Source organism: Mixophyes fleayi, chromosome 8 (genome assembly GCF_038048845.1).
Source record: "Mixophyes fleayi isolate aMixFle1 chromosome 8, aMixFle1.hap1, whole genome shotgun sequence".
Classification (NCBI taxonomy): Eukaryota; Metazoa; Chordata; class Amphibia; order Anura; family Limnodynastidae; genus Mixophyes; species Mixophyes fleayi.
The window spans coordinates 83807010-84059885 of NC_134409.1; the positions used below are offsets into that span (position 1 = coordinate 83807010).

At 43.3% G+C, this 252876-nt stretch overlaps 2 protein-coding genes and 1 long non-coding RNA gene across 4 annotated transcripts; 2 read left to right on the forward strand and 1 right to left on the reverse strand.

The window, feature by feature from the left end:
- Positions 1-68400: 68400 nt before the first annotated feature.
- LOC142099401 (uncharacterized) lies at positions 68401-243378 on the reverse strand. The gene is made up of 3 exons (XR_012678534.1): positions 242989-243378; positions 71008-71147; positions 68401-68462 (listed from the first exon to the last, which is right to left on the reverse strand). It is a non-coding gene; the product is annotated as an uncharacterized LOC142099401 (long non-coding RNA).
- PHF5A (PHD finger protein 5A) lies at positions 104277-164027 on the forward strand. Its single transcript, XM_075182819.1, has 4 exons — positions 104277-104442; positions 136905-136928; positions 163015-163181; positions 163812-164027. Exons 1-4 carry the CDS (start codon positions 104391-104393, stop codon positions 163899-163901), a joined length of 333 nt encoding a protein of 110 aa, XP_075038920.1. The 5' UTR covers positions 104277-104390; the 3' UTR covers positions 163902-164027.
- On the forward strand, positions 215792-235033 carry TOB2 (transducer of ERBB2, 2). Of its 2 annotated transcripts, XM_075182821.1 has the most exons (3): positions 215792-216034; positions 216724-216828; positions 228517-235033. In XM_075182821.1, exon 3 carries the CDS (start codon positions 228522-228524, stop codon positions 229416-229418), a length of 897 nt encoding a protein of 298 aa, XP_075038922.1. In that variant the 5' UTR covers positions 215792-216034; positions 216724-216828; positions 228517-228521; the 3' UTR covers positions 229419-235033. The 2 variants fall into 2 exon arrangements, with proteins under 2 accessions (XP_075038922.1, XP_075038921.1); XM_075182820.1 differs by lacking the exon at positions 216724-216828 and having other exon boundaries at positions 215793-216034.
- Positions 243379-252876: the final 9498 nt, after the last annotated feature.

A 252876-nucleotide genomic window follows, 5' to 3' on the forward strand; every position in this document is an offset into this window, starting at 1 on the left:
ATTCATTCCCCTTAATTCCTGGACTAATCTATAGCCCCTCCCCCCACTCTTCTTCACAGGGAAAATGGGACTTTTTGCTGTACTGGCTGTATGAATTAAAATCCCTTTTTCCCTGTAACAGCCTCTCAATAACAGGATATACCCCTAGTTCCACCTCTGGTTTTAATGGATACTGTGGGATTTTTGGAGCTATCCTACCACTTTTTAGATTGACCATGACAGGGGCTACGTTTGCCATCAGTCCAGTGTCCTGTCCATCTCTGGTCCATACTGAACCTGGTATTTCCAGCAACATCCCCTTTACTTGAGATGGAATTTGTTCTATAACAGGAGAGTGTAACATTAACCTTTGAGGGGTGTCCAATAAATCCTGCACCTCATGTGAGACCTTCTCCGGTATATCTAAGAACACACCATCTGAAGTACAGTATATGACACATCCCATTTTACATAACAAGTCTCTTCCCAGCAAGTTAGTAGGAGCCGCCGCAGCCAAGAGAAACAAATGCTTGGTATGCAGGGGCCCGATAGTAACTTCAGCGGATTTAGTTAGAGGATAATGTAACACTCTTCCCGTTACCCCCATAGCTGGAATAGTTTTACTGGTCACCTGTAGATTAAAAGGAGAGGTTATCACAGATCGGGCCGCCCCTGTATCTATAAGAAAAGTTTGTTTCCTACCAGCTATGTCAACTATCATTGTTGGTTCTTCTCTCTGACTCTCAGTTAACCTCACTGGCAGTAGACTACAGGTATGACCTGACCCCTAGCGCTGACTATTGCTTTCCTGCGCAGCACTTGCTGCTGTAACATGCGCGGGCAGGTGTGAGTCTTCTAGTCTATGTGAATCCCTCCTTGGAGGATATCTATGTGACCCTTCATTAGGATTATACCTTCCCTTTGTACAATCTTTTCTCATATGTCCTTCTTCTTTGCAATTATAACATCTCAACATTCTGCGTTTCCTGTTATGTGGGTTATATGCTGATGGTCGTGTATGCATTCCCTCTAATGCCTGTATACTCACCTTCATCAACTTGTCACTTTTCTTCCCTTTTTCTAAAAATATTTTTGTCCACTGTGCTGCCCCTCCTACCAGGGGTTGAGGTTTGTACTCTTGTTTTTAGCTTTTTCTTTAAGCCATCCATCAGTACTGATACTGCTACTTCACTATGATGTGGGTTCTCCCTTATATCTGATACCCTAGTAAACTGTGTCATTGATGCAAGAGCTCTGCCAAAATAGTCCGCTGCAGTTTTACTATCTTTTTGTTTTATGGTGAAAATCTTACTCCAATTTACCACTACTGGAAAATAGATGGCTAAATGTTTGACAATTTGTTCTATATTCTCTTGGTTAATCTCATCAGTCAAGGTGTCATCTTCGTCCAACAAACAATCTTTAATACATTTTTGTATGTCAGTATTGGGAGGAAGACACGCCCTCAACACTACACGCCAATCCTTATTGGTTGGTTCGTGTGCATTTCCTAAGTCTTTAACAAATTTCTGACATTTAGCCAACACCTTTCTAGGATCTGGGAATTCAGTCATAATGGAACGTAATTCTGATCTAGTTCAGGGACAATGCATTGTAACATTCTTTAAAGGGACTACACCATCCTTATCCGCCTTCCCATTGGGAACTGATATTGTGCGAACTGGGTACGCACCCACTGGTTCACTGGTTTCAGAAGTCACTACAGGATTTGCTGTTTCAAGATTTAGAACGCTATCACTTCTAGTGATCACACTACTCTCACCTATCTCAGCCATTGCTCCTTTCCCATACTTACGCTGAACCTCTAGCATGTTAACAGCATGAGCAATGGCCGAAATCACAGTGGGTTCATCACATAAGGTGGCGGGGGCGCGCTTGCGCTGAGTTCGCCACGCTTCTCAGCGGCTACTTCCGCCGTGTGCGCGCTTTTCGCCACGCCTACTTCCGCTGTGCATTCGCTGCTCTGCCACGTGTTACCTTCCATTTGCCACAATTTTAAACAATCATCATGTTTATTCCTCACTATTGTTGACTTAATCAACCATACTTTATCTTTTACAGTATTTAGTACCTCTGCATTAAAACTCCCTATTGTTGGGAAAGGCCTATCACAATCTTTGGTCATCTTGACCCACGTGTCACAATACACAGTTGCGTATGCACCCCATATTTCTTACACATGAGAAATCTCGCTGAACCAATAGGCCCTTCCTTAGGCAGTGCCTTGGCCATCTCTAGCGTATGCTTAGCACCCATGTTGAACAATAGGGTCCCAGAAATATCACAATATCCTGCCACAAAATAGGGTTCCAGAAATAACACAATATCCTGCCACTAATTTCAACACTACCGCTAGAGATATTTTACCGGCCCATGGACGTATTTGCTACAAGCTGCGTCCACCCGCTTCCTCTCGTATTAAACGAGGACCCCTAATACAGAAATATCAATGCGGACTAAAGGGCTATCAGCTTCTCGATCACCCCTGACTCTCCAACCAAATCTGTTGAGTTTATTACGCCTGGTAGCATGCTGTAAAATCAATCACCAGCCTTACCAACGTACTTCCTCCCTGTTACTCCCAAGTCACAATCCCGGCTTTCCTTGCCGTGCGGTGCAATAGCAACGCTTAAAGCTAATCTGTAGGCGATACGATTACCCTTGGGTGCACGTCGCGAAAACTTGTTCAGTTTCCGCCCCCGGTATACCTGCCTTGTATACCGTACACCAGTTGGGCACTTGCTTCGTCAAACAGCAACTGACACTCTTTTACAATAGATAAAACCTTAGTGTATTTAAAGTCAACAAATCACACGACATACACCTTTTCTACGCAGAAAATCAAAGTTCCCAACAATAGTAATAATGTCCCAGAGGTTTTCACAAGTAATTATACTATGCACATATAATAACTATCAAAACGATTGTTTAACCACGTGGCAAATCTACCGGAAGTTTGCGTACGCACAGCAGGAAATACACATACGCTAAGCAATGCAATACAGTTAAAATGCACAATGACAGTAAAAAGAAACAGTTTTCTCTTTTGTCCCTAGGTTCTAGTTAGCGTGCCCTAGAAAATGCAAAACGGACATTCGGTTTCACAACACAGAGTAAAATTCAGGTTTTGAACACATTGCGTTCTTACCCGTATATGACGCGTCTCCACCCTTTGTTGCGGAACCGAAATCCGTTGGTCTTGCGTATCGTCCGGCAACGAAACCTCCAAAGCTCACGAGCCCCCAAATTGTTATGTGCATATTGTCGCTAACTGTTATGCCTTCAGCAGTTATGTATTTACATATGTATGTATTCTGTTTAAACTCCATCTAGTGGTCAGTTTGATATTAACTTAAATTGAACTCTCAGAGCCTCTGTAGTTTATTCACCAATGTACTATGGGTAGCTACAGCCTCCATTTTAGATATTACATGCTAGAAGCAAGAGGTGCAGTATATCTCTCCCCTTAGCACAGCATCAATGGTAAGATTGCTCCCTAGTTATGCATTTTTGCCATGTGTTTTCATGTTTGCATTACAATACATTTGTTCATGTTGTAAATGTATTTCCTTATTTCTGCATTACAGTTTTACCACTTGAATTATAACATTCCTAACTATTTGAATAAACAACATTGAAGTAGGAGTGGGTATGCTGTCTGTCTGATTATATTCAGGCTAAAGAGAAGACTATAGTGAAGACAGAACAGTAAAACATTGGCTGTCAGCAAGTGGAACACATATATTCTGATTAACAGACCCTGCTACACTGCCAACTCAGTTATCTGCATATGACAACTTAGCAGTTTTCTACACAGTCTGCAACACAGTGGCCTCTCTGCAAGAGGAGTACAGCCACTTGACTTCACAGAAATCTACAAATTGTCAGTGCAGCCATCCTGATTCAGCAATACAGCAGTTCCTGCATAGTCAAGCACCTACTTAAAGGAGCCAACACTCTGACTTCTCAGAAACTGGCACTCAGTATATGCAGTTACCTGTATATTGCAATATAGTGATCTCTATACAGTCAAACACCTACCTCTGAACATCATGTCGCAGAAAACGACACCTTCATACAAAACAAGGTCTCAAACCTCTGCTTCCTCAAAATCCTCATCTGTCAGCAATGCAGCCATCTTTGCCCGAGCAAAAGCTGTTGCCACGAAAGTAAGCGTCAACTTTGCAGAGCAAGAAATGCAATTGAAAATAGAGAAATCACGTCAGGAGGCAGAAATGACAGTAGAGAAATTACGCTTAGAGGCAATTATGGAAAAGCTTGCTGCAGAAAAGGAAGCCGCAGCTGCCATTGCTAAAGCAGACTTCTTGGAGACTGCAGATCGCCCTGATATAAAAGGCAACATCAATGTACTTGACTCAGAGCTCGGATCCCAAGATCCACTGCAACGCACATCAGAATATATATCAAGTCTCCAAAATGAGTAGCAACCCTCCAGAAGCACAAGGTATGCAAACAGACTTTATCAGTGAAAAAAGTCTAACACACTGTACAGTGCAACCACATGTGAACAACAAACTGCAAATTAACAAGCAAGAGAATTCTACACAAGGTGAAACCACGAGGGACATCCCTCCCCCACGCCCAGAGTTTGAGTCTGTTAACCACAACAACAAAGGCAGCGCCTCCTGCAGACGAAAGTGGCATGACACAAGCCGGCTGGAGACAGACAATCCTAGCAGGTATGACCACACACCACTTGCTCACTATGTTCATACACCAACAGCACATCCTAGAGCCAACCAGGACACACTAGACTTTGCCAAGTTTCTTGCACGACGAGAGCTAGTAACACAAGGACTTTCAAAGTTTAATGATCGACCTGAGAGCTTCAGAGCTTGGCGATCCTCTTTCCTAAATGCAATCACAGGCTTAGACCTTTCATATAGCGAGGAGATAGACCTCTTAATAAAATGGCTTGGAAATGAGTCTGTTGAACATGCTAAAAGGATCAGAGCAATTAATATAAACTACCCAGAGTCTGGCCTTAAAATGATCTGGGATAGACTTGATGAATGTTATGGCTCACCAGAAGCAATAGAAGGTGCACTATTCAAAAAAAATTGAGGATTTCCCTAGATTACCTAACAAGGGCTACCAGAGACTTAGAGAACTGAGTGATTTATTAATGGAGCTTCAAGTAGCCAAGTCTGAAGGAGACTTACCAGGACTTGCCTACCTTGACACAGCTAGAGGCATTAACCCCATAGTTCAAAAGCTACCTTACAATCTGCAGGAACAGTGGGTCAACCATGGCTCCAAATACAAACAGCGGAACAATGTGCCATTTCCCCCATTCTCTGTTTTCGTGGACTTTGTACACCAGCTAGCTAAAGTCAGAAACGATCCTAGTTTTGCCTTTACCCTATCAGGTGCTACCCCATTACTACCTAGTCCACGCAAAACATCAGTTGCAATTCACAAGACTAATGTGTATCCTCCAGATTCCTTCCACAGGTCTTCCAAATATATCAGTAAAGAGTCTAAAGACAAGGTTTCTAGCAAACAGTGTCCTCTACATCGGAGACCACATCCTCTCCTGAAATGCAGAACCTTCAGAGAGAAGTCCCTGGAGAACTGCAAGGCCTTCCTTCAGGAAAACAACATCTGCTACAAGTGCTGCTCTTCAACATCCCACTTCGCCAAGGACTGTAAGGTCAGTGTCAACTGCACAGAGTGCAACAGCACAGATCACAACACAGCTCTACACCCTGGGCCTCCCCCATGGACTTTATTACACAGTCAAAGTGACACCGAGCATGGCGGTGAGCACAGTGGAGAGGGACGGAACACTACTACAGTCACACCAGAGATCACTTCACAATGTACTGAAGTCTGCAAAGAAGCCATAAGCGGCAGATCTTGTTCCAAAATCTGTTTAGTAAGAGTCTACCCAAAGGGCCAGCCAGACAAAGCTGTCAAACTCTATGCAATCCTAGACGATCAAAGTAACAAGTCTCTAGCCAGATCAACCTTCTTTGAAATCTTTAGTATCAAAGGCCCTAACACTCCTTACTCCTTAAAGACTTGTGCAGGGAGTTTTGAGACAACAGAGAGGAGAGCTACTGGCTATCAAGTCGAGTCCATGGACGGAAAGACTTGTCTTCCTTTACCAACTATCACTGAGTGCAACCAGATCCCAGATAACAGGTCTGAAATTCCTACACCAGATGCAGCTATTCATCATGCACACTTGAAACGTATAGCACACCTGTTACCAGAACTGGACCCTCAAGCCCAGATAATTCTACTCATAGGGAGAGATATCTTAGGGTTCCACAAAGTCAGAAGCCAGATCAACGGTCCATACAATGCACCTTATGCTCAACGACTAGATCTGGGATGGGTCATAGTAGGAGATGTATGTCTGGGAAACGTACACAGACCATCTTCTGTTAACAGCATGCTTACCCATACCTTGGAAAATGGACGTCCTTCTTTTTTCCAACCATGTCACAATCGCTTTCTCATAAAAGAATTGCCACACTTTCCTGTCATAGACTCCTCTAGTGACAATCACGTCTGTGACAACTACCAAGATCATCTAGGGTGCACAGTCTTCCAAAGAACACAGAAGGATGATCAGGTGGCAATGTCAATTGAGGACAAACAATTCTTAGAAATAATGCAGAATGAACTAGTCAAAGATGAGGCAAACAGCTGGGTTGCACCTCTACCCTTTAGAACCCACAGACCTCGCCTACCTAACAACAGAGAACAAGTACTTAAACGCTTCTCTTCACTTAAACGTAACTTTCACAGGAAACCAGAGATGAGAGATCACTTCTTCTCTTTCATGAACAAAATATTTTAGAATGGCCATGCTGAGATAGCTCCCATCCTCAAAGATACAGAGGAACAGAACCAGAGACTCTGTGTATTCTCTGATGCTTCAGTTAAAGCAATAGCAGCTGTTGCATATCTTAAAACTGTGGACATAAAAGGACAATGTCATATCGGGTTTGTTTTGGGCAAAGCAAAGTTAGCACCACAACCAGAGCACACCGTACCCAGACTGGAACTTTGTGCTGCAGTACTAGCCATTGAGTTAGCTGAACTCATCTCATCTGAGTTGCCTATTAAGCTTGCAGAAGCAGAATTCTACACAGACAGTAAAGTAGTGTTAGGCTACATTAACAATGAGACCAGACGATTTCATGTTTATGTCAGCAATTGAGTGCTACGGATTAGGAGATCTACCAATCCAAAACAGTGGCACTATGTATCTACTGTTCACAATGTTGCAGACCACGCTACAAGAGCTGTCACAGCCAATCTCCTTAAAGACACTTCATGGCTCACAGGACCTGAATTCCTGTACAAAGCAGATGGGAACAATCAAGAAAGTCACACATTTGAGTTAGTAGACGCAGACTCAGATGTTGAAATCCGTACACAAGTGACTATAATCCATACCACAATTTCAGATTGTCAATTGGAGCCTCACAGATTTCAAAGGTTCTCAACTTGGAAATCACTTGTCAGAGCTTTTACTTGCCTAACCCACATAGCTCGGTCATTTAAAAATGCCACACCTGTAAATGCAAATGGATGTAAGGGTTGGCATCACTGTCATAGTAACAGAGACACAACAATCCAAGAACCTCATTATCCGTGTTGTGCAACGTCAAGCCTATACTAGAGAGGTTGACTGTATTACCAGTGGAAAACCTATTCTTAGGGACAGCGTCCTGAAGAAGCTAGACCCATTCCTCGACAAGCATAATTTGCTGAGAGTAGGAGGCCACCTTGAAGAAGCAAACTTAGGATTCAATGAGAAACATCCATTAATCATTCCTGGAAGTCACCACGTTACTTCTTTAATTGTGCAACACTATCACAATGAAGTCAAACATCAGGGACGATTATTTACCGAAGGGGCTCTACGATCAGCTGGGTTCTGGATTATTGGAGCAAAACGACGTGTAAGTAACATAATCTTCAAATGTATCACTTTTCGCAGGCTTCGTGGTACTTCTCAAACTCAGAAAATGGCCAATCTTCCAGCAGACAGGCTTGGTACAGAACCTCCCTTTTCTAACGTTGGTCTTGATGTATTTGGTCCCTGGACTGTCATCACCCGACATACAAGAGGAGCGAATGCAAGCAGTAAGCGCTGGGCAGTTGTATTTACCTGTATGGCTATCAGAGCTGTTCATATTGAAGTCATAGAATCAATGGACACTTCAAGCTTCATTAATGCTCTTAGACGTTTCATTGCCATCCATGGTCCTATAAAACTGTTACGGACTTACCTTATCCCCGCCGCTCCGTCCAGCCGCACTTCCGCATTCAGGACCATGTGACCGCACCCGGAGGCGGTCACATGACCACAACCTAGAGGCGGGGATTTTGAATCCCCGTCTGTATAAAAACCTCACTCTGACACTCGCTGAGTGTCAGAGCAACACTTACCTGTTCCTGGCTCCTGCTCTTCGTAGATTGCAGTGTCTTCCTGTTTCCAGTGTCTCCTGTGTGCTGATCTCTGCCTGTTTGACTTCCCTGGCTCTCTAATCCCTGTGTACCGACCCGGCTTGCTGACCATTCTCCTATTCTTGTGACCCGTGTACCGAACCTGGCTTGTTGACTCCGAGTTGCCTTCTGATTCTGCCTGACTCCAGTCCTGTGTACCGAACCGGCTTGTTGACTCCGCTACCACCGCTTCACTCCGCTGTACTACATCTTGAGGCGAACCTGGGGACCGCGATCTGCGACTCCTGGCAGCGAAGCCCACCCCGCCTTGCGGCGGTTCTTGGTGAACACCGGGGAGATCGTTAGACTCCGCACCTCAGGTAAGCCAGCGCTAATCAAGATTAGTAATATAGTATCCAGAATCCGTTACAGTTTGCTCTGACCATGGATACCACAGCTAAAGATCTGTTGGAGCATTTAGTAGGAAGGATGGATAAACAAGAAGCTAACCAAGAGCAACTTTTAAAATTCCTCAATAGCCTATCCACTCGCTTGGATGTTGTCCAGAACACCCTAGTGGCTGGTGGATCACCTGGGCCGGCAGTGGCCCCTGTACCTCAGGCAGCAGCAGCAGCTTCTTCCTCGCAGCTACGGTTACCTAACCCACCTAAGTTCGATGGAGACCCTAAAAATTGCAGAGGATTTTTAAATCAATGCTCTATACAATTCGAGCTTCTACCTGGGAACTTCCCCTCCGGAAAAACGAAAGTGGCCTATGTGATTTCGTTATTGTCCGGTCAAGCCTTAGCATGGGCTTCCCCCTTATGGGAGAGGGACGACCCCATTCTACATGACTTCAACCTCTTCTTGTCCACCTTCAAGAAAATATTTGATGAGCCAGGAAGGGTGTCCAATGCCGCTTCCGGCTTTCTACGACTCCGCCAGGGAAACCAGTCTGTGGGGCAGTATGCGGTCCACTTCAGAACCATGGCCTCTGAACTTCGCTGGAATGATGAGGCTCTAGTAGCTACATTCTGGCAGGGCCTTTCAGACCGAATCAAAGACGAGTTGGTATCCCAGGAACTCCCTACATCTTTGGACGACATTATCTCCCTCTGTGTCAAAGTTGATTTGCGTTTCAAGGAACGTAATTCCGAGAAGGAACAGTCGCGGCGTAGCATGATTCGCCTGGCCCCCAACTTCCAAACCCCTGTTCTTCCCCCTGAAGAGCCCATGCAACTTGGGAGGACCCGCCTATCAGCCGAAGAGAGGGAGAGGAGATTTCGGAACAAGTTGTGTTTATATTGTGGTGAGAGTGGCCATCTTCTGAGTTCTTGTCCCAAACGCTCGGGAAACGACAGGGCCTAACGAGTTCTGGAGCTGTGTCGTTGGGCCTCTTTTCTCAGTGTCAGTCAGTTCCCAATAGTAATGATTGCCTGTCTATTCCCATTTCCCTTCAGTTAGGACAAAAGACCTTCCCGCAGTCGGCTCTTCTAGATTCCGGGGCCGCAGGAAATTTCATTTCTGCCACAGTAGTTAAACAATTCGCTATTCCCACACAAGCCTTGGAACAACCCATCTCTCTGATGGCCATTGATGGGGGAAGAATCCCTGAGGGGTCCATCTTGGTACGCACTATTCCTCTTCTACTTCAGATAGGAGCACTTCATCGGGAGAAGATTTCTTTTCTAGTAATACAGAGATCTACCAACCCAGTCATCCTAGGACTTCCTTGGTTTCGTGCCCACTCTCCCACCTTGGACTGGAAATCTGGTCACATATTGTCCTGGGGACAGTCCTGCTTCTCTCGCTGCCTACAGAGAGTGGTTCCCCCGAATAGTCCCAGACGTACCCAAGAATTTCCTGTGACTCTCCTGCCTGAGCCATACCAAACCTTCTCTGATGTTTTCTGTCAACAAGAGGCCACTAGACTTCCTCCTCACAGAATCTGGGACTGTGGCATTGATCTGATACCTGGTAAACCCATTCCCAGGGGCCGTGTTTACCCCCTTTCCCTCCCGGAATCTAAGGCTATGGAGGAGTACATCCAAGAAAACCTAAGCAGGGGCTTCATCCGCAAGTCTGCCTCCCCAGCTGGGGCTGGCTTCTTCTTCGTAAAAAAGAAAGATGGGGGCCTCCGCCCTTGCATTGATTACAGAGGCCTGAATGCCATTACCGTTAAAAATCGGTATCCACTGCCACTGATTTCTGAACTATTTGACCGGATCAAGGGTGCCACCATCTTTTCTAAACTTGACCTCAGAGGAGCGCATAACCTTATACGCATTAAGGAGGGGGATGAATGGAAGACGGCGTTTAACACCCGAGACGGCCACTTTGAATATCTAGTCATGCCTTTCGGGCTATGCAATGCCCCAGCCATATTTCAGAGCTTTATGAATGAGCTGTTTCAAGACCTCTTGTACCAATCTGTAGTCATCTACTTGGACGACATTCTCATCTTTTCTCAAGATCTAGCATCTCATCGTACTCATGTATTGGAGGTCCTCTCTCGTATCCGAAAAAATCAGTTATTTTGCAAATTGGAGAAATGCACCTTCGAGCAGAGACAAATTCCCTTCCTGGGATATATTATTTCGGGCACCGGTCTACAGATGGATCCCACAAAATTGAAAGCCATACTTGACTGGCCCCAACCTTCAGGCCTTAAAGCCACTCAACGCTTCCTAGGATTCTCCAACTATTATCGTCAATTTATCAAGGGGTACTCCTCTCTCGTGGCTCCCATCACAGCATTGACCCGCAAATCTGCTGACGCTGGTATTTGGTCCTCTGAGGCTATCCAAGCCTTTATATTATTAAAGTCTCTCTTTTCATCCGCACCCATTCTTCAACAGCCAGATTGTTCTCGTCCCTTTGTCCTGGAGGTAGATGCCTCTTTTGTTGGCACAGGAGCCGTACTATCACAGCGAGGTCCTTCTGGAAAACTTCATCCCTGCGGATTCTTTTCCCGTCGCTTTTTACCTGCTGAGAGGAATTATGGGATTGGCGACAAAGAGCTCCTGGCCATCAAATTGGCTCTCTCCGAATGGAGACATTTACTAGAAGGAGCACAATTCCCTATCACCATATATACCGACCATAAGAATTTGCTGTACTTACGCACTGCCCGATGTCTAAATCCTCGACAAGCAAGGTGGTCCTTATTCTTCTCACGCTTTGATTTCAACATCACTTTTCACTCAGGATCTAAGAACACGAAGGCAGACGCCTTATCTCGCTCTTTTGATCCAGCTGACATGGAATCCTCGGAGGATAAGAAATTCATTGTAAATCCATGTCAAGTATTGGCAGCTACACACCTAAAAAAGGGCTGCCCTCCAGGCAAAACATTCATCTTGCCACATCTACGCACCCGGCTCCTTCACTGGGCTCATCACTCACTCTTCTCTGGGCATGCCGGCATTCGCAAGACCTGGGACTTATTGTCCCGAAGCTACTGGTGGCCTTCCTTGCTGGAGGATGTGAAGAAATTTGTTGCTGCTTGTTCCAAATGTGCTCAACACAAGACCTCTAGGAAGAAGCCTTATGGATGCTTGCTCCCATTACCCATTCCTGATTACCCTTGGTCACAGATCTCCATGGATTTTATCACGGACCTTCCCCCTTCCAAATCCTGTACTGTAGTGCTTGTGGTCACGGATCGCTTCTCTAAAACAGCTCACTTTATTGCTCTCAAAGGCCTTCCTTCTTCCTCCTCCTTAGCCGATATTTTTATTAAAGAAATATTTCGCCTCCATGGCTGTCCTCAACATATTGTCTCCGATAGGGGATCACAATTCATATCAAAATTTTGGCGGTCTTTTTGCAATAAATCCGGGATTAAGCTTGACTTCTCTTCCGCATATCATCCCCAGTCCAATGGGGCTACTGAGAGAACCAACCAAGAATTAGAGAAGTTTCTAAGAATATTTATCTCTAGTAACCAAGACAACTGGGTGGACCTTCTCCCTTGGGCCGAGTTCGCCCATAACAACCATTTTCATGAGGCCATCTCTAACTCCCCCTTTTTTGTTCTGTATGGCTGCCATCCTAGACTACCCACCTTCTCTCAAGTCTCATCTTCTGAAGTTCCAGCAGTGGACTCTCTGGTTCGTAACTTCTCTGATATTTGGGAACAAACCAAGACAAACTTAAAACAAGCAACTACTCGTTCCAAAAAATTCTACGATAAAAGGAGAAGAATGACTCCAAGTTTTGCAGTTGGTGACAGGGTATGGCTATCCACCCAGAACATTCGTTTAAAGGTTCCCAGTAAAAAATTTGCTCCCAAGTTTATTGGCCCATTTGCTATATCTGAGATTATTAATCCCGTAGCCTTTAGATTGAGTCTGCCTCCCTCTTTACGTATACCCAATGTCTTCCATGTCTCCTTGTTAAAACCGATGGTAACCAACAGATTCTCCACCTCATCCAGAACTCCTCCTCCTGCTGTGGATCGGGATCAAGTTGAATACGAGATTAAAACTATCCTAGATTCTCGTAAAGTTCAAGGTGCCATACAGTTCTTGGTGGATTGGAAGGGTTACGGTCCTGAGGAGCGCTCATGGGTAAGAGCCATTGACCTACATGCTCCCCGTCTACTTAGATCCTTCCATAAAAAATTTCCTTTGAAACCCTATTAGGTGTTCGGAGTCCACCTTTATGGCAGGGGGTACTGTTACGGACTTACCTTATCCCCGCCGCTCCGTCCAGCCGCACTTCCGCATTCAGGACCATGTGACCGCACCCGGAGGCGGTCACATGACCACAACCTAGAGGCGGGGATTTTGAATCCCCGTCTGTATAAAAACCTCACTCTGACACTCGCTGAGTGTCAGAGCAACACTTACCTGTTCCTGGCTCCTGCTCTTCGTAGATTGCAGTGTCTTCCTGTTTCCAGTGTCTCCTGTGTGCTGATCTCTGCCTGTTTGACTTCCCTGGCTCTCTAATCCCTGTGTACCGACCCGGCTTGCTGACCATTCTCCTATTCTTGTGACCCGTGTACCGAACCTGGCTTGTTGACTCCGAGTTGCCTTCTGATTCTGCCTGACTCCAGTCCTGTGTACCGAACCGGCTTGTTGACTCCGCTACCACCGCTTCACTCCGCTGTACTACATCTTGAGGCGAACCTGGGGACCGCGACCTGCGACTCCTGGCAGCGAAGCCCACCCCGCCTTGCGGCGGTTCTTGGTGAACACCGGGGAGATCGTTAGACTCCGCACCTCAGGTAAGCCAGCGCTAATCAAGATTAGTAATATAGTATCCAGAATCCGTTACAAAAACACATCCGCTCCAAAAGAGGCACTAACTTCGTTGGAGCAGCCAAAGAACTACAAATTTGCTCGAACATCGACACTAAAGGTGTGCAGAGATACCTTAGTGAACAGGGTTGTGCATGGACCTTCAACCCACCTCATTCTTCTCATATGGGAGGGACCTGGGAGAGAATGATCGGCATAATTCGCAGAATCCTTGATTCCATCTTCCTACAAGTAGGAACTGCAAGACTCACTCACGAGTGTTTAACAACCTTCATGGCTGAAGTCTCAGCTATTGTCAATGCTAGACCTCTGACTTCAGTTTCTAATGACCCAGAAGACCCATTCTTGCTTACTCCTGCCACTCTTCTTACCCAGAAAACTGGGACTATCCATGCTCCTCCTGGAGAGTTCAACACCAAAGACTTATATAAACGTCAATGGAGGCAAGTACAAAGTCTTGCAAACACCTTCTGGGACAGGTGGAAGAGACAGTACATCTGTACGCTGCAATCAAGGGACAAGTGGCAAGTTGCCAAACCTAACTTAAAACCTGGTGACGTTGTGCTCGTCAGAGATTGTCAATCACAGCGCAATGAGTGGCCTTTAAGTCTTGTCACTAAGACATTCCCAAGCAAAGATGGGAAGGTCCGTAAGGTCGAGGTCAAGATTTGCAAGCACGGAGAGACTAAGTTATTTCTGTTGAAGTCGTATAATTGGATGAACGAAAGTATATTGGTTTAATATTGGTTTGCCGTGCGTATTGCGAAGCGTACGCCACGTGTTACGTGACGTGGTGCGTTCGCACGGTAAAATACGCACACACACACTCGAATTACAACAGTTAGTTATTTATATAATTTCATATTGGTTCTGTTACACTGTAATTCAGGAGCAGATAGTATTCGGTTTATTATTAGTCTATATATATCTATATATATATATATATATATATATATATAGTGATTATATGTACATTTTAGTGTTATTAAAGGTTTAGGTAATAGGAAAGGTGTCATGCCTGATATCATATTGAAGCCCTAATCATCAGCAGCTGTCCGATGCAGTCGGCGAAGAGATCGCACATTGCATACTTTAGTTATTGATATTAGAAAGTAAACCTTTGTATGATACTGGCTATGAAAGGAGCAGACCCCCTGGAGAGAAGACCCCCACCTTTGGATTCCTTAGATTGAATCAACCTATTACCTGTCTGGCCTGGACCCACCCAACGTCTGGACCTATAGAAACAATCTACGTCATCTCTATTGTTAACAATGAAACACTGACTGTATATATATTAGCTGCATCTCACTGGGGCCCCAGTCAACTCTGACACAGTATTCTAAACAGAATATTGTCCATCGGGTCCCGTGGGTACGCAGCGTGCGCAAGCGATTGCATTTGGTATGTATTATCTTTTGGTATTGGCTGTGCTGTACTGTACTTTATCATAATATAATAATGTATTGAATTGTTGACTATTTACATCTGCTAAAATAAACCACCATGTGCTTTGGACACACATACAATTGATTGGGCAATGCTTATTTTAAAACGATAGAATTACTTTAACAATTTGGGGGCTCTTGAGTTAGGAGTTACGTTACCGGCACGTATGCAACGCTTACGATATTCGGTTCCTCAACAAAGGGTGGATTGACGGACGCGTCGCATAAAGCAGGAAAGAACGTAATGCGTCTAATACCTGTGGTTCACTGTGTGTTGCGAAGCCGAATGTCCGTTGTTGCATAGACTGAAGGAACGCTAATTTGAATCTAGGGACAAGAAAGAAAAGTGTTTCTTTTATTGTCGTTTTGCGTTTTAAAGGGTATTGCATTGCCTAGTGTATGTGTGCTTCCTGTTTAGCGTGTATGAACTTCCGGTGTTGTTACCACGTGTTTAAACAATCATGTTCATAGTCTGTTATATATGTAACATAGTCTACATATGTGTTAATATGTTCATAGTCTGTTATATAAGCATTTGTTAAAACCTCTGTAAAACTACCATTGATTGGGAAATCTATTTTCTGTGCAGAAAACAAAAGGTTGTATGCGAATGGTATGCATAAAGATAAGAGAAGAGTTTGCATACTGTTGAAAAGAGATAGATAAAGGAAGAATTTGCATACTGTTGAAGACAGACAAAGAGGTGATTTACTATTGAAAAGACAGAGATATCGGTTGCTGCCTGACCAGGGAAACTGGATGAGCAAGGTTGTGTTTGAAATAAGAACAATTTAATAGGTAGTATGTGGATTATGTAACATACGGTGAAGTTTAATAGGTAGTATGTGGATTTTTTTTTTATGTAACATACGGTGCAGTTTAATAGGTAGTATGTGGATTCTTATGTAGCATACGGTGTTATAAGTAGTATACAGGGTATACGGTGTTATAGGTAATATACAGTATTCTAATCTGTATATGGTGTGGGTTCAGGTAGTATGTGAATTTGTATGTAGCATACGGTGTTATAGGTAATATACAGTATTCTAATCTGTATATGGTGTGGGTTCAGGTAGTATGTGAATTTGTATGTAGCATACGGTGTTATAGGTAATATACAGTATTCTAATCTGTATATGGTGTGGGAATAGGTAGTATACAGGGTATACGGTGATATGGTAGTATACAGGGTATACAGTGAAAACAGACTTTGTGGTAGAGTCCAGGGTATCGAGGAGCTGATAGCCCTTGATATTTCTGTGTTAGGAGGTGTGGGCGCAGCCTGTGAAACCATCCACGGATAAAAAAAAATAAAAAATCTCTAGTAAGTTCTGTTTGAAAGGAGAACAGGTAAAAAAGTCTTTTTGCGTAGCGTTGAGAAATAGGTTGTTTTCACAATGGATGCGAAGCAAACGCTAGAGATAGTTCGTGTTGTGTTGCCTAATGAATGGCCGGTTAGTTCAGCAAGATTTCTCATGTTTAATAAATATGGTGCTTACGCAACTGAATATTGCGACAAGTGGGTAAAAATGACCAAGGATTGTGAAAGACCTTTCCCAAACATCGGTAGTTTCGAAGCAGAGGTGTTAAGTAATGTTAGAGATAAAGTGTGGTTGATCAAATCAACGAAAACGAGAACTAGACATGATTGTTTAAAATCGTGGCAAATGGAAGGTAGCACGTGGCAGAGCAGCGTATGCACAGCGGAAATCAGAGTACTGGAAATGAGCGTTCCGGAAGTGTGCGTTGCTAAGCGTGGCGAACTGAGCGCAAACACGCCCCCGATAAATTCGGTCGGGGCGGGAAGTACAGCCAATACCAAAAATTTAAAAATGGTAACTAGTAACTTGTATGTTGTTTTAAGTAATGTTAAAAGTAATGTTTCAGGACAAAGAAGAGGAACGGTCCCACCAGCAGGGGCAGCTGCTGAAAGTGGTGAGAATAATGAAAAGGTTAACACAGGTGGAGACATCCATTGTACTGCAGCAGCAATTTCAGCAACTAGTTTTAATGATTTGGTAGACTTACATCCTGTCTGCACAACAGCAGTTCCCAATGGGAAAGCAGACAGGAATAGTGATGTTCCCTTAAAACATGTAGCAAAGCATGATCCATGCACTAGGTCTGAAACATTTTCAATTTTGTCTGATTTCCCTGATCCTAGGAAGGATTTGACCAAATGTCAGAAATATATTAGATATTATGGTAATATGTATGAGCCAACTAATAACGATTGGCGAGTATTATTGAAGACCTGTCTTCCTCTCAATACTGATATACAAAAGTTCATTAAGGATTGTATGTTGGAGGAGGATGAATCCTTAACCGAGGATGATAATCAGGACAATATTAGACATATAATCACACAGTTGGCCATATATTTTCCAGTCATAGTGGACTGGAGTAAAATTTTTACTATCCAGCAAAAAGATAGTGAAAATGCAACAGACTATTTTTGCAGAGCTTTGATAGCAATGGGCAAATATACTGGGGTACCAGACATAAAAGATAATGTATATTACAGGGAGGTTGCTGTTAAAGTTCTAATGGATGGCCTCAGGGAAAACTTGAAAAGAAGGGTGCAAACTTCATTACCAAACTGGAAAGGAATCACTGTAAGTGTTCTCAGGGAGTCAGCTATAGGACATGATAAAAATATATGTAAAGAGGAAAAAGCACTAAGTGATAGGGTAATGATGGTAAGTATCCCAGCACTAGAGGGACTGCACACACGACCACCAGCATACAACCCACATAACAGGAAACCCAGAATAGTGAGATGTTACAATTGCAGAGAAGAAGGACACATTAGGAGAGATTGTAAAAAGGAAGAGAAACAACAGGAGTTGAGGAAGTGTTTTCAATGCAATAAAATGGGACACCTAGCAAAACATTGTGCAGATATGACAGGGATGTGTTTCTACTGCCGTAAGAAGGGACACATGAGTAGGAACTATGTAGAGAGAAGAATGGATACCTGGGTTGGAAATCACATAGACATCCACAAAAGAGGCGTACACTTCTTTCAGAGGTTCCCCTACAATTGATTGCACACTCTGTAACAACTAATATTCTGGGGGAAAAATATAGCCGACTCTAGAGTTAAACTGTGGTAAGTATTAGTGTGCAGGGAACTGATTTAAAAAAGGTAATCTTTGTTGATTTTGTTTGTTCGTTTTATGTTGTTACATGTTTGTTTTCCTAAATCGCTGGCCGATGGCAAAGAATAGAAATGTTTGTTTTGTTTGCTGTTTTAAGATAACTATCTTGTTTTTCTTCTCACAGGTAAAGGGGACACAAAAGGAGTATAGACTTAGTGATCAAAAGGGGAGATAGAGAAATAGAAGAATCCCTCTTGAAAGACAAATTAACAATAGACAATTGGAACACTCTTTTGTTTTAGGCTGCAGTGACTCATGATAATTTGTTTGGCTGAGAATCATTATCCAACAATGAAGTATGTACATACTTTGCTCCAAAATATCGTTTTATGTATTTCAGAGAAAATATGAGTCACTAAGAGTAAATTTTTACATTTGTCTATCATAAGTTAGAAAAGTCAGTTGAAAAGGTATGTAGTCAATGAGATACCGAGTTCTTAATGAACAAATGACGGACGACACTGGATTGCACTGTTAAGACCCCCTAGTCAAGTATGGGGAGGGGTCATAGTTAGCAAATAGCTAAGGGGAGCAGTGGAATGAATACAGCCATTTCCCCATAGAGTCAGAGTCCAATCCAGCTGTCATTTTGTTGTAAAAATCTCCCTTTCTACATGTATGTTTGTATTCAAACCTTTGTATTCCCATCATTCATTGCTTTCCTATTCCCCATTCTTTACACAAACGCTAGTCTCTCCCTCTCTCTCTCTACCTCTCTCTCCCTCTCCCTCTCTCTCTCTCTCTCCCCCTCTCTCTCTCCCCCTCTCTCTACCTCTCTCTCTCTCTACCTCTCCCTCTCTCTCTCTCTACCTCTCCCTCTCTCTCTCTCCCCCTCTCTCTCTCTCTCCCCTCTCTCTCTCTCTACCTCTTTCTCTACCTCTCTCTCTCTCTCTACCTCTCTCTCTCTCTCTCTCTCTCCCTCTCTCCCTCTCTCTCTCTGCTCTGGTAGAGATAAAATCAGACACAGTCTCAACAATGGGGCTAAAACATATTTTATTTTTTTACATAAGACAAATTCAGAGATACACACACTAGATTGACATAAGTTACAGAAACAGTCAGGGGTTTTGTTTTAATGTGTATAGAAACTGCTGATTTTTAAGCAGAAAGGTTCTGTTGTGGAAATACGATTCATGTTTTATAGATTGCATATCTGTTTTGTTTTTTTTTGTTTTGGTTCGTGCCTCCTGTACAAAATTGTGCCTTTATATGGATGCACAAAGGGTGGGGAGGACAGGAGAACAGAAGAATGCTAGAAGTTAGGCATACAGATATGCATTTCTGTATAGAACATTGGAGTAGGATTTTTACCACAAGATACGACATAATGTGAAACCCTAGAAAATGTAGAATTTTCGTGTTTTATATTTTTCACTGTTAGACAGACATGTACTGGATACTATTATATTTGAAGAAAGTGTTGTAGAAAGAGACCCCTTTGCCTTTCCCACTTAGTCAAGTAGCTGAATATGAGGTACTGAGAATGACATGTGAGTTGGCAGAGGGAAAATCGATTGCTATACATTGGTCTTTAGCATTTTTCTAGTCTAGAGGGCGATGTTGAGGTGACTGAGAAATCGTTTTATAGCAATACCAGCACATGATTAGGACACTACATAGAGGACTTTATACAGTGACACAGTTACCAACTGAAGTAGCTGCTAGTAAGGTCCACACTTACACGCACAACCATACATGGCTGTCACACCAGGGAGAACATAGCTGTCAAATAGACAGCAGGGTTTTATGTGACAGCTAACAAATCTATGTTTTGTTTTGTTTTTTGTTGTATTGTTTTAGTTTTAAAATGTGAACACACACATACACACACACACACATGCACGCATACACATATTGGTTAATATAGGAAGATTTGTGTTACCTGAGGGATAAACTGTCTGGAAGGTGAAGAGATGTGGTGAGGAGTCTGGTGGACTCTGGAGAGATGGACAAGGTGGACTAATAGAGCCATCCCATATCCCTCCTGCTAATGGGTTTTCCTCCAGGTAAAACAAATACACGTCATCCAATTACCACCATGCAGGATCCTCAAGTATACACTGGTGTACCAATGAAAAATGTCTGGGTAGAGGTGTATTGAAATGTGTCTAATGTATTACTGTATCATACTCAAAACTTTTGTTATTCAATGTGATAGTCCTAGAGTTATAATAGATGATAGGGGTATTCATGTTATTGATAATAGATGTATAATGTATGAGTAGTGGTAACAAATCACATACTTTCAGTTAGCCATAAACCAGTGTGAACATAAAGTAGTGGTACTCGGTAGAATGAATTGAATAGAATAAGAGTTGGAACTTGATTGAAGTGCCACTAGTCCTTTCCCGCTACCAAGAGATCACCCCTGGGCAGACTCCTAACCTGTCAGTTTTTGAAATGTTCTTGACCCCTCGTGAGATGAGATTGTAACTGGGAGGCTAGGTTAGACCTTGAGAGAAGGTAAATAGTGAGACAGCAACCGAGAACGTCCAAAACACTGTTTCCTGAAAGGTCACACTAACTGTCAGGATGTTGGATCAGGAGAGTAAGTTGTGGAGCAGTAATTTCTTAAGCTTAGGTTATTTGCCAGACAGGTACCAGGTGTAGGCTACCAGCCTCACGGCTTCAAGGGTAGCAGAGACACACTGGTGCCCATACCACCCACTGCAGAGGGGCCAACACTCAGAGAAGGGTCCAAGGGCACTCATGAGTCTGTACTGGAAGGCCTCGAATGCAGTTAGTAGCACCTGAGCCAAAGGCTAAGACTGTTGTCCAGCATGAAGTTGTAGTTTTTCCTGTTTTGTGTTCTCTCATTTCATTTTCTTCTCAGGGCGGTTAATTCTTTTGATTATTAGCAGGTGACAGAGACTGGTTCAGGTAATGATAAGGAGGTATTGGGGAGGAAGAAGTTAGTAGCATAATCAGTCCAGTCAATTACTCTATTCAATTCAGGGGTAAAGGAAAATTTAGAAACCTTGGAGCTTGGAGAAAGTGCGAGGGGCTATTGTCTGAGTAGCATTACGTCCGTAAGTACGGCGACCCCATAGTTAAAAAAGAGATACACCCAGCGATGCCAGTCCAGTAATATCCGGACTCGAGCAGGCATCCTTGAGAATGATTATCATTCTTGGGAGGGTAAGGTTTTAGACCAAACAAAGTGCTGGGTGTGCTCACACGTGCCTCAGTGATTATATCAAGTAGGATTAGTTCTCTTTCCACTAAATAATCTTGAGGTACCCGAACTATAGGCGGGAGGTCACTAAGGGAAAAAGTAGGACACCTAGGTCCCTTAGTCTGAAGTCTCCCAATGCTTTGCAAGCCGATCACTGTTAAATCTGAGTATTGAGAGACTGGGAAGAACGAACAGACAATAGCCCGCCCACAAGTGTTGATGAAAAGAACTGGTGACATTATTAGATGTGTGTATATTAACGCAAGCTGAAGGAGATTGCATATGACATTATTGATAGACATAGGATGATGCTATTGATGAACATGAAGTGTTTAAATGTATTCTGAGCTTAAAGACATGCGTTGGACAGAAGAACCTGTTAAACTTGAAGAACTGTAGTAAAGAATTCTGTATAGCTGATACACGTTCTACTGTACCTTGTACCTTTCCAAATAATGCATTAAGTGTTTTATTGCACCCTTGAAGGGCATACAAAAGGTTATCTCCAAGCTCCAGAAGTGTACGGTTTATAGTAAAAAAAAAAAAGAAATCGTTTAGAGGATTAAGACTCTCTCTTATGATAACTTGTTCAGATCGACAAACAGCGTGGACATACTCCAAGGGTGATTTGTATTACATAACAATGAAACGTGGTACTGAGATCCTGCATATAACATCTTTAAGGTGATAGTTTATTGTACTATCAAAGGGTGGACTGTTGAAGTCGTATAATTGGATGAACAAAAGTATATTGGTTTAATATTGGTTTGCCGTGCGTATTGCGAAGCGTACGCCACGTGTTACGTGACATGGTGCGTTCGCACGGTAAAATACGCACGCACACACTCACATTACAACAGTTAGTTATTTATATAATTTCATAGTTCTGTTACACTGTAATTCAGGAGCAGATAGTATTCGGTTTATTATTAGTCTATATATATATATATATATATAGTGATTATATGTACATTTTAGTGTTATTAAAGGTTTAGGTAATAGGAAAGGTGTCATGCCTGATATCATATTAAAGCCCTAATCATCAGCAGCTGTCCGATGCAGTCGGTGAAGAGATCGCACATTGCATACTTTAGTTATTGATATTAGAAAGTAAACATTTGTATGATACTGGCTATGAAAGGAGCAGACCCCCTGGAGAGAAGACCCCCACCTTTGGATTCCTTAGATTGAATCAACTTATTACCTGTCTGGCCTGGACCCACCCAACGTTTGGACCTATAGAAACAATCTACGTCATCTCTATTGTTAACAATGAAACACTGACTGTATATATATTAGCTGCATCTCACTGGGGCCTCAGTCAACTCTGACACAGTATTCTAAACAGAATATTGTCCATCGGGTCCCGTGGGTGCGCAGCATGCGCAAGCGATTGCATTTGGTATGTATTATCTTTTGTTATTGGCTGTGCTGTACTGTACTTTATCATAATATAATAATGTATTGAATTGTTGACTATTTACATCTGCTAAAATAAACCACCATGTGCTTTGGACACACATACAATTGATTGGGCAATGCTTATTTTAAAACGATAGAATTACTTTAACATTTCTTAGACCAGTATCTGAGCTAATCTTGTTGTTACCTTCTGAGGACTTAAGTGGTGGCATCAGGCGGGGAGTGTTATGCCTTCAGCAGTTATGTATTTACATATGTATGCATTCTGTGTAAACTCCATCTAGTGGTCAGTTTGGTATTAACTTAAATTGAACTCTCAGAGCCTCTGTAGTTTATTCACCAATGTACTATGGGTAGCTACAGCCTCCATTTTAGATATTACATGCTAGAAGCAAGAGGTGCAGTATATCTCTCCCCTTAGTACAGCATCAATGGTAAGATTGCTCCCTAGTTATGCATTTTTGCCATGTGTTTTCATGTTTGCATTACAATACATTTGTTCATGTTGTAAATGTATTTCCTTATTTCTGTATTACAGTTTTACCACTTGAATTATAACATTCTTAACTATTTGAATAAACAACATTGAAGTAGGAGTGGTTATGCTGTCTGTCTGATTATATTCAGGCTAAAGAGAAGACTTTAGTGAAGACAGAACACTAACCAATAACGATTGTCAAACCTCGATTTGTGTTTCCAACGCACAACGATTTATTTGCAAAAAGTAGTATAATATATTCAAGCGAAGTGATAATAAGTACAGACATTACTTATCGCAGGTGCTCTGGATCCAGTGTACAGTCATTCAATCCTGAAGTCTGGGGACAAGATGTCTGCACACTAGATGAGGAGCTGCTGCTTATATGCACACAGAAATACAGTAACACAATTCAGATGGTATAGCTTGCTTCTATTGGTCCAGGTTTCAGGAATGTCTAAGGAGTTGTCCATCATTGGCTAGTTCAACCTAAAGAATCCAAAGGAGGGGGTCATCTCTTCAGGGGGTTGGCTCCGATCTTCCAGCCAAGATTCCTTAGTCTTAATAGTCCAGAATTCCTTATCATTCATAACTTGTGTATGCACTCTGCGATTCCTTCGCAGAGTGAACAGAACAGTAGCAAATGTTAAGGGAATTGTTATGATACCACACATGATATGCTTCCTTCAACGTGTACCATATGTTTTACTGATATACATATAACTTATAATATTACACTTAAATACTACAATATTTCGACATAAATGACTATGTGTTGCAACTACCATTAATGTGTACTATTTTACAAGTATGCGTGTTTGTGCAAATCTATGTAAAAGACTAAATACTGTTGTTGCCACGTGTTGCAGCTGCGTACGCCCTTTTACGCCGTAGCGTGCCATTGTACGTCGTAGCGTACCGTACGCATCTTTTCAAACAAAGACAACCAAGTTTGCTCGATTTTAATTGAAATGACTTTATCCAATTTGCTGACTTCGACATTATGACGACAGGCACGTCACTTCCGCCTTACCCCGACCGTTGCCAAGGCAACGGTTGGGACGCTTCTTATTTGTAGCGCCGTGTCCCGGCATCCAGGGCAGCCGGGCGTGTGCGCAAATTAGGGATTAGCCAGCTGGCTTATTACTCTTCCTGTGCCTCAGTTATTTTCTATTGGCCAGTGCTAGTATATAAGGCAGGGAGGGGCAAATCCTCCCCTGCCGGTTATAGTTCCTGCTTTCTGCTACTAGCCTGCTATAGTTCTTGCTCCTGTTACTAGTGGATTTGATTTATTGTTGCCGACCTTTGCCTGTTACCTGACTTCGTTTGATTGCCTGTGCCCCTAGACCCTTTTGCCTGGACTCCTTCGTTGCTGATTAGCCTGTGACCTCTGACCTCGGTTTTGTTTACTGGATATTCTGTCTGCTGCCGGCTCTCGACCCTTGCCTGGATTTCACTCTGCTTTTTACTCCTTAACGCTATCGCTGGGTTCTCCCCAGTCAGTGCACAATTCACGACCCTCAGCTGTCTGCGGCCAAGTCTGTCCCCACCACTAGGGGCTCCAGTGAAAACCAGACTTCTGAGTAGACTCCGGGTTTTGTGTTGCTGGCTGTTGGGGTTCCTAACAAAAGAGAGTGGGATTGTCCTATCGATTTGATGCCAGGGAGACACCTCCTAGGGGGCATACTTACCCACTCTCTCCCTGACACTAAATCAATGTCTGAATACATCCAGGAAAATCTTGAGAAGGGGTTTATCCGTTCATCTTCCTCACCTGCTGGAGCAGGTTTCTTTTTTGTGAATAAAAAAGATGGGGGTCTCCGCCCCTGTATTGACTATAGAGGTTTGAACGATATTACCATCAAAAATCATTATCCTGTGCCCCTAATCACAGAATTGTTTGATTATTTCAGAGGAGCCACCATCCTCACCAAATTAGAATTAGGGGGGGCTTACAATTTAATTCGAATTTGTGCAGGGGATGAATGGAAGACCACTTTTAACACTCGTGATGGGCACTACGAATACCTAGTCATGCCATTCGCATTGAGTAATGCCCCAGCGGTAGTGCAGCATTATGTCGATTACATTTTCCGTGACCTCCTCTACAAAACAGTTGTTGTCTACCTGGACAACATCCTTATCTTCTCCAATAATCTGGAATCACATTGTGCCCATATCAAGGAGGTTCTTTCATGACTCTGTACCAACCAGCTCTTTTGTAAAATGGAGAAATGCACCTTTTGAAGTCCCATCCATATCCTTCTTAGTGTCAGGATTCACTAGGATGTGTGGGATCCTTCTGTTCTGCCTGGCATTGGTGGTACTTCACCCAGAGGCGTAGAATCTAACAAAGTGGAAGGTTTTCACCAGAAGTTCCCGCAAGGGAATTTGGGCTTGGCAGCTTCCACCCTACAGGTCGCGGCCCTCTAGGGGAGTTCCCAGTGAGCAGTGATAGAGAACCAAGTAGAAAGAAGAATGTAGGCACTAGTTAGCCACAAATGAGTAGGAGTACTGAGTGATGCTCAGTGATAGTCCACAGAGAGATAATAGGAGTCGAAGTCGTATAATTGGATGAACGAAAGTATATTGGTTAATATTCTTTTACCGTGCGATTGCGATCCGTACGCCACGTAACACAGATCCGTACGTCATGTAACGCGTGGCATGGTGCGATCGCACGGTAAAATACGCACGTATACACTCGCATTACATCATTTAGTTATTTATATAATTCATATTGGTTCCGTCACACAGTAATTTATGAGCAGATAGTATTTGGTTTATTATTAGTTTATATAATATGATTATATGTGCACTTCAGTGATATTCAAGGTTCAGGTTATAGGAAAGGTGTCATGTCTAATATCATATTTTATCCCTAATCATCAGCAGCTGTCCGGTGCATTCGGCGAAGAGATCACACATTGCATACTTTAGTTATTGATGTTAGGGAATAAACCTTTGTATGATGCTGGCTATGAAATGCTAATTGACTAAGTTGTAACTGGAGCATTGGCGGCAAGAAAGGAGCAGATCCCCTGGAGAGATTACCCCCACCTTTGGATTCCTTAGTCTTAACTAGCCTATGACCTGTTTACCCTGGACCCATCTGATGTCTGGACCTATAGAAGCAAGCCACGTCATCTCTATTGTTCACTCTGTAACACTGACTGTATATATAATCATAGCTGCACCCCCACCACTCTCAGTCTACTCTGATCACAGTATTCAAGGGTGAATTACTGTTCACTGGTGCTCGTGGTTAGCGCAGCGGTATGTATGTATCTTTTGGTATTGGCTGTACTGTACTGTATTATATTACAATCATGTATTGAAATGTTAGATTTTTACATCTGCTAAAATAAATCACTTTGTGCGTTAGAAACACAATACAATCGCTTGGGCAATGCTTATTTGAAAACGATAGAATTACTTTAATAATTTGGGAGCTCTTGAGTTAGGAGGTTACGTTGCCGGAAGGTATGCAACGCTGACGGAATTGGTTCCTCAACAAAGGGTGGATATTGACGGACGCGTCTCATACGGGAAAGAACGCAATGTGTTCAAAACCTGTTGTCCATTTTGTGCTGAGAAGCCGAATGTCCGCAGTTGCGTAATCTGAAGGAATGCTAACTAGAATCTAGGGACAAGAAAGAAAAATGTTTTTTTTGATTGTCATTTGTCGTTTTAAAAGGTATTGCATTGCCTAGTGTATGTGTACTTCCTGTTTAGCGTGTATGAACTTCCGGTATTGTTACAACGTGCTTTAAACAATCATGTTCATAGTCTGTTATATATGCATAGTATAATTACTTGTAAAAACCTCTGAAAATATATTACTAGTGTTTGGGAAATTCATTTTCTGTACAGAAAACAAAAGGTTGTGTGTGTATGCGAATGTTATGCACAAAGACAAAAGTATACTGGTAACGGAATATAGGGTTCTGCATGTGCGCCTAATAGTAATCTCGATGTTCACAGATAACTAGTATCTCTGAGTATCTGCGGTTGGACCGCATGGCAGGGCCTTGATTGAGTATTGGGAGGGCAGCGTGGAACTATTGAAGATAGATAGTGCTTTGGTTCAGGTGTGTCTGACGGGGCACTGTAAAAAGGGGACCTGACAACAAAGGTTCTGTTCTAAGGGTGAGCAGGATATAAAGAAACCTTTGTGTGAAGTGGTGTTCTGTTCTAAGTAAGAGCAGGTGATAAAGAGACACCACAGAGTATACATGGCAGGTATACTCGAAGCGAAAATAACAGGTTTTCGCGGCATTCCCAAATATTAATCGCAAAGCTTACTGATAGTTATTATCCGTAAGCGGTGCGATCGGACCGCATGGTTGATTTAGTGCAGCTGTGATTGCGACTTGGGAGATGTGGGAGGAAATACGCTGCAACCACTCATATTCTTGATTGATATCGGTTGCTAACAGTGGTAAAGTACTCAAACTAGGAAAGGCATTGATATTTTTAAGGGGACGTACCTGTTAAAATCGTCCAGGGCCAAGAAGTCATGGAGAGTTGTGTGCTGCCTAATGAATGGCCGGTTGGGTCGGCAAAGCATGTTATGTATAATAAATACGGTGCGTATGCAACGGCATACTGCGACAAATGGGTCAAGATGACCCGGGAGTGTGTGAAACCTTTCCCAAACATAGGTAGTCTTGACTCAGAGGTGTTAAATAATGTTAGAGATAAAGTGCGGTTGATTAAATCAACAAAAACGAGAATTGAACATGATGACTATTTAAAATTGTGGCAACAAGAAGGGTACACGTGGCAAGGGAGCGCGTGCTCAGCGAAAGTAGGCGTGGCGCAAATCGCGCGCACAACGGAAGTGAGCGGTGCAAAGCGTGTCAATCTTAGTGCAAGCGCGCCCCAGACAAGTTCGGTCGGGCGGTAAGTATAGCCAATACCAAAAATGTAAAAAATTTTTTAACTTGTATGTTGTTTTAAGTAATGGTAAAAGTAATGTTTCAGGACAAAGAAAAGGAACGATCCCACCAGCAGGGGCAGCGGTTGAAAGTGGTGAGAATAATGTAAGGGTTAATAAAAGGGGAGACATCCATTGTACTGCAACAGCAATTTCAGCAACTAGTTCAGAACATAGTGATTTGGTAGAAAGCAATTCCTAATGAGAAAGCGGACAGATGGTGTAGTTCCCGTAAAACATGTAGTAACTGTCACTCACCGGACTGTGAGTGCCATTTCTCCTGTGTTCAGGAACCGTGGCCGTCCGCCATCCTGAGGGTCTGCGCATGTGCAGCCCTTATGAAACCTTCAGTACCTGTTGCTTTTAATTGATTGGATGATCAGGCAACCCTCCCTATTTAAACCACCTGTGATCATTACCTGGTTGCCTGATCTTGGAGTCTCATTCCCCATGAGCCTCTGAAGGTGTTCCTGTGTTTCCTCGTGTATTCAGCTCCAGCTGATTCCTGTTTACTTCGATTGTGGTTTCCAGACCACTTCAACTCTCCTGTGTTCAGCGTGCCTGCACTCATCTGATTCCTATCTGCTACTGCCGCCGGATTCCAGTCCGCCTCAACTCTCCTGTGTTCAGCGTGTCTGTTCTCCGCTGCCTCCGTTACTACTGCCGGATTCCAGAACGTCTCTACTCTCCTGTGTTCAGCGTGTCTCCCCTCCGCTGCCTTCACTACTACTGCCGGATTCCAGACAGCCTCAACTCTCCCGTGTTCATCATGTTTCCAGTTTTACTTACTACTGCTTCCTGAGTATTGCTCCGTTGATTACTGGTTACCTTCCGTGCGCTGCACCAACCTGATTACCGCTTCCATCCTCCAGTGGTCTCTCCTCCTGCCGGCGTTCAGCCGTTCAGGTATCCCTGCACGTCTCCTTGAAAGCCTGCTCTCCTGAACCGCGGTATGCATACTTTCCATTGACTTTGCTATTGTATTGCATATCCGCCTGGACTGTGTTGTGTTCATCTCCGGAGTCTTCCATCTCCGGAAGCTATTGTTACTATTGACTTTGTTTCCTATTACCTGGATCCCTATAGTGACTTTGTATACCTCAAGCAGCGCTTGTCAGTTATTATTGTATTGTGGGTATCATCGTGGGATCAAGTTCCGTGTGCCCGTGTATCCTCAGTATTCCATTCATCTCCTCGTGTCCCTCCTCACATATATATAGCAGTGGTACAACTTGCTGAACGCAGACCACTGACTCCTATTTCCCATTGGCACCAGTTTCAAGTATCCTCTCACATAAGCAGTGGTACAACTTGCTGTACGCAGACCACTGACTTCCCCGTTACCTACTTGCACCTGGAATCCATTCCTTCACTATAGACAGTGGTACAACTTGCTATACGCAGACCACTGACTCTCACTACCTCCTCTCTACTCCTGGACATTCCTCCTCACTATAGCAGTGGTACAACTTGCTATACGCAGACCACTGACTCTCCTCACGTTTACTTGTCCATCTGGTTCCTCGTGTACATACATCTAGTCATTACCAGTTGCTGTTAGTCATAGACTTTCCTTGAGCATTCTCTCACCATCTGCTGATTCTCCTGTTCCGTTGTCACCCTGCTACCAGAGGACCATAGTACCAGCTATATTACTCTGGTAAGAACATCATCTGGTGATATCCTGGGCAAAGACTCCTAGTGCCCGTGACAGTAACACATTCTCCACGGACTAGGTCTGAAATGTTCTCAATTTTGTCTGATTTCCCTGATCCTAGAAAAGATTTGGCCAAATGCCAGAAGTTTGTTAGATATTATGGTAATGTGTACGAGCCAACTAATAACGATTGGCGAGTATTATTGAAGACCTGTCTTCCTCTCAATACTGATATACAAAAGTTCATTAAGGATTGTATGTTGGAGGAGGATTAATCCTTAACCGAGGATGATAATCAGGACAATATTAGACATATAATCACACAGTTGGCTATATATTTTCCAGTGATAGTGGACTGGAGTAAAATTTTTACTATCAAACAAAAGGATAGTGAAAATGCAACAGACTATTTTTGCAGGGCTCTGATAGCGATGGCCAAATATACTGGGATATCAGACATAAAAGATAATGTACACTACAGAGAGGTTGCTTTTACAGTTCTAATGGATGGCCTCAGGGAAAATTTGAAAAACAGAGTACAAACTTTATTAACACACTGGAAAGGAATCACTGTAAATGTTCTCAGGGAGTCAGCCATAGGACATGATAAGAATATAAATAAACAGAAAGAGACACTAAGTGATAGGGTAATGATGGTAAGTATCCCAGCATTAGAGGGACTGCACACACGACCACAGTGTAATAACACCTGGGTTAAGGAAAAGAAACAACATGAGTTGAGGAAGTGTTTTCAATGTAATAAAATAGGACACCTAGCAAAAGATTGTGCAGACGTGACAAGGACGTGTTTTTACTGCCTTCAGAAGGGACACATGAGTAGGAACTGTGTAGAGACACCTGGGTTGAAAATCACATAGACACCCACAAAGGAGACGTACACAAGTCTCAGAGGTTCCCAAACAATTGATTGCACACCCTGTATTAACTAATACTTTGGGGGAGAACTATAGCCAACTCTAGAGTACAGGTCAGACCTGTAGTCCTACAATCAGGCGTGGTAAATGTTAAACTGTGGTAAGTATTAGTGTACAGGTTACTGATTTAAAAGGTATACTTTGTTGATGTTGCTTGTTTGTTTTATGTTGTCACATGCTTGCATTCCTGATCGCTGGCCGAGGATAAAGAATGAAAATGTTTGGTTTTTGTTGTTTAAAGACAACTATCTTGTCTTTTCTTCACAGATAAGGGACTTAGGGCTAGATTTACTAAGCTGCGGGTTTGAGAAAGTGGGGATTTTGCCTATAGCAACGAATCAGATTATAGCTATTTATTTAGTACCTTTTACAAAATGATAGTTAGAATCTGATTGGTTGCTATAGGCAACATCCCCACTTTTTCAAACCCGCAGCTTAATAAATCTAGCCCTTAGTGTTTAGAGGGGTGGGATAGAGAAATAGAAAAATCACTCTTGAAAGACTAATTAACAATGGATTATTGGAACACTCTTTGTTTTAGGCTGCAGTGACTCATGATAATTTGTTTGGCTGAGAATCATTATCCAAAAATGAAGTATGTACATACTTTGCTCCAAAATATCGTTTTATGTATTTCAGAGAAAATATGAGTCACTAAGAGTAAATTTTTCTTTTCTCTATCATAAGTTAGGAAAGTCCGTTGCAAAGGTATGTAGTTATGGCGATACCGAGCTCTTAATGAACAAATGACGGACGACACTGGATTGCACGGTTGACGTAAAACCCACTAGTCAAGTAGGGGGAGGGATCATAGTTAAATGAATACAGCCATTTTGCCATAGAGTCCAATCCAGCTGTCATTTTTGCTGTAAAAATCTCCCTTTCTGCACATATGTTTGTTTTCAAACCCTTGTATTCAAATCTTTGTATTCCTATTATTCATTGCTTTCTTATTTCTCATTTTTTTACATCTATGCTAGTCTCTCTCTCTCTCTCTCTCTCTCTCTCTCTCTCTCTCTCTCTCTGCTCTGGTAGAGATAAAAACAGACACAGTCTCATCAATGGGGCTAAGACATATTTTTTTTTATTTTTTTTACATAAGACAAATTCAGAGATACACACACTAGATTGACATGAGTTACAGAAACAGTCAGGGGTTTTTGTTTTTTGATTTTAAGCAGAAAGGTTCTGTTGTGGAAATACGATTCATGTTTTATAGTTTGCATATCTGTTTTGTTTTTTTGTTTTTGTGGTTCGTGCCTCCTGTACAAAAATGTGTCTTTATATGGATGCACAAACGGTGGAGACAGGAGATTGCTAGAGGATAGGCATACAGATATGCATCTCTGTGTAGAACATTGGAGTAGGATTTTTACCACAAGATACGACATAATGTGAAACCCTAGAAAATGTAGAATTTTCGTGTTTTATATTTTTCACTGTTAGATAGACATGTACTGGGTACTGTTATATTTGAAGAAAGTGTTATAGAAATAGACCCCTTTGTCTTTCTCACTTAGTTAAGTAGCTGAATGTGAGGTACTGAGAATGGCATGTGAGTTGGCAGATGGAAAATCGATTGATATACATTGATCTTCAGCATTTTTCTAGTCTAGGGGGCGATGTTGAGTTGACTGAAAAATCTTTTTATGGGGCGTGGTTTGGACGCCATCGGCAGCGGACGCGTGACCAGTAGGCTCAGAGGGAACTGTGCCAAAACCCCTTTTGTATCGGAACTCATGTGACCCAAAACTCTTCCTAGAGCTCCCCTCTGCGTGCCTATATACAAGGGTGCCAACTGTATACCCGGAGCGTGACCAGTGAGGCAGTAACTGTCGGCGGGAGGTGAGAGGCCTGTTGCACATCAGACCCTGCTGTGTTACATGGCGCCCGGCCGCGGTCCTGTCCTTCCCCTACAGTGAATAATAGAGGAGCACTAACCTGCTGGCATCAGCCACATCCCGGCAGTGTGATCGGCCGAGTCTGGGGGTCGGGGAGAGCTGCGGGGACTGAGTCAGCAGCGGAGACACAGAGGGAGCTGAGGAGGAGGGAGACGAGTAACTGTGTACATCAGTGAATGCACAGGAGGATATCTGTCTGCTCCACTGCCATCAGGGCTGCTGGCTGGCCGGCTGAGGTACTGTGCCCGGGTTTCGCCACAAATGACAGGCACTAGCAGGCTGGAGAGGCTTCCTGTAACTACAACACTAACACTTTATTGCCGTTTACAATCCACTCCAGTTTCTATCTAGACGGAGGCAAATATAAGGTTACACTGCCACCTGGTGGCTGCTTAAAATAAAGAAAGGGAAAAAAAAAAAAAGAAGAATTTAACTCTTGATTGTAATAATCTACTGGAGTCTATTCATTTAGTGAAGTGCACTTCTCTGTTACATCACGCAGCTGGTCTGCTCAGCACATAGTAGCTCTACAAGACAAGGTGTTAAGTCCTGACTCCATCTGTAAGTGGCTCCTTCCACAAGTCTTTTACACCTTTGAACTATGCCTAAGTTATTTATGCCTATGGCGTGATCACAGGGAGTCCCTCTACCCATGTCACCCTAAATATTAATCTCTGACCCAACCATCTTCAATGTCAACCGACCAGAGCTAACGCTACCTTATCAACATATCACTAATCGTACTACGAGCTCCTGTGTAACAGGTGTTTTGGATAGCTTTCTATCTTATTTTCAGCTCCTCTTGATTGTTGCCGGAATGGCTCCGAAAAAAAATACGAAAAGTACCACGTCTGTTTCTCCAGTTCAATTGTTCAAACCACAGGTTACCACTCCGGATGCAGGTACCCCTAAGAGGCTGGAGACACCCAAGACCAAGGCCTCCTCCGCCACGCCAGCTACTCAGACGGCTACCCATCAGATGGTCTCCACTGACAACTCGGATTCTGATGGTCCTATCACGATCAAGGCCATGCAGAACATGTTCTCCATGTTTAAATCTGAAATATTATCAGAAATGAGATCGTCGATCAGGGAGATACAGCGGGAGGTAGCGCAGTTAGGCGGTCGTAATGGCCAAATTGAAGATATACTGGAAGAGCTGACGGCCTCGCATATTAATCTTATAACAGAGAATGCAAACCTTGAAAGCAGAAGTGAGCACATTTCGGGACAAATTTGCGGATATGGAGGATAGATCCAGAAGGAATAACATCAAGATACGGGGTATTCCAGATTCAGTTACCTCAGCTGAACTACTCCCCTATGTAATGGATCTTTTCCGCAAACTTTTGCCTGGAGCGACTGAACAGGACTTGATGATTGACCGCATACATAGGCTTCCTAGACCAAGATCAGTGTCGGATGACCTACCTAAAGATACACTTATGAGAATCCACTTCTTCCAAACTAAAGAACGTATACTGAGAGCGGCTAGATCAGAGGATAACGCTGAATCCCTCCAGAATCTTCAGATATTTCAAGACTTTTCTAGGGCTACGATATCTAAACGGAGATCCTTTCAAGCAATCACAAAAGCACTAAGAGACCAAGACATCATATAACTCTACCCACGTTATTGCATCAGTTGAGGAAGCTATAACGTTACTGAAAACCTGGAGTGTCCCTGTTGAGGACGTTGCATTCGCTCATAGGTCCCGTGTGAGACAAGACTTGAGTATTGTAGTGGGCTTGAATGGCCCTGATATTTTTCCATCTGATTAAATACTCTGGAAGTCCTATATCACCACGGTCTTTGAGACACGGATTCTGCGGCTATTCAAGCTAGTTCTAAAGTTTCCGGGGGGCGACCCACCAGTGGTTGTCTGGAGTCCTCTGAGCACCCACGTTCAAAAGTATCTTGTTGTTTTCATTAACTTATGTTATAACCAGGTGTGCCTTTTATCTGGTCACGTTACTTACTGCAGGTGCTGGAGGTCGCGGGAAGATGCCGTGTTTCACCTCCGGATGCAAAAGAGTCGGACACTTATTTATCTATAGGATACGTTTAACGGTTAAGGTACTATTTCTGTATTGTGTTAATGTTTTACGGTTATGTTGTTATGGGATATGTGGAATTTGATCTTTATATCTTTGCACTCTAGTTATATTCTCTCTGATATGGTTGAATTTTAGATTCTTTAAGTATGCAGGGATTTGTTGGGTTGACAGGGATGAGGTGAGCCAAAATTGGCCTCACCCGCCCCAAGTTACTTATTTTGCTGGTTTTGCTTCCCTACCAGCAAATACTCTAACCCAATGTTTTGGGTTATTTCAGTTTTTTTCCCCTTTTTTTTCCCTATGTTTCCCATTCCCACCGTTATTTCCCCCTCAATTGGGAACACTCCATTACATACTAAGGTCGTCACATCTAATACTCTTGTTTTGGGTACCGATGTCTCACATGAGGCCCATTCTTCCTACTCTAATATACAATGTTACAGGACACCCTGCTTTAAGAATGTCCACAGGGCAATAGATTACTTAAAGTATAATATGATAGACACACTTATTATTCTAAATGGTTAAATTTCTTACGCAAAATGTTAGAGGTTTGAATTCTCCAAATAAAAGGAGACTAGCCCTAACTTCATTTCACAAGCTTTATGCCGACATAGTATCACTGCAGGAAACACACTTTAGGGCCGCAGCTCCCCCCACTCTTCGAGATAACCATTATCCGACTTGTTTCACGGCAAACGGCCCATTAAAACGTAATGGAGTAGCTTTGCTATTTAGCAGTAGAGTTACTTATGTGAATAAGACTACCACAGCAGATAAAGCGGGTAGATTCTTGATTCTAGTCGGTCTATTAGAAAACAAACCAATGACCCTGGTTTCACTTTATGCTCCAAACTCACGTCAGATTCCTTTTATAAGAAGAGTGTTCCGGGAAATAGAGAAACACAAAGAGGTTAAATTGATAGTTATGGGGGACTTTAATATTGTGACAGACCCTAGGCTAGATAGGTCATCCCCAGTTCCATCCTCTCCTTATAATCCTACTCTTCCCACTATACCAGGACTTTCATTAGCCTTTTCTAAGTTGTTAGCAGAGTTCGACCTGTATGATGTCTGGAGAATCTCGGAACCGAGTAGCAGGGACTACACGTATTTTTCCTCTGTCCATAATTTCTACTCCCGTATAGACCTTATCTTAACTGATAAGTGGACACTACAGGCCACTAAACAAATTAAAATTCTACCAATATCTTGGTCTGACCATGCCCCAGTGTTGTGGACGTGGCATAGGGAGCGACCGTACGAAGCTCCTAGGCCCTGGCGCATGCCAACATATCTATTGACACTGCTGGAAGCTAAATTAGATCTCAAGAACGCTCTCCAGCAATACTGTCAAAATAATGCCCCGGAGGACACTAATATTTTTTTTGGTGTGCTCTGAAAGCAGTTTTGAGAGGAGTGGCGATTCAGACAGGTGCCCGGTTAAAAAGAGCTAATGCACACCGCCAAACTGAGCTAGAATTAAAATTACAAACCCTAGAATCCCAAAATAAGGAGCGCCCTTGTACTGAGCTAAAGAATGAACTGACACAGGTCCGAGGTCAACTCCAGAAACTGTTGATGGCCAAAACACAACAAGCTTTGACTAAACTTAGGCAAAAATTCTATCCTACACTTTCTAGCCAAAAGCGGGGAAGCTTTTGGCTAGAAAGTGTAGGGGTCAAAGAGCCAAACATAGAATTAAACATCTAGTGGACGAAAGTGGACAAAAAGTATCTAACCCTAAAAGTATAGCTAATATGTTTGCTCAGTACTATGCTAAACTATATAATTTGAAAGAGGATAGCTTATTGCATCAACCGTCTCCGGCAGACATAGATGGCTTCTTAAGTAGTCTACATATCCCCAAAGTAGATCCGGAGACCGCAGAATCCCTATCTGCCCCCTGGTCCCAAGCTGAAATACAAACAATTATTAAAAACCTACCAAGAGACAAAGCCCCTGGCCCTGACGGTTATATCAATGGCTTTTATGTTATGTTCCAGGAAGATCTCCTCCCAATATTAGAGCAACTATTTAACGCAGGAATATCACATGGGTCATTTCCCTCTGAAATGTTAGAATCTCGAATCGTCGCTATACCCAAAGCGGGGAAGGACCCAGCATCGTGTCTCAATTATAGGCCAATCACCCTTCTGAATTCTGATATCAAAACATATGCTAAACTTATAGCAAATAGGCTTAACGGACTTCTCCCGAATTTAATCCATCCAGACCAGGTGGGATTTGTTCAGGGGCGGCAGGCCTTGGATAATACGAGAAGAGTGCTTAATATTATAGAATGGTTCTCAGAGGCCCAGTCTGAGCTGATAGTCCTCTCCCTTGATGCCGAGAAGGCATTTGATAGACTACATTGGGGCTACATGGAGGAGGTCCTTCTCCGGTTTGGATTCCATGGCGACTTCTTGAGGGCTATTTTGGCCTTATATTCCCACCCATCGGCTAGAGTGTTTAGTAACGGATTCCTGTCGGATAGATTCACAATCACAAACGGAACTCGACAGGGTTGCCCCTTATCCCCGTTGATATTTGTCTTGGCAATGGAACCTCTTGCCATATCCATTAGATCCTCACATCTGTTTCCTGGTGCCATTATTAAAAATACCTTGCATAAAATATGTCTATTTGCCGATGACGTTTTGCTTTTTGTAACTGACCCGGGGACTTCGCTGCCGACCCTTCATAATATTTTAGATACATATAGCCGAGCTTCATATTATAAGCTAAACTCCACTAAATCAGAAGCCCTTCCAATAAATATTCCCCATGAGAAGGTGCAACTCCTTAAAACATCTTTTCATTACTCATGGAAGATGTCGGCACTGAAATATTTGGGTATTCAAATCACTTCCTCACTGGAAAATACGATTAATCTTAATTTTTCATCTCTAACCCTCCAACTTTCAACTGTAAGTAAATCCTGGGTCTGCAGCGAGGTCTCCTGGTTGGGAAGGATCGCAGCCTTCAAGATGATGTTGCTCCCAAAAATGATGTATTTATTCCGTAATATTCCTGTTTGTATCCCCAAATCTTTATTGGATAAATTGCATTCAGTTATGATATTATATGTCTGGAAGCACAAACCCCCATGAATAGCCAGTTCTCGGATGTATTTGCCTAAACAACAGGGAGGTTTGGCGTTGCCAGACTTGTACAGATACCATGCGGCTTGCTTACTTTCTCAGCTTCGTGACTGGTCCCTCCCGATGCACCAAAAACCATGGGTAGACCTAGAGAAAGCTCTTAACCCGCATTTCCCATTGGCAGATTTGATCTGGGTTCCAAAAAATTGGCGCCCTGTAAATGCCCAATTACCAAAGACAACTAGGGACTCCCTGTTGGTGTGGGACAAAGTGTTAAAGGCCAATTCTATGACTCTGGTCCCGACCAAAAATATCTTCTTAGCTGCAGTGGCTAAATTAATTCCTGATTTAAATCTCAGCCTATGGGTATCAAATGGAATATCCTCATTCTCTCAATTACTAGACGATCAGATTTTACTATCTTTTACACAAATAAAGGAAAGATTTCACCTCACTTCCCAGGAATTTTATAAATACCTGCAGCTCAGACACTGGTTTAATTCCCTTCCCAGACTAGGTCTACCTATTATAACACCACCGCCCTTGCTGTTCACTAAATTAACAAAAGGAGATAATAGAGCCAGCATTACCTTCTGGTACCGCTATTCTTTCCCCTCTACATCAGAAAATAAAACTAAAATACAATTGCAGTGGGAATCTGACCTTCAACTAGAGTTGGAAAGTGAAGAATGGGAAGCCATTTTCACAAACTCGTTCCGAATGTCCAAATGTATAAATCACACAGAAATGATGATAAAATTAATTAATAGATTGTATCTTACCCCAACTAGACTTCATAAAATGTGGCCTTCCCAGTCGAAACTTTACTGGCGGCAATGCAATATACAGGGGGATTTGATGCATATATTCTGGAATTGTCCCCATATACAGTCGTTCTGGGTACAAATCTTCCAGCTAGCCAATAAGGTTACTAGACAAAATCTCTCTCATACCCCAGAGGTTGCGTTGCTGCAGCATTACCCCCCTCAGTTTCCATCACATGCTAAATATGTCTTTAGTCATATTCTGATTTCCGCAAGAGCCTCCTTAGCTCAAGGTTGGAAGTCAACACAGATACCCTTGATATCGAAAGTAGTGGCCAAGGTGCAATTCAGCTTTCAAATGGAGACAGAGGGGATGCCCTACTCCACTGCCACCTCGTCCCCGATAATGAAGTGGTTCAGCTGGCATGTGTATGTTACGGATGGAGAGGGAGCGCGTCCGGACCGAATAGACTCTGATTTACTACCTGCATCTCCTACACTTAGCGAAGTTCCCCAAAGTCCCTATTAGTAGTTCCATGGTGACCATTCGACCAGTGTAACTTTCACGAATTGGAAGGGATCCTATTAGGTTCCCTCCCTCATGTGTTCAATATGGTTTAACAGCAGAATTGTTTAATGTGTTCCCCCCACTATGTACCCCCTCAACCCTTCCCCTTTTAATTTTGTGTCCTTTCCTTACCCCCCATCCCTTTTCTTCTTTCTGTACCCCATAATTTTTGAAAAATTAATAATAAAAATACTATTGAAGGTAAAAAAAAATAAAAAAATCTTTTTATAGCAATACCAGCACATGAGTAGGACACTACATAGAAGACTTTACACAGTGACACAGTCACCAACTGAAGTAGCTGCTAGTAAAGTCCACACTTGCACACACGACCATACATAGCTGTCACACCAGGGCGAACATAGATGTCAAATAGACAGCAGGGTTTTATGTGACAGCTGACAAATTTATGTTTTGTTTTGTTTTTCGTTGTATTGTTTTAAAATGTGAACACACACACACACAAACATGCACACATGCACATATTAGTTAATATATGAAGATTTGGTTTACCTGAAGAATTTCTGCAGATAAAACAAATCCACGTCATCCAATTACCACCATGCAGGATCCTCAGGTAGACACTGGTGTACCGATAAAATATGTCTAGGTAAAGGTGTATTGAAATGTGTCTAATAATGTATTACTATGTCATAGTAAAAGCTTTTGTTATTCAATGTAATAGCACTAGAGTTATAATAGGTGATAGGGGTATTCATGTTATTGATAATAGATGTATAATGTATGAGTAGTGGTAACAAATCACATATTTTCGATTAGCCACAAACCAGTGTGAACATAAAGTAACGGTACTCGGTAGAACGAATTGAATAGAATAAGAGTTGGAACTTGATTGAAGTGACTGACAGCTTCAGGCCACTAGTCCTTCCCCGCTACCAAAAGGTCACTCCTGGGCAGCCTCTTAATCTGTCAATTTTTTTAGATGTTATTGACCCCTCTTGAGATGAAATTGTAACTGAGAGACTAGTTTAGACCTTGAGAGGGAAGGTAAATGGAGCAACCGAGAACGTCCAAAACACTGTTTCCTGAAAAGTCACACTAACTGTCAGGATGTTGGATCGGGAGAGTAAGTTGTGGAACAGTAATTTCTTAGACTCAGGTTATTTGTGTAACAGATTCTGGATACTGTATTACTAATCTTGATTAGCACTGGCTTACCTGAGGTGCGGAGTCTAACGATCTCCCCGGTGTTCACCAAGAACCGCCGCAAGGCGGGGTGGGCTTCGCTGCCAGGAATCGCAGGTCGCGGTCCCCAGGTTCGCCTCAAGATGTAGTACAGCGGAGTGAAGCGGTGGTAGCGGAGTCAACCAGCCGGTTCGGTACACAGGAATGGAGTCAGGCAGAATCAGAAGGCAACTCGGAGTCAACAAGCCAGGTTCGGTACACGGGTCACAAGAATAGGAGAATGGTCAGCAAGCCGGGTCGGTACACAGGGATAGGAGAGCCAGGGAAGTCAAACAGGCAGAGATCAGCACACAGGAGACACTGGAAACAGGAAGACACTGCAATCCACGAAGAGCAGGAGCCAGGAACAGGTAAGTGTTGCTCTGACACTCAGCGAGTGTCAGAGTGAGGTTTTTATACTGAAGGGGATTCAAAATCCCCGCCTCTAGGGTTGTGGTCATGTGACCGCCTCCGGGTGCGGTCACATGGTCCCGAATGCGGAAGTGCGGCTGGACGGAGCGGCGGGGACCAGGTAAGTCCGTGACAATTTGACAGACAGGTACCAGGTGTAGGCTGCCAGCATTACGGCTTCAAGGGTAGCAGAGACACACTGGTGCCCATTCCACCCACTGCAGAGGAGCCAACACTCAGAAAAGGGTCCAAGGGCACTCATGAATCTGTTCTGGAAGGCCTCGAATGCAGTTAGTAGCACCTGAGCCAAAGGCTAAGACAGCTGTCCATCATGAAGTTGTAGTTTTTCCTGTTCTGTGTTTCTTTCATTTCATTCTCTTCTCAGGACGTCAATTCTTTTAATTATTGGCAGGTGACAGAGACTGGTTCAGGTAAGGATAATGAGGTATTGGGGATGAAGGAAAAGTTAGTAGCATAATCGGTCCAGCCAATTGCTCTATTCAATTCAGGGTTAAAGGAAAATTTGGAAACCTTGAAGCTTGGAGAAAGTGCGAGGGGCTATTGTCTGAGTGTCACGGGCACTAGGAGTCTTTACCCAGGGATCACCAGGTGGTAGGCTTACCAGAGCAATGTAGATGGTAACAGGGTACTCTGGTAGCGGGGTGATCACGGAACAGGAAACAGCAGATGATGAGATGCTCAGGAAAGTCTATGACTAGCAGCACTGGTAATATGGAGGTAATAGTACACGAGGAACTGTAGGACAAGGACACGTGTAGGTAGTCAGTGGTCTGCGATAGCAAGTTGTACCACTGCTATAGTGAGGAGGAATGTCCATCAGAAACGAGGAGGTGATGAGAGTCAGCGGTCTGCGGATAGCAAGTTGTACCGCTGTCTGAGTGAAGGAATGGAATCCAAGTGGAGGTATCCGGGGAGTCAGTGGTCTGCGATAGCAAGTTGTACCACTGCTATGTGAGAGGATACTGGAACAGGTGATACCGGAAACAGGGATCAGTGGTCTGCTACTAGCAAGTTGTACCACTGAATATATGTGTGAGGAGGTGCACGGGGAGAGACTGCAACACAGGATATACACAGGCACCTTATATACGATCCACAGTAACATGCACAATATATATATAAATGACTGAACAGGTCTGCAAATATAGGAAGTCTCTTGAAACAGTCCAGCACAAGTTAACACAGTCAATGATGGCAATAGACTCAGCGTATAGCAGACTCCAGAGGAGAACCAACACAGTCCAGCAAGATATGCAATACACCAGCACAGTCAATGAGAAGTATGCATACCGTGGTTCAGAAGCAGGTAGTCAAATAGGAGTGCAGGGATACCTGAGCGGCAGGAGGCCGGCTGGATGAAAAGTCCCAGGATACCTGAGGCAGCGGTCAGTAGGTGCAGCGCACAGATAAGTAGACCAACAGGAACACGAATCCACAGGAATCAATAACACGTGGAACTGGACTCACGCAGAACCCAGGAGAGTGGAGATGATCCAGCAGAGGAGTAGTAGATGAAATATAAATCCAATGCAGACAGGAGGGTAGACCTGCGGGACACGTGAAGGCGTGGAGAGCGGATCAGCAGTAGATGGATGATAGCGCGGTCAGCAGCAGCAGGACTCTGCGGTACACGGAGGTAACCAGTAGCAACCAATAGTTGTCAGTAGCGATGGCACACGGGATAGCAGAGCAGACCAGGAGCTGTTGATCACGGAGAGTAGCAAATGGCAATGAGAGCAGCAGTCTCGAGGAAACACAGAAGAGCTGAGAAGAGACTGCAGTGCACAGGAGCAGCGGATAGGAATCAGCTAACTTGTCACGATGATGAACACAGGCGAGTTGTAGGCTGGAGGCTGTAGTGCACGGAAGCAGCGGGTAGACATCAGCTAACAATCCCGATGATGAACACAGGCGAGTTGTAGGCTGGAGGCTGTAGTGCACGGAAGCAGCGGATAGACAACAGCTAACAGTCACGATAATGAACACAGGCGAGTTGCAGGCTGAAGGCTTGTAGTGCACGGAGGCAGCGGATAGGAATCAGCTCACTGACTTGATGAGGAACAGGTGAGTGGAAGTAAAGTAACGGTTGGAGTGCACAGAGGCAGCGGGTAGGAACCAGCAAACAGTCACAGTGAAATATAATAGCGATGAAGTGGATTAGAGGACTGAAGTGCACGGAGGCAGCGGATAGGAATCAGCAAACAGTCACAACAATAAGTAGTAGCGTTGAAGTGGTTTGGAAGACTGTAGTGCACGGAGGCAGCGGATAGGAATCAGCTAACAGTCACGATGATATAGTTGATGGTAGAAGTGGTATGGGGACCACAGTAGTAGAAGTGGTTTGGAAACCACAGAGGTAGAAGTGGTTTGGAAACCACAGGAATCAGCAGCGCTGAAAACACGAGGAATACAGGAACACCTTCAGAGACTCATAGGGAATGAGACTCCAAGATCAGGCAACGTGGTGTTGACCACAGGTGCTTAATATAGGGAGTGTTGCCTGATCTGCCAATTGAGTTAAAGGGACATACACAGAAGTATAGGAAAGGACTGCGCATGCGCAGACCCTCAGGATGGAGGACGGCCACGGTTCCTAAATGTCCGGGAAGAGGCACTCACGGTACGGTGAGTGACAGTACCCCCCCTTTTAAAGGTGGGCACAGAACGCCTGGAACCGGGCTTGTCCGGATTTTTGGAGTAGAACTTCTTCAAAAGGGCAGGAGCATTAAGATCTTCAGCTTTGATCCAAGAGCGCTCCTCAGGACCAAAGCCCTTCCAATGAACGAGGAAACGGAGGACTCCTCGCGCAATTTTTGCATCCAATACCTCAGTAATCTCGAAATCCTCCTCCTGATGAACTTGAACTGGCTGCGGAGCTGAGGGAGGAGTTGAGAAACGGTTGATGATAAGAGGTTTGAGTAAAGACACATGGAAGGCATTGGAAATCCGAAGATTCTTAGGAAGAAGAAGTTTCACACATACTGGATTGATTACTTGAATGATCCTATATGGACCAATAAAACGAGGGGCGAATTTCATAGATGGAACCTTCAAACGAATGTTTTTAGTAGATAACCAGACACGATCTCCAATTTTTAGTGGTGGAATAGCCCGCCTCTTCTTATCTGCGAAAGATTTATATTTGATAGATGTCTTCTTTAAACAGGTTTTGACCTGAGACCAGATATTTTTAAAGGTCTGACAAGCAATCTCCACCGCAGGAACTTGGGTGGGCGGGAGGGCAGGAAATTCCGGAAAAGACGGATGGTGACCGTAGACCACAAAAAATGGAGTTTTGGATGATGACTCATGATACATGTTGTTATGGGCGAATTCAGCCCAAGGGAGCAACTCTACCCAGTTGTCTTGATTGGCTGATGAGAACATCCTTATAAAAGTCTCAAGATCTTGATTGACACGTTCAGTTTGTCCGTTAGATTGCGGATGGTAAGAAGATGAGAATGCTAATCGTATGCCCAAGGTTTTACAAAGGGCTCGCCAGAATCTGGAAACGAATTGTACTCCTCTATCCGACACAATCTCAGACGGACATCCATGAATACGGAAGATCTCTTTAATGAAATGTTCAGCCAGAATGGATGAGGAAGGCAAACCAGCCAGAGGAATGAAATGAGCCATCTTCGAAAATCTGTCCACCACCACCCAAATAGTGTTATGATTCTTACTAGGTGGTAAGTCAGTAACGAAATCCATACTAATATGGGTCCACGGTTTGGACGGAATGGGTAGTGGTCGCAGCAACCCTGCTGGAGTTCTGCGGGAGGATTTAAACTGGGAACATAGCTCACAGGAAGCAATGAACTCTTTGACGTCTCTCCTCATTGAAGGCCACCAGTAACTTCGAGAGAGAATCTCAAAGGTCTTGTGTTCACCGGCGTGCCCAGAAAAACGAGAGGCATGGAACCACAAAAGGATTTTCCTCCTTAGAGTAGGAGGCACGAGGGTCTTCCCAAATGGTAGCGTTTTGGTGGATGAAGCAGCCAGTGAGATACATTTGGGGTCTAGAATGGTATGGTTGGAAACCTCTTCTATATCAGAGGACGTCATAAAAGCTCTAGATAAAGCGTCAGCTTTTTTGTTCTTGGCAGCTGGTTTGAAGGTTATTATTAATTCAAAACGGGAAAAGAAAAGAGACCATCTTGCTTGACGAGGGTTCAAGCACTGGGCAGACTGGAGATATGACAAGTTCTTATGATCTGTGAAGATCGTCACCGGATGGCGAGCTCCTTCCAGTAAGTATCTCCATTCCTCTAATGCAGCTTTGATAGCCAGTAACTCCTTGTCTCCGATAGTATAATTCTTCTCTGCGGGCAGGAGACCCCGAGAATAAAAGGCACAAGGATGAAATTTTTGCTGTTCCGAGCGTTGGGAGAGAATAGCTCCTAAGCCCACATTAGAGGCATCTACTTCCAGGAAGAAGGGGAGTGTCACATCAGGCTGTCGAAGGATTGGAGCCGAAGAGAAGGACTCTTTTAGTATTTGGAAGGCTTGAAGAGCCTCAGGTGACCATTGCTTAGGATTGGCCCCCTTCCTAGTCAAGGCCACAATAGGAGATGCAATGGAAGAAAAGTCTTGAATGAAGCGTCTATAGTAATTGGCAAAACCTAAAAAACGCTGGATGGCACGTAGAGTAGTTGGCTGGGGCCAATGTAGTACAGCATTCACCTTGTCGGGATCCATTTTCAGGCCAACTCCGGAAACTATATACCCCAAGAATGGAATCTGGGGTAATTCGAATGAACATTTTTCTAATTTACAGAACAATGAATTTTTCCGTAGCCTGGAAAGGACTTCTGCCACATGTTGGTGGTGAGAAGGCAGGTCCTGTGAAAAGATCAATATGTCGTCCAGGTAGACGACGACACATACATATAATAAGTCCCGGAAGATCTCATTAATGAACCCTTGAAAAACAGCGGGGGCATTACACAGCCCGAAAGGCATTACCAGATATTCGTAATGCCCGTCTCTGGTGTTAAACGCTGTCTTCCATTCGTCACCGGAACGAATTCTGATTAAATTGTAGGCACCACGAAGATCCAACTTAGTAAAGATACGGGCTCCCTTGATGCGATCGAATAGCTCAGTGATCAGCGGAATGGGGTACCGATTCTTGATAGTAATGGCATTGAGTCCACGAAAATCTATGCAAGGGCGTAAAGATCCATCCTTCTTTTTAACGAAGAAGAACCCAGCTCCAGCGGGAGAGGTGGAAGGTCGAATAAACCCACGCTGGAGGTTCTCCTGCATATACTCAGATGTAGCTTGAGTTTCAGGTAACGAGAGTGGATAGACCCGGCCCCTGGGTGGAGTCTTGCCAGGTAGAAGATCGATCGGACAATCCCAAGAACGATGAGGAGGAAGACGTTCAGACTGAGCTTTATCAAAAACATCGGTAAATGAAGCATATTGAGGAGGGAGTCCCGGTGAGGTAGATGAGATGGAAGATTGCTGTACTTTGAGAGGAATGACTTGGGAAAGGCAACGATGGTGACATTCAGACCCCCAAGACGTGACTTGAGGGGTGCGCCAGTCAATCTGGGGAGAGTGACACTGAAGCCATGGAAGGCCTAAGACAATTGGACTTGTCGTAACAGGAAGGATTAAAAACGATATTTCTTCATGATGCAGGGCACCAATCTGAAGGGTTACTGGAGACGTACTCTGAGTGATGAGACCGTTGATGAGACGTGATCCATCTATAGCCGTCACAGTAATGGGTGTTTTTAAGGTAATCACAGGTAGAGACCATTGATTTACTAATGATTTGGAAATAAAATTTCCTGCTGCTCCGGAATCAATCAATGCCTGTGACTCAAAGGTTTTGGTAGCACAGGAAATCGTAACGTCAAAGGCACAGACTTTAGATTTCATGGAAGATGGAGAGGACTCCAGGGACCCTAACTTCACCTCTCCAGAACTAGTTAGGGCCTGGCATTTCCCGATCTCTTAGGGCAAGAGCTGAGCATATGAGTGGAATCGGCACAATAGATACAGAGTCTATTCTTTACTCTTCGTTTCCTCTCCTCTGAAGATAATTTGGAACGTCCTATCTCCATGGGAATCACAGAGGGTGAAACTGGACGAAATTGAGGGTTAGAACGAAGAGGTGTTTTAGCCGAAGTTGTTTTCTCAGCCTCTCTTTCACGAAATCTCATATCAACACGATGGCAAAGAGAGATCAGATCTTCAAGTGACGAAGGAAGCTCCTGGGTAGTCAGTGCATCTTTAATTTTATCGGAGAGCCCCTGCCAGAAGGCAGCAACTAGAGCTTCAGTGTTCCACTGAAGTTCAGAGGCTAAGATCCTAAATTGAATGACGTACTGTCCTACTGTATGAGATCCTTGTCGCAGACGGAGGATGCTGGAAGCAGCGGAGGTCACACGACCTGGTTCATTGAACACACTTCGAAATGTAGCAATGAATTTGGCACTATCTTGCAATATTGGGTCGTTTCTTTCCCACAGAGGGGAGGCCCAAGCCAGGGCTTGTCCAGAAAACAAAGAGATAAGATAGGCCACTCTGGAACGATGGGTAGAAAAATTTTGAGGTTGGAGCTCAAAATGGACTGAACATTGGTTAAGGAAACCCCTACAAGTTTTGGGGTCCCCATCGTACTTTGACGGAGTAGGCAGGTGAAGCGTAGAAGCTGTAGACACCTGGGATGGCACTGGGGAAACGGAGGAAAGCACAGGAGCCTCAGTAGTAACTGTCACTGTCTGTCCAGATGTTCCTTGGGAGGTTAACGATTGATAACACTGAAGTAACAGCTGTTGGCGGGCATCCTGTTGCTCTACACGGCTGACCAGATGCTGCAGCATCTCTTTGGCTGTAGGTTCCGTATCTGGGTCTGTCATGGCCTGATCTTACTGTCACGGGCACTAGGAGTCTTTACCCAGGGATCACCAGGTGGTAGGCTTACCAGAGCAATGTAGATGGTAACAGGGTACTCTGGTAGCGGGGTGATCACGGAACAGGAAACAGCAGATGATGAGATGCTCAGGAAAGTCTATGACTAGCAGCACTGGTAATATGGAGGTAATAGTACACGAGGAACTGTAGGACAAGGACACGTGTAGGTAGTCAGTGGTCTGCGATAGCAAGTTGTACCACTGCTATAGTGAGGAGGAATGTCCAACAGAAACGAGGAGGTGATGAGAGTCAGCGGTCTGCGGATAGCAAGTTGTACCGCTGTCTGAGTGAAGGAATGGAATCCAAGTGGAGGTATCCGGGGAGTCAGTGGTCTGCGATAGCAAGTTGTACCACTGCTATGTGAGAGGATACTGGAACAGGTGATACCGGAAACAGGGATCAGTGGTCTGCTACTAGCAAGTTGTACCACTGAATATATGTGTGAGGAGGTGCACGGGGAGAGACTGCAACACAGGATATACACAGGCACCTTATATACGATCCACAGTAACATGCACAATATATATATAAATGACTGAACAGGTCTGCAAATATAGGAAGTCTCTTGAAACAGTCCAGCACAAGTTAACACAGTCAATGATGGCAATAGACTCAGCGTATAGCAGACTCCAGAGGAGAACCAACACAGTCCAGCAAGATATGCAATACACCAGCACAGTCAATGAGAAGTATGCATACCGTGGTTCAGAAGCAGGTAGTCAAATAGGAGTGCAGGGATACCTGAGCGGCAGGAGGCCGGCTGGATGAAAAGTCCCAGGATACCTGAGGCAGCGGTCAGTAGGTGCAGCGCACAGATAAGTAGACCAACAGGAACACGAATCCACAGGAATCAATAACACGTGGAACTGGACTCACGCAGAACCCAGGAGAGTGGAGATGATCCAGCAGAGGAGTAGTAGATGAAATATAAATCCAATGCAGACAGGAGGGTAGACCTGCGGGACACGTGAAGGCGTGGAGAGCGGATCAGCAGTAGATGGATGATAGCGCGGTCAGCAGCAGCAGGACTCTGCGGTACACGGAGGTAACCAGTAGCAACCAATAGTTGTCAGTAGCGATGGCACACGGGATAGCAGAGCAGACCAGGAGCTGTTGATCACGGAGAGTAGCAAATGGCAATGAGAGCAGCAGTCTCGAGGAAACACAGAAGAGCTGAGAAGAGACTGCAGTGCACAGGAGCAGCGGATAGGAATCAGCTAACTTGTCACGATGATGAACACAGGCGAGTTGTAGGCTGGAGGCTGTAGTGCACGGAAGCAGCGGGTAGACATCAGCTAACAATCCCGATGATGAACACAGGCGAGTTGTAGGCTGGAGGCTGTAGTGCACGGAAGCAGCGGATAGACAACAGCTAACAGTCACGATAATGAACACAGGCGAGTTGCAGGCTGAAGGCTTGTAGTGCACGGAGGCAGCGGATAGGAATCAGCTCACTGACTTGATGAGGAACAGGTGAGTGGAAGTAAAGTAACGGTTGGAGTGCACAGAGGCAGCGGGTAGGAACCAGCAAACAGTCACAGTGAAATATAATAGCGATGAAGTGGATTAGAGGACTGAAGTGCACGGAGGCAGCGGATAGGAATCAGCAAACAGTCACAACAATAAGTAGTAGCGTTGAAGTGGTTTGGAAGACTGTAGTGCACGGAGGCAGCGGATAGGAATCAGCTAACAGTCACGATGATATAGTTGATGATATAGTTGATGGTAGAAGTGGTATGGGGACCACAGTAGTAGAAGTGGTTTGGAAACCACAGAGGTAGAAGTGGTTTGGAAACCACAGGAATCAGCAGCGCTGAAAACACGAGGAATACAGGAACACCTTCAGAGACTCATAGGGAATGAGACTCCAAGATCAGGCAACGTGGTGTTGACCACAGGTGCTTAATATAGGGAGTGTTGCCTGATCTGCCAATTGAGTTAAAGGGACATACACAGAAGTATAGGAAAGGACTGCGCATGCGCAGACCCTCAGGATGGAGGACGGCCACGGTTCCTAAATGTCCGGGAAGAGGCACTCACGGTACGGTGAGTGACACTGAGAAGCATTACGTCCGTACGTATGTTGACCACATAGTTAAAAAAAGAGGTTCCCGCCAGCGATGCTAGTCCTGTAATATTCGGACTTGAGCAGGCATCCTTGAGAATGATTATCATTCTTGGGAGGGTAAGGTTTTAGACCAACCAAAATGCTGGGAGCGCCCTCACGTGCCTCAGTGATTATATCAAGTAGGACTAGTTCTCTTTCCACTAAATATTCTTGAGGTACCCGAATTATGGGTGAGAGGTCACTAGGGGAAAAATACAACACCTAGGTCCCTTAGTCTGGAGTCTCCCAATAGTTTACAAGCTGATCACTGTTAAAATCTGAGTATTGGGAGACTGGGAAGAGCGATCAGACAATAGCCCGCCCACAGGTGTTGATGAAAAGAACTGATGACATTATTAGAAGTGTGTATATTAACGCAAGCTGAAGGAGGTTGTAGATTACATTATTGATAGACATAGGATGATGCTATTGATGAACATGAAGTGTTTAAATGTATTCTGAGCTTAAAGACATGCGTTGGACAGATGAACCTCTTAAACTTGAAGAACTGTAGTAGAGTATTCTGTATAGCTGATACATGTTCTATTGTACTTTGTACCTTTCCAAATAATGTATTAAGTGTTTTATTGCACCCTTGAAGGGCATACAAAAGGTTATCTCCAAGCTCCAGAAGTGTACGGTCTATAGTAAAAGAGGAAATCGTTTAGAGGATTAAGACTCTCTCTTATCATAACTTGTTTAGAGCTGCAAACAGCATGGTCATACACCAAGGGGGACTTGCATTACATAGCAATGAAACGTGGTACTGAGATCCTGCATATAACATCTTTAAGGTATAGTTTATTAGACTATCAAAGGGTGGACTGTCAAAGTCGTATAATTGGATGAACGAAAGTATATTGGTTAATATAGTTTTACTGTGCGATTGCGATCCGTACGCCACGTAACACAGATCCTTACATCATGTAATGCGTGGCATGGTGCGATCGCACGGTAAGATACGCACGTACAAACTCGCATTACATCATTTAGTTATTTATATAATTCATATTCATATTGGTTCCGTCACACTGTAATTTATGAGCAGATAGTATTTGGTTTATTATTAGTTTATATAATATGATTATATGTGCACTTCAGTGATATTCAAGATTCAGGTTATAGGAAAGGTGTCATGTCGAATATCATATTTTACCCGTAATCATCAGCAGCTGTCCGGTGCATTCGGCGAAGAGATCACACATTGCATACTTTAGTTATTGATGTAAGGGAATAAACCTTTGTATGATGCTGGCTATGAAATGCTAATTGACAAAGTTGTAACTGGAGCATTGGCGGGAAGAAAAGAGCAGATCCCCTGGAGAGATTACCCCCACCTTTGGATTCCTTAGTCTGAACTAGCCTATGACCTGTTTACCCTGGACCCATCTGATGTCTGGACCTATAGAAGCAAGCCACATCATCTCTATTGTTCACTCTGTAACACTGACTGTATATATAATCATAGCTGCACCCCCACCACTTTCAGTCTACTCTGATCACAGTATTCAAGGGTGAGTTACTGTTCACTGGTGCCCGTGGTTAGTGCAGCGGTATGTATGTATCTTTTGGTATTGGTTGTACTGTACTGTATTATATTACAATCATGTATTGAATTGTTAGATTTTTACATCTGCTAAAATAAATCACTTTGTGCGTTAGAAACACAATACAATCGCTTGGGCAATGCTTATTTGAAAACGATAGAATTGCTTTAATATAGGTGATTTGCAGCAGCACACTTGGAGAGATGGAAGCGATGTTCTGCAATAGTTACCACTAACGAGTGCAGCAGGTAATAGGTGATTTGCAGCAGCACACTGTCACGATCTGCCCTCAGCTTATGTATTACATGCTGCTTTGCATGGCAGCTCCTGCCCTTTGTGTCCTATTATTGTATTGTATTGCAGCAGTACCTCTGATTACCAGAGGTGCTGCTATTATGCCTTTCTTGTTTGCCTTAGGGGTTAACTTGTTCACCAATTATCCCATGCACCTGGGTGTGGTTTTCACTTTATATACCTGTCACTCCCAGCACACAGGGCTGGTTATTGTTGTCCCATCCTGTGATGTCCTTTCCTGTTGTCCAATCCTGATGTAATTTCCTGTTGTCCTTACCTGTTGTTAATACCTACCCTCTGCTACCCTGCATTACCGTTTACCTGGTTGTTTCTGGACATTCATGCTACTTTCTGCATCAGCTGGAACCTGGTATTTATCACTGCTCCTTATTACCTGTTGTTAATACCTCTCTGCAAATAAACACAGAGTGTTTTCACCAAATTCGTGACTCCTAGCTGTACTTCTGTTTGAGATCCGTGACAATATAACCAGCCTAAAAAACAGCTTTGGAGTCAGGTGAAAGTTTTGTTTTATTCTGGGACTTTTTTGCTGCAATCAAGTTTTCATTTGTCTTTTGCAACATGTCTGTTTTACCAATCATGGAATTACCACTGCTACAAACCTTACAAATGGACATTATATTGCTACGCTCCCAGCTGGCTAAATTTTCCACTTTGCTTTTGGACCCACTTAGGAGACTATCAGAGACTGTTTCACTGAAATCTAATACTGTTGATTTGACCCAGCCAACTATGTCTGCTGCTGAATCCGTGCCGCCAACACCTTGCAATAATACCATGTCAAATTTGCATTTAACTAACAACTGCAGTTTAACTAATGCCCGGTTCACAAGTGGGCCACGCCCCCATCTGACCGAAGTGGAGCGACAGCGCAGAATAACCAACAAACTGTGTCTCTACTGTGCCAGCAATGCACATTTCTTGCAGGACTGTCCTGTCCATAGACCACGTCAGTTTACTGAACCATCTCCTGTTGTTTCCTCTCGACACTCCAAATCTGTTTATGCTCCAGCATTCCTGTTCTCTGCGAAGAGACCCAATCTGCCAGCTCCAGCCGCCTGTCCTGAGGCACCCACTCCCTCTGTCTCCTGTGCCGAGGTGCCAGCCTCTGTCTCCTGTGCCGAGGTGCCAGCCTCTGTCTCCTGTGCCGAGGTGCCAGCCTCTGTCTCCTGTGCCGGGGTGCCAGCCTCTGTCTCCTGTGCCGGGGTGCCAGCCTCTGTCTCCTGTGCCGAGGTGCCAGCATCTGCCTCCAGCTCTGAGGTCACATCATCTGCCTCCAGCTCTGAGGTCACATCATCTGCCTCCAGCTCTGAGGTCACATCATCTGCCTCCAGCTCTGAGGTCACATCATCTGCCTCCAGCTCTGAGGTCACATCATCTGCCTCCAGCTCTGAGGTCACATCATCTGCCTCCAGCTTGGAGCCTGCTGCCACTGTGTCCGGTCCTGAGCCTGCTGCCACTGTGTCCAGTTCCGAGTCTTCAGCCGCTGTGTCCAGTTCCGAGTCTCCTGCCGCTGTGTCCAGTTCCGAGTCTCCTGCCGCTGTGTCCAGTTCCGAGTCTCCTGCCGCTGTGCCCAGTTCCGAGTCTCCTGCCGCTGTGCCCAGTTCCGAGTCTCCTGCCGCTGTGCCCAGTTCCGAGTCTCCTGCCGCTGTGCCCAGTTCCGAGTCTCCTGCCGCTGTGTCCAGTTCCGAGTCTCCGGCCGCTGTGTCCAGTTCCGAGTCTCCTGCCGCTGTGTCCAGTTCCGAGTCTCCTGCCGCTGTGTCCAGTTCCGAGTCTCCTGCCGCTGTGTCCAGTTCCGAATCTCCTGCCGCTGTGCCCAGTTCCGAGTCTCCTGCCGCTGTGCCCAGTTCCGAGTCTCCTGCCGCTGTGCCCAGTTCCGAGTCTCCTGCCGCTGTGTCCAGTTCAGAGTCTCCTGCCACTGCCTCCATTTCAGAGTCTTCAGCCGCTTTCTCTGTTCCTGAGCTCCAGTCTGCTCCAGAGGGGGCGCTGCCCTTCCAGTCTGCTCCAGAGGGGGCGCTGCCCTTCCAGTCTGCTCCAGAGGGGGCGCTGCCCTTCCAGTCTGCTCCAGAGGGGGCGCTGCCCTTCCAGTCTGCTCCAGAGGGGGCGCTGCCCTTCCCGTCTGCTCCAGAGGGGGCGCTGCCCTTCCAGTCTGCTCCAGAGGGGGCGCTGCCCTTCCAGTCTGCTCCAGAGGGGGCGCTGCCCTTCCAGTCTGCTCCAGAGGGGGCGCTGCCCTTCCAGTCTGCTCCAGAGGGGGCGCTGCCTTTACCATCTGCTCCAGAGTTGCCAGTCCATGCGGTCCAGCCCGAGTTGCCAGTCCATGCGGTCCAGCCCGAGTTGCCAGTCCATGCGGTCCAGCCCGAGTTGCCAGTCCATGCGGTTCAGCCCGAGTTGCCAGTCCATGCGGTTCAGCTCGAGTTACCACTTGGTGCTGTCTGCCCTCAGGCTTCTCAAAGTGCTGTCTGCCCTCAGGCTTCTCAAAGTGCTGTCTGCCCTCAGGCTTCTCAAAGTGCTGTCTGCCCTCAGGCTTCTCAAAGTGCTGTCTGCCCTCGGGCTTCTCAAAGTGCTGGCAAGCCTGCCGCCAAGTCCGGGCCTGCTCCCAAGTCTGCCGCCCAGTCCGGGCCTGCTCCCAAGTCTGCCGCCCAGTCCGGGCCTGCTCCCAAGTCTGCCGCCCAGTCCGGGCCTGCTCCCAAGTCTGCCGCCCAGTCTGGGCCTGCTCCCAAGTCTGCCGCCCAGTCCGGGCCTGCTCCCAAGTCTGCCGCCCAGTCCGGGCCTGCTCCCAAGTCTGCCGCCCAGTCCGGGCCTGCTCCCAAGTCTGCCGCCCAGTCCGGGCCTGCTCCCAAGTCTGCCGCCCAGTCCGGGCCTGCTCCCAAGTCTGCCGCCCAGTCCGGGTCCCCTGTCAGGTCTGTTGCCAAGTCAGAGCCATCTGGTACCGAGGATGCCAAGTCTGAACCGTCACCTTTCTTTGAGGGGCATCCTTCCCAATTTAATGCCCTTCTGAGGTTATTTGCTTCAAAGATCCCCTCCACACCAAGCCTTGTTAGTAGCCCTAAGAGACAGGTGTTATTTCTAATATCCCATTTTAGGGGAGAGGCATTAGATTGGGCAAACCCATTTATTGAGACGGATCACCCCATTTTATCGGACTTTCAATCCTTTATTGAGGCAGTTTTCAACAAGTTTGTAACTGTCCCTGCTATACCATCTTGCGGGGCCTCTGCAATATCACCAGTAACACCCATCTCATCTGGCCAAGAGATACCCTTGTGCTCCACCCAGTTGGCGCAGGTCCCAACTCTAAGGAAGTCCCGTAAGAGAGGAGGACGTAAGAAAAGAGGTGGTTCTGCAGTGCTTGAACTGGCAACTGGCATGGTCTCCTTTGCCTTTCCGCCCTTGGACGAGGACTTTTCTGCCGGGCCCCCAATTCTGGACTATGATTCTGATGAATTCAGACATTTCTGGTAATTAGGCGTCTGGAATCCGCCCTTAAGGGAGGGGGTACTGTCACGATCTGCCCTCAGCTTATGTATTACATGCTGCTTTGCATGGCAGCTCCTGCCCTTTGTGTCCTATTATTGTATTGTATTGCAGCAGTACCTCTGATTACCAGAGGTGCTGCTATTATGCCTTTCTTGTTTGCCTTAGGGGTTAACTTGTTCACCAATTATCCCATGCACCTGGGTGTGGTTTTCCCTTTATATACCTGTCACTCCCAGCACACAGGGCTGGTTATTGTTGTCCCATCCTGTCATGTCCTTTCCTGTTGTCCAATCCTGATGTAATTTCCTGTTGTCCTTACCTGTTGTTAATACCTACCCTCTGCTACCCTGCATTAATGTTTACCTGGTTGTTTCTGGACATTCATGCTACTTTCTGCATCAGCTGGAACCTGGTATTTATCACTGCTCCTTATTACCTGTTGTTAATACCTCTCTGCAAATAAACACAGAGTGTTTTCACCAAATTCGTGACTCCTAGCTGTACTTCTGTTTGAGATCCGTGACACACACTTGGAGAGATGGTAGCGATGTTCTGCAGTAGTTACCACCAGGGCCGGACTGGCCATCTGGCACTTCTGGCAAATGCCAGAAGGGCCGATGGTCAGATGGGCCGGTTTGCAACATGCCCGCCGAGCAGCAGCACTCTGCGCGCTGCTCGGCGGACTGGGAGTCAGTGACAGCCGCCTATGCGAGTAATCACATGGGCGGCATCACGTGACAGGTGCTGTCCCATGTGATTACTCACATAGGCGGCTGTCCCTGACTCCCAGTGCGGCGAGCAGCGCGCAGGAAGGATGTAACAAGGTAAGTGTTGTAGTGTATGTCTGTGTGTCTACAGTGCGTGTGTGTCTGTGTGTGGCTACAGTGTCTGTGAATACAGTGTGCAACGAATCGAAATAGGAGACACAACTTTTTTTTTAATAGGAAAACCAGAGCAGGTCAAAAGCCAAGCATTGTTTTCTTATCTCAATCAAACCCTAGTCACAGTTTTACAAATACAAGAATAAATAGATATGAAAAGGGAGGAGAATGATTCTAAACTGCCTCTAGTAATAGCCCGATTTTTAGACTTTAAATTAAAAAAATAAGGATTTTAACTGCATATAGACACACAGAACAGCTGATTATTGATGGCAATAGAATTTTAATCTTTCAGGATTATTCTGTTGTGCATTAAAAAAAAAAGCAAGGAGTTTACGCCAATCTGTAAATATCTAAAAGACAACAATAAGCACTTTGCGCTCCTGTATCCTGCAAAACTAAGAATTCTTCACATCAAAACATATATCTTTGATGATCCAGCAAAATATTGGCATCATATATACACCTTAACCAGAGCCATCTTAACAACATTATGGGCGACGGGCAAAGCAGTGCACCGGGGCCCCTAGATATAGATATAGATATATAGATGTATACAGATACAGATATAGAGATAGAGATAGATAGATGTACTTGCTCAGTGACCCTTGTAGGTTTTTCTTTCAGGTTTTTTTCTTTTGCAGGATTATTTATTCTCATTAAGCGCCGTGCCTATGGGGCCCCCTTGCCCGTGGGGCCCCCGGGCAGCTGCACACCGTGCCCAATGGAAAAGATGGCCCTGACCTTAACTCCACCACTAGGTTTTTCTGTGCCTAACTCTGGGGTATCATTGTCAAGTTTATCATAATGGGCCTGATTCATCAAGACATGTTTATTTATATTTGTCCATGAAATATGTTTATTAGGATGTTATTAACGTCTACTGAGCATAAAATACATTTTTACAGTTGCCCGTTATTGCAAACCCATTTTATAGCATGCATATTATTATTATTATTATTATTAATTTTTATTTATATGCATATTTATATGCATAGGAGACTGTCATCCCTACTGTTTAGAGCTTAGCCCTTTAGCTGGAGCGAGACGTACAGCAGAAAAACAAGTAAATTTTTCCACCATAGCAATCATGCTGGTAAAATATTGTCTAATTTGATCAAGTCGCACAAACGTAAAGGCCATATTGTAGCTTTTAAATCAAAGTACTCCTCTACACTAGTAACCCGATTGGAAGACATAGGGGCAGCTTTTCAGAAATATTATGCTTTATTATATCAAGTTAACTCTCCTAATACCCAACTAAGGCAAACGTTTTTGAGGGAAGCGGAACTCTCTGTTTTGTCAGTTGAACAAAGGGCAGTATTAGACGCATATATAAACAGTGCTGCCAAGAGGAATTCAGGGCCCCTGTACAACAAATTCATGGGGCCCCCCTTATAGTTGAGTATGCTAAAAAAAATGCGCCGCAAAATCTTTTTGGCGTGTGGTCATATATTTGGGGGCGTGGCAAATGCGCCATTTGGGCGTGGCTAACACATCAAAATCACTAGGCTCTCAATTCGCCCGAGCGTCACATATGTCCAAGCACTCCTGACTTTCAGGACATCTAGCACCACAGTGTAGTATAGAAAAGATGCAGTGTGTACACAAAGAGTTCAGTGTTGGCCTGCACGTTACATTGGGCACAACACTCACCAAAAATTGACATTGTCCCTACTAGAATCACAACATTTCACATACTGTCCTGCTCTCTCCTACCTGTTCTTCTCACTTTCACCACCTGTGGCTGCATGTTTCTTTAGTTGCGGGGGGCCCTATTTGGAAAAAAAATAGCTACATTTAGATAATTCCAAACAACCCTGGCGTTAAATTAATACCATCCACGATTAATAATTAGGCCTTCCTCCAGCTCCAATAACTACAATAATGTGCCCCTTCATCATCGCCATGCCTTATGATCACACTGCGCCCTCCATGCTGCTTTTGCCCCCTTCACCTGGCTCCCCTTCATCACACTATACTATGCTGCTTCCCCCCCCTTTTTTAACCCCACTGTGCCATGCTGACCCCTGTTTTTAACCCCACTGTGCCATGCTGCCCCGTTTTTTAACCCCTCTGTGCCCCCCCTCATTTTTTAACCCCTCTGTCATGCTGCCTCCCCATTTTTTAACCCCCTGTGCCCCCCTCATTTTTTAACCCCTCTGTTATGCTGCCCCCCCCCCCCCCGTTTTTTAACCCCTCTGTGCCCCCCTCGTTTTTTAACCCCTATGTCATGCTGCCTCCCCGTTTTTTAACCCCTCTGTGCCCCCCCCCTCATTTTCCTCCCTTCACTCACCTTTTCTCCTCTCTGCTTTCTTGGTCTTCTCTGCTGCTCTGTGCTCCATTGCTCCAGACTGACTGAATGCTGGGCATTACATGATGACATCACACCCAGCATTCAGACAGTCTGAATGGAGCACAGAGCAGCAGAGAGGAGGGATGCCGGCTCCGCGATCACGTGAGTATGTTTTGGGTTTTTTTTTAACTACCCTGCTCTCCCCACCAACAACCGAGCCCCCCCTAACCCCCTGCCGCAGAAAAAAAAAAGAAGAAAGAAACAAAAATAGTTTTTAAAAAAAAAAAAAAAGTTAAAAAAAATCGGCAGCGCAAGGGCCCGGGCCGGGCCCCCTGACATGCCTGGGCCCGGGTAATTAGTACCCGCTCCCCCCCCTCTCGGCGGCCCTGTAACACTCAGGAAATAGAATTGGCTATTAAAAATCTAAGTTTATTGAAAGCTCTAAGACCGGATGGATTTTATTCTTAATAATACAAATACTTACAGGTAGAATTAGTACCTACAATTTTAGAATGATTTTGCACAATACACAGGATGCATGCAGCTTACCCATCATTTAATACTGCTCATAGTATTCTCATACCCAAAGTAGGTAAGGAAGACTCAATTAGAACATTCATATAGCCCCATTATCCTTTTTAATTTAGATTTTAAGTTTTTGGCAAAAATTATGGTTAACAGATAAGACAAAATTTTCTTTGATATTGTCTGAACATCAACTTGAATTCATGACAGGGCGCTGTTCGGTAAAGGATTTTTATACCAGGAATTCATTTACTTGCTTTCTTGCACATATATCGCTAGGAAATACTGAAATACCTACAGAGTAATCCACTCCTAGGGGTAATTTTATCAAGCTGCAGATTTGAAAAAGTAGAGATGTTGCCTATAGCAACCAATCAGATTCTAGTTATCATTTCTTTAGTACATTCTACAAAATGACACATTCTCTAAATATTTACCAAAGGAGTTTTTTTCTTGCCTTTATGGTTTTTATGTTCTGCTATTATAGGTTATTATTGGTCCGGACCATTTGTGATATATCATTTTTAATAAATTTTTGTTGTATATTTTACATGTTTCATATTCCATTTTTGTGCCAGGTTAAAGCATTTTGCCATATCTGTTTCTAAAGGGGAAGAGATCCCCCCCTTATCACAAGGTATTTCCATTTAAGGCAGCATTTCACACTACCATTTAGGAAGCATGGTTTATCCCCCTTTTTCTATGTTTCGTCTGTTAAAGCACTGCTGTAGTTCATTATATGCATGCAGATGTGGCCTTTGTTAACTATCCTTACATAGTTTGGTACTGATTGATGTGCTCAGAAAATGTCATACAAAGTTATTGAGGTATGATATAGCAGTTTATAGGCAACACAGTGGATGTGTTATGTATTGCCACTTGTCATGCGGTTGTCAGCATGGTAATGTGCACACAAGTAACTTGCATTATTTCGGGATTTTCCAAATTTGACATTCACAACATTAGATGACTTTTTCAAAGTGTACTAGTCTGAGTTTAATCGATTCCACTAATCAGCTTAGAGATTGTTTGCTGTATTTTGCTTTTATTATTTAATGGAGCAACTCTCTTGGTTTATACTACATTGTGGCTGAACACACACTTCCAATTGGAGTTTATATGCTTATGCGGATTATTTTCAACAAATCCAGTGCACTGGTTCAAAATAAATTTATTTTATGCAACATTTCAGCAATTTACTTCTGCGCCTGGGAAATAATCTTTTATCTACCATTTATTATTCTTGGGGATTGGGACACACCCCATCACCATTCCCAAAGGCAGCAATGTACACTAGGTAAGGTAGCGCAGAACCATTTTACTTAGTGTGTGTGTGTGTGTGTGTGTGTGGCTACAGTGTGTGGCTACAGTGTGTGCCTGTGTGGCTATAGTGTGTGGCCCCATGTGGCTATAGTGCGCGTGTGTGGCCCCATGTTCATATAGTGTACATGTATGTGTGCGCGCAGTTTTTTAATATAATATGTGAGGAAAGGGAGGATCTTAATATAGTGTGGGAGGTAGGCTATTTAATGGTGGAGTGTAGGTGGGGGCTAATTATTTAAGGTGAGGGGAAGGAACCTTTAATTTAATGATAGGGTGGTTTAGGGCTATCAATTGAATATGGGGGTGATTTTGGGGAGGAGGGCTATTTATTAAATGTGAATATGAATTATTGCCAGGGATGGTTGTGGAAAATGGCTATATTTATTAAACTTTAATGCTATTTAATTTATTGCTGGGACTGTTTAGAGGGAGGGAAATGGGTTTTGAGTAAATGGGTATACTGTTAATTTAATTTTGGGGCTGGTTGGGGGGGAATAGGTCTACTTATTAAATGTGAATATTATTATTTGGACTGGAGGGAGACCTAATTATAAAACGTGAGTGCTATTGTTTTAACACTGGGGCTGGTTGGAGTTTTCTAAATCTCGTGTACCCATTTTTTTTTTCAAAATAGGGCATCCAATATTCCAGGATCAAAACTGAGCTAAAGAAACCAGCTGCTACAAGTGGTGAAAGTGACCAAGACAGGTAGGAGAGAGCAGGACAGTCTGCCAACCGTCCTGAATCTGGTGGGGCAGTCCTGAATTTGGGTGACTGTCTCATAAATGTAATGTTTTCTCATAATATATGTATCAATGCCCCATGTTGGTCACACCTACAACACAATGTGGCCACGCCCACTTCAGCACCCGCTGCGCGGCGGCACATAGTTTATTTCCTACTGGGACTGAGGTGGGCCTGTGTACTTTAAATGCCAGGGCTGATTTTTAGTCCCAGTCCGGCCCTGGTTACCACTAACGAGTGGAGCAGGTAATAGGTGATTTGCAGCAGCACACTTGAAGAGATAGTAGCGATGATCTGCAGTAGTTACCACTAACGAGTGGAGCAGGCACTAGGTGAGTTGCAGCAATACACTTAGAGAGATGATAGCGATCATCTGCAATAGTTACCATTAACGAGTGGAGCAGGTAGTAGATGATTGCAGCAGCATGCTTGGAGAGATGATACTGATGAACTACAGGAGTTGCCACTAACAAGTGGAGCAGGTAATAGGTGATTGCAGCAGTACGCTTGGAGAGATGACAGCGATGATCTGCAGTAGTTACCACTAACGAGTGGAGCAGGTAATAGGTGATTGCAGCAGCTCACTTGGAGAGATGACATCTGATCAACGCATCTTAAGACCACTGATTTTCGGAACATATTAACATGATCAGGATGTGCCATTCTCACATACATCCCAGACCTAATTATTATATCTATATATTACATCTCATTAGCGCTATAATCAACTTAATACAAACAACGGAATTTATGTACATTTGAATGGCAGCTGGGCTCCAGGGTTTTTATTTGTATCATTTACCTGGTATTCATAAATGGACTCTGCATATTGTTGATCGACGGCCGGGTATTGTATGTCCAGTAGACAGTGGTCGGAAATGATAAATGAAGTCCGGGTATTTAGTACCAGCCATTAGGTTTTAGTGATGCTGATATTTACAATGTCGCATCATACCAGACATTAGAGTACTAATTAATTTAACACGATCAGGTACAGACAAGAACTAGTACTGATTGATCAAATCATTGATTGATCTATATATTTACCATATTATCTATGAATTATCCTATAAATTATTATATTATGGAATAAATTTATTCCCTTTTCATGTATTTGAGCCTACTCCAGACTCCGGAATTTTTAATATTTCGCTTTTTAACCAATTATTTAAATGTACATCAATAAATTTTGTTTTTATGTGTGGTGTCAATTTATTTTACTATCCACTTCTAGACTCATATGAATTGATGCAGAGGGTCCTTTCTCTTTATCTTATTTAGTAGCCATTTTCTAGGTGTGCCTTTCGGAAATGTAGTACTTTCCTTTCTTTATTTATCTATTGACATCTGACAGCAAGTCTGAATACCCGTTCCTTTCCCTTAAGGGGTATTGGACACTCAAATCAAAAGGTCTAATTAACATGAGATTAGCATGGGTGCTTTCTTCCAACAGTTGCAGAATACACATTTCTGCCAAAAAAAACTATTCCTGGAACTGGAATGCTGTAACCAGAATGGAACCAGAGTGCTGGAATCGGACTGGAGCCAGAATGCAGATTGGGGTTGGCATCTGAAATACAAAGTTGCACTGACAACAGGTAAAGGCTCCAGGAAGTCCTTTTATAGTTGTTGTTGATTCCTGATTGGAGACTGCAGTCAGCTGGGCAGAAGCAGCACTCTGAGTTGCTGAGATGGATAAGGTGACTATATCCAAGATGTCAGCTCCCATGAACTGGTTTTTGGAGGGAATCTGAAATGGAGGCTATTATCACCTGATTGGCTGAGAGGAATCATGTGACCGAATCCAAGATGGCCACACCCATACTCTGATTCTGGAGGGATCTCTGGAGTGGAGACAGACTGGACAGCATTTTACAGAGAGGTCTGAAACCAGCAGATCCTGAGGACCGCAGGGATAACTTGGAAAGAAAGCAAAGAAGTAAGTGATAGAACCTGAGAGCCAGGTGTGTGACATTGACTTACAATACTTACAAGAAAAATGTACATCATATCTGTCTACAAGCCTTCCCTATCCACTGGTCTTATAGTGGTGTTAAAGTCATCCCTAAAAACAATCTGCCAGCTTGTTAAAAGGCATTTCCTGCCCTGTTGGGTCTGTTGACCCTAGATATTTATCAGCCTCAGGACCTGCCCTCTTAGGGAAACATCCATAATTATACATCTACCCATGCTTATTTCTAAAATCCGTTGAATGGTTACCACACCAGTAAAAAGGACTGCTACTCCACCTTACAGCTCGGCCGCAAGAGACCAATTGAAGGGACCTCACCTCTACTTCAGTTTCCATTTGTGGAAATCTGTGAGTCGCCCAACCCTAGTCTCTTACAAAAACAAAAAAAGTCATCCTCAAGCATGTTGAAAAAAATAAAAGGCCAAATAGCGAGCTCGATTGAAACACACAGATGTGACATTAATGTTGGCAAACTGTATGAGTTGAGGAGACATAATTAAAGATTATAGGCATGGGCATTGCCTTAATTTCTTCTCAGCAGAATATTGCCTAACCCTTATAAGAAGTTTGATCCCATAACAGAGTCATGTACACCTTCACTTATGGACAAAGTGTTTTCGAACAGAACCAAACCATCCACCCTAAGAATTGTCCCTCCCTCCCCAGGGTCCTTCCCTTCTGGATCTATTCCTTCCTCCTCTCCCCTGAATAGTATTGGTATTCTCTGCTACTTTTATGGACTCCCCATCCACTTTAATTATAGACTTACAAGGCAATTTTACACCCACAATGCTGATCTCCCCGCTACTCCCCTTACACCACCTGCTCTGCACCTGATCACCACTCATCACCTTTTGTACAAAGGGATAAGCCTGCCTTATCCTAACCTTTGCCCTTGTCCTCTGCACTTTGGGCCTTCAGACTATCTCTGCACCAGGAGTAATCACAATTTCCCATCCTCTTCATCACTTGACAGGGTATTGAATCTGTTGACCAGAACCACTGGTTCAGGGGAACTCAGACCCATCCTACCCCCTTTCCGCTTTCTAAACACCTTCCAACTTCGACCTTTTTCCATGTCCTCCTTACCTCTTTCTTTAATGGTACTAGGCTGGGTCAAACCCTCCATCGCTCTTGGCTTAGGATGTTGTCGAAGTCAGCAAATTGGATAAAGTCATTTCAATTAATATCTAGCAAACTTGGTTGTCTTTGTCTGAAAATAAGCATAGAGCACACTACAGCATGGAAGGGCGTATCCAGCCGCAACACGTGGCAATAACAGTTTTTACACTTTTTATATACATTCGCACAAACACACACATTTGTAATTAGTACACATTAATTGTAGTTACAACACATAGTTATTTATGTCAAAATATAGTAGTATTTATGTGTAATATTATAAGTTATATGCATGTTAGTAAAACATATGGTTCAGGTTAATGGAAAGCTGTCATGTCTGGTGTCCCCTATTCATCAGCAGCTGTCCGGTTCATTCGCCGAATAGATCGCACATTGCATACTCTAGTTATTGATGTTAGGGAATAAACCTTTAAAGTGATGCTGACTATAAAATACTAATAGACTAGTTGAGACTGGATTCTTGGCGGGAAAGTCGGAACACATCCCCTGGAGAGATGACCCCCACCTTTGGATATTTTGGTTTGAACTAGCCTATGATCTGCAATGCCCTGGACCCTCCTGAAGCCTGGACCAATAGAAGCAAGCCACGTCATCTGCATTGTTTCACTGTATTGCTATCTGCATATAAGCAGTAGCTTTTCATCTAGTGGACATCTGTGACCACAGACTTCAGACCTGAATGACTGTTCACTGGATTCAGAGCGCCTGCGATAAGTAACGGCTGTACTTATTATTATTTCGCTTTAATTATTCTGCTACTTTTTGAGAATAAATAATTGTATGTTGGAAACACAAATTGAGATTCAACAATCGTTTTTGAATAGCGACAAAACGTGCATAACAATGTGGTTTCTCACTACTTAGTTGAGCAGACACCCCAGACCTAGGTCTTGGTGAGGCTTAGCTTGAAACAAACCCTGTTTTCTTTGTTTTGCAGTAGGAGGCCTCCTCTGTTCTCTCTCTACCTCTTCAACCTTCTTCACATTGGATTCCCTGCACAGATACAAATGGCAAAAGACTGTCCCACTTCAATACACAGGTTACATCTAATTACTTTATATACAAGAAGAAAAATAGAGTTCAAAAGCTGTAGGCACTTTAATATATATCAATACGTAGAATGAGTCTATGTATTGATATATATTACAATGCCTCCAGCTTTTGAACTCTCTTTTCTCCTTGTATATATAATATTATTTATTGTTCTAGGAGAGCACCCCTTATATGAATGACCAAAATATTAGGGAAATACATCAATACATTAGAAAATAGTGGACACTACTATTGTGGTTATCTTATCTAGGATATGTATATATCTAATTACTTTACAACCTTTTTCCATTCTTGGCAGTGTGTGCATCTGACATCACAATCCGTCTGAGATGGTGAAAAGAACCACAGTGATAACATGTCCGGGGCTGGCCAGCATAGACGCACTGGATTCTGTTCTTGCCTATATAGGCTGCAGATGGAAGTGGAGTATTCCAGAAACCAGTTGCCTCAGGCTGATAACAGCCGTCCAGGCCCCACCCCAGACATGCCGCTCCGAATCTGGAACCTAAGCTAAAGGGGATTCCATTGTTGCATACTTTTTTATCCAATAGGATAAATCTTCCACTAGCAAGGATTCATTGCGTACCAAGATAGTAGTGCTTTTCAGAGCAGAGCTGGACAGCGCATGTGTGGAGGGATCATGTGGAGGGATCATCCTACAGTTTGCCGTCCAGGATGTTACTGCGCATGCACCAACTTTTCGGTCGGTGCATGTGCACTAACAAAAAAGAAAAAAAAAAAAAAGAGAAGATCATCGCAGCCTTGAAAATTGAGAAAAGACTGCAGTGATCAGGTGAGTCACTTCTCAGGGACAGCAGGTTATCGGCACTGCTGTCCCTGAGAAGTTTTTTAATACATAGCCTTCTCAAGGAGATAAGGATTGAAAAGTATCAAGTCAAAAAAACGAAGGGTCACAAATAGACCCCGACAAGAGATGCAGACACTTACGCTATATAAATAAGCAGCTCAAAGTCAAAAAACACACCCACTTGCCGTCATTTACACTTACGCTATAGAAATAAGCATCTCAAAGTCGAAAAACACACCCACCTGCGGTCCTTTAGACAACATAGAAGAAGAAACAATGGATGCCAAGCAATTTACGTTAAGCTAAGCACTGTATACGTCACAGCCAATGTGGGAGCTCTGACGAGTTTGTTTACATATAACGAAACACAATCCCTGTGGGTATTTTTGCAATACAGCTGTAACTGAATTATTCAGTATCAAGTTTAACATATGTGGTACACTTTGAACAATTATTTTGGATTACTTTTATATAGCATAATCAACGCTTTCCCTAAAAGACAGATTGCATAGGGCCTTTGTGTGCTTTGGACTTCAAGTGGCCGTATAGTATGGAAAATGCATGTACATCGCTCGATTAAAATCAAATACATAAAGAATCTCTAAAAATGTATGTAGTTTTATAATTCAATCTGGATTTGTTATTAAAATGCATAGCATACTCTTCCATAAGCAATACATACACATAGTAGAGTGCATACAACCTCCACACAGATAAAGGGTGTGAGTCAGGATTAGAACTCTCGACTGCCTTTTTGGAAGGTGGAGTAGCTGACCACTAACCCAAATTTCAATTCAAAAAACTCGGGAGAAGAGCAACAATACAGCATGCGTGCTACACAGGAAAGTGATAGTTAATCGTACTCTTCATTATTCATGCAAATTACACACAACATAGGAATCTCACAGGTAGCTTAGTGGTTAGCACTTTGCGCTCACAAAAAAGCTGACATGAGTTCAAATACCAAACATACCTATAACATCTGTGTGCAGATGGTGGGCCTTAATCATTCATCTAAGAAACACCTCAGGAACTTGGACCAAATTATTTTGCTTTTTTTTTACTTTGTCCTACATGCTCCACCACAATGTCAAATATGCCCTCATATTTAACATGTTTTTACCACTCTACTGCAACTTCATTATGGCAAGTTCCTTTTTTCATGGCTGACGATGTTAATGTTTGAACTTTCATAAAGCGTCATGGCCCACAGTTCACATACACATTATTATGTGCATGCTGACATTTATTACTACAAATGGCTTAAGGGGGAAGGGGAGGTGGTGGATTTTGAGGGGGCAGGCTCCTTGAAGTTAAATGCAACATTGTCTGCAAACCTAGTTTAATCTGGATCTATGGCTTACAGGTTATGTGATGTACTCAGCTTTACCAAAACAGAAGGCTGACCACAGTCGAGTAGCATGGTGGTTTTCATTGGTTGCACTTTTGCCTTACAGCACTGAGGTCATGAGTTCAATTCCCAAACATGGACTCATCTGTGTACAGTATGGATGTTCTTTTCCATATGTGACTAGCTTTACTCTGACACTTGAAGTTAACCTTGAACTATCACTACAATGGCACATGATTTGGGGAACTAGTTAATTAGCTATGGCATTTGCCATATACCTTTTTGAATGAATCTTGCCCCCAGGGCACTTTAATTATGTGTCTGCTATTACTACGGATGGCCTACCTCTTGGTGGATTGGTGGTGCAGGGCACATGTTCCTTTTGCTCGCATGAAAATAGCAAATGCAAACCTTTTTTTCTTCAGCTACTGCTTGTGCTTGGATGTGATTTCACCATCTTCTTGTCTTGCAAAATACTATAGCCAACACCGGTTCAGCATGGTGGCTTATAATTTAGCACCTCTGACTCCCTGTGCTGGTGTCATGAGTTGGATTCCTGACCATTGCCTTATGTGTATGGAGTTACTGTTCTTCCCATGTTAGTGTGGATTTCTTTACAAAATACTTTGTGTATCTTCATTTGCTGATACCCACAATTAGTAGGGCTATATAAATGTTGCAACAATGAGGGATTTGTGTCAAAAATCTGTCGCTTAAATGTTTGTCTTTTTGGAATCCATATCCATTCTTTATTGACCTTAGAAAAACATGTTGTGTATTTGTAATATATTAATAAAGACACACACACCAATTTAGTTTTTTAACTTGTGATTATTTATAGAAAAAGGTAAAAAAAAGAACTATTTACATTTATTTGGGCCAAAACTATTTACATATTTACAAATTTACATATGCCCTTGCCCTTATTTTTTTTTTTCTCTTTTTTTTGAATATTTTACAAATTTTTATTTTTTTTATTTTATTTTTTTTGAGTATCGATCAATGTGGACCTGTTCTTGGGCTGATGGGGGGAGGGGTGGAAACGTCCACGCTTGCTCAATGTGTGCTGTAAAACAAACAAATAAACAAACAAATAATTCCATGCCACACAAATTTTACTAGCAGACAGGACTTACTACAGATGTGTACCTTTATATAACTTTAAACTGTTAGGCCTCTTGCTCCAAATGCATTTGGGCGCCCATTAGACATTGCTAAGGCTGTTGTGTTGCATTTTATAGATATACAAAATGCTGGTGTGCCCAGGGGAGAGGGGAGTGGACAGGGTTGTCTTAACAGCATTATAGGCCCCAGGGCAAAGCAGCACACTGGGGCCCTACCTACACAATCACTCACAGGAATTCAAACAAAATTGTCAAGAAAATTCAGCTCATACTTATTGGTACCTCCCACAAATTCAGTGTTTGCCAATTAAAACGAAGAGCAGACAATAATCTATAAACGTTTGGCTAGTATAACATGACCCTTGATTTTGTAAAGCAAGATTTTCCATTCCTAAAAGTTACTAAGTTGTTTAATCATACAGACAGAGGTGGCACAGTGCAAAATTACTAGGAATTATTTATTATTAATCGAGTGTTCAAATCAAACTTTAGCTCGCTTTATTGCAAGAGAATTGGGCCATATCCGAATACCATTAAAGTGTACTAGAAAACGCTCCCAAATGTGCAAATCTCCTATCAATTCCATAGTCAATTTGATTCGTGCATGCTGACTCTTAAATCCCGCTGTGGCCAATTGGAGTTTTCCACAAACCACTCCCCTCCCCATGGAGGGGGGGGGGTTGTAGAAAAAATTAGAGGTTTGTAGAGAAAATTAAAGGATCCTAGGGGAGATTGTATTTTCCACAATGAACTAGACCTTGTAGAAAGGGTTTTGCTTATCAGGTCCCCTAACGTTTTGATTTTCTCCAGGGGCAAGCGACAACAGCCAGCAACCATGTCAATCTCGATGCCTAAGAAGGAAAGGTATGTGGTGGGACCTTCTGTCTTATCGGCTGACACCGGAACGCCCATTACTCGAAACAATGCCTGAGCCGCGTAGAGGATATCTGCGCAGAGGGGGGAATCTGACGGCCCTATGAAAAGGAAATCATCTAAATAGTGGGCTATACCGTGATGACCCGTACCCGCCTGAACACACCAGTGAAGGAAATAACTAAAGGCCTCAAAATATGCGCAGGAGACCGAGCAACCTATCGGGAGGCATCTATCGATATAATAACCGCCATCAATTTTAAAGCCCATGAATTGAAATGATTCCGGATGAAGGGGAAGAAGCCTAAATGCCGACTCTATATCTAATTTTGCCATTTGTGCCTCCCTCCCAAACACTTTTACTAGCACCAAGGCACTTTCAAATGATTCATATGTTACTGAACAAACTAGCGGGTCTATGGCGTCATTGACCGATTTACCGACTGGGTGGGACAAGTGTTGTATCAAGCGGTATTTGGCCGTTGCTTTTTTAGGGACTATACCTACTGTGGAAATTACCAAATTGAATATGGGTGGGGATGAGAAAGGACCCACCATGTGTCCAAGGTCCAACTCCTTCCTGACCTTTTCCATCAGGATGTCCGGATACAACTTTGCTGACCGAAGGTTTTTGCCAGCGGCCGCTGCCACCCCACCATCGATGGGAAGGCGGAAACTGACTCGAAAACCCTCCCGCAGGAATGAGGTCTTGGACGCATCAGGGTAAAAAGATAGCCAATTGAAAAGGGTTGTTAAAATAATAGGAGATTTGGCCTTATTCCTTACTATTTGGGCCTGCCCGACTTCTGTTGATTGGGGCACTGCTTTTCGAACACTCTCTAACTGGATGTGGTCCTCGACAGTTCGAGCAGATGTGTCTATATTTGCATGAGTCCCCTCTGCTACATGATGAGTTATTAAAGGCGAAACATCTGTTTCTTGACCATTGGGGAGCACTTCGTCTCCCCGTTGTCGGAAACCGTGTAGACAGGAGTCTATAAACCGAGCTATGCTGAGCCCTATTTAACTTCATCCATATCTCGACGTTCTTAAAAGCTAAAGGAATGTCACGCTGGCCTTGCACTTTCTTCCTGAACTTTTTGTCGTATGTATGCCAGATTCCTGGCCGATCAAAAATGTACATTTCATTTATCATGTGTAAGTATTTCCAAACGTCAATCAGGGCATTAGGTTTTTTTTTCAGGTAACAGGCCGAGAAAACACAATATCCCGCCAGCCAATTTAAGAAATTCCTTTACATCTCTTCTCCAACCCTGCCCCTTGCGCATGCTCGCTCTAAATCCTTTTGAGCCTCAACAGTAAGACTGAACATATCCACAAAGGAGCCCCTTTTAATTTTGTCTCTTATGCTAGGTCTTATACCTATCAACAGGGCTGTGTTCTCGCATTTAACTAAGGGACCTTCAGATGTCTTCTTACCCGCCTGATTAGACCCCGCCTTCCTTTTACCTTTGCTGCCCCCAAAATGTGTATTCAATATCTTTATTAGCTTTCTGTGACCGTGCTCCTCTGAACCTGCTGACTCCTCACTAGTCGTGGAAACAGGAGAGCTGGATGTGTGAGTTGTGCAAATACTAGCAACATCATACTCACCGCCCGTGCCTGGGACAGCTTGCTGGGTAGAAACTTTGGCGACCTCCCCTCCAGAAGGTGGACCCGATCCGCCTCTTTGACGCTTTCAACGCCTCCCAGAGAGTGCTGCTGCAGTACCACCCTGCCAGATCCCTGTGTTACTGGATGAAAAACATTGTTAGCATCTGTGACGGGTAACACCTGAGAGTTCACATTGGAGCTAGTACTAGACCGGACATTATCAGGCATGGTTATAAGGTGAGGTAAAAACTTGATTCCTTGGCGACCGCTATCATTCCCTCTACCTTGATACTGATAAGGAGAAACTTGCAACCCTATGCCAGGGAATAGAGATGTGTGTTAGGCCAACCAGGTCTCGGGTATGTGTGAACATATTGTCCTGAGAGGGAAAGGTATGGAGCTGCCCATGAAGGTCCCCCTTGAGAAGCCGGACCATAACCTGTCGTGGGGTACCGTAAGAACCATGTGGGCGACCCTTGACTAGACCTCTGCGTCTGAAAATCTGCGGGTGGAAAAACCCAGGAGCCCCCTGCCCCATGCTCACTATCTCCTGATCTAAATGTTTGAGCTACTACAGCCCCTTGTTGGGCTGAAGCTGATACTTGACCGCTTTTTGGACCCTGTGTCTGTGTATGCCCAGCTACCCCCAGAGGTCCTTGTGAAGGGGAGACCCCTGAGAAAAGCAGTGGGGAATTACCACCAGGTGGGGGCTACCGCTGTAGTAGAGTGGGGGCGGACAAACCTGGAATACTCATCAAGGAAGGTATCTGTGCTGGACTACTACCCCGTTCGCTCTTGTGGCAAGAGCCCGCTACTGCAGAAGCACACGCGAACATCTTCTTCCTTTTTATGTAGTTTTATTGTCAGGATGGTAAATGTTTTGACACCGTATACTTGCACAGCAATCATGGAGACCCTAAACAATCATGGAGACCCTAAACGCTAGCTACTCAGGACCAGCCAGCTTTCCCAGCGTTGGTACAAATAAGCTTTTATACATGATACTCCTCCCCCAGCCTTAGCTTAATGGACAGGTGACACACCCACCTTCTCTTTAAGAGAAAACGCCCATCACTGGCTCTGTTTCAACTAACAGACACACCCTGTCTGTTTGCTGAGAGGAAGCAGCTTTTAAATCATGTAAGTTAACCAACTTTAAACTACACATAAGTCTTACTTGGTTTAACCTGAATCTAGGTGCATAACTGCGCCAATGTCTTACTCTGCTTGTATGTTTTCTTTGCATATTGTCAGTTAAATGCCTCTCTTTGTCACATATCCCTCCCCCTAGCGTCTCCAAGTAGGGGGACGCGGACTTCGCGAGGAGCGCATATTTTCGTGACAATGCATCTGCATTCTTGTGCAGAATCCCAGGTCTATGTTCTACTGAGAACTTGAAAGGTTGTAGAGCCAAGAACCAGCGGGTTACCTTGGCATTTACCTCCCGGTTGCTCTGCATCCATGTCAATGGTGCATGGTCTGTTATTAAGGTAAACTCTCTGCCTAGGAGATAATAGCGCAGAGCTTCTGTAGCCCATTTTATGGCGAGACATTCTTTCTCCACAGTGGCATATTTTTGTTCCCTTGGAAGCAACTTACGACTTAGGTACAGGACAGGATTTTCTACTCCATTCTTCTCCTGTGACAAGACTGCACCGAAGATCAGACCAGGCGGTTTCTGCAGAATCAGACCAAGTTAATCTATCTGGACAACTTTCTTTTAACATGTCCGTAAGTGGAGCAGCTCTAGTGGCGAAGTGGCTTATAAACCGCCTGTAGTAACCTACTAAGCCTAAAAAGGTTCTTAACTGTGACTTTTTTCCTGGTCTTGCCCAATTTTTGACTGCCTCCACTTTGTCTAGCTGGGGTTTTACACGCCCTCGACCAACAACGTACCCCAAATATTTGGCTTCTCTCATGGCTATGGCACATTTCTCTGGGTTAGCTGTTAACCCTGCTGACCTTAATGAAGCTAAGACCGCCTCAACTTTGGCTAAATGTGATCCCCAGTCTGGGATATAAATCACTATATCGTCCAAGTAAGCGGCTGCATAAGCTGTGTGAGGTCGTAGCAATTTATTCATGGCCCTTTGGAAGGTGGCAGGTGCCCCATGCGACCCAAAGGGTAGGACTTTATATTGATAGAGACCATCAGGGGTGGAAAATGCAGACTTTGGCTTGGCCGTGGAAGTCAGGGGAACTTGCCAATAACCTTTTGTTAGATCAAGGTTTGTTAAATAATTGCTACCAGCAAGATTTTCCACTAGTTCATCCACACGTGGCATCGGATAGGTATCAAACTGCGACACACTGTTTAGGCGCCTAAAGTCATTGCAGAACCTAATTGTCCCATTGGGTTTCGGAACAAGCACAATGGGAGTATTCCACTCACTAGTGGACTCTTCAATCACATCTAACTGGAGCATCTTCTCGACCTCCTTTCTCACGTACACCCGTCTGGCTTCTGGAATACGATATGGCTTCTGCTTTACAATGACTCCTGGCGCAGTGACAATGTCGTGTTCGATTAAGGTAGTGCGCCCAGGAATGGAAGAGAAGACATCCCTATTCCGGCAAATCATTTCTTCAGTCTGTTGTCTCTGCTGAATGGACAAAGCTGGCTCTATGGGCACTTCAGACTTTTCAATGGCAGTACTCTCTACCTGAGGAGAGGTTTCCTCCTCATGCCAAGGTTTAAGGAGGTTAACATGATATATTTGCTCCTCCCTTCTCCTACCTAACTGGCGGACTCTGTAATTGACAGGACCGACAGCCTCTTGAACTTCATATGGACCCTGCCGATGGGTGAAAAGTTTGCTTTCCTGGGTGGGAACCAGGACTAGGACCTTGTCCCCAGGCTTAAAAGATCGAACAACAGCACTTTTATCATAACTTTTTCTCTGTCGTTCCTGAGCCTCTTTTACATGTTCCTGCACAATGGGCACTATCTTTCCTAGCCTCTCATACATTTGGGACACAAATTGTACCAGATTTGGCTCCCTGGGACCTTGCTGCTCCCACCCTTCTTTTAACATATCCAAGATACCCCTGGGCTGTCTCACAAACAATAACTCAAAGGGACTAAACCCTGTTGAAACTTGAAGTACCTCACGGATGGCAAACATCAAATAGGGAATAAGAGTGTCCCAATCTTTTTTCTCTTGAGCCACTGCTTTACTGAGCATGTTCTTTAATGTGCGGTTAAAGCGTTCCACCAAGCCATCTGTTTGTGGATGGTATACAGAGGTGTGAAGTGCCGTAACCCCTAGCAACTGGCACATGTCCTTCATCAGTTTAGACATGAATGGAGTACCCTGATCTGTGAGAATTTCTTTGGGTATTCCCAAGTGTGTAAACATCAATACAAGTTCCTTAGCTATGGTGCTGGACTTTATGTTTCGTAGGGGAATTGCCTCTGGATACCTGGTTGCATAGTCAAGCACCACTAGTATATATTGGTGCCAACGTGCTGATTTTTCCAGTGGCCCCACAAGGTCCATAGCTATCCGATCAAAGGGAATTTGTACTATTGGTATTGGAATGAGAGGTGCCTTGTACATGGGTTTGGGACAGGTTCTCTGACAAATGGAACAGGACCGGCAATACTTTTTCACTGCCATGTGTACACCGGGCCAGTAAAACCTAAGCAGAACTCGTTCCCGTGTTTTATCCTTCCCTAGGTGTCCTCCACAGACATGTGTATGTGCTGCTTTTAACACTAGGGGTACATGGACCTGAGGAACCATTAATTGTTCTACTTTTTCCCCCTGTACAGTAGCAACTCTATACAGGAAATTATTTTTAACAATAAAATATGGTATACCTTCTGCAGGCTGGCTGGCTTTCGCTACCCCATTTACCTCAGTCACACTTTTAAGGGCATGTTCCAAAGTGGCATCATTAAGTTGGTCTCGAGCAAAGTCCTGCAGAGGAAACAAAATTGGTATTGCGGACCAGTCCGTATCCTCACTGACAGGCGGGGTGGGCTCATCTGCGACATCACCGACCAATGCTAGTTTGGACTGTCCATGTTTCCCCGCAGGTGGATGCTTTTGTGGAACTCCTGCTGTGACTCCCAGGATGGCATTCCGGTTTGGCGGTTCCCAAAGATTGATGTCCAGATGTTGTGGATTCTTAGGCGGTTCCTTTAAGACCGGGCTTCCGACCGTTGCATTAATTGCCGGCATGTCCGGCTGGATCCGCTCACCGAGAACATCATTAAACAGTGGGAAGTCTCGCCCCAAAATGAGTGGATATGGGAGTTTAGGTGCTATGGCAGCTACCACCATAACAGTTTTGTCTTTGAGTCTGACTGGTAGTATTGTTCTTTCATACTCCTCTGTCGTGCCATGTACGCAAAGAACCTTCACCTTGGGCAACTGAGAAGTTATGATGTCGGGTAAGGCAGAGCTGGAAACCAATGAGAGTTCACTCCCCGAGTCAACCAAGGCCAGAACAAGGTTTTGGTTGATTAGCACAGTCACCCGGAACAAACATGGACTTCCTGAGGTGGGACTCATGGTAAAACAGCTTGGAAAAGCAGGCCCAATATGTGCCACGGAACAGTCCTTGGACTCCGGTAGTTTAGGACACTCTGCCTTAAAGTGGCCTGGCTCACCACATTCAAAACACTTCAGATTAGACAGCTTTGCACCTGGCCCTCTGTCTGTAGCAGTTTTGCCATTGTGCCCTGTAGCAAGGATTGTCAAACCTGGCTTTTGGCGTGGCTGCGGCTTTGGCACAAATGCAGGCTCTTTAGTCATTTGCTGTAGCGCACAAAAACTTTCTACCACGGTGGAAAGCTCTTCATAAGTTTGTGGGTTTGATTGCAGAACCCACCTTTGCAAATCGCGGTTCAGCCACCGGATGCAGTGATCTATCGCCAGAACTTCAATAATCTGAGAAGGCGAATTCTCCTCAGGCTGCAGCCATTTCTTTAAAATTTTAGAAAGCTCAGCCACTTGCGCTCTGACCGGTTTTTCTTTAACATAGCGCCATTGGTGATAGCGCTGGGCTCGGCCTGGCCCGGAAACTCCAATGCGAACCAATATCTCAGACTTTAGGCACAGATAATCAGAGGCCCGTTCCTCATCTAGATCCATATAAGCTTGCTGAGCTTCAACAGTCAGATATGGTGCCAGCCTCTCAGCCCAATCTTTAGGAGGCCATTTTGCCCTTTTTGCAAGTCTCTCAAAGGACACCAGATATGCTTCTATATCATCACCTGGCGACATTTTCTGGAGAACAGGACCAAGTGGTTCATTTCTGTAATGCCTCACCTGGCTTAACTCTTCTCTTTAGAGCCTTGTGTTTTCCACCTGTGCCTCGGCAACTCGTAGCATCTGAGCTTGCTGCTGTTGCTGCGCAGCAGCCCCATTCACGAGGGTTCTCAGTACTTCCTCCATGTTGACGTCTGCGCGGGTTGGGTAGCGGAAACTTGCTTCCCGGAGTATCCCACTTCTGACACCACTTGTGGCAAGAGCCCGCTACTGCAGAAGCACACGCAAACAACTTCTTCCTTTTTATGTAGTTTTATTGTCAGGATGGTAAATGTTTTGACACCGTATACTTGCACAGCAATCATGGAGACACAAAACGCTAGCTATACATAGACCAGCTCTCTCTCAGGACCAGCCAGCTTTCCCAGCGTTGGTCTCCGTGAACAAATGGCACAAACAAGCTTTTATACATGATACTCCTCCCCCAGCCTTAGCTTGATGGATGTCACTCACCGGACCGTGAGTGCCTCTGCGCTGGTGCGTGGTTCTCTATCCTTCCTGCCGGCGCCTGTCCTGAGCCGTGGCCGTCCGCCATCTTGATGGACTGCGCATGCGCAGGATCCATGAACTCTTATGACCTTGCTTTTAACCTAATTGGTGGATCAATCACCTCTCTCTATTTAAGGCACCTGTGGCCATTGTATCTTTGCCTGATCTTGAGTCTCATTCCCTGTGAGTCTCTGAAGGTGTCTCCTGTGTCCTGCTCGTATCTTCAGTTTACTGCTGGATTACCTGCTCTGCTCATCGGCGGTTCCCATACCCACTACTGACTCCTGTGTCCTGCTCGTGTCTTCAGCTGTCTGCTGGATTACCTGCTCTGCTCACCTGCGGTTCCCATACCCGCTACAGCCTCCCAGCTCTCCTGCTGTGCTTGCATATCCTCGTTGGACAAGCTTCTCTACTCAGCAGCGGTATGCATACTTGTTATTGACTATCAGCTGTTATCCTGCATATCCACTTTGGACAAGCTTCTCTACTCAGCAGCGGTATCCATACCCGCTATAGACTATTAGCTGTTACGGTGCATATCTGTTTGAACAAGCTTCTCTACTCAGCAGCGATATGCATACTGATTATTGACTATCAGTTGTTATCCTGCATATCCGCTTTGGACAAGCCTCTCTACTCAGCAGCGGTATACATACCCGCTATAGACTATTAGCTGTGATGCTGCATATCTGTTTGGGACAAACTCTCCCGCTATCTACCTGCACCTGAACAAGTCTTCCCTTCACAGCAGTGTGTCACGGGCACTAGGAGACTTTACCCAGGGATCACCAGGTGACGGACTTACCAGAGCAGTATAGATGGTAATATGGTACTCTGGTAGCGGGGTGATCACGGAACAGGAGACAGCAGATGGTAGAGAATGCTCGTGGAAAGTCTATGACTAGCAGCACTGGTAATATATATGTATTAGTACACGAGGAACTGAATGGACAAAGGAAACGTGAGGGTAGTCAGTGGTCTGCGGTAGCAAGTTGTACCACTGCTATAGTGAGGAGGAATGTCCAGAAGCAACGGGGAGGTGATGGAAGTCAGCGGTCTGCGTTTAGCAAGTTGTACCGCTGTCTAGGTGAGGGAACGGAATCCAGGTGAAGGTATCCGGGAAGTCAGTGGTCTGCGTTAGCAAGTTGTACCACTGCTATATGGAAGGATACTGAAACAGGAATCAGTGGTCTGCCTCTAGCAAGTTGTACCACTGAAATATATATGTGAGGAGGAGCACGGGGAGATAAATGTAATGGAGAGTATACACGGGCACACTTGAACTTGATCCCACGATAATATGCACAAAGTAGTAATAACAGAGCAGCACTGCACAAATATACAAAGTCTCAGGAACTATCCAGACTAAAAGGTAACACAGTCAAATGATGGCAATAGTCTCAGTGGATAGGCAACTTCAGAGAAGAACAACTCAGTCCAGCAAGGTATGCAATACACGAGCACAGTCAATGATAAGTATGCATACCGTGGTTCAGAAGAGCAGGCTGTCAGAAGGGAGTGCAGAGATACCTGAGCGGCAGGAGGCCGGCAGGATGCGAAGTCCCAGGGAAATGGAAGCGGTATCCAAGTAGGTGCAGCGCACAGGTAGGTAGACCAGCAACGATGGAACAATACTCAGGAAGCCGTAGTATATAGGACTGGTCACCAGGAGATCACTGAAGAGTAGAAGCGGTATCCAAGCAGAGGACAGCAGCGGAGCGTTGATCCAATGCAGACAGGCGAGTTGACACAGGCAGGAACACTGTAGAAGCACGGAGAGCGGATCAGCTGGCTGCAGACACGAGTAGAACTGAAGGGTAGCGGCAAGCAGGACACTGCAGGTACACGGAGGCAGCGGATAGGAATCAGCAGATGCAGTCACGATGAAACACGGGAGAGTTGAGATGAGCTGGAACTGTTGAGCACGGCGGCAGCGGATAGGAATCAGCTGGTGCAGTCTCGATGAAACACAGGAGAGTTGAAGTGAGCTGATAACTGGAGTGCACGGAGGCAGCGGATAGGAATCAGCTAATACAGTCACGATGAAACACAGGAGAGTTGAAGTGAGCTGATAACTGTAGTGCATGGAGGCAGCGGATAGGAATCAGCTAATACAGTCACGATGAAACACAGGAGAGTTGAAGTAGTCTGGAAACCACAGGAGAGTTGCAGTGGTCTGGAAACCACAGGAGAGTTGAAGTGGTCTGGAAACCACAGGAGAGTTGAAGTGGTCTGGGAACCACAGGAATCAGCTGGGCTGAATACACGAGGAAACACAGGAACACCTTCAGAGGCTCATGGGGAATGAGACTCCAAGATCAGGCAACGAGGTATAGACAGCAGGTGCTTTAAATAGGGAGTGTTGCCTGATCAGCCAATTAACTAAAAGGAACAGGTACTGAAGGTTTGAAAGGGCTGCACATGCGCAGACCCTCAGGATGGTGGACGGCCACAGTTCCTAAACACACGGGAAGAAGCACTCACAGTCTGGTGAGTGACACCAGTTAGTGAATGACTGATTAGGTATATATAGTACAGTAGGTAATATGTTTGCACCTTATGGGACCTTAGACAAATGGGACCTTCGAAATCTCTAAAACTGAGCTAAAGATTTGGTTTTCCAAGCTGGCGTTCAAATGTTTTTGGAAATAGGAGATACTGTCGCACTAAATCATATATTTAGAAGCTTACTACCCATGTAATCCTATGTATCAAAATTGTATCGATATGGGGTGCTACCTAAACTTATTTAACATTGAAAGATTGAGGGAAAGAAAGAAAGTTATTGGTAGGTGCACTGAGGCTTCTAATTGATATTAAATAAAATGCAACTTTTATTAAGTATTAATTAAAATAAGCGAAATATAATAAAATATACTAAAAACAAATGCTGTCTGCATGTATATCCTTCTTAATATGTGGACTTATGTATAGGTAGATTGCTAATGTTACCACTAGCTATAATTGTGTATTGCTGGGTATTACTATATGTTGAAAAATACAGGGAAACCTCCCCACATTAGGCAATTTCACAATAGATTAGCTAGAGAATTAGTCAAAGTATCACTGTGTTGAGACGCTATCTAATTAGCCCATATATTAGAGCTGTAGTGTCTCCTAGCAAGCCAGAGAATGTATTTATATTGATCTTCACAGTGAAACCTCCCCCTGTCAAATGTTTTTGCAATAATAAAAACACATCTGCCACTATAATCTTCAAATGGTTTTTAAGCTAAGGTCATCAAGTTACAGCACTCGGGTCAAGAGTTTGAGAGTTTGAATCCCAAACCTGCATTAAAGTTCTGGAGTTCCTCCATCACTCATTTAGGAAAGTAAATGTTCAGCAGCAAATTTTAGGAGACAGCAGCCAAAGCAGGTTGGGTGCATTGGATGACCTTTCTAGTGTGGAGGAAGATATGCAGTGGTAGGCCATGTCAGGTGATTTGGGTGAACATATTTTGAAACATATACAAAAAATATATGTTTACAGATATTTTCTGCGATTAATAGAGAACTCACTTCTTACGATCTCCTCCCGTAGCTCCAGGACAGACAAAGACAACTTTCAAATCATGCAGCTAGAGCAGATGCCGGCGGAGGTCGCTCCAGCGCCACTGCAGCTGGACAACTGTCCGGTTTTTGTTATACTGCAGGCAGAGGTGTCTGCGGACCCTTTGATAGTGTTATGCACGTTTAGTCGCTATCCAATAGCGATTGTCGAATTCCAACGCACAAATATTTATTCTCAAAAAGTAGCAGAATAATTCAAGCGAAATAATAATAAGTACAGCCGTTACTTATCGCAGGCACTCTGAATCCAGTGAACAGTCATTCAGGTCTGAAGTTTGTGGTCAAGATGACTGAACACTAGATGAAAAGCTCCTGCTTATATGCAGACAGAGATACAGTAAAAAAAATGCATATGGTGTGGCTTGTTTCTATTGGTCCAGGTTTCAGGAAAGTCCAGGAGGTTGCAGATCATAGTCTAATTCAAACTAAAGAATCCAAAGGTAGGGGTCATCTCTCCAGGGGATGTGCCCCTATCTTCCCGCCAAGACTCCAGTTTCAACTAGTCCATTAGCATTTTATAGTCAGTACCACATTAAAGGTTTATTTCCTAACATCAATAACTAGAGTATGCAATGTGCGATCTCTTCACCAAATGAACCGGACAGCTGCTGATGTAAAGGGGATTAATATGATACCAGACATGACACATTTCCTTTAACCTGTACCATATGTATTACTAATATGCATGTAACTTATAATATTACACATAAACACTACTATAATTCGACATAAAAAACTATGTGTTGCAACTACAATTAATGTGTACTATTTACAAATGTGTGTGATTGTGCGAATGTATACAAAAGTGTAAAAACTGTTATTGCCACGTGTTGCTGCTGTACACGCCCTTCCACACCGTAGCGTGCTCTACGCATATTTTCAGACAAAGACAACCAAGTTTGCTCAATATTAATTGAGATGACTTTATCCAATTTGCTGACTTCGACAATAGGCCCGTAGTTTCAGCTCGTTTGATATATAACGCCCCGAGGGCACCTTATCCATGCCCTCGGTCAGCGCTCTCAATTCACAGTGGCTAAATATTGCGGCCCTCATTTTGCAGCTCTCCTTTCTCACAAAATAAAGGATTCCGCGCTGTGATTGGTTGGCACGTATGGGCGCGCTCACGTCTCACGCGGATCTTTCAGATACCTGTGTGTGTAATGGTTGACTTTCCATCCAAAAACATGGCACCTGTCGCAGGTGAGACAAGTACTCTGTGCTCTGAAATTAGGAAGACAGTGTACACCTGGCTTATTAATGAAATCGTGCATTTAAACCCACCTGGACTGTTCTTTTATTCCTGCTCAATTGCAATTTTGCAGGGCAGGTTGCTGAGACTGGTGATTTTTCAAGCATATTTGTTGTCAATTTGGACCACCAAATCGTACAGTAAGTACTATTTGATGTGATATGTTTTAATAGATACAACATGTTTGCTTCAAAATAGGGGCCAACCTTGTTAGGCCGAAATCAATGTTACTGTGCTTGCAACTTTCAAAGAGTTACCTTGTCCTGAAAATGTAGAGGCAAAGTATCAAATTTACTGCAATACTCTGCTAATGGGTTTCCCCTCAAAAAACCCACTATTATGTAGATTATAGCATTGTTGGTCAGATTACTGCAAATGTATCTAGGTACTTTCTTTGATGATACAAAAAAACCCAGGGACTATATAGTCTACACCGGCGGTTCCCAAAGTGTGCGCCGCGTCTCCCAGGGGTGCCGCGGCGCTGTCACTGGGGTGCCGTGGGCCAGCCATAGAAAAAAGAGAGAACACAAAAACTTACCTATCCGCGCGGCGCTGGGACCCAGCAATCCTCCTCTCTCACGCAGCTTGTAATTCAGTGACAAGCTGCGTGAGAGAGGAGGATGCGGATTGGTAAGTTTTTGTGTTCTCTCTTTTTTCTATGGCTGGCGGGGGGCAGAGTGAGAAGGATCGTGACAGCGTGGCAGAGGAGGGGGACAGCGTGAGAGAGTGCAGAGGAGGGGATAACGTGAGAGAGGGCAGAGGAGGGGGGCAGCATGAGAGAGGGCAGAGGAGGGGGACAGCGTGAGAGGGAGCAGAGGGGAGGAACAGCGTGAGAGAGGGCAGAGGAGGAGACAGCGTGAGAGAGAGCAGAGGAGGGGGACTGAGTGAGAGAGGGCAGAGGAGGGGACAGAGTGCAGAGGAGGGGGACAGAGTGAGGGCAGACCAGGAGGACAGCGAGAGAGAGGGCAGAGGAGGGGGACAGTGTGAGAGAGGACAGAGGATGGGGACAGCGTGACAGAGTGCAGAGGAGGGGGACAGAGTGACAGCAGAGGAGGGGGACAGCGTGAGAGAGGGCAGAGGAGGGGGACAGCATGACAGAGGGCAGAGGAGGGGACAGTGTGACAGAGGGCAGAGGGCAGAGGAGGGGGACAGCATGAGAAAGGGCAGAGGAGGGGGACAGCGTGAGAGGGGACAGCGAGAGAGTGCAGAGGAGGGGACAGCGTGAGAGAGGGCAGAGGAGGGGGACAGCGTGAGAGAGGGCAGAAGAGGGGGACAGAGTGAGAGAGGGCAGAGGAGGGGGACAGCGTGAGAGAGGGCAGAAGAGGGGGACAGTGTGAGAGAGGGCAGAGGAGGGGACAGCGTGACAGAGGGCAGAGGAGGGGGACAGAGTGAGGGCAGAGGAGGGGGACAGCATGAGAAAGGGCAGAGGAGGGGGACAGCGTGACATAGGGCAGAGGAGGGGACAGTGTGACAGAGGGCAGAGGGCAGAGGAGGGGGACAGCGTGAGAGGGGGCAGAGGAGGGGGACAGCATGAGAGAGGGCAGAGGAGGGGGACAGCGTGAGAGTGCAGAGGAGGGGACAGCGTGACAGAGGGCAGAGGGCAGAGGAGGGGGACAGCGTGAGGGCAGAGGAGGGGGACAGCGCGAGAGAGTGCAGAGGAGGGGGACAGCGTGAGAGAGGGCAGAAGAGGGGGACAGCGTGAGAGAGGGCAGAGGAGGGGACAGCATGACAGAGGGCAGAGGAGGGGGACAGCATGAGAGAGGGCAGAGGAGGGGGACAGCGTGAGAGAGGGCAGAGTGACTGGGGGCAGAAGGGGCAGAAGGTCTGAATGCAGAGGGGACATTTTTACATACAACTAAATAAGTATTTCTGTCCTGACCTAAATACTTATTACAATTTATTGACCCAACTACTTCTTAAACAGGACTGCTCAGTAATTATTTTGGAGGGGTGCCTTGAAGAAATTTGGAGACTCTAAGGGTGCCGCGAACTTCAAAAGTTTGGGAACCACTGGTCTACACTTTTAATCCTCTTTATGGCTCTATTTTGCATTCACCTTACATTTCAAATCACATTGTTTTGTTCCTGTTCAGAAATTGGAATGGGAGATAGGTGAGTTAACTGTGTTTCCAACGTGATTAACAATGTAATAAAGTCAACAGTGACCAGTGGTAGTATTTGCAAAACGATTAATCAGTGAATTTTGCAAACTATTTTTTTTGGACAGTTTGAGAAGTGACTGTTGTGTGTAATATATAGAAAGAACAAACTGTCCACTCTAAATTCCACACTTACAAGTATTGCTACACTCCTGGGTGATCTCTTGCATGCCCACTCCCAACGCACTTCCGGCACATTACCTTCACCCATTTCACCCCATACACTAGCTGCTTCATTCACCACCCCAGAACACCAGTCATCTCTTCTACCCCCCTGGCCTGGCTCTTGGCACCCCCCTAGCCAGACTCTTGGCACCCCCTCCCCCTGGCCAGGGTCTTCCCCTCCCCACTGCCCAGGACTATGCCCAGGCCCTTGTCCATCTACTTTCCCAGCCAATGCATTTGCCCTGCTCCTTTCCCGGGCTCTTGCCCCCCCCCGCCCAGGCTCTTGCTTGAGCAAAGTTGGAGTGGATAAGTGACCAAAGGGGAGGGATGGTGGGAAAAAGGAGGGGGTAGTAGAAAGGAGGGAGAGGAGGTAAGGGTTGGGGGTGGGAAGGGGACAAAGGGGAAAAATGCAGTGGAGGTGTAGAAAAGGGAAGAAAAGTTGTGAAGGAGAAGGGGGGGATGGGAGAATCAGGGAGGTAGAGCTGGAGGGGGGGGAGAGCGAGAGGAGAGAATAGACTAAACAATATGAACATTTATGCGACATTGAATTTGTAACAACAACATCGTAATTAACATCTCTAGAAAGATTGTCGGAAATCCTGAGATTTGTTTATGTTTTTACTCCCGTAAGGGGATATAATATAAGAGCAGAGAAATACTAGGAGTACATGGGAAAAGGCAGTTTGATTATTAGGTGCCTATAGTGATTACAAGGCAAACAGGAGCTGGATGCTAGACTTAAGTCCAAGAAAAAGTTTGGAAACTGTAATGAACTTTTGAGGGTTACCAATCAATCTGGATCAGTGGGAGGTCTTGTTGATCGATGATCCACCGTTATCCAGTCAGAAGGTGGTGCTAAATCTCTTGTAGGTCTTGAGGAATTATTGCGTGCTGTGGATGAGGTTGGATCCGGAAGAATATCAAGGTTGGAGATTTGGCATAAAGGATGGAATACCCAGCAAATACTTGTAGTTGGAATGGAAATCGCCATCGATACTGGAAATTGTGTTGACGTAGTATTCTCGTAACTGGTTGAAGATCTCTACATTTCTGGGTAGTAGAAGGAGCCAAGTCTTGGAATATCTGAAGTTGCATTTCTTGAAAATCAATCGAATCTGTGAGTCTAGTTGCATTAAGCAATTTTTCTTTCGTTTAATAATAATGAAGGCGGACTATAATATCTTGTAGTCTTTGATCGGCAGCTGGTTTGGCTCTAAGAGCTTGGTGTGCACGATCCATCAGAATTTCTCTATCTGTTAGGTCTGGAAGTAGGTGGCTGAAGAGGCTGGAGAGGAAGTCAGGCAGAGAAGAATTTGTTACAGACTCTGGTACACGGCGAATACTCAAATTATTTTGCCGTGATCTGTTCTCTTGGTCTTCTTGTTTCTCTTTCACAGAATCCATCTCAGTTCGAAGCAAGGCTAATTCATGTTCAAAAGTCACCTGAGTGGAACAAATGTCATCGGTTATAAATTCAAGAGTGTCAGTTCTAGAACCGAGGGCTGCTATTTCTGATTTGAATTCAACAATAGCTTTCTTAAGTTCCTGTTGGAAAGTAAGTTTTATATAATTCGCTAGGTTAGTAATAGCTGCTTGAACTCTTGAACTGTGGGATCTATGTCCAAGTCTGGCGGAGAGCTCGGACTTGAGGAGCGAGATAGGTCTGCTGATGGCGAAGAAGTCGTCACTTTCTTAGAGGCAGCAGTAAAAATGGAAGCTGTCCCTCCTGTGGCATCATCAGCTTTATCCAAGATTTCACTTGGTCATTGGCACTTTTACACAATCATTAGTCCCACTGCCCATGCAAATGGATCGAGTATTATTACTCTCCTATTTTGCTGTCATATTATTGACTCTTGGCCAATATATATATATATATATATATATATATTTATATCTTTTTTATTTACATGGGAGGATCACGTTTTTAAGCATCAATATGTACACTGTGGAGTGTTTTCTCTGTGTTTCTAGTGGGAAGATGGCTATATCTTTTTTATTCATGTGGGATAATGTCGTTTTAAGCACAGATATGTACACTGTGGAGTGTTTTCTATGTGTTTCCAATGGAAAGATGGCTATACCTTTTTTATTTACGTGGGATGATGAATCACGTTTTAAGCATCGATATATAGACTGTGGAATGTTTTCTATGTTTGTCTAGTGGGAAGATGACTATATATTTTTTATTTATGTCACGTTTTAAGCATAGATATGAAAACAGTCCTAGGTGTACATATCTATGCTTAAAACGTGATCATCCCACATAAATAAAAAAGATATAGCCATCTTCATATTAGAAATGCATAGAAAACCCTCCTAGGTGTTCATATCTATGCTTAAAACATGATCATCTCACATAAATAAAAAAAGATATAGCCATCTTCCCACTGGAAACTCATAAAAAAAACAATCCACAGTGTACATATCTATGCTTAAAACATGATCATCCTGTTAGGAACTCCCAAGTCAGTACAGTGAAACTCGGGAACTACTCAGAAGGCTAGGTGTTCGCTGGAGCCCCTAGTGGTGGGGACAGACTGGGCTGCGGGCCGACCGATGGTCGAGTAGCATATACTGACTTAAAGGAGTTTCCCAGAAGTGGAGTGATTGGTGGACTGTAGTATAAGAGAAATCCAAGGTCCAAAGGTCACAGGCACAGATGCAATATCCAAGGGCAAGCGAAGGGTCAAACTCACAGGCAGAGAGGCAAAATCCAAATTCCAGGCAAAAGGTCAAGGTCAGAAGAGAAGGGTCACAGGTCCAATAACAAGCAGGGGTCAAACACGGGTGGTCAAATCTAAGGTAGCAGGAACCTAAACGGATAGTACAAGCAGGCAGCAGGACTGAGGACAGAACGCTATAACCGGCAGTGAGGCTGCAGACCTCACTGCCTTAAATAGTACAGATGGCCAATCAGAACCCAGTTCAGAATGTGTCCTCAGCTGCAGTATAATGGATATGCAGAGCCTGCAGCCAATCATGTCTAGAGAGTGCCAGCAATAATGAAGCCAAAATCAGCCTTGATTGTCTGAACTTGAGAGACATGCAGGGCTGGCCCTACCTACACTTATGCGCACGCGCCCGGCTGTTTGACAGCTGGCCGGGCGCGGAGTCAGTGAGACCAAGGCATCCCGGTTGTTGCCCAGGCAACCGGGACACAGAAACTGGAAGTGACGCCCTGGTTGCCGTAGCAACGGCCTGGACGTCATTAGGAGCAGCAGGAGAGTCGCGGCGGTGCCCGGAGCCGCCGCGACCACTAACAGTACCCCCCCCTTGAGGAGGGGTCAAGGAACCCCGACATCCAGGCTTCGTGGGGAACTTCTTGAAAAATTCTTTAACGAGTCCTCCAGCGTGGAGACGCCTCTGCGGTATCCAACATCGCTCCTCAGGGCCATAACCCTTCCAATGAACGAGGAATTGGACTTGACCTTGAACCCTCCTAGAATCAAGGATTTTTTCAATAGCATATTCGTGGTCTCCGTTCACCATCAGAGGCCTGGGCCTGTTAGAGAGAGACCGATTAAACTTGCTGGGAGCAGCGACTTTCTTCAGAAGTGAACAATGAAGGTCGCAGGTATTTTTAAGGAAGTGCCACTTTAATCTAAATGCCACTGGATTAATTTTCCTCTCAACTGGAAACAGTCCGATCTATCGAGGCCCCAGCTTCCTACAAGGTTGCCGCAACTTGATGTTCCGTGTGGATAATCAAACGTGATCCCCCACTATCAATGAACAGGGTCTACGGTGACGGTCAGCGAAGATCTTGGATTTTCGGGAAGCTTGACCTAGTGCAGCGTGCACCTTTTTCCAGACGGACCTTAGCCTGGCCGTAAAAGCAGGCGTTCCGGAATCCCTACAGGGAACAGTAGTAGAGAATGAATTGGATTTTGGGTGAAACCCGAAGTTGCAGAAAAACGGGGACGTGTGAATAGTGGAATGGCAAGAATTATTGTACGCGAATTCTGCCCAGGGCAAAAGAGAGGACCAATTATCGTGAAATTTAGACACATAAATGCGCATAAACTGTTCCAGAGCTTGGTTCGTCCTCTCTGTCTGTCCATTCGACTGAGGATGATATGCTGAAGACAGACTGATAAAGATCCCGATGGACTTACAAAAGGCTTTCCAAAACCGGGCAATAAACTGGGATCCTCGATCTGATACTATATCTTCAGGAGTCCCATGAAGACGAAAAATATGCGTCAAAAACAAGGTGGCCAGGGTCCTGGCATCCGGTAGCTTGGGCAAAGATATAAAATGTGCCATCTTACTGAACCGATCGACAACTACCAGGATGGTGTTATGTCCTGCGGATACTGGTAGGTCAACAATGAAATCCATCGACAGATGGGTCCAAGGCCTGCTCGGCGCCGGCAAGGGTAACAATAGCCGAGAAGGACGGTTCCTATCGGTCTTGTTTTTAGCACACTCAGGACAAGCCCGAACATAATTCTCCACATCGTCTGACAAAGTGGGCCACCACAACCAACGAGAAAGAACCTCAATAGTCCTACGGATTCCCGGATGGCCAGCAGAGCAGTTGTTGTGGCCTTCAATGAGAACAGATTTCCTTAAATGGACGGGGACAAATAATTTGTTGACCGGTGTCTGAACTGGAGCGATTCTCTAGAAGCGCCGGATAGTTGCTCCTAGATCCTGGGTGAGACCAAGATGAACAGCAGTTGTAGGAACAATAGACAACGGGTCCGGAGACTGAGGATGATGGGCCAAAAAACTTCGGGACAAGGAATCGGCCTTAGTATTTTTAGAACCTGGACGGAATGTAATAATGAAGTTAAATCTGGTGAAAAATAAGGCCCAGCGGGCCTGTCTAGGATTCAGAATTTTAGCGGTCTGAATGTATTGGAGGTTTTTATGGTCCGTGAAGATGGTGATGGTATGGGTAGCTCCCTCTAACCAATGTCGCCATTCCTCCAGTGCCAACTTAATGGCCAACAATTCACGATTGCCGATATCATAATTACATTCGGCAGCTAAATTTTTTTTAGAAATGAATGCACAAGGATGTAATTTTGTGCTCCTTGGGTCTTTTTGAGAAAGGATAGCGCCAGCACCGATATCAGAAGCGTCTACCTCTACAATGAACGGAAGTTCCGGATCAGGATGTCTCAGCACTGGAGCAGAAATGAAAGCGGCTTTGAGTGCCGAGAAACTCGCCAATGCCTCCGAAGGCCATTTCGCTGGGTTAGCTCCCTTTCGAGTGAGAGCAGTGATAGGAGCCACTAATGAGGAAAAAGAGTCAATAAACCTACGGTAATAATTTGTGAATCCGAGGAACCTCTGGATCGCCTTCAGATTAGTAGGGAGGACCCAATCCTGGATTGCTCGAACTTTGGCAGGGTCCATTGCGAATCCTGATGAGATGATATATCCCAGGAATGACACGGTGCCCACCTCAAATTCACATTTCTCCCTTTTTGCATACAGGTGATGTTCCCGTAATTTCAGCAGAACTTGGCGAACATGCTGACGGTGCTGAAGTAAAGACTCAGAGTAGATTAAAATATCATCCAGATGCACAACTACTGTTTTACCCAGGAACTCTCGTAAAACGTCGTTGATCAGGTCCTGGAAAACCGCTGGAGCGTTGCATAACCCGAATGGCATCACGAGATATTCATAATGTCCCGACTGGGTATTGAAGGCAGTCTTCCATTCATCCCCTTTCTTGATTCGAATAAGATTGTACGCCCCTCTGAGGTCAATCTTTGAAAATATAGTGGCAGATTTTAATTGATCAAACAACACCGAAATCAATGGTAACGGGTACATATTCTTAATAGTGATGTTATTCAGTCCACGGAAATCGATGCATGGTCTAAGACTTCCATCTTTTTTTGACACAAAAAAACAACCTGCGCCTACGGGAGATTTAGAAGGACGTATGAATCCTTTTTTCAGGTTTTCCTTTACGTATAGCTCCATGGCCTGAGTCTCTGGAATGGACAAGGAATATAACCGCCCTTTGGGCAACTTGGAACCCGGGACTAAATCAATGGCGCAGTCATACTCTCGATGTGGTGGAATGGAATCAACTTTTCTTTTGCAGAACACATCAGAGAAGTCCTGGTAGGGTACCGGCAACAAGTCTGGACTAGGCTGTAAGATTCTAAGCGGCAGAGTCAAGCAAGACGTGGAACACTCGGGACTCCAACGAGTAATCTCTCCACTTTTCCAGTTGATAAGGGGATTATGACTGCGAAGCCAGGGATACCCCAATATCAAAGGAGCAGAGGGACAACTAATAAGATAGAAGGAGAGCTCCTCTGTATGGAGAACTCCTACAGACAACCGAACCATTGGAGTCCTAGCGAGAATCCTTCCCCCAGGCAAGGGGTTACCATCCAAACCACACGCGGTGATGCTTGATCCTAATTTGATATGTGGAATATCAAGCGTCTGAGCCAAATGTATATCCAGGAAATTACCAGCCGCACCACTGTCAAGAAAAGCTTTCAGGTCCATGGATCTCCCACGGAAAGTTAGACGTCCAGGGACTAATAAAGAGTTTTCTGAAGAGGCAATCTGAAGACCCAAGCGCACCTCTTCACCTGCACTTAGGCTTTGGAGTTTCCCGGCTTATTGGGACATGAGCGAACTAAATGGCCTGGTTGACCACAATACATACACAGGCCTAGTGAGCGCTCCTCAGGAAGCAAGCGGTAAGCGGCCAATTGCATGGGTTCAGAGGAATCGGGCAAAGTGTTATCGGAGCTAGTGAAAACGTCCATCGGAACAGAGGACTCCCGTTCAGCCTTCCTCTCTCTGATCCGACGATCAATTTTTATGACAAGTTGCATCAAGTTCTCCAGCGTGTCGGATATCGGATACTGGACTAAGGAATCCTTAATCTGCTCGGTAAGTCCTAAGCGAAATTGACTTCGCAATGCTGGGTCGTTCCAGGCACTATCAGTGGACCATCGCCGAAATTCCGCACAATACTCTTCCGCTGAGCGACGTCCTTGCCTTAGCGTACGGAGATGAGCCTCAGCTGAGGCTACCCTATCCGGGTCATCGTACAATAACCCTAGAGCTTGAAAAAAGGCATCCACAGACTGTAAGGCTGGACTTGTGGAAGGCAAGGAGAAGGCCCAAGACTGAGGGTCGCCCTGGAGTAATGAGATGATGATCCCTACCCTCTGTTGTTCGGAACCAGAGGAACGTGGTTTCAGACGAAAGTACAACTTGCAGCTCTCTTTGAAATTACGGAAGGCTGGCCTGCTTCCGGGAACTTGCTGGAGCTGCCGGCCTCTGGAAGCCTCTTCTTGGACTGCCAGGCGTTGGGATAAAGTCTGCACCACTTGGGAAACCGCCTGTATCTGGTTGGCCAGAATCTGGGCTGGGGACAGATTCGACTCCTCTCCCTCCATGGCCGTATGATACCAATCTTCCTGGCCGGTTATAATGTTAGGAACTCCCAAGTCAGTACAGTGAAACTCGGGAACTACTCAGAAGGCCAGGTGTTCGCTGGAGCCCCTAGTGGTGGGAACAGACTGGGCTGCGGGCCGACCGAGGGTCGAGTAGCGTATACTGACTTAAAGGAGTTTCCCAGAAGTGGAGTGATTGGTGGACTGTAGTATAAGAGAAATCCAAGGTCCAAAGGTCACAGGCACAGATGCAATATCCAAGGGCAAGCGAAGGGTCAAACTCACATGCAGAGAGGCAAAATCCGAATTCCAGGCAAAAGGTCAAGGTCAGAAGAGAAGGGTCACAGGTCCAATAACAAGCAGGGGTCAAACACGGGTGGTCAAATCTAAGGTAGCAGGAACCTACACGGATAGTACAAGCAGGCAGCAGGACTGAGGACAGAACGCTATAACCGGCAGTGAGGCTGCAGACCTCACTGCCTTAAATAGTACAGATGGCCAATCAGAACCCAGTTCAGAATGTGTCCTCAGCTGCAGTATAATGGATATGCAGAGCCTGCAGCCAATCATGTCTAGAGAGTGCCAGCAATAATGAAGCCAAAATCAGCCTTGATTGTCTGAACTTGAGAGACATGCAGGGCTGGCCCTACCTACACTTATGCGCACGCGCCCGGCTGTTTGACAGCTGGCCGGGCGCGGAGTCAGTGAGACCAAGGCATCCCGGTTGTTGCCCAGGCAACCGGGACACAGAAACCGGAAGTGACGCCCTGGTTGCCGTAGCAACGGCCGGGACGCCACTAGGAGCAGCAGGAGAGTCGCGGCGGTGCCCGGAGCCGCCGCGACCACTAACACAGTCCTAGGTGTACATATCTATGCTTTAAACGTGATCATCCCATGTAAATAAAAAAATATATAGCTATCTTCCCACTGGAAACACATAGAAAACACTCCACAGTGGACATATCTATGCTTAAAACGTGATCATCCTACGTAAATATAAGATATTTTCTATACAATTTACAAATAAAATATCACTACAGCGTAATATTATACTAAGGATTGTTATAAATACAGATTAGCTATATTGTTTCATTACAGTATGTCTGGTCCAGACACAACAGACTTCTCATATCTAATATATAAAAGCCTAGCGGCGTGTGTTAGTGTGTGTGTGTGTGTGTGTGGAAAAAACTATTTTCTCAGAAAGGGCTCATCCAATTGACCTAAAATTTGGTATACTGACATTATTTGACAAAAAAATTATAATAGTGAAGTCAGTTAACTTCCATCATCCCCCGTTCCCCCCGTGGGAGGGGTAGTAAAGGCTAAATTTACGAGTTGAGGGCTCAAACTCATTTTCGTGAGGTAATTTTACCTCATGAACACACATGCTGTGTTAGTGTGTGTGTGTGTGTGTGTGTGTGTGGAAAAAACTACCGGGTGACAGAGTGCTCAAGCTGCAGCGCCACCTGCTAGGCAAAGTTATATACTACACCGACCTACTAAATTCTTAGCATTATCTAATATATAAAAGCCTAGTGGCGTGTGTTAGCGTGTGTGTGTGTGTGGAAAAAACTACCGGGTGACAGAGTGCTCAAGCTGCAGCGCCACCTGCTGGGAGGAGTTATATACTACACTGACCTACCAAATTCTTAGCATTATCCAATATATAAAAGCCTAGTGGTGTGTGTTATTGTGTGTGTGTGTAAAAAACTATTTTCTCAGAAAGGGCTCATCCAATTGACCTGAAATTTGGTATACTGACATTATTTGACAAAAAAATTATAATAGTGAAGTCAGTTAACTTCCATCATCCCCCGTTCCCCTCGTGGGAGGGGTAGTAAAGGCTAAATTTACGAGTTGAGGGCTCAAACTCATTTTCGTGAGGTAATTTTACCTCATGAACACACATGCTGTGTTAGTGTGTGTGTGTGTGGAAAAAACTCCCGGGTGACAGAGTGCTCAAGCTGCAGCGCCACCTGCTGGGCAAAGTTATATACTACACCGACCTACTAAATTCTTAGCATTATCTAATATATAAAAGCCTAGCGGCGTGTGTTAGCATGTGTGTGTGTGTGTGTGTGGAAAAAACTACCGGGTGACAGAGTGCTCAAGCTGCAGCGCCACCTGCTGGGAGGAGTTATATACTACACTGACCTACCAAATTCTTAGCATTATCCAATATATAAAAGCCTAGTGGCGTGTGTTAGTGTGGGTGTGTGGAAAAAACTATTTTCTCAGAAAGGGCTCATCCAATTGACCTGAAATTTGGTATACTGACATTATTTGACAAAAAAAATGGTAATAGTGAAGTCAGTTAACTTCCATCATCCCCCCTAGTAAAGGCTAGTGGTAGTAAAGGCTAAATTTACAAGTTGAGGGCTCAAACTCATTTTCGTGAGGTAATTTTACCTCATGAACACACATGCTGTGTGTGTGTGTGTGTGTATGTGTGTGTGTGTGGAAAAAACTACCGGGTGACAGAGTGCTCAAGCTGCAGCGCCACCTGCTGGGCGGAGTTATATACTACACTGACTTACTATAAAAGCCTAGCGGCGTGTGTGGCGATGAAGATGACAAGAAACTTTTTAACACCTTAAGTAGCTTGATTTGACTAGAATGCATGAGTATCATGCACAGGTTAACTTGTCTAATATATAAAAGCCTAGCGGCGTGTGTTAGTGTGTGTGTGGGAAAAACTATTTTCTCAGAAAGGGCTCATTCAATTGACCTTGATTTGACTAGAATGCATGAGTATCATGCACGGGTTAACTTGTATATATATATATATATATATATATATATATATATTGTAACAAAGGGAGGCATTTATCTGACAAGATGCAGAGAAAGCATACAAGCAGAATAAAACATTGGCGCAGTTATGCACCTAGATTGAGGTTAAACCAGGTAAAGACTTATGTATAGTTTAAAGTTTGGTTAACTTACATGATTTGAAAGCTCCTTCCTCTCAGCAAACAGAGCCAGTGATGGGCATTTCCTCTTAAAGAGAAGGTGGGCGTGTCACCTGCCCATCAAGGCTGGGGGAGGAGTATCATGTATAAAAGCTTGATCGTGTAATTTGTTCACTGAGACCAACGATGGGGAAGCTGGCTGGTCTGGAGAGGGCTGGTCTATGTCTAGCTAGCGTTTAGGGTCTCCATAATTGTTGTGAAAGTCATACAGTGTCAAATACATTTTTAACCATCCTGACAATAAAGCTGCATAAAAAGAATAAGTTGTTCTTCAGCAGTAGCGGGCTCCGGGAAGCAAGTTTCTGCTACCCAACCAGCGCAGACGTCAACATGGAGGAAGTACTGAGAACCCTCGTGAATGTTGCCGCTGCGCAGCAAGAGCAGCAAGCTCAGATGCTACGAGTTGCCGAGGCACAGGTGGAAAACACAAGGCTCTTAAGGGAAGAGTTTTCTGGAGAACCTGGTCCGGTTCTCCAGAAAATGTCGCCAAGTGATGACATAGAAGCATATCTGGTGTCCTATGAGAAACTTGCAAAAAGGGCAAAATGGCCTCCTAAAGATTGGGCTGAGAGGCTGGCGCCATATCTCACTGGTGAAGCTCAGCGAGCTTATATGGATCTAGATGAGGAACGGGCCTCTGATTATTTGTGCCTAAAGTCTGAGATATTGGCTCACATTGGAGTTTCCGGGCCAGGCCGAGCCCAGCGCTATCACCAATGGCGCTATGATAAAGAAAAACCGGTCAGAGCGCAAGTGGCTGAGCTTTCTAAAATTTTAAAGAAATGGCTGCAGCCTGAGAATTCGCCTTCTTGGATTATTGAAGTTCTAGGCGATAGATCACTGCATCCGGTGGCTGAACCGCGATTTGCAAAGGTGGGTTTTGCAATCAGACCTACAAACTTATGAAGAGCTTGCCACTGTGGTAGAAAGGTTTTGTGCGATACAGCAAATGACTAAAGAGCCTGCATTTGTGCCAAAACCGCTGCCACGCCAAAAGCCAGGTTTGACAATCCTTGCTACAGGGTCCAATGGCAAAACTGCTACGGACAGAGGGCCAGGTGCAAAGCTGTCTAATCTGAAGTGTTTTGAATGTGGTGAGCCAGGCCACTTTAAGGCAGAGTGTCCTAAACTACAGAAACCCATGGACTGTTCGTGGACCATATTGGGCCTGCTTTTCCAAGCTGTTTTACCATGAGTCCCACATCAGGAAGTCCTTGTTTGTTCCGGGTGACTGTGCTAATCAACCAAAACCTTGTTCTGGCCTTGGTTGACTCGGGGAGTAAACTTTCATTGGTTTCCAGCTCTGCCTTACCCAAAACCATAACTTCTCGGTTGCCCAAGATGAAGGTTCTTTGCGTACATGGCACGACAGAGGAGTATGAAAGAAAAATACTACCAGTCACACTCAAAGACAAAACCGTTATGGTGGTAGCTGGCATAGCACCTAAACTCCCATATCCACTCATTTTGGGGTGGGACTTTCCACTGTTTAATGAGGTCCTTGGTGAGCGGATCCGGCCGGACATGTCGGCAACTGATGCAACGGTCGGAAGCCCGGTCTTAAAGGAACTGCCGAAGAATCCACAACATCTGGACATCGATCTTTGGGAACCGCAAAACCGGAATGCCATCCTGGTAGTCACAGCAGGAGTTCCACAAAAGCATCCACCTGCAGGGAAACATGGACAGTCCAAACTAGCATTGGTCGGTGATGTCGCAGATGAGCCCATCCCGCCTGTCAGTGAGGATGCGGACTGGTCCGCAATACCAATTTTGTTTCCTCTGCCAGACTTTTCTCGGGACCAACTTAATGATGCCACTTTGGAACATGCCTTTAAAAGTGTGACTGAGATAAATGGGGTAGTGAAAGCCGCCCAGCCTGCAGAAGGTATTCCATATTTTATTGTTAAAAATAATTTCCTGTATAGAGTTGCTATTGTACAGGGGGGAAAAATAGAACAATTAATGGTTCCTCAGGTCCATGTACCCCTTGTGTTAAAAGCAGCACGCACACATGTCTGTGGGGGACACCTAGGGGAGGATAAAACACGGGAACGAGTTCTGCTTAGGTTTTACTGACCCGGGGTACACATGGCAGTGAAAAAGTATTGCCGGTCCTGCCCCATTTGTCAGAGAACCTGTCCCAAACCCATGTACAGGGCACCTCTCATTCCAATACCAATAGTACAAGTTCCTTTTGAACGAATAGCCATGGACCTTGTGGGGCCATTGGAAAAATCTGTACGTGGGCACCAATATATACTAGTGGTGCTTGACTATGCAACCAGGTATCCAGAGGCAATTCCCCTACGAAACATAAAGTCCAGCACCATAGCTAGAGAACTTGTATTGATGTTTACACGCTTGGGAATACCCAAAAAAATTCTCACAGATCAGGGTACTCCATTCATGTCTAAACTGATGAAGGACATGTGCCAGTTGCTAGGGGTTGCGGCGCTTCATACCTCCGTGTACCATCCACAAAGAGATGGCTTGGTGGAACGCTTTAACCGCACATTAAAGCACATGCTCAGGAAAGCAGTGGCTCAAGAGAAAAAAGATTGGGACATTTTTATTCCCTTTTTGATGTTTGCCATCCATGAGGTACCTCAAGCTTCAACAGGGTTTAGTACCTTTGAGTTATTGTTTGGGAAACAGCCCAGGGGTATATTGGATATGTTAAAAGAAGGGTGGGAGCAGCAAGGTCCCAGGGAGCCAAATCTGGTACAATTTGTGTCCCAAATGTATGAGAGGCTAGGAAAGATAGGGCCCATTGTGCAGCAACATGTAAAAGAGGCTCAGGAACGACAGAAGAAAAGTTATGACAAAAGTGCTGTTGTTCGATCTTTTAAACCTGGGAACAAGGTCCTAGTCCTGGTTCCTACCCAGGAAAGCAAACTTTTCACCCATTGGCAGGGGGCATTTGAAGTTCTAGAGGCTGTCGGTCCTGTCAATTACAAAGTCCACCAGTTAGGTAGGAGAAGGGAGGAGCAAATATATCATGTTAACCTTCTTAAACCTTGGCATGATTAGGAAACCTCTTGTCACGGGCACTAGGAGTCTTTGCCCAGGATATCACCAGATGATGGACTTACCAGAGTGATATAGTTGGTACTATGGTTCTCTGGTAGCAGGGTGACAACGGAACAGGAGAAACAGCAGATGGTGAGAGAATGCTCGAGGAAAGTCTATGACTAGCAGCAACTGGTAATGAGTAGATGAATGTACACGAGGAACCAGATGGACAAGGAAACGTGAGGAAAGTCAGTGGTCTGCGTATAGCAAGTTGTACCACTGCTATAGTGAGGAGGAATGTCCAGGAGTAGCGAGGAGGTAGTGAGAGTCAGCGGTCTGCGTATAGCAAGTTGTACCGCTGTCTATAGTGAAGGAATGGAATCCAGGTGAAGGTAGGTAACGGGGAAGTCAGTGGTCTGCGTATAGCAAGTTGTACCACTGCTAAAGTGAGAGGATACTTGAAGCTGGTGTCACAGGGAACAGGAGACAGTGGTCTGCGTCAGCAAGTTGTACCACTGCTATATATATGTGAGGAGGGGCACGAGGAGATGAATGTAAAGCAGAGTATACACGGGCACACAGAACTAGATCCCACGATGATATCCACAATACAACGATAACTGACAAGCACTCCTTGAAATATACAAAGTCACAATAGCTATCCAGGCAATAGTAAACAAAGTCAATGGTAACAATAGCTTCAATGGATAGGAGGCTCCTGAGGAGAACACAACTCAGTCCAGATGGATATGCAAAACATAAGCAAAGTCAATGGAAGGTATGGAAAGCTTTTCACGCTCTTTCCAATTATGTAGATTTTTGTCAGATCAATACTGGGGCTTGCACAGTCCTTAATACTAAGGTGTGCATGGATACGCTTCTTTCCTGCTTGACACTTTATGAACTCGACGACTGGAAGAGGCGTTTCTGTTCCAGGACTGAGCTCAGAAGCAGCTACGATAAGGAGAAGGGAATGTGAGAGACAGGAGCAGAGTTTTAATGGGTCTGACTCTTGTGCATCTGCATGATGATTTTTATTTTTTTAACATTGTGTTGCCGTGTGAAGCACAACCGGGAGGTAAATGCCAAGGTAACCCGCTGGTTCTTGGCACTGCAACCTTTCAAGTTCTCAGTAGAACATAGACCTGGGATTCTGCACAAGAATGCAGATGCATTGTCACGAAAATATGCGCTCCTCGCGAAGTCCGCGTCCCCCTACTTGGAGACGCTAGGGGGAGGGATAAGTAACAAAGGGAGGCATTTATCTGACGGTTCAGGAGAGCAGGCTGTCAGAGAGACGTGCAGGGATACCTGAACGGCTGAAGGCCGGGCAGGAGGAGAGACCACTGGAGAGTGGAAGCGGTAATCAGGTTGGAGCAGCGCATGGCAGGTAATCCAGAATCAACAAAGCAATACTCAGGAAGCAGTAGTAAGTGGAACTGGAAATATGAAGAACACGGGAGAGTTGAGGTTGTCTGGTATCCAGTAGTAGAGGTGGAGGCAGCGGAGAGCTGACACGATAAACCCTGGAGAGATGAGACGATCAGGAACTCTGCGATAGTAACGGAGGCAGTGGATAGGAATCAGCTGAGTGCAGGCACGATGAACACAGGAGAGTTGAAGTGAACAGGAACTCTGTAGTAGTAACGGAGGCAGCGGATAGGAATCGGCTGAGTGCAGGCACGATGAACACAGGAGAGTTGAAGTGAACAGGAACTCTGTAGAAGTCACGGAGGCAGCGGATAGGAATCAGCTGAATGCAGGCACGATGAACACAGGAAAGTTGAAGTGAAGAGGAACTCTGTAGTAGTAACAGAGGCAGCGGATAGGAATCAGCTGAGTGCAGGCACGATGAACACAGGAGTGTTGAAGTGAACGGGAACTGTGTAGAAGTCACGGAGGCAGCGGATAGGAATCAGCTGAGTGCAGGTACGATGAACACAGGAGAGTTGAAGTGGTCTGGAAACCACAATAGCAGCAAACAGGAATCAGCAGGAGCTGAATACACGAGGAACACAGGAACACCTTCAGAGGCTCATGGGGAATGAGACTCCAAGATCAGGCAACCAGGTAATGATCACAGGTGGTTTAAATAGGGAGGGTTGCCTGATCATCCAATCAATTAAAAGCAACAAGTACTGAAGGCTTGATAAGGGCTGCACATGCGCAAACCCTCAGGATGGCGGACGGCTACGGTTCCTGAACACACGGGAAATGGCACTCACAGTCCGGTGAGTGACACCTCTCCTCAGGTAGTGAGTACTGCCATTGAAAAGTCTGAAGTGCCCATAGAGCCAGCAATGTCTGTTAAGCAGAGACAACAGACTGAAGAAATGATTCGCCGGAACAGGGATGTCTTCTCTTCCCTCCCTGGGCGCACTACCTTAATCGAACACGACATTGTCACTCTACCAGGAGTCATTGTTAAGCAGAAGCCGTATCGTATTCCAGAAGCCAGACGGATGGATGTGAGAAAGGAGATTGAGAAGACGCTCTAGTTAGACGTAATTGAAGAGTCCACTAGTAAGTGGAATAGTCCAATTGTGCTTGTCCCGAAACCCAATGGGACAATTAGGTTCTGCAATGACTTTAGGCGCCTATACAGTATGTCGCAGTTTGATGCCTATCCGATGGCACGTGTGGATAAACTAGTGGAAAATCTTGCTGGTAGCAATTATTTGACAACCCTTGATCTAACAAAGGGTTATTGGCAAGTTCCCCTGACTTCCACGGCCAAGCCAAAGACTGCATTTTCCACCCCTGATGGTCTCTATCAATATAAAGTCCTACCCTTTGGGTTGCATGGGGCACCTGCCACCTTCCAAAGGGCCATGAATAAATTGCTACGACCTCACACAGCTTATGCAGGTACAGGACAGCTTATGCAGGCGCTTACTTGGACGATATAGTGATTTATACCCCAGACTGAGGATCACATTTAGCCAAAGTTGAGGCGGTCTTAGCTTTATTAAGGTCAGCAGGGTTAACAGCTAACCCAGAGAAATGTGCCATAGCCATGAGAGAAGCCAAATATTTGGGGTACGTTGTTGGTCCAGGGCGTGTAAAACCCCAGCTAGACAAAGTGGAGGCAGTAAAAAATTGGGCAAGGCCAGAAAAAACGTCGCAGTTAAGAACCTTTTCAGGCTTAGTAGGTTACTACAGGCGGTTTGTAAGCCACTTCGCCACTAGAGCTGCTCCACTTACGGACATGTTAAAAAAAAGTTGTCCAGATAGATTAACCTGGTCTGACTCTGCAGAAACCACCTGGGGGTAAATGTATCAAGCTGCGAGTTTGCAACTCTAGCGATTTTCTCAGGAGAGTTGAAACTAGCCGATGTATGAAGCTGAGATTTCATGCAAAATCGCCCGAGTTGTGCTTCTGTCAAAATCGCTGTTTGCAAAATCGCCAGTGATCAAACTCCCGACTGTTTGCCACTGCAGCTATACAGCTCTCGAATGTATGAAGCTGCGAGTTAGCAAACTCAGGAGAGTTTGCTTCAAAACACGCCAGATACAACACGCTGCTTGATAGCAGCGTGTTGTACAAACACATCACTGTTACACTGCCCTGGCAGTGTTAAAATGGTAAAGAACAGATAAAAGTTGAAAAAAAAAAAAAGCGTGAGGTCCCCCCGCTATTTATGCTTAACCCTAGTGCTGCCTGACTAGTGCTGGTCCCGTGAAAATCGGGGAAAAATTTTGCGTGGGGTTCCCCCGATTTTCACTTTACCAGCACTAGGCAAACCAGCCAGGGTTGTATTTACTGTATTACAGCTTACGCAAGTAGCGTAGCGCATGCGCAATGCACTACGTTAATTGCGTAAGCGCTAGATACAGTATTATGTGATTTCCCCACTAGCGTGGGAAAATACCATAATACAGTAGTTAGCTCTTACGCAAACAGCGTAAGAGCATTGCGAAACGGACCTCCTACTAGGTAGGAGGTGTTTGCGGCGGCTCCTGGTTTTTTTTATTTTTTATCTTCAAGCAACACTAAAGAGTCGGGATGTACAAATATGTGCCCCTTCTGGGTGAAGAGTTCCTGATGGCAAAGATTCCCTTATGGAGGTATCAATGGCTGGGACTGGGGCAAGCCGGCAAGATGGATTTAGAAATAATAAGGGACATTGGAGCAAGAAAGAAGGCATCATCGGTAAGTATTTGGGTTTTATTATTTTAATAAATACTTGTGGTTTAAAAGAGGGTGGTTAGTGTCTTTATTGTGGGTTTTATTATTTTTAATAAATGTATGTGGTTTATAAGAGGGTGTTGTGACTTTGTAAACTTTTTTCTTTGTGGAACTACAGGGCCCAGCAAGCCAGGGATGTCAGGGCATGTTGGCACTTGTGGTTCTCCAAGTGCCAACATGCCCTGGCTGCCGTGGGTATGCTGGTGCTTGTAGTTATACAAGCACCAGCATGGCCACACTGTTTTTGGCAACCTGGCTGGCTGGGACTTGTAGTTCTACAAACAAAATTGGTGTCAGTTTGTTTTTTTAACTACTTTATGCCGTATTACCCTACTACCCACAGCCCAGGGGTGGTAGGAAGAGCCCTAGTGCTATCAGCACTGGGATGGTTCTTTCTAGGGGGGGGGGGCCCCGCTCGTTTTTTTCAGCGGACCCCACTCCCTAGGGAATCCAGCCCAGCGTTGAACAGTCTAGGGTTGGTTAGTCATTATGGCAGGGGGACCCCTGCCGCGCGTCTCCCTGCTATAGTGCCGCCAACCCTGGCTGGTTTGCCTAGTGCTGGTAAAGTGAAAATCGGGGGAACCCCACGCAAAATTTTTCCCCAATTTTCACGGGACCAGCAGTAGTCAGGCAGCACTAGGGTTAAGCATAAATAGCGGGGGGACCTCACGCTTTTTTTTTTTCAACTTTTATATGTTCTTTAACATTTTAACAGCTGCCGGAGCTCTGGCAGCTGTATGACAGGTCAGTGTAACAGTGATGTGTTTACAACTCACTGTTACAACACAGGAGAGTTTGCCAAACACAGGAGAGTTAGCTAAACTCGGGAGTGTTTACAGCGCTCAAAATCGCCAGAGATGACCAGCGATTTTGAACATGAGTGTCAAAATCGCAGCTTGATACATTTCCATTTTTTTAAAAAAAAAAATCGCGATTTGCCGCGATTTAAACACGCTGGCAAACTCGCACTTTGATACATTTACCCCCTGGTCTGAACTTCGGTTAGCTCTTTGTTCCTCCCCAGTTCTACAAGCACCGGATTTTACCCGGAGGTTCTTCCTCCAAACTGTTGCTTCTGGTGTTGGCTTAGGTGCAGTCTTGTCACAGGAGAAGAATGAAGTAGAAAATACTTCCTGTACCTAAGTCGCAAGTTGCTTCCAAGGGAACAAAAATATGCCACTGTGGAGAAAGAATGTCTTGCCATAAAATGGGCTACAGAAGCTCTTGCGCTATTATCTCCTAGGCAGAGAGTTCACCTTAATAACAGATCATGCACCATTGAGATGGATGCAGAACAACCGGGAGGTAAATGCCAAGGTAACCCGCTGGTTCTTGGCACTGCAACCTTTCAAGTTCTCAGTAGAACATAGACCTGGGATTCTGCACAAGAATGCAGATGCATTGTCACGAAAATATGCGCTCCTCGCGAAGTCCGCGTCCCCCTACTTGGAGACGCTAGGGGGAGGGATAAGTAACAAAGGGAGGCATTTATCTGACAAGATGCAGAGAAAGCATACAAGCAGAATAAAACATTGGCGCAGTTATGCACCTAAATTGAGGTTAAACCAGGTAAAGACTTATGTATAGTTTAAAGTTTTGTTAACTTACATGATTTGAAAGCTCCTTCCTCTCAGCAAACAGACAGGGTGTGTCTGTTAGTGCAAACAGAGCCAGTGATAGGCGTTTCTTCTTAAAGAGAAGGTGGGTGTGTCATCTGCCCATCAAGCTAAGGCTGGGGGAGGAGTATCATGTATAAAAGCTTGATTGTGTCATTTGTTCACTGAGACCAACGCTGGGGAAGCTGGCTGGTCTGGAGAGAGCTGGTCTATGTCTAGCTAGCGTTTAGGGTCTCCATAATTGCTGTGAAAGTCATACAGTTTCAAATACATTTTTAACCATCCTGACAATAAAACTGCATAAAAAGAAGTTGTTTGCGTGTGCTTCAGCAGTAGTGGGCTCTTGCCACAATGTATATATATATATATATATATATATATATATATATATATATATGATAATGTACTTCATACTGTAATTCACAGAGTTTATAGTTTATTCCGATTTATAGTTAAAAGCTGTATGTTTCTTGTAGTGTGCAAAATTATGACACCCAGTGTTGTGGAGGTGAACTGCAGGTAATCATCCTGATCTCCCCTTTCTGTGACCATCCTTTACGTACATCCCATCCCAAACACCAGTTCTGTGCAGTACACATTTCCAAGTAAAATATTTCCATACAATTGGAAAGTTTGGAATATTAATTATAGTAACTTGTGTAAAGTCATAGCGGGTTTCGAGGATAAATATAGCAACCAAGAATGGACGTCTAAAGGTTCGGAACATTATATCTGAATTAGTAAGCTGGCCACTTAGTAAGTTAGAACCGTCTCTGTGATATCAATCAGTTTCGGTTGCAATATTTATCCTTAAAACCCGCTATGTCTCTGCATCTCCCTGAAGCAAGTTATAAAAAGGTAAGCAAGTGCGTTTCATTCCTTATTTTCTATAGTCCAAAAGAGTTGTGTGTGGTTTTGTTTTCTTCTAGCTTTCTATAGATTTACCAATACCCAAGGACTCTGGGATACAATAACAAACTGAGGTAACGCAATAGTGTACAGATAATAACATTGCATTAAAAATGCAACATAGTATAAACTGAGTTTCAGACCAGCATAGCAGTTCAATAATATAGAACAAATAAAGTTTTTTTTTTAAAAAAACAAAACAACAAAAAAACCATGAAAGCCGGAAACGAGCACACACGTGAGCAGGAAGTCATCACAGGTCAAAGGGTAGTACAAGCCAATTATTGGGAGACATAGCCTGGTGACCATAGTGAGGTTTGGAGCGCAGAAGCGGTGTGTACGTGTAGTGAACGTGGAGTTGGAAATACCCCAACATGGCTAAGCATCACCCGGACCTTATCTTCTGCAGGAAGCAGGCGGGAGTAGGTAAGTGATCAGTCACCCGTTGCGGGTGTGTACTGAGCCTATCGCAGTCTGATAAGGCGCTCTCTTTCCTTCCTTCATTCATAGAATGTGGCTCTGTGATGCTGAGGGTACAGGAGCTCCGCGTCTGTAGCTTCCCATACAATTGGTTTCTCTCATGTAGCGAGCTGCAATACTTGCAGCAATTGATTCAGTTTCGTTTAGAATATCTGTAACTGCGATGATTTGGGGGAAATTATTGAGTAACGAAGTTCCAAAGAGATGTACTAAATGGAATGATAGCTTTATATATATATATATATATAAAGCTATCTCTTCTGAATTATGTCTTCCACACACTTATTGCTAAGTTATTTGGTCATGTTATACACATGGAATGATGGCCAATTACTTTTGAATACCAGTTGTTTTATACAACGTGTCAATACATAAATATAAAAAAACTGCTGTTCTGTCATTGAAAACAACCTTATTTCTCCCAGACTCCCTAATCTCACACACAACCCTTTGCCTATGCCTTCCCCCACACCTGTACCCCATTACACAAGTGTCAAAATGTGGTATTACTATAGTATAACAGCTGTTTTATATGCCATATCAGTGTGTAAATATCAATAGAAAGTTGCATTTTTCTAAAAATACCCCTATTTCTCCCAGATCCCCTAAGCCCACACACTAAACCCTTTGCATTTGTGCTCTCCCACACCTGTACCTCACTACATGAGTAAGATAATGTGGAATTATGGATGATTACTATGAGTTGTTGTGCCCTCTGACGTCCCGGCCGTCCCCTTGACGACCGGGACGTCCTTTCCACTTCCTGCTGGCAACGGCCTGACACTTCATGTGGTGCTGCGTCCCGGCGGTGCTGGTAGCCGGGCGCATGCACGCAAATCAGTACAGCCTGTAGGCTGATTAGTGTAATCAGGGGGCTGTGTATGATTCAGAGCTAGGCTCTGATTGGTGGCCTTTTGTATTTAAGGCAGTGAGGTCTGCAGCCTCACTACTGGTTATAGTGTTCTGTTCACAGAACTGTTGCCTGCTTCTGAGCCCTGTTGGTGTTTAAACTGAAGTTTCTCTCGCGTATGACCCCTTGCTTGGATTTGGACCCTGCCTGTTTGCTCGTGACCCTGACCCTTCTTGCATGTTTCTTGGACCTTGCTACCTTGCCTGTGACCTCTGACCTCGGCCTGTTTATTGGATTCGCTGCCTGCTGCAGCCCCCTCGACCCTTGCCTGGACTTCTCTCAGCTTTCCTGGGTTCTCCCCAGTCGGTGCACATTTCACGACCCTCTGTCAGTCTGCGGCCAAGTCTGTCCCCACCACTAGGGGCTCCAGTGAACACCAGGCTTTCGGAGCGGACTCCGGGTTTTGTTGTTCCGGCTGGAGGGGTTCCCAACATTATAACCGGCCGTACAGACATTCTGGAGACGAAATTGGGATGGATGAAAGCGGAACCAAATCGTCTCCATTCCAAGCCCTGGCGGGTCATGTTGAGACCCTGTATCAGATGGTCCGGGGATCGTCCCAGCGTTTGTCCGCTCAAGAGGAGGACTCCCGGACTACACTAGCCATTTCCGGTCCCACCGATGAACCTAAGTTAAATTTGCCGGACCGGTTCTCAGGAAACAGAGCCCTGTTCCGGAACTTTAAGGAAAGCTGCAAGCTCTTCCGGTTCAGAACAGCAGAGAGTCGGGATTGTAATCTCCCTCATGCAGGGTGACCCCCAGTCTTGGGCTTTCACCCTGTCGCAGTCTAGTCCTGTCTTGCAATCTTTGGAAGCTTTCTTTAACGCATTGGGTCTCCTATACGATGACCCAGATCGTGTTGCCTCCGATGAGGCTCATCTACGGACCTTAAAGCAAGGCTGGCGTTCGGCAGAAGAATACTGCGCTGAATTCCGCAGATGGTCACCTGACAGTGAATGGAATGATCCAGCGTTACGCAGCCAGTTTTGCCTAGGACTGTCAGAGCAGATTAAAGATTCACTTGTGCAGTATCCTTCTCCCACCTCGTTGGAGAGCCTTATGCAACTCGCCATTAAAATTGACAGGAGAATTAAGGAGAGGAGGACAGAGAAAGAGGCATCTTCCTTTTCATCTGCATTTATTCCAGTTCCCACGGATGTTGAGGAGCCTACGCTGTCAGGGGCGTATCGTCTCTCTCCTGAGGAAAGAGACGGTCACAAGGCCTATGTCTTTTTTGTGGTAATAAAGGCCACTTCTCCTGCTCTTGTCTTTACAAACCTGAAAAAGGAGCATTTCTGGGAAAGGTCCACTTAGGTCTACAAATTGTTTCCCAAAAGAATGTGGTCCTGATCCCCGCACAAGTCACTTTCAGTGCCAGTTCTGTGACTCTGTCGGCCTTCATTGACAGTGGAGCTGCAGGCAACTTCCTTGACATCGGGTTTGCCCGCTCTGCTGGAATGGTGAAGCTCAAAGCTGCCATTACAGTCTGTGGCTTAGATGGGAGTCCGTTGCCTGGAGGCAAGATCGTCTGGGAGACTCCGCTACTACAATTGAACATAGGAGCTCTCTATTCAGAGACCATGTGTTTCTTCCTTATTGACTGTCCCTTGGTTCTGTTAATTCTGGGCCATCCCTGGCTTTTTCGTTATAACCCTGTTGTGGATTGGGTCAAAGGAAAAATTATTCAGTGGAGCTCTTTTTGTGCACAGTCTTGCCTAACTATGCCTCTGCGTATCATTCAGTCAATTCCTGAGCAGCTTACCTCACAATATCATCAGTTTTGGGATGTGTTCTCATAAAAAAGCTGCTGACGCCTTATTACCTCACCTCGACTGTGCTATCGAGCTTATTCCTGGTTCCAAGTTACCCTAGGGATGTTTGTACTCTCTCTCCGGTCCAGAGACTAAGTCCATGCAGGAGTATGTAGATGAAAACTTAGAGAAGGGGTTCATCAGGCCATCTAAATCTCCAGTAGGAGCTGGATGCTTCTTTGTATCCAAAAAAGATGGAGGACTAAGACCCTGTATCGATTATCGAGGACTGAACCTCATTGCAGTCAAAAATACCTACCCCCTACCTCTCATCTCCGTATTATTCGATCAGTTAAGAGGCGCTACAGTCTTCACCAAAATCGATCTTCGTGGAGCATACAACCTCATCCGTATCAATGAAGGAGATGAGTGGAAGACGGCATTCAACACACATTCTGGCCACTACAAATATCTGGTCATGCCGTTTGGTCTTAGCAACGCACCTGCAGTGTTCCAAGATTTGATTAACAAAGTTCTTCGTGAGTTCCTGGATCTTTTTGTAGTTGTTTATTTAGACGATCTCCTTATATATTCCAAATCATTATGAATACATCGGGGTCACGTCAAGCAGGTTCTACAGAAATTACGAGAACACCACCTTTACGCCAAACTAGAAAAGTGCGAGTTTGAGGTGCAGAAGGTATCCTTCCTGGGTTATGTAATTTCTTCTGAGGGATTCTCCATGGATCCATCAAAGGTCCAAGCTATCCTGGATTGGGTGCAACCAAACAATCTCAAAGCGGTGCAGAGGTTCCTGGGCTTCGCCAATTTTTATAGAAGGTTCATTTGTGGCTTTGCTGACATCCTATTGTCGGCCTGACCCGCAAAGGAATGGACCCAACTAATTGGTCGCCTCAAACAGTGGCCTCATTTGAAAGTTTGAAGAAAGCCTTTGTATCCGCTCAGGTCCTTAAACACCCGGATCCTACTAAACCATTTGTTCTTGAGGTCGACGCCTCTGATGTCGGTGCTGGTGCTATATTGTCACAGAGACTCCACTCTCCTCTCTATTCATGCTCCATCCCGCCCTCTCCGTTCTGCCTCTGACCGTCGCCTCTCTTCCCCCCCCTTATAACCTCCTCCCACGCGCGTATCCAAGACTGCGCCCGCGCTGCCCCCCTCCACTGGAACAAGCTCCCTCCCTCCAGCAGAACTTCCCCTAATCTGTCCAGTTTCAAACAGGCCCTAAAAACCCACCTTTTTCTTAAAGCCTTTCTGTCTCCCACTTAACTTCCTACCTTATATTCTGCCTCCGTACCCCTACTCTCCCTCTCTCCCCTGCGTCTCTCTGTCTGTCCACCCCTCCCCTTAGATTGTACGCTCCTCTGAGCAGGGCCATCTCCTGTTTTCACCACTTCTAACTCTGCTCTCCAGCTACTTAGTCCTCCTCCTCGAGGGTCCTCCACCCCACTTACACTGTCGCTCCCTCCTCCCCCCTGGAGGTCTCCCTGTCTTCCGCGCCCTCCTTCTTGGGCCCGTCGTTTGCGGATCCTCCCTCCCCCGCCCTCTCTAGCTGTGCATTGAGCTTACAGAGTTGCTGTGTTTACTGTACTGTGCTGTCTCCCATTGTATTGTAATTTGTTTGTCTCTGTACGGTGCTGCGGATGCCTTATGGCGCCTTATAAATAAAAAATTAATAATAATAATAATTACTCACCATCTGCACCCATGTGCCTACTTCTCCCGTAAGTTCTCTACAGCTGAGGCCAACTACAATGTGGGCAATAGGGAACTACTGGCAATCAAATGGGCCTTTGAGGAGTGGCGACATTGACTGGAGGGTGCCACACATCAAATCTCCTTTATCACAGACCACAAGAACTTACAATATACTCAATCGGCCAAGCGCCTGAATCCCAGACAGGCCCGTTGGTCGTTGTTCTTTACTCGCTTCAATTTCGTGATCACCTACCGACCCGGTTCTAAAAATGTCCGGGCAGACGCTCTGTCTAGAAGCTTTTTGGCACATCATGTTCCAGTTACAAACCTGGAGCCTATTATTCCATCTTCCATAATCCATGCTGGGCTAACCCAAGACCTGAGCGTCACACTTCAAAGATTAGCTCCTGATAATACTCCGGAATGATGTCTATTTGTTCCAGTCCATTTAAGGAAGGCGGTTCTTGCAGAAGCGCATAATAGTAGTACTGCTGGACATCCTGGAATTCAGAAAACAATGGAAATCCTTTCCCGTACTGTCTGGGGGCCATCATTGTCTGCTGACGTGAAGGATTATGTCCTCTCGTGTGAGGGTTGTGCCAGGAACCAAGTCCCCAGGAGTCTGCCTGCAGGCCAATTGGTTTCTTTGCCCATTCCTGCAAAACCCTGGATACACACTTATCTATGGACTTTTTAGTCGATCTACCTCACTCCGCAGGTCACAACACCATATGGGTGGTAGTAGACCGCTTCAGCAAAATGTCACAATTCATACCGCTGACCAGGCTTCCTAGTGCTCGAGATTTGGCAGTCCTGTTCATTCAGCATATATTCCGCCTTCATGGACATCCTACTGCTATCAAAACAGATTGATGACTTACAGCGCAGAAAGGATCACACAGATAGGAATGCCAGCATCAAAAGAACACTGTAACACAAAAATGGAATAGACATGGGGCAGTAAAGTCCCAACAGTGAATACAGGGTCCAAATATCTTCCAATATCCCTCTTCCAAGTGCATTCAAGTTGGCCAATTATAGGGTAACCACGTGAGGGACCCTCCCTGGATGTATGCTTACAGACTGGTTTCTTTAAAACACAGCACATCAACCAGATAACTGATGGAAATCACGATGTCTGCCTTCACTGCATTCTCCAGCAATACACATATGCAAAAAATAATAGGATCATAGCATAATACCGTTTATTGATCAACAATAATTCTCAATAAAAATCCACAGATTTGATCCGCTTCTAGGAGCGTACCTCAGGTAAAGGGAATACAGCGCGTTTATCAGGGTAATTACCCAAAGTCCAATAGGCTCTTATTGGCTGCCGTCCTCCTCAGGTAGTCCCAGCGTAAATCTCCCTGTTAGTCCGACGCGTTTCTAATCATTAAGATTCTTTTTCAAGGGATCAAATCTGTGGATTTTTATTGAGAATTATTGTTGATCAATAAACGGTATTATGCTATGATCCTATTATTTTTTGCATATGTGTATTGCTGGAGAATGCAGTGAAGGCAGACATCGTGATTTCCATCAGTTATCTGGTTGATGTGCTGTGTTTTAAAGAAACCAGTCTGTAAGCATACATCCAGGGAGGAGGGTCCCTCACGTGGTTACCCTATAATTGGCCAACTTGAATGCACTTGGAAGAGGGATATTGGAAGATATTTGGACCCTGTATTCACTGTTGGGACTTTACTGCCCCATGTCTATTCCATTTTTGTCTTAGTGTTCTTTTGATGCTGGCATTCCTATCTGTGTGATCCTTTCAGCGCTGTAAGTCATCAATCTGTTTTGTTAATTTGTTTGGGGAGCAGGTGGCTCCTTATATGAAGACTTAGGCAGCTTTTTGGTGTACATTAGCGCTCATTCTTGTTTATTACTATATTTGTATGTTCCTACTGATATCGTTTATGATCGTGGTTCCCAATTCATAGCACAATTCTGGAAATCCTTTTGTACCCTTCTGGGAATCAAGGTTAGTCTTTCTTCTGCATACCACCCTCAGTCTAATGGGCAGACTGAGAGGGTTAACCAGTCTTTGGAGCAGTTCTTACGTTGTTACACTTCAGAATTTCACAACAAATGGTCCTCATTGTTACCCTGGGCGGAGTTTGCCTACAATAATTCATGTCATTCATCCACTCAAACCTCCCCATTCTTCTGCAATTTTGGTTTTCATCCCAGGGCCAATTCCTTGTATTCCCTCATCCGCTTGTATTCCGGAAATTCGTTCTACAGCTGCTGATCTCAAGGTCATCTGGAAAAAGTGCAAACCTTTTTAAAACGGGCCTCATTCTTTGCGGAAAAAAATTTGGATCGCCACCGTACCACCTGCTCCTTCAAAGTGGGCCAGAAAGTGTGGCTTTCTACACGAAATATTAGGCGCAGACAGCCCTGCAGGTAATTGGGCCCTAAATTCATCGGTCCGTTTCTCATTGTCAAGCAGTTTAATCCCGTAGCATTTAGGTTGAAAATTCCTGGGTCATTGAGGATCCCCAACACATTCCATTGCTCCCTGCTTAAACCTGTGCTTTACCCAAGTCAATCCCAGCCTCCAAGTTCACATGGACAGAATTGGATTAGACCTAAAAAAAAGTATTATTCAGAGGATTCTTGATTCTAAGAAGATGCAGGGTCTGGTGCACTTCCTGGTGCAATGGAAAAATCGAGGTTTGGAAGAGCGGTCTTGGGTGCCACGAAGACAACTCCATGCCACTAACCATCTGAAGGAGTTCTTCAAGAAATTTCTTAAGAAACCTGGGTGTCGGGGTTCCTTAACCCCTTCTCAAGGGGGGTACTGTTACGAGCTGTGGTGGTACTCACAGCTGCTTGCTTCTGGTGCCCTCTGGCGTCCCGGCCGTCACCTTGACGACCGGGACGTCATTTCCGCTTCCTGCCCGGCCGTTGCCAAGGCCGGACGCTTTTCATGTTGTGCTGCGTCCCGGCAGTGCTGGTAGCCGGGCACATGCGCGCAAATCAGTACAGCCTGTGGGCTAATTAATGTAATCAGGGGGTTGTATATGATTCAGAGCTAGGCTCTGATTGGTGGTCTTTTGTATTTAAGGCAGTGAGGTCTGCAGCCTCACTGCCGGTTATAGCGTTCTGTTCACAGTACTGCTGTCTGCTTCTGAGCCCTGTTGGTGTTTAAACTGATTGTTCTCTCGTGTATGACCCCTTGCTTGGATTATGACTCTGCCTGTTTGCTCGTGACCCTGACCCTTCTTGCCTGTATCTTGGACCTTGCTACCGTGCCTGTGACCTCTGACCTCGGCCTGTTTATTGGATTCGCTGTCTGCTGCCGGCCCTCGACCCTTGTCTGGACTTCTCTCCGCTTTCCTGGGTTCTTCCCAGCCGGTGCACATTTCACGACCCTCTGTTAGTCTGCGGCCAAGTCTGTCCCCACCACTAGGGGCTCCAGTGAACACCAGGCTTTCGGAGCAGACTCTGGATTTTGTTGTACTGGCTGGAGGGGTTCCTAACAGTTGTTTTATACGCCTTCTGAATGACACAGGAATATATTGGACACAGTAGTCTATACCATAAAAGGAATAAAATACAAGGAAGTGCAGGTACTCACACAAGTCTGGAATAAGGTTCGTTGTTTAAGAAAAGTTCTAGTTGGCAGCAAACCATTAATGGTCAATATTCAGTTAAAACATCAGGGCTGATGGTCATCCAGAGAATGGTTAGATCCAAACAAAAAGGTGAAGACAGGCAACAATCAATGGAACCGTCCGAGTCAGGCAGCGGTCAGAACCGGCGGCGTATAAAGCCAATAATAATTTGTCCTGTAGTAGCAGGAACAACAACTTTCACCAATGTGTAAGATAAAAAATATTAGGGTATGGCGCTCTTGTATACAGTATAAGCCGCACCTCATCAAAATTCCAAAATGAAAACATTCAGTATAAATACCAGAGGGCGCTACAAGATTCTATGCAATGAATTATCAAAACACCAAAAAAAGGCAGCATGTTTAAAGCAACTTTTGCAAATTTAATTGGTCATCAGACAAAAACCAGCCAGGTCCATCCAGACAAAAATCTTACCCTAAATATCCCTATGTTCCTGCTGGTGCCGTCCTTCCCACTGCTCTTCTTATAAGGAATCCGCTTGGTGAATCTACTCCGTCCGAGGAAAATACAGAGTAGTGATAGCGCTTTCTCCGTTTGTATACGGAAGCGCTGAAGCGTCTTTACTACAGGATCCTAGGAGGGTCAAAAATGTATCCAACGCGTTTCGTTCAGCTTGTGAACTTTTTCAAGCATAACTTGCTGTATGCCAGTGTGTTCCTATATACCTGCTTCTCTCTGCTGATTCGTTGGTTGTTTTAAAGGAGCTCTGCCCTTATTTAAAAAGCAATTTTTAATAAATAAGGAGAAATAAGAAATTTAGAAACTCATTTCATAGAGGTGAAATACAAGCAAGAAAAGAAAAAGATGAGACATTCAAATCCCTGATGGGTAGTATTAACAGCAATATGTTGAAGAGTAATGGGGGAAGAAAGAGTTTTATCACAGGATGAGGATTTTTTAGAATTCCTGTTTGGAACAGGAGGTTCAATAGTGCATAAAGAAATGACAGTGACCCCACGAATAAAGAGTAAAAAGTTTAACCTTTCAAAAATAAGAGGCAAAAGAGGAGGAAAGTCTAAACAAGTGAATGCACTACAAAATGATCAAGATAGTAAAAAAAGATGTATTTAACATTAGTAGCAAAACTCTTACAAATGATCAAGTAAGTGTATTGGAAAAAAGGAATGAAATTTCCACCCCAGTCCAAACCAAACAAATTTGATGTATATATTGATTTGCACAGATTTGTGAGGAAATTATGTCTTAAGAAGTATTTTCTTAAGAATCCCATCCCAATAGGTCCTAAAAAAAAAAAGAAGCATTTGTTCACACTAATTTTAGACCTCAAAGCAACTTCTATCTAAGTTTTTGTAAGGGAAGTGCAATAGACCCTTTTCAGAAGTTAGAGGAAAGTGACATTGAAAAGATTCCCGATAAAACATTCAGCAGGATAAATATGACAAAAAAAGAAATGACAGCCCTGAAGGAATTAAAAGAAGATGACCCTATCATAAAACCTGCTGATAAGGGAGGGGGAATCGTGGTGATGGACAAATGTCAATACATTAAGGAACTAGAGAGACTCCTATCAGAAGATAGCACTTATAGAAAATTGGAGAAGTATCCTACGTCCCAATATCAGAATGAACTCCAAGATATGTTAGAAGAAGGTATGCAATTAGGTATAATTTCCAGACAGGAGCACAATTATTTGTACAACAAGATTCCTCGCATACCAGTGTTTTATCACTTACCTAAAGTCCACAAGAATATATGGAATCCACTAGGACACTCAATAGTGTCAGGGATTGACTCACTAACATTGAATCTGTCAGGATATGTGGACTACTTTCTACAAGACTTGGTTTGTCAGCAAAGAAGCCATTTGAAAGATACCACGGCTATCTTGCAAGTTTTGGAGAATTTTGAATGGAAAGATTCATTTATCTGAGGGACTTGTGATGTTAGATCTCTATACACCTGCATTTGGCATGCAAGATGGTTGTGCTCATTCATACCACTATTTATGTGAATTGACCAACTTGGAGAATGAACAGATCAATTTCATCATGAGTATGATGGAATTCATTCTCCAACACAATTATTTCTGGTATGGGAACGACTTCTACCTCCAAAGCACTGGGACAGCTATGGGAACTCATTTTGCCCCTAGCTACGCAAATCTATTTGTAGCAAAGTGGGAAGACGAGTGCATATGGAATAATAACCCATTTAGGGAGAAATTAGCATGTTGGAAGTGCTATATTTTTTTTTTTCTTTATTTGGGAAGGAACACATGAAGAATTACAATTTTTCCGGGTATATCTCAACAAGAATGTATATAATTTAGAGTTTTTGGCTGAAACAAGCAATATAAAGATTTAACTACTTGGACCTGACAGTATATATTGAGAACGGACAACTTAAAACTAAGAATTTTACAAAAGTAGACTGTAATAACTTAGTAATGGCAACCAGTAATCATCATTGGAACTGGATAAAAAACATCCCAAAAGGTCAATTTAGGAGACTCAAAAGAAACTGCACAGATCTAGGAGTTTTTGAAAGTCAAGGGGAAGATCTTAAACAAAAATTCTTGGAACGTAACTATGCTAATGAGATGGTTTCATCAGCCTTTAGTGAGGTGACGTGTATTGATAGGAAAGATCTTTTAGGGTACAAAGAGAGAGATATTAAATCTATACCAGAAGTAGATTTTGTCACGCAATTTAATAGTAATTCAAGAGCCTTTGAAAATATTTTAAGGAACCATTGGCATATATTAAGCCTAGATGTAGAGATCAATCAATTTTTACCAAAAAAAACCAAGGATTATCTATAAGAAAGCGGCAAACATCAAGAATGTACTCACTAGAAGCTATGTGCCCACTCTTGAAATTGATCAATCCACAAAAATGTCAGCTGGATTTCATTTCTGCTTAAATTGCAAAGAATGCAAAAACAGTATAAAATTTGGAACTAAAACCACTAAGAAATTTAAAAAAAATTCAAATGGGAATGAATTTCAAATCAGGGATTGTGTAAATTGTAATACTGAAGGAGTGGTCTATCTGTTGGAATGTAGTTGTGGACTACAGTATGTAGGTAGGACCAAACGAAAATTGAAAATCAGAATTGCAGAGCACATTCTTAATATATAGAAAGGAGTGGTAACGCACAGTGTTTGAAATCATTTTAAAAATGTCCACAATTGTGATCCTACAAGTCTCAAATTTCTTGGAATTGAAATTACAAGGTCATGGAGAGGAGGAGACTATATTGAAAAAATATCACGTGTGGAGGCAAAATGGATTTATTTATTAAAAACATTACAACCTGATGGACTTAATATAGACTTTGACTTGGGTTCATTCCTCAGCATCTAATCAAAATACAATGAGTAGAAGATCTTCAGAATTAAAATGTGATGTAGAAATAGAAAGATACATTTTATTTTTAAGATATATTTACTATTTTATCTTTTTATTATTACTATTTTCATTTTTACTATGCCATTTTTTTACTAGTCCATCCTAATGTATGGATTAGAAATTTTACATTTAATAAAAATTGCTTTTTAAATAGGGGCAGAGCTCCTTTAAAACAAACCAACGAATCAGCAGAGAGAAGCAGTTATATAGGAACACACTGGCATACAGCAAGTTATGCTTGAAAAAGTTCACAAGCTGAACGAAAAGCGTTGGGTTCACTTTTGACCCTCCTAGGATCCTGTAGTAAAGACGCTTCAGCGCTTCCGCATACAAACGGAGAAAGCGCTATCACTACTCTGTATTTTCCTCGGACGGAGTAGATTCACCAAGCGGATTCCTTATAAGAAGAGCAGCGGGAAGGACTGCACCAGCAGGAACATAGGAATATCTAGGGTAAGATTTTTGTCTGGATGGACCTGGCTGGGTTTTGTCTGCTGACCAATTAAATTTGCTAAAGTTGCTTTAAACATTGTGCCTTTTTTTGGTGTTTTGATAATTCATTGCATTTAATCTTGTAGCGCCCTCTGGTATTTATACTGAATGTTTTAATTTCACCAATGTGTGTCTGAGAGCACTGTTTTTGACAGATTGTGGGATTAGGGGGTTGTAGGACATCTAAGTGCTTCAAAAGAGCGAGGCACGTCCCTGATGGCTTTACATGCCCCTTGGCACGACCTGCCAATCCTCTTGCTGTTATTCAGAAGTATTAGATTTTTTTTAAAATGTACATAAAATTTAATATTGCTATCATAGTAGTCATTTAGCATTCCTTTTAGCAGAGTGGAGCGGTCATTCCTTTTAGTTCACACGACATGGATAGTGTATAAACTAACCCAAGCACAGTATGCTGGCACTATATCAATTAATGTTAATTCTGAAGTAATATAAGAATATATATTATTAAAATGTATGTAGTGCCAGTATACTGTGCTGCATAATCCATACTGTATACAATTTTCACTCTGTCCATATTGGTAGAATAATTTTAGACCCAACAAACACAAGCAGGTTTGTGTCTTTAAATGTGATCACAGCCTCAAATTAGGCAAACTTGGGATGTACTAAAAGGATAATCACAGAAAGGGATGATTTCCGGCAGTTCACCTCCAAAGCATTGGATGGTAGTAACTTAACTTTTTTTATCTTAATTTCATATATTACAAACTGCATCAAACATATAAAGCTTTCAAATATAGATTGGAATCCTACTTAGAGTTTTTAGTTTATTCTTAAGCGACTTATAATATCCATATAATTTACAATATTAAGTGCATTATCCCATATCTATATATTTATATATAGGTTAGCAGTCGGTGTATGGACCAGGCATATTATAATAAACAATTATATTGAACCTTTGTATAACATTCCTGATTGTATAATATTATACTGTAGTAATATCTTCTTTATCGTAAATTGTATAACAAATAATTACATGTGGCGATCATGTTTTAAGTATAGATATGTACACTGTGGGCTGTTTTGCTATGTGTTTCCAGTGGGAAGATGGCTAGATCTGTGGTTTTGTTTTTGTCTTTTTCATTGGCAGTATGTGACTTTTATATCTTTATAGTTGTTAAAAATCTAAAATCTTGAAAAATATTTCTGGATCCTACATTTTTGGGCTGTCTCCTAGATCAGTGGTTCTCAAACTGTCTGCCGTGGCGATCTCACAGGGGGGCAAGGGCTGGTGGTAAGCAAGGCGGGGGACTATTTGGTAATTATTGTGGCTTATGGGTGCCTTAAAAAAATTATGGAGACCCTAAGGGTGCCTTGAACTGAGAAAATTTGGGATCCACTGTCCAAAATGTAAAGAATATCTACTAAGCCCTGTCTGGGACATTCTTATCTATATTTACTTCTTGATCATGTCAAGTGTGTTAGGGTTCTGGTCTGTTATTTCCATGTTCCTCTATTCATGTTTAACCATCTGCTCACATGTCCAATATTTGAGGTAGAAAGAAGCATTGTCTTTAGTATATTTCCTTGGAAGCACAATACCTGTGTGATCCTTAACCAGATATTACCAACTATTGGCGCACTCCTTTTATATGAACGTAATTGGAACTGGACTAATATTACTACACCATCTAAAAGAACCTCTAACTGCTGTTGATATGCATTGGTTGGAATAGAAAGTTTCTGATAGAACTTGATGTCTATTAAACCAAAAATGATATACCGCACCTGGTATGGTTCAAACCCCCCAAATATAAAGCATCATTAAGGGGAATATTCAATTGTTGATTAACGCGCCCTGCGCACAATTACCGTCATTACGGTAATGGTGCGCGTAAATACAGTTATTACGGTACTTTTCACGCTGGATTTAAGCTCGCGGGTCAGGGAGCTGCGACCTGAAATCCGGCTTAGATTACTGTAATAACAGTACTTTTTCCATCGCAGAAAAAGTATTAAACAATTAAATATGCCCCTAAGTGTCTTCTTTTAAATATTAGGGAGGGGGGATTCTCCCACACATTATGATTCGGTAAAGAAAGGAAAAAGAGCAAAAAAAGGTCTATCTATATAATGCTAAGATACGCCCATTACATTAGTATTCACCCCTGCTTAGCAATGTTTATTCGCAACAAAAAAGACAACACTGCGTCATCCAATAATATTATCTTAAGAGGAGGGTTCAAACATTGGATAGGGTGAATCGACTGTCCATCTAAGATATTTAGATAGTCTATGTGATTGGTCTTTTTATGATCATATGATAGTGATACTCGTTGCTAAGCAGGGCTGAATACTAATGAAATGGGCATATCTTAGCATTATATAAAACCAGCATTTCATACCCTCCAGGTTAGTCATGATTAAGCTATTGGCGAAACGCGCGTTGGCGACAAGCCACTCTTGCTACTTCTCTTGTTGAATGTGAAGCTATATAACTTCTTTTCAATGAAATTTAGTCTCTAACTTTTATACCTAAATTTTGTATAAGTCAGTGTGAATGGGACTTGATATGATTGTGTCTTAGGGATTGTGTCTTAGGGAAATTAATCTAGACAGCTGTTTGTATGGCACAGGCGAATCCACCGACAACCTATAGAAGGTTTAATTAACAGCTATTATTAGTTAAGGCAGCGTTTAGACACCGATATATGCAAGAGAACAAAAGACATATTATCGGACCTGATCTAAATAATCCTCTACATATATATAAGTTGCAGCTAACATTTTGCAGGACAGCTCATGTCGGCTCACGTCATCTCCATGTATATAAAGGGTGGATGAAATTATGATATATGGGGATAGATAGTGAGCTTTTAGACCTATGTACCGTATTTTTCGCTCCATAAGACGCACCTGACCATAAGACGCACCTCGTTTTTAGAGGAGGAAAACAGGAAAAAAAATATTCTGAACCAAATCTGACACCCTAGGCTGCAGCCTGAGCCTACTGGATAATCAGGACCTGGGTGCTAAACATGCATAAGGAATAAATATATCGCTCTTATTTATCACTGATGTGATGTGAATTCTCTTAGGCAGGTGGGTAGGTAACTGTAATACCATATTACAATGATTGGACCTACCACTATTAGTAGGTCGAGAATTACAAGCATTATAGTGCACAGACCCCTTTCTATTTGTCGATGCAGGGAAGGTGGAACAACAAGCAAATTCAGCGTTTCTAACTAAAGTAGTATTGATAGTCCACGTTAAAACACAAGGTTGTACTAACATCATTTTGGCAATAAACTGTTGCTGAAAAGGAAAGCTCTTTTGTAACTGTAAGCAAGTGTGGACACTTGGTGGAGTACAAAGGGAAATAGATCTTAACCTATTCTTTCCCTGCCAGTGAACGTTCCTCCATGCTCTGTTAAACCGAGATGTATCACACGCTGCAAGGGAGTCCTTTTGCGAATGAGGAAGCTAAAGGTAAAAATAGTCCTCAATCTGTAAGGTGCTTGCGATGTCAGAGAAGTTCTCCCTTTTCCCTCGGAGCTGCAGCTGTAGAGAGCGTAGGTCGCGTCCACCACGTCACTCGCATGCGCACTGGAGAATAGAGACATCCGCCTGGTGTCAGACGCCGTCCCCGCTGCTTCCCTGTCAGATGGGGAACGGACGTCTGACTTCTCTGTCGACTGCCGCGGGACTCACTTCCGGGTACTCGGGCGCATGCGCCCTGTCAGTCCCGTTGCTAGGCAACGGGACGCCGCTTCTCCCTCCTGTGACGCCTCCTCCTCTCCGCCAATCACTGCACCTGTCTCTGGCGCCATTAGGGTGCCAGAGTAACAGGTTCACCACCAGTGTTCCTGGCTTCCACACTCCCTTGTTTTCCCTGAGTATCCTGCTTCCTATTTACTATTGTGACCCGGCTTGGCGACCATCCTCTTTCTCTGTGTGACCCATTCTGTACCGTGACTTCGGCTTGGCGACTACTCTACTGGATTTCCCTTTTGTACCTGATATACCCGATTGCTGTGACCCGGAACCATCTGACCTCTCTACGCTACACTGGTAACTGGCTAATAGGACCGCGACCTGCATGCTCTCTGCTGCGAAGTCCAAACCTCCTTGCGGGGGTCCCTGGTGAACACCAGGGGCACGTTAGACTCCGCGCCTGTTTGACCAGTTGCGCTATTACCGGTTAGTGTCTATTTATCTTCAGCCTTCATAGTCCTACAGCGTGACAGTTTACTCTGGCCATGACTGACGGTACCGGAGAACCCTCATCCATTTAGGAGTACGGGTAGAACGGCAGGAGGCCAACCAAGCGCAACTCTTGCAGTGTTTACAAGGAGTGATTTCCCGCTTGGATTCCCTGAGCACTTCTCAGGCAGCAGCTCCAGCTCTTGATCCTGCTCCGGCCGCTACACCACCAAGCGCAGTACTTTCTACCTCCAGAACACTACGGATTCCAACCCCAGAGAAATACGACGGTAATGCCAAAGGATGCCGTGGATTCCTGAATCAGTGTTCCATCCAATTTGAACTTACACCGGAAAACTTCGCATCTGAGAGAGTTAAGGTAGCCTACATTATTTCCCTCGTGACGGGACAAGCCCTAGCTTGGGCCTCGCCACTGTGGGAACGAAGAGATTGATCCCTCCTTCATTCTGATCCTTTCATTGAGAACTTCCGGAGGGTATTTGATGGACCTGGTCGTGTGTCTTCGGCTGCATCCAGTTTGTTAGCTCTTCGCCAAGGCTCCTTAACTGCAGGCCAATACGCTGTTCAGTTTCGTACCTTAGCCTCAGAATTAGGCTGGAATGATGAAGCTCTCACCGCCACCTATTGGCAAGGCCTGTCAGATCCTATCAAGGACACACTGGCTTCGCAAGAGCTTCCGTCCAAACTTGACGACTTGGTCTCTGTGTGTCAAGGTAGACATTCGCCTTCAAGAGCGTTCTCAGGAGAGGGTCCAAGGTCGTCGCACTCTGTTTGGCTCCTTGTTTTCAATCCCCAGCTCTCCCGGCGGAAGAGTCAATGCAAATTGGACGCTCTCGCCTGTCACGGGATGAGAGGGAACGCAGGATCAAGAATCGTCTGTCTGTACTGTGGAGAATCCGGCCATCTGCTATCTTCTTGTCCCAAGAGGCTGGAAAACTTCACCGCCTAGGCAACACCAGGGAGGTTGTTCTAGGTCCCTGCACTCCATTGCCGCAACCCCTGGTTCTAACTGCAGTTGACGGTAACCGTGTCAGCAATGGTTCCATCACTGACACTACTGCTCCAGTTCAGTTGCAGGTAGGGGTTCTCCATCAAGAGTGGATTCAGTTCCTGGTTATCCCACAGTCCGTTAACTCCACCATTTTAGGGCTACCATGGCTCAGAAAACATTCACCACAATTCGATTGGGCTCACGCTCAAGTTACCTCCTGGGGTTCCTCATGTTTCGATCAATGTCTCTCGAAAATACTTCCTCCTAACCAACTTCCTTGACTCTCTCTGGACTCTCACCTCAAACTACCAGAGCCGTATTTAGATTTCATTGATGTGTTTAGCAAGACCGCTGCAGAGGCTCTCCCTCCACACCGAGCATGGGATTGTCCCATTGAGCTAATTTCCGGCAAAACCATTCCCAAAGGTAGAGTCTATCCCCTGGCTCTCCCTGAGACAAAGGCGATGTCTTTATATATCTCAGACAACCTTCAAAGAGGATTTATCAGAAAGTCTACCTCGCCAGCAGGAGCTGGATTCTTTTTTGTAAAAAAAAAAAGACTGTTCATTAAGACCTTGCATAGACAACCGCCGTCTTAATGATATTACCATCAAGAACCGCTATCCGCTCCCATTAATTACAGAACTGTTCGATCGGATCAGAGGAGCCAAAATCTTTTCTAAATTAGATCTCAGAGGGGCCTACAACTTGATCCTCATTCGAAAGGTCGATGAGTGGAAAACTGCATTTAACACCCGTGACGGGCACTATGAGTACTTACCGTATATACTCGAGTATAAGCCGAGTTTTTCAGCACTTTTTTTGTGCTGAAAAAGCCCTCCTCGGCTTATACTCGGGTGATGGAGATGCAGACCTCAATAAATAGTACTGAAGGGAATGGTGGTATATCCGGAGGCTCCAAACTGTATAGGACATAACAATAAGGAACAATGCAGAGCAGTGTTGGAGTGTATAACTCACGAATTCTTCTCAGTCCATCCGCGGTATTCCTTAAAGACTGCAAGCAAACAGATGGGGTGCGCTGATTCATTTACCATTCATCGCTTCACATCCCATTCATCCTCTGCCGCTGCAGCGCTGGACTGCACTGACAGCCTGTTTAGTGAGACATGAGGAAATCGGTAACAGCCGGGACGTCGGGAACCTCCTGCACAGGCGCGTCTGAAGAATGGAAACATCACTACTTCAACCAGCGCTATTGGAGTGGTAGGACCAAACGGAGCTAGGAACTTTCCTTCAAAAGACTTTGTGTCTGGACGGCTATTATAGTCAGCGCACCCCATCTGTTTGCTTGCAGTCTTTAAGGAATACCGCGGACGGACTGAGAACTGCTATCAAGAAATCGTGAGTTATACACTCCAACACTGCTCTGCATTGTTCCTTTATTGTTATGTCCTATACAGTTTGGAGCCTCCGGATATACCACCATTCCCTTCAGTACTGTTTATTGAGGTCTGCATCTCCTATATATCCTTTGTGATATATTACATGTTGGTATTGCTACACCAGTCAGTCATCCTATTTATTTATCTAGTCTGGGAACAATACATTTGTTTTTATAGATTGTATATATCATTTTTATTTTTGAAATTTACTAGTAGCTGCTGCATTTCCCACCCTAGGCTTATACTCGAGTCAATAAGTTTTCCCAGTTTTTTGTGGTAAAAATAGGTACCTCGGCTTATATTCGGGTCGACTTATACTCGAGTATATACGGTAGTTATGCCGTTTGGACTTTGCAATGCCCCAGCAGTTTTTCAAGATTTTGTCAACGAGATTTTCAGGGATCTTCTGTGTCAATTCGTGATTGTCTACCTGGACGATATTTTGATATTTTCATCTGACTTACATGTTCATCGTCGCCATGTCAAGACTGTTCTTTTTCGTCTCCGGAAACATTCCTTATATTGTAAACTGGAGAAATGCCTTTTTGAGCGTTCACAAGTTCCATTTCTAGGGTACATCGTTTCAGGCACCGGCCTGCTGATGGATCCGCAGAAAGTGGAGGCCATTGTCAACTGGCCATTACCTATGGGTCTCAAAGCTACCCAACGCTTTATTGGCTTTGCCAATTATTACCGGCAGTTCATTAAAGGCTTTTCATCCATGATTTGTCCTATTACAGCTTTAACTCGAAAAGGTGCCTGCAGTAAACTATGGCCTGTCGAAGCCATATTGGCTTTCAAGACTCTTTAAAGAAGCATTTCTTTCGGCCCCTATACTCAAACAGCCAGACCAGGGGAGACCGTTTTTCATTGAAGTGGACGCTTCTTCAGTCGGAATTGGAGCAATACTTTCCCAGAGATCTTCTTCAGGAACATTAGAGACTTGTGGATTCCTGTCTAAGAAATTCTCTAGCACTGAAGTAAATTATGGAATCGGTGACAAGGAATTATTAGCCATCAAGATTGCCCTTGAGGAGTGGCGCCACTTACTAGAGGGTGCCTTACATCCCGTCACGGTCATGACAGATCATAAAAATCTTACTTATCTCCAGGAGGCACAATGTCTTAACCCCCGTCAAGCTCGCTGGTCTCTTCTTTGCCAGGTTCCAACTCATTCTTACCTTCCGTCCCGGTTCCAAAAACTCCAAGGCCGATGCTCTCTCCAGGTCCTTTGATAATACTGGTATTCTCACTTGTTTAGACAACAAAATGATTCTAAATCCAATGCAAACAGTGGCCATTACCAATTCTTCAGTGACCTCTCCCCCTCCAGGGCGTTCATTTGTGGAACCTCATTTCCGCTCTAAACTGCTATGTTGGGCTCACAAGTCCAAATTTGCTGGCCATGCCGGTTACAAGAGAACCAAAGAATTCCTCTCCAGATACTAATGGTGGCCTAAACTTGCTTCAGATGTTCAAAAATTCGTATCTGCATGTTCGGTTTGTGCACGCCATAAGGTGCCAAGACAAAGTCCTCCTGGTCTTCTCTTTCCTCTGCCTATTCCGGATTCTCCCTGGAACAGCATTACAATGGACTTCATCACCGATCTCCCTTTGAGCAATGGCTACAATACCATCTGGGTCGTGGTAGACCGCTTTTCAAAAATGTCACACTTCACTCCTTGTAAAGGTCTCCCTCGCAGATTTGTTTCTAAAGAACATCTTCCGTCTTCTTTACCTGCTCGGTACCGACTCACGGCATCATCTCATCGGGTCCCGCACTCTGGCCCAGCTACCTCCAGCGTGCCTCCTCCGTCCTTCCTGGCTTCTCCTTCACCGCTCCAGCGATCATCCGTGCCCTGCTCTTCTCTCCTGCGGACTCCCTTTTGGCTGTCTCCCTGGGTCCTCCCGCCGCCAACCGTGGGGCCTACTTCTGGTCTCATCCCCGGCCTTGAGCGCCGCTCCTCTCCACCTCTTCTGGGTCCCTCTGCCTTTTGTCCTGCACCCGGCCTATTGACCTACTCCCGTGGTAGGTCCTGTGGTCCTGCACTTACACGTTGAGGTTCTTCTCAGTGCTCCTCCTGTCGACCTCCTCCACTCCGCTCCAGCGTGCTCCGGACCGTGGCCTTCTCCGGGTGAACTCTGCTGACTCCCCCGTCCTCCTCGCTTCCGCTGCCACTCCAATCTGCCGTCACTCTCCAAGGGCGCTATCCTCCATACACGCCCAGGACTGCCTCCATCTCCACTCAGGACTATCTCCATCTACCTCGGATGCCCACGGTCGCTCCTCATGTCGTCCACCTTCCTCCACGGATGTTTCCTCCAGCCTGCTGCCCCTCCATCGCTGTCTCCTGTCCTCTAACTCTCACCAAAGCACTCCAGGTATCTACACTATTGCCTCTCTGGATTACACCACTGACTTTTTCTCTGGACTTTTTTCCCTGGAATCTCTGAATCATCCCCTGGGCTGGCTTGCCACTTCGGCCTGCTCCTAGCCACGTTTAGGCACCCGTTGTTTACTGCTTTTTATTGACTCCTTATCCGTTGCCTGTTTATTGACTGTTAGCCATCACCTGTTTTTATTGTCTATTCTACTATCCATTTTATTTTATTATCTATTTTATTACCTGTTTTATTATCTATTGCCTGTTTCTATTGCCTCTGTTTTATTATTTTCCGGTCATCTACTCCTCACTGCCTCTAGTTTTTATTTTCCTGTTATCTACTGTTACTCTTTGTCTCCACTACCCACTGTTTTCCTTATGCCCTCCTTGTCTTCTATGCCACTCACTTTCTACTTTCTCCTTGAGGCCACTTTAGGCCTCATTAACTGACCTCCTCTCCCTCTCTCCTCGTGCCCTTGTCTCCCCCGTCACCTGCTGCCGCCTCTCTCTGCTTCTGTCTGCTCCTGTTCCTCCGCCCTCCCTTAGCCCCTTCTCTGTCTCCCCTCCGCTGCTACCTCTCTCCGTCTGCCCCCCGTTTTTCCCATCTGACCCCTTCCTCCTCTCCTCTTCTGCCCTCTATCCTTGTCTCTCTTATCCCCCTCGTCCATCGTGCCTCTCTCCCCCCTCACCATGCCCCCCTGCTCACACGCTATTCCCATGCACTGCCCACCTTGCCAACCTCATCCCCATCTCTCCTCTGCCCTCCTCCCCCTTCTCCTGTGCCCTCTGGAATGCTAGATCCGTCTGCAACAAACTCACCGCTATCCATGACCTCTTCTTGTCCAACTCTTTTAACCTGCTTGCCATTACTGAAACCTGGCTCTCCGACTCTGACACTGCCTCCCCCGCTGCTCTCTCCTATGGTGGCCTCTCCTTCACCCACTCCGCCAGACTCGGAGCCCGTCCAGGCGGTGGTGTGGGCTTCCTCCTTTCCTCCGCCTGTACCTTTCGTGTCATCCCCCCTCCTTCTCCTTTTGAAGCCCACCCCATTCGTCTCTTCTACCCCATCAACCTCCGCGTCACTGTCATCTACCGCCCCCCTGGTTCCACCTCCCTCTTTGACAACTTTGCCGCCTGGCTTCCTCACCACCTCTCCTCTGACCTCCCCTCCTATCGACAACCCCACTGACCCTGCGTCCATTAAACTGCTCACTCTCTCCTCCTCCCTTGGCCTCACACAATGGACCTCCTCCTCTACCCACTGCCTTGGTCACTCCCTCGACCTAGTTTTCTCCTACCTCTGTAATCTCTCTGACTTCTCCATCTCTCTCCGACCACCATCTTCTCTCTTTCTCTCTCTCCTCCTCTCCCGCTCCCCTCCCCACGCCCATTCCTACTCAGTCCAGGCGCAACCTTGACGCTCTTGATCCTACTACTCTGTCCTCTACTCTGGATTCTCTCCTTTCTCCCCTTTCCTCCCAGGCCTGCCCCAACCTGGCGGTCTCCCTCTACAACCACACGCTCACCTCTGCCCCGGCCATCTCTGTCAACCCCCATTGCTCCAGACCCCAACCCTGGCACTCCAAGTTCATCCGCTTCCTCCAAAACTGCTCCCGTACGGCTGAACGACACTGGAGAAAATCCCGCTCCCTGGCTGATTTTCGCCATTTTAAGTTCATCCTCCTTTCCTACAGCTCCGCCCTCTCTCTCGCCAAGCAATCTTTCTTTAAATCTCTCATCTCCTCCCAGTCCTCCAACCCCTGCCGCCTCTTCGCCACCTTCAACACCCTCCTGTCCCCTCCTCCCCCTCCTCTCCCCTCCTACCTTACCGCCGCTTACTTTGCCTCCTTCTTCTCCTCTAAAATCGAGACCATTCGTCTTGAATTCTCATCCTCCCCTCCCCTGCCTTTCCCCCCCCCCCCCACCTCTTCCTCCCTCTCCCCCCAGCCACCAATCCCTCTTCTCCTTCCGCCCCACTATGGGTGAAAAAGTCCACTCTCTCATTTCATCCTCCCCCCCTTCCCCCTGTCCCCTAGACCCCATCCCCTCCCACCTCCTTCGCTCCCTCTCCCCTGCCACCTGCTCCCACCTCGCCCACCTCTTTAATCTGTCTCTCCACTGGTATCTTCCCCTCCTCCTTCAAACACGCTCTTGTTTCCCCCATTCTTAAGAAACCTAATCTTGACCCCTCCTCTCTCTCCAACTATCGCCCCATCTCTCTTCTCCCCTTTGCCTCCAAAATACTTGAGACTCGTCTGCAGCCACCTCTCCACCTTCCTCTCTGATCACTCCCTCCTTGACCCTCTCCAATCTGTCTTTTGCCCTCTCCACTCCACTGAAACTGCCCTGGCCACAGTCTCCAATGATCTCCTCTCTGCCAAAGCCAGGGGCCACTTCTCCCTTCTCATTCTCTTGGATCTCTCAGCGGCCTTTGACACAGTTGACCACCCGCTGCTGCTCCACACCCTTCAATCCTTTGGCCCCTCTGGCTCCGTCCTGTCCTGGTTCACCTCTTATCTTGCTGACCGTTCCTTCTCTGTCACCACCTCTGGATCTCTCTTCCCCCCCCCCCCCTCCCTTCCAGTAGGGGTCCCCCAAGGCTCTGTTTTCGGAGCCCTACTGTTCTCTCTTTACACCTCTTCCCTGGGCAAACTCCTCAGCTCCTTTGGTCTCAAGTACCACCTTTTATGCGGATGACACCCAACTCTACCTTTCCTCTCCTGATCTCTCTCCCTCCCTCCTCTCCAGGGTGTCCGCCTGCCTCTCTGCCATCTCCTCCTGGATGTCCTCTAAATTTCTTAAACTTAATCTTGCGAAAACCGAACTTATTGTCTTTCCTCCCGCTCATTCCCCCTGCCCTTCCGACCTCTCTATCACTGTACTCAACTCCTCTCTTTCCCCTGTTCCACAACTTCGCTGCCTCGGCGTCATCCTCGACTCCTCTCTCTCCTTTGCCCCTCACATTCTCTCTCTTGCTAAATCTTGCCGCTTCCAGCTGCGCAACATCGCACGCATTCGGCCCTTCCTCTCCCAAGATGCCACTAAAGCTCTTGTCCACTGTCTTATTATCTCCCGCTTAGACTACTGCAACCTCCTCCTTACTGGCCTCCCCCGCTCTCACCTCGCTCCCCTTCGCTCCGTACTTAATGCTGCCGCTCGGCTCATTTTCCTCTCTCGCCGCTCCTCCTCTGTCTCCCCCCTCTACCAATCCCTTCTCTGGCTCCCCTTCCCCTACAGAATCGTATTCAAGCTCCTTACACTTACCTTCAAGGCCCTCTCCAACTCCATTGCTCCCTACATCTCCAGCCTCATCTCCATTCATGCTCCATCCCGCCCTCTGCGTTCGGCCAATGACCGACGCCTCTCTTCCCCCCTGGTCACCTCCTCCCATGCTCGCATCCAAGACTTCTCCCGTGCTGCCCCCCTCCACTGGAACCAGCTCCCCTGCTCCATCAGAACTTCACCCAACTTGTCCAGCTTCAAACGGGCCTTAAAAACCCACCTCTTCCTTTATAGCCTTCCAGTCCCCCACTTAACTGCCCTCCCTCCCATCTCCCACCTACCTCTCTCCTCTCCCCCCTCTCCGTCCTTGCCTCCGCTCTCCCTCTTTCCTCCTCCTACCCTTGCGTCTCTGTCCGTCCTACCCTCCCCTTAGATTGTACGCTCCTTCGAGCAGGGCCTCCTCTCCTCCTGTTCTCCACCACCTTAACTCTGCTCTCCAGCTCCTTGTCTTTTCCGTGAAGCCCTTCTACCCCTCTCTCTACCCCCGGGGCCTCTCACCTTTCATCTAGCTGTACTTTGAGCTTCCGAGTTACTGTGCTTTTTGTTAACTGTTCCGTGCTGTCTCACCCTGTACCGCGTTTCTGTCTGTCCGTGTACGGCGCTACGGATACCTAGTGGCGCCCTATAAATAAATACTAATAATAATAATAATAATGGATGTCCTCAAGAGATCATCTCTGACAGAGGAGTACAATTTGTCGCTAAGTTCTGGAGAGCTTTTTGTAATAAGATTGGAGTCAGTCTCAAATTTTCCTCCGGATATCACCCCCAAACTAACGGACAAACAGAACGAGTGAATCAGGACTTGGAGTGTTTCCTACGGTGTTTTGCTTCTGATCATCAAACGACATGGAATGATCTTCTGTATTGGGCCGAATTCGCCCACAACAATCTTCTACATTCCTCCTCTGGACGTTCTCCATTTTTCATTATCTACAGCAGACATCCCACTCCTCCTTTCTTATCCGAAGCTCCCTCTTCTCTAGTACCAGCGGTTGATACTCTCATCCATGACTTCTCTCAAATCTGGTCTCAAACCAAAGAAGCACTGTCTACTTCAGTACAGAGACAGAAGAAAGCGGCTGATCTTCATAGAAGAGTTGCTCCAGTCCTGAGGGTAGGAGACCGTGTTTGGTTGTCTACGCGCAACCTTCGACTTCAAGTCCCATCCATGAAATTGGCTCCTAAGTTTATTGGTCCCTTTTCCATAGCACAAGTAATCAATCCGGTTTCCTTCAAGCTTTCATTACTTCCGTCTCTCAAGATCCATAACACATTTCATATTTCATTGCTGAAACCTCTAATTCTCAACGAATTTTTTAAAGAACCTGTTCCTCCTCCACCTGTCAAGACATCTTTAGGTGATGAATTCGAGATCGAGAGGATTCTGAAGAGACGTTTCTTCCAGCGCAAACCTCAATACCTGGTACACTGGAAGGGCTACGGTCCTGAGGAGAGATCTTGGGTCTCGGAGGCCGATCTCCATGCTCCTCGCCTTCTTGCTAAATTTCTGAAGAAAGTTAATCCTTCTCCGAGAGGGAGGAGGGGAGGGGGTACTGTCAGACGCCGTCCCCGCTGCTTCCCTGTCAGATGGGGAACGGACGTCTGACTTCTCTGTCGGCTGCCGCGGGACTAACTTCCGGATACTCGGGCGCATGCGCCCTGTCAGTCCCGTTGCTAGGCAACGGGACGCCGCTTCTCCTTTCTGTGACGCCTCCTCCTCTCCGCCAATCACTGCAGTCAGCCCTCTATTTAAACCTGTCTCTGGCGCCATTAGGGTGCCAGAGTAACAGGTTCACCACCAGTGTTTCTGGCTTCCACACTCCCTTGTTTTCCCTGAGTATCCTGCTTCCTGTTTACTGTTGTGACCCGGCTTGGCGAACATCCTCTTTCGCTGTGCTACCCATTCTGTACCGTGACTTCGGCTTGGCGACTACTCTACTGGATTTCCCTTTTGTACCTGATATACCTGATTGCTGTGACCCGGAACCATCTGACCTCTCTACGCTACACTGGTAACTGGTTAATAGGACCGCGACCTGCGTGCTCTCTGCTGCGAAGTCCAAACCTCCTTGCGGGGGTCCCTGGTGAACACCAGGGGCACGTTAGACTCCGCGCCTGTTTGACTAGTTGCGCTAATACTGGTTAGTGTCTATTTATCTTCAGCCTTCATAGGCCTACAGCGTGACACCTGGCAGCAGGATGCTTGAGTGTCCCCACGGCAACCAGGTATTCGCTCCATAAGACGCACACTTTTTTCCCCACTTTTTTTGGGGGAAAAAGTGCGTCTTATGGTGCAAAAAATACGATATGTGAAGGAATCCAATTAGAATCAGACAAGAACAAATTGTTTCAGCTATTCATTTGGATGTCTGCTTATAAAAATCAGGGTAAAAGAGGAATATCCTATGAACATATTTATACCATTTACTAACTAGGGTATTAGAAGTAATTTGTAGATGCGGAATTAACCTATACGGAGATATTGTATATCGGAATGTAGTCAGAGCCAGGAACATAACAATCAGCAGTTATATACTCTTATTAAGGGGTCAATACGATTGTGGCTTGATTACATCTTTTCTAAAAAGTGTATCTACTTAATATTCATCCTGTAAACTTATTAACATTGAAAGTTACCCCTATATATGTAACAAATTGGGGATGAAATTAACCTGTTTTATTACAATGGTCACGATACATTAAGGCGCTATATATATAGAAACACACTGAGAAATATGTGTATTTTCTCTGGTAGATAATTCCGATTATGGCTCAACTATTTGTTTGAGAATAAATTCGATCCAGGTCTAAAATAAAACAAATCCACTCAATATAATCAATAGTATAGGTGGTTTATTCCCGGAGGCGCAATAACTTACACCATTTGGGAAGAAGTTTCATTCAAATATTTAGCATCCTTTTATCATATTGAAATTAATAATACTGGCGTTTGAAAAATATACACTATATAGAGATTACTAGAGCGTAGTGAGGTGGTAGCAGTATATGACTGCATTTTTTTTATTTTTTTTTTAAAGTTTTATTTTGCAAGGTCAAGATAACAACAAAGAACGATTGACAAAGTGAATACAGTTATCAAAAATAAACAAGTAACCAAATCAACGACCAGCGTAGAACATATGAAACGCTAAGTCAACCGAACCTTTAAATTTAACAATAGCGACTGACCCGTAGATTTTGTTGAAAGAAGGAAAAAGAGGGTATAGAGAGAGAAAGAAGAAAGGGAAAAGGAAGGAGAGCGAGAGAAGTGACTAGATCCAGTGTAAGGGGAAAGAGGTCCAAGAAAAAATAAAAAAAAAATAAGGTGTTAGAACTGGGTTATGTAAAGGGTTGGCATGCTTGAAAGGAGGCTAACCATGGGTCCCAAACCTTGGTGAAAGCTCTTGAAGAGTTCCGAATAATAATGGTCATATACTCCATTTGTTGAGTCTGCCAAATTCTATTAATTATGGACTGCAAGGAGGGAGGAGATTGCTTACGCCAATCTGCCGCTATTTGGCAAGTAGCTGCCGAAACAATTTGTTCTCGAGTCAGGATGCCGAAGGAGCCCCCAAAGGGAGTAGAAAGAATTTGGGCTCCAGGGGAATGTTAACCTGAAGAATTGAATTAATCAGGCCTCTAATCTCAGCCCAGAAGCCTGATAGTTTTGGGCACGACCACCATATGTGGAGGAATGTGCCTTCTTGGGAACACCCTCGCCAGCACCGATCAGATGAGTCTTGGATAATTCTGCAAAGCCGCGAAGGCACATAGTACCATCGGTATAGCAGTTTGTAGACGATCTCTTTGATTCTAACGCAGATGGAACTAGAGGCGACATTCTCGTATATCTCAGACCATTCCTCTTCCGAGAGCTCCTCACCAAAGTCCCGTTCCCAAGCCAGTTCATGGGGAGCTCTAAAAGTTGAAGAGGAGGGGCAAGTTCGTAGTAAAGCGTTGAAATTAGACCTTTGGTTGAAGATTGCCGTAGACAGAGGGCTTCAAATGAGGAGAGAGGTCGGGATAAAATGCGATCTTTAACAACACTATGAAAGTGGCGAAGCTGCAAAAACTGGTAGAAGTGCTTTGAGGAGATGTGGATATGTGATTGAATTTCAGAAAACTGAGGAAAAGTTGCAAAGGTGGTTAGATGGATTAAGGTAAATGACTCCCCGTTAATACCACAGCTGGAATGCGCTATGAAGAAGTCCTGGAGGAAATTCCGGAGAATTGAATAGTGGAATAACCGGGGAGGGATGGGGAGACAAGGCAAATTTCTGGGATGATGAGTCCCAAATGGATAGAGAGTGTGCGACTATATTGGATGGAGCAGCAATCTTTTAGAGCGACGAGCTCTTGTGAGCCACAGGAGAGAAGATAAAGAGAGTAATCCCAGACCCTCAGCCTCAATTTTAGACCATACCCTGGCTTCCGTTGGACCGGACCACAAGCCACACTGAGCGAGTTGGGCGGAGAGATATTATCTTTGGAAATCAGGAATCCCCCAAGCCTCCTCCCCGCGGGGATCTCCGAAGAACCTTAAGTGGGACTTTGGGTCGTCTACCCGACCAGACAAATCTAGATACGTGGAATTGCAGAAATTTAAAAACATATGGTGGGATGCGGAAGGCAAGAGTCTGAAAGAAGTAGAGCAGCCTTGGAAGGATATTGATTTCAATGGCATTAAATGCGGCCAATCCAGGAGATATAAATGGCTGCGTTTTTAACTGTTTGATTTGTACTTTGGAAAACATTCACTTTCATTTTTTTATAATTCGCTGGCTTCCTTATATTATAATATACCAATAAAGTATTCTATTTTAAACAACTTTCATAAATATTGAGAATCTGTTCTGAGGAGTGCCCCATATGGACATATTTCTTTAAACTTGATGCCTGTTAACTCTCTAAATGCCTTCATTTTGTAGAATCATCTGTTAGATCTTTCAATTTTTGTTTTTACAGCTATAGTAAGATTGATATATCTATATAAAATATTGTATTTGTATAACATATTTAGATAAGTTTACTTGAATTTTGATTTTGTAGAGTTGCATTTCACTAAACCATATTTTCTGTATGTTTCCTCTGGAAATCCATCTGTACTGATCCCTTAAATAGTTATTCTTACGTAGACTGTCCAGTCACAAAATTCAGACCTCTCCTCCTTTTGAAGTCACGGGAGGGTGATGCATTACACGTTCTCAAGAAATAAATATCTTTAAATACTCTTACAATTCTATCACAAATGTATTCATATGTGAACTCTCCTTGAATGTTATAAAATGGTTTGTTGCCAATCTTGCAAAATGCAAAGAACTCACAGAATATTTTGTCAAAGAACCACTTTGCAGTAGTATTAATCTAGTTGCAATTATGTTCAAATAAAAGGAGTGCTTCAATAGTTGGTAATATATGTTTAAGGATCACACAGGTATTGTGCTTCCATTAAAATGTATTAAGACAATACTTCCATCTACCTCAAATAAATATAGGACATGTGAGCAGATATTTGCACATGAATAGAGGAACATGAAGATGATAAACAGGTGGGAGCCCTAAAACACTTGACATGATCAAGAGGTAAATAAATATAAGGATGAATAAAAATGAATTTACTATAAGGCTTGTCTACCAGACAGGGCTTGGTAGATATTCTTTGCATCTATGAGACAGCCCAAAGATGTATGATCCGTAAGTATTTTTCAAAATTTTAGATTTTTAACAACTATAAAGAAATAAGTCACGTCAATGAAAATTAATTGTATATATTAAAATATTATACACAGTATTTTTATTATTGCTTTTGTTCAACAATGGTGTACATATGCTTTTAATGCCTTTATCACATGGGGAAAAAAGTAAATCTAGCCATCATGAACGTGAATAAAAAAAGATATAGCTATGTTTCCACTGGAAAAACATATCTACATCCTACAAAAATAAAAATGATAGTGCTGTTTTGCTAGAATAAATCAGTGTATGTCATATTTTTTTTTTTATAAATTTACATTTTATTATATTATTTGTATCTACAGGTATGTATATTAAAGTGTAATTTACTCTTTGCACACTTTTAAAATATGAAACCTATTGTAGACATTAAATATTACTTTATTTGAAATACAGATGCTTTTTCTCTAATGAAAGTAGTAGGTGAAAGTTAGTGCCATCTAATGGGAGAAAAATTAACTGCAGGCAGTAATCCGTTTTGTGCATAACGGCAAAACCCTTACAAACAAAAAGGATTATATGTTTGATTATATTTGTGGCCATATTGTTGCTATTAAAAGTATATATGTGATCAAAGACTTTAATGTTTTGAAATGTTTCTATGGACATTGTCAGGGATAAACCCCTCTGGCTACTACCTGATTTAATATGTTATGATATATTGCAGCAGTCATACTGTATATCACCTATATTTTGTCAGGAAACTGCCCCTGGACCCCTTCATCTGTGCACACCTGACTTGGAAGCTTACCGTAAGGGAACACAAGATTCCAGCCCAAATCTCACACACTCCTCTTTCTCTAAGGCTACAGATTTACTGGTTCCTTTCCCAACACAGACACCCACTTCCACACCTATCCGCCAACAGCTACGTATAAGGGCCATAGCAAACCTATGACTCAAGTATCCAATTGTGCATACACTCGGTCCTCTGGTAACTAAACGGTTAACCCTTCACATTCTGGTTTCTAAAGTTAACCCCAGCCAAGCAATCTCTCTTTTAAACAGGCAATGGATTTGTTTAGAGCAGTAAGGACAGAACTATTAAATTTAGATTTAATATACAAAAGGTACAATGCTTACATATAATAAAAAAAAAACAATTGGATAAAGATTTGGCATACAAAAAAAAATTTGCAAACCGTTATAAAAACAAATAGGATGAAAGTACAGAGCATTATTTCTGAATAATAATCTGTATGCCTGAGGGTAGGCAAAAAAGGTGGGCAGTCCTTCAATTAGACTGTATTCCCAAGAAGCTGACAATTTGATGTAACTAGTCTCCGCTTTTTAAAGACACATTTACCTTTTCCCAACCTCCAGGGGGATTGTGGTCTCTTACACTTTTTTACAATCACCATTTCATTGTTGCCTGATTTACTACCCAATTCTACTATGTGACCTAACTTTTCTGTGGAGTGTCACACAGACCCAACTTTATTATTAATAGATTACTTATGAATATACCCATCTATTTACCCTTATATTGATGCAAAACAGGCCTAGGTACAGGGTATTATTTGAGCTTATACTCATTTCCTCAACTTCTCGTTGTGGCAGAATTCTTAATTTGACATATGAGTTGCCCTCATGCTATTGAGAAATATGTGGTTAATCACTACTTTTATTGATTTTAAGTGGCATATTTGAAACTGAATTATTTTTGTCTATATAAAATATAGCCAAGTTAGCACATGGTCTCCTTGAACCAAAACTCCAACCTAGGCCAGGATATAGCTCACCGCAGGGGCATTTGAAGCTGCCACAGGTGACACTGCTATCTTCTAACACTTGGATGTGCAGAGCCACCGAATGCACACACAACAGACTCCCTGACTTCACATTTTACACTTTAGTAGCTCAATTTATCAATGGTTTCATTTGATGTACCATATTTATACTGCAGTTATGATTTAGGCCTTATTCCACACAATTATGTGATGGGTTATCCCTTATAACCATAATTCCTCCATAATCTCTACAGACATGGAAATAGGTCTTGATGTCTGGCTTTGAGAATGCCTAATTTCGGTTTCTGCTGTTCTATGGTGATTGCATTATGTGTCAGTTTGGTTGCACAAAGCTGTAATTTTGATGCATAATGTAACCATACTATCATTTTCTTCACAAATCATCACACTACACATAGAGGAAAAAAATGGAAACCTTAGCCAAATCACTAAAACTTTTCTGTGAATAATTCTTTGCTTGCTTTATGGATATCAGCAGCCAGGTAATTACAATTGCTAGCCAAACACAGTGCTCACAAAAGCTTGTCATTATTTTAGAATGTGTTCTTGTTGTGCATGTGAAGTCTGATTTGTGAACTGTCATTGAGTCATATGGAACGTAGTCCATATGTGTAAAAGCAATATTTATTGTACTGTATATAACCAGCATGCACTGCAGATACATATATACACTATACATGTGGATTGTTTTTGGGTTTTTTTGTAATATAGAACTAGGATAAACAATAATAATAAACTTGTCTTGCTATAATTCCTGCTTTTATTTTCTTTCAGCCATTGGAAGATTATGTGAAAAATGTAAGTACTGTCTGCTATCATATAAAATAAACACATTAAAACTGTTTTTAAATACTTGATATTTCTCTGATTTGGGAACACTACAGATAATGTTTAAATTATATTTGTATGGCCCTTCTCACTGAATAAAGATTTTTCAATGACTGACAGGTACTTTATTCATAAGAATCCTTGGGTATTGCTTGGTGAAGCCAATATTGATGAATAGTTTACCATGTTTCATGGTTATGTAACTATTGGGGTAAATATTCCATTCCATGGATGGGATTTATCTTTTAGATAAATTGAGAGCAGCTTGCATTTTTATGTCCATGTTCTGCACATTTTTCTAAAAAACAAAGTGACTTATTGCCTTCCTGCCTGACATTTTTATTTCTGTTGATAACATGACCATAAATCCTACCCGCAAGCTAGCTGCCTAGATGTAATCCTTGACTCACAACTATCCTTTGTTCCCCACATCAACTCTATATTTACATCATGCTGCATACATCTAAAAAACATTTCCAGAATACTGTAATGTTCATATAGTCATTATCAATAAATATTGTCCAATGCAATTACTGTGGTTCCAAAGCACAAAATAGATTTAATAGCGAAATTTAAGCAGAACACAACAATAATAAGTACAACTGATGCATACACTGCACAGGATCCAGGAACAGCCCATCAATCCTGATGTCTGTTGGCAAAGAGACTGCTTTTACGTTAAGTTTAGAAAAAAACACTGATAATGTCACAGAATATACACGGAACACTGAGAAGTCTTCATTGGTCCAGGGTTAAAGATGTTCCAGTAGACAGCTGGTCATAGGTCAGTTGATTTGATCATCTCCAAAAGGACGGGACTGCTCACTCCAACTGTTGCCTTTGTGTTTTCCCGCCGAAGAACCAGTTTAAATTGACCCATAAGAAGAGTGCTTTTGTGTATTAATCTCATATTGTTCATACCTTTTCGATCGCTAGATGCGATCGCTACTTTGTTTAAACCGGGGTAATGCGGGTGAGATACGCTTTGATATGAATCCAAACTTTTTACATTTTAGAGGACCTGAACCATTAATACCTTTTTTTCTTTAATATTATCTGTATAAATAACCTTTAATTAATTTATTAAATGATCAAGTGTGAATTGGAACTATTAGAAACTGTGTACTATTTACAAGTAAAAATGTAAGTGAGTGTGTTATTAAGCCATGCGATTGCGTCATTACATGTGGCATACTGCATGCAATCGCATTGTAAACCAATATTAATCAATTTAGCCGATTTCATCCAATTTTTTTACTTTCACAATACGTACATATCTCACACAAGACACTGCAAAAACTTTAATTCATGCTCTCATCATCTCCTGCATCGACTATTGTAATTCCCTCCTTACTGGTCTTCCCAAAACCAGACTCAAGCCCTTACAATCTATTTTGCACGCAGCGGCTAGATTGATTTACCTTGCAAATCGTTTTTCGCCTGCTGAGTCACTCTGTCAGTCTACATCTCTACTCTAAAATTCTTCTAATACCGATTTCATACTGCCGCCCCGGCAATATCCCGGGTTTTTGCCGGGGCTCGGAGCATCCCAGCTCAGAAACACCATTCATACTGCAGCTCGGACCCAGGAATTTCCGGGTTGACCCCATTCATACTGCACAAGTCTGTGCCCTGGCAATTTGTGGGAGTCATCACCAGAGCAGTTTCATTGGCTGAAAATTTGACCTCACTTGTTTGAATGTACCACACAAATGTAAAAGTAAAAAAAAAAATGTTTATTTCACGTATTTTGTTTTGTACATATTTCCTCATATGTCTCTTCACAAAAATATAAAATGACACAATACAAAAGTGCTTACTTGCATGTAGAAAAATAAATAAATATATACACAAGTAGTAAACAGAAGACACAAATGTGCCCAAACAGTAAGTGCAAATTTGCTTTTCACGTAATATGTGAAGCTAACGGCGTGTTTCCAGATCACACGTAACATACATGATAACAATTAACTGTGAAACATTTGTCCATAAAACATGATTCTTACAATTGCCGATATTGTGGCATTTCTGGTTGTGGAGTGGTTTGGTTACCAGGTGGGTATTCTATGTTGGGGTTACCCATAGGTTGAGCATGTTGTGTATTCTGTACCGGGTTTGGAGAGTTATTGTTGCCTAACATGGGTTGCCCCCGCTGGTACATAGAATAATGTCCGTCATAATAGTAAGGACTTGGAGGAGGTGCCTGCACCCGTGAGAGGAGTTTGTCCATGAATCCCATCATACAGTCACGATTTTCGCGTAACATGCGTTCCTGCATGCTCATGATTTGCATGAGGAAAGAGTCCTGGAGATCCCGCTCATTGTCCATGAAACGCTGCAGTTGTGTATTCTCGTGTTCCCTCATGTTGCTCTCCATCTCCCGCAGTTGATCCATCATGACAGTTGTCATTGTTTTAGTTGCTTGCTCCATTTTGTTGGGCCCTTTGCGTTTTTTAGGAACGTTGTAAACTACGTAAAAAAAACCCACAGTAAAACATACATTAGAATATATAATGTGGCAGAACAAAAAAGCAGTGTTGTAAGCTGATATGTGCTTGAGGCCTCCTCCCTCTTGCCCAGTAGTTTTGCACTGCAACATATGCGTGTTAATGTTTTAATACTTTGGAGTGTATTATATTTGTCTTTTGGGATTTTTGTTGATATAGTTTTCTGTTTTTGGCAGTTATGTAGATATATTGGTATGTATATATAGTTGGTTATTATGTGAGATTATGAAAGATACTTACTGTTGAGCGTAAACTGGGACCTGGCGTAGACTGACACCGGCACTGGTTCTGGCTGCGTTTCTTGCAAAGTAATGACTTGCGCAGCAGTGAATGGCTGTGAATCGTTCAGTTCGTCACAAGAAATGTTGGGGTCATCTGTTGTGGCAGAGCATTCCAGTTCTGGGGTGTCTTCTATAGAATCTTCTATTACCGTTGCGGCCTCGCTTGTCTGTGTGCTCTTTGGTGGTGTTGGTGTAGCCGCATCCACATTGCTAGAAGATGACAGTGCTATTGGATTCGTCAGAGGAGAATGTCCAAAGACCATATTTCACTGGTCCTAAAAGGGCCAGTCCATTCTTGCAGCGCCACTTTTGCGCCTGTTGTGGTCATGGACTTTAGTGTACTGCTTCTTCAGGGACTTCAATTTGTTCAGGACTTGTTGCTGTGTCCTCTTTATGCCACGTTGTGTGAGTATTTTGGCGATGTTGTAGTACACTGTGGCATCCTTCACAGTCCCAGTCACTTGCCTTCGAATTTCTTCCTCCCCTCTGACATTCAGCAGCTCACGCACCTCTTCCTCCATCCAGTGTGTCATAATTGCTGTTAATACACACTTTTTCAGTGAAATAAAAGCAATTTTCTCCAACAAACTCCAATTCTGCTTCAGCTTGATCTGCACTCCACCATCCACCTTCCACCTTCCACGGGCTCCCACCCATGACATCATCCTCCAGAGACAGGCAGACAGCCAATCAGCTTGTTTTCTGTGCAAGCCGGGTTGAAAAACCCGGATTGCACCATTCATAGTGCAGGCAACCCGGGTCCGACCCGGGAATTACCCCTCGATAAATCCCGGGTTGAAGACCCGGGTTTTTAGACCCGGGATTTTTGATTTGTACCATTCATACTGCACCAAGACCCGGGTCGTTTGAGCTCGCCCAGGCATAAACCCGGGATTTTGGTGCAGTATGAATAGGGTATAACATATAAGGCCATCAACAAAATTGCACCGACCTACATCTCCTCAAACCGTTATTCCTCTGCTGAGCCACTCTGCCACTCTCTACATTGGTTGCCTGCATTTCAAAGAATCCAATAGAAAATTCTTCTACTAACAAATAAGGCCGTCAACAAAATTGCAACGACATACATTTCCTCACTTGTCTCAAAATATCTCCCAACTCCTCACCTCCATTCTGCACAAGATCTGCGTCTTTTCCACTCTCATCACTTCCTCCCATTCTTGGTTACAGGATTTTTTTCAGGCTGCACCCACTCTATATGGATTTCCCTTCCTCGCACATTAAGACTTTTCTCTAGTCTTAAAACGTTCTCTGAAAACCCAACTTTTCAGACTAGTTTATAATATTCCTCTACCACCCTATTAATCTCCCTAGGTTACCCTATTACTACCCTCTACACATGTAGCACAAGACGACAACCTTCTGGCCAACATAGTTATGTGACTGAACATACAGCCCACTTAATACTTTGTAACCTTTACATTCTAGCTGGACAAATATTCAATATGATGTAGCACTTACCCTTGTTTGTCAAACCATTGTCCAATAGATTGTAAGCTTGCGAGCAGGGCCCTCTTACTTCTCTGAATGTATTATCCAGTATTGTTTTATTACAGTTTGTTCCCAATTGTAAAGGACTACGGGATCTGCTGGCGCTATATAATTGATGATGATGATGATGATGAAATACTAGATATGTTTTTTTTCCGTAAAAGTCTAAATAATTATAATGTAAAAGCATACACAAATTGCCAGAAGTGAAGCTGAGATTGCCCCATATAAAACATGCTATACCACTGCAGAGTTTAATAATGAGATTGAGAGATATTGGGAGGTAACTTACTTTGTGAAGGTATGGCATACAATATCTGGATTATGAAGTATGAATCTTCAGTTATTGTGAAGAATTTGACAGAGGAAATGATATTCACTTTTTAAGAATTATGAAGAACGGGTAGAGTTGAAGTCTCACAGGTGCCCCAGTAAGCCAAGTACACCGGTGTCTTTGGGAGGAGCGTCTAGTGAGGATGAGGTGACCCCTGAGGAATGGTAGCTAGATAATTCATCCTCTAATGAAAATGATGGAAGTCTTAAGTTCACTGCAGTGAAGCTTCTCAATGCTATAAGAGCCACTATGAATATTGAGGACACCAGAGAAATGAAGAAATGAAAACCATTCAGGATCAGTTTTTTTCGTAGTGCATAAAAAACATAAATTAGAAGATTTGATGATCCAGTAAAGCGTGTGTTTTGGCAAAGCCATTTAAACAAGGCATGTCCTTTTTTTTTTTTTTTTTTGTTACAGCAGTACATTTGAAAGGCAACCAAAATCGTATTGCCGTTTAATGCCAGAAGTCTCTGGATCAAGCTGAATCATCATTTAATGCAAAAATCTAGGGAGAACACTGCAATTAGACATCTTTTGTCAAAACAAAGAGAAAACATTGACCCAGAAGTAGTGTTTCGTCTCTTAAGCCTTTCCATCCGTTTTTTTTGTGTAAAACTTTAAAAAAAAAAAACTTCCCCTAGTTATTACCAGTGCCAGAATATTGAAGATGTCAGGCGTCCTCCAGTTGGCATCCTTACCTCCGATATATTAGAATGTGTAATTATTAATATGTGTGACAGGATGGACCGCCTATGCCACCCTGACTGTTGTTGCTGGGAACTGGCTGGGCTTACTTTGCCACCGTTCCCTTTCGTTATCCCAAATGCGCCCTCTTGCCACAGTAGGAGGGGCTTACAAAGGCTGCCACCACTGGACTCCTATACCGGCATCCAGAACCAGGTTTCTTCTGGGTAACTGACGCTGCGAGTATACCCTGTCACTGATGCATCTGGACTGGTACTCCTGACCTCTTACTATGGATCAGGGGTGCTGGATGGATCCCCTCTGACCTATCACACTGACCAGGGCTGCAGGGTAGCAGGAAGAGCAGTGGTACCGGAATAGCTTGGTCCAACCTCAGAATCAGCCGGAGAACAGATTAGATTTAGGGTCTAATCTGCAGGTCACAGGAATACAGCAATATTGAAGATGTTTTCAAGCAGGTCTTTGAAGCAAGATGTTTATTTGCTCTCACACTGGTTGGAGGTACCAATGATCAGGTCAGAAGCAAGAAGAACACGTTTTCAATACAAGCCAATGCCTTTTATACAGTTTAGACACAGGTTATTTTTAGAATCAGGATGTAACCTGTTTACCAAAACATAGATTTACATGCATTGCAAAGCTAACAATATTTACACTTATCTGTGAAATTCTAGAAACTCTGATGTCCTGCATCACATGCTGTTTACAATGTTCAGAAAAGGTTTGAACACTCTGACAAGAGGCCACACAGTAACGACCCCCTGCTGGACCTTTGGCCAGAGCAGGCATTTCCTGCTATCGGCCTCCCTCCCCATATGCCTAATTGGAGGTTTCCACTAGCAACCTTACAAACCCAAAACAATGACACTTCCAAACAAAACACACCCCAATACACAAAAGACCTCAGTCCACAAAGACTCATTGTATCGGATATATACATCAGCAATAAGGCAGTTCCTTTAGAAAGGCTAAAACAGAAAAACGAATTTTCTACCCTGGTCTCAGAAATGGCAATTTCCTATCTCAAAATATACACAATATAAAAAATAAGTGCATGTGCAATTATATAAATAAGCGCCCTGCTTATTTCCTTTAAATAAATTTATACCAGAAGTTATTTATCAGTGATCCAGACACAGGCATCCTTACCTCCGATATGTTAGAACGTGTAATTATTAATTATGCTTCCTTTGTAATGTAGTTTTGAAATATCATAGATCCCAAGAGATATCCCCTCTGTCCTTCTGCAAAAAAGCCAGCAAATGCAAAATAAGAGAGCTTTCACTTTTGTAGATGTCAGAAGACTCCTCAAGTACCTGTAAGTAACAAAACCCCGATGGAAAGATTACCATCTGTTAATCTTGTTCCCTGAAGAGGCGCTCCTGAACCTTGGAGCCAGATCGTGTGTTTGACATTTAAAAACAAAAACAAATTACTTTTTAAACAACCTCTAATTTGTTTACATCACTTTGTATAATTATATACAAGTGTCTTGTTTAGGATCATCAACTCTTTCATAGACATTCTGGTCTTCTAAAAAATGGCTTCCATACAATATATTAATTTTTAGTTACTTGCCTTCAACTTTTCCAGCACTACTATGTTAGCCACGTGACCACTTACTTAGTTTTGGCTGGCACTATGAGTAATTGCTTACTGTTGGACAAATGAGCTCAGTATTATTGTTAGGTCCTTTCTCGTTATGAATTTGCTAAACATAGAGTACCAATTAATATGGTATTAACCTAGCACAAATGCACAACTTTGCTTCTTAATTTAAACTTCACTTGATCAGATAGCCAATTAGTACAAATTTGGTTTGCAATGAAGAGGCACTTGGTTAAACTTTAGTCAAACATTGAAAACAGGTTATTTGAAATAATAAAAACAAAACATAAGACTAGTATGGGATGTCAAATACTATGAACACTTGCAAAATCCAACTAGAGAATATTGTCTGCAATACCTTAGTCCAGGGTTTACCAAATGCAGTCCTCGGTGAGTCCAAACAGTGCATGTTTTCCAGGTCACAAGTGAAATAGTTGGTACTACATATGGATCTATAAAAATGTTAGTAGTTAATACACCTGTGGTTAAGTAAGGAGATATGGAAAACATGAACTGTTGGTGCTCTACGAGGACTGGATTTGCAAAGGCTTTGCCTAGGCTACGTGTTTGATTTAAAGCAAACTAGTCAACTTAACACAATTGCACTCTCATGCTAAGAATATATACAAATAGTTATTAAAATTATTTTTAGGCAGTCTCCAATTGTATTTGTACTTATCTATAGTTAAATGGCTCAGGCTTTGCATCATTGTGCTTAAATTGAATATGAAGTGGAACTCCTTTTGATGTAAAAGAATGCTTACTTTGACCACTGGGTGGCACTGTCCTATATGAAAAACAAATACATGTCTGAGCTTGATGAAAACTAGTTGGAAAGGTTAGGTGTTCCTTACAATCCAAAAGCCACTAAAAATATAAATTCATGTCAGTTTGATCTATATAATTGTGTGCACATATTAGTGTAAGACACCGGTTTATTGAGTGCACAAGACAGGTTTATATTAAATATACAATATGTAATGGACAAAGAAGGTATAGTCCATTAATAGTAATCATAAAGTATGTAAATGGATATACACACTTGTGACTGAATCACTGATAAATAACTTCTGGCATAAATTTATTTAAAGGAAATGGCACTGGGCGCTTATTTATATAATTACACATGCAATTATTTTTGATATTTGTGTATATTTTGAGATTGGAAATTGCTATTTCTGAGACCAGGGTAGAAAATTTGTTTTTCTGTTTTAGCCTTTCTAAAGGAAATGCCTATTTCTGATGTGTGTGTATATATCTGATACAATGAGCGTTTGTGTATTGGGATGTGTTTTGTATGGGAAGTGTCATTGTCAGGGGGTCGTTACTGTGTGGCCTTTTGTCAGTGTTCTTACCTTTTGTAAACTGCATGTGATGCAGAACAACACAACGTCTCTAGAATTTCATAGATAAGTGTAAATATTGTTTGCTTTGCAATGCATGTAAATCCATGTTTGTGGAAGCACATTGCTTCCTGATTCTAAAAATAGCCTGTGTCCAAAACTGTATAAAAGGCACTGGCCTGTATTGAAAAGTTGTTATGATTTCATCTGACTTGATCACTGGTACCTACAACCAGTGTGAGAGCAAATAAACATCACTTGCTTCAAAGACCTGCTTGAAAACATCTTCAATATTGCTGTATTCCTGTGACCTGCAGATTAGACCCTAAATCTAATCTGTTCTCCGGCTGATTCTGAGGTTGGACCAAGCTATTCCGGTACCTCCTCTCTGCCTGCAACCCTGGTCAGTGTGATAGGCCAGGGGGGATCCATCCAGAGCAACCTTGATTTATAGGAAGAGGTCAGGAGTACCAGCCCAGGTACACCAGTAATGGGGTACATTCGCAGCGTCTGTTACCCAGAAGAAACCCGATTCTGGATGCCGGTGTAGGAGTCCAGTGGTGGCAGCATTTGTAAGCCTCTCCTACTGCAGCAAAAGGGCGCATTTGAGATAACGAATGGGAACGGTGGCAAAGTAAGCCCAGTCGGTTCCCAGCAGCAACAGACAAGGTGGCATAGGCGGTCCATCCTGTTTTCACAACACCTATATGTATGTAAATAGTGACTTAAAAATATATATTATCCCTTTTAAGTATACCATAAAGATAATAAGTAATTAAGTATGAAAATGAAATTATTCCTACCCCAGTACTGGAACCACCTCTGGCCGCTATTACAGATTGTAGTTTTTCTCTCTTTTTCAATTGGTCCCTAATTACCTTTGAACAACCAGATGGAGCAATATTTGCCAGTTATTTCTTGCAAAATTGTTCTAACTGGATCAGGAACATTTTAGTTTAATCCACTTCAGTGTTACTCTTGTAGTGTGCTTGGATACTTGTTGTGTCGACATACACACTTCCCCAGTTTGGTGTAGGATTGCAAGATTTTTTTATGCATGATTTGTCTGTAATGTGCGCAATTGATCATGACAAGATTTACTATCCCTGCCCCTGAAAAGCATCCCCATAACATTGCCATGTTTCAGAGTGGTAAAGGTATTACCAGCCTTGTGTGCCGTGTTGGATATGTGCCATACACATCGCCTAGCATTCAGGTCAAAAGTTAAACTTTAGTCTCATCAGGCTGCAAAACTTATTGACACATTTCTGCAGTATATTGTTCACATTTTTCAAGCTTTTTGCAGTCAAGGGTATGGATTATTTACACTATAGTACAGTGGTTCCCAAACTTTTGCAGTTCGCAGCACCCTTAGTCTCCATGATTTTTTCAAGTCTCCATGATTTTTTCAAGTCACCCCTCCAAAATAATTACCGAGCAGTCCCATTTTATAAGTAGCTGGGTGAAAAAACGTAACAAGTATTTAGGCAAGGACAGAAATACTTATTTAGTTGTATGCAAAAATACACATAAATCCAAGGGAAAATAAGATTTTTATATATTTTTTTTTCAATTATATTTCTGTTAAAGAATAATTTACAGCTAACTCACACTGTGCCCCCTCTGCATCATCGCCACACTCTCTGTGCCCCCTCTGCATCATCGCCACACTCTCTGTGCCCCCTCTGCATCATCGCCACACTCTCTGTGCCCCCTCTGCATCATCGCCACACTCTCTGTGCCCCCTCTGCATCATCGCCACACTCTCTGTGCCCCCTCTGCATCATCGCCACACTCTCTGGGCACCCTCTGCATCCCGCCATGGCCTGGAAGAGAAAAAAAAAACAACTTGCCAATCCGGCGGCACCCGGGACCCAGCATCCTCCTCTCTCTTGCCTCTTGTCACTGAATGTCGGACATGATGACGTCACGCCCGACATTCAGTGAGGAGGGAAGAGGATGCTGATTCCAGGGTGCCGTCGGATTAGCAAGTTGTTGTTTTTTTTTTGTTTTTTTTTTTTCTCTTCCTGTCCACGGCTCCCCTGTGCTGCGGCGCACAGTTTGGGAACCTCGGCTATAGTATATTCCTTGCAACCCTTTGGTAAAGACCCTTCTTGTGTACTGCCTTGGAGATTTATGTAACTTTGCTATATAAATACACTCTCATTTCTATTTATTACTATGGTGCTCTGAGTACCCTGCAGATTTTTTTTGTGGTAGTAATGTATACTTTTTTTAAACACACCAACAAAAATGGGATCCCTAATGTCAATTGAACCTATCGTTTTTAATTCTATTAAAAAAAGTGCGTTTTTGCCGTAACGCAAAACATGAGGCAAATAAAGTAATTTTATTTGGATTTGGGAGGAAGTTACCTTAGGGGGTCCAAATTTTGTGGTGATTCCTTAATAAACACCCTGGATACTTCAAATAAACTGGAAAAGGAATCCGCGATTAGTAAATTATTAAATTGAAATTCAATATTTTATCAACTAATTGTCGCTGTCGAGATATTTGGCAGAAATGGTTGTTTTGACATCCTCTCGACTAAAAAAATTTCAAAAAAATCCTGAGATGGGTGGTGGACATTTCATGTTTTTTTGGGTGATCTGATGTGGAATGACCCAGTACTATTTCATGTGGCTTATCTACAACAGTGATTTTCATCCTTTTCCTAAAAAAAAAAAAAAAAAAGCAGATTTGTGAAATACTGAGGATATTGTCTCATAGGTAGTTTCTCCCATTTCTGTCTTAGACTGTAACATTTTTTTCTTTTTGGCAGTTCCCAGAGGGATATTAAGTCTTTTGAAATCTAATCTTTCCCCTGATTGGTGCTTTTCAATACCCCTCCTTTTTTGAATTTGCTTTGAATGTTCTTTGATAGTCATGTTTGAAGTCTTTCAGTGTTCTCCCAAACACCTGTTTTTACTTGCTACCTGGCTCTTGGAGCCCAACTGAGTCCTATTATAATATAATAAACCATTGATCCTCCTATTAGAACATGCAAAATGTGAGCAGTACAGGAAGCAGTGTGTGTTTCGCTCACTCTGCTTCTATTAGCTGGTGATATATCACCTAATCCAGGTCCCCCACACTCCTCACACACACATACATCAGAACACTACCGTTCTATAGCAAACCTCAAACACATCACCTGTCTCCCCTCTCTTCCCAAGTCTTTTTAAATGTGCCCTTTGGAATGCACGCTCTGTTTGTAACAAACTTACCTTCGTTCATGATCTCTTCCTCTCAAAAAACCTCAACCTTCTGGCAATAACAGAAACATGGCTCATGCAATCAGACACTGCCTCACCTGCAGCACTTTCACATGGTGGCCTCCATCTCACCCACACCTCCAGACCTGAAGGCAGACTAGGAGGTGGGGTTGGACTACTTCTCTCCCCACAGTGCACATACACAGTTCTACCAAATGTCCCATCACTCACGTTCACATCTTTTGAAGTACATGCTATTCGCATTTTTAATACATTCTCCCTACGTGTTGCGGTGATCTATCGTCCCCCTGGAGCACACCAACAATTTATTGAGGATTTCTCTGCGTGGCTCCCTCACTTCTTATCTTCAGACATCCCCACCATCATCATGGGTGACTTCAACATCCCCATTGATAACCCACCTTCCAAAGCTGCTTCCAAACTACTCTCTCTAACATCCTCACTTGACCTCTCCCAGTGGATTGAATCATCTACTCATAAGGATGGCCACTGCCTTGATCTTGTTTTCTCTAGGCTATGCTCAGTTTCTAATTTTATTAATACACCCTTCCCCCTCTCGGATCATCACCTTATCAGCTACACTCTCACCCCCACTGCTCTAACCTCTCTACTGTCTAACTCAACCAAGCCTCCTCATACTCGTAGAAATCTTAATTCTATTAATCTTCAACAATTTTCCACCTCTCTCCAACACCTTCTCTCCCCTATCTCTACATTCTCATCCCCTGAGATGGCAGTACCTCATTTTCACCTAACCTTAGCAACGGCCCTTGATCAAGTGGCTCCAGCGACACTTCATACTACACGTCGACTTCGATGTCAACCGTGGCACACCAAAGCAACACGAAATCTTCAAAAACTGTCCCGTAAAGCAGAACGTCACTGGCGTAAATCTCGAAGCTCTAATGACTTCTTCACATATACTTCTGTCTACCACTCCTATCGAAATGCTCTGGACACTGCAAAACAAACATACTTTCAATCTCTTATCTATGCTCAGGCTTCTAACCCCAAACGCCTTTTCAATACATTTAATCATCTTCTCAATCCTCCCACCCCGAACCCTCCACCTACTATCAGTGCTCAGGATCTTGCTTCCTACTTCAAGGACAAGATTGACAAGATCAGACTAGAAATGGTATCCTCTTCCTCAACAAGCCATCAGCTCATTTCCTTCCCACTACCCTCTGACACCCTCTCTTCATTTGACCCCACAAATGAAGAGGAAATTTCTACGCTCTTCTTATCCTCCTACTCTACCTCCTGTCCTCTTGATCCTATTCCCTCGCAAATTGGTAGATCCCTGTCTTCTGTGCTCATTTCACCTCTAACTCAAATCTGTAATCTCTCACTCTCTACTGGCATCTTTCCATCACTATACAAGCATGCAGTGATTACTCCTATTCTAAAAAAACAAAACTCCGACCCAAACTCTCTCTCAAATTACCGTCCCATCTCTCAGCTCCCTTGCCCCTCCAAGCTTCTAGAGAGACTTGCCTACACTCGCCTCACACGCTTTCTTTCCGCAAACAACCTGTTGGATCCTCTTCAGTCTGGCTTTCGTTCTCAACACTCCACAGAGACTGCGCTGACCAAGGTTGTTAATGATCTGATCACTGCTAAGACTGAACGCCATTACTCTCTCCTAATTCTCCTTGATCTCTCGGCTGCATTTGACACCGTTGACCACTCTCTTCTCATACAAGACACAGTTCTATCCTGGTTCTCATCTTACCTCTCTAATCGCTCTTTCACTGTTAATTTCTCTGGAGCCACCTCTGCTCCCCTTCCCCTATCAGTTGGAGTACCACAAGGCTCGGTGCTAGGTCCTCTGCTGTTCTCTATCTATACCGCTTCTCTTGGAAATCTAATAAGTTCCTTTGGCTTTCAGTATCATCTCTATGCGGATGATACCCAAATCTATCTATCCTCTCCTGATATCTCGACATCTGTGTTGTCCCGTGTAACTGACTGTCTTTCTGCCATTTCATCTTGGATGTCCTCTCGTCAACTCAAACTTAATCTTTCTAAAACAGAATTAATAATATTCCCACCCGCCAACAAGAGCATACCTGACATTTCTATCTCTGTTGATAACATGACCATAAATCCCACCCCACAAGCTCGCTGCCTAGGTGTAATCCTTGATTCACGCCTATCCTTTGTTCCCCACATTGACTCTATATCTAAATCATGTTACATACATCTAAAGAACATTTCCAGAATCTGCACATATCTCACACAAGACACTGCTAAAACCTTAATTCATGCACTAATCATCTCCCGCATTGACTATTGCAATTCCCTCCTTACTGGTCTTCCCAAAAACAGACTCAAACCCCTAAAATCTATTTTGCATGCTTCGGCAAGACTGATTTTCCTTGCAAATAGCTATTCCTCTGTTGAATCACTCTGTATGTCTCTACACTGGCTGCCTGTCTTCTACCGAATCCAATATAAAATACTTTTACTAACCTACAAGGCCATCAACAAAGCTGCACCAACATACATCTCCTCTCTTGTCTCAAAATATCTCCCAACTCGGCAACTCCGTTCTGCAAAAGATCTGCGTCTCTCATCCACCCTCATTACATCCTCCCATTCCCGGTTACAGGACTTTTTTCGGGCTGCACCCACTCTATGGAACTCTCTCCCTCGCACAATAAGACTCTCCTCTGTTCTACAAACTTTCAAGCGTTCTCTGAAAACCTACCTATTCAGACAAGCTTATAATATTCCTCAACCACCATCTTAACCCCACTACCTTTAGCCTGTTACACAATTTCACACAAGACAACTACCCCCGGACCAACATTGTTGTGTGACAGGATCATTTAGCTTATGAGTCACCCTACCTTTGCAGTCTGGCTGGGCCAAGATGCAAAATGTATACTTAACCTCATGTGTCAATCTCCCATTGTCCCATAGATTGTAAGCTTGCGAGCAGGGCCTTCTCACCTCTTTGTCTGTTTTACCCAGTTTGTTTATTACGTTTGTCCCCAATTGTAAAGCGCTACGGAATATGTTGGCGCTATATAAATAAATGATGATGATGATGTGTTAGACCACTGATCACCAGTCTGACCAGTCCTGGCAGATGTGGGTAATCGCTAACATTTTTTATTATTATTGCAAAGTATTACAACTGCCCCTACCTGCCTACTTCTTAATCCCACCCGGCTTGCAAAATTTTCTGGAGAGAACACTGGTCTTGTTTGGGAATGTACTAACCAACTGTGGGACCTTTTAACAGACTGTGTATTTCAGAATCAATTTAAACACTTTAACTGTACACAGGTAAGCTCCAATCAATTATGTAGCCTCTGGCAACCACTGTTTACAACTGAGTTTTTTGTTTTAGGTATATAAGTAGTGGATATTTATGAAATTGTTTGGGTGGGGGGGGTTTATTTGTCATTAAGTTACCATGAGCAAATCATCATTACAAACTCATAGAAGGTGGCAATCATGACACTGTGGCAAGGAGAAGACCTGCTGAGAAGGAAAGTGAAACAAATTGTGAAATGTGACTTCAGCAAAGATAACCCTACGGATCCCTTAGTGCTGCTAGGGGCTGGTTACCATGGAAAAACATGTTGGTATTTTCTAATGGCAGATCTGACTCGATAATGTATGATAGGCCTAGTGAAAAGTGCGCAGTTCTGAGTACTGGTGAAAATAATAAACTGATTTGATCCGATAGTACTATACAGAATAACATTCAGGATCACATGTATCATGCATTGGTGATAAGTAATAGGAAATACAAATCTCTGATAGCCAGTATATGTTATGGTCAACTTCAAAGCCCAAGGGTCTAGTATACAGGGAATTAGGAATTGTGGTAAGGATCAAGAGCAAATATCTGACACAAGGAAGTCAAAAACCGTAGTCCATATAAAAGCCAAAGGTCTGGTCCACCAAGAGTTGATTAAATACTGTTTGGCACAGCAGGAGTTAATTCCTAAGTTTTGGAGCATCTAAACACGAAGCAATAAAAGAGTTTGAGGTCAAGGGATAGCTGAGAATGTGGTACTGTATAGCTTGGAGAGCATAAGAGCAAGGCGTGGGTGTAACATAACCCACAATCCGAAAACCCCATGTCCAGGCTTGGGTTCAGTTGTTGCGTCATCACTTCAGCCGTTATATTAACCTAGCAGCCTGGACATGGGGTTTAATTTATTTACAGATGTAAGATGTGCGTCTGTGTACTCAGTGCTGTGGGTGGCTGGAATCTGCCATCCCTATTCCTTCTGCAGGCCAGTACACCAACAACATGTAAGTTATATCTGGATGACAACCACTTGTAATGACTAGCTTTGGTATTATAGACAACCTGCTGCTGTAGCCAGGCGGCAGAGACTAATGCACGAGCAGGCGCAGGCTGGGAGGTATCAGCCTGGGGGGCACACAGGCGGCCGCATCACATGACACGCAATGCGGCCGCGTTGTTATGCACGTTTTGTCGCTATCCAATAACGATTGTCGAATCTTGATTTGTGTTTCCAACGCACAAATATTTATTCTCAAAAAGTAGAATAATTCAAGCGAAATAATGAGTACAGCCGTTAATTATCGCAGGCGCTCTGGATCCAATGAACAGTCATTCAGGTCTGAAGTCTGTGGTCAAGATGACTGAACACTAAATGAAAGCTACTGCTTATATGCAAACAGAAATACAATAAAACAATGCAGATGGTGTGGCTTGCTTCTATTGGTCCAGGCTTCAGGAAGGTCCAGGGGGTTGCAGATCATAGGGCTAGTTCAAACTAAAGAATCCAAAGGTGGGGTCATCTCTCCAGGGGATGTGCTCCTTTCTTCCCGCCAAGATTCCAGTTACAACTAGTCCATTAGCATTTTATAGTCAGCATCATATTAAAGGTTTATTCCCTATCATCAATAACTAGAGTATGCAATGTGCGATCTCTTCGCCAAATGAACCGGACAGCTGCTGATGTAAAGGGGATTAATATGATACCAGACATGACACCTTTCCTTTCACTAATATGCATATAACTTATAATATTACACATAAACACTATATATGTGTTGCAACTACGATTAATGTGTACTATTTACAAATATGTGTGTTTGTGCGAATGTATACAAAAGTGTAAAAACTGTTATTGCCACGTGTTGCGGCTGGATATGCCCTTCCACGCCGTAGCGTGCTCTACGCATAATTTCAGACAAAGACAACCAAGTTTGCTCAATATTAATTGAAATGACTTTGTCCAATTTGCTGACTTCGACAGCTCCACCGTTTCTTAGTGTTATAAACTATCACATAATCACCGTCTCAATTTCAGGATTATACACTTCTTTACAGACCATGATCTCTGTATCTCTCACCACCCTTTCAGTCTCGTTCTCAGTGTTTCTCCCAGAAGACTGTTTTCCACACTTCAACACAGTAGGAACACATTTGACACCTAAACCAATTGCTAAGATGACACCCAGTATAAGGAGAAGGAGCTTACCTACACTAGCAACTATTTCCTGTACCCACTCCCCCAGACCAGAGAACCATTTCACAGGGTTCAACCACGAGAACCAACCTGCCACCTTTTCCCCGACCTCATATAACGAAGAATTATGGTTCCTTCGAAATTCCCATTTCAGTTGCAGAATTTCATCCATCTTCCGGTCTATAACCTCTTTGGAGTCATCCGTATTATTGGTGATTTATGTGCAACATTTGACACCAAACTGGGTGGCCAGTGTAACACAGTATCCACCAGTAATAGAGGTGAGATAATTCAGTACCAACCTATGTTGCACCAACTCCTTCATGTACGCTTGTAGCTCCCTTCCAGTATACCTGAAAGTGTCATCATACATCTTGGTGATATTGTCTATCAATTTAGCTAGGTCTTGAATATATTTAAAGTTCCCCGAGCGGTCCTGGTGAGGTCTAGAGCAACCATAACTTGAAAACCAGTGGTTTCACTAATCAATTTTGTAGCTATGGGCTCCTCACCAGGAATCATATTTCTCTTGCCACAGTGTTCATACTGTGTGTGTATGTATGGTGGTGATGTAGTCTTGTGAATACCGACCATTTCTTCATGAGTAATAGTCATGATTTCAGGAACCAGTTTTCCTAAGAAACACAAGCCCTTGGAACTTGGAGTCACCCAGGAATAAGCTTTTCTCCCACAAACAAAGTACACATCAGGGAGAACATAAGGAACAGTATGCCCATTAATTATATCACATAAGGTTTTGACGAAACTACCCATGCCTAAAGTCTCCATTTGTTCGTGACACGTGTCAGCATGGATGACATTCTAACAATTACCTATAGAGACCTTTCCAATGGATACTTTCTTATGTTTAGTTACACGCCCTAATTTGTGGTGCCCCTCAACAGTCCTGCCTATTGGTGACCTTGCAAGTCTGCCTCCAAAATGAGTGTGGCAAGCCATTGTCTGATCTGATAGGTTAGCTTCCCAATTATACAGACGCTTTGCATGAGAGATATTTAGGCACAGTAAAGATCTGTCTAAGGAATATTGTCGAAGCTTCAGACTAGGGGACCTAGTGTTATTGTACCTCCCTTCTATGGGCCTCCCTCCCCTCAATTCTAGTACCTCGGAGAGATTTAGTGGGAATGGCACTAGTTCTATGTTATGCGATCCCTGAGGCACGTGTGCGCACACCCAGCACTCAGTCTGGTTTAGAACCTTACCCACTACGGAGTGATAATGCTCCAGAGGATGTCCACCCACGTCCAGATTACTAGTGGACTGGCATCGCTGGATGCACTTCTCTTCAACTAGGGAGTCACAGAACTTGCAGATGCAATACTCATCAGACAATAGCCCCTCACACTGTCTCCGAGTTCCCGAGCTAGCAGACCTTTTCATAACCCCTGGACCAAGCTTGATAATGGGCTGCTCTGAGTACTCTAGTAACACTTCCTGGATCTCCATCTCATCGGTATCACTACCAGAACCTGCCTCTGTCCTCCTTCACAAAAATAGAATGTCCTATAAAAAGTAAAAACAAGGAAAATCCTGGAACAAGAAGAAAAAAAAAAACAAAAACCCGCCACTCCATCGCTGGAAAGATAATTCTGAGGCAACGTCTCTGGTTAAGGTGTCTTGACTGCAGGCTTTAGGTCTCCCGGAACAGGTTTATGAGTGACAGATCGGTGTCGTCGGTCTCTGTTTTATCTCGCGCTTTCTCTGGGTTACTGACTTTCCTGCAGTGGGTGGAATGGACCCAAGTGTCTCTCTCTGCAAACTTCAGTGATGTGGTACTGGTCAGCAGCACTTGGTACGGGCCTTCCCAACGGTCTGTTAAACAACCTGAGCGTAAGAAATTGCGGATCATAACATAGTCCCCAGGTTCAACATCATGACAGTTCGTTTCTGGCATACCAGGTGACAGCATTTTAGTTTTTGTTGTTGTTGCTTTAGCTGTCTGCTCATTTTTATAAGATATTGTACAGTCACTTCATGATTACACTTTAAGTCGTCTTGCGGACTCACGATCAAATGAGGTTGTCGGCCGAACAGTATCTCAAAGGGCGACAGATTAAGAGGAAGTCTAGGAGTGGTTCGGATGCTATGGAGGACTAGTGGCAAAGTTTCAGCCCACGCCAACATAGCCATTATCTTACCAAGCTTGTTTTTAATGGTACTATTTACTCTTTTCACCTTACCACTGGCTTGTGGTCGGTAAGGGGTGTGAAGTCTGCTACTGATTCCCATGAGCTTACACATATTTTGGAATATATCACCAGTAAAGTTGGTACCCCTATCAATTTCAATGATTCTAGGGATACCGAACCTACACACAAACTCTTGTACAATTTTCTTTGCAGTGAACACAGCAGTATTGGTGGCTGCCGGATATGCTTCTACCCAACCGGAAAACACATCAATACACACTAACACATACTTTAGATTCCTGCAAGGTGGTAATTGGAAATGGTCAATTTGTATTACCTGAAAAGGTCCATCTGTAGGAGGGATGTGTGATTACTCAGTTGGAATAGTTTTCCCGACATTTTTCCTCAAACCAGTAAGACATGACATTGCCTTCTTACCAGCCTGAGAGGAAAATCCAGGAGCACACCAGTATGCTCTCACTAGTTTGCACATACCTTCTTAACCCAGGTGAGTCAGACCGTGTGCTGCTTCAGCCAGGCTTGGATAGTATGTTCTGGGAGCTACATGCTTACCTTGTCCATCTCTCCAGAGTCTTGAGGACTCTTGACCACATCCCTTCGCCTTCCAGACTGCCTTTTCCTGCAGGGAACACAAATCTAGCATTTTAATTAATTTCTGCATGTCTAATGTCTGAAAAACCATCATAGTCTTGGTCGATACAGTCATAGGTTGCCCTGCTGCCCATTTAGCAGCTTTATCCGCTCTGTTGTTGCCCAATGACACCGGTTCTTCTTTAGAAGTGTGGGCCTTACATTTTATGACGGCTACTGTCCTGGGTAACTGTATCGCTGTCAAAAGTCCTTTTATGTGTTGTGAGTGGGCCACTGGCGTGCCTGCTGCTGTCGTAAAGTTTCTAAGACGCCAGAGGGCCCCAAAATTGTGCGCTACCCCGAAGGCGTACCTAGAGTCAGTATATATATTAGCTGATTTACCCGTTGCCAACTCACAAGCTCTCCTTAATGCTACTAGTTCAGCCACCTGGGCTTCTCCCGTCTCTGTCTCTCTATGACAACTCCCGTCTGTATAAAACGTAAAATCTACATTTTCTAAGGGTGTGTCACGTATGTCGGGCCTGGCAGTAAAGGTCTGGTTCAGGTATTCCATACAATCATGCGTATCAGTACTCTTGCCAAACTCATCATCAACCTCACCTCCCACCCTTTGTGTCTCTTGAAAAACATATGGAAGGTATGTAGCTGGATTTAAGGTGCTACATCGTTTGAGGGTGCCATCAGTGCTAGTTCCCATTTTGTGAATCTAGCTGAAGAAACGTCTGGTTTGAGCTGAATTTAACAGAGCTGATGCAGCATGGGGTGTATAGACTGTTGAATCATGTCCTAATACTACGTCCTCGCTCTTACTTACCAGAAGAGCAGTTGCTGCTACACTTGAGACATTTTGGGAGTGATCTTGCCACAGTGTCCAATTGTGCACTGTAGTATGCTACCGGTCTGCTAACATCACCATGTTTCTGTGTGAGGACACCTGCTGCACAACCATCAGCTTCCGTACAGTATAGCTGAAAAGGCTTTTCATAATCGGGTATTCCCAATGCAGGTGCTCTAGTCAGACTGTCTTTGAGATTAAAGAACGCTTGCTCTGACTCCTCTGTGTGTACGACACATTCTGGTTTTGAGGAAGAGACTAGCTCCTGCAATGGTAATGCCAGAATAGAAAAACCTGGGATCCAGGATCTACAGTATCCACACATCCCCAAGAAGGTGCGAATTTGCTTCTGGCTCTGCAGCAGACTCATGTGTTGTATGGCCTCCATTCTGTCGGTCGTCAAGTGTCTTAGCCCCTGGGTGAGACAGTGTCCTAAGTATTTGACCTTAGTCTGACATGGCTGTAACTTGTCCTTTGCCGCTTTCTGCCCTGTTTGCGAGAGATGGAGCAATAACAATTTAGTATGTAAACATGACATAAAAGAATCGGAGCACAACAACAAATCGTCCACATATTGAATTAGAACAGATCCATTGCTTGGCTGGAAAGTTTGTAAACAGTCATGTAAGGCTTGAGAGAAAATACTGGGGCTGTCAATGAACCCCTGGGGCAGTCTGGTCCATGTATATTGCACCCCCCGGTAGGAGAATGCAAAAAGGTATTGGCAGTCAGGGTGAAGAGGGACTGAGAAGAAAGCAGAACATAGATCAATGACAGTAAAATGACTAGCAGACGGTGGAATCTGCATGAGGATGATGGCTGGATTGGGCGCTACGGGGAATTGGCTCTCAACAACTTTATTAATTCCCCTTAAGTCCTGGAATAATCTATAGCCCCCCCCCCCCCCCCCCCCGCCCCACTCTTCACAGGGAAAATGGGACTGAACTTTTTGCTGTGCTGGATGTACGAATTAAAATCCCTTGTTGCAACAGCCTCTCAATAACAGGATATACCCCTAGTTCCACCTCCGGTTTTAATGGATACTGTGGGATTTTTGGAGCTATTCTGCCACTTTTTAGATTTATCATCACAGGAGCTACATTTGCCCTCAATCCAGTGTCCTTTCTATCTCTGGTCCATAGGGAACCCGATATTTCCAGCAACATTCCCTTTACTTGAGATGGACTTTGTTCTATAACGGTAGAGTGCAACATTAACCTTTGAGGGGTGTCCAAAATATCCTGTACCTCATGCACGACCTTCTCTGGTATATCTAGGAACACACCATCTGGGGTACAGTATATGACACATCCCATTTTACATAACAAGTCTCTTCCCAGGAAGTTAGTAGGGGCTGCTGCAGCCAAGAGAAACGAATGCTTGGTATGCAGGGGCCCGATAGTAACTTCTGTGGGTTTAGTTAAAGGATAATGTAACACTCTTCTCGTTACCCCCATAGCTGGAATAGTTTTACTGGTCACCTGTAGATTGAAAGGCGAGGTTATCACAGATCTGGTCGCCCCTATATCTACAAGAAAAGTTTGTTTCCTACCAGCTATGTCAACTATCATTGTTGGTTCTTCTCTCTGACTCTCAGTTAACCTCACTGGCTGTAGACTACAGGTATGACCTGACCCCTAGCGCTGACTATCGCTTTCCCGCACAGCATTTGCTGCTATAGCGTGCGCGGGCAGTTATGAGTCGTCTTGTCTATGTGAATTCCTCTTTGGAGGATATTTATGTGACCCACCCCTATGTGTATCGAGTCTTTCCTTTTTACAATCTCTCATGAAATGTCCTTCTTCGTTACAGTTGAAACACCTGATTATTTTATGTTTCTTCTTATGTGGGTTGTATGCTGGTGGTCTTGTATGCATTCCCTCTAGAGCCTGTATACTTACCGTCATCAACCTATCACTTTTCTCTTCCTTTTTCCTAAAAAGTTTTTTTTCATGTTCCACAGCAGACCCCCTAAGAGAATCTACTGTGATGCCTCTCCAATTAGGTAATGTGGTTTGTACCCTCGTCTTTCCCTAAGGCCATCTATTAATACCCCTACAGCTACCTCTCTGATGTTTGATATTCCAGTGAACCGTGCTATTGCTGTTAGAGCTCTAGCGAAGTAATCTGATGCTGTTTCACTATCTTTCTGTTTAATGGTGAAAATTTTACTCCAATTTACTACTACTGGAAAATAGATGGCTAAATGTGTGACAATTTGTTCTATATTTTCTTGATTAACCTATTCTGTCAAGGTGTCGTCTTCCTCCAACGAACAATCTTTAATAAATTTTTGTATGTTAGTATTGGGAAGAAGACATGCCCTCAACACTACACGCCAATCCTTATTGGTTGGTTCGTGTGCATTTCCTAAGTCTTTAACAAACTTCTGACACTTAGCCAACTCTTTTCTAGGATCTGGGAATTCAGTCATAATGGAATGTAATTCAGATCTAGTCCAAGGACAATGCATTGTAACATTTCTTAAAGGAACTACACCATCCTTATCCGCCTTCCCATTGGGAACTGATATTGTGCGGACTGGATACGTACCCACCGGTTTACTTTCTTCAGGATTATCTACAGGAGTAACTACTTCAGTACTTTGGATGTTATCCCTCCTAGTGGTAACACTACTCTCACTTATCTCAGCCACTGCCCCCTTTCCATACTTACGCTGAACCTCTAGCATATTAACAGCATGGACAATGGCTGAAATTACAGTGGGTTCATTTTCTTCATCCGAAACACTTGTTTTAAACTAATTAAAACAGTATATAACTTAGCAAATTCCTTTTTTTCATTTTTAATAACGGCTGTACTTACTCCTCCCGCCACATAGGGTGGCGCGCTTGCGCTAAGTTCTCCACGCTTCTCAACGGCTACTTCCTTTGTGTGCGCACTTTTTGCCACGCCTACTTCCGCTGTGCATTCGCTGCTCTGCCACGTGTTGCCTTCCATTTGCCACAATTTTAAACAATCATTATTTTTATTCCTCACTTTCGTTGACTTAATCAACCACACTTTATCTTTTACATTATTCACTACCTCTAAATTAAAACTTCCTATTGTTGGGAAAGGCCTAACACAATCCTTGGTCATCTTAACCCACGTGTCGCAATTAACCGTTGCGTATTCACCATATTTCTTACACATAAGAAACCTCACTGAACCAATAGGCCCTTCGTTAGGCAGTACACTGGCCATCTCTAGCGTATGCTTAGCACCCATGTTGAACAGTACTAATATCTATGTGGACCACAAATATACAGCAATACTTTGTCTCTTCCACAAACACTTTCAACCCTGTTGCTACAATCAATCTACCGCTAGAGATCTCTAATGGCCGTTGATGTATTTCCGCTAGCCGTGTCCACTCGCTTCTTCTCGCACCTGGCGAGGACCCCTTACACAGAAATATCACTGTGGGCCCCAGGACTATCCGCTCCTCAATACCCCGGCTCGATACAATCAACCTGCCTTTCCAGTATAATTCCTCCAAGCTACTCTCCCAATTCACACTCGCGGTTGTCCTTACCGTGCGGTCAGATCGCACCGCCTACTAATACTAAATATCAGTAAACCATGCGATCTATTGGGCGCGCTTGGCGAAAACCTCCTAGTTAACGCCTTCGATATATCTGCCTAATATACCGTTCACCAGTTGGGCACCTGCCTCGTCAGACAGCAACTGACACTCTATTCAACAATAGATTAAAACTTTAGTGTATTGAAATCACAAAATCACACAACATACACCTTTTTTGCGCCGAAAATCAACAAAATTCCCAAAAATAGTAACGTTTCAGAGGCTTTCACAAATGATTATACTATGCATGTATAATAGCTATCAAAACGATTGTTTGAACACGTGGAAAATCTACCGGAAGTTCACATACGCTAGGCAAGAAGAACACATACGCTAAGTAATACAATATATTAAAACGCAATATGACAATAAAAAGAAACCGTTTTCTCTTTTGTCCCTAGATTCAAGTTAGCGCACCTTCAGATTATGCAAAACGGACATTCGGTTTCACAACACAGAGTAAAAATCAGGTTTTGAACACATTGCGTTCTTACCCGTATATGACGCGTCTTCACCCTTTGTTGCGGAACCGAAATCCGTTGGTCTTGCGTATCGTCCGGCAACGTAACCTCCGCCGCGAGCCCCCAAATTGTTATGCACGTTTTGTCGCTATACAATAACGATTGTCTAATCTTGATTTGTGTTTCCAACGCACAAATATTTATTCTCAAAAAGTAGCAGAATAATTCAAGCGAAATAATAAGTACAGCCATTACTTATCGTAGGCGCTCTGGATCCAGTGAACAGTCATTCAGGTCTGAAGTCTGTGGTCAAGATGACTGAACACTAGATGAAAGCTACTGCTTATATGCAAACAGAAATACAGTAAAACAATGCAGATGGTATGGCTTGCTTCTATTGGTCCATACTTCAGGAAGGTCCAGGAGGTTGCAGATCATAGGCTAGTTCAAACTAAAGAATCCAAAGGTGGGGGTCATCTCTCCAGGGGATGTGCTCCTTTTTTCCCGCCAAGATTCCAGTTACAACTAGTCCATTAGCATTTTATAGTCAGCATCATATTAAAGGTTTATTCCCTATCATCAATAACTAGAGTATGCAATGTGCGATCTCTTCGCCAAATGCACCGGACAGCTGCTGATGTAAAGGGGATTAATATGATACCAGACATGACACCTTTCCTTTAACCTGTACCATATGTATCACTAATATGCATATAACTTATAATATTACACATAAACACTATATTTCGACATAAATAACTATGTGTTGCAACTACGATTAATGTGTACTATTTACAAATGTGTGTTTGTGCGAATGTATAGAAAAGTGTAAAAACTGTTATTGCCACGTGTTGCGGCTGGAATACGCCTTTCCACGCTGTAGCGTGCTCTACGCATAATTTCAGACAGACAACCAAGTTTGCTCGATATTAATTGAAATGACTATCCAATTTGCTGACCGACAGCGTCATAATGACGCGGCCGCATCGCGTGTCGTGATGCGGCCGCCTTGCGCTGACGCGGCGCGATGTGGCCGCCTGTAATATAAAAAAAATGTTTGCATCCACGGCGGGGGACGGGGGGAGGCGGCCGGCCCCAACAGCCGCTAGACTGAGTGGCCCGGGTGCCCGCTGCCCCCCGGTCCAGCCTGCCCCTGTGCAGGAGCAGTAGTTTGCGATACAGATTTAACATATTATGCTTTGGGAGCCTTGTATGTTGGTCAGTGGTGAAACTTATCAAATAAATCTACTTTAATTCCATGATGTCAAAAATACTGATAAATAGGGCACTACTGTTTTTTTTATTTATTTTTTATTTTATTTTGTTAGCCCCCGTATATTTTCCTTCTGTCAGATTCCTGTCTGTAGAATGCATGATCTGCAAAAATAAGATGTGGTCTTGTTCTTTTGTAGGTGATGGGAAGTGTGTAATTTGTGACTCGTATGTGCGCCCCTGTACTCTGGTGCGCATCTGTGACGAGTGCAATTACGGATCTTACCAGGGGCGTTGTGTAATCTGCGGAGGGCCAGGAGTATCTGATGCTTACTACTGCAAGGAGTGCACCATACAAGAAAAAGATGTAAGCAAAGTCATTTATGTGCTTATTTTACAGCATTTACTTATTTTTAAAAACTTGTTGTTTCACAGAGGATAGAAAGAGCAATTCTAAGTATTGAAGTACTTTATGTATTGAAGACTTTTATCATATGTTCTAGCACACAAGCTAACAGAAAAGAAAAATTGTTAGTGAATCATTTAAAATATAAAAAAGGATTGGTTAAATTTACTCCATCAAAGTTGTTTTATTTATATTTAACCATGGTTTTAAGTGGTATAATTTAGACCTCTTTCAGTATTTATTATTATAGGAGGGGCGGCGCGAAGTGATTTTGGGTCTATTTCTTTAATTTAAGGGTAAAATGAAGCCCTTTTGTGCGCCCCTTGAAGTATATCAGGTTGATCATCACTGATGTAGATGTACATTTGCAGAAATTGACAGAAATATCATATACAGTATTTGAAAATACATTTGTTGATTATGTCTGCGATTTATCAAGCTGTGGTTTTGAAAAAAAATGACAGCTAGAATCTGGTTGCTATAGGCAACGTCTCCATTTTTCCAAACCCGCAGCTTGATAAATTTAACCCCATGTGTGTTCCCTGCTTGTGCCTTGGTAAATTTTAACCCCTTACTTTGTGTCTCCTTCAGAGGGATGGTTGCCCCAAAATCGTAAATTTGGGTAGTTCGAAAACCGATCTTTTCTATGAAAGAAAAAAGTATGGATTTAAGAAGAGGTAGTCAAGATTCTGGATCAATGGAGTAGAAAAACTAGTGTTTAATATGCTTTTTGGTAACTGAACTATGGTTAATTAAATCATTAAAGTGTCTGTTTTTACAAGAAGAAGCTTTCTTTTGTAAATTTGACTAGTCTCCTGCTGTGTGTGTGTTTTTTTGGTTTTTATTCATTTATCTTAAATGCCATTTATTTTTGAGAGATTCCACCACGCTTTCCCATATATAGCTAGTAGAATTGAGCAGAAAGAGCATTGCCATTATCATGCAGTTTGTATATAAATGCACACACTGAAATAAACACAATCTTTGCAAAGTCGTTATCTGAATGCCGCATGCTTACAGGATCTAGATTAGGCCTGGCAAATCTGTGGCTCTCCACGTGTCGTGAACTACACGCCCCAGCATGCTTTGTCAGCAGATAGCCAGCCAAAAGTTGACAGGGCATGCTGGTACATGTAATTTCCCAACACCTATAAAGCCACAAGTTGGCCAGGTCTTGCAAGTTGATGGTGGTTACCAAAACAACATTTTTGTACTTGCCATAAAATGTCTTTCTCTTAACACAGTTGGGGGACACTACTCACCATGTGGTATAGAGAGCACTGTGTGGAGTTAGACACTAAAACGACCTGTTTGGCCTGTTCCCTTTCCCTCTATGCCCCCTCTCACCGGAGATATCAGATATTTATCTTGCAAAGCTACGAGAGGTGCAACACAATCAACAGAACAATCGTGAACCGTTATGCTGGGTACACACTACAGGTTTTTCGTCCAATAATTGGACAAATCAGCCGACATTCGACCGTTTGGTCAGATATCGTGTGAGTGTGTACACCTACACAATGATCTAAAGTCGTCCCAAAGTGCCGATCATTCTTTCATTTGGTTGGTCGTACTGTAATATTTTCCAACCAATCACCTTTCAGTCAACTTCTGATCCTGCAGTGTGTATGAGTTGACACGACTGTCGGTCAATAGTGGATCTGAGTGACAGGTCTCATTCACCTTGTCTGCCTGCTGCTGATCTTGTCATGATCCACGGTCTCTGTCAATTGTCTGCAGCTGTCAGCGGCGGTCCCCCAGTAGCTGTCAGAGGAACTCTGGAGACAGAGCAGGTAGGAAAAGGGACTTGCAGCATCTCAAAATATCCTCCAAGGTTTTGCTTCAGAGAAGAGACTGATATTAATGGTACGGGCTGCGTCCCTCCTCTCCCCCTGCACATGTCCTCTTAACCCTCTATGCTGGCTAGAATGGATAAGATTAGTGCAGCATCGTTCCTGTGTTTAAGCTTCACACCGGAGATAAAGCTGTCGCACTGTATTTACAGCCAGCAGCGTCCCACACTATATTGGAGCATTGGAAGTAGGAGATTAGAGCAGCGTCTGTTCCTGGGGTTAAGTTTCAGCTGCCAGAGATAAAGCTGTCACACTATTTACAGCCAGCTTACAGTTCTGCAACATTTGACACAGTGCTGTGTCAAGACAGGCTACCCAATACAATTGCCGGGGCTGGATGTATCTTGATGAATTGACCTGAGCTGCCACTTTTGCCTTTTATGGACTACCTTGCAGCCAATAATTTTGATAGATAAAGAGCAGAGATCTGATGATAATCACCTTTAGTGTGTACACATCAATCGGCATGCTGATCGGAATTTTTTTTAAATTTATCCTGTCGTTGGTATATTGTTTACTTTTTCTGTAATGTGTACCTAGCCTTAGAAACAACAAACACAACGATCACAGTGTCCCCCACCTGTGTTGAGAGACACATTTTACGGTAAGTACAAAAATGTTTTCTGTTGCACATACAATTGGGGGACACTGCTCACCATTGGGACGTTGCAAAGCTGCTCCTGATGGGGAGGGGGGGGGGGGAGGATACGTAGCCAGAACTGCGTGCAAAACTTTTTTTTGGCCAAAATTGGAGGCAAAAACATGAAAACGATAAAATTTAGTGAACGTGTGGACAGACTACCGTGTGGCTGCCCGACACAATTGCTCGACTGAGCCCCTGTGCCCCGCCGCCCAGGAAGTACCAACAGACCTAGTGGAGTGAGCTGTGAGGCCCTCAGGAACCGGAGACCCCTGAGAAACAGGCCTGCCTAATAGTAGTCGTTATCCATCTGGCTATATTTTGCTTTATGGTTGGCCAGCCAAGTTTTCGAGCATCATGCAGACTCAAGAGACTGTCTGTCCTGCGAACTAAAGATGAGCGATCCACATAGATCTGTTAGGCTCTGATCGCATTCAATTCCGTCAGCGAGCCCTGACTGTTGAAGGATCTCTAGACAACGTCGGGATAACTATATCCTGGTTTATATGAAAATTGGATACAATTTTTGGTTAAAAAGAAGGCAGGGTCCTCAAGACAGCCCTGTCGTCATGATAAACCAAGAAGGGAGCTCTGCAGGACAGTGCTGCCTACTCTGAAACATGTCTTGCTGAAGAAATTGCCAACAAAATAGCAACTTTCCAAGTGAGAAGCTTGAAGGAAATAGATTCCAGCGCTTTAAACAACGGTTTCTCTAACACAGTTAGGACCAAGTTTGTTCCAACAGTGGCTCCTTGGGACCTAAAGGGTGGCTGAACATGTTGGACCCCCTGGAGTAAAGTCTGTACCTCTGGTAGCAGAGCCAGACGCCTCTGAAAATAAATTGACATGGCCGATACCTGTATTAAGGGATACCAGCCGCAAGCTCTTATCCAGACCGCTCTGAAGGAATGCTAATACTGTGGCTACACAGAAGGCAGAGGTTGACACAATTTTATGCTCACCCCAACCTATACATGTCTTCCAGCCACGTTGGTAATTTCTGGATGATGTTGTTTTTTTTTAGCCTTTATCATTGTTTGAATGACCCTGAGAAGCCTTGAGAATTATGTTTTCAACCTCCAGGCCGTCAAAGCCAACCGTGCTAGGTCCTGATGTAAAAACGGACCCTGGCTGAGCAGATCTTTCCTGAGACGAAGCTCCAAGTTGCATCCCTTGTCAGGGCGGGAAGATCTGTGTACCACGGCCCTCTTGGCCAATCTGGTGCCAGAACAATGAACTTGACTCTTTCATGCCTGATCTTCTTCAACATCAGTATTGGGCGGGGAAATGTAAACCAATCCGAACAGCCAAGGAACAGTTATGGCATCCACTAGGTACGCTTGGGGATCCTGTGACCTGGCACAATACTTTGTGACCTTGCAATTCAACAGAGAGGCCATCATGTTCACCTCTGGGTGGAGGGACTACTCTCTCGAGTGAATGACATGACAACTCTGATAATCTGCTTCCCAGTTGTCCTTTCCTGTTATGAATAACGCAGAGATAGCAGGAATCCACTGTCCCGCTCACACCATGATCTTGGTCACCTCCCTCATGCCTAGAAGACTTCTGGTTCCCCCTTAGTGGTTGATATATGCCACCGCATTGTCGAATTGAATCCAAATGGATCTGTTATATCAATTGGGACTGTGCTTGGACCAACGCCTTGAAGACCGCACTTAACTCTAGTACATTGATGAGCAGTTTCTTTTCATCCGTGGACCGGAGGCCCTGCAGTCAAAGATTCAATGTCGCCACATGACAGGCTGGCATTCCTTGTCACAATGGTCCAATCACGTACTGAAAACTGTCTTCCCTGATTAAGATTCCCTGCTCGTGTCCACCACAACAAGAACAGGTGGGTTCTTTGTGACAGTTGAAGGAACTGGGTTTCCAAACTGGGATTCGACCTGTTCCATTTGGAAAGGCGCTTTTGCTGGAAGAGGCTGGAATGGAATCTCGCAAACTGCACCACCTTGAAGCATGACACCATGCGTCCCATCCTCTTCATGCACAGAAGGATGGATACATGCTTCGGATAAAACGGAGCTTTTATCTGTTGCATGGTCTCAATTTTTTCTGGAGGCAAAAAGACACTGGCAACTGCTGTTGAACAAAAGGGCCATAAAAAAACATGCATTGAGTGGGCACTAGGCTGGACTTTTGAAGTTTATAATCCAGCCGTGAGACTGCACGATCTGTGCAGTCAAATGCAGATGGGACCTCAGCTGAGACGCTGAATCTGCCTTGATCAAGAGATCGTCCAAGTACGGAAGGACCGTTACTCCTTGCTGCTGTAAGGCTGCAGCCATGACTTGGTGCCTTTGCCAGACCAAAGGGCAGAGCCTGGAATTGAAAGTGAGATTGGTCCACCGGAAACCTGAGGAGGTTGTGATGATGTCCCTGCCATATTGGTATATGAAGGTAAGCATCCTTGATGTCCAAGGATACTAAAAACTTGTTCGGTTCCATTGAATTTATTACCAAACAGATCGATTCCATGCGGAAACTGGGAACCCTCAAGTAAGCATTGAGGGACTTTAAGTTTAGAATGGGACGGTATGACAGATCTGGGGGTAAATGTATCAATATGCGGGTTCTTCAATACCCGCGTGTTCAGCCTCTTCCGCGATTAAATTTCAAGCGGCGCTGCATTGTAAAGGGAAGTTAACCCTTTACAATGCAGCGCCGCTTGAAATTTAATCGCGGAAGAGGCTGAACACGAGGGTGTTGAAGAACCCGCATATTGATACATTTACCCCCTGGTTTTTGTACCAGTAAGAGATGTGAGTAAAACCCCAACCCCCATTGTTCTTTTGGGAGTGGTACTATTGATAGATATACCAAAATATATATATATATATATATAGACAGATGTACTATATGCAATTGTGTGTTCGTGAGGTATTACGCGCTTTATAAAAAGGGGGAACTATACCTATATAGGAAAATATAACCTACAATCAATCACAGACAAAGAGTATGAGATAAAACATTCATTCAGCCAGAGAATTTTAAAGTTTTTCCTTCAGGACAAACGTGACAGGCACTGCATAGGCTGTGAGCAGTGTGAAATGGCTTCTGCTGTGAGGAAAGCCCGAGAAGGAGCTTCGCCTCCCACTAGAAGCACCTCCTTCCATTCACAAAATGGCGCCTGTATCACAACAGAAAAAAACCAGGTAGGAGCTGTGACAGGTCCTACAGGCCCACCCCGGCATATGTTTGTCCAGTAATTGGTTTCATTCTCTCTTTATGGGATGTGGTGAATATTAAATGTAATTTAGCTTCCTACCCCTCCCCTCTGACTTGGATATGGAAATAGCCCCCATGAAAAGGCTTGGAATAGATCTAGGGAATCTCCTTGGGCATGGTGGGATGGTCTAAAATGAGAGAAGTGAGTGGCTAAGGCGTGCATTAATGTATGTGTTAAAGAGAACTCTTATAAAAGTTATACACGCTGGTATGTGATCCTGGAAAAATTGGGACCCTCTTACCTTTACAGACTGTTGGAGAGCATGTGGTGGTATGGGGTTGGTTTTTTTTTCACATCGGGAGGGACTGCCCAATCATCCAGCAGTCGTGCTTGATTTTTTTGTGCATATTCATTTTAGTTAATTAGTAATATATGGGGGTAAAATGTATGAAGCTCTGGGTTCTTCAACACCCGCGAGTTTGGCGTCTTCAGCGCTTAAATTTAAAGCGGTGCTGCCTTGTAAAGGTAAACTTCTCTTTACAAGGCAGCGCCGCTTTAAATTTAAGCGCTGAAGACGCTGAACTCGCGGGTGTTGAAGAACCCGGAGCTTCATACATTTTCCCCCCTGGCCTTGGTAATCTTGTAGAGCCCGTGAAAGAAAAAGACAGCAAGGTATAATAGTATAAGTTTGTGGAGCATGTGATAAGCTTTTAGCAATTGTCTAAAGGAGTCTCTTGTGCAGCATACAATTCTCAACCCAAGGCAAAAACTCAGCCCCCTAATCAGTATAAGGAGTAATATACCTGGATGAAGGAATGTTTTGTGACTATGGAAGATCTATGTACAATGTTGAAAGAGAGCAACGGCTGGGTTGGCCTGCTGTGTGAGGTGCTCCCAGCCATACAGGATTTGTCCTTTTAAACTATGGATCTGAGATCATCTTGTGAGTATGGGGAAAGGGGATCAGGGGGGACTAGAGACTAGCAGATTCCCTCCTCCTTCTCTTTCTACACATTTTCCTTACTCTTACACCTTGTGCATAGCTGCCACTTCCTCTTTCCACTGTTTCTCTTAAGCTATTATCCCTGAATTCCTTAGAAGCACACAATGCCAAAGCAACATTTTGAACCCTTAAAAGTACACATAGTTTTGGTTCAAGAAACACATTTTGTCCGTTCACATCCAGGGCTCACTAATGGGATTTATACAAGCTTTCTATTCAACCTCTGATCATAAAACTACAGCCACAGCCCTTTTAATTCGCCCCTCTGTATTCTTCACTTTAGATTTTACAAATCTGGACAATTGGGACAGATATATGATCCTCATTGCAACGTCTCAGTTAACCATGACAATAGCTTCCTTTTACAGTCGAACATTTTTTTTTTTTCACTAACCTCCTTCAGTCTTCTAAAGGACATTCATTCTAGGAGCTAGGAGGTGACATTAACACTATACTCGATGTGAAATTGGATTGATCCGCTTATTCCCCTAAGCTCTTGAGACACCCTAAGGAATCTCGCAAGCTATCAACTCTGCTCGATTACATAATTTCTACGATTCCTGGCAAGTCTTAAACTCTTCACAAGCTTTTACACACTTCCCACCTCTCAAAACACTCACATACAGTGCTCATTGATAAGTCCACCACCTCCTCCCCCCATCTGAGTTCTTTTGACCTGGACTGGCCACTTCCAAGTTATTTTACACACAGACCTTTGCGCCACGGTCCCCCTGCACTTCACTGGTGTCTCAATGACAGACTCCTCTCAAAAACAATAAAATAAATAAAGCTAAACACAAATTTTCTCTGGTGATCGTGGAGTTCAGGGACCTTAATTCCACCCCACATACAATAGTGTGGGAAGCCCATTAGACAACTATATGCAGTTTTCCCATCAGTATGTCCTCTGCTGCGAAAAAAGCCCAGACAAAGCGAATCGAGAAGCATCCTTATTTGCTCTCATTGCAGAATAGTACCCTAAGCTGAAGCCATACCTAAACATTCTCATGCTCAAGGGCAAACTACAACACAGCTTTCCCTCAACGCCAGCGAGCACCCTGCAGTGGCTTCATCAGAGATAATATGAGAGGGGTGTCAAGGCTGCCACTCGCTTGGCCAGACATCTTTTTTAAAAGAACCTGTAATAGAGTAGTCCCAAAAAATAGCGGACTACTTCCGTGACTATTATTCTAAATTATATGATCTTTGAGCTGCTAACCCCCCACCATCCCCACCCCAAGGATCTTCACACTAGAATTTAACAACTCCTTGAGGAATATCATCTTTCCTCTTTCCGAGCTCATTTAGCCTCCCTTAATGTGGAAGTATCTGACAAAAAGTTAGTCTCTTAAACCAGAGGAATGGTCTCATATCAGTGAATTGGTCGGCAAATCCTGCATATGCACCCGGATCAAAGAACATTCCTATAAGCTTCTCTTTAGATGGCAGTCTAACCCTTATCTTCAGACCTTTGCTGGCTGAACTGTGGTTACCAAGGCACCCTGTCTCATGTATGATGGAGCTGTCCTAAAATTGAACCCTTGTGGTGTGAAGCTATCCACAAGGTCACTTACCTACTAATCCATCCAAATAAATTTTCTGCCTCATCTACTAACTGGAATTACTGGGTTGATCTGGAAACTGATACACACATGCACAACATCTTAACTCTAAATAACAATGTTTTCTAGTTGTATAAACTAGAACATATCGCCAGCCTTAATCCATGATCATCCCACTCAATTTTTGTCTGTGTGGCAAGTCTGTACTGAATACTTTGATCCTTGACATCCAGGTCTCTCATACCCACTAATGTAAGTGTGCATTGAGAACTCTCCTATCATTCCATCCCCCCACTTTTTTCTTTCTCTTCCTCCTCATTCCATTACGAACATCCCCTTGTATTCCTCCCAGTTTTTTTTTCCTTCGCCCCCACCCTACATATTTCCTCATCTAGTGCAGCATAGCTCATCCCTTTACTTGTTCTGTGTTGATGCATTTACTCAACTCAAACTAAGCCATGATGCTTTACGGTATAATGTGTACTTTTACATTTCCCTCCCTCCATGTGTTCTATTATATTATTCTATTCCTCCCCCAACCAAAATGTTATCTAAAATCTCAATAAAATAATATTTACAATATATATATTATATAGAGCAAGGTCTCGAGTCATACATATATTTAGAGGAGATATACTTGCAGTCAGAATGTACAATTTGGAGGATTTTTCTAGTTATGAATCCTGAAAGAATAAGAAGTCACCTAGGATGTATATTTTAGACAATATGGAGATTTTGCTTGTACAAATCTATTGGTATGGATAAGGAGTAAACTGCCAGAGCGACTCATAAATGCCTTTTGAGAGCACAATAGGGTAGTTTTTCCTGTACATCAGGTAGTGAAAGAACAAACTTATAAAGAATGGGCACAGGTGGACAAGTGTCTAACGTAAAGATATTGTATCCATTCAGTGATGAGAAGGTTCACAAGTGGAGCTTTGGTCCCAACAATGCATCCATTGCTAGTATGTTATCCAGAACTACCATCCCTATTTAAGATTGGGGTTCCCTAAGAGATGCCATGGATAAATAGACGGTGAGTTGTTTTAAGAAGCTTCACAATTCATCAGGATCCACTTTGATATCTGGTGTGACGATGTCTACAGTGGATAGGGCATTTAGATTGTGAGACACTGTTTAGATGTTCTAGAAAAAAAAGTCAGCAGACAATACATGTTATTTCTGTGTGAAGCATCTTTGGACACTATTGCTTTCTCAGCAAGGACAATAATAGCAGTGGTGGCTAGGAGAGTTCTCTGGTTATGCCAAAAAAGTTAAACAAATTGACTAGACAATCTCCCATATAAAGGATCCCTACTTTTGGAGACAAATTCGACATAGTCAAGTTCTAGAAGTTCTCGGGGTAATTGTAACCGATTGTCACATGATAGAAGGACTAAGTAGACTTCATCAGCACGTCAATGTGTCTGTAATTCAGGCCAAATATGCCTACTGCATCCAAACAGTCCTTTTGGGTAGGCAGGCCCATAGAAGGGAGGTCAACTCAGAGTCCACAATGACTAATGTACTACTAATGTACTACTAACAGCAGTAGAGGCCAGGATCGCACAGTTGCAGATGTATGGGCCCACAGATCAATGTGTCTTGGGCACTGTATGAAATTGGTACCAGATAGTTTCATCAAACTGTTGTACCTGCAGGTCATGAAGTCACCGTTTTCTACTCCAGACTCCTCTTTGTCAGAAAGTCAACAGGAGCCTTTCATACGGTTTGAAGAGGCTCAACAAGTTGGTGCATACCAAATATTTTCACATGGAGTCTGAATTTGAAACTTGCAGCCATCGGCAAAGGGGATTTTCTGACCTCTATCAACCATCAGGATGCCTATTTTCGTATCACTTTTGCAGTTTATGACAGGAAATTCCTCAGGTTCCAAGTCCTGGGCTAGCACTTTCAGTTCACCTGCCTGCCCTTCAGCATTAGGCACATGGTCACAAAATGAGAAAAGACTACATGCAAATGTCTTGGAAAGCAATTAGGAACTTTCGTTTAATTTAAAAGGGAAGTGTCAGGCTAGTGGTAGCCTTCATAAATTGCCAGGGAGGGGCCAGATACAGAACCTTGATAGAAGTAGTAAGAATCATGTTTTTGGCAAAGAGAAATCTGAAGTCACTCTCAACACTGCATACAAGCAGAATGTAGTAGTTAATTACCTCAGTCAGAAACTGATTCAGCCAGAAGAATGGTATCTACACCATGAATTGTTCCAGCTACTGCTAGAAAGATGACAATAAGCAGGAAGGCACAAAGCTCAAAACACAGAGGGAATAGGTGCTGTGAGTTAAATGACACTACATACTTCATGTAGACTTTGTTGCCAACCGCGGCACACTAAAGTAATAAACTCTACAAAAACTTTCTCGTAAAGCAGAACGTCACTGGCGTAAATCTTGTACCTCTAATGATTTCATCACCTATACTGGTATCTACCACTCCTATAGAAATGCTCTGGGCACTGCTAAACAAACCTACTTCCAATTTCTCATCTATGCTCGGGCTTCTAACCCCAAACGCTTCCTTAACACATTTAAATCTCTTCTGAATCCTCCTGCCCCAAATCCTCCAACTAACATCAGTGCCCAGGATCTTGCTTCCTATTTCAAGGACAAAATTGATAAGATCAGACTTGAAATGGTATCATCTCCCTTGACAAGCAATCGGCTCAATTCCTTTGTAGCACCCTCTGACACCCTCTCTTCATTTGATCCCACAAATGAAGAGGAAGTTTCTACTCTCTTCTCATTTTCCTACTCTACCTCCTGTCCTCTTGATCCTATTCCCTCACAAATTGGTATGTCCCTGTCTCCTGTGCTCATTCCCCCTCTAACTAAAATCTGTAATCTATCTCTTTCTACTGGTATTTTTCCATCACTATTCAAGCATGCAGTGATTGCTTCCATTTTAAAAAAACAAAATTCTGACCCTAACTCTCTCGTAAATTACCGCCCCATCTCTCAGCTCCAATGCCCCTCCAAGCTTCTCGAGAGAATTGTCTTTACTCGCCTCACACACTTTCTTACAGCAAACAACCTGTTTGATCCTCTTCAGTCAGGCTTTTGCTCTCAACACTCCACAGAGACTGCGCTGACCAAGGTTGTCAATGATTTGATCACAGCAAATAGTAATAGCCATTACACTCTCCTAATTCTCCTGGATCTCTCTGCTGCAATTGACAGTTTTGACTATCTCTCCTCATACAAACGATACAATCCCTAGGTCTTGTAGGCACTGTCCTATCCTGGTTCTCATCCTAACTAATCGCTTCCTTTATCAGTTGGAGTACCACAAGGCTCAGTCCTAGGTCCTCCGCTATTCTCTATCTACACCACTTCTCTTGGGAAACTAATAAGCTCCTTTGGATTTCAGTTTCATCTCTATGCGGATGATACACAAATCTATCTATCCTCTCCTGATCTTTCACCATCTGTGTTGTCTCGCGTTACTGACTGTCTTTCTGCCATTTCATCTTGGATGACTTCTCGCCAACTCAAACTCAATCTTTCAAAAACTGAATAATATTCCCACCCAAAAACAGAAGCTTCCTGCCTGACATTTCTATTGCTGTTGATAACATGACCATAAATCCCACCCCGCAAGCTCGTTGCCTAGGTATAATCCTTGACTCACAACTGTCGTTTACATCAACTCTATATCTAAATCATGTTACATACATCTAGAGAACATTTCCAGAATACGCACATATATCACACAAGACACTGCAAAAACATTAATTCATGCACTCATCATCTCCCGCATCGACTATTGCAATTCCCTCCTTACTGGTCTTCCCAAAGTCAGACTTGAACCCCTACAATCTATTTTGTACGCAGCGGCTAGATTGATTTTCCTTGCAAACCGTTATTCCTCTACTGAGCCACTCTGTCAGTCTCTACATTGGCTGCCTGTATTTCACAGAATCCAATATAAAATTCTTCTACCAACAAATACGGCTGTCAACAAAATTGCACCGACATACATTTCTTCACTTGTCTCAAAATATCTCCCAACTCGACACCTCTGTTCTGCACAAGATCTACGTCTCTCTTCCACTCTCATCACATCCTCCCATTCTCAGTTACTGGACTTTTTCCGGGCTGCACCCACTTTGTGGAATTCCCTTCCACGCACAGTAAGACTTTCCTCTAGTCTTCAAACCTTCAAGCGATCACTAAAAACCCACCTCTTCAGACAAGGTTATGATATTCCTCGACCACCATCTTACTCTCCCTAGATTACCCTATTACCATCCTCTACACAGCTAATGCAAAGACAACAACCCTCTGACCAACATTGCCACCCACACAGCCCACTCAATACTTTTACCTTTGCATTCTAGCTGGTCTATTGTGCAATATGATGTAGCACATGCCCTTATGTTTCAAACTCCCATTGTCCTATAGATTATAAGCTTGCGAGCAGCGTTCTCTTATCTCTGTCTGTCTGTATTACCCAGTATTGTCTTATTAATGTTTGTTCCCAATTGTAAAGCGCTATGGAATTTGCTGGCGCTATATTGATGATGATGATGATGATGAAATTAACATATCATATGGGTCATGTGTTTCCTCTGTTTCCACTCCTAGCTTGCATTCTACAAAAAATACCAAAAGAAAAATCAGAAGTAATAGCATACTTCCATTTTGGACTAACTGTTTTGTAGTTCCCTTTACACTGGGAGATGCTCCAGAAGCAACTTTGGCCTCTACCTCTTTGGCTAAATCTTGAAAGTCAAGGCCCAATTCTTCATCCAAATCCAGAGTGGCTACCCTTAATAGCATGGAGATTGAGCTGGGATTGTTCATAAATAAGAGACAGAGCAGGTAATCGGCACTCTATTATTGGCAAAAAGAGAAGAATTCAAACATTTTACAGAATCTTGAAGAAAAGTATCACATGCTGTGACTCGTAAATTCAATCCAACAGCAACGACTTTTCCACAGGTCCTTGACTTCGATCAGGATGGTCTCAAGAAAGGTCTTTAGCTACACTCAAGGTACAAGTGTTTACTTTCAGATACCAAGTTACCTTTAAAGATCAACTTTTGAAAATGTAATTATTCACTTTTTCCAAACACTAATGAGGGTCTGTCCTTCTATCAGATCCTTTGTGGCTCAATGGGACCTCATTTAAGTTTTCAAAACACTTCAACCACTTGAAGAGGTTTCTTTAAATTGGGTGACAATAAAAGTGGTGTTCTTAGTGGTAATTACTTCTGCATACAGAGTTGTAGCATTACAAAGACTGTGGTGCAAGGCTCCCTGTCGGAATATATATATACACAGATAAGTTGGTGCTTAGAGCCAATACAGCATTTCTGCCTAAGAATTTCACATTAATCAGGAGGTTGTACTGCCATCATTTTGTTCACAAACAAATGATGAAAAATGCATTCCATGGACTTGGTAAGAGCAATTTCCATTAATTTATTCAGGACAGAAGAACTCGCAAGAACAACACTTCATAGTCACTGCAGGGGCTCGGAAAGGGTGTGCTCCCTATATGCAAGCTGTGAAGATACCGTGTTTATCTGGCCCAATGCTACCCATTTCACGCTGGCTGGCCACCCACGGGTTCCTTACTATGCCAGGGAAGTTTACCCTGTAACTTCTAGGGTTCTCAGTCACTCAGGCAAATGCAGTTAGAAGGTAAAACCATACATTTATGGTAACAAAAACAATCACTACATTATTCTATACACAGTAAATAAATGCCGTCAGGTTTACCACATCATCTGTCCCTTGCCCCACTAGCTTAAGGAGTTAGTCACCTGACTGTCCAGACTTGACGACCCATGGCTCTCTCTCAGCTGCATATGTAGACTTCGGTAGAGAACGACAACTGAAAACCAGACCTTGCACCTTCCAGCAATCAAATCACAGGATGAACACCCCCTCCCCCCCAGAGTGGCTCCTTATATCTATGGTCTAATTTCCACAGAGCTTTCCTCTCTCTGGGCAAACCCCTGGGCCTCTCCTTGTTAAGCATTGATCAGTGCTGGACAATGAGGGGAGGGGAGGTTGGAGAGGGGAGTGAAGATGAACTGTCCTTCCACAGAACCTCCCCTGCTAGATGACCTGTCTGGACTAGTCTTGTGAGAACAATGGACACTAATTAGTTTCCCCCCTCCAGTATCTTGCAACCTGATCCCTACCCATAACCCCCTGGCTTCACTTTAAGAAAAATGAATAACAACATCCCTGCCACATTACCAATATACAATAAACAATATACATGTTTGCAGTGAGCTACAATGTCCCCTTATCCACATGTAATTAGACACTGCAGTTGTAGTTTGTTGAGTTGGGGAACAAAAGCAAGGGCTATATAAAGTACTTGCTATAATCCACATTATGTGAGGAACAGAATGGTTATCTAACTCTCTTCGTCACACAAGCCATTTCCAGAAGGTTGTTGTACAGGCAGAGCCGTAACAAGGCAGGTGCGGGCTGGGCCGTTGCCCAGGGCGCAAGGCCAAGTGGACGCAGCAGCTGCCCGCTACCTGCCTCTATACCTTCACCCCTTCAATTCCGCAGTGGAACGCATATGTGTTCCACTGACAGGAAGTTCGGCATTTGAAACACAAGTATGCGTTCCAAATGCCGAACTTCTTGTCTGTGGAACGCATATGCATTCCACTGCGGAACTGAAGGGTGAAGAATCTCTCTGACACAGGCGCAATTGCACAGCGGTGCCTGCATCACGTACACTATGGTACAAAATGTCAAGAAAATTGCTCACGAGAGCTTACAATCTATTTAAGCTAAGCAAAGCTGTGGAGTTTTATATAGCTGTATTTTATACAATTATCCTGCATAAACAATTGTTAAATTTTTCTGCGCTACAATGTCTCATAGAGCAGTGTTTACGTATTTATTTCTTTATACCCTTTACTGGCTTCACTCTTTATTATACTAGCGGTTATATTATTGGTGATAGTTTTACTGCAGTAATGGTGATGTATTACATACAGTCAGAACAGTATGTCTCACAATACGTAAGAGCATGGTCAGCACTGATTAAATGGATCCTTATTCTAGGCAGTGGCTGCACCTCATGCAGAATCCCAACAGCCTCCAGCCACTGCCATACCAGCAGATTTAATACAATATGTAGATGGCAAGCGACAGAAATAAAATAGAGAAATCTACAATAGATTGTGCGTTTTTATTTATTACAGAACAAACAAAAATGCTCTTACAAGGTGAGGATTGGTGCGGGTTTCCTCTGGGTGCTCCGGTTTCCTCCCACACTCCAAAGTGTGATATATATATTACATATCATGCTTTTGCAAATATGTGTAACAGAATTCTTTGTGCTAGCCACACCCCCACATTAGGTTGGCCACACCCACTTGCCAAATGTCACTCCCACTTAGATGTGGGGCGCCGGTGCCCTGTCTCACCCAGGGCACTAAAATGTCTAGTTACTGCACTGTGTACAGGTATAAGAGGATTGAACGTAAGGTGCCAGAGGTACAGAGAGAGAGAGCCCATTCAACACAAACAATGGTAACATCTTGGGCAAGGCTCGGGCTTCAGTGACAGAGCTTTGCAAAACTGCTGGGTGGATGTGTATCCATACCTTCGCCAGTCATCTGGATATCTTATCCCTCTCTGATTCTCATTTTGGGAGACATGTTCTTTACTCAGCCACTAAATAAATTCATGATTTTGCACCATGTGCTTGATTATTTTTTTTTGATTTTTTTTTTGTGGCCCTCCCTACTGTATTGTTTGGGTACATCCCATTGAAATGGCTGCCATGCAGGTCTGAAGAGGAAAAATGTGAATTATGCTTACCATTAAACGTACGCAGAAATGTTTTTTAAACTGTCTGCCTAAACTCGAAGTGTATGCTACCCATTGTAGTAGCTGCCATGGAGTATTTTAAGGAAAAGTATTTAACAGTAAGCATAATTTACATTTTTTTTTCAGTATATTGTGTCCTTAATACATCATAAAACTTAAAACATAAAAGGTCCTATATAAAAGCGCTATTAAGAATGTTCAGAAATCTGTAAAAGTTCCTATAACTTGATAAATGTCTCAATAGTGCAAGTGTGCAGTAACTCATAGCAAACATTTGGCATTTTGCTGTGCTTTAGTGCAAATTGGACATTGAAGGCAAATGTTTGTTTGTTTGCTCCTGGTTATTGCAAATTTACACGTTAAGCTAGCCACACAATGGCTGACTCGCTGCTCGAACCAAGTGCTGGCAACAGAGATTGGGTACAGTGTCTTCCAATATGGTTAAGTACATTAAAGTGTTCTACATACGAAAGAAATCACACATGGGGCTAAATTTACTAAGCTGCGGTTTTGAAAAAGTGGGGATGTTGCCTATAGCAACCAATCAGATTCTAGCTTTCATTTATTTAGTACTTTCTACAAAATGACAGCTAGAATCTGATTGGTTTCTATAGGCAACATCCCCACTTTTTCAAACCCGCAGTTTAGTAAATCTAGCCCATGATCCCTTTAATCTCAAATACCTTCAGTTTTGATAAACTCCTGAAACCTCTGCTTATAGGTGAGTGTTATTCGTTGTTCTCTTGTAAAACCTGTCTTTTTATTTTACGTTTAGTGTTCTGTGATTGCTTTTGTTTGTTCTTTTCTTTTGCAAATAAAATGTTTGGTCTTTGGTGCTTTTTACAACCCACTTTTATGACCATTAATTTAAAAAAAAGTAATATGTGACACTTCCGCAATACCATGTAGGCCATGTGTTTCTCCTGTGGCTAGGAAAGTCAGCAGCTGATTCACCACCTGGAGAATTTATACACCTGTAACCATATATTGCATGATTACAGATTAACCACACTGTGTGCTTGTGGGAGAAAAAAAGCCTTAACATTTGGAAATTAAATAGAAATAAAATACTTTTCAAACAGTGTATTTCTAAGGTATATAGAAATTATACATAGTATTTACAATCAAATCTAAAAAGAATCCAGAAACTTTACATGAGAGAAGTTGTGGGCAAGAGGAATTATGGGAAAGAAAGTTATTATATTTCATATAATATGGAATGGGGGAAAAAAAAACATGTATGGCACCCATGCAGCCTGGTCTAATAATGGAAGAGTTAATATATCAGCCAAGACAGAGGTTGTACTATTCTCATTAAGTGGGTGTGTGGTATGTAAGTGCCCCTGCACAGTCTGCCTTTGCAAATCCACCCTGTTGTGACTGGAAGCTCCCTGATACCAGCAGAAATTACACTACTGGTTTTACTGGGTTCCTCCCTGACCTGCTCCACCCTTTCAAAACCGATTGCCATGCAGTCAGGAAGTTATTTAACTCATGCCATATTAATGAGCATCGTCATGGAGCCAAGTTACCCAACAACTGTAAATAATCTGGTCCTTTCTTTACTGTAAAAGCTATTTTGAGTACAAAGTTACTTATGAAGTAAAGAATTGAAATTGTGTCACTTTGTACAAACTAGTTCTTGTAAAACGAAAAAACAACAAAATCATAACTATTACGGTATATTGAAAATCTGCAACCTCATTCAGATGTGCACTACTAGCATGACTTCTAGTTATTGCTGCACAGCAGGTCGTTTATGATAAGTTCCATGGGTAGTTCCCTTATAACTTATATAGACCCTTAGGGCTAGATTTACTAAGCTGCGGGTTTGAAAAAGTGGGGATGTTGCCTATAGCAACCAATCAGATTCTAGCTGTCATTTTGTATAAAGTACTAAATAAATGAAAGCTAGAATCTGATTGGTTGCTATAGGCAACATCCCCACTTTTTCAAACCCGCAGCTTAGTAAATCTAGCCCCTAAACTTTATTTTGCACATAGAACCACTTTTTATTTATTTTTATTTCTTAAATTAATCCACGATTCATTGCTTTTGCAAAAAGCTATTATTCAATTTACAGCTTAAATATGGAACTCCGAAGTCCCTAGAAGCACGAGCATGCAATGAATTTGGAAGATTTTATGCGTTCTTCAGTATTACATACAGGTAGTGGACGAAAAATGTAAACACTAGTATAAAGTAACTTGAAGTGTGTATGTACTGCAGAGCCGTAACAAGGCAGGTGCGGGCGGTGCCGTCGCCCAGGGTGCAAGGCCAAGGGGGCGCAGCAGCCACCCGCTTCCTGCCTCTGTACATCCATCCCTTAAGTTCCGCAGTGGAACGCATGTGCGTTCCACTAACAGGAAGTTCGGCATTTGGAACCCAAACTTGCGTTCCAAATGCCGAACTTCCTGTTAGTGGAACGCACATGCGTTCCACTGCGGAACTTAAAGGATGAATGTATGAAGTAAGTCTCTCTCTCTCAGATTTCATTCAAATGTTATACTGCAACATATCTAATGGGGTGTGAGTGGTGACACGGGCTCATGCTGGCTAAACTGGGACAATTGTTCAAAAATTTAGTTGCCAACATTTTAAAATAGGGAGCAGGTGCCCCTATGTGCATGAGATACTGTACTGACTGAATTATCATATTACATTTACTGAGCTTTATTGCGCAGAAGGTGGCAAATCAACAATAAAATCCATGGACAAATGTGTCCAAGGTTTTGCAGGAATGGGCAATGGAAGCAATTGACCCACCGGGCGAGTCCTGGGGACTTTGTTCCTGGCACAAATTTCACACGAGAGGACATGACTTTTGACGTCAGCGGACAAGGATGGCCACCAGACCGTACGGGAAAGGATCTCCAGCGTCTTATAAACTCCAGGGTGTCCAGCAGACCTACTATTATGCGCCTCTGCAAGAACCGCCTTCCTTAGATGGACTGGAACAAAAAGACGTTGTTCCGGAGTAGTATCAGGGGCTAATTTCTGGAATCTCTGAAGTGTGATACTCAGATCTTGGGTTAATCCAACATGGATTATGGAAGGAGGAATAATAGGCTCTGGGTTCGAAACTGGAATGTGGTGTGCCAAGAAACTTCTGGACAGAGCATCTGCCCGGACATTTTTGGAACCCGGTCGATAGGTGATCAGGAAATTGAACCGGGTAAAGAACAATGACCAACGGGCCTGTCTGGGATTTAGACGTTTGGCCGATTGTATATATTGCAAGTTCTTGTGGTCGGTAATGACAGAGATCTGATGTGGAGCACCCTCCAGCCAATGTCGCCACTCCTCGAAGGCCCATTTGATCGCCAACAGTTCCCTATTCCCGACATCATAGTTGGCTTCTGCTGAAGAGAACTGACGGGAGAAATAGGCACACGGGTGTAGACGATTAGTATGAGGGTCCTTCTGTGATAGTATAGCCCCAGCACCGACGTCAGAGGCGTCGACCTCAAGAACAAATGGTTTAGCTGGATCCGGGTGTCTAAGGACCTGAGCGGAGACAAAGGCTTTTTTCAGGCTTTCGAATGAGGCTACTGCTTGAGGCGACCAATTAGTTGGATCCATCCCTTTACGGGTTAGGGCGACAATGGGAGCCACGATGTCCGCAAAACCTGGAATGAACCTTCTATAATAATTGGAGAAGCCCAGAAACCTCTGCACCGCCTTAAGGTTGTTTGGTTGCACCCAATCTAGAATAGCCTGAACCTTAGTTGGATCCATGGAGAATCCCTCAGAAGAGATTATGTAACCTAAAAAGGATACTTTCTGCACCTCGAACTCACACTTTTCTAGTTTGGCGTAAAGGTGGTTCTCTCGCAGTCTTCGTAGAACTTGTTTAACGTGATTCTGATGTACAGACAGCGATCTGGAATAGATAAGGATATCATCTAAATAGACGACCACGAAACTACCAAGAAAGTCCCGAAGAACCTCATTGATTAAGTCCTGGAATACTGCAGGTGCATTGCTAAGACCGAACGGCATAACCAAGTATTCATAATGGCCAGAGTGCGTATTGAATGCCGTCTTCCACTCGTCTCCCTCCTTGATACGGATGAGGTTATACGCTCCACGAAGATCGATTTTTGAGAAGACAGTAGCACCTCTCAGCTGATGAAATAATACGGAGATGAGCGGAAGGGGATAGGTATTCTTGATTGTAATAAGATTCAATCCCCGGTAATCAATACAGGGTCTTAGTCCTCCGTCCTTTTTGGATACAAAGAAGCATCCTGCTCCTACGGGAGATTTAGATGGCCTGATAAAGCCCTTCTCCAGATTTTCTTCAATGTATTCCTGCATGGACTTGGTCTCCGGACCAGAGAGAGAGTACAGGCGACCCTTAGGCAACTTGGAACCAGGAATAAGCTCGATGGCACAGTCAAAGTCACGGTGTGGTGGTAAGGTGTCAGCAGCTTTCTTGGAGAACACATCCCAGAACTCATGATATTGTGAGGGAAGCTGCTCCGGAATAGACTGAATCACCCGCAGGGGCAGTGACAAGCAGGACTGTGTACAGTAAGAGCTCCACTGGACAATTTCTCCTTTTACCCAGTCCATGACAGGGTTATGACGGGAAAGCCATGGGTGACCCAAGATCAAGGGAACTGATGAACAATCGATAAGAAGGAAGGTTATTGACTCTGAATGGAGAGCTCCGATTTTTAATTGTAGTGGCGAGGTCTCCCAGGAAATCTTGCCACCAGGCAATGGACCTCCATCTAAGCCACAGACAGTAATAGCGGACTTGAGTTTTACCATCGGAATTTTAGCAGCGCGGGCGAACCCGATGTCCAGGAAGTTGCCTACATCTCCACTATCAACGAAGGCAGACAGGTCCATTGAACGAGCACTAAACATGAGCTGTGCAGGGATCAATACGGCGTTTTTCGGGGAGACAAACTGCAGACCTAGGTGAACTTTCCCCTCGTTCCCTAGGCATGCTCTTTTCCTGGCTTATTCGGGCAGGAACGGGAGAAGTGGCCTTTTGTGCCGCAATAGAGACATAGGTCCTGTGATCTTCTCTTGTCTCTTTCCTCAGGGGAGAGACGATACGCCCCCAATTGCATGGGTTCCTCACCATCCGTGGGAACAGGAATGAAGCCGGATAGAGGTGATGTCTCCTTTTTGATTTTCCGCTCTTTAAATCTCCTGTCGATTTTAATGGAGAGGTGCATCAGATCCTCCAGAGAGGTAGGAGATGGGTACTGCACCAAAGAGTCTTTGACCTGTTCCGACAGGCCAAGACGGAACTGACTCCGCAAGGCAGGATCATTCCATCCACTATCAGGTGACCATCTACGGAATTCAGCGCAGTATTCCTCTGCCGAGCGCCGGCCTTGTTTCAAGGCCCGTAGATGAGTTTCAGCGGAGGCAGTACGGTCCGGGTCGTCATATAGTAGACCTAACGCCTCGAAGAAAGCGTCTACTGACTGCATGGCAGGACTGGTCTGCGGCAAGGAAAACGCCCAGGACTGGGGGTCACCCTGTAGAAGGGAAATGATAATCCCGACTCTTTGATGCTCTGACCCAGAGGAGCGGGGTCTCAATCGGAAATAGAGCTTGCAGCTCTCCCTGAAATTCCGAAACAGGGACCTATTTCCAGAGAAGCGATCCGGCAAGTTCATCTTAGGTTCACAGACGGAACTTGGAGTGGGTTGTGACACTTTTGCGGCTTCTTCTTGAACAGACAGACGCTCAGCCAATCCCTGGATCATCTGATATAAGGACTCAACATGGGCTGCTAGGGCTTGTGCTGGAGACGGTGAGGATCCACTTGCATCCATTCCAACCTCGTCTCCGTGAGTGGGCCGGTTATAATGTTAGGAACCCCTCCAGCCGGCACAACACAACCCGGAATCTACTCTGCCAGTCAGGTGTTCACTGGAGCCCCTGATGGTGGGGACAGACTGGGCCGCAGACTGACAGAGGGTCGTGAACTGTGTACCAGCTGGGGAGAACCCAGGCAAGAGGAGTCAGGTCCACGCAGAGGTCAAGGGCCGGCAGCAGACAACAGTATCGATGAACAAGCTGAGGTCAGGGGTCACAGGCAAATAGCAGAACGGGTAAACAGGCCAAAGATCAGGGTCACAGGAAACACGAGCAAGGTCCAAATCAAAGCCAAGGGTCATACACGGGGAGTCAAATAGAGATATCAGGATACAGGACAGGAACTAGCAGGTTAGCAGACTGGAACACAGGAGCTATAACCGGCAATGAGGCAGCAGACCTCATTGCCTTAAATACCAGTGGCCACCAATCAGAGCCTAGCTGTGAATTAGACACAGCCCCCAGCATAATGAATAGACTGCATTAATTAGCCCACAGGCTAGAACATATGGTGAACGCTGCGCCCGGCTTCCTCTCATTGCCGGGACGCAGCGCCGAAGCGTCTTCTCGTTGCCCCGGCAACGGCCGGGTCAGGGCCGGAAGTGACGTCCCGGTCGCCATAGCGACGGCCGGGACGCAAGTGAGTGAGTCGCGGCGGCTGGGCACCGCCGCGGCTCGTAAAACAAATGCTGTGTGGGAAAGCGATAGTCAGCGCTAGGGACGAGGTCATACCTGTAGTCTACAGCCAGTAAGGTTAACTGAGAGTCTGAGAGAAGAACCAACAATGATAGTTGACATAGCTGGTAGGAAACAAACTTTTCTTCTAGATACAGGTTACTTGTTTGAGGAAAAATGTCGGGAAAACTTTTCCAACTGAGCCATCACACATCCCTCCTACAGATGGACCTTTTCAGGTAATACAAATTGACTATATCCAATTACCACCGTGCAGGAATCTAAAGTATGTGTTTGTGTGTATTGATGTGTTTTCCGGTTGGGTAGAAGCATATCCGGCAGCCACTAATACTGCTGTGTTCACTGCAAAGAAAATTGTACAAGACTTTGTATGTAGGTTCGTTATCCCTAGAATCATTGAAAGTGATAGGGGTACCCACTTTACTGGTGATATCTTCCAAAATATGTGTAAACTCATGGGAATCAGTAGCAGACTTCACACCCCTTACCGACCACAAGCCAGTGGTAAGGTGGAGAGAGTAAATGGTACTATAAAGAACAAGCTTGGTAAGGTAATGGCTGAAACTGGGTTGGCATGGCCTGCGGCTTTGCCATTGGTCCTCCATAGCATTCGGACCACTCCTAGACCTCCTAATCTGTCCCCCTTTGAGATACTGTTCGGCTGACAACCTCATTTGATCGTGAGTCCACCAGACAACTTGAAGTGTAATAATGAAGTGACTACAATATCTTATAAGAATGAGTAGACAGCTAAAGCAACAACAACGAAAACTTAAAATGCTGTCACCTGGTATGCCAGAAACGAACTGTCATGATGTTGAACCTGGAGACTATGTTATGATCCGCAATTTCTTACGTTCAGGTTGTTTAACAGACCATTGGGAAGACCTGTACCAAGTGCTGCCGACCAGTACTACATCACTGAAGGTTGCAGAGAAAGACACTTGGGTCCATTCCACCCACTGAAGGAGAGTCCATAATCCGGAGAAAGTGCAAGATAAAACTAAGACCGACGACATAGATCTGTCACTTGTGAGTCTGTTCCGGGAGACCTAAAGCCTGCAGTCGAGACACCTGAACCAGAGATGTTGCCCCAGAACTATCTTTCCAGCGATGGAGTGGCGGTTTTTGTTTTTCTTTTGTTCCAGGATTTTCCTTGTTTTTACTCTTTCTAGTACATTCTATTTTTGTGAAGGAGGATGGAGAACGGAGGTGGGTTATGGTAGTGATGCGGATGAGATGGAGGCAGAGGAAAAGTTATTAGGATACTCAGAGCAGCCCATTATCAAGCTTGGACCGGGGGTTATGAAAAGGTCTGCTAGCTCAGGAACTCGAAGGCAGTGTGAGGGGCTATTGTCCGATGAGTATTGTATCTGCAAGTTCTGTGACTCCCTACTTGAAGAGAGATGCATCCAACGATGCCAGTCCCCCAGTACTCTGGATATAGGTGGGCATCCTTTGGAGGATTATCACTCCCTGGTGGGTAAGGTGCTAAACCAAACCGAGTGTTGGGTGTGCTCTCTTGTGCCGCAAGGGCAGCATAATATAGGACTAGTGCCATTCCCTCTAAACATATCCGAAGTACTCGAATTGAGGGGTGGGAGGCCCATAGACGGGAGGTACAATAACACTAGGTCCCCTAGTCTGACGCTTCGACAATACTTCATAGACAGATCTTTGCTGTGCCTAAATATCTCTCATGCAAAACGTCTGGAGAATTGGGAAGCTGACCCATCAGATCAGACAATGGCTCGCCACACTCATTTTAGAGGGAGACTCACAAGGTCACCAATAGGCAGGAATGTTGATGGAAGTCACAAATTAGGGCGTATAACCAAACATAAGAAGGTATCCATTGAAAAAGTCTCTATAGATAATTGTAAGAATGTCATCCATGCGGACACGTGTTTCGAGCAAATGAAGACACTGGGCATGGGTAGTTTTATCAAAACTCTGTGTGATATAATTAATGGGCATACTGTTCCTTATGTTCTCCCTGATGATGTGTATTTTGTTTGTGGAAGGAAAGCTTATTCCTGGGTGACTTCGAGTTCCAAGGGCTTGTGCGTCTTAGCTAAACTGGTTCCTGAAATCATGACTATTACTCATGAAGAATTGGTTGGTATTCACAAGACTACATCACCACCATACATACACACACAGTATGAACACCGTGGCAAGAGAAATATGATTCCTGGTGAGGAGCCCATAGCTACAAAATTGATTAGTGAGACCGCTGGGTTTCAAGTTATGGTTGCTCTAGATCTCACCAGGACCGCTCGGAGAACATTAAACTTTAAATATATCCAAGACCTAGCTAAGTTAATAGATAATATCACCGAGATGTATGATGACACTTTCAGGTATACTGGAAGGGAGCTACAAGCGTACAAGAAGGAGTTGGTGCAACATAGACTGGTACTAAATTATCTCACCTCTATTACTGGTGGGTACTGTGTTACACTGGCCACCCAGTTCGGTATCAAATGTTGCACGTACATCACCAATAATACGGATGACCCGAAAGAGGTTATAGACCGGAAGATGGATGAAATTTTGCAACTGAAATGGGAATTTCGAAAGAACCATAATTCTTCGTTATATGAGGTTGGGGAAAAGGTGGCAGGTTGGTTCTAGTGGTTGAACCCTGTGAAATGGTTCTCTGGTCTGGGGGAGTGTGTACAGGAAATGGTTACTAGTGTAGGTTAGCTTCTTCTCCTTATACTGGGTGTCATCTTAGCAATTGGTTTCGGTGTCAAATGTGTTCCTACTGTGTTGAAGTGTGGAAAACGTCCTGGGCCATTAGAGATCTCTAGCGGTAGAGTGTTTGTAGCAAATGGTTGAAATTGTTTGTGGAAGTGTAGTCCGCATAGATTGGTACTGTTTAACATGGGTGCTAATCATACGCTAGAGATGGCCAGTGTACTGCCTAAGGAAGGGCCTATTGGTTCAGCGAGGTTTCTTATGTGTAAGAAATGTGAATACGCAACGATGTATTGCGACACGTGGGTCAAGATGACAAAGGATTGTGTTAGGCCTTTCCCAACAATAGGAAGTTTTAATTCAGAGGTACTAAATAATGTAAAAGATAAAGTCTGGTTGATTTACTTAACAAAAGTGAGAAATAAACATAATGATTGTTTGAAATTGTGGCAAATGGAAGGCAACACATGGCAGAAAAGCGAGTGCACAGCGGAAGTAGGCGTGGCGAAAAGCGCGCGCACAGCGGACGTAGCCGTTGAGAAGCGTGGAGAACTCAGTGCAAGCACACCCCCACCACCCTATGTGGCGGGAGGAGTAATTACAGCCGTTATTAAAAATGAAAAAAAGGAATTTGCTAAGTTATATCCTGTTTTAAGTCAGTTTAAAACAAGTGTTTCTGAAGAAGAGGATGAACCCACTGTAATATCAGCCATTGCCCATGCTGTTAAAATGCTAGAGGTTCAGCGTAAGTATGGAAAGGGGGCAATGGCTGAGATAGGTGAGAATAGTGTGACCACTAGGAGGGATAACATCCAAAGTACTGAAGTAGTTACTCCTGTAGTTAATCCTGAAGATAGTGAACCGGTGGGTACGTATCCTGTCCGCACAATATCAGTTCCCAATGGGAAGGCGGATAAGGATTGTGTAGTTCCTTTAAGAAATGTTACAATGCATTGTCCTTGGACTAGATCAGAATTACGTTCCATTATGACTGAATTCCCAGATCCTAGAAAAGAGTTGGCTAAGTGTCAGAAGTTTGTTAAAGACTTAGGAAATGCACACTAACCAACCAATAAGGATTGGCGTGTAGTGTTGAGGGCATGTCTCCCTCCCAATACTAACATACAAAAATTTATTAAAGATTGTTTGTTGGAGGGAGACGACACCTTGACAGATTAGGTTAATCAAGAAAATATAGAACAAATTGTCACACATTTAGCCATCTATTTTCCAGTAGTAGTAAATTGGAGTAAAATTTTCACCATTAAACAGAAAGATAGTGAAACAGCAGCAGATTACTTTATTAGAGGTATAGCAGCGATAACACGGTTCACTGGGATAGCAAACATAGGTGAGGAAGCATATCACAGGGAGGTAGCTGTAGGAGTACTAATGGATGGTCTTAGGGAAAATTTAAAAACCAGCGTGCAAACCTCATTACCTAAATGGAAAGGCATCACATTAGATTCTCTTAGGGAGTCTGCTGTGGAGCATGACAAAAATATCTTTAGAAAAAAGGAAGATAACAGTGATAGGTTAATGACGGTAAGTATACAGGCTCTAGAGGGAATGCATACACGACCACCAGCATACAACCCACATAACAAGAAACATAAAATAATCAGATGTTTCAACTGTAACGAAGAAGGACATTTCATGAGAGATTGTAAGAAGGAAAGTCTCAATGCACATAGGGGTGGGTCACATAGATATCCTCCAAAGAGGAATTCACATAAACAAGAAGACTCATACCTGCCCGCGCATGTTATAGCAGCAAATGCTGTGCGGGAAAGCGATAGTCAGCGCTAGGGGTGAGGTCATACCTGTAGTCTACAGCCAGTGAGGTTAACTGAGAGTCTGAGAGAAGAACCAACAATGATAGTTGACATAGCTGGTAGGAAACAAACTTTTCTTGTAGATACAGGTTACTTGTTTGAGGAAAAATGTCGGGAAAACTTTTCCAACTGAGCCATCACACATCCCTCCTACAGATGGACCTTTTCAGGTAATACAAATTGACTATATCCAATTACCACCTTGCAGGAATCTAAAGTATGTGTTTGTGTGTATTGATGTGTTTTCCGGTTGGGTAGAAGCATATCCGGCAGCCACTAATACTGCTGTGTTCACTGCAAAGAAAATTGTACAAGAGTTTGTATGTAGGTTCGGTATCCCTAGAATCATCGAAAGTGATAGGGGTACCCACTTTACTGGTGATATCTTCCAAAATATGTGTAAGCTCATGGGAATCAGAAGCAGACTTCAAACCCCTTACCGACCACAAGCCAGTGGTAAGGTGGAAAGAGTAAATGGTACTATAAAGAACAAGCTTGGTAAGATAATGGCTGAAACTGAGTTGGCGTGGCCTGACGCTTTGCCACTAGTCCTCCATAGCATCCGAACCACTCCTAGACCTGCTCTTAATCTGTCCCCCTTTGAGATACTGTTCGGCTGACAACCTCATTTGATAGTGAGTCTGCAAGACGACTTAAATTGTAATAATGAAGTGACTGTACAATATCTTATAAAAATGAGCAGACAGCTTAAGCAACAACAACAAAAACTAAAAATGCTGTCACCTGGTATGCCAGAAACGAACTGTCATGATGTTGAACCTGGGGACTATGTTATGATCCGCAATTTCTTACGCTCAGGTTGTTTAACAGACCGTTGGGAAGGCCCGTACCAAGTGCTGCTGACCAGTACCACATCACTGAAAGTTGCAGTTAGAGACACTTGGGTCCATTCCACCCACTGCAGGAAAGTCAGTAACCCGGAGAAAGTGCGAGAAAAAACTGAGACCGACGACACCGATCTGTCACTCGTAAACCTGTTCCAGGAGACCTAAAGCCTGTAGTCAAGACACCTGAACCAGAGACGTTGCCTCAGAACTATCTTTCCAGTGATGGAGTGGCGGTTTTTGTTTTTCTTTTGTTCCAGGATTTTCCTTGTTTTTACTTTTTCTGGGATACTCTATTTTTGTAAAGGCAGATGGAGGACAGAGGCAGGTTCTGATAGTGATAGCGATGAGATGGAGATCGAGTACTCAGAGCAGACCATTATCAAGCTTGGTCCAGGGGTTATGAAAAGGTCTGCTAGCTCGGGAACTCGGAGACAGTGTGAGGGGCTATTGTCTGATTAGTATCTGCAAGTTCTGTGACTCCCTAGTTGAAGAGAGATGCATCCAGCTATGTCAGTCCACCGGTAGTAATCTGGACGTGGGCGGGCATCCTCTGGAGGATTATCACTCCTTAGTGAGTAAGGTTCTAAACCAAACTGAGTGCTGGGTGTGCTCACATGTGCCTCAGGGACAGCATAACATAGGACTAGTGCCATTCCCTCTAAACATCTCTGAGGTACTAGAATTGAGGGGAGGGAGGCCCATAGAAGGGAGGTACAATAACACTAGGTCCCCTAGTCTGAAGCTTCGACAATACTCCTTAGACAGATCTTTACTGTGCCTAAACATCTCTCATGCAAAGCGTCTGGAGAATTGGGAAGCTAACCTATCAGATCAGACAATGGCTCCCCACACTCATTTTGGAGGGAGACTCGCAAGGTCACCAATAGGCAGGACTGTTGATGGACACCACAAATTAGGGCGTGTAAATAAACATAAGAAAGTATCCATTGGAAAGGTCTCTATAGGTAATTGTAAGAATGTCATCCATGGTGACACGTGTCTTGAACAAATGGAGGCACTAGTCATGGGTAGTTTTGTCAAAGCCTTATGTGATATAATTAATGGGCATACTGTTCCTTTTGTTCTCCCTGATGATGTGTACTTTGTTTGTGGGAGAAAAGCTTATTCCTGGGTGACTCCGAGTTCCAAGGGCTTGTGTTTCTTAGGTAAACTGGTTCCTGAAATCATGACTATTACTCATGAAGAAATGGTCGGTATTCACAAGACTACATCACCACCATACATACACACACAGTATGAAAACCGTGGCAAGAGAAATATGATTCCTGGTGAGGAGCCCATAGCTACAAAAATTGATTAGTGAAACCGCTGGTTTTCAAGTTATGGTTGCTCTAGACCTCACTAGGACCGCTCGGGGAACTTTAAACTTTAAATATATTCAAGAACTAGCTAAATTGATAGACAATATCACCGAGATGTATGATGACACTTTCAGGTATACTGGAAGGGAGCTACAAGCGTACAAGAAGGAGCTGGTGCAACATAGGTTGGTACTGAATTATCTTACCTCTATTACTGGTGGATACTGTGTGACTTTGGCCACCCACCTTTGGATTCTTTAGTTTGAACTAGCCTATGATCTGCAACCCCCTGGACCTTCCTGAAGCCTGGACCAATAGAAGCAAGCTATACCATCTCCATTGTATTACTGTATTCCTATGTGCATATAAGCAGCAGCTTCACATCTAGTGTTCAGACATCTTGTCCCCAGACTTCAGGATTGAATGACTGTACACTGGATCCAGAGCGCCTGCGATAAGTAACGGCTGTACTTATTATCACTTCGCTTGAATATATTATACTACTTTTTGCGAATAAATCTTTGTGCGTTGGAAACACAAATCGAGGTTCGACAATCGTTATTGGTTAGCGACAATACGCACATAACAGTAGATACACTGTTTTATTGTGGATTGTGCTCAGTTGCTGTCTGACCAGGCAGGTTGCCCAACTGAAGGAAGGTATACGGGGCAGGTATACCGAATGCGAAAACAAAGGGGGTTTTCGCAAAGCGCCACCAATAGATCGCAAGGTTTACTGATAATTAGTATTAGTAAGCGGTGCGATCTAACCGCACGGTAAGGACAACCGTGAGTGCAAATTGGGAGAGCAGCTTGGAGGAATTATATAGGAAAGGCTTTTTGATTGTATCGACTTTGTGCTACCAGTTATAATAAACTCAACAGATTTTTTGGTAGAGCCAGGGTATCGAGGAGCTGATAACCCTTGGGGCCCACAGTGATATTTCTGTGTTAGGGGTCCTCGTTTGGTACGAGAAGAAGCGAGTGGACGCGGCTAGAAGAAATACGTCCTAGGCCATTAGAGATCTCTAGCGGTAGAGTGTTTGTAGCAAAGGGTTGAAATTGTTTGTTGAAGTGTGGTCCGCATAGATTGGTACTGTTCCACACCATCTGCATTGTTTTACTGTATTTCTGTTTGCATATAAGCAGGAGCTTTTCATCTAGTGTTTAGTCATATTGACCACAGACTTCAGACCTGTCACAATTATATGCGTACCTGCTATTGTTGGCGCAATTCGGAGGAAGGTGCGGAGTCTAACGTGCCCCTGGTATTCACCAGGAACCCCCGCAAGGAAGTATGGGCTTCGCTGCAGGGACACGCAGGTCGCGATCTTTCCACGAGTCCACAGCGAGATACAAGGAGATGTCAGGCAGGCTGGGTTAGTAACGTTCTGGTAGTTCACGGTACACAAGGATGTCCAGGATAATAGTGAGACAAGACGGGTCGGAAACGTTGAGGTAGCGCAGTACAGAAGGAGAATCCAAAAGGGGTGGTCAAACAGTCTGGGTCAAAGGGTCACAGGCAGCACTGGAATAGTTAGGAACAAGGTAGAATACTGGTACACGCACAATAGGCTGGAGGCAGGAAGACCTGATACTCTGGCACAGGGGTCAGGACAGGAAGTGCTATATAAAGCCCAGGGGACCAATAGCAGGGATGGGCGGCACCTAATTAGCACTACAGCACTATCCAATAGTGTCCTTAAAAGGCAGCCCTAATTAGCACTGCTGTGCTGGATCAATAGCGTCCCGTTGCTACGCATGCTCGGATGGCTGCGCCGGGCGGCGGGGAACTTCTGCGTTTGGTTGCTAAGCAACCAAAAGTGCCGGGTGATGACGCAGGCGGCCGCCCTGAGAGGCAGCAGGACGGCGCCTGACAAGACCTGAATGACTGTTCACTGGATCCAGAGAGCCTGCGATAAGTAACGGCTGTACTTATTATTATTTATCTTGAATTATTCTGCTACTTTTTGAGAATAAATATTTGTGCGTTGGAAACACAAATCGAGATTCGATAATCATTATTGGATAGCGACAAAACGTGCATAACAACCTATACCACACTTGATCAAAACTTCTTTCCGGGTATAGACCTCCGTGCATTTATTTATATGCATAAACAGGAATTACCGGACCTGGTTAGTGATAATCCAATCTTTTTTACTACCTATAAGCTATGCCATCAACTTTGTAGGCAATTCAAATTAAACCCACATGCATCGTTATATCTCCCATTACTACGTAACCCTGAATTGCAAGACTGCATGGCTTCCTATCCTTTTACATTGTGGGAAAAATTGGGAATCTCAACAATTAGTCCACTAATTGACAAGGTGTCTCGTAAACCCATGTCTCATGATCAAGCCTCTTCTTCTTTCCCCCCCATTCGTGCCCATAATTTGGCCTACTTTCAATGTCAACATTATATTAAAACCGTCTTAAACAAGTTCTCCCTGTTAGACTGGGATAACCCACTAGACCCAATTTTGTCTAAGCCGGTCCCGTTACATCAAGCTATTTCACAACATTATTCTATTATACGTCATCAGTTTGATTTTTAGCAATTCTAAGACAGGCATCGCCAAGTGGCAGGAACGATTCCCTTCTATGACCCCAGATTTTCTACTAAAAGCCTTGTCAAAACAGCTGCACTTAATCCCAGCTATGACTTATTCAGAGATGTTCATAAAAATCTTCCATAGAGCTTATCTCTCTCTATTCAGAAGTTTTCAAATAGGCATGGCAGATAATCACAAATGCCCAAAATGTGGAACACATTAGGCAGATCTAACACATTGTTTGTGGGACTGTCCTCATATAAAGTGTTTCTGGGTCCAGATCTGGAGATACTCACTTGCCCATTTAATAAACTATGTCCCACTCTTCCCGGAGTGGGAAATATTCGGAATTTTGCCAGCAGAAATTAAGGTGACCAAGGGCTGTAGAAAATTATTGCTTGCTATATCGGCGGCAGCAAGGAAGAGTGTTCTGCAGGTCTGGGCTCAGAAAGAACCACCTACATTACCATTATTTCAACAAAAACTTTACCATGTCTTTCGTATGGATTGGATTGAAACCTCTTTACAAAAGGAAAGCAGAGTTGAATATTTTTTTAACACCTGGGAAAACTTGATAGGTCTTTTACCGCAAGTTATACGTACACAAGTTTGGAAGAGCTTTCATAATACAGAATGGTATGAGCTACGAATGTGTGTCGGGAATCCGCGGATTGAACAATTGTCCTCTGAATAGCTGGTTTTAAAGAGGAGGGAGGGGTGCTGACCTGCGTGCTTGTGCTCATCTATGTACTTACCTGTTCCTTAAATGCTAACAATCCAAAAAGTCTTTGCCTCTAGTCATTGGAACATAGGGGTTGTCGGTCAACTATACCAGTATATTTCTACATTTGTAAACACTTTGTATGTTTATTGTGCTCAGTGTAACAAATGTGCTTATTTTTGTTGTCAATCTCATAAATAAAAATGTTAAAAAAAAAAAAGCTTTATTCATGTACAAGAATAACACATGTGGAATTGCAATAGGGGAAGTTGGACAATAATAACAGCTATCAAGAAAACATAAAAGGTCTTATTTTAAAAAGATTTAAATAGTGGGGTATCCACTTTCAATACCCCACCTAAATAATCTTCCTAAACCACTGGATGAAAAGAATAAAAATATTACACTGCTCATAGGCAGACCGAAGAGGGGTTTCCTAGCGCCTGGAAACCCCCCTCCCAGCATGGGGCATTGTATGCTTGAGGTGGCTGGACCCTGCCCCAGGGACCAGCCACTTTGCAGCTTGTGCGTAGATCGTTTCGGTCTGCACTGTTAACAGCCATCTCTACCCTGCTGTGTGTCCCCACTCCTTTCTCCCCTGCTGTGTGTCCCCGCCCCTCTCTCCCCTGCTGTGTCCCCACCCCTCTCTCCTATTTATGTGTCCCTGCCCCTCTCTCCCCTAATGTGAGTCCCCGCCCCTTTCTCGCCCACTGCCAGCATGTCTCGCGTGCAGCAGAAGGACACAAGACACCGCACTAGATGAAGAGGGTAAGTGTGTGTGTGTGGGGGGGAGTTAATGTATAAGTACAATAGTTCTCTTGCAAACATAGCCTTGGAGGGGCTTTTAATATATGTGTAGGGGAGGGGAGAAACGGATTTTAATGTAAGTGATGGGGGGGTATTTTATGTGATGTGGATGGGGTGTGAAATATTAATTTCATAGTAGGTAGAGAGTGGGAGCTTTTAATTTATTGATGGGGTGAAGGTTGGGGATATTTAATTTAATAATGCAGTTATTACGGACCTATGGGAGGATGGGATGATGGGACTATTCATTTAATGCTGGGGTGGTTTAGATGCTTTTGATTGAATATGTGGCTGAGTTTGGGGAGGAGAGCTATTTCTTGAAAGTGAATGATAATTATTTAATGTTTGGGATGGAATATGTTTATTTATTAAATGCAAATACTATTAATTTCATGTTGGGTATGTTTTGGGGTAAATTAATCTCTTTGTTAAAGGTGAATGACATTAACTTGCTGTCCGGGTTGGTTGCTGGGAGGCCTAATTATTAAACGTGGGTACATTTGATTTAATATCTGTCTGCTTTAGGGGAGGGAAGCCTACTGTGTTCACTCAGCATTGGGACTTCTATATCATGTACCTGTCCTTTTTCCACACAGGTACCCAACATTCCAGGATCCAGACAAGCAGCAACTGAGCTTAGGACACGAGCAGGAGCAACTGACACACTCAGTTAGGGCTTTGTCCTGACTGTAGGGACAGTTGGGAGGTATGTCCCGCTTCACACAGCTCTGCTCAAAAAGGGTGAGCTGTATGCACCTAACAGTAGTGCACGCAGCATTGCTCGTGTATATGCTGGGGATAGGAAGAGTTGGAGAGCAGCCAAGCACTATCTAAAATTATAGCCACGCCCCCAAGCATGATGATCACGCCCACTGGCGACGTGGTGTGGAACCCCTCTCTACAAATCCCGCGTTTGCCCCTGCTGATAAATCAAAGTGACATTAGAAAAAAAAAATATGAAGGATATTCAATGACATTTTCCCTATGTTTTTTTTTCTCTTGCTCCACTCACAATTGTTCCAATTTAACTTCAATGTCAGTTCTATATCTACTGACTAATTAAGTTTCCTCATAAAAAGTCATACAAGGCCTGATCTGAACTTGGAAAAAAATTCAGCTTTATATTTTGTGTTAATTCAGCATTAAAAATACCTTGCTCTATTGTTTTACTTATTTTTTTAAACAAAGGAAAAGCAGTAAAGTAGAAGGGTACAGGAAAGTGGTTCACCAAATGCAAGATAGTACATATGCAGGCATGAAATAAAACCGACAGAGCAATTAAAGGATAACTTCTAGTGTTCCATCCATATTGTTATAACTGACTTTGGGTGTATTTAATAACATAGATCAAAAAGCAATCATCAATCAGATTGTACATTTGTCCAGCAACTTATTTCTACTGCATAGAAAATTATGAAATAAATAGGTGCAAGAGCAATTATGTGCTGAAACCAAGAACCAACCAGATATCCGCATTCACAAGTCTATTGGAAACAGACTAATGACATTAGTGACATTGTTCTTTGCTGCAAAGTATTAAATAACCCTTAGCAATAGCATTAGATATAACAAAAAGTAGGACATACTAAAATAGATTACACAGTGAATTATGGGGTCAAATATGTTTACTGAGTGCCATAGTTTTGCATATGTGTAGGGAGGGCTAAATCATGAACTCCTTGGTATTTTTAAGTCTTAAAACTTAGGCAATCTATGGGCAGCAAAGGAATTTCACAGTTATCCAACACCCAAGATGAAAAAAAAAGTGGTGTGCACCGCCCACTTTTGGGGTTTAGGGTTCTGATTAGCTTGAGGTTTTAGGTTCTGATTTGTTTTGCCAAAACACCCCACGAAAGGTTTTGGTTCTGATTTCGGGTTTTGGGTTCTGATTTTTTTTAAAAAAAGCATGAAAAGTGCTAAAAGCAATTATTTTGGTTTTTTTTCACTCCTACACTATAATTAACCTCAATAACATTCATTTCCACTAATTTCCAGTCTATTCTGAACACCTCACACCTCACAATATTGTTTTTAGTCCAAAAGGTTGCACCGAGGTAGCTGGATGTCTAAGCTAAGCGACACAAGTGGGCGGCACAAACACGTGGCCCATCTAGGAGTGGGACTGCAGTGGCAGACAGGATGGCAGTTTGAAAAACTAGGCCCCAAGGAGCACATAATGGCCAAAAAACAGGTGCAAGCTGGAATTGTCCTTGGGCCCTCCCACCCACCCTGATGTTGTTAAAATAGGACATGCGCACTTTAACAAACCAATCATTTCAGCGACAGGGCCTACCAAACTACTGTGGCTGAAATGATTGGTTTGTTTAGGCCCCCACACCAAAAAAGCTGTTCATCTCTCCCTGTACAAACTAAACTGGCTCTACTGAGGCAAGATGTCGTCCTCATCCTCATCCTCTGATTCCTCGCCCCCTTCAGTGTGTACTTCCTCATCCTCACACATTATCAATTCGTCCCCGCTGGACTCGACAACCACAGGTCCCTCTGTAGTCTCTGGAGGGCAGTGCTGTTCTTGATTGAGGAATTGATCATTCATTTTTCTGAACATCATTTTTTCAACGTTTTGCGGAAGCAACCTCCTTCGCCACTCACTGACCAGGTTCCCCGCTGCACTAAAAACTCTTTCCGAGTACACACTGGAGGGGGGACAACTCAGGTAAAATAGAGCCAGTTTGTACAGGGGCTTCCAAACTGTCTTTTTTTCCAGACAGTAAGAATATGGACTGTCTGACATGTCTACTTGGATGGTGTCAGCAAAGTAATCCTCCACCATTTTTTTAATTGTGACAGCATCCAATGCAGCGACAGTAGACATGTCTGCAATGGTTGGCAGGTCCTTCAGTCTGGACCAGATGTTCTCAGCATCCCCGCCAGTGGGTCTTTTAGAAAAACTGAGCTTTTTCCTCGCAGCCACAGGTGTTGAAGTAAATGGAGGAGCTGTTGGCATGTCACGGACCTCTTCAGAGGACAATCTCCTGACCAGCAGGTCTTTGCACCTCTGTAGACTTGTGTCCGCCGGAAACAGAGACACAACATGCGCTTTAAACCGAGGATCCAGCACGGTGGCCAGAATGTATTCCTCTGACTTTAAAAGAGTGACCACCCTCGGATCCTGGCAAAGCGTACGAAGGGCTTCATCCACAAGAGCTACATGCTTGGTGGAATCGCAATGCTTTAACAGCTCCTCCCTCACTTTCTCCAGCTGCTTCTGCAACAGCCTGATCAGGGGAATCACCTGACTCAAGCTGGCAGTGTCGGAACTGACTTCTCGTGTGGCAAGTTCAAACGGCTGGAGAACCTTGCACAACACGGAAATCAGTCTCCAATGCACTTGCTAAGGCGCATCCCCACTCCTTTTCCTATGTTGTAGGTGGCTGTGTAGGCTTGAATGGCCTTTTGCTGCTCCTCCATCCTCTGCAGCATATAGAGGGTGGAGTTCCAGCGCATCACAACCTCTTGTTTGAGGTGATGGCAGGGCAGGTTCAGCCTTTTTTGATGTTGCTCGAGTTTGCGGTAGGCACTGGCAGAATGCCGAAAGTGTTCAGCAATTTTGCGGGCCACCGCAAGCATCTCCTGCACACCCCTGTCACTCTTCAGGTAATGCTGCACCACCAAATTAACGGTGTGGGCAAAACATGGGACGTGCTGGAAATTGCCCATATGTAATGCCCGCACAATGTTTCTGGCGTTGTCTGACACCACAAATCCCCAGGAGAGTCTAAGTGTGTTAAGCCACTGAGAGATTATTTCCCTCAGTTTCTCTAAGAGGTTGTCAGCGTTGTGCCTCTTATTAAAACCTGTGATACACAACGTTGCCTGCCTTGGAACGAGCAGCCGTTGTGGAGATGCTGCTAATGATGCAGCTGTTGCTGTTGCTGTGGAAGGCGATGCATCTACCCAGTGGGCTGTCACAGTCATGTAGTCCTTCGTTTGCCCTGAACCACTTGTCCACATGTCGGTGGTTAGGTGGACAGTGGGTACAACCGCATTTTTCAGAGCACTGAGGACACTTTTTTGTACTTCTCTGTACATCCCGGGTATCGCCTGCCTAGTGAAGTGGAATCTCGACGGGATTTGGTACCGGGGACACAATACCTTCATCAACCGTCTAAATTCCACTCCACTGATGGCGGACACCGGACGCACGTCTAACACCAACATAGCTGTTACAATCGCAGTTATCCGCTTTGCAATAGGGTGACAACTGTCGAAGTCAGCAAATTGGATAAAGTAATTTCAATTAAAGTCTAGCAAACTTGGTTGTCTTTGTCTGAAAAGATGCGTACGGTACGCTATGACGTACAAGGGCACGCTACGGCGTGAAAGGGAGTACGCATCCACTACACGTGGCAGCAACAGTAATCGGTCTTTTACCATACATTCGCACAAACACGCATACTTATAAAATAGTACACATTAATGGTAATTGCAACACATAGTCAGTTATGTTGAAATATAGTAGTATTTATATGTTATATCAGAGTTACATGCATATTAGTGAAATACACGGAATGGGTTAAAGGAATAACATCATGAGTGGTATCATAATGAACCTTATTACATATCCTACTGTTTGGTTCACTCTGCGAGGGAATCGCAGAGTGCATACGCAAGTTATGAATGATAGGGAATTATGAACTACTTAAGACTAAGGAATCCGGGCGGGAAGAGCAGAGCATACCCCCTGCAGAGATGACCCCCTCCTTTGGATTCCTTAGGATGAACCAGCCAATGATTGACGACCCCTTGGACATTCCTGAGACCCGGACCAATAGATGCAAGCTATACCATCTTCATTGTATTACTGTATTTGATTGTGTATATAAGCAGCAGCTTGTGATCCAGAGTGCAGACATCTTGTCCCCAGACTTCAGGATTGAATGACTGCACTGGATCCAGAGCGCCTGCGATAAGTAACGGCTGTATTTACTATTACTTCGCTTGAGCATATTTTTCCACTTATTGCGAATAAATCTTTGTGCTTTGGAAACACAAATCGAGGTTCGACAATCGTTATTGGTTAGCGACAAAACGCACATAACAATTGGGGGCTCGTGAGCTTTGGAGGTTTCGTTGCCGATGATACGCAAGACCAACGGATTTCGGTTCCTCAACAAAGGGTGGAGACGCGTCATAAACGGGTAAGAACGCATGGTGTTCAAAACCTGAATTTTACTCTGTGTTGTGAAACCGAATGTCCGTTTTGCATTATCTAGGGCACGCTAACTAGAACCTAGGGACAAAAGAGAAAACTGTTTCTTTTTTCTGTCATTGTGCGTTTTAACTGTATTGCATTGCTTAGCGTATGTGTATTTCCTGCTGTGCGTACGCGAACTTCCGGTAAACTTGCCACGTGGTTAAACAATCGTTTTGATAGTTATTATACATGCATAGTATAATTACTTGTGAAAGCCTCTGAGACATTATTACTATTGTTGGGAACTTTTGATTTTCTGCGCAGAAAAGGTGTATAGTGTGTGATGCTGTAACGTAGATACACTGTTTTATTGTGGATTGTGCTCAGTTGCTGTCTGACGAGGCAGATTGCCCAACTGAAGGACAGTATACAGGGCAGGTATACCGAATGCGAAAACTGGGTTTTCGCAAAGCGCTACCAATAGATCGCAAGGTTTGCTAATAATTAGTATTAGTAGGCAGTGCGATCCGGTCGCACCGTTAGTGCGAATTGGTGAAGCAGCTAGGAGGAATTATACTGGAAAGGCAGGTTGATTGTATCGACTTTGCGCTCCCAGCGATAATAAACTCAGCAGATTTTTGTGGTTGAGCCAGGGTATCGAGGAGCTGATAGCCCTTGGGGCCCACAGTGATATTTCTGTATTAGGGACCCTCGCCAGGGGCGAGAAAAGCGAGTGAGCGCGGCTAAAGGAAATACGTTCACCGAGCATTATAGATCTCTAGCGGTGAGTATATCAACAGAGTTGAAATTATTAGGTGGAAAGAACAGAGCATTGCGGTGTGTCTGCGTTCCGGGTAGAAGGTATATTGTTCAACATGGGTGCTAAGCATACGCTAGAGATGGTCAGTGTACTGCCTAAGGAAGGCCCTATTGGTTCAGCGAGGTTTCTCATGTGTAAGAAATATGGTGCATATGCAACTGTGTATTGTGACACGTGGGTCGGGATGACCAAAGCTTGTGATAGGCCTTTCCCAACAATAGGGAGTTTTAATGCAGAGGTACTAAATACTGTAAAAGATAAAATATGGTTGATCAAGTCAACGAAAAAGAGAAATAGACATAATGATTGTTTAAAATTGTGGCAAATGGAAAGTAACACGTGGCAGAGCAGCGAATGCAAACCGGAAGTAGGCGTGACGAAAAGCGCGCGCAAGGCGGATGTAACCGTTGCGAAGCGTGGCGAACCCAGCGCAAGCGCGCCCCCGCCACCTTATGTGGCGGGAGGGGTAAGTACAGCCGTTGTTAAAACTGAAAATAGAAAAATTACTAAGTTGTACCCTGTTTTAAATCAGTTTCAATCAAGTGTATCTGAAAATGAAGATGAACCCACTGTGATTTCGGCCATTGCCCATGCTGTTAATGTACTAGAGGCTCAGCGCAAGTATGAGAAAATGGCTGAGATAGGTGAGAGTAGCGTGATCACTAGGAGTGATCTAAATCTAGGGCCTGTAAATCCTGTAGCGTCCCCTGAAGTTAGTATACCAGAGGGTGTGTTCCCGGTCCGTACAATATCGGTTCCCAATGGGAAACCAGATAAGGATGGTGTAGTTCCTTTAAGAAATGTTACAATGCATTGTCCCTGGACTAGATCAGAATTACGTTCCATTATGACTGAATTCCCGGACCCTAGAAAGGAGTTAGCTAAATGTCAGAAATTTGTTAAAGACTTAGGGAATGCTCACGAACCAACCAGTAAGGATTGGCGGGTAGTGTTGAGGGCGTGTCTTCCTCCCAATACTAACATACAAAAATTTATTGGAGATTGTTTGTTGGAGGAAGATGACACCTTGACTGATGAGATTAACCAACGGAATATAGAACAAATTGTCAAACACTTAGCCATCTGTTTTCCAGTAGTGGTAAATTGGAGTAAGATTTTCACCATTAAACAAAAGGATAGTGAAACTGCCTCAGATTACTTTGCTAGAGCTATAACAGCGATCGCACAATTTACTGGGATATCCAACATAAGTGAGGACCCACATCACAGAGAGGTAGCTGTAGGGGTACTGATGGATGGCCTTAGGGAAAATTTAAAGACTAGAGTACAAACCACGTTACCTAATTGGAGAGGCGTCACGGTAGACTTCCTTAGGGAGTCTGCTGTGGAGCATGACAAGAACCTTTTTAGAAAAAGGGAAGAGAAAAGTGATAAGTTAATGATGGTAAGTATACAGGCTCTAGAAGGGGTGCACACACGACCACCAGCATACAACCCATATAACAGGAAACCTAAAGTGGTCAGGTGTTTCAACTGTAACGAGGAAGGACATTACAGGAGAGATTGTAATAAAGAAAGACTCAATACACATAGGGGTGGGTCACATAGATATCCTCCAAGAAAGGATTCACATAGACTAGAAGACTCACATCTACCCGCGCATATTACGGCAGCAAATGCTGCGCGGGAAATCAATAGTCAGCGCTAGGGGTCAGGTCATACCTGTATTCTACAGCCAGTAAGGTTAACTGAGAGTCAGAGTGAAGAACCAACAATGATAGTTGACATAGCTGGCAGGAAACAAACTTTTCTTGTAGATACAGGGGCGGCCCGATCTGTGATAACCTCTCCTTTCAATCTACAGGTGACCAGCAAAACTGTTCCAGCTATGGGGGTGACGGGAAAAGTGTTACATTATCCTCTAACTAAACCCGCCTAAGTTACTATCGGGCCTCTGCATACTAAGCATTCGTTTCTCTTGGCTGCAGCGGCTCCTACTAACTTGCTATGGGATGTGTCATATACTGTACTTCAGATGGTGTGTTCCTAGATATACCCGAGAAGGTTGCACATGAGGTACAGGACATATTGGACACCCCTCAAAGGTTAATGTTACACTCTCCTGTTATAGAACAAAGTCCATCTCAAGTAAAGGGGATGTTGCTGGAAATACCAGGTTCCCTATGGACCAGAGATGGACAGGACACTGGACTGATGGCAAACGTAGCCCCTGTCATGGTCAATCTAAAAAGTGGTAGGATAGCTCCAAAAATCCCACAGTATCCATTAAAACCGGAGGTGGAACTAGGGGTATATCCTGTTATTGAGAGGCTGTTACAACAAGGGATTTTAATTCGTACAGCCAGTACAGCAAATAGTCCCATTTTCCCTGTGAAGAAGAGTGGGGGGAGGGGCTATAGATTAGTCCAGGACTTAAGGGGAATTAACAAAGTTGTTGAGAGCCAATTCCCCGTAGTGCCGAATCCAGCTGTCATCCTCATGCAGATTCCACCGTCTGCCAGTCATTTTACTGTCATTGATCTATGTTCTGCTTTCTTCTCAGTCCCTCTTCACCCTGACTGCCAATACCTTTTTGCATTCTCCTACAGGGGAGTGCAATACACATGGACCAGACTACCCCAGGGGTTCATTGACAGCCCCAGTATTTTCTCCCAAGCCTTACATGACTGTTTGCAATCCTTTCAACCCCACAATGGGTCTGTTCTAATTCAATATGTGGACGATTTGTTGTTGTGCTCTGATTCTTTTATGTCATGTTTACATGATACTAAATTGTTGTTGCTTCATCTTTCACGAACAGGGCACAAGGTGGCAAAGGATAAATTACAGCCATGTCAGACTAAGGTCAAATACTTAGGACACTGCCTCACTAAGGGGCTAAGACACCTGACAACCGACAGAATTGAGGCCATACAACACATGACCCTGCCGCAGAGCCAGAAGCAAATTCGTACTTTCTTGGGGATGTGTGGATACTGTAGGTCCTGGATCCCAGGTTTTTCTATTCTGGCATTACCATTGCAGGAGCTAGTCTCTTCCTCAAAACCAGAACGTGTCGTACACACAGAAGAGTCAGAGCAAGCGTTCTTTAATCTTAAAGATAGTCTGACAAGAGCACCTGCATTGGGAATACCTGATTATGAAAAGCCTTTTGAGCTATTTTGTACAGAAGCTGATGGCTGTGCAGCAGGTGTCCTCGCACAGAAACATGGTGACGCTAGTAGACCGGTAGCATACTACAGTGCACAATTAGACAATGTGGCAAGGTCACTCCCAACATGTCTCAGAAGTGTAGCAGCAACGGCCCTTCTAGTAAGTAAGAGCGAGGATGTAGTATTAGGACATAATTCAACCATCTATACACCCCATGCTGTATCAGCTCTGTTAAATTCAGCCCAAACCAGACATGTTTCTTCAGCTAGATTCACAAAGTGGGAACTAGCCCTGATGGCACCCTCAAACATCACCATCAAACGATGTAGCACCCTAAATCCAGCTACATACCTTCCGTATGTGTCTCAAGAGACACAAAGGGTGGGAGGTGAGGAGAGCCTGGTTGATGATGAGTTAGGCAAGAATACTGACACGCATGACTGTATGGAACACCTGAATCAGACCTTTACTGCAAGGCCCGACATACGTGACACCCCCTTAGAAAATGTAGATTTTACGTTTTATACAGACGGAAGTTGCCATAGACAGACAGAGACAGGAGAGCTATGTACTGGTTACGCTGTTGTAGACGATCAGGATGTGGTAGAAGCTGAACCCCTTGGTCCACCTCACTCAGCCCAGGTGGCGGAACTAGTAGCACTAAAAAGAGCGTGTGAACTGGCAGAGGGTAAATCAGCCAATATATATACTGACTCTAGGTACGCCTTCGGGGTAGTGCACGATTTTGGGGCCCTTTGGCGTCTTAGAAACTTTACGACAGCAGCAGGTACACCAGTGGCACACTCACAACACATAAAAGGACTTCTGACAGCGATACAGTTACCCAGAACAGTAGCCGTCATAAAGTGCAAAGCCCATACCTTTGAAGAAGACCCAGTGTCATTGGGCAACAACAGGGCAGACGAAGCTGCTAAATGGGCAGCAGGGCAACCTATGACTGTATCGACCGAGACTATGATGGTTTTTCAGACATTAGACACGCAGAAATTAATTGAAATGCAAGATTTGTGTTCCCTGCAGGAGAAGGCGGTCTGGAAGGCGAAGGGATGTGGTCAAGAGTCCTCAGGACTCTGGAGGGATGGACAAGGTAAGCCTGTAGCTCCCCGAACATACTATCCAAGCCTGGCTGAAGCAGCACACGGCCTGACTCACCTGGGTAAAGAAGGTATGTGCAAACTGGTGAGAGCATACTGGTGTGCTCCCGGATTTTCCTCTCAAGCTGGTAAGAAAGCAATGTCATGTCTTACTTGTTTGAGGAAAAATGTTGGGAAAACTATTCCAACTGAGCCATCCCACATCCCTCCTACAGACGGACCTTTCCAGGTAATACAAATTGACTATATCCAATTACCACCGTGCAGGAATCTAAAGTATGTGTTAGTGTGTATTGATGTGTTTTCCGGTTGGGTAGAAGCATATCCGGCAGCCACTAATACTGCTGTGTTCACTGCAAAGAAAATCGTACAAGACTTTGTGTGTAGGTTCGGTATCCCTAGAATCATTGAAAGTGATAGGGGTACCCATTTTGCTGGTGATGTCTTCCAAAATATGTGTAAACTCATGGGAATCAGTAGCAGACTTCACACCCCTTACCGACCACAAGCCAGTGGTAAGGTGGAGAGAGTAATTGGTACTATCAAGAACAAACTAGGTAAGATAATGGCTGAAACTGGGTTGGCATGGCCTGAGGCTTTGCCGTTGGTCCTCCACAGCATTCGAACCACTCCTAGACCTCCTCTTAATCTGTCCCCCTTTGAGATACTGTTCGGACGACAACCTCATTTGATCGTGAGTCCACAAGACGACTTAAAGTGTAATAATGAAGTGACTGTACAATATCTTATAAGAATGAGTAGACAGCTGAAACAACAACAACAAAAACTAAAAATGCTGTCACCTGGTATGCCAGAAACGAACTGTCATGATGTTGAACCTGGAGACTATGTTATGATCCGCAATTTCTTACGTTCGGGTTGTTTAACAGACCGTTGGGAAGGCCCGTACCAAGTGCTGCTGACCAGTACTACATCACTGAAGGTTGCAGAGAGAGACACTTGGGTCCATTCCACCCACTGCAGGAGAGTCCATAATCCGTAGAAAGTGCAAGACAAGACTCAGACCGACGACATAGAACTGTCACTTGTGAACCTGTTCCGGGAGACCTAAAGCCTGCAGTTGAGACACCTGAACCAGAGACGTTGCCTCAGAACTATCTTTCCAGCGATGGAATGGCGGTTTTTGTTTTTCTTTTGTTCCAGGATTTTCCTTGTTTTTACTTTTTCTAGGACATTCTATTTTTGTGAAGGAGAATGGAGGACGGAGGAGAGTTCTGGGAGTGATACGGATGAAATAGAGGCCGAAGAAAAGTTAATAGAATATCCTGAGCAGCCCATTATCAAACTTGGTCCAGGGGTTATGAAAAGGTCTGCTAGCTCAGGACCTCGGAGGCAGTGTGAGGGGCTATTGTCTGATGAGTATTGTATCTGCAAGTTCTGCAACTCCCTAGTTGAAGAGAGATGCATCCAACGATGCCAGTCCCCCAGTACTCTGAATATAGGCGGGCATCCTTTGGAGGATTATCACTCCCTGGTGGGTAAGGTGCTAAACCAAACCGAGTGTTGGGTGTGCTCTCACGTGCCTCAAGGGCAGCATAACATAGGACTAGTGCCATTCCCTCTAAACATATCCGAAGTACTCGAATTAAGGGGTGGGAGGCCCATAGAAGGGAGGTACAATAACACTAGGTCCCCTAGTCTGACGCTTCGACAATACTCCATAGGCAGATCTTTGCTGTGCCTAAACATATCTCACGCAAAGCGCCTGGAGAATTGGGAGGCTGACCTATCAGATCAGACAATGGCTCGCCACACTCATTTTAGAGAGAGACTCACAAGGTCACTACTAGGCAGGAATATTGATGGAAGTCACAAGTTAGGGCGTATAACCAAACATAAGAAGGTATCCATTGGAAAGGTCTCTACAGATAAATGTGAAAATGTCATTAATGCCGACACATGTCTAGAGCAGATGGAGACACTAGGCATGGGTAGTTTTATCAAAACTCTGTGTGACATAATTCATGGGCATACCGTCCCTTATGTTCTCCCTGAGGATGTGTACTTTGTTTGTGGAAGAAAAGCTTATTCCTGGGTGACTCCGAGTTCCAAAGGCTTGTGTTTCTTAGCTAAACTGGTTCCTGAAATTATGACGATTACTCATGAAGAAATGGTTGATATTCACAAGACTACATCACCACCATACATACACACACACACAGTATGAACACCGTGGCAAAAGAAATATGATTCCTGGTGAGGAACCCATAGCTACAAAATTGATTAGCGAAACTACTGGTTTCCAAGTTATGGTTGCTCTAGATCTCACCAGGACCGCTCGGGGAACATTAAACTTTAAATATATCCAAGACCTAGCTAAATTATTAGATAATATCACCGAGATGTATGATGACACTTTCAGGTATACTGGAAGGGAGCTACAAGCGTACAAGAAGGAGTTGGTGCAACATAGACTGGTACTAAATTATCTCACCTCCATTACTGGTGGGTACTGTGTGACACTGGCCACCCAGTTCGGTGTCAAATGTTGCACGTACATTACTAATAATACGGAAGACCCTAAAGAGGTTATAGACCGGAAGATGGATGAAATTTTGCAGCTGAAATGGGAATTTCGAAAGAGCCATAATTCTTCGTTATATGAGGTCGGGGAAAAGGTGGCGGGTTGGTTCTCATGGTTGAACCCAGCAAAATGGTTCTCCGGTCTGGGGGAGTGGGTACAGGAAATGATTGCGAGTGTAGGTAAGCTCCTTCTCCTTATACTGGGTGTCATCTTAGCAATTGGTTTAGTTGTCAAATGTGTTCCTACTGTGTTGAAGTGTGGAAAACGGTCTCATAAGAGTAACACTGAGAAAGAGACTGAAAGGGTGGTACCAGATACCGAGATCATGGTCTGTGAAGAAGTATTGTATAATCCTGAACTTGAAACGGTGATTGGGTGATAGTTTATTGCACTATCAAAGGGTGGAACTGTCGAAGTCAGCAAATTGGATAAAGTCATTTCAATTAAAGTCTAGCAAACTTGGTTGTCTTTGTCTGAAAAGATGCGTACGGTACGCTATGACGTACAAGGGCACGCTACGGCGTGAAAGGGCGTACGCATCCACTACACGTGGCAGCAACAGTAATCGGTCTTTTACCATACATTCGCACAAACACGCATACTTATAAAATAGTACACATTAATGGTAATTGCAACACATAGTCAGTTATGTTGAAATATAGTAGTATTTATATGTTATATCAGAGTTACATGCATATTAGTGAAATACACGGAATGGGTTAAAGGAATAACATCATGAGTGGTATCATAATGAACCTTATTACATATCCTACTGTTTGGTTCACTCTGCGAGGGAATCGCAGAGTGCATACGCAAGTTATGAATGATAGAGAATTATGAACTACTTAAGACTAAGGAATCCGGGCGGGAAGAGCAGAGCATACCCCCTGCAGAGATGACCCCCTCCTTTGGATTCCTTAGGATGAACCAGCCAATGATTGACGACCCCTTGGACATTCCTGAGACCCGGACCAATAGATGCAAGCTATACCATCTTCATTGTATTACTGTATTTGATTGAGTATATAAGCAGCAGCTTGTGATCCAGAGTGCAGACATCTTGTCCCCAGACTTCAGGATTGAATGACTGCACTGGATCCAGAGCGCCTGCGATAAGTAACGGCTGTATTTACTATTACTTCGCTTGAGCATATTTTTCCACTTATTGCGAATAAATCTTTGTGCTTTGGAAACACAAATCGAGGTTCGACAATCGTTATTGGTTAGCGACAAAACGCACATAACACTACTGTCGTACTTTGTGGTCATGGCAAACGACTGTTGGACGGTCAACTGTTTGGTGAAAGACGTAGCGTTCTTGCGACTTCCCCTCTGGGAAGATGACCGACTACCAGCAGCAACAGCAGCAGCGGCAGTAGTAGGCGTACCGCTGCAGGATTCCTCAGATGAATCCCGTATTGAAGAGGACTCAGTCTGGCTGGTGACATGGCCTGCAGGACTAAATCTGATAGAGATCATGGAGGAAGTTGACGAGGAGGGTGTTGGTGGTGTGTATCCAACAGGACCAAGGGATTTAGGTGTCCCTGGACTGCTGACGGTCCTAGCCACAGGTCCTGAACTAAACACTGAATTATGAAGGTTCTTCAGGTGACGTATAAGGGAGTATGTCCCTAGGTGGCCAAGATCCTTACCCCTGCTTATTTGAGCTTTACATAAGCTACATATGGCCATACATTTGTTGTTGTCCGGATTGGGATAAAAATAACTCCAGACAGAAGAGGTGGATTTTTTGGTCTTCTGACCAGGCATGACGATGGGCTTTTTCATCCCATGGACAACAACTGTTTCCCCCCCTGGTGGCTCATTTATGATAACCACATCAGCATCCTCCTCGTTAAGTTCCTCCTCAGTGCCAGCTACATCAATATCCTCCTCCCGGTGTACAACATTTACACCTTCATTAGCCAAATCTGTAACTGGACTGTGGGTGATCCTTCCAGCATATGCAGAGGGCATGCTGCAAATGGTGGAAGGAGCACCCTCTTCCCGTACAGTGATGGGAAGGTCAGGCTTCGCAACCACCAACACCCTTGGTCTCGCCTTGGGGATTTGTGATGCCATCTCTTTAGAAGGCACAATTGTTTGCTGTGTTATTGATGACAGCTTAAGTCTCTTAAATTTTTTAGAGGGGTGGGGAAGAGGAGGGCTTAGATCCGTGGGTGAAGCTGAACCACTAGTCATGAACACGGGCCAGGGCCTAAGCCGTTCCTTGCCACTCCGTGTCGTAAATGGCATATTGGCAAGTTTACGTTTCTCCTCTGATGATTTGAATTTTCTTTTTTTACTAATTGTAGTGAACTTTGGCTTTTTGGATTTTACATGCCCTCTACTAGGAGATTTGGCATCGGCCTTGTCAGACGACGGTGATGGCATTTCATCGTCTATGTTATGAATAGTGGCAGCAGGTTCAGCATTAGAAGGAAGTGGGTCTTGATCTTTCCCTACTTTATCCTCCAAATTTTGATACTCCATTATATGCAGCACACGTTGTATTACAGTACTATTTTTTAAATACTGCTGGAACAGTGAACAATTTTTAATAGATTGCAATATTAATGTTTCTGGACTGCAAGAACAGTGAACAATTTTTTATATATTGCAGTATTAATGTTTCTGGACTGCAAGAACAGTGAACAATTTTTTATATATTGCAGTATTAATGTTTCTGGACTGCAAGAACAGTGAACAATTTTTTATATATTGCAGTATTAATGTTTCTGGACTGCAAGAACAGTGAATAATTTTTTATAGATTGCAGTATTAATGTTTCTGGACTGCAAGAATTTTTTTTATACTGTTTACATTTTTTTTTTATATTTTTTTTAAATGATTTTTTAATGCTTCTAAATTAACTATGCACTTAGCAGAACAAAGCACAGGACAAAAGCATCACTGTACTCAGCAGCACAGAGCACAGGACAAAAGCACCACTGGACTCAGCAAGGACAGAGCATTGAACTGATGCACCACTGGACTCAGCAAGGTCAGAGCACTGGACTGATGCACCACTGGACTCAGCAAGGACATAGCACTGGACTGATGCACCACTGGACTCAGCAAGGACAGAGCACTGGACTGATGCACCACTGGACTCAGCAAGGACATAGCACTGGACTGATGCACCACTGGACTCAGCAAGGACAGAGCACTGGACACGAGGACAGAGCACCACTACCCTACACACCCTCCCTCTTCCCTGATGTCAGGCGAAATTAAGATGGCGGCCGCTAGGTGAGTTGGAGACTTGGATGTCATAGCCTCGGTTTGGATTAGTTTGGCGCCCGGAAGTTCCCGAACAGTGCTCGGATCCCGTTGGATCATACTTGCCAACTTTTCCTCGTTGGCTTCAGGGAGATCCCCGGGGAGGTGGGCGTGCAGGGGCGGGGCTTGAGGAATCGCATCATTTTGGCTCTGCCCCCTAAACAATTGTCACAATTTTGGCCAATTACAGCAGGGGGCGGGGCTAAGATGACACAATATTTGCACCATTAAGCCCCGCCCCCACCACTTATCTATTGCGGGGGCGAGAACCGGGAGGTCGCCCTGCTCTCCCGGGAGGTCGGACATTGCGGGAGAGTAGGCAACTATGCGTTAAAGAAAAGCAACTAATGAATCTCTAGAGAATGAAGTGTCTTTTACATTTCTGTCTCCATTACTGAAGTCATGTTGTCTTACCTATCCCTGTCAGTCTTTGATTAAATCTTGGTCTCCATGAAAATGGCCACCTCCATAGGCATCAATACATGGACATAGGACACAATTTCTGAACAGTGTCATCATGACACAGATGGCGAAGCCAACTACGTCTTGTACTGGCTCAGCATCAGGGAGAATGCCAGACTCTTCAGGGAGTGAGGGAGATCACCCCTATTTCAGGGAGTCTCCCTGACATTCAGGGAGAGTTGTCAAGTATGCGTTGGATCCGCACTGTTCGGGTGGGCTCGGATTAGCGGAATCCGAGCCCGCTCATCCTTAATACTTGCCATCTTCATCCATTTATAAATATTGGGCGATGTTAATGAAAATGCAGGGACCTTGTTATCACATAATATTTTCCTCTTTATTTGTCATCTGTTACACAAACTTCGCTCACCAACCACGGAGAAACATTATGTAATCAGGTCATTTCTAACCCTCTGGTCAGAAGAATTATCCTGCTACCTTGTACTGGCATGAAATGTATTTTACCAACACAAACAAAAAAAATAATTTAAACGTATAATACTATCATATGCATTAACTTGCAATACAGAGTAAAGGATCATTATCTTAGCAATTAGTAAAAACAAATACGAGCAGAAGATGAATGTGTAGTTTGTTATCCCTTTTTTGTAATGTAATTGTAGCTCCGAAACAATACAAATCCATAAACTATGCATAGGCTTCTACCTACGTAAGCCACCACCACATAGACTACAACTCCCGTCGGCCTTTGCATACAGAATTTACGTGACAATTTGCGTATGTTGACGCATTACACAGCTTGAGTTATTATTGGCAGACTTTCCTCACCAATGGGCTGTCGACTCTGGCACTAGTTCGGCCAATGAGAACGCTGTTGCTACCATGCCTCTTTATTTTTAGCATTTTCTCTTCTCACCAAAGTGGTATATTTACTTCTACTAGATCATGTGAAATCAGTGCGCTGAATCCAAAGGGACAAAATAGTCCCTGTGATGTCAGCTGTAACTCCTGCAGTTCCCTGCCCTAAAGTAAATGACGCTTCAACCTAAAAAGTGACTAATCTGAGATTGGGATATTTACATATTTAAAGTTGCCAGATGGTAGTCGGACGGATATTTCCTGGTTCTTTCATAATAACAGAAAAAGAACATTTACAGTTGTACAATGAAGCAGCATATGTTATTCAACTCCTTCAATTTATGTGAGGGGATCGGAAATTGGAAAAAAGGATTTAATTTCCCTATTTAAACAAACCATTGATCTTGACATGTGTTTTCCACCAGAGTCAGTAGCGTGTCATATTCTAATGATTATACCCTTTTTTATGGCAAACATAGTATTTTATTTTTACTAACCACAGTTTAATTTTTACTGACCACAATGTGAGTATGGTGTACAGTATACATGTGTTCACAATGTTAAATAATGTATAACAACATATATACAGTATATGATATTGCTAAGTGGCACTGTTATTTTTGTTAAGTATTAGAATCATAACCCCTGCAAAATATAACGAAGACTATTTAACAAGGATCCAGGCAGTACAAGTAATGCAGCAATCCTTCTTCTGTTTTATTTAAATAAAGCATTTTTTCTATTGGGAAAAACTTTAAATCTATTTTTAACTTTTTTTTATAATTAAAATCTATTCTTAACAATTTTTAAAAAAATGTTATTTTACAAAGTGGAACTTATCACGTGTGCACCAGCTAGCCAGGTCATACATGTGCACCAGCTAGTCAGGTCATACCTGTGCATCAGCTAGCCAGGTCATACCTGTGCATCAGCTAGCCAGGTCATACCTGTGCACCAGCTAGCCAGGTCATACGTGTGCATCAGCTAGCCAGGTCATACCTGTGCATCAGCTAGCCAGGTCATACCTGTGCATCAGCTAGCCAGGTCATACGTGTGCACCATCTAGCCAGGTCATACCTGTGCATCAGCTAGCCAGGTCATACGTGTGCATCAGCTAGCCAGGTCATACGTGTGCACCAGCTAGCCAGGTCATACCTGTGCATCAGCTAGCCAGGTCATACGTGTGCACCAGCTAGCCAGGTCATACGTGTGCACCAGCTAGCCAGGTCATACCTGTGCATCAGCTAGTCAGGTCATACCTGTGCATCAGCTAGCCAGGTCATACCTGTGCATCAGCTAGCCAGGTCATACCTGTGCACCAGCTAGCCAGGTCATACGTGTGCATCAGCTAGCCAGGTCATACCTGTGCATCAGCTAGCCAGGTCATACCTGTGCATCAGCTAGCCAGGTCATACCTGTGCATCAGCTAGCCAGGTCATACGTGTGCACCAGCTAGCCAGGTCATACGTGTGCACCAGCTAGCCAGGTCATACATGTGCACTTCCCCTCATCGCTTTGATAAGCTGTGAAAAAAAACAAGCCTTATTACCACGTATTAAGAAATTTACCCCAAATTCAGAGGGATGAAAGTACTTTCTACAGATTGGTATCTCATAAATCCAAATGAGATTTAACAAAAGGTCATTGTTTACCAACAACCGAATATTGTACTAATTGTGGCAATAAATATAATTCTACTGGTATAGGTTTCCCAGGCTTTTATATGCAGTATTGAAACAGTTAAGCTTGCAGGGAAGCATCTGAATATAGATCCGTCAACTCCTCTTCCAAGCCTCAGCACGCTGGGTGTGTGAATTTGGGACCCCTCCGCAGGGTTGCTAAGGGTGAAACTTTTCTCCTGACTTCCCTCACTTTGGGCCAGGAGGAGGGAGGCTGCGGGATCCCAGTGGACTCAGTGACCCCCTCCCCGAAATAGCACCCTACAAAAAAACGAGGGGAACTCCCCATAAAGAATAAGCTAAGACATTTCTACACCTCCTCCTCCTGCTGCTCCCAAAGCACAGCTACCCCCAGTCCAAGGATTTTGACACAACTACCGACCAAGTAAGGATTGTGCATAGAAGAACTTGTCATTTTGGAAATTGATGTCTTTAAAGAGGTTTTATAGAAGAGAATGTCTCTAAAACCTGCGTGCTGGTGGTAATAGGACCCTGGAAGTTGCAATAGGCTGTGTGTGTCTTTAGTGGTGATGGGGTTGTGGTATGGTTGTCTAGCTCTGTAGGCAATATTTACTTTGTGGCACTTGCATCTTCCTTTTTCTGGTTGTAGTGCACCGTGGGTAGGCGATTAATTGTATTCAGCAGATAAGTCTACCAAACGGAGGCGTTTTTCCAATCTCCCTATAATGACTACTGGGTGCAATGCCTTACTCATCTCTATGTAAGAAACGTATCCTTTTACTATGCTTACTGTGCACAGGGTTTCCCGTTTAGTATTGTGTAGCTGGTATCTTTCATTAATTGTTTGACACTAATACACATGGCAATAGTAGCTCTAGTAATGTCTGTCTATATTGTATTGGGGGGTGACATATAATTATTTCTTTTCTATTCTATATATTTTTCTATTCCTTTATGTTACTTACTGTTTTGTACTCGTGAGCACCGTTTCAAAACCAATATATGTTTCTTGCTTGTTAGATGGATTAATAATAAATCCCTTTGTACTATAGGTAATCAACACTTCATGAAATATAAGCTATGGATTAATAATGCACATATAATATTTAACAGGTTGCATGTTTGCTCAGTTTTCTGAATCTAATATGGCTGCCCATGAGAGAGCAGCTGTTTATTACAATTTTGCTACCAAAGGCCTGGACTGCATGTACTGAACAGGTTGGTGATATTTTTTTGATCACTATACTTTGGACTGTGATCTCAAACATAATTTATACCATGCTTTCGTAGTATATGGATTTTGTTTTAGTCCAGCATATTAACATTTACAATACATTTTCCTAAATAGAATGGGTTTAAAAAGCTTGTGTACCACCTCCTGCACCCCTGCTTCACCTTGGCTAGATATACCAATGTGATCAGGATTAATCAAGATTATTGAGGTAGGTCATGTTGACTAAGCCTTCTCCCATGTTAATTTATAGTTTTGTAGGTCCTTCGTAAAAGCTAGCACTAATACCATTCACAAGGTGGTATAAAAAACATACCTATGAGTACTTGATTAGATTACATTTTGTACTTGGTGATTAACATTTCCCCATTTGCTTCGTGAAACACTATAGAGGCTTATTGAAAGTACAATTTATCAAGTTCTAGATTTCCATTAATAAATCTGTAAAAACAGTTGTTTAGATATGCAAATGTATGTCTTTCAAGGTGTAAAGAAGGGGCAGACATCTTTACAGCTATATTGTCATGGTCTGTACAATCTGGTGGATACTGTAGTAACTGGTATTTTATGTTCTTATAAATCTATTTGTGTAATCTGGTACACTGATGAGATGAGCAAACATGTTCCTAAATGTAGGACTGCGCTACTCATTTCTATAATGTAATCTATTATGTACATATTTTACTGTTTGCCGAGATTGTTGCCTTCTCTGATAGGAGTGAAAACTATGTAAGCTGAGAGATTTGTGTGCTACATTATAGTATTAAAAGGATGTGTATGGTCAGTCCACAATTATGATTTGTTTGTAAAGAAATATTTTTAATCAGTTGCTGGCACAAACACACACACACACACACACACAGCTAGTTGAACTAAAAAGGCACTCAATTCTAGGAATACAGATCCAACAGTACAAGGTTATTGGCCTCCTCCCTCTCACCTTGTTTAATGTGTAAACAGCCATCTAATGTCAGCTGCTCCAGCCCTTTAAACATGCAGCGAATGCTGCCTATGATTGGTTAGTCCCTTGCACACCCCGCCTGACATGTCCTAGAATGTTTTCCTTGTTATCTTAAACCCTTTGCTGACACGGTACACTCTTTCCATCTGTTAGTAAAGGGGTTAAAGAGACGACCATTTCACAGGATGTAATCTAAAAATGGATTTCATAACTGACCATTAAAAATATGTTGGCTCTGGCTCTACACTGAAAATATATTTTAATTTTTTCTTGCAAACAGAATGATAATGAAACTTTTTTGAAACCAGTCTATGGTTGTTTGTCAGGGTAGACTAAGGCTAGGTACACACTACAGAATTTTTCAACCAATGTGTTATCTATAACAATTTTACCACCGACTGAAGAGAAAAAAAAAATCCAGGTTAGCATGCCGATTCATGTATATGCACTACATACATTTTACAAGATTTACCTTCAGATCTGTGCTCTTCATTTGTCACAACCATTGACTATAAAGATCATGACTCTAAACTTTGGAGATCCTGATCGTAATTGCATACACACTGCAGAATTGAAACAACATTGTTCCATCGTTGAACAAGATTTTTATTTCAGTTTGAAATTCAAATTAAATGATATGGGGGGAATTCAATTGGCCGTGTTACTGTAAAATGTAAAAAGTAACGTGGCCTGCGCACTATTGCTGTTATTACGGTAATGGTGCTTTTAAATACCATTATTACTGTAGATTCAACACCAGCTTTTTGCTCGCAGGGTGCACACTACTGTTTTAGCAATATACTGTGATTTTCTACCGGACAATTTAAAGTTTGATTTTGTTGCTTATAATGGCTGCTAGTAAATTTATTGACTTGTCAATTTTATCATGTTATACTAAGTCAGAAAACTACAATACATGGTCCACCTGACCAGTCTAAAGGTGGAAAAGCAAGTTATTTGTCACCAGTTGTGAAATAAATGAGCTTATTTTATTGTTTTAACACTATTTCTTATGTCATGGAGGAATAGATACTAATATCTTAAATCTGGTTATTCTAGAAATAAACTATAGAATAAGACTGTGCCATGGAAATACACATTAACCATAACCTATTGATTCACCCAGCATAAAAAAAGTGAGTAAATAGTTTATCCTTCGCAGGTGAGTGTAATGGCTCATCTCCAATACCTCTAAATGCATTAAAGGGATGGAACATGTTTGACAAAATTAGTTCTTGGGGGTTTTAACATAAATTTCTGCTTAGATGTAGGCACATGATGAATTATTTGAAAAATGCATGCAGATGTCTTGTTCACTTTGATTATTTTGTTTTTCTCTTATTACTTATTAAAATTACTGAAAGCCTTAGTAGGTATATTCTAAAGCTGCACTGTATGGGAAAGTTACAGCTGCAGTCTAAAGGGCATATCTGTGTGGATTTGGTCTTTCACAAACCTCCAAGTCCAGATTCCGCCTGACATTGTTACTGGTTTGTGGAAAGTCCTGGACTCTCTTCAAACCTTTTGGCATTATGGTTTAAGAGGCTATTTATTGCCTTGTGTCAGGATGTCCTCTATTGTTTGGAGATTGCCCAATGTGTGTGCTCAGCACTGCATGTGCTTGTGTCCCTCAGCTTAGGTCTGAAATTGGTACTATATCAGTACATTAGTATTGTTAGACTCTTTTATAAAGGAGAATATAGAATTACCTGTGAGTCACTTTGAATTATCATTTCTTAATATTCTACACTTTTTAAATATAGAGCTGGAACTATAATACTTAGTAACTGACAATGAGTATGTTGTGCATTATTGCAATTTATTTACCATATTTATGAAATGGAGAAGCAGCACTAATGTTACGTGGTGTTTACATGACACATGATGGACATTTTACCTTTTTGGTTACCACATTATAGTTTGTTTTGGTGTAGGAATCAGAAAATCTGATTTGCAAAGTGTTAGACTTCCAGTAGCCAAAATAGAAACAAGGTAAACCTTACCTGTGATTATGATGCAGTGCGCTACTCAAACAATATTGATAACGGAGATTAAATGAGCAATCCTGGATTGATAAAGTCTTTATCCTCTCTCTAAACTGAATGCCAATGGTTTTTATTCATACGGAGAAGGTATAAAAAGCATTTAAATAAAATCTTCCACTGCTCCAGTTTATCTTAATGTTGCTTTTGTGTAAACCATACAGTTAATGGGACACTATGCTGAGGACTATATATTGTATACATACTTATACTACTTGTTATAACCGTATTATGATCATGTTCAATGGCATTTTATTGTTTTTGGTATAGAGTGCACTGCATGTAATGAGCATCTACTATATAAATGCCTAGTGGCGTATGTGGGGGAAAAAAAAAACCAAGCTGCAGCGCCACCTGCTGGGCAGAGTTATACACTGACCTATATATTTCTTGAAGGAGAAGTGACAGTTGGGAGTGGTTGCCGGGGGTGACAGTGGGGAGTTTTTAACACCTTAAGTAGCTTGATGAAGGATGAGGTGATGGAGAAAAATGATGAGGTGGTGACATGTGGACAAAACCACGTTAAAAAAGGGCGCTTGCGTCGGGCAGTAACGCTCCTCCCCTGAGGAGGCCTGGGCTAGGCCCAAATGCATGACAGGAACCTTTTTAACCCCTTAAGTAGCTTGATTTGACTAGAATGCATGAGTATCATGCACGGGTTAACTTGTAGATTATATGTGACTATTGGCAAGTGTCCCTAGAAATTATTTTCAATGTTTGTTGGTATTAAAGCTACACTATCAGTACCTCTTATACCCCATTCATACTGCACCAAAATCCCGAGTTTTTCCCGGGGCGAGCTCAAACGACCCAGGTCTTGGTGCAGTATGAATGGTACAAATCCAAAATCCCGGGTCTAAAAACCCGGGTCTTCAACCCGGGATTTATCGAGGGGTAATTCCCGGGTCGGACCCGGGTCGCCTGCACTATGAATGGTGCAACCCGGGTTTTTCAACCCGGGTTTCACAGAAAACATGCTGATTGGCTGTCTGCCTGTCTCTGGAGGATGATGTCATCGGTGGGAGCCCGTGGAAGGTGGATGGTGGAGTGCAGAATTGGAGTTTGTTGGAGAAAATTGCTTTTATTTCACTGAAAAAGTGTGTATTAACAGCAATTATGACACACTGGATGGAGGATGTCATTGTTGGAAGCCCGTGGAACATTGTAGAACAGGCTTGTCCAACCTGCGGCCCTCCAGATGTTTGTGAAACTACAAGTCCCAGCATGCTTTGCCAGTAGACAACCAGTTGATAGCTGGAAGGGCATGCTGGGACTTGTAGTTTCACAACATCTGGAGGCCCGCAGGTTGGACAGGCCTGTTGTAGAAGCTTTTTAGGAGAGATGGTGGATGGTGTTCTCAACATAAGGCTGAAGCAGAAGCGTTTTTTTAGGGAGAAAATTGCTTTTAATAGTTTACAAAAACAGTGTTTATTTACAGCAATAATGACACACTGGATGGAGGAAGAGGTGCGTGAGTTGCTGAATGTCAGAGGGGAGGAAGAAATTCGAAGGCAAGTGACTGGGACTGTGAAGGATGCCACAGTGTACTACAACATCGCCAAAATTCTCACACAACGTGGCATAAAGAGGACACAGCAACAAGTCCTGAACAAATTGAAGTCCCTGAAGAAGCAGTACACTAAAGTCCATGACCACAACAGGCGCAAAAGTGGCGCTGAAAGAATGGACTGGCCCTTTTATGACCAGTGCAATATGGACTTTGGACATTCTCCTCTGACAAATCCAATTGCACTGTCATCTTCTAGCAATGTGGATGCGGCTATACCAACACCACCAGAGAGCACACAGACAAGCGAGACCGCAACGATAATAATAGAAGATTCTATTGAAGACACCCCAGAACTGGAGTGCTCTGCCACAACAGATGACACCAACATGTCTTGGGAGGAATTGAACGATTCACAGCCATTCCCTGCTGCGCAAGTTGTTACAGAGACTTTGCAAGAAACGCAGCCAGAACCAGTGCCGGTGTCAAAGTCTACGCCAGGTCCCAGTTTACGCTCCAACAGTAAGTATCTTTAATAATCTCACATAATAACCAACCATATATACATACATAGATATAGATATAGATATATAGATATAATTGGAAAAAAAATGAACTGTATAAACAAAAGTCCCAAAAAAAGAGAAGTATATCAACATAAATGCAAACCAAACACCAATGTTTCTACATAACTTTAAAAAGAGAACTATATCAACAAAAAGCCCAAAAGACAAATATAATACACTCCAAAGTATTAAAACATTACCACGCATATGTTGCAGTGCAAAACTACTGAGCAAGAGGGAGGAGGCCTCAAGCACATATCAGCTTACAACACTGCTTTTTGTTCTGCCACATTATATATTCTAATGTATGTTTTACTGTGTTTTTTTTTACGTAGTTTACAACGTTCCAAAAAAACGCAAAAGGCCCAACAAAATGTAGCAAGCAACTAAAACAATGACAACTGTCATGATGGATCAACTGCGGGAGATGGAGAGCACCATGAGGGAACACGAGAATACACAACTGCAGCGTTTCATGGACAATGAGCGGGAACTGCAGGACTCTTTCCTCATGCAAATCATGAACATGCAGGAACGCGTGTTACGCGAAAATCGTGAGTGTATTATGGGATTCATGGACAGACTCCTCTCACGGGTGCAGGCACCTCCTTCAAGTCCTTATTATTATGACTGACATTATCCTATGTACCAGCGGGGGCAACCCATGTTAGGCAACAATAACCCTACAAACCCGGTACAGAACACACAACATGCTCAACCTATGGGTAACCCCAACATAGAATACCCAGGTTTTCCACTCCAAACCACTCCACCACCAGAAATGCCACAATCTAGGCAATTGTAATAATCATGTTTTATGGTCAAATGTTTCACAGTTAATTGTTATCATGTATGTTACGTGTGATCTGGAATCACGCCGTTAGCTTCTCATATAACCTGAAAAGCAAATTTGCACTTACTGTTTGGGCACATTTGTGTCTTCGGTTTACTACTTATGTATATATTTTATTTTTTTCTACATGCAAGTAAGCACTTTTATATTGTGTCATTTTATATTTTTTTGTGAAGACATATGAGGAAATATGTACAAAACAAAATACAATATGTGAAATAAACATATATTTTTTATTTTTACATTTGTGTGGTACATTCAAACAAGTGAGGTCAAATTGGCAGTGAGGGTGGTCTTAATAAGTTCAGCAGAGGTATTGGTGTGCTCTCCTTCAAAAGTACTGGAGTCCACTGACAGCACTGGCATTTCAGATTCCTGCACATTCCACTCAGGTAGAAATTGCTATTTTTGAATTTCACAAATGTTATGTAAAATACAGCAAGCAGCAACCTCGTGGGGCACAAGCTTGGTGTCAATGTCAATGCGCTTCAATAGACAGCGCCAACGTCCTTTCAAGCGCCCAAAAGCATTTTCCACCACCATCCGAGCAGAGCTGAGGGTATGTGTAAACCGGATGTGTTCCTGAGACAGGTGATGTTGCTGAGTGAACCCCTTCATCAGCCAGCGCCTCAAAGGGTAAGCAGCATCCCCAATGATGTGTACCGGTATATCCACACCATCAACAAACGTAGATTTCTGTAAATAAAAACATGCAGTTTCACGTCACCATGTTAAAAATATTGGTCAAAAAACGCAGAACACTTGGTACTATATGGTGAAAATGCATTTTGCAAGTGTTACATCTGTATATAAAAAGGGGCAGTAAATACATACAATATTGATAGCAAACAATAGTATATAAGCTTCAATTACAAAAACATCATACAACATTACACCTATATTTACCTCTCTAGGGAACAGCCAGCCATCTTTTCTTTCCTCAGCAATTTGGTAAAGGTCTGAATTTGCTAGAACTCTTGCGTCATGGGAACGTCCAGGCCACCGGATGAAAACATCTGTGAAACTAACATAAAAAAATACATATAGCAATGTTTTACAATACGCATTACACAAGGCACAGTCACATAAAAAAAAAACCCATAAAAAATGCTTACCAATAGTTGTGGTCAACCACAGCCTGCAGAATGATGGAATGCCAGCCTTTGCGGTTGTAGTAATCCGCATGGTTGTCTGTGGGGGCAATGATGGGGATGTGTGTCCCGTCTATGGCTCCAGCACACTGTGGAAACCCACGCTTCAGGAATCCTGCAATTGTATCATCCAGGCGCTGACCTTGCGGTAAGGAGATGAAGCGATGATACAGGGCTTCCAGCAATGCCGTGGTGACTTCATGCACTAGAGTGCACACCGTGGATATCCCCACTCCAAACAAGCAGGAGATTGTCCGGTATTCTCCAGGGGTAGCATACCACCACAACACAATAGAAAGGCGCCTACATGGTGGAATAGGTTTCCCAAAGTTAGTGGCCTTCCTGGAAAGTCCTGGGGTAATAAGGTCCAGCACATAGTTAAATGTCCCACGTGACATTCTGAAGTGTTGCATCCACTGCTGTTCCTCAAACGCTTCCACAGTAGACCAGAAAGCTTCTCCGTGGCTACGCTCTCTGGCACGCATGGTTCGGTTACTAGCAGCACAATCTCAAAATTGAGGCAATGCTGGCCCTGAGAAACGCTCTCCTCCTGCGCATATACAGACACCGAGTTTTCTTCTGTTGTGCCATAAACTTCGCCTTCCTCCTCCTGAACTGGGACTGTGCAAGAGTGCATAGTGTCAGCAGCTGCAGCAAACTCATTTGCTGCATAAAACAGCAAAAAAATACTAGTAAACATGAACTCTGGGCTACACAAAAGTGAGTCGTCGGCCATGATGAAAAGTAATGTGGTAAACAATCACCACCCACTTTGGCATCATCTTTATGCGTCAACAAACCAGTCACCTTTCAATGACTGAATCGCCTTTTTTCAGCCAATGAAAAGTGCTCTGGTGATGACTCCCACAAATTGCCAGGGCACAGACTTGTGCAGTATGAATGGGGTCAACCCAGGAAATTCCAGGGTCCGAGGTGCAGTATGAATGGTGTTTCTGAGCTGGGACGCTCTGAGACCCTGCAAAAACCCGGCTTCAAAAACCTGGGATATTGCAGGGGCGTCAGTATGAAAGTGGTATAACTGAACCCCAAAGGCTGCTGGCTTTGCCAGTTCTGAAACCTAGAACTGGCTAAATAATTTAGTTAATTATTTGAAAATGGTAGGGGGGGGGGAGGCAGATGGCAATCACAGGCTACAATTCCTAGGGTGGGGAAGAGACTGTCAGAGCATGATTTGTCTACTACGTCGGCTCCCGCCTATGTGTAGTACTACCCTCATGTTTATTTTGTGTTTGTATCTTGCTGTACTTTGATATTTTCATTTTGTTCTAAATTTCCTGTCAATATTGTAGTAAATTTTGAAATGGGCCTTTGCGCTAGAGAGTTTTGAGTGTCCAAGGGGCCTCTTTATGTAGTACTGCATTTTATGAAAGATACTTGTCAATCCTCATCAATGCGATGAGGATTGAAAGGTATCTCCATATCTATTAAAAAATCAACACACGAACAGCCGTTCCAAAAAACATTGAAAAATTAATTTCGTACATTGTTGAATAGCGTTCCTGAGCACTCCCCATACACTGTTATGGGGAGTACTCGGTAAAATAAGAGATGCAAAGCAGCAGAGATCTGCTGCGATGCTACAATCATAGATAGCAATTTAGTGGTTAATCCCCAAAAACTTTTCGGGGATTTATCAGAAGGGAAAGCGTTGATAAATAGGCCCCCAATAGAAATACTGTGCTATAAGTGGCTGTTATAGAGGGAAAGAAAGTAAAGCATGTGTATAAATAGCACACAGCCTTTGATCTTTTGGGAGCATTGGTTTAAAATTGCATAATGCAAAAAGCACCTGCTGATGATTAATCCTTTACTACTAGCTGTGTTTGTAGTAGCACTTTTGGTACAAAGTGTCTACTTGCCATGCCAAGAAACATTGACAAAATTTATAATGGTGATTAGGTGGCTTTCTTTCCATATTTATGCAACATAATAGGGAGATGTTGCTACTGATGTGCAAATTATAGAGTGTTTGTCTTTGGTTGTTATATAAAGAAATCCTCTCACATTAGGGGTTATGTGGCAGAGATGATCTACAGCATGGTTGTCCAACCCGCGGGCCGCATGCAGCCCAGCATGCCTTTAAATGTGGCCCAGTAGGAGTTTTGGTTGTGGCAAGGGGGCAGCGCTGAAAAAAAAAAATCCTGCAAAAAAAAAAAAAAAAATACTTACCTTGCGGTCACGTCAGCTGGCGCTCTGGCTCCCTTCCTGGTCTCCTCCTCCGTGTGGCGCTCGCAGTGAATGTCGGGGGTGACGTCATCACACCCGACATCCATTGCGTAGCGCAGCACAGAGGAGTCACCCACGCGAACTATAAGCAGCAGTGAAAGATTATCCAGTATCTTATTGTTGTTACTCTGAATTTGGACTTTCTGCACCATGCAATTACGAACTAGCTGTGTTCTCTGTATGTATCTAATATAAGTATTGAGAGATAATTGTATTTTTTATATTTTAAACCATTTTAAATGTGCAGTGCTGAGTAGGGTGAAAATATCACCCACTGTTACCCTCATCGGAGGCTGCTCCATGAGCCATTTTTCCCGCCACCCTATCTTTAAATCTCTGTAGATTTCTATTAGTCCTCCTGATGCTACCTATATCGGTGACCATTTCAAACCGGTCAATAAAAAAAATGATTCATGGGTGCAGAAAGAGTGGAAAAAAAAGTTTTTGCCATTTAATTCCCCGAACCCCACTAAGGGGCAGATGCAGGTAAGTTAAATTGTAGCTGGTAATGGGACTACTGCTTTAATCATGATTCTGCAACAGGTTTCCTAACCCTTACTAACTTCATTTCCAAGTAAGTTTAATATGTTAACTATGTTTTCTATGGTTTTTTCGATCAGCTATCGTTAGTGTTAGTGTATTTTATGTGCGGCCCAAACCAACTCGTCGTCTTCCAATGTGGCCCAGGGAAGCTAAAAGGTTGGACACCCCTGATCTACAGTCAGTTCTTATTTAATGCAAGAAACACAGGTGTTTCCTGCTGTCACTGGCACACCATTAATACATATGGTGCTCCAGGTGCTAGGGGGACAGGCATCAATGTAAATCCTTGGTTGATGCCCATTAAATAAACAAGGAAAGATCTTTTGTATAATCCTGAAGAGAAAAAGGTATGGTAAACTGCCAGAAGGGTTACCCTCTTGAAGTATCCCCTGAAAGGCTTATGTTTACCTGCAGTATGATTATCATTGTTCTGTACCTCTAGCATCTGGTAGGGGAAGGAGGAGTTCTCTGAATGCACATAGAAGTCAGGAGATATGGATCTCCAAGGAATTTTTCTGTCATATGGTATACCAAGCCTGTCTGTCCTTAGACTTTTCCCTATTGACTCAGTCAGCCTGAGAAACCGTTATGAAATCTGTAAATGATAGATCTTACTGTAACAATAATGTGTTCTAGGTGGGATGGGAGCTATAGTGAGATCCAGAGGTATGTTGATTGCAAGTTTAGCCATGCACAATAAGAAAAATCCCCTGATTAAGTGTGTGTGTGTGTGTGTGTGTATGTGTGTATATATATATATATATATATATATATATATATATATATATATATATATATATATATATATATATATATATATATATATACATACATACATACATACATACATACATACATACATACATACTGTGCTATGACACTATACCAGTACTATTATATTAGTATAGTCCAATATCTTGAACTGGTTCCTTCAAATGTCATACTTCCCAATCACCAACTGTTATGTGTATAATAACAATGTAAAATGGTTTCTTAGTAAGTCAAGTGTTCATCCCACCATTTGCATGCACCACTCTGGCCGCTCTTCTTTTTGAGTCTATGGTTGTCTCTTTATCTAAAATAATTGACTTGACAGCTCCTGCTGCAAAAATCCACAAACTTGATAAAATAAGATATATTTATTTTTTAACATACTGCAAAAAGTCTCGCTCAGCATGGCGATGCATTACCCATTATACATGTTTCAAAAGATTTACCCTCAGATCTGTGCGCTTCAACTGTCATAACCATTGGCTAAAAAGATCGTGACTCTGTAAACGCTATGGTGATCCTAATTGTGAGTGCATACACTGCAGAACTGGAAGGATGTTGTTTCATAGCTGAACGAGATTTTATAGTTCTGCTGAACAATCAAATCAAAAGATGGTTGGTGCTTTGGAACGACCATTGTTCATTGTTTCAATGTACACACTAATGCAATATCTGGTCGTTTATTGGGTGATTTGGCCTGATAGCTGAAAACACTGTAGTGGGTGCCCAGCCTAACTCTGTGACTTTGAAATCCATTAGTTGTGTATCTCACACATACAAAAACAGAGTACTCTTTCTTTGGAAGAAAAGTAACTTTGTGTTGATCCAGCTTTTTTTTAATTTATGCGGTAGTAAGCTATATTATAGGGAGGAGATTTCTACCATAATTGCCAGCAATGTGCTTAGCTGGGATGTCTGTGTGCCACATTGGCTGGCACTGGGATTCCCCCCCCACCCCCCATTTAAATATATGCAGGGCTATAGTACATTTTGTAATCCTGTGTAATTTTTGTCTTTCTTATTTGTGCTTACAGAGAATATGCATCTTGAGATCAAGGTCGCCTTGAATTTTATTATTTCGTACCTGTACAATAAGCTTCCTAGAAGAAGAGCTGACCTATTTGGGGAAGAGTTGGAGAGGCTTTTAAAGGGCAAATATGATGGTCACTGGTACCCAGAAAAACCACTAAAGGGCTCTGGCTATCGTTGCGTTCACATTGGGGAGACTGTTGATCCAGTGGTAGAGCAAGCAGCTCGCAGAAGTGGACTCAACATAGAAGATGTAAGAGCGAATGTACCTGAAGAGCTGAGTGTGTGGATTGATCCATTTGAAGTATCTTACCAAATTGGGGAAAAGGGAACAGTAAAAGTATTGTACCTAGAAGATGTTGAAAGCAGCACGGAGCTGGACAAGGAGATAAAGAGTAGCTTCAATCCTGAGGCACAAGCCTTCATCCCAATCACTAATCAAGAGACCTCCCTGTCTAACTCCCCATCTCCATCCTTTGGCAAGTCTCCAAGCCCCACTTTCATCCCTCGTGCCACCCAGCCCATTACCTTCACTACTGCCACATTTGCAGCCACCAAATTTGGCTCAACAAAGATGAAGAAAGGTGGTCAGCGCATGGCAAGATCGCCCACCAATATTCTGGCGAAGCACAAGGGTCTCTCTCTATCCATGCATTCACTGAACTTCAGTCCTGCCCAGGGAGCTCCATCCCAGCTTTCTCCAAATGCCAAGGAGTTTGTCTTTAGTGGGCCACCAGGGCTCTTTTTTGATGGGGATAGCCAGAACCTTCCAAGCCCTGGCCAATTTGCCTCTCCCTTCACCACTGGGAGCAGCCTGTTCAATGAGAAATCCCCTTTTGTTGATGGATTGAACTTCAGCCTTTCCTACCCAAGCCAACCTTTCCAACCTGTTGTCCTGGCTAATTGAGATTAATCAAGAATTTTCCTATCCTGTTGCGGTTTTTTTTCTTTTTGGAAACCAATTTCAAATTTAAAGAAAAAGGAAACATTAATTTTTGATTTATTAAAAATGGTAATGCAAACAAGAATATGTACTGGGAGACTAAGTACATGGGTTGCATTGCTACTGGACACTTGTGAAGCTCTTACCTTTTACAAAAGATGAATATATATATGTGAAATAAATATAGATCTGGAGAGAGATTATGTGGATAATTTTTTTTTTTTTTTCTCATTGGAGTGTATATATATATATATATATATATATATATATATATATATATATATATATATATATATATATATATATATATATATATATATATATATATATATATATATATATTCCCCCCCCCCCCCCCCCTCCTCCACATGTGCCCAAAAGACAATTGAAGAATTCTTACTTCTTTTGGTTTGCATAGGCATAGCAGAAGAATTATGGCTGGATTGCCACACTAACAAAGTGACTGGTACATTTAGCAGCTTGGTAAATCTTGCATCCTTTACATCATTCTCTGCCAGCCTGGAAGAACAACTTGCCTCACTTTTTGAGATATAGGTGTTGGGAAAACTATTTTTTTATCTATATATTTATGTATGTTTCCCTTCTGTTGCTGCAATTCTTTATTGGCATTGTCTGTTCAAACGATTTGCTCCTTTACCCTTCTAGCACTTCATATTTTCTTAGAGCATTCTTTTATCTTGTGGGATTTTTTTTTTTTTTTTTAAGTATTTTATATTCTCTAGAATTGGCTGATGTCCCACTACCTCCTCCATCCCAACACCCTCATCTTTTCCTTGATCTGTTGCTGCTGCATTACAGCTATGCATGTACATTTCAATCTGAAGAAGAAATTATTTTTATTTATTTTTTTAAATACAGGACTCCTTATAAACAAGATTATACAAATCCTTTGTCAGTCCTGTATTCTGCTCTGCACTGCAGGTGATGATTAGTTAAGGGCCGGCTTAGGCAAGTTAGGACTTCTAGTTCTGTAGCAGCGGGAGGGCAACATCTTATCTACCTCTATTCCATCATTAACAGGATATGAGGTTAGTGAAAAGGTTAAATATTATGTTATGTTTTAAAGGTCATCCTTTAGTGGAGCTGTTACTAATAAATGTGATGTGTCCTTCATATACAACAAATCCCTACCCCACCTTCCCTAAGTAAGGCTGCTTCTCACTGTCCACTGCTGCAAGTAAGAGGTCTATTAAAGCTGTTCCATAGAACTCTATTGCGAACTACTAACAGCTTTGCAGTGTGCTCTCTTTGGTTCACTGCTTTAAGAAAAGATGGTGATTCTGGGAGGGGCAAATTTATCAACAACTCTACTAAAGATGGTAATGTCCTTTTTTTAAATGTAAGGTGCTAATAAAGCAGCCGTTATCAAGCCACAACTGGCTAGTTTCTGTCTGACTTAAGGAGGCACTTGTAAAATAATGCAGATATAATTTTTTTTTTCTCCTTTTACTATAAAGAGCTACTTTCTGTAACAGTAGATTGGTTAAAACACCAACATAAGATCAATATCGCTCTTTCTCCAGATCCCTAAGCGGCATCACAGACCAATTGGGAACTACATTTGCCTGAACTTCTTTAAAGGTGGGATTTAAAGCTGAACTTTTTTCTCTGCTAAGCAGTATTAATAACACAGCCCCTTATAACGGACCTTAATGCAGGGATATCCTATGTTGCTACATTATGGTGTTTGTTTGTTTTTTCATTCTGCTTTATGACCTCTTCATAGAAAAGACATATTTTAGTATATGAATCATACATATGCTATTGCAGGGCCAAACTAATGGCGTTGGGTAAGAAAAAAATAATATATTAACAAATGTTTTATATTATATCTATATTTTTAAAACTGTTTATAAATCCATTTTTTTATTTTTATTTTTTAAGACTTTTTTGGAACAAGCCTTGCAATGATCAGTAATAATAAGATGTTATAAATATATAGATTAACTAAAAAAAAATAAAAAATTAAAAAATAAATAAAAATACAACCCTGCATCTTTAATTTCTAAAGGTGTCCTTGATGCCAACGTTAAAGGTTATTAACCATTTATGTACAAGGTTGACAGGCAATGTCCATGTTGGATTTCAGAAATAAAAAGTTTTTGCTTTAGAAAGTCCGATGGACCTTCCTATATCTTATTGGAAAAGCTCTATTTGATCACAACCAACTGCTAAAACATCTGTATTAGGCAACAGAGTAAAGAGTGGGAAGCACAGAGGGGGGGGGGGGAGGTCTCTTATGAAATGACATGTCCTGTAGCCTGGTCTTGTAAAGCCTTTCTTTAGTCCATTGAACGTGAACAGTTCATAACTTCCTTGCTTAAACCTTTCTGGATGGTGGCCAAACTGACCCAGGATGTCATAAGCTGCAATTTGCCTGGAGCCTTCTGTAATTTTGATTATGGCACATCCAGCCCATTATAATGTGTACTATTTCTCATCATGGCAGCATCGCTTTCAAACAGAAATCTGCCCATAGTCAGTCTACAGATGGTTGCACTCTTGTCTATTCACTAATCTTGATTTTACGGTAAATATCAAAAGTATAAAATACTTCATACGTAAGCAGGTCTTTCTCCATTGCTCTTTATAGCTGCACAGCATTCTTTACTTTGTCACAGGAAATAGTTTTTTATTAAATATTTTTTTTCTGAACAGCTGTGTTCAAAGATATGAAAATCAGAAAACAATGGGCTTTTACACAAAAGCGTTAAAAGCATAGAGATCTCATTTTACTTTAACAGAATGTAATACTGTGTTTTCAAAACTTCCCTGCAGCATAGTGCACTAATAAAACTCCATTATATGTAACTCAGTGTTAATATTTCTTGATTCTTCAGGCAAAGCGAATTATTTCTGGAAAGTATTTGTGTACAGGTTCATTCACTCACATATTGGTTTTAGAGCATACGTGAACATTTCAAATTAATACCCTTGTGTAAGAGGCCTAATAATTATAGTTTTTATCTGAAGTCTGCTGCAATTTTCCCCATTTAAATTCTATTAAATAACACATAATGATGCAGTGAATTGTGCTCCATGTGATGCTGAATTGCCTGTCACCATTTTTTTATGTGCTTTGCTGCAGTCATGATGCAAAACATTTTGGAACTGTTACACATTTACAATGTCATTGTTTGCTTCTTGCACAGAACCTCCATGCCCCTTATTGAGTATTGTGAGCTTGGTTGCACTCCTTATTTCATTTGGTAATATAACTTTAATGTAGGTTAACAAAGGATGTGAAAAAATATTTATTTTTACACATTTGCTGCTTTGTAAGTCAATTTGAATCTGATGGAGAAAATTATTCTAATTAAAGGTGGGTTTTCCTTTGATGCTCATTTTTAGTGTTCACATATTGGTTGAGAGATTATTCTTTTGGTCTAAACCTTCCTAAGCAATGGGAAAATGTGCAAAAAAAACCCATAATTTACTGTAAGTTTTATTTAAATAGATTATCTTGATCTTTGAAGTGGAGAGGCATCCAGCAGTTTATTGCACACTAAAAAAAGTTCCACTTTCGTGACCTTCATAATTACAATACGCTAATACTGATTCGCAAAATCACTGGAAGGGCAAAGGATTCAGAATTCAGCAGTTTGGTTTTTTTTCCCTCACCTGTGAGAAATTATACATTTAAAAATCTGTCTTGGGTAAGAAAATGGGAAGTGGTTCGTTTTACATCTTTGTGGCAGATTCAGTTGGTTGCTACGGTAAAAAGTAATGCTTATCTTTGCTTGCAGTGCTGTGGAGCGTGAGCACAAATGAGTGTTCTTTATTTAAAAAAAAAAAAATAATCTGTGCAAGGTGTTTTGTGGCCATTTTGGAGACACCTCACACAAATTTTTTGAATTCCCCCTTAATGTCAGTGGATGCAATGTTCAGACAAATTTTATGGGAAACTTGTCCTTGTTTGCTTTACACTTTGGAAGCATCACCAGAGTAACTTGTTAAAATAAGTTAACTATTTCTCAGTTTGTTATACTTTATGCAAACATGAAGATCAATACTTAATAAGTCTCTCTTACATCAAATCACAACAGTAGACCACTTCAACTATGCAATCAAAAGCAGAGTAATAGTGTCTTAACAGGGAAATTGCAAACTGAATACTTATTCTAGTGCAAATTATTTTGTTGCTCAAATTAGATTGCATCCCTGACTTTCAACATAGATTAGTGAAGTCCTTTATAATTTGGACGTTTTAGATGGTTTTTAATGAAATAACATTTAAAATGTATCCAAACCCAAACTTTTTATTCTTTGGCCTTTAAAAACTGCATACATTTAAGTTCATTTTGCTGCAGGGAGTGTTTACTTTACATATTACCTGTATATATTGAAGACTCATCCACATTCCCGTTTTCAGCCACAAAATTTTTTTAAATGTCCAAAATTTGTAAATGGCATTAAAAATAATAAAGAAATACTAACTTCATATCCCATTTTTATTCCTAACCTACACCAACGTGATTTGTGAGATGGTTTGGCAAATTGTACAATGGCTGGACTTAGAGTATGTCTTGTAATAAACCTTTCACAAAGCTAAAATTCCTGTGTGAATAAACTACTGTTTAGTGTGACCTAATGTAAATACTACAGTATCACGTGTTTGTAAAGTACTCTAAGTACAGGTCTGTGAACAAAATATTTACTCTGTCTTCAATTCTCAATACTATGTTCATTACACACTCTTGCTTTTTGAATTTTGCTCATCCTAGAGGCATTGATACAAATTACACATCTCGGTGTTCTATATGATTTCTATGGGGGGAAAGTACATATTAGTCCTGATGGTTTAATCTAGACATATTAATAACTTCATTAGCAGAAGGGCTCTTCAGCTACTGAAAAGAATTAATGATAATCTCAAACTTAATTGTAAGTAGATAATTCTTCAGAAGTTTGAAACTACTACATTTTCAGGTTGCTACACTGCATTTTATTTTCTCCAATAGCTAGATATATATTATATATATTTTTTTTAACAAAAAAACACTAGTCCCTATGTTTTTTTAGTTTTTATTTGCATTTATAAAAAAAAACCAAAAAAAAAGTAAAGTTTGCTACATTTGTAAAATGTGAGGAATATATTCTAAATATATATTTCTAATGTACATTAAGCTACACTTCTGTTCAGGTTTTTTTTCTTAAGAAAAAAGACCTCAAGGAATCAAAATATTTTTTCAAAAAAAGTGGGGGAAAAAAAAAAAACTGCCTCTTAAAGCGGATAGTGTCCAATGTTGTACAGAACTGCGGATTCAATATATAATCTTTATATTAAAACAATTAAAATATTGACTTGTAAATGTTACATTATAACAGGTTTTGTTTTACTTTTTTGTTTAACGCAGGTCGATGGGTGGGAATGGGAAAATTTTTAGATTATTTACTGAAAAACAAAATGATAAAATAACTTGATTTTTTTTTTTCTTTGTGTAATTTGTTTTGGAACATTGTGCAATATTTGATGGCCTAATGGAGTGTTAAGTTTCAGATGTACAGTTTATATTGTTCCAAAGTTTTTTAAGTTTGTATTAAAAGCATGATATTAAGATTCTAGTCTTTGTTGCTTTATTTTTTACATGGATTTGTTAACTGAATGCTGAGTTTCACTTGGGTCTCATGTGGGCTGGTAAATTATGCATAGACCTGTAATAAATATAATGTTCAATTGTCCAAGTTACTGAAAACTGAAATCCAAATACATTCTATTAACCATATTCAAAGGTATAGTCCCTACAACACTATGGGGGGAATTCAATTGGCTACGTTACTGTAAAAAGTAACGCAGCCTGCGCACTATTACCGTTATCATGGTAACAGTGCACTTATACCATTATTACGGTAGTTTCAACGCCGTCTATAAATTTACCGTAATAACGGTAATAGGATTTTCGCTGCGCTACTTCGGAAGGAATTGAATTCCCCTCCTATGTTGCTAAAACTCTACACAGTACACCGATACGACTGTTCTATAGATAACCAGCACCCTTATTTCTATCACCACTGTCCATCTTCCATTGCTCTGCCCATTGACTACTTTCCCCCTCAGTTGTCAGATACCATGGAGCAGCATTTTATACTGTCATTATAGGAAGTCTGTTTGCATATGAGTCAGACACAGATTTGCTATTTGCTGTCTTCACTATTTGCAGATATGTCCCATCTTATGTAAAAATAAGTCCTGTCCCCCACAACCACCACAATAATTTGGTTATTTTTGCTAGTATCTTTTATAAACCATAAAGAACTACATTGTCTGAGCCATAGAGAAATTTTATCCCCTTTTTCTGTGCTGTCACTTCTGTACTTCTAAATGCCCAAATAACACAAGGGTAGACTTGCTAAAACTTCTTGGAAAGGAAATGGGGTATTGCTTGCTATGGGCAATTGTATTATAGCATAGCTATGGTTTTCTAGAATGTGCAAGTTAAATTATAGCGCATATCTATGGGCAATACTTCAACTTTTTTCCTTTTCAGAAGTTCAGTAAATCTACACCAAGCTGTGAAAGGTCGTCTTCCAATTGGCCACATGTCTGTTTTATAAACTTGTACAGGATTGACAATATATAAGTAAAAATACGCAGTCCTTGCTGATGGCTCACTGCCATTCTTGCAGAGCTAGTTTTGGATATCAAATATAATCCTGTTTAGCAAGAAATCCTTTCCATTTTACAGTGGTATAATTTAAACCTGTAGGTCTGGATGTAGACTTAAAGTACACTTCAATAAAACGTATGCCCTCCTCCAAAATATTAGATACTTCTGGCAGATGTCCCTCAAATTTTGTTGTTTAGTAAACTATCTAGTTCAATTGTCCTTCCTAATTTTTCCCTCGTACTGTGCAGCTGTTTTCAGAAATGTTTCTCACCTGGGTCATATTTGAAAGGTAAAGCAACAATTGCATATACATGTTCTAAAATCCACAGGAAGCTACATAACACAAAGAAAAATATATATATTATATTTTAAGTGTGATAAATTATTGAGCTTTTAAATGATCATGGACATTCTATGTGTAGTAACACAAGGTCTTTATCTCACTTTATTTCTGCAGTCTATTGGAACACACAATGCGTGGTATTTATAAAAATCATATAACACAGGAAATATCCTTTTTCTGTGCTTTGGTGGGGAAAGGGCAGTGTTCTCCCCAGCACCTATATCCCGGAATCCTCCACCTGGCTGTTTTTACTTGCCACCCGGTTTTTAGAGCCAGGGGCGGATTGGCCATTACCTTTAACGGGAAGCTCACCTTTTTTTTTTTTTTTTTTCTTGGGTCACCCGGCGCGGTCGGAAGGAGGGCGACAATACAAAAATTGGTGGTCAGTGGTAAGCACCAGGCAGCCTCACGCATCGCGAGGCTACCTGGTGCTACAGCACTGTGCACCGATCAGGCAGGAAGTATTCACTTCCTGTCTGTCTGATCAGGTCTGCGGAGCAATGCTGCAGAGCTTGCCGGCCCTGATACTTAAGGTAAGTGAGAGGGGCTACATATGGGAAAACTATATGAGGGGGGTACAGCTTTTTTCCTGCATTGCTTTAGAAATGACCCACTGTGTATTAAGTCATCATAGCTAGGTTTTCCTAAATGTTTCCCCAACCAAATTCCAAGTTCTAAATCCCGTCTACTTTTGTGTTGGCCCCACCTACATTTAAGTTGGCTCCGCCCACACGAGGCCACTTCAATAATTTTTTCCAGGGCCACTTTAAGTTCCCAGTCCACCCCTGCTTGGAGCCCTATTATAAAAGGAGAAACAATGCTTTATCCTATTAGAACAGGCACTATGACCAGCTGTGTGTTAGACCACTGACCACCCAGTCTTACCAGCCCTGGCAGGAGTGTGCAATAACCGCCAACATTTTTCGTTAATAATGCAAAGTATTAGAACTGCCCCACCTGGCTAGCAATTTTTTTTGGGTGAGAACACTGAAGGGCATGCAGTTGGAAGACTGTGGCTCTAGGAAAGGAGAGGCAAAACTCTTGCCCTACCAACACACCACCCCTAAATTGTGCCTTAGGTGATCAAACATAATATGCAGTAAATATATCCATCCACAAAACCATTATATTTGCTGAGTTTATCTACACAATCAAACACAAACTTTACAAACAAAGGATTTAGTTAGTATCCTGGTGTAATGTGGAAAAAAAAGTAAAATAACGCAAAACAACCAAACTAGAAGTGTTCATTTTTCATCTCCTAAATTTTAAATGAAAAATTAAAGGATGGCTGCTCTTCAGCCCTCTGTATGCATCACAGTTATTGCATACACATATTTTGCACACAATAGTTTTAAGGTTGTTACTTATTTGTTAAAGGCTGATGTGGTAGAATTGTATTTATTAATATTTTAAAAAAAAAAAAGGAAAAAGAGAAAAATCACATCCCTGTCACTGGAGTTTGTATTAAAATATGTACAATTAAATAATGGTAAACATGTATCTTACAATGTGTGGTATATCCACTATTAATGCATCGAGCTGCAGACTGCTTGTGGCCGGAGCAATGTGTGCAGTAGAAGCATGACCTAATTTGTCTGGGAGGGTGTGCTGCATAATGGTTGGCTGGAAACAGGGGAGGGTAGAGTGCTAAAATATCTGATTACACCGCTCTTCTCTAGTCTAGTGTACAGTTGAATGACTGGCAACTATTCTTAAACTGACTCCCCTTTTCAACAGGTAGACAAATATTGCTAAGATAACAGGATGTGACTAGCGTGTTGCATCTGTGGAAGAAAGCAAATGATTTTTCCCTTCCATGTTCAGAGAAGTGTTTGTCTAAGCTAAGTGAAAATTTGGCAAACTTTCTTTGCTCAGACACGACATGTCCCCTGCATTATGAAAATGGGAGAACCCGCGTGAAAGAATACTTATGGGTACAAGTGGGGGGTGCTGGGGATGACCTGATTTGCAGTGCAAGTCCCCTCCACACCCCCCCCCCCCCCTCCCTTCAAACCTATAATATGCATCCCCAATGTCAGAGAGGTGCTGCACCATAAATAACAGTTAAGACACCAAACAACAATAGAATAACACAAGAAACATGTAAGGAAGCAGGGTTGATATGATGTATATAAATGTCATAGCACCTTCTCCTCGATTTGTATTTGGAGATTGGCATCAAAGAAAAAAAAAACGTTTACCCCCCCCCCCCCCCTTTTTTTTTTTTCCTCTTCCTTTTTAAGTTTCCTTTCTATGGTTACTGGAAGTGGTGATTTTGTTTGGAATCTTGGAGCAACTGGAGCCTGTGTAGTCCTCCCCATAAACCTCCTGTGATGTGTGTCCAAAGTGCCTGACTCCAGTGGTATCACTTAAGGATACCACCTTCCCAATAGTGACAAATTGCTCCAAACAATGGATGACATTTTTCTGCCCAACACCTTTGCTTGCTGTTCCTATTTTGTCTACCTTGCTGTATGCAAATACATGCACAATTATCCACAAAATATTTATATATTCATCTATAGGTTTAATGTATTGCTGGTTTTCCATATAGTACATATTTTGTGTGGCACAAATGCTTTTGATATATATATATTTGTTTTGTATTTTTTTTTTCCCTCTTCAAAATGGTGTTAGAACTACACTGCTGAAATTTGTGGTCAAAGTCTAAACCTTTTAAAATCTGTTTTGAATTTGTGTGTGGTTTCAAAAAGTATTAGGGATTGGGTATCAGTGTTTGATTGTAATTTTCAACTTCATATCAGGATGTTGTTGGTTGGCCAGACCTTTCATGGTAGCTACATCAATACGGTAATGAATTTTGGTGAATCCATCTTTCTAGAATTGACAATAGTTTTAAGCACTTTAGAACATGATTTATTTTAACATGGTAATCAGATATGATATGAATGAAAAATAGAACTTGTCCTGAAAAATGGATATATTTAGGCTTGGGGAAAGATTCACAGTACTGCTTAAATTAAATTTTATGCAAATCTTGAAAATTGTCAGTCGGCACTGAAGTATATATGCTATATATCTCCAGCTTGCAAGCATATAGTTTTAAAACAATTTGTTAGGGTTTTTATGGGTGTGCTAATAGTTGTTCACTCTAGAATAGGTTAGAGGACCAGATCTTCTCCCAGAGGGGCCACTCAGTCTGGTATCGTGAGCCATGATCGTTATAGCAAATTCTCCCCACTTGGCCTAATTTACTGTACATGCTGCAACCTTTCCTGCTAAATACTCTTATTTTTATTTCAAGCAAGCAGCAAGAAATGATCTTGCAGATCTAAGGTGGCTTTTAGTGAATCTACTAGTCTGCGCTGTGGTAAATGGGTGGACCTTCATTGCCGGCAAGGTCATCTGTTGGGTAGGATGAACGACAGAACCACTGTGACGGCAAGACCACAATGTGGACAATTGTCAAGTTTCTTATGACCGCAGTAGCAATAAGTTGATGACTGTGAGGGAAAGAGTTTTGTGACTTTTGTTAATTATACATATGGAAGGCCACAGCCCAGATACCACATTTTGTCAGTCAGAGAGGTTCAGAAATGACATTATTTTTCCATAACAGCATAACCATTAAGAACATTAATTTGCAAATGGTCTTATACATTGTTGGCTATAGTTTACATTTTGTGTGACATTATATTTTAATTATTTTTGAAATTTGTGTGATCAGTACCCTTATGCTCATCTTACTTGTCTGCATCCATAGATTGCAGAGGAATAGTGGTTCAAATGGCTGCTTTTTCATTTAAAATTATAGACTATATCCATGTTTAGAGAAATAACACTTGAACAACCCCTCTTTCAGTAAAGTTCCCTTATTTTGAGTTCAGTAACAAGAGTTCTTAAAATGTATATATTGATTTAAAATGAAAGAAAGATACACTCCACCCATAATATTTTAACAGAAAATTTCAAAATCCTATCTATTAAAACTGCAGGTGTTTTGGCTTAGAAAAAAATATGCTAAAAGGTGCTCTAAATCCTAAGGATCCAATTGGCCATTTGCAAATGTCTGGTTCCTATGTTTTGTTTTTTTTTGCAATATAATTTTTATTGAAACAATAAGAATACAGATAAAAAGACAATCCGATTGGTGGCATACAAACATTAATAAAAACTTAATAGTTTGGGATTCAATACTGAGCTATAGCAACTACAGTCTTAAACATTCAGAAAAATGAGAAAACTGTAGCAATATAATAACTATATCAAGTATAGCACCCCAAAAACACTAAAAATACATGGTAAACCATCTGCGCAGAAACAGGAGTACATACGCCAGAAGAACACATTGGTAGTATAAAAACAGAATTGAACAATAATGTAGGACAGATAGTAAAGGGCAGAAAGTCAGCAAACTCACAGAACAACACATACATGGTAACTGCAAAATACACACAAAGAGGAGAGATGCACACATATGGTCTAGTGGTTTGGGGTCTTAATGGGATGAATCTGAAGCTAATATGTCCTAATTGTTAATCATAAGTTTTTAGATTGGTATAGAAATGCAAAACAAACCAAAAAAAAAAGGATGTTCAGTAAACTTATCAAAAGAGTGCACCAAGGTCCCCATAGACAGAATTGCATGAGACTGGCTTAGATTCACCTCTTTAGCTGCATAGTGTCTCTGGGAATTATTGTAAAATGCAGCTATGCAAAAGGACGATTTGACACTATATATGTGAATTGGAACAGGTTGCCTGTGAAGTTGCACTGTATCATGTATAACACTGCAAAATTAAAAGGGACATAGCGGCTCACTTTTATAATACATTTCTTTGCATTCTGCTACTTTTTCACATACTGGAATATAAAAATGTGTCACAAAAATAAATTGGGCGATTTACAAATTTTGCATGTGGGGCTGAAAGGGGAGAGCTCTATTCAGGGCAAAACCACTAGTTTGATGAATATTGTGTATTTTTTGTTTTTCAATAACAATTTTTTTTTTTTTTTTTTTTACTGAACCTTTTTTGGTTTTGTTTTTTTTAAGTTGCTATCCGTAAATGTACTGACAGTTGGCTGCCATGACACTTAAAGCAGGCTGTTTAACAGCCTGCTTTAAGTGTCTGTCATCGATTAATGAATATTTTGCCAGCCCTCTATTAGTCATACTTGCCAACTCTCCCTGAATGTCAGGGAGGCTCCCTGAAATAGGGGTGATCTCCCTCACTCCCTGAAGAGTCTGGCATTCTCCCTGATGCTGACCCAATACAAGACATGGTTTGCTTCGCCATCTGTGGCACGATGACACAGTTCAGAAATTGTGTCCTATATATTGATGCCTATGGTGGTGGCCATTTTCATGGAGACCAAGATTTAATCAAAGACTGACAGGTAAGACAACATGGCTTCAGTAATGGAGACAGAAATGTAACAGACACTTCAGTCTCGAGATTCATTAGCTGCTTTTCTTTAACGCATAGTTGCCTAAGACTCACGCATTTCTGGGAGCGTTGCCGGGCTCCCGGGAGAGCAGGGCAACCTCCCGTTTCTCAACCCTGCAATAGATAAGTGGCGGGGGTGGGGCATAATTATGCAAATATCACATCATCTTAGACCCAAAATGATGCAATTCATCAAGCCCTGTCCCTCACGCACCCACCTCCCCAGGGATCTCCCTGAACCAAAGAGGAAAAGTTGTCAAGTATGCTATTAGTACTCAAACAGGAAGTGAGGTCACCATTGAGATGCAAGTTTCTATACTGTCTGCAAAGTGGCTATATGTCTACACAGCATGATGTAGAAAGCAGATGGTGACGTTTCAAACTTATTATGGTTATTTTCCCTCAAAAATGTTGTTAGTGTGTTTCTTATAAAAGGAGCACATAACTGTTTTCATGCAAGAATCTGCTACATGGATGTTTATGGTGTCTGCAATGTACAGTATATCTAGCGCAGCTACTTTTATATACATTGCAAGTATATGTACAAAATATCTGAATTTATTACTATTTTTATATAGTGCCTACATATTATGAAGCGCTTTATAGACATTATTAATCTTTCACATCAGACCCTACCCTGGTGGATCACTGGAGCTTACAATCTATATTCCCTACCACACACTGAATTATATTTGACTAAATTATTTATTTTTTTATTCTAGAATAGCTGTTAATGACCAATTTTTTTTTTGCATGATCGTATTATATATTTTCTTGTCAATGGATGAATAGCATTATTATTGCCAATAGGGAACTTTATAGATAAACTCTAAATTACTGTATAAAAATACAGCTGCCTGGTTTTCTGTGATACATACACAAGCACAGTATTTTGCCTGCATGCAAACAAAATGTATTTGAATCCTTCAGCTGAATTTACTCCTTATTCTAAATATGGCCCAAAATCTGTACACATATTCAGAATATTTATTACTATAAGTTTGTCTTATAAAGTATTAAACGGGTACATTTTATGCATTAAAATGTGGATTAAAAGGATTCAATCCACTTGTCCTCAATTTACTTGCATCCTCTGAGACACTGACCCTTTAATAATTTTGGCATTCTGAGAATTAATCTGAAGTACATACATGTCTGTGTCCGCCTGTCACTGGCTGTCATCCGCTGGGTGTTAGAACAATCCATTTAAGTGCTGTCTTCCAAGGGAGATATGCACAAATGTCCCTTTGGCGTCATCAGGAGTGTGTCCTCCCTCACGCTAGATTATGTAAGACTTGTTAAATATAGATCAGTACTTGGCAAGCAAAAGCAGATGGCATAGGGGGGTTGGGTAACCCCTTTCAGGAGATGGAAATGTTAAGGAAGAGTGAAAGGTTTATTCCTTTGCTACAGCTGTCTCTCTCATCCCATCCCCTTATTTATCTTTCAGCTGTCCGTGCTATGAGACAAACCTGCAGAGAAAAGGTTAACATGTAGAATGATTAAAAAAAACAACAACTCTAGATTGTATAGCCAAGTCAATAGTAAATAAAAGATAAGAAGGATTATTTTGGATGGGAATTAAACTTTTAATGAGAGAATACAATTCTAGAAACATACCTCACAACTTTGCCTCTCAAGACCCCTCAAAGCCAGACTGTTCAATCTAAATCAGGATAGTTGGAAGTTATGGAAACATTAAAGTTAATTTATGAAGCAAAATTAATACTGATGCACGTATTTTACAGAAATTCCATGGCCTGGCGCATCAAGATGGAGAAGACTGCACAAGAGGGAGTTTGCTTCTGATATCGGCTACACGGATTGGGAGCCATCGTAGCAAAAGGCAATCAAGCTGCGCGGGTGTGTCCAGCGCCCCCTAATGCACAGCCAGGTTAAGGTGTGGTCACAGGCGGTCCATTTAACGATTGCAATACTGAATGAGATGTGCTGTGGCTGAGTCCCGGGACTCGGTGCAAATTGATGCACCGAGTCCCGGGACTTCCATAGGGAAATGTAGGGTAAGAAACCTCTTTTGGATTTTTGTTACACCGTTTTTCTGCAAAATCAAATACTGCTTCTGTGCATCTACACAGTTCTACGTGACACAATCACGGACTAGCTATAAACATTATCTACGTTCATTTCAACTCCTCTGCGCCCTCTCTCTTTTCCTTATTTATATTGTTATTTAAAAGGTGCTGCACACACATCAGAGAGCGCTTACCTTTCTTTATATTTAAAACACTGTTGTGCTGGTGAGAAGAGGGGGCAGGATAGGAGAGAAGCGGAGCGAGGGGGGCTGTGAGAGAGGTCTGGAGAGAGATAGATCTGAAGAGAGAGGGCTGTGAGAGAGGTCTGTGAGAAAGGGCTGGTGAGAGGTCTGGAAAGAAAGGTGTCTGGAGTGAATGGGTGTATGGAGAGAAGGAGTGATGTATCAAATTTGAATTTTGTGCCTAGTTTATTTATCCAATATATGGTTCTCGGGTAGGATAGATACTGGATGTATATATTAAATCGGAGTTTCGTAGCTGATTTATAGCCTTATTTTTTCCCCTCCAAGCATTAAGCTATAAAATACTTGTAGACACACACAAAACTAGGGGGCGTTAAAGTGTACCTTTAATTTACTGCTTACTACTTTTTAACTACAGGTAAAGTGTACTTGTATATGTATGTGTGTATATAAGTCAGGTAATGCTTTGAATAAACGGAACTTTGAATACGTTTTTCTGGACTCTGACACATGTGTAAGAGATTTTAATTGGATTAGCATGAGGGAATGGCTGTTTAATCCAGTAATGAAGACATATCCCCACTGCTCTGACAAAGACCCAGGACAGGTTGAAACATGTCTGTAGAATAGGTTAATTTGGTGCAGTACTTGGGTCTTTACACTTGAGAGTGTTTGGATACAGCAGCGGAGGAATTGTGGGATTAACATATTTTCTCCTTGTTTTACATGCTAAATACAAGCTCTTGCTTATGGTAATGACATTTTCTACAACTTAAATGGGATATTATCGAATTCAAAGTTTTTATAGTTATGTTACAAATGTGATTGCATACCTGCTCTTTTTATTGTGAGTTATAATAAATGGTTAAACACTAGGAAAGTCATTGTTCTCTCTTTTTTTCTTTTCTGAGATATACTAAATAAATAGAGAAAGAAAAAGATAACAAATGTTCACCCAATCTAGATCTTCACCCCCTGAATCACACCTCAAGAAGGGGAATATTGTACAGCTGTGCAACATGTCATGTTCAATGCAATTTCAACACAGAGCCGTAACGAGGCATGAGCGGGCGGTGCTGTCGCCCAGGGCGCAAGGCCAAGGGCGCGCAGCAGCTGCCCGCTACCTGCCTCTGTACCTTCAGCCCTTAAGTTGCGCAGTGGAACCACTGACAGGAAGTTAGGCATTTTACATACAGTTTATGTAAAATAAATATATACTTTGTCTTCTACATAAAACAACTAAACTTATGAATTTCTTCAGCAGTGCTGTACAGAGAACTCATTTACATCACTCCCTGCCCCATTGGGGCTTACAGTCTAAATTCCCTAACACACAGACACATTCTTATTTGATTATTAAGTGCATGAAATATTATAATACCTTTCGCTATATATTTTTTTTGCATACTTTAAATAGTCATAAGGGCAGAGAGCCGGTTGTTAATTTATTTCAATCTCACCACTGTATGTATTTGTGTGTGTGTGTGTATATATATATATATAATATATATATATATATATATATATATATATATATATATATATATAATCATGCATTTGCAAATATGTGTAACAGAATTCTTTCAGTAAAGTGCTAGCCACACCCACACATTAGGTTGGCCACACCCGCTTGTCAAATGCCACTCCCACTTAGATGGGGGGCGCCGGTGCCCTGTCTCGCCCAGGGCACTGAAATGTCTAGTTACGGCACTGGGCATGTGTGCTGGAAGCTGCAGGGCACAGGGGGGGCATGTGTGCTGGAAGCTGCAGGGCAAAGGTTGGCATGTGTGATGGAAGGTACAGGGGGGGTATGTGTGCTGGAAGCTGCTCTGGCACAGGGGGCATGTGTGATGGAAGCTGCTCTGGCACAGGGGGCATGTGTGATGGAAGCTGCTCTGGCACAGGGGGCATGTGTGATGGAAGCTGCTCTGGCACAGGGGGCATGTGTGATGGAAGCTGCTCTGGCACAGGGGGCATGTGTGATGGAAGCTGCGCTGGCACAGGGGGCATGTGTGATGGAAGCTGCGCTGGCACAGGGGGCATGTGTGATGGAAGCTGCTCTGGCACAGGGGGCATGTGTGATGGAAGCTGCTCTGGCACAGGGGTCATGTGTGATGGAAGCTGCTCTGGCACAGGGGGCATGTGTGATGGAAGCTGCTCTGGCACAGGGGGCATGTGTGATGGAAGCTGCTCTGGCACAGGGGGCATGTGTGATGGAAGCTGCAGGGGGGGCATGTGTGATGGAAGCTGCTCTGGCACAGGGGGCATGTGTGATGGAAGCTGCTCTGGCACAGGGGGCATGTGTGATGGAAGCTGCTCTGGCACAGGGGGCATGTGTGATGGAAGCTGCAGGGCATAGGGGGGGCATGTGTGGCTAAAGGTGCTGGGCAGAGGGGGGGCATGTGAGTTAGAAGTCTGTTTCCCACACGGCCCCTCCTCATCCAACAATACCCTTACAACACTCTCTATCTTTTCTTTGATATTCCCCATGACACGTGCTCATTATCTATTCCCTCACATGACCCACTGCCTCAATCCTGACACCTCTCTTACCTCAAAATGAAAAGAGGCACCCTTTATATTAATATAATACGTGTGTGTGAGGGGCCAGTGTATGTATATTATGTATGAGGGGCTGTTTGTGGGAGGGAAATAGGTTTCTTTTTTAAATGGTAACACTTAATTTAATGTTGGAGCTGGTTGGAGGGAAATAGGTCTATTTATTAAATGTGTATGCTATTAATTTAATGTTTTGGTTGGAGGGAGGTCTACTTATAAAATGTGGGTGCTATATTGATTTAACACTGGGGCTGGTTGTAGTTTACTAAATTTCATGTACCCATTTTTTTTTCCAAATAGGGCCTCCAACATTCCAGGATCCAGACAAGCGGCAGTTGATCTAAAGACACCAGCAGCCACAAACCGTGAAAGTGACGAGAACAGGTAGGAGAGAGCAGGGCAGTCTGCCAACTATCCTGAATCTGGTGGGATTTATATTATGAGGAGGTCTGACTTGTTTAAATGTTGCATGCAGAAGACCGACATATAAACATGATTATTGCATTCCAGCGCTTTTTCATGTTTCTGTAGGTGTACAGAAACATGAAAGAGGGCTGCAGTCAGTAACTGTAGTGGCAGACGGTCTGTGATGTGGTAGTGATAGGATACTGCTGTTTTTTTATTACTGGACTTGCTAAGCATGAACTGCAGTTTCTTGACATGTTAATTATGATTAATACCTAAGTTTAGTTAAAGATAAAGTACAATTTGTGTGAATTGAAAGGTAAGCAGTGGTGGAAGGGGGGTGTATATGGTAGTAGGCCATACCGCTACTTCTCGTACTGCCTTTATTGTAAAATTATATTCACTTGTTTACATTCTCATTACATTTTTCATACCGCCACTTCTAAATTTCCACTTCGACCACTGAGCTTAATATTCATCGTATGGAGTATATGACCAGCATAATTTTAAAATTCTGGTATATCCTTTGACAAAATATGGGGTCCATGGACATTATTCTTTAACTGCTGGGACCACAGTGTGATGCAGTGTAATGATAAAGGAGGGCACAGTGTGAGGAGAGGGACAATAATGAGGGGCCGCATGGTGATGTAGGAGGAGCAGCGTGATGTGCGGCGGCACATAGTTTACCCTTCTACTTAACTATAGGAGTATATGCTATGCTAAAAAAAATATAATGCTATGGATTGTTTCAGGGAGGCGGGGGGGCCCAATCCAATATCTTGCCTAGGGCACAATGAGGTCTAAATCCGGCTCTGAGCAGAACACCCAATAGGAACTCCTTTATAAAGGCAATGTGTGAGTGTCATCTGTCTATCAAGCTAGGGTTGTGAAAGGAATGTAAACTATTTACACCTGTCTTGTTCATTGTTCATATGTGACCGATGCCTGTTAGTGGGTGGTGTCTAGTTAGTTGGTCTCTGTTAATTTAGCATTAGGGTCATGAGATAGTGTATGAAACTACATGTTGTCAATTACTATGCCATTCTGACAATAAAGGATGCCCATGCCACTATATATATATATATATATATATATATATATATATATATATATATATAATGTAAAAAGAACAGGGCGCCACATAGTGTATTACCAAATATAAAATGATAATCAGAGTGCAGACTGTACTGAAATAAATTCCCGAATAGGAAAAACAATAGTGACTTTCAAGTTAAAAATAGTGAAGTCAATAAAACACACGTGAGTACAGTGATTCAAATCCCAAGTGAAATCACCACTAGTAAGAGATTCTGCGTACCAGATACAAGACTTGAAAGGCTCAACTGCAATGCTGATGATGTTTCAGAGTCTGCTATGACATCCAATATTAAAACTTCTCCTCAACAGGGCAATCACCGAATACAGCTGAAGCCTCAGATCATGAACATGATGAAAAAAGAGCTAAAAGTGTAATACTGTATATAACATCTTTATTAAAACAGTAAGTGTCACACTTACATAAAAACAGTATGGAATATGCACATAAAGGTTTCTTTCAACGGAGCTCATCTAGGATGTGTGAAATCTTGTGGAATTGCAACGTTCAGTTGTTACTGTAACTCCACAGCCGCTTAGCGTTTGTATCAATGGATCAAATAAATATATAAATTATATATATATATATATATATATATATATATATATATATATATATATATATATATATATATATAAAAATATATATATGAAAATATAGATATATAGAGGTATATATATTGTGACTGGATCACTGTTAAATAACTTTTGGTAAAAATGTATTTAAAGCGAATAGCGCAGGGCACTTATTTATGTAATTGCATTTGCACTTATTTTTTGATATTGTGGGATAGGTGATCATTATTTCTGAGACCAGGGAAGACGTTTGTCTTTTGTCTGAGCCTGTGTTTACCAAGCCTTTGGTGTATTGTGGCTTGGGAAACTAGCTTGTTGTATGTCCCTTTTGTTGTTGTGTGAATATGAATTCCGAACGATCTGATGAAAGGCCATGTGTTAATTACATCTTTTGATGTGTGAGGTTTAACTTGGAGACAGGAAGGTTTTAATTTAAAACGTGCTGCCACATTTCCTGCATCTCAAAGGTGCAGGAAATCACAGCAAGGGGTTTTAAGAATTTTAAAGCTAAGTATAAATACTAGTGACTTTGCAATGTATGTAACCTTATGTTTGTTTGAATAGAGTATATCCTGTTTCTAAAAATAGACTATTTCTGAACTGTATAAAAGATGTGCTCTGTGAGCATGTAATCAGTTCTTCTGACTTCATCTGACCTGACCACTGATACCTTAAATCAGTGGGACTGTCCTTGTCAGGACACTTGAGCAATAAACATCTTGCTTTAAAGACCTTTTTGGAATCATCTTCAATATTGCTGTTTTCCTGTGATCTACAGATTAGACCCTAAAATCTAATCCGTTCTCCGGCTGTCTCTGCGGTTTGGACCCAAGCTATTCCAGTGCCAACGCTCTGCGCTACCCAGCAGCCCTGGTTAGTGTGATAGGCCAGGGGGGATCCATTCACAGCAACCCGGATCCATAGTAAGAGGTCCGGAGGTACCAGCCAGGTACACCAGCAAGGGGACACGCTAGCAGCGTCCGTGACCCAGAAGGAGCGTGGTTCTGAGTGGCATAGAATGAGCTCAGTGGTGGCAGCAGGCCCCTCCCACTGTGGCAGGAGGGGCGTATTCGAGATAACGAAAGGGAACGGTGGCAAAGTAAGCCCGGCCGGTTCCTCGCAACAACAGACAGGGTGCCATAGGCGGTCCATCCTGTCACAGATTTCTGGTGGCAAGCGGTGGGATAACCGCAGGCGGCTTTTCGTGAACTAATCAGGAGAGCCGAGTTATTCAGAGAGGAGTAACTGCAGCCAGGAGAACGCACAGGATGTCTGATTACACCAACATGTCCAGGGCGGATCTCGAGACTTTGTGCAGTGCCAAGGGCATTGACATCAGCCATTCGCCAAACAGGGCGGAGATGAGAGAGACGCTGAGGGAATGGCACCGACAGCATGGTACCCAGGTGGAGGAAACTGATGGCGACAGTGGCCAAGGCGGCGGCCCAGTTGACGACCAGGAGCTAGGTACCCCAGACGTCCAGACAGAAGAAATCCCTGATCAACAGCCTGCAGAGACCTCTACCCAGCAGTCTTCACCCGTACAACCAGCCCCTCTATCCTATGATGAGCACAGGGCTGCCGGGCTAAAGATCCAGCTGGCGGCTTTAGGGGACAATGCATCTGCAGCTGAGCGGGCACAGGTCATCGAGGCATGGCGCCAAGAGAGAAGGGCACCAGCCTTGCAGCCCAGGGGGGAGGCGCCCCCTAGAGGATCAGAACTGTTATCTTTACCTTGCTCTAAATTTGAGGACTGTGTTGGGAATATTGATGAGCACCTGCAGGTATTTGAAAGGACCTGCAGGCTACACGCTGTACCCAGAGAGGAATGGGTTAAGCATCTGGTGCCCACACTGTAAGGACGTGCAGTGGAGGCCTACCGTAGGGTGACCACAGAGGACTGTGCGGACTATGATGTAGTGAAAAGGGCACTCCTTAAACGGTACACTATTACCCCAGAGACCTATCGTTTAAAGTTCCGGGACTTTACAAAGGACTTCCACGCCATGAGGAGTTTTTGCCAACCTGCTGCTGGAGTTTGCCAGGAAATGGGTGCGTGGGGCAGGTGCCCAGACTGTGGATGAGGTAATAGACTTGATGTGCCAAGAGCAGTTTCACCGATGGTGCGCACCGGAGGTGAAAGAATGGGCGCTGGACCGGAAGCCATGCACCCTGGAAACAGCCGCACAGCTAGCGGATCAATATGTGGCAGTGAGGCCACACTGGCAGAAGTGCCAGGTTAACAGCCAACCCCAAAGGACTGTACAATCAGGGGGACACCCCTCTTATACTCACCCCCAAAAGCAAGTACCTAACCCTTCGGGTACCATTCGCCAGCCACCGCCCCGTCCTGTTCCTGGGAGTTATCAGAGACCACCGGAGCCCAGGCTGGAGAGAAAGTGCTACAGCTGCGGGAAAATTGGTAATTTAAGGATGGACTGTCCCACAGCCCCAGCACCCCAGACTTGTGCCCCTAATCCGAGTGCTGGGGCCCGACTAACTTGCTTAACTGGTGAAGGTGAGCCACTAGAGACTTTCACCCCTGCCAGCCCAATGGAGTGCGGCGTGTCTGAAGGTGACTCAGCGGAGAGAGTCACCTGTGTGTTTAAAAGACCCCCTAAAAATATATGGAGAAACCTGCAGCCGGTCCAAGTGGGACCCCTGCAGGGTGAAGGACTGAGAGACTCGGGGGCCTCAATTACTGTTGTGAGTCCCCATCTTATTGATCCTGCTGCTCTATTGCAGGGTTGCACTGCCAAAGTTACTGTGGCAGATGGACTAGAGAAGGAATTGCCTGTAGCAAGAGTGTTTCTGGACTGGGTAGATGGCCAGGAGTTGCGAGATGTTGCTGTTATGGATGGCCTCCCAACTGATGGGATTTTGGGCAACGATGTTGGGGTGGAATTGTTACCGCATTTCTGAACTCTTACCTGGATCCAAGCTGCTAAGCTACAGTCTTCAGGATCTGCACCTGCACAGCCCAGCTCAGAGGAAATGACCACAGCTGCTAGACAAGTCATCACCTGCAACCACTGTTTCACCCAGCCCAGAGGAAAAGACCACATCTGCTATTTCTTCAGGAAACAGCCAGCCCTTTGCCTCTGGAAAGACTACGTCCCCTAGCTATGCAGAGGATGTTGTCTCTTGCCAACCTGATCTTGTGGGGGTGCCTGGTGATGCTCCTGTCCCTAGCAGTATGCCAGCTCCAGCGGTAAGTACAGATGACCACAGTGACACCCCTTTGACTGACCCCACTTTAACTGACACTAGTCACCCCAGCATAGACCCCCCTGCAGCATATCCTGACTTAGACGATAGTAAGGGCCGCAGGGAAGAATTCAGGGCAGTGCAGCTCTCTGATCCCTCACTGGAAGGCATGAGGCGCCAGGCTGGCGGAAGCCTTCCAGCGAGGGAGGTAGGGAGTGTGACCTGGCATAAAGGGTTGTTGTACTGTGTAGCTAGGAAGGTAGATGGGGATAGACCAGTCTGGGAACAAGTTAAACTGGTGGTACCACGGGGCTTTTGTGCGCAACTAATGGCAGTTGCTTATGAAATCCTTATGGAGGGACACCAGGGCAGAGACCAAACACTGAAGCGCCTGACACAGAACTTTTTCTGGCCTGGAGTGTATGATGACATCCTGGCCTACTGTAAGTCTTGTGATGTGTGTCATCGTCTCGGGCGCCCCAGTGTTCGTGCTCCCCCTCAGGTCCTTACCAATAATTGGGGAACCTTTTCAACAAATGGCTGTGCATATAGTAAGTCCCTTGACTGTGCCCATGTCTGACACTTACCCCTTGCCTTGTACTAATGCTTCTGTAGATGAGTTAGGCCGAGTGCAGGGTTACCTAGAGGACATTTCCAATTTCAGTAAGATTTGGGAAGATAAACTAGATCAAATAGGGCTGGTGTTAGGGAAGATGGGATGGGCAGGTTGGACTGTTAAGGCAGAGAAGTGCCAGATGGGGATGTCAGATGTACAGTACCTGGGTGATCGTTTGGGGGGAGAAAGGGTTAGGTCAGAACAGCTAAGGTAGAGACAATCCGAGCCTGACCCCAGCACCACGATCCAGTTACATGTACTACCATTCTTAAAGACTGCAGGGGACTACAGACGCTCTGTCCCAGACTTTAGTACTGTAGCGAAGCCCCCGACAGATCTCAC

What these genes read in the sequence shown, in the direction of transcription:
- TOB2 (XM_075182821.1), top strand. Translation starts at nt 228,522, where the DNA reads ATGCATCTTGAGATCAAGGTCGCCTTGAATTTTATTATTTCGTACCTG.
- PHF5A (XM_075182819.1), top strand. Translation starts at nt 104,391, where the DNA reads ATGGCTAAGCATCACCCGGACCTTATCTTCTGCAGGAAGCAGGCGGGA. An exon ending in TGGAAGATTATGTGAAAAAT is followed by an intron (nt 136,929 to 163,014) that starts GTAAGTACTGTC and finishes GTTCTTTTGTAG; the next exon opens with GTGATGGGAAGTGTGTAATT. An exon ending in GCACCATACAAGAAAAAGAT is followed by an intron (nt 163,182 to 163,811) that starts GTAAGCAAAGTC and finishes TGTCTCCTTCAG; the next exon opens with AGGGATGGTTGCCCCAAAAT.